We start from the raw sequence: 288,358 nt of genomic DNA on the forward strand, positions 1-288,358 counted from the left end.
TCAAGTTCCTATCTTTTTTCCCTCTCAAAGTAAGATGCTCCTTCACATTGCAGCTTCACAGATATTAAGAGATCTCGAGAGTTTTTCCAGTGGGCAATTCTTCACATACAAGCTATCACACAATTTGACTGGTATTACAGTCCTATTTTGTTTGTCCTCTACTGACCAGGTAAATGCAAAAAGGGTTGCTATGGCTGAAAGTGAAACAAAAATGAACAAAGGAACCCAACCAACAGACAATCATCTCTTTACTATAACTGCAAGAAAACATGATGATTTTCAGATTCACCTCTTGACACTCTTCCTTCCATTTGGACCTTCCAACTTATTTCCTCTCCTTGTAAAAGAAGGGTGCTAACAACTCCAGCGTACCCTAGTCCCGATCTAAGTACGGCCATTTACAACTAACAGTATCCTTAAAAGCTACAAATTTACATTCCCCAGACTCAAGGCGAAGGTTTTTGGAAAACTACTTCAAACATTGAATCTTAAAAATCATTACCACATTTGAAACAGTTTGTATGCTATTGGAGAATGAATTTGGCATTAAATCCACTTCTTTTCATTCCCGATTACTAAATCACAAATTATTAATGACTAGAACAGGAAATGATGATGTTCTAAAACAATGCAAGACAAAAGAAACTATTGACCTTACTTGGTCAGTTCTAGAAAATCTGACTATGGTCCAGATGAGATGCCGACAGTAATGAATGTGCACTGTGATCTCATGGTGTGTACAGAAATAGGAGCCTGGTCTTAGCACCAAAGAGCCTCAAGACATTAGGGGTGGTTAATGGATATCACTGGGTGATATGAAACACAAAGTGGATATTCTGCTTTCCTACAATATGGAGCATTTCAGCATATGGATGTACAATGTACAGAAAGGTGTACGTTATTACCACAAGACCATGGCATTAATTTGCCCATGTGTGGAATGTGTCCCTAGTTAACGCTCAAAGAATTCATAATACAATTTGGCTCTTAATAAATTTTAAAACTGATGTACAAGAGTTCAATTTTCAGAATGCCAATATTGATACAATGCTAAAACCTTCCTTATGCACAGGCATTTCTGTGAACCTGTACTGCCCATGATATAACAAACCATATATTTTTTGACAAACAGAAAATGCGCTCTGCGGATCCAAACTACAGTAAAGTGCTAAACAGAAAGACCACAGACCCCTGCCATTTAACAACTTTATACTCAGTTTCTATGGTCCATAGTCACTCCTCGCTTTAAACTAGAATACTGTTGTAAATTGGGGGACCGCTACGTCAAGCACCTCCACACAATCCACCACAAGCGGACGTCCCAGTGGCCAAACATTTTAATTCTGAATCCCATTCCCATTCTGGCATGTTGATCCACGGCCTCCTCTTGTGCCAAGAGGCGGCCACCCTCAGGTGGAGGACAACACCTTATATTCCATCTGGGTAGCCTCCAATCTGATGGCATAAATATCAATTCCTCCTTCTAGAAAACAATCCCCCCCCCTTCCATTATTCCCCACTCTGACCTTTTACTTCTTCTCACCTGCCTATTACTTGCCCCAGTTCCCTCCTCCATCACCACCGTCCACTCTCCTCTCCTGTCAGATTCCCTCTTTTCCCAGCCCTTGACCTTTCCCATTTACCTGGCTTCACCAATCTCCTTGCCGCTAGCCTCTTGCCCCTACCCCCTCCTTTTTATTTTAGCATCTTCCCCTTTCCTTCTCAGTTCTGAAGAAGAGTTTAGGCCCGAAATGCCGACAAGCCGTTCATTTCCATAGATGCTGCCTGACCTGCTGCATTCAACCAATAATTTTGCGTGTGAAAGCTACATTCTCGAGTTTGAGGCGCAGGCATGGATAAACCAATGACATAGCGGTGGACCCCAGAAGAGCGGAACCCTATTGTTATTCCTTTAATTTCCACCTCGGGTGGTTACCGAAATGGCAGATCTCCCGGGACGGAGGCGTGGGGAGAAGGGTTTTTTCTTACTTACACCACAACAGATGGACAGTTGGCCAGACCCCAGGGGCAAGGCTGATAGTCGGCCTTGATGTAACTTTGTGCTCCGTCTACCACCGAGCAGGTCACGTTCTTCTTCATAATATAAGCGCACCAGTTCCTGTAGCGGGGGTAACAAGGGCTGTCAGTTTACTGCAAATACAGACCTTAGGGTAAAGCCACAGTTGTGGATGGATCCCACCCTCCCCCCAACCCCCATACAACTACTGACCCAAGGGCAATGCACTAGGTCTTGTTCTCAGACCCAGTCAGTTATGAACGATGGCAAATGCAGTGCATTTTAACTTGCATGGAATCGTAAACTGAACGAGGAGAGATGGAAGGAGAATTACCCACTTATTTAAATCATCGATTTCATCACTTAGTGAATTGCAAAAAAAAGGCTCCAGTTTTTTAAATGCAATGGTAATGTAAGGTGATGCATGAGTAAGGAGAAATACTTTTGTTTCTGGTAGCCACGAGTTAACAGTAAAGTTTTGAAATGCTAAGTAGGGTTGACTTACTTGCCGCGCCCGAGGGCTCTGTAGGCACTGTAGTCCGGAGCGGACCTGGAAGAATACAGATTGTAACTGGCAGATGAAAGAGTTGCTTGCACATCAGACACTAGAAGACTGATGAGAATCAAAGACCAGCTCAGGAAAATCGCCTCGCTCTCAGCTAATCTTCCGGCCATTGTAACGGGGCAGTTTTAATTTGACCACCTTTCCCGGTTGTATCCCACTCGCCAGAACTGCAACCGGCGGCGCAACCTTCTCGGGAGAAGAACCGAAGGGTTTCTGGTCGGACAGGGAAGAGGCCTGAGCAGTGGAACGGGTAGTGGATCTGCCCTTTGGTGAGATGAAGAGCAGATCCGTGCACCGAAGAGAAATGCTTTGGTCTCGGTCTTTTCCTGTTGCTCTGGTCTGAGTTTTTTTTTTACGGAATGACGTTAACCCTTCTGCACTGGAATTTCAGGCACACCACTAGGAACTCTGCTTCACGTTTAAAAAATCTTGGCTTAAGCTCCATCCTTGCGTCTTGATGGTTGTAACTTTACTATATAACCATATAGAGTATGTGGATGAACAATTTGTAGCAGAATTAGGTTCAAAAAGCACAATAAAATACACGAGATGTGGAGAATGTCAGGGGATGCCAAATCGCCACCTCTTCCAAATTACACCACGCCAATTTCGTGAAATAGTAGTTTCTTAGTTTGCCAAAAAAATCCAGCTCGCTATAAACTAGATAAAAATAGGGCATGTTGTAAGTGTGGTGGGACAACTCGTTTTTGGATCATTCGTACAATAATTACATTTGAACAATTATAAGTTTTTGTTTGCATAACGCTAGATAGTAACTTAAAATAATGAAGAAAATTTTGTCCTTCCCGGTAAAAGACGATAGGAAACAAATTCGCGTCGGTGTTTTAAAAAAATAAAACTGGAAATCTGAGTAAGGGTATTGATTTTTTCCCCTTTTATCCTGTTACAGGTGTGTCAGATTGAAGCATAATCAATAAAGGTCCAATTAAAGCTGCACCAATCGTGCTTTTAAATTCCATCTCCTTCATTTCATCCCGTGCTGGTTTCTATGTGTACTTTAATAAAACTGATTGCTTCAGCCCATCTGGTAGTGAATGTGTCTTCAAACTGACACTGTATAATGTAGTGTTGGAACCAAATGCAAAGTACATTTTTCAAAGCTGCACTGACCTGCAAATTAAAGCAAAACTTGAATTATTTAACATTGGAGAATAATTAACAATTTATTGGTTTCTCTGATTTTCACATTTAAAGCAGAAGCTGAATAGTTGCAATTGGGACTCTTCTATTGCTGGATAGAGTGGTGCCTGCCCTGTAATTATAATTGAGTGGTTCCACTCTTAACCAACCAGAGAATATCTGTATTTTTTATTCTTGCATCATTATATCTGGAGTTTCTTTCACATCAAGATCTTCTGCTTGCTGCCAATGTACTCCCACTCAACAACTTAATCTGTAAAAAAAAACCAGATGTTTCATCATGACTGGAAATTAAATATACTTTACATTGCAGAAGAGAGAACAAAGGGTAGAATGGTATGGGGAAAAGGTTGACCAATCGGGTTCCAGTGCTGACTGAACAGACTGGTAGATGTTTGTTAATCATGGCTGGTCTGAAGGAGGTCCAAGTAGAAGATGAATGAGGATAAGGAGGGGAAGAAAGATCATTACTGGAACTGTCGGGATTTAACCACAGCACACACTAGAAATCGGCACTAAAACGGAAAATGTTGGAACAAAACTTCAAAGGTTAAATTTATTAAAGTATGTACCATATACAACCTTGAGGTTCAACTTCTTGTAGGCAGCTGCAAAACAAAGAGTAACACAAAAGAATCCACGTAAAACCACACACAACAAAGACTGAGAAACAACCAATATGCAAAAAAAGGTCAGCAAGACCAAGGAGCTGATTATTGACTTCAGGAGAAGGAAAGCAGTGGTCTATGAGCCAGTTATCATCAGAGGATTAGAGGTGAAGAGAGTCAGCAGCTTTAAATGCTTCAGTGTTATTATTTCGGAGGACCTGTCCTTGGCCCAGCACATAAGTGCAATTATGAAAGAAAGCACAGCAGAGCATTACTAAGGAGTTCATGAAGATTTGGCATTATATCTAAAACTTCAACAAACTTTGAGAGATGTGTAGTGGAGAGTATACTGACTGGCTGCATCATAGCCTGGTATGATTAGATTAAATTCAATTAGATTCAACTTTATTGTCATTGTGCCGAGTACAGATACAAAGCCAATAAAATGCAGTTAGCATCTGACCAGAAATGCAAAGAATAGTGTTATTTACAAATAACTGTGAATAAAAAGTAAGTGCTACAGCACACAAATATAAAAGTACTGAGACAGTACAATATGGGTGCAATACTGCTTAGCGCTGTGATGAGAGGTTCAGCAGGGGCACAGCCTCGGAAGGAGCTCTTCCTGTGCCTGCTGGTGCGGGAGCGGAGGCTCCTGTAGCGCCTACTGGATGGGATGAGAGTAAAAAGTCCATATTTAGGGTGAGATGCATCCTTGATAATGCTTTTCACCCTGCCCAGGCAGCGTTTATGGTAGATGTTCTCAATGGTGGGCAATTAGGTGCTAATAATCCGCTGGGCAGTTTTCACCACATGCTGGAGTGCTTTGCAGTCCGATACGGAACAATTGCCATACCATAATGAGATGCAGTTGGTGAGTATGCCCTCGATGGTACAGCAGTAAAAGTCCATCAGTATCCTGGGACAGAGATGAGCTTTCTTGATGCTCTGCAGGAACTAAAGGCGCTGGTGTGCCTTTTTGATCAGGATGGAGGAGTTCAGGGACCAGGTGAGATCCTCGGAAATGTGGACACCAAGGAATTTGAAGCTTGATACACGCTCCACTATAGCTCCATTGATGTAGATGGGCATGTGAGTGTGGCTCCTAGCATGCCTGAAGTCCACAAAGATCTCCTTGGTCTTCTGGGTGTTAAGGACCAGGTTGTTGTCGGCACACCACATGGCCAGGTGCTGGACGTCGTCCTTGTAGGCCGTCTCGTCATCCCCTCTGATCAGGCCAACCACCATGGTGTCATGGTGATTATGGAGCTAGAAGCATGTACAGGAATGCAGTCATAGGTGAAAAGGGAGTACAGAAGAGGGCTCAGCACACAGCCTTGAGGAACGCCGGTGTTCAGGGTGAAAGTGGAGAAGAGGTTGTCCAACTTAACTGATTGGCGTCTGTTAGTCAGAAAGTCGAAGGTCCAATTGCAGAGGGATACGCTGATACCAAACTGGTAAAGTTTGGCAATCAGCTTTGAGGGGATCACTGTATTGAATGCTGAACTAAAGTCGATGAGCACCATTCTAACATAAGAGTTGGGGCTGTCCAGGTGGGTCAGGGCAGAGTGAAGTGCTGTGGAGGTGGCGTCCTCTGTTGACCTGTTGGTACGATAGGCAAATTGATGGGGTCCAGGGTAGTGGGCAGACAGGATTTCAGATGTGATAGAATCAGTCTGTCAAAGCACTTGGCAATGATGGGGGTGAGTGCAACTGGGCGGAAGTCACTCAGGCTTGTGGCAGTGGAATGCTTCAGCACTGGCACGATGGTGGCGATCTTGAAGCTTGTGGGGACAACTGCCTGGGCCAGGGACAGATTAAAAATGTCCATGAAGACCCTGGCCAACTGCCCCGCACAGACTCTGAGCACATGGCCAGGTATTCCATCCGGACCAGCTGCCTTCCGTACAATCACCCTGCTCAGGGTGGCGTAAACATTGGAAGTGGAAAGTGAGAGAGGCAGTTCACCAGGTGGGAGATCCGCTTTGAGGGTGACCCCTTTGTCCTCTCGGTCAAAGCAAGTGTAGAAGTAAAGTGAGTAGAAGAGCTCATCAGGGAGGGAAGCGGAGCTGGAAGGGGGCACTGTACTAGGTGGTTTGAAGTCTGTAATGACCTGTATGACATGCCACATGCGCCAGGGGTCCGAGGAGTTGAAATGCTCCTCGATTCTCTGTTTGTATGTGTGTTTAGCCTGAGAGATTCCCCTCCTCAGGTTGGCCCTGACTGAGCTGTAAGTCTCCCGGTCTCCAGACCTGAAGGCTGAATCTCTGGCTTTGAGCAGTAGGTGAACTTCTCTGCTCATCCATGGTTTCTGATTGGGGAAAACTTTTATTTGTTTTTGTGATGTCACTGTATCTACACACTTGTTGATATGCTCAAGGACAGAGTTGGTATATAAATCAACGTTAATCTGAGAGTCTGTGGTGGCATGGGCAGCAATCACGCTCCCAGTCTGTGTGCAGGAATTGGTGCTGAAGAGCAGAGTCAGCACTCCCCAGCCAGATCTTAATAGTCTTCATTGTGGGTTTCACACGTTTAATGACCGGGCTACACTTGGAAAGCAGAAACAGTGAAAGATGGTTGGACTGTCCCAGGTGGGGGAGGGTACTGGCTTTGTAAGCATCAGCCACATTTGTGTAGACATGATCTAAGGTTTTATTTCCCCTTGTGGGGCATGAGACATTTTGGTAAAATATTGGAAGCACGGTACATAGGTTGCAATGATTAAAGTCCCCAGCAACAATAAAGGCTCCATCTGGATACAATGTCAGCAGCTTGCTAATAGCAGCACTGAGGTCTTTCATGGCTACTTTAGCATTAGCATCCGGTGGTATTGAAACACCGATGCCCTTGAATGGAAAATCCTACAAAAAGTAATGGATACGGTTAAAGTCATCTCCACCATTGAAGCACATCTATATGGAACATTGTTGCAGGAAATCAGAATCCATCATCAGGAACCCCCATCGCCCAGAACATTTTCTCTTCTCACTGCTGCCATCAGGACGAAAGTACAGGAGCCTCAGAACTCCAGGTTCAGGAACAGTTATTACCCCTCAACCATTAGGCTCTTGAACTAAAGGGGATAACTTCACTTGCCCCATCATTGAAATGTTCCCATAACCTATGGATTCACTTTGAAGGACTCTTCATCTCAAGGTCTTGATATTTATTGTTTATTTATTTATTATTTCTTTCTTTTTGTATTTACATAGTTTTTTTGTCTCTTGCATACTGATTAAACACCCAAGTCGGTATGGTCTTTCATTGATTCTACAATGGTTATTAATCTATTATGGATTTATTGACTATGCCCACAAGAAAATAACCATATATTAATATTTATTATTTATGGTGCAACTGTAAGGAAAACCAATTTCCCCTGGGATCAATAACGTATGACTATGACTATAACCATATAACAATTACAGCATGGAAACAGACCATCTCGGCCCTTTTTGTCTGTGCCGAACTCTTACTCTCACCTCATCCCAGCGACCTGCATTCAGCCCATAACCCTCCATTCCTTTCCTGTCCATATATCCATCCAATTTAACTTTAAACGACAACATCGAACCTGCCTCAACCACTTCTGCTGGAAGCTCGTTCCACACAGCTACCACTCTCTGAGTAAAGAAGTTCCCCCTCATGTTACCCCTAAACTTTTGCCCTTTAACTCTCAACTTATGTCCTCTTGTTTGAATCTCCCCCACTGTCAATGGAGAAAGCCTATCCATGTCAACTCTATTTATCTCCCTCATAATTTTAAGTACCTCGATCAAGTCCCCCCTCAGCCTTCTACACTCCAACAATAAACACCTAACTTGTTCAACCTTTCTCGGTAACTTAGGAGATGAAACCCAGGGAACATTTTAGTAAATCTCCTCTGTACTCTCTCAATTTTATTGACATCTTTCCTATAATTTGGTGACCAGAACTGTACACAATACTCCAAATTTGGCCTCACCAATGTCTTATACAATTTCAACATTACATCCCAACTCCTATACTCAAAGCTCTGATTTATAAAGGCCAGCATACCAAAAGCTTTCTTCACCTCCCTATTCACATAAGGTTCCACCTTTAGGGAACTATGCACCATTAATCCTCGATCCCTCTGTTCTACTGCATTCTTCAACGCCCTACCATTTACCATGTATGTCCTATTTTGATTAGTCCTACCAAAATGTAGCACCTCACATTTTTCAGCATTAAGCTCCATCAACCATCTTTCAGTCCACTCTTCCAACTGGCCCAAATCTCTCAGCAAGCTTTGAAAACCTACTTCGTTGTCCACAATGCCACCTATCTTAGTATTGTCTGCATACTTACTAATCCAATTTACCACCCCATCATCCAGATCATTAATATATATGACAAACAACATTGGACCCAGTACAGATCCCTGAACTACACCGCTAGACACCGTCCTCCAATCTGACACACAGTTATCCACCACAACTCTCTGGTGTCCCCCATTCAGTCACTGCTGAATCCAATTTACTACTTCGGTATTAATGCCTAACGATTGAACCCTCCTAACTGACCTTCCGTGTGGAACCTTGTCAAAGGCCTTACTGAAGGCCATGTAGACAACATCCACTGCTTTACCTCATCAACTTTCCTCTTCAAAAAATTCCATAAGATTTGTCAAACATGACCTTCCGCACACAAATCCATGTTGACTGTTCCTAATCAGACCCTATCTATCCAGATAATTATATATACCATCTCTAAGAATACTTTCCATCAATTTACCCACCACTGAATTCAAACTCACAGGCCGATAATTGCTAGGTTTACTCTTAGAACCCTTTTTAAACAATGGAACCACATAAGCAATACACCAATCCTCCGGCACCATCCCCGTTTCTAATGACATTTGAAATATTTCTGTCAGAGCCTCTGCTATTTCCACACTAACTTCCCTCAATGTCCTAGGGAATATCTTGTCCAGACCCGGAGACTTATCCACTTTTATATTCCTTAAAAGTGCCAGTACTTCCTCTTCTTTAATCGTCACACTTTCCATAACTACCCTTCTTGTTTCCTTTACCTTACACAATTCAATATCCTTCTCCTTAGTGAATACCTAAGAAATTGTTCCAAATCTCCCCCATCTCTTTTGGCTCCGCACATAGCCGTCCACTTTAATTCTCCAAGGGACCAATTTTATCCCTCACTATCCTTTTGCTATTAATATAACTGTAGAAACCCTTTGGATTTACGTTCACCCTACTTGCCAAAGCAGCCTCGTATCTTCTTTTAGCTTTTCTAATTTCTTTCTCAAGATTCTTTTTACATTCTTTGTATTCCTCGAGCACCTCATTAACTCCAAGCTGCTATATCTATTGTAGATCCCTCTCTTTTTCTGAACCAAGTTTCCAATATCCCTTGAAAACCATGGCTCTCTCAAACTTTTAACCTTTCCTATCAACCTAACAGGAACATAAAGTTCCTGTACCCTCAAAATTTCACCTTTAAATGACCTCCATTTCTCTATTACATCCTTCCCATAAAACAAATTGTCCCAATCCACTCCTTCTAAATCTTTTTGCATCTCCTCAAAGTTAGCCTTTCTCCAATCAAAAATCTCAACCCTGGGTCCAGTCCTATCCTTCTCCATAATTATATTGAAACTAATGTTATTGTGATCACTGGACCCGAAATGCTCCCCAACACATACCTCCGTCACCTGCTCTATCTCATTCCCTAACAGGAGATCCAACACTGCCCCTTCTCTAGTTGGTTCCTCTATGTATTGCTGCAAAAAACTATCTTGCACACATTTGACAAACTCCAAACCATCCAGCCCTTTTACAGAATGGGCTTCCCAGTCCATGTGTGGAAAATTAAAATCTCCCACAATCACAACCTTGTGCTTACTACAAATATCTGCTATCTCCTTACAATTTTGCTCCTCCATTTCTTGGTCCCCATTAGGTGGTCTATAATACACCCCTATAAGCGTCACTACACCTTTCCCATTCCTCAATTCCACCCAAATAGCCTCCCTGGACGAGTCCACTAATCTATCCTGCCAGAGCACTGCTGTTATATTTTCTCTGACAAGTAATGCAACACCTCCCCCTCTTGCCCATCCTATTCTATCACACCTGAAGCAACGAAACCCTGGAATATTTAGTTGCCAATCACACCCCTCCTGCAACCATGTTTCACTTAAAGCTACAACATCATATTTCCAGGTATCAATCCATGCTCTAAGCTCATCCACCTTTCTTACAAGGCTCCTAGCATTAAAATAGATGCATTTAAGAAAATGAATCTTAGAGTTGAGTGTGGTGACATACATGTTCGTTGCTAATACATTTACTTTGAATTTTGAGCTTTGATACGCTCAAAAACTTCTATAGTTGTATCGTGGAGAGCATTCTGACAGGCTGCATCACTGTCTGATATGGAGGGGCTACTGCACAGGACCAAAAGAAGCTGTGGAATGTTGTAAATCTAGTCAGCTCCATCTTGGGCACTAGCCTACAAAGTACCCAGGACATCTTTAGGAAACGGTGTCTCAGAAAGGCAGCATCCATTTATTAAGGACCTCCAGCAACCAGGACATGCACTTTTCTCACTGTTATCATCAGGTAAGAGATACAGAAGCCTGAAGGCACACACTCAGCGATTCAGGAACAGCTTCATCCCCCCTGCCATCCGATTCCTAAATGGACTTTGAAGCTTTAGACACTACCTCACTTTTTTTAAAAAACGTTTTTGCACATTTTTTTAATAATCCATCCACTATATGTAACTGATTTATTATTACTATTATTTTTCACTCTCTCTGTTCGATTATGTATTGCATTGAACCGCTGCTGCTAAGTTAACAAATTTCATGTCACATGCCAGTGATAGTAAACCTGATTCTGATTCTGCAGATAGTAAAGCAAAGTAAACAAATAATCACAGAACCTGAGTTACAGAGTATCCAGAATTGAAATCACAGCCACGGAGTCCGATCAGTGCTGAGGTGAATGAAGCAGGTTCCAGAGCCTCACACATCAAAGTTGCTGGTGAACGCAGCAGGCCAGGCAGCATCTCTAAGAAGAGGTACAGTCGACGTTTCAGGCCGAGACCCTTCGTCAGGACTAACAGAAGGAAGAGTTAGTAAGAGATTTGAAAGTGGGAGGGAGAGGGGAGATCCAAAATGATAGGAGAAGACAGGAGGGGGAGGGATGGAGCCAAGAGCTGGACAGGTGATTGGCAAAGGGGATATGAGAGGATCATGGGACAGGAGGTATGGGGAGAAAGACAAGGGGGGGGGAACCAGAGGACGGGCAAGGGGTATAGTCAGAGGGACAGAGGGAGAAAAAGGAGAGAGAGAGAAAGAACGTGTGTATAAAAATAAAAATCATCTGCTCTCAGGATGAGGCTTTTCATTCCAGGACGAAGAAGATGTCTGCCTTTTTAAAGAAAGGGGCTTCCCTTCCTCCACTATCAACTCTGCTCTCAAACGCATCACCCCCATTTCACGTACATCTGCTCTCACTCCATCTTCCCGCCATCCCACTAGGAATAGGGTTCCCCTGGCCCTCACCTACCACCCCACCAGCCTCCGGGTCCGACATATTATTCTTCGTAACTTCCGCCACCTCCAACGGGATCCCACCACTAAGCATATCTTTCCATCCCCTCCTCTCTGCTTTCCGCAGGGATCGCTCCCTACGCGACTCCCTTGTCCATTCGTCCCCCCCATCCCTCCCGGCACTTATCCTTGTAAGCGGAACAAGTGCTACACATGCCCTTACACTTCCTCCCTTACCACCATTCAGGGCCCCGAACAGTCCTTCCAGGTGAGGCAACACTTCACCTGTGAGTCGGCTGGGGTGATATACTGCATCCGGTGCTCCCGATGTGGCCTTCTATATATTGGCGAGACCCGACGCAGACTGGGAGACCGCTTTGCTGAACACCTACACTCTGTCTGCCAGAGAAAGCAGGATCTCCCAGTGGCCACACATTTTAATTCCACATCCCATTCCCATTCTGACATGTCTATCCACGGCCTCCTCTACTGTAAAGATGAAGCTACACTCAGGTTGGAGAAACAACACCTTATATTCCATCTGGGTACCCTCCAACCTGATGGCATGAACATCGACTTCCGCTAATGCCCCACCTCCCCCTTCCCCTTGCACCCCATCCGTTTTTTATTTTTATACACACTTTTTTTCTCTCTCTCTCCTTTTTCTCCCTGTCCCTCTGACTATACCCCTTGCCCATCCTTTGATTCTCCCCCCCCTTGTCTTTCTCCCCGGACCTCCTGTCCCATGATCCTCTCGTATCCCCTTTGCCAATCACCTGTCCAGCTCATGGCTCCATCCCTCCCCCTCCTGTCTTCTCCTATCATTTTGGATCTCCCCCTCCCCCTCCCACTTTCAAATCTCTTACTAACTCTTCCTTCAGTTAGTCCTGACGAAGGGTCTCGGCCTGAAACGGCGACTGTACCTCTTCCTAGAGATGCTGCCTGGCCTGCTGCGTTCACCAGCAACTTTGATGTGCGTTGCTTGAATTTCCAGCATCTGCAGAATTCCTGTTGTTTAGGTTCCAGAGCCTAATGGCTGCATGGCAACAGCTGCTCCAGAACCTGGCAATGCAAAACTCAAGGCTCCGACATCTCCCATCTGATGGCAGTAGCATGAAGAGAGGGAGACAGTCAAATGAAGACAGACATCACTGAACACTGGTATGTTTTCTGCTCTCAGGCCTCTGCTTGTAGGCTCAATAAGGACACACTGCAGGTTGGGTAAGTGAAAGGATCCTACGGAAAATTCTGGCAGTTCTGGACAGTGTTTTTCACCCTCTTGGTTGAACAGAGGAGCACTTTCAGTAATCGACTGAGACAACTGTGCTACTCAAAAAAAAACACTATATGAGATCATTCTTACCCTCGGCCATTAGGCTCTATAATGAGTCAACCTATAGCCGGGGAAGTGATGACCCCCTCCTGTTTGACTGCTTAAGATAACTTATTTTTATTTATTCTTCTTACTTCTCTTCTAATATTGTATATCCGTGAACTTCTAATGCTACTCTGACACTGTAATTTCCTCTGGGATCAATAAGGTATCTATCTATCTAATCTAGCTCAATGCTTTAATCGGAAAGGAGTAATGGAGCTGAGCTTGATTTTGTTTTCCACTTTCAGACCTCAACGTTTGCCTCCAGCGATGGCCACCCTGACCATACCTGCATTCTTGAGCATTAAATTTATGAATCTTTCAGGGGATCATAAAATTGCTAGCTCGTTAGATGGTTCAAGAGTACATTTCTTAAAGGGCAGAACAAACATTTCTTAAAGAACTACTATGCAGGGCAGGGCAGGACAGAGAGAAAACCAGCATTAACATGATTCCATGAAAACCAGTTTGCAAAAGGGAAATATTATTATGTATACTGATTCAATAAGTGATTCACTGCTTCATCTGAAAGGCCTTCTGGGACTTTTAGAAAGCTGAGAATGAAAATCCCAAAATAGTCCTTTTGGAAAGTTGAAAATGGAGGAAAAAGGAAAATGTGTCTGGTTGCTGAAAATAGAGAATAGTTGTGAAGACTGGTAGGTGAGAATACAGGAAGCCTGTCATTATCTCTAGTGGGCAGACACTGGGTGAATGTAGATGTACAGAAAATGGTACGGATTAGATGAAAGGTCTCAACCCAGAACTTCAGTTGCTCATTCTCTCCATTGATGCTGCCTGACAGGCTGGGTTACTCCTTTGGGTGTTGCTGCAGAAAATGGAACAGACTTAGTTTAGAATCACGTTAAATCTGGTGCAAGGGAAGCGTTTGGTAAGGAAAATGGGACCCTCAAAAGCACTGCTGTGGAAGATGCTGTCATAAGAAAACAGTATGACTGATAAGGAGAAACCATGCGAATGGTTGAGGTACTTACATGAAACAGGTTGCTATGAGATGCAGTCAAGATAACTGTGGAAATGAATAGATATCTAATGGATAAGGGTTTACGACCTATCTATACAATGCAACTATAGTCAGTAACAATAAGTCTTTGTGAATGCTGCATTTCATGTTTTCATAACACCAGGGTTGTAGGTCAACTCTAACAAATGGTTCTATGAAGCAAACAAGAGAAAATCTGCAGATGCTGGAAGTCTAAAGAACACTCACAGAATGCTGGAAGAACTCAGCAGGTCAAGCAGCATCTATGGAACAAAGCACAGTTGACATTTCAGGCTGAAACTCTTCAGCAGGGCTGGTGAAAAAAAGATTCTATGAGGCATTTGTAATTATAGTTCAGCTTATGAAACTACTTTGAAGAAATGATAAATAAGCAGTATAGTGGTTCAACAACAATTATACTGCTTTGTCATTTCTCCAAAGTGAAAATTGATGTTCAAATATGCAAAATAAACAATGCAATACTGTCTTTCATATTACAAGATTTGGCAAAATTAATGGTCCTGAAATTGATCTGATGACTTTATTGGGAATTAATTCATGGAGACAGAAATTCTGTTGAAGCACAATAACCCCCACTACAGCTGTCCACCATTTTCTGTACAATAAGAACAGAAAACGCTGGAAACACTCAGAAGGTCAGGCAATATCACTGGGGGGAAAACTTAGGGTTAACATTACAGATCAAAGACCCAATTGTTAAATTTGTTTCTCTTTTCATTGCTGTGGCCTTACCGCTGTCTTTCCAATATTTTCTGTTTCTATTTCAGATTTTTAGATCTGCAGAACTTTTATTTAAATAATGACTTCAGGGTCCTGATCCTCTGTCAGTATCATGTTCATAAATATGGTGTATAATACAAAAACTAAACTTATTTTATACAAAGAATTCATATCTGAGCTCTATTGGCCGAATAGGGATTGGGATGTGTTAATAGAAATGTGGAAAAAATAAAGTGCGTTTAACATAGTAAATGAGTGCTTGATGGCCAGCTTGGACTCTGGGTCAAAGGACATGATTCCACAGAAAGAACCCTGCACCATTTGAGTTGCAGAGAAGTGCCTACATTACACAGATACATCATATAATGTAATAAGCCCAGCTCTGCCTGCCTTTTCATTGGCTACATGGAGCAACCGAGTTTGCAAACCTTCACTGGCTTTACTCCCCACCTCTTTCCCTGCTGCATTGACTGCATTGGTGCTGCTTACTGCACTCGTGCATAGCTCAACAATTCCATCAACTTTGTCACCCACTTCCATCCTGCCCTCAAATTCATTTGGTCTATCTTCGACCCCTCTCCCTCCTTTCTTGTCCACTCATCTCTCCCTACTAATCCTTTACATGTGAACCCATCATTGTTACTTATTGCATCCAGTGCTCCCAGTGCTACGTCCCCTACATCAGTGAGACCCGATATAGATTGGGGGAAATCACTATATTCAGTATCTTCACTCCATCTGCTGCAATAGCTAGAACCTTCCTTTGGCTGGCCATTTTAATTTCACTTCCCATTCCCACACTGATATGACTGTCCACAGCCTCCTGCACTGCCAAATTGAGGTCAGATGCAGATTGGAGGAACAGCATCCTCATATTCTGCCTTGGTAGTCTCCAAACTGATGGCTTTAACACTGATGTATCTAATTTTTGGAAACCACCCTTTTTTCCCACTGGCTCCATTACCACATCTCTTCCCCTCACTCACCCTCTCAATCTGCCTGTCACCCACATATTCCTCCCAAGATTCCCTGCCTCTCCTCCTATCCTTTATTCTACGATCTACTGTCCCCTCCTATCAGATTCCTTCTCCTTCAGCTCTTTGTCACTTCAACCTTTTGCCTCTCATTTTCTTACATCATTCCCACTCATCCCCTCTCATCTGGATGTAACTAACACCAGCCAGCGCTTGCTCCAATCCTTCCCCCCATCTTTTTATACTGGTGTGTCCCCTCTTTCTTTCCAGTCCTAATGAAGAGTCTCGATCCAAAACATTGTTTGCCCCTTTCCCTCCACATATGCTGCCTGACCTATTGAGTTCCTCCAATATTTTATGTGTTGCTCCAGATACTAGCATCTGCAGTCTCTCACGTCTACATTATGAGTCTACTGGTTAATGTAAATAAAAATTTCACTTTCACATTTTCCTGCAGTTCTTAAAGTTACATTAGTTGTAATCTTTCCCTACATCGTTTATGTAAAGCCATCTCTTTTGTTTACCTTATGGAAAGTAAGTGAATTGGAGTTAAACGCTGAACTTGGAAGACTTGGAGTGTGATGGGGGTTGGTAGTAAGTATAAATTCGTTTTATAGGCTTGATTCCAAATGATTGACTAAGTTTATTTACTTTATAGTTACTTGCTGGATATTTTTAAAAATGTCATAACTGAGGATAACTATTCCCCAGCTTGACAACAGCAACAACAAAAAAACTAATTATTGAATTGTAATAAATTACAAAGGATACTTGATATATTTCAGAGGAATAAATTTTGGTGTCCTTTAGAAAGTAAAGATATTATAAATGAGTTGGAAGTCTAAGTTATTCAATAAACCTTTTAAAATGATAGTGTAATACTACAAGAAACTTCTCATTTTCTGATAACAGAAAGAACTGGTAATTTATACAAGCGTGCAAGTGGGTTGGCTCAGGAGACTTTCGCAAAGTTACATTTGTTTTAGATTAAAATTGTACACACTGACTTCGGCAAAACTCCAAGGTTTGTTAAAGCTCCTATCTAACAAGAGATTTATACACTGTCACAAAATGAAGTCAGTGTTGTCCAGCTTTTTCCTTTCCACAGGCACAGTTTGTTGGAGAAATAATATCCATATGGTCACTGATGAGAAAGGCTATTCCCTCTGTTATGATAGAATCACTGACATCAGAAAAATAACTCACTGTAACATTGTTATAATTTTCCTATAATAATTGCAACATCATCGAGAAAATTAAAAAAACGGCAAATGATTCAGAAACCAATTCTGAATTTGGTGACTCACAATTTAAGATATTCTGTTCTAGCTGGCTTTTGTAGTTCTATCCGATCCTAATTGGGGCCCTCTTATAATATTAATGAGAATGAAATTGACTATATTATAATAAATCTTTTAAAGATTTGCACTTTTTAAGATATATACAACAGGATGTATAGCTTGGTGTTCCATACCATTTATTACCCAAGCTTCCAAACCTGGACTTCTGTACCTCCCTCTGCAAATGGATCCTTGACTTCCTCATTGGGAGAGCAGAGTCTGTACAGAATGGTGATAACAGCTCCTCCTTGCTGAAAACCAGCACAGTAAACCCAAAGGATGTGTGCTTAGTCGTCTGCTCTACTCTCTCCATACTTATGACTGTGTGGCTAAGCACAGCTCAAATGCCATCTATAAGTTTGCAGATAACACCATTGTTGTAGGTAAAATATCAGATGGCGACAAGGCAGCGTACAGGAGTGAGATAGATCAGCTGGCTGAGTGGTGTCACAGCAGCTACCTCACATTCAACATCAGCAAGAGCAAGGAACTGATTGTGGACTTCAGGGAGGGGAAGTTGGAAAAACGTGCAGCAGTCCACATTGAGGGGTCAGGGGGCAAAGGATGAGGAGCTTCAAGTTCCTGGATGTCAACATATCAGATGATTTGTCCTAGGCCCAACACACTGACACAATCACAAAGAAGGAATGCCAGCAGTTCTATTTCATTAGGAGTTTGAGGAGATTTGCTATGTCACCAACGTCTAGCAAATTTCTGCAGATGTATAGTGGAGTGCTTTCTGAATGATTGCATCACAGACTGGTATGGAGGCTCCAAAGCACAGGATGACAGGAGACTGCAGACTCAGCCATTTTCATCACACGGACAACCCTCCCCACTGAGAAGATCTTCAAGAGGTGGTGTCTCATGAAGCCAGTATCCTTCAATAAGGACTCTCACCATCTGGAAATGCCCTCTTCTTGTTACTACTGTCAGAGTGGAGGTACAAGAGCCTGAAGATCCACACTCAGTGGTTCAGAAACAACTTTATCCCCTCTGCCATCAGATTTCTGAATGGTCCATGAACACAACCTCATTATTCTTTTAACACCAAAATTTATTTTGTAAAGTAATTTTATGTCTTTATACTGCTGAAATCAATAAATTTCACGTCACATAAGACAGTGATAATAAATCTGATTCTGACCTTCTGCAGGTGATTTTAAACAACCTCAAAATATTTCTTACTTCTGGAAAAAGCAATGTCACTTTTTTTACAGAATGAGGAGAGGATACAAGTCTTAAAATGTGTGAGCTTATTTGATAAGACCTTTAACCATATCCTTTTCCTTAGGTAGTTCTTGAATTCGGATGATTTGCTTCCGTGGGTTCGGTAGTAGCTGAAGTGTTGTGTGTAGTATTTGTGGACTCTGCCACAGGTGGGACACGTAATGCTCAAATGGGTGAGAGGACTATTTGGGAAAGTTGTAAATTCCTTCTGTTGTTTGCCGGAGACATGCGCGAGTTCCTCCTGTAGACATCTGAGGTACTCATTGCCTTTCCAGGTGTTCCTTCAAGGACCAGAGATTCCTAAACACCAGTAAACATGAAGCATTATTCCTAAAGTGTGGACTGTGATCTGCATTTTATAGCTTCTAGTTGTTAATCTGATTGTCTGGAGGCAGTGTTATACAGAGGGGCCAGGTTGTTGGATGACCTTTTGACCTCAGGTTGTTTCATACAAGACCCATCTAATTGTATGCTTCAGTAAGAGAATCAATAGAGACCTAATGATATCATGAGGAAATCTGCAGAGTCCTGACGAAGGCTCTCAGCCCGAAACGTCGACTGTACTTCTTCCTATAGATGCTGCCTGGCCAGTTACGTTCACCAGCATTTTGTGTGTGAGACCTAATGATATGCAAGTATTGTCTGCATTGAACAATTTCCCACTTAACTTGCCTTATCAGCTCCAGTCCTGTTGGAGGTGAGGTGCGGCATTGCGGTAGGGAAGAATAAGAGTATTGATGCAGTGGCAAAACATCCAAGACTCCAGTCTTTAAGGAGGTTTATTTCTGGGATTTAAGAATTTTGGCTTGCATGATATTATACAACTGAAAAAGAATGATAATGAACTTGAGGACAGCCAGATGTGAGAAGGATTCTCCACAGTCCCTCGTGGTTGATGAAATTAAAGATCTATGTGAGCTTGAGAAAGGCTTGTTACAATCCTTTTGTGCCTAAAATCTAATGTGGTAGGCCAGGGAGATGAAGTGTATTGATCCTTTTCATTGGATTCTGTAGATAAATTCAAATTAAATGTTTGTGACTTCGTATAACGGAATAGGATTTCATCTCATAATTCAAAAACGCTAGGAACTGTTTAAAACTTTTTAAATCTGTCACTTTTAATAGCTGCTGACAGACCTCGGTGTTCAAATCTGAAAGGAGTATTAACAATTATCTTCTTGTATTTTGTTACGTGTTTACTACTGAAGAAATGAGCCCCGGGTTAGTTTTTGTAGGCTTTATTAAAAGGTATAAGACGAACTTCGTGATGTTTCATGAAAACTGAAGTTATAATTGTGGGTTGGGCTGGGCGGTGTTGAGAGTTTGGACCCGTGTGAATAAATGTTTCCAGCTCCGAATCCCACAGTTTAGTCTCGGTGCCAGCATGAGTCAGAAAACAGTCCATGATTTCACACTGAATCCCAGAGACGGGCGTCGATGGGATGAAACATCAACTCAGCCTCAGCTCGCTAGTTTCGTTCTCTCCTTTTTAACGACCCGCTCCCCTCACCGCCCCCCCCCAACACACACCCATCAGCGACACTTAAATGTTTTTGTACGAACATTTCGCAAGGCCGTTGCAGCAGTTTTAGTTGTCTTAACGGTAACTCCTTTGTATTCATTTAAATCAACTCAAGTTAAGACGCTGATGGATTCCTTTTACCAATATAACCGTTCGTACTCGAGGCAATTTACTGTGAAGAGACAATCTCAACCATCTGATGACCAGATTGGTTCATCCCGCTGCGAGCAAGTGATAGTCTGTCTGATAATAGTTCGCTTTTCTGGTTGTTTGATGTTTTGAAAATGAACACATTTTAACATTTCTAAGATGTTTCAATTCAGATTAAAGTGCAATAGCTGATATTTTATGCTCAGTTGGGCGGTTTAGAAAGGGCAGTGCTGGGTATGAATTCTGTCATTTTGTCATTTATATGAAATGATGTTCAGCCAAGCTCTGGGTGGGACAGTGAACTTATTTCTGACGCAGTTAGTGGGGGTGGAGGGGGGAATGTGACCACAGCATAGCCTGAGATTCCCAAATGGCATCCAGCACTAGTGCAACTAAATGCCGAAGTTCTTCCTTGTGAGTAGGAAGGCTCAGTGTGAGTTCCTAACATGGATTCATGTCAATGGGGTGGGGGGGGGGGGGAAGACACATTTCCAACACACTCGCAGGTATAGGTCCTTTACCCGCTGCCTCAACGTCTCCAATGATAATTCCTTAGTTCTTTCTTTTTCGTAGCTAAGGGATACCAACCCTCTCCCCCACGCAAGGTCATCTGTAAACGGGTTGTTCCCTGCTCTCTTAACATCAGAAGGGGGAATCTGATAGGTGAGGGTAGAAGACCATGGGAGAAAGAAGGCGGAAGAGCACCAGAGGGAGGTGATGGGCAGGTAAGAGGATAAGGTAAAAAAAAAAGGGAAATTGGAATAGTGAAGGGGGGCAATTACTGGAAATTCAAGAAATCAATGTTCACGCCATCAAGTTGGAAGCTACCCAGGCGAAATACAAGGTGTTGCTCCAACTTGAGAGTGGCCTCATCGTGGCAGTAGAGAAGGCCATGGACTGCGATACCCTGCTTTTCTGGAGGAGGGAGCACAGGTGCTCAGCGAAGCTGTCTCCAGTGAATGTGGGTCTTCACTGATATACAGTAGATGACTCCAGCAGGCTCTCAGGTGAAATGACGGCTCATGTGGCACGACTGTTTGGGGCCCTGAATGGGAGAAGGTAGAGGGGCAGGAATGGCACTTGTTCAGCTTGTACTAGGAGGAAGGTCAATGGGATGGGATGAATGGATTGCCCCTTACGCGACTCTTGTCCAGTCATTCCTCTCCACCGATCTCCCTCTTGGGACTTATCCTTGAACCACATCAGCACACAATTCTCCGTAACTTGCGCCATTGCCAATGGGAATCCACCACAAAGCACAACTTTCCCTCCACCCCACTCTCTGCAGCCATTGCTCCCTACGTGACTCCCTTGTCCATTTGTCAATGAGGTCATCCGGGGGGGGGGGGATGGTGGACAAATGCACAAGGAGTCGCATAGAGAGCTATCCAGTCATCCCTCCCCTCTCATCTCCTCCTGGTACCTATCCATTCATTCTCTCCCCTCTCATCTCTTCCTGATACCCATCCTTGCAAGTGAAACAATAGCCATAACTGCCCCCATACCTCCTCCCTCACTATCATTCAGAGCCCCAAACAGTCCTTCCTGGTGAGGCGACACTTCAACTGTGTCTGTTGAGGTCATCTACTGTATCTGGTGTGGCTTCCTTTATATCAGGGAGACCCAACGTAGATTGAGAGACTACTTCCCAGAACACCTATGCTTCCATCTGCCAGATAAAGTGGGATCTCCCGGTGGCCACCCATTTCAATTCTACTTCCCATTCCGACATCTCAGTCCATGGCTTCCTCTACTACTGCGATGAGGCCACACTCAGATTTGAGAGCAACGCCTTGTATTCCCGTCAGGTTAGCCTCCAAGCTGATGGGATGAACATCGGTTTCTTGAACTTCTGGTAATTGCCTCCCCCCTTCACCATTCCCCCATTCGCATTTCCCTCTCATACTTTATCTCCATACCTGTCCATTACCTCCCCCTGGTGCTCCTCTCCCTTCCCTTTCTTCCATTGGTTTCTACCTTATCCTATCAGATTTCCCCATTCTCCAGCCCTTTATCTCTTTCACCAATCGACTTTGCAGCTCTTTACTTCAACCCCCCTCCCAGTTTCACCTATCACCAACCACTTTGTACTTCTTCCTCCCCTCCCCTCACCTTCTTGCTCTGTTCTCATCTTTTTTTCAAGTCCTGACAAAGGATCTTGGCCTGACATGTCAACGGTTTACTCTTGTCCATAGATGCTGCCTGGCTGCTGAGTTCCTCCAGCATTTTGTATGTGTTGCTTGGATTTCCAGCATCTGCAGATTTTCTTGTGTTCATCAGAGCAGCTTCTGGTTAAACAGCAGCTTTATAATTCCTTCATTCTCTCCTGCTGTGTTATGCTCTTTAGACTTCAGCCCAATGACAATCATGCTCCCCCAGTTGTTATATACTGCATTTTCTTATCCATTCCATCACTGGGAGTTCTACCCCCAGCTATCCACAGCATAGCTTTGCATGTCACTCTGGCCCCAACCACCTCTAAATCCCTGTGTCTTTCTACCATTTCTGCTCAAAGATGCTCTTTCATTCTTAACATCCTTACCCAAATATCTCAGATGATTTGGTGTTAATTTTTCATAATTTAATAGGCATTAAAATACCATCAGTGTGCCATGTCCTGCTTAAGATTTTTACTTCTATGCTGCACTTATTTCATTTTAGCAGTTCTGTAAAAGCAGTGTGTTCTGCTTTTGGAAAGTTTTGGCTTTGGCTGAAAGATAAGGGGCGATGATGTTCAGTTTAGGAATGTTGCGTCAGCCGATCAGGATGGTGGAATTGGGAGAAGGTTCTGGAGAAAGCTGGGCGGAGTAAGATTTGTGATGGGCAGTGTGGTTCACAGGCCTTTTTTCTGGTGGGAGCTGCGGAGAAGACAGGGGGAAGATGGCCGAGGATGCCGTGGGGAGGAGTGTCCCTGTTGCATAATATGCTTTGTGCAGATGAATGACTCCAAAGAGGAACAGCCAATACTCCTGAGAGACCATGGATCAAGATGAATTTCGAGCGAAGTTCAGAATGTGGTGCATGCTTTCACACAGACCAGGGTCCAGCGCCTGAGTACAGAGGACAACTTCACAATGAGCTCCAAATTTATGTGCATATTTGGACTGTGTTAACTGAAATGGGGCCTTTTATATATTTTTTTCCATTTCTCTGTCCTACTAACTCTTCCATAAAGATGAAATTTGTAAATGTACTTTCTTTAAAATTCTCTGTGGTGTACGATCTGTTATTTTGTTCCAATCAACAACTGTGTATGGGCAGTATTTACACAGCATTAGCTCAAATCGAGGTTTCTTTAATTAGAACATCACAACGTTCCTGTTTGGCAGAACCCCAAATCATGCCAACCTGAGAGGTATATTATTTGTGAAAGGTGGCCTTCTCACCACAGAGTCCCATGGCTGTTAGCAGAGCTGGCAAACAGGCCAGATTTGCATACAAGCCTGGTGAGGTGTTTGCATGTATAAAGACAACAGATTTTTATTCTGCTTCTGGATAGCTCTGACATCCTATTTCTTTTTTCTGAATTATTGATCCTTAACCTATTAGAATAGCAGGTTTACAGATTCATTTGTGGATCCAATACTTTTTTGGTATTGCCCATATTAATACTGGGCAAATACCCAAAATGGCCACTTCTTGGCTGGTACTTAATCCACATACTGTGCAAAAATACACTACCTTTTGGATAGATCTGATGGCTATGGCAGCATGCAAACAAAAGGCTTCAAAGCTGTAAATCTGAAAAGAATACAAGTGCTCCCACCATTATCATTTGAACTGATAACTCATTGCTTGAAAGAATAAACTCAGTAGAGCTTAGCCACTACAACACTTACCACTCAGGATGTGGTGGCTTTGCTGAACAGGTTTTCAGTCTCATAAATTTGATTAATCATCTGCTGCAAGTGGTCTATTTGTTTTAGATTTAACCGTTGTTCCTTTTCTTCTTAGTCACTAAATGTTGCAGATGACTCATGTCCACTCCAGTTATGTGAATCTTGAAGTGGCAGATGAGGAAACGACAGATTCCTCCAAAGACGAAGCAGAGAAGATGCCTGAATATTTGTGAAGTGGTATGCTCATTACATTGGGGTTCCATGAGATGTATGGTTATTTTAATATGATTTCCTATGCACTTTGATTTATCATGAGACAGGGATAGAAACATAGAAAATAGGTGCAGGAGTAGGCCATTTGGCCCTTCAAGCCTGCACCGCCATTCAGTATGATCATGGCTGATCATCCAACTCAGAACCCTGCACCTGCCTTCTCTCCATACCCACTGATCCCTTTAGCCACAAGGGCCATATCTAAATCCCACTTGAATATCGCCAAAGAACTGGCCTCAACTGTTTCCTATGGCAGAGAATTCCACAGATTCACAACTCTCTGTGTGAAAAAGTTTTTCCTAATCTCGGTCCTAAAAGGCTTCCCCTTTATCCTCAAACTGTGACCCCTCATTCTGGACTTTCTCAACATTGGGAACAATCTTCCTGCATCTAGCCTGTCCAATCCCTTTAGGATTTTATACGTTTCAGTAAGATCCCCCCTCAATCTTCTAAATTCCAGAGAGTATAAGCCAAGTCAATCCAGTCCTTCATCATATGAAAGTCCTGCCATCCCAGGAATCAATCTGGTGAACCTTCTTTGTACTCCCTCTATAGTAAGAATGTCTTTCCTCAGATTAGGGGACCAAAACTGCACACAATACTCCAGGTGTAGTCTCACCAAGGCCTTGTACAACTGCAGTAGAACCTCCCTACTCCTGTACTCGAATCCTCTCGCTATAAATGCCAGCATACCATTCGCCTTTTTCACCGCCTGCTGTACCTGCATGCCCACTTTCAATGACTGGTGTATAATGACACCCAGGTCTCGTTGCACCTCCCCTTTTCCTAATCGGCAACCATTTAGATAATAATCAGTTTTCATGTTTTTGCCACCAAAGTGGATAACCTCACATTTATCCACATTAAATTGTATCTGCCATGAATTTGCCCACTCACCTAACCTATCCAAGTCACCCTGCATCCTCTTAGCATCCTCCTCACAGCTAACACTGCCGCCCAGCTTCGCCCAGGATTCCCAAGCACCAGTGGGGATCTTGCATTTCTTCAGGACTTCAAGTATGTCCTCTCTCTGCCTGATAATCCCTTCCTGTGTAAGAGCATGGAAGAGTGCTCTGGTTTAGGATCCTGATTTTAGCCATGTAATTGGTATGGCATTTCCAACAGAATCAGCGAAGATTAATGATCACCTCGTTGCCAAGGTGTCATCTTGGGACAGGTTATTGCTTCACTTAACTTTTGTGGAGACATTTTTGGTGACACCTCAGTGCTTTGAGATGCCTCAGAAGCATATAAGAGGGCAAGGAGCATTGCTATTGAATTAAGAATCATGCCTCTTAAGAGAGCTTCATTGTCAAATGTCATTTTCCTGAATCAGCCAAAGGCTGTACTGGTGCATTGAAAGTAATGAGGTTTGCTAACGTTAAAAGGTGGCTCCCAAAATGGTGGATCTGGCTGACACCTTCCAGAGACTTGATGTGAGCTTTTACTGTCAGAGGTTTTGGAGATCAGGGCAATTTTGGTAGAGGACCCTTACTTCGGATATACTGCAAATGCACATGCTCTTGTATGCTTCAATAAACAAACCAATGATTATTTAGAGCTTCGCAACTAACCTGCACAAATGCTAGTGTAAATTGAATGCATCCACTTGACCATGGAATGTGTGGTGAATTTCGTTCTGGAGTGCATACATTATAGATTCAGCTGTTTTCCTTTAGTTCCAATCCTACAGAAAGCTTGTTGGAGGCAGGAAGAAACATTGCAGTATTCCCCTCCATAGATACTGCCTGACCTTGTGAGTTCCTCGACGATTTTGTGCAAGTTGTTCAAGATGTCCAGCATCTGCAGAACCTTGTGTTGATGATTTGCAGCAAGAAAATATTTGGATTATTACACAGCCTTGTTTGCCACGGGTCTGCACTGAGATGTATTCTGATGTAAACCTTTTGACTAAAATTTTAGCTATGATAAAGAGTCCTAAAAAAAAGATATGCAAATCATTATTGTTTCTACCATTTCTGAGATACCAGTGAAACCTTATAAAGGCCAGTTTTTTGTATTTCAGTATTTTAGCTGAAGTCCTACAATTATTCAACCACACCCTCCAATAGCTATGAAGTGTCTGCATATTTCTATTCCAAGTGAATATGAACTCTTCTTCTCAAATGCACCTTTCCACTCCAAGTCTCAGCTGGCTTCACTTTCCCTGTAGATCTAAACATTTCCAAGTCTGCACTCCCTCACTATGAACTCTTCCTCTGTGGGTTCACTCTGCTCCTATTTACATCCTTCCTTTGTGCCAGCCAGAACATCCATTGAGCTATGAGGAAAAGTGAGATGGAAACAAGGTGGGAAATCAATAACAGGAATAATGGTGAAAGTAGTAATTGCACAGTGGTAACATTTTAAGCATATCATTCAAATTACTTAATTTTCTAAAAGCACCAAGTTCCACACTTTGGTTAACAAGGGACATGTCATACAAATTTAAGACCTGTGCTTTGGAAGACGGGTTTGTAACTAATACATAAAAATCAACAACCTCACCACAAAAAAAAAATCAAGTAAAACTGCATGACTATACCTACATTTTTTAAAATAAATATATTATGGTAGTGGGATTAGGAGCCAGTAGTTTAAGGAAATAGAGACATTTAATATCACATCTTTCAATTATTTGGAGGTTTACTAAAAATTAGGAGCTTCTGTCCAGATTGGCCCTGAAAGGAAAATAGCCATGATTTCAACATTAGAATTTAAAGCCAGTTGAAATTTATGAAAAATGTTACATTGCATGATCAACTTCACCTAAAACATGAAATACTGTCTTGTACATTACTTTTGCTTTAAAAAGTAGGCGACTCTATAAAATGTGTATAAGTAGCACATTTTCTAAGACTCCACACTGGGAAGAAAGCTATGTAAATTGCACCTACAGTGCACTTCATCTCCTAAAATAGGTTAGTATATTTATAGTTTCCCTTTTAGAGTGAAGAAAGCAGCATTCATCAAGGACACCCACTCTTTCCTCACTGCTGCCATCTGGAAGGAGGTGCAGGAGCCTTAGGTCCTACACCATTAGGTTCAAGAACAGTTGTTACTCTTCAATCATTCGGCTCCTGACACAATGTGGATAACTTCACTCACCTCAGCACTGAACTGATTCCATCATCCATGGACTCACTTTCAAAGACTCTACAACTCATGACTCAATATAATTAATGACTTATTATTATTTGTATTTGGTGACATATCCCTGTACATATTTTGATAATAAATTTAGTTTGAATTTTGAATCATATCCTTCTATTTTCTGCTGGAAAACGATGATGGAGAGGTACTAATGGGGGACAGAAATAGTGGATGAGCTGAATAAGTATTTTTAATCGGTCTTCACTGTGGAAGACACTAGCAGTATGCTGGAAGTTCCAGGTATCAGGGGGTCATGAAATGTGTGAAGTTACTATAACTAGAGAGTAGGTGCTTGGAAAATTGAAAAGTAGATAAGTCATTTGAACCAGATGGTTAACATCACAGTTTTCAGAAAGAGGTGGCTTGAAAGATCGTAGAGGCATTAATAATGGTCTTTCAAGAATCATTAGATTCCGGAATGATTCCAGTGACTGGAAAATTGCAAATGTCACCCCACTCTTCCAGAAGGGAGACAGGCAGAAGAAAGGAAACTATATGCCTTATGAAACTATACTCTGACCCTCAATGCTTGGAAAGGTGCTGCAGTCGATTACTAAGAATGAGATCTCAGGGTACTTGAAGGTACATGATAAAATAAGTCACAGTCAGCATGAGGTTGAGTCTGTGGTGAGGAAGGCAAATGTGATGGTAGCATCCATTTTAAGAGGACAAGAATACAAAAGCAAGGATGTAATGTTGAGACTTAATAAAGCACTGGTGAAGCCTCACTTGCAGTATTGTGACCAGTTTTAAACCATAAGACACAGGAGCAGAATTAGGCCATTCAGCTGAGCCTGCTCCATCATTCCATCATGGCTGATCGGGATCTCATTCAATCCCATACACCTGCCTTCTCGCCATATCCCCGATGCCCTGACTAATCAGGAAACTATCAAATTCTGCCTTACCCACAGATTAGGCATCCACCACTGTCTGTGGCAGAGTATTCCACAGATTCACTACTCTCTGGCTAAAAAAATCCCTCATTACCTCATTCTAAAAGGTTGCCCCTCAATTTTGAGGCTGTGCCCTTTAGTTCTGGATACCCTCACCAGAAGAAACATCTCCACTTCCACCCTATCTAGTCCTTTCAACATTTGATAGGTTTCAATGAGATCCTCCTGCATTCTTCTAGATTTCAGAGAGTACAGGCCCAAAGCTGCCAAACCCTCCACATATGTTAACCCCTTCATTACTGGAATAATCCTTGTGAACCTCTTCTGGACTCTCTCCAATGACAATCAGAGATATGAAGCCCAAAACTGTTGGCAATAAACATAGAAAACATAGAAAACAGGTGCAGGAGTAGGTCATTCGGCCCTTTGAGCCTGCACCGCCATTCAGTATGATCATGACTGATCATCCAACTCAGAACCCTGTACCAGCCTTCCCTCCGTACCCCCTGATCCCTTTAGCCACAAGGGCCATGTCTAACTCCCTCTTAAATATAGTCAATGAACTGGCCTCAACTGTTTCCTGTGGCAGAGAATTCCACAGATTCACCACTCTCTGTGTGAAGAAGTTTTTCCTAATCTCGGTCCTAAAAGGCTTCCCCTTTATCCTCAAACTGTGACCCCTCATTCTGGACCTCCCCAACATCGGGAACAATCTTCCTGCATCTAGCCTGTCCAATCCCTTTAGGATTTTATACGTTTCAATAAGACGCCCCTCAATCTTCAAAATTCCAACGAGTATAAGCCTAGTCGATCCAGTCTTTCATCATATGAAAGTCCTGCCATCCCAGGAATCAATCTGGTGAACCTTCTTTGTACTCCCTCTTTGGCACAAACTTTGCCACAAAGCCATCAATTCTATTATCCAAATTATTGACAAACAATGTGAAAAGTAGCAGCCCAAATACTGACCCCTAAGGAACACCTCTAGTCACTGGCAGCCAACTAGAAGAAGCCCCTTTTATTCCCACTCACTGCTTCCTGCCTGCCAGCCATTCCTCTATCCATGCCAGTATCCTTCCTGTAACGCCATAGGATTTTATCTTGTTAAGCAGTATCATGTGAGGCACCTATGAAATGCCTTCTGAAAATCCAAGTAAGTGACATCCATGGCCTCTCCTTTGTCCACCCTGTTTGTTACTTCCTCAAAGAACTTCATCAGATTTGTCTGGCAATATTTCCCTTCACAGAATCCATGCTGACTTTGGCTCATTTATCATTAGTTTCCAAAGACCCCAAAACCTCATCCTTAGTAATGGCCACTGAGGTGAGGCTAACTGGCCTATAATTTCCTTTCTTTTGCCTTCTTCCTTTCTTAAAGAGTGACATGACATTTGTAATCTTCCAGTCCACTGGGACCATGCCAGAATCAAGTGATTCTTGAACGATCTTGACCAATGCATCCTTCATCTCTTCAACAATCTGCCTCAGGACCCTAGGATGTAGTATATCTGGTCCAGGTGACTCATCCATCTTAAGACCTTTCAGTTTGCCGAGACTTTTTCCTTTGTACAAACGTAATAGCAATGGCACTCACTCCTGCTCCCAGACACTCACGGACCTCTGGCACACTGATAGCGTCTTCCACAGTGAAGACTGATGCAAGGTGCTCATTAAGTTCATCTGCCATTTCTTTATCCCCCATTACTACCTCAGTAGCATCATTTTCCAGTGGTCCTATATCAACTCTCCCCTCCCTTTTACTCTTGATATAACTGAAAAAAAAACTTCTGGTATCCTGCTTTATATCATTGGCTAGTTTGCCCTCATATTTAATCTTTTCCTTTCTTTTAGCTGCCTTGTATAAAAGGACCAGGTATAAACCTTCCCAGCCATCCAACTTCCCACTCACTTTTGCTACCTTATATACACTTTCCTTGGTTTTTTATGCAGTCCCTAACTTCCTTTGTTAGCCACAGTTGCCTAGCTCTGCCATTTGAGTACATCTTCTTCTGTTGGACATATCTATCCTGTACCTTGTGAACTATTCCCAGAAATCTCAGTTGCCTCTGCTCTGCTGACATCCTCCTCCAATCCACATGGGCAATTTCCTCTCTCATATTTCCGTAATTCCCTTTATTCCGTTATGATACTGATACATATGACTTATGCTTCTCCCACTTAATCTGCAGTATGAATTCAATCATATTATGATCACTCTCTCCTAAAGGTTCTTTACATTAAGCTCCCTAATAAGATCTGGGTTATTGCACAACACCCAATCTAAGATCGCCTTTCCCTGAGTAGGCTCAAGCACAAGCTGCTCTAAAAAGCTATCTTGTAGGAATCCAACAAATTCCCTCTCTTGTGATCTGACACCAGCCTGATTTTCCCAATCCTCTTGCATTTTGAAGTCCTCCATTCTGTCATTACCTTGATTAAATGCCTTTTCAAACTCCCTTTGCAATCTCAACCCCACATCTTGCCTGCTATTTGTAGGGTGATATATGATTCCCATAAAGGTTTTTAATACCCTTGCAATTTCTTAACTCCACCCACAAAGATTCAACATTCTTTTGACCTTATGTCACCTCTTTCTAAAGATGTAATTCCATCTGTTACCAACAGAGCTACACCACCACCTATGCCTTCCTGTCTGTCCTTTTGATACAAAATATATCCTTTGAGGTTAAGCTCCCAACTGTGACCTTCTTTCAGCCATGGCTCAGTGACGCTCACAATGTCATATTGATTGATCTGTAATTGCGCCATGAATTCATCCACTTTATTCCGAATGCTACATGCATTCACATACAGCACCTTCATTCTTACATTCTTCGCCCTTTTGAACTTTGTCTCTGTGGTACAATTTAACTCTGTTCTGCCTGTATTTGTATCCAGTCATTGGCTTGTCCTTCCTTACATTCATGTTACATCCATCAACTACTTGTAAACCTGCTGGGTCATCCTATCATACTAGTTCCCATATCCTGCCATATTTAAGCTGCTCCCAAAAGCTCTAGTAAACCTGCCCGCAAAAATATTGGACACCTCAGATTAAAGTGCAACTCGTCCCTTTTGTACAGGTCACAACTGCCCCAGAAGAGGCACCAATTATCCAGAAATCTGAATTCCTGCCCCCTGCTCCAATTCTTCAAGCCAATGATTTATCTGCCACCCCATTCTATTCCTATACTGTCGCATGGCACACTGGACCCCTTAAATTAGAAAGGATGTGCTGAAACTGGAGAGAGTTCAAAGGAAGTTCATGAAAATGATTCCAGGATTGAAGAGCGTTTGATGGCTCTGGGCCTGTATTCACTGGAATTCAGAAGAATGAGGCGTGACCTAATTGAATTGTGAAAGGCTTTGATAGAGTGGATGTGGAGAGGACGTTTCCTATGGTGGGACAGTCTAAGACCAGTGAACACAGCCTCAGAATAGAGGGGAGTCCTTTTAGAACGGAGATGTGGAGGAATTTCTTGAACCAGAGGGTGGTGAATCTGTGGAATTTGTTGCCACAGGTAGCTGTGGAGGCCAAGTCTTTATGTATATTCAAGATCATAAGACATAGCAGCAAAATTAGGCCATTTGGCCCATGAAGCCTGCTCCACCTTTCAATCATGGCTGATCCTTTTTTCCCCCTCCTCAGCTCCACTTCCCAGTCTTCTCTCTGTAACTTATGATGCCACCTCCGATCAAGAACTATCAAGCTCTGCCTTAAATGCACCCAACAACCTGGCCACCACAGCTGCCTGTGGTAACAAATTCCACAAATTCACCATGCTCTGGCTAAAGAAATTTCTCCGCATCTGTTTTAAATGAACCCTCCCTAATACCAGCACATTTTTCTTAGATGAGGAGCACAAAACTGTCAACAATACTCAAAGTGAGGCCTCACCAATGTCTTATAAAGCCTCAACAGCACATCCCTACTCTTGTATTCCAGACCTCTTGAAATGAATGCTAATATTCTATTTGCCTTCCTCACCACCAACTTGACCTGCAAATTAACCTTTAGGGTGTTCTGCACAAGGACTCCCAAGTCCCCTTTCATCTCTGATTTTTGCATTTTCTCTCTGTTTAGAAAATAATCTGCACATTTATTTCTACTACCAAAGTGCATGACCATGTATTGTCCAATATTGTATTTCATTTGCCACATTCTCCTAATCTGTCTAAATCCTTCTGTAGCCTACCTGTTTCCTCAATACTACCTGCCCCTCCACCAGTCTTTGTATCATTTGCAAATTTGGCAACAAAACCATCTATTCCATCATTTAAATCATTGATATACAGCATAAAAAAGCAGTCCCAACACTGACACCTGTGGAACACCACTCGTCACTGGCAGCCAATCAGAAAAGTATCCTTTTATTTCCACTCGCTGTCTCCTACCAATCAGCCAATGCTCTAACCATGCCAGCAACTTTCCTGTAATACCATGGGCTTTTAACTTGGTAAGCAGCTTCATGGGTGGCACCTTGTCAAAGGCCTTCTGCAAGTCCAAATATACAACATCTACTACACCCCTTTATTTATCCTACTTGTAATCTCCTCAAAGAATTCCAACAGGTTTGTGAGGCAAGATTTTCCCTTAAGGAAACCATGCTGACTTTGTCCTATCTTGTCCTGTGTCACCAAGTGCTCCATCACCTCATCCTTAACAATTGACTCCAACATCTTCCCTACTATTGAAATCAATGTTTTCCTTTCTGTTACCTTTCTCCTTTCTTAAAGAGTGGAGTGACATTTGCAAATTTCCAGTCCTCTAGAACCATGCCAGAGTCCAATATTTTTTGAAAGATCATTACTAATGCCTCCACATCTCTAACGCCACCTCTTTCAGAACCCTAGGGTGCAGTTCATCTGGTCTGGGTGACTTATCTACCCTTAGCTTTTTGAGCACCTTCTCACTTGTAGTAGTAACTGCACTCACTTCTCTTCCCTCACACCCTTCAACATCTGGCACACTACTAGTGACTTCCACAGTCAAGACTGATGCAAAATATTCATTTAGTTAATCTGCCATCTCCTTGTCCCCCGTTACTGTTTCTCCTGCCCCATTTTCCAGCAGTTCTATAGGCATTCTCAGGGTATTCTCATCTCTATTTTTTACATGAAAAAGCTTTTAATATCCACTTTGATATTGTTTGCAAGCTTGATTTCATATTTCATCTTTTCCCTCAATAATTCTTTTAGTTGCTCCCTGTAGATTTTTAAAAGCTTCCCAATCCTCTATCTTCCCACTAATGTTGCTTTGTTGTATGTCCTCACTTTTGCTTTTACTTTAGTTTTGACATCCCTTGTCACCGATTGTACTTTTTCCCATTTGCATATTTCTTCATTTTTGGAATACATCTATCCTGCACCTTCCTCGTTTTCCCCAAAAACTCACGCCACGGGTGCTCTGAAGTTATCCCTGCCAGCTGCTCCTTCCAATTCACCTTGGCCAACTCCTCTCATACCACTGTTAATTTCCTTTACTGCACTGAAATACTGCTACATCAGACTTTACTTTATCCTTGTCAAATTTTAAGTTGAACTCAATCATGCTGTGATCACTGCCACCTAAGGTTCTTTTGCCTTAAGCTGCCTAATCGCCTCTGGCCCTTTTCATAACACCCAATCCAGCATAGCTGATTCCCCAGTAGGTTCAAGGAAAGGACAAACTCTTCGAAGAAGCCATCCTGCAGCATTCAAGAAACTCACTTCTCTTGAGATCCATTAATAACCTAATTTTCCCAATCAGTGTACATACTGAAATCTCCCAGGGCTATCATAACATTGCCCTTTTGACATGCCTTTTCTATGTCCCATTGTAATTTGTGGTCCACATCCCAGCTACTGTTGGGAGGCCTGCATATGCTGTAACTGCCATCAGGGTCCTTTTACCCTTGCAGTTTCTTAACACAACCCACAAGGATTCAGCATCTTCCGATCCTATGTCACATCTTTCTAATAATTTGATGCCATTCTTTACCAGCAAAGCCACGCCACATCCCTGCCTACCTTCATATCCCTCCAATACAACGTGTAACCGTGGATATTCAGCTCCCAACTACAACCATCCTTCAGCCATGATTCAGTGATGGCCACAACAGTATACCTGACAATCTGTAATAGTGCAACAAGATCATCCACCTTATTTTTTTATACTCCATGCATTGAGATATAACACTTTGAATACTGTATTTGCTACCCTTTTAGATTTTGCATCCCTAATGCACTGATCTTCATCTTGCTGGCTGTAATTTTGTCTATCATCTGTCTGCACTTCCTGACAGTCTGACTGCAGGCTATCTTTGCTTTTTTACCATCTGTCCTATCCCAACTCCCTTCACTCTGATTCTCACTCCCATGCCAAGTTAGTTTAAACCCTCCCCAACAGCTTTGACAAACCTGCCCATGAGAATATTGGTCCCCCTTTGGTTCAGATGCAACCCATCACTTTTGTACAAGTCATATCACCCCCAGAAGAGATCCCAGTTATCCAAGAACCTGAAGCCTTGCCTCCTGCACCAGCTTCTCAGCATTAATCTGCCAAATCACCCCGTTTCTACCCTCACTGGCATGTGGCACAGGCAATCCAGAAATTACTATACTGCAGGTCCTGCTTCTCAGCTTTCTGCCTAGCTCTGTAAATTCTCTTTTCAGGACCTCTTTGCTTTTCCTTCCTAAGTCATTCGTACCAAGATATCTGGCTGCTCTCCCTCCCCCTCCTAAATGCTGTGGACACGATCTGAGATGTCACTGACACCTGGGAGGCAGCATAGCATATGGGTGTCCTGTTCACATCCACAGAATCTCCTGTCTGTTCCCCTAACTATTGAGTTCTCTATCATGACCACCCCCTTCTTCCTCCTCTATCCAAAGGTTGATAGATTCATAGAAACAGAGAAACATAGAAAATAGGTGCAGGAGTAGGCCATTCGGCCCTTTGAGCTTGCACCACCATTCAGTATGATCATGGCTGATCATCCAACTCAGAACCCTGTACCTGCCTTCTCTCCATACCCACTGGTCCCTTTAGCCACAAGGGCCATATCTAACTCCCTCTTAAGCATAGCCAATGAACTGGCCTCAGCTGTTTCCTGTGGCAGAGAATTCCACAGATTCACCACTCTCTGTGTGAAGAAGATTTCCCTCATCTCAGTCCTAAAAGGCTTCCCCTTTATCCTTAAACTGTGACCCCTTGTTCTGGACTTCCCCAACATCGGGAATAATCTTCCTGCATCTAGCCTGTCCAATCCCTTTAGGATTTTATACATTTCAATAAGATCCCCCCTCAATCTTCTAAATTCCAGCGAGTATAAGCCTAGTCAATCCAGTCTTTCATCATATGAAAGTCCTGCCATCCCAGGAATTAATTTGGGGGTGAACCTTCTTTGTACTCCCTCTATGGCAAGAATGTCTCTCCTCAGATTAGGGGACCAAAACTGCACACAATACTCCAGGTGTGGTCTCACCAAGGCCTTGTAGAACTGCAGTAGTACATCCCTGCTCCTGTACTCGAATCCTCTTGCTATGAATGCCAGCATACCATTCGCCTTTTTCACCACCTGCTGTACTTGCATGCCCACTTTCAATGACTGGTGTATAATGACACCCAGGTCTCGTTGCACCCCCCTTTTCCTAATCGGCCACCAATCAGATAATAATCTGTTTTCCTGTTTTTGCCACCAAAGTGGATAACCTCACATTTATCCATATTAAATTGCATCTGCTATGAATTTGCCCACTCACCTAACCTATCCAAGTCACCCTGCATCCACTTAGCATCCTCCTCACAGCTAACACTGCCGCCCAGCTTCGTGTCATCCGCAAACTTGGAGATGCTGCATTTAATTCCCTCATCTAAGTCATTAATATATATCGTAAACAACTGGGGTCCCAGCACTGAGCCTTGTGGTACCCCACTAGTCACTGCCTGCCATTCTGAAAAGGTCCCGTTTATTCCCACTCTTTGCTTCCTGTCTGCCAACCAATTCTCTATCCACATCAATACCATACCCCCAATACCATGTGCTTCAAGTTTGCACACTAATCTCCTGTGTAGGACCTTGTCAAAAGCCTTTTGAAAATCCAAATATACCACATCCACTGGTTCTCCCCTATCCATGCAACTAGTTACATCCTCAAAAAATTCTATGAAATTTGTCAGACATGATTTTCCTTTCACAAATCCATGCTGACTTTGTCTGATGATTTCACCGCTTTCCAAATATGCTGTTATCACATCTTTGATAACTGCCTCTAGCATTTTCCCCACCACTGATGTTAGGCTAACCAGTCTATAATTCCCCGGTTTCTCTCTCCCTCCTTTTTTAAAAAGCGGGGTTACATTAGCCACCCTCCAATCCTCAGGAACTAGTCCAGAATCTAAAGAGTTTTGAAAAATTATCACTAATGCATCCACTATTTCTTGGGCTACTTCCTTAAGCACTCTGGGATGCGGACCATCTGGTCCTGGGGATTTATCTACCTTTAATCCCTTCAATTTACCTAACACCACTTCCCTACTAACATGTATTTCCCTCAGTTCCTCCATCTGACTAGATCCTCGTCCCCTGCTAAGATTAATTATGTCCTCCTTAGTGAAGACAGAACCAAAGTAGTTATTCAATTGGTCTGCCATGTCCTTGTTCCCCATGATCAATTCACCTGTTTTTGACTGTAAGGGACCTGCATTTGTCTTAACCAATCTTTTTCTTTCCACATATCTATAAAAGCTTTTACAGTCAGTTTTTATGTTTCCTGCCAGTTTTCTCTCATATTCTTTTTTCCCTTTCCTAATTAAGTCCTTTGTCCTCCTCTGCTGGACTCTGAATTTCTCCCAGTCCTCAGGTGAGTCGCTTTTTCTGGCTAATTTGTATGTTTCTTCTTTGGAATTGATACTATCCCTAATTTCCCTTGTCAGCCACGGGTGCACTACCTTCCCTGGTTTATTCTTTTGCCAAACTGGGATGAACAATTGTTGTAGTTCATCCATGCAACCTTTAAATGCTTGCCATTGCATATCCACCGTCAACCCTTTAAGTGTCATTTGCCAGTCTATTTTAGCTAATTCACATCTCATACCTTCAAAGTTACCCTTCTTTAAGTTCAGAACCTTTGTTTCTGAATTAACTATGTCACTCTTCATCCTAATGAAGAATTTCACCATATTATGGTCACTCTTACCCAAGGGGCCTCTCACAACAAGATTGCTAATTAACCCTTCCTCATTGCTCAATACCCAGTCTAGAATGGCCTGCTCTCTAGTCGGTTCCTCGACATGTTGGTTCAGAAAAACCATCCCGCATACATTCCAAGAAATCCTCTTCCTCAGCACCCTTACCAATTTGGTTCACCCAATCTATATGTAGATTGAAGTCACCCAGTATAACTGCTGTTCCTTTATTGCACACATTTCTAATTTCCTGTTTGATGCCATCCACAACCTCACTACTACTGTTAGGTGACCTGTACACAACTCCCACCAGCGTTTTCTGCCCCTTAGTGTTATGCAGCTCTACCCATATCGATTCCAAATCCCCCCGGTTAATGTCCTTCCTTTCTATTGCATTAATCTCCTCTTTAACCAGTAATGCTACCCCAATCTCCTTTTCTTTCATGTCTATCCCTCCTGAATATTGAATATCCCTGAATGTTCAGCTCACATCCTTGGTCACCCTGGAGCCATGTCTCTGTGATCCCAAGTATATCATATTCATTAATAACAATCTGCACTTTTAATTCATCCACCTTGTTACGAATGCTCCTTGCATTGACACACAAAGTCTTCAGGCTTGCTTTTACAACACTCTTAGCCCTTATACAATTATGTTGAAAAGTGGCCCTTTTTGATTTTTGCCCTGGATTTGCCGGCCTGCCACTTTTACTTTTCACCTTACTACTTTTTGCTTCTACCCTTATTTTACACCCCTCTGTCTCTCTGCACTTGTTCCCACCCCCCTACCACATTAGTTCAAATCCTCCTGAACAACAGTAGCAAATGCTCCCCCTGGGACATTGGTTCCAGTCCAGCCCAGGTGCAGACCGTCCTGTTTGTACCGGTCCCACCTCTAGAACTGGTTCCAATGCCCCAGAAATTTGAATCCTTCCCCCTTGCACCATTTTTCAAGCCATGTATTCATCTGATATACCCTCCTATTTCTACTCGAACTAGCAGGTGGCACTGGTAGTAATCCAGAGATTACCACCTTTGTGATCCTATTTTTTAGTTTATCTCCTAACTCCCTAAATTCACCTTGTAGGACCTCATCCCGTTTTTTTCCTATATCGTTGGTACCAATGTGCACCACGCCCACTGGCTGTTCATCCTCCCACTCCAGAATGTCCTGCAGCTGCTCAGAGACATTCTTGATTGGTCAGGGCATGAAGGGATATGGAGAGAAGGCAGGAGTTTGTGACTGAGAGGAAAATTGGATCAGCCATGATGAAATGGTGGAGCAGACTCAATGGGCCAAATTCTGTTCCTGTACCTTATGGTTTTATGGTCTTTTTCATACAGTATTTTACTTATACTTTTATACATTCTCCTCTCAATTAATATTCTGTGACAGGATCTCTGGAAAATTAGTTGTAAAGAAAAAACAACCATTGTTCCTAAAAGTAAATGGCAGATTATGTTTTGAGTCAAGTGAAACAAATTCAGTTTTGACTACTTTTTGTTGATACTCAAGAATTCTGCCAGTTAAATGACCAATACTTGCAGTTTACCAAAGTCAATACAAACAAGAGAATATGTAAAGATCAAAACAACTGATGTTAATTCATTTGGAACTTAATTTAAATCCCATTCAAGATCATCTGAGATTTAGGTTCCATAACCCCCCAATAAACTAAAACACCATGGTTGCTTCATTCATGCCAGCATGTGTGTTAGATAGAAATGCTGTTTTAGATCTTCAGCAGAATTAAATATTGAGCATTTTATGTAGCATTGCCCTAGCACACACTTTTGGCAGTTTCCCAGGATCTTTGCAAACTGTACAACAGTTTGCTATCAGCTCAAACTATCATCCTAGAGGAGATGAAACACATGCTGAAAACAAGCATCCTAATTATTACACCAGCACATTATTGAATTGGCTGCTGCCTCTTAAAAGGCTGCACACTATTGCATATGATGATTTCTCCCATTAGTGATCAGCTGTTCAGGAGTAAAGTCAATAGTATAGGTTTATGCTATGAGAAGTTATGCTCAATTTTTGAAGTTTGATTATCACTAACTGGCTACAATTTATTTTGAGAAAATTCATGAGGTAGGCTCTTGTGGTAGGAAGTGAACACAGATTTAAAAAATTTACTTTGAACTTTAAATTTGAGGTCACTTGCTGAATGCTCCTTGTTTTGCTGATCATATGGGCTAAGCATTATCAGCAATCATGGCAAATGATCAAGTACAAGAGAGACACACGCAGGCCAGAAGTCTCCAGCTGAAACGCATTGGAAAAACTTGCAGCCATGAAAATGAAGAGCTTATAAAGTCATAGAAAACTACAACACAGAAACAGGCCCTTTGGCCCATCTAGTCCATGCTAAACCATTTAAACTGCCTTGTCCTATTGACCTTCATACTCCTCCCATTCATGTACCTATCCAAACTTTGCTTCAATGTTGGAATCGAAATCACATCCACCACTTGTGCTGGTAGTTCATTCCACATGCTCACCACTCTGAATGAATTAGTTTCCCCTCATGTTCCCCTTAAACATTTCACCTTTCACCCTTAATCCATGACCTCTAGCTGTAGTCTTACTCAAGCTCAGTGGAAAAAGTCTGCTTGCATTTACCCTATCTATATCCTTCATAATTTTGCATACCTTTATCAAATCTCCTCTCAATCTTCCACATTATAAATAGTCCTAACCTATTCAATCTTTCCTTATAACTCAGCTCCTCCAGACCGAGCAACATCTTTGTAAATTTTGTCTGCACTCTTTCGACTTTGTTTACATCTTTCCAGTAGGTTGCTGACCAAAACTGCACACAGTACTCCAAATCTGGCCTCACCGGTGTCTTATACAACTTCAACATCCCAACTCCTGTACTCAATACATTGATCTGTGAAGGCCAATGTGCCAAAAGCTTTCTTTATGACCCCCATCTACCTGCGACATTATTTTAAATGAAATATGTACCCATTGTTCTACCACACTCCTCAGTGCCCTACCGCTTACTGTTTAAGATTTACCTTGGTTGGCCCTCCCAAAGTGAAACAACTAACACTTGAATTCATTAAATTTATCTACCATTTTTCAGCTTGTTTTTCCAGCTGGTCTAAATCCTGATGCAATCTACAAGCTTATGAAAGATGTTCTCCTTCATCACATTTCAAGGAACAGTTACCATGTCTTACCTTCTATATTTCTGCCTCCAGGAACCTTCCCATTTCCCTCGTATCCATCTTTGTAGAATGTGCCCATTGACTTCCAAAGACCTCCTCATCATTAGTAGGAAACAATGAACACCTGATCGATAAAACTGCTTAATTACTGCACATGAATTTTTGCATTTAGGGTTCTGTCACACATTTAAATCTAACAACCGACATTTGGTTTACTTCTGTACCAATTCAATGTTGTAGAAAAGTAATGTTTCTTCGCTCCAGGGATAAAGGTAAGCTTTATTTGTCACACGCATATTGAAATATACAGTGAAATTTGTCATTTGAATAAAATTAAATCAACAAAGAATGTGCAAGCAGCCTGCAGTTTATCACCACACTTCTAGTGGCAACGTGGTATACTCACAACTTACTCATGCTAACTTGTAATTCTTTGGAATGAGGGAGGAAACTAGAGCACCTGGAGGAAACTCGTACAGTCGCAGGGAGAATGCATGAACTCCTTATTGACAGTGGCAGGTATTGAACCCTGATCTTACAGCTAGAGTTCTAATAGTGTTACGCTAACTACTACATGCCACCCCACCCTGACCTTCAGTGCTCTCTGTGCAAAGTTTGCAGTCTCCCTGAGACTGCATGCATTTCTGCTGGGTGCTCCAGTTTTCTTCCACAGCCCTAATAAGTGTTAGTAGGCTCTATAGCTTTTCTGAATTATCCCTCATTAGGCAAATGGAAAAAGCATCAAGTGTCACTGATGGTCAAGTGAGAGAATAGCTGCAGGGCACCAGGGAATATGAGGGGGAAATGTAACCAATGGGTTTGTACTGCTGGGTACTGTTTAGATTTGACAAGCAAATAGCCTCCTGTGCTCTGAAAGTTACCTTCCCCCCCCCATGTTACCTCATCACACACCTAATGGGTGAAGTGGCTTCCTCCTATGTCCTTAGGTCTTTATCTCTTCCCTAAAATAATCTCTAAACTTTTTGGAATACTATATTTTGACGAATATTTCGAAGTCTTATACCAATAAGAATTCATGTGGAACCTGACCATGCATTTGAAGTTAGCTGATGTTCTGTATATTCTTCTCAATAGCAGATTTTACCACAACATGACAGAGACTGGAAATGGGCATTATGGCAGGTTGCACTATACAGTATCACCTCTGGCCTTCACAATGGCCATGGAGGTCTTTATCAGGGCTTCAAGATGGGTGGTAGGCGATGAAAGAACAAGTGCTGGACTTCATCTTTTCCCTATTAGGGTGTACATGGACGATATAACAACACTGACCACTACTGCAGTATGTACCAAGCAACTACTTGGAAAGCTGCAGGAATACATCAAGTATGCCAGAATGAAAATCAAACCCAGCAAGTCACAAAGCATCTCCATAGTCAAGGAAATGCTGAAAGACAAAGTTCTTCATGGGTGATGACCCAATTCCAACATTGTCTGAACAGCCTGTCAAAAACTTGGGTAGATGCCACCTCATGGGTAAACAGCAGGTCCAGCAACTGAAGCAACACATCACCAATGGCCTGGATAACACAGAAAAGACCATGCTGCCTGGAAAACTGAAGCTCTGGTGCTTGCAGTTTGGACTCCTGCCCCAGGTGACGTGGCCACCCACTGCCTATAAGGTCCCACTAACAACCGTGAAGAAGCTCGAGCGAACCACCATGCCGTTCGTAAAGAACTGGCTCAGTGTCCCAAGGTGTATCAGTAACATCAGTCTCTTATGGTAAAGGAGTCCTTGAACTACCTTTTACTGGCCTTGCAGAGGAATTAAAGTGTTCTAAGGTGCATGTATAGATGACACTGAAAGACTGTCGTGACAAGTCCGTCAGTAACAGTGCACAAGCATTATCAACTGGGCGGAAATGGACCCCGGCCCTTAGGCATAGAGACATTGTGGGACAAGACCAAAGGGGCAGGGGAGACTTTGGTCTGACAGCAAGTAGACCCACCTGGCCACAATTCCAGAGTGAAGGAAGGTGGTTGTCAAGGAAGTACAGTGACAAGAAGAGTCAGACCGAAGTACAAAGGCTGTCTTCCTGGCAAAGCAGGGGCAATGGATGTGGTGGGAAAGCATTGAAAGGAGGAAAATCAGCTGGAAGAACATATGGGAGATGGAAGCAAACAGACTTAGCTTTCTCATCAAAGCTAGATATAACCATATAACAATTACAGCACGGAAAAAGACCATCTCGGCCCTTCCAGTCTGTGCCGAACTCTTACTCTCACCTAGATATGATGTGCTTCCCTCACTAAAAACATCCACCAGTGGTTTGTTGAAGATGCCACTTGTGCCCTGTGCCCGATTCCAGCAACCTTCAATCCTCTTGGCAGCGGTATAACCTAACCAAGAGGATAGCAACCAACATCTTGCCCCCAAGAGTGACCAATGCTCTGACACCAGCAGCATTTGTTCGGGAGAGAGGGAAAAGACCAAGTAATCTCCTTCCTAAGCCAGAAACAGGACAGATGTATGTGGCCCATGACTGGAAAATGCTGGTAGATGTCAATAACTCACCATGGAACTCTCAGTACCATGGGAGGACTTAGTGCTGAAGCATATGAATGCAAATGTCTATGCTATACAGATTTAGCAGCTGAGGCTCAGCTACAGGACTGGAAAACAAAAGTTTGACCTGTGGAAGTGGGATGTAGGGGATTTATAGCCACTTCCACCATCAAATTGCTGAAGGAGCTAGGGATCCACGATAAGACTCTACGGCAAACTATCAGAGCCACATCAGAAGCAGTGGAAAGATGCAGTCAATGGCTTTGGATCAAGCAAAAAGACCTCCCCTGGACTCCAAGATAGCGTCAAGAGAGTGTCAAGACACAATGAGAGATGACTCTAGGACACCAGTCATCATTTATGTAGTGGGCTAATCCATGAAACATCAAGGAAAGAGGGTGCCCACTTGAAAAACCCTGTGTGTCAACTCTGTGCCACTCCCAACATCAATGCAGTCTCTAGCAAGTGCTTACGACCCACTGGTGCGAGGGATATTAACATCTTATCCTGTCATTTGATTTTTTTTTGCTGAAAAATTGCTTTCAAGAAACTTGGCATACGGGACTAGATGGTTTTTCCAGAGAACTCAAAGATACTATAATGTCTTAATTGAAACACCACACTAATCAAGACTGAAATCGACACTAACTGAAATAGTATATGCAGCTAGAAATGACATTGTTTTTCTAGCCTTCAAAACATTTTGCAGAGCTTGTAATATTTGAATTCAAATGCATGCTTTTAAATTAAAAGTTTCACTACATTTAAAATAACAGGTATGTCCCTTCCCATTATTAGATCAATTAAATAACGTGATCAACAACTTTTGTTTCCATGTGCTCACTGCAGTTATGTTCGGTCTCAGATAATAAGTAGTTAAGTGTCCACGGATGTGCTGGTTTATCAAAAATTCACAAAGTACTCATTCAATATTCAGCACAATCCTCTACCACATATCTAAATGCAATAGGTGTCCGAATTCAAAAAAGATAAAATGCTGAAGATAATTAGCAAGTCATGCATCAATGTAGTGGGAAACTATTTCATTTTCAGGTCAATGATCTTTATACTTTATTGTCGCCAAGCAATTGATACTAGAATGTACAATCATCACAGCGATATTTGATTCTGCGCTTCCTGCTCCCTGGATTACAAATCCATAGTAAATATTAAAAATTTAAATTATAAATCATAAATAGAAAAATGGAAAGTAAGGTAGTGCAAAAAAACCAAGAGGCAAGTCTGGATATTTGGAGGGTACGGCCCAGGATCCGTTCAGCAGTCTTATCACAGTTGGAAAGAAGCTGTTCCCAAATCTGAGCCTTCTCCTGGAGGGAACAGGGATGAAAAATGTGTTGGCTGGGGGGGGGGGTCGTGTCCTTGATTATCTTGGCAGCACTGCTCCGACAGCACGCGGTGTAAAATGAGTCCAAGGACAGAAGATTGGTTTGTGTGATATGCTGCGCCGTGTTCACAATCTTCTGCAGCTTCTTCCGGTCTTGGACAGGATAACTTCCATACCAGGTTGTGATGCACCCTAGAAGAATGTTTTCTACAGTGCATCTATAAAAATTAGTGAGGGTTTTAGGAGACAGGCCAAATTTCTTTAGTTATCTCAGGAAGTAAAGGCGCTGGTGGGCCTTCTTGACAGTGGACTCTGCTTAGTTGGATCAAGTCAGGTCATTTGTGATATTGACCCCGAGGAACTTAAAGCTTTTGACCTGTTCCACTTGTGCACCACTGATGTAAATTGTGTTGTGCAGTCTGCTACTCCTTCTGAAGTCAACAACCAATTCCTTCGTCTTGCTGATGTTGAGGGATAGGTTATTGTCTTCGCACCATGCCACCAGGTTCTTAATCTGCATAGTTTTAATGAAGTGTTACTGCCCTGAATTATGAACTTCCTTTCTTTCCAGATGCTGCCTGACTTGCTGACCTTGTGCAGCACCTTAAGCTTTCTTTTGTTGCTTTATCAGTTGTATTGGCTTGTTCCTTCAATGGTACATATACAGAAAAAAAAACATCAAATTGGTAGTTTTAGCATTTGGTAAATTAAAAGACATTGTACTGAAAGTAGCAATGTCTTCTCAAACAGTCCGTGGTAAATCACAGTTTGCCCGTCCAACTGAGTCTCTTTAGACTTTTAAATATTTGGTACCAGAATCAACACAAGTAAAAAGGGCACTAAACTGGGGATAATAGAATAATAAAATCTTGACTAATGTGAGAAATCCATAAATTGGAAATGTTTTACAGGTACATCATAAAAAATAATCAAGCAGAAAATATTGCCCCCCCCAATAAATAATTGGTTAGGTAAATGGATTTAGAAAACACAAGGGTGAAAAAGTAGCAGTTACTTGGGATTAAAATTTCTAACTGTATTTAGAAAGCACAATGACTAGTAGGTAAAGTAGAAAAATAATCTTATTTGTTTAGTTATAGGGTGAGAATGAGATTCCAGCATAATGCCATATCTTGAATTTTTACACTAAGTCAGTGAGTAGACTTATTTTTTCTGTTTCATTCCTGTAGAATTAGATAGCATGCCTGCAGGGTTAGTGCTTTGTTCAGGGTGTGAGATGTGGGAATCTTGGGAGACCTCCAGCCTCCCTGATGGCCACATCTGCGCCAGGTGCACCGAGATGCAGCTCCTCAGAGACCGTGTTAGGGATTTGGAGCTGCAGCTTGATGACCTACTGCTTATCAGGGAAAGTGAAGAGGTGATAGGTAGGAGCTACAGGGGTCAGAAAACTGGGTCACTGTCAAGAGAGGGAAGGGAAATGCCCGGAAAGTGGAGAGCACACCTGTGGCTGTCCCCCTCAGCAACAAATAACTTGTTCTGGACGCTGTTGAGGGGGATGACCTGACAGGGGACGCCCACGGTGACCAGGTCTCTGGCACTGTTGTGCAGGAGAGAAGGAGGGAGAAGAGGAATGCGGTAGTCGTAGGGGATTCCATACTCAGGGGAACGGACAGGAGGTTCTGTGAGCCTGATAGACACCCACATGGTGTGTTGCCTCCCAGGTGCCAGGTACGGGATGTCTCGGATCGGGTTCTGAATATTCTGAAGGGGGAGGGTGAGCAGCCAGTTGTCTTGGTACATGTTGGTCCCAATGACACAGATAGGACAAAGGAGGAGGTCCTGAAGAGAGGTTTTCAGGAGTTAGGAAGGAAGCTGAGAAGCAGGACCTCCAGGGCAGTAATCTCGGGATTGCTAGCTGTGCCACGTGCTAGCGAGGGCAAAAATAGTAAGATCAGGCAGATGAATGCGTGGCTGAGAGACTGGTACAGGGGACAGAGCTTCAGATTCTTGGATAATTGGGATCTCTTCTGGGGGAAGTATGACCTGTTCAAAAAGGACAGGTTACACCTGAACCCAAAGGGGACCAATATCCTGGCGGGAAAGTTTAATAGAGCTGTTAGGGAAGGTTTAAACTAATTTGGCAGGGGGATGGGAGCCGGAATGACAGAATGGAGGAAGGGGAAAACAGAAATAAATCTAAGATAGTGAGCAATAGAGATGTCAGGAAAGACAGGCAGGTGATGGGGCAAATTTGTAGCCATTGGGATGAGTTGCAGTGCAATAAAGTTGCAGTGAAATCAAAGCGAAAAGTACCAAATACTGGTCTTAAGGTGTTATACTTAAATGCACGCAGCATAAGGAATAAGGTGGATGATCTTGTCGTACAGCTACAGATTGGCAGGTATGATATTGTGGCCATCACTGAGACGTCGCTACTGAAGGAAGACATCAGCAGTATTCTGGACATTCAAGGGTGTCAGGGAAGAGAAGCATGCGCAGTCACAATTACGACAGAGAAAGTACTCAGGAAGCTGAATAGTCTAAAGGTAGATAAATCTCCCAGACCAGATGGAATGCACCCACGTGTTCTGAAGGAAGTAGCTGTGGAGATTGTGGAGCCATTAGCGATGATCTTTCAAAAGTCGATAGATTCTGGCATGGTTCCAGAGGACTGGAAGATTGCAAATGTCACTCCGCTATTTAAGAAGGGGGCAAGGAACCAAAAAGGAAATTATAGACCTGTTAGCTTGATATCGGTGGTTGGGAAGTTGTTGGAGTCGATTGTCAAGGATCAGGTTACAGAATACCTGGAGGCATTATGACAAGATAGGCAGAACTCAGCATGGATTCCTTAAAGGAAAATCCTGCCTGACAAACCTATTACGATCTTTTGAGGAAATTACCAGTAGGCTAGACAAGGGAGATGTAGTGGATGTTGAATATTTGGATTTTCAGAAGGCCTTTGACAAGGTGCCACACATGAGGCTACTTAACAAGATAAGAACCCATGGGATTAAGGAAAAGTTACATACGTGGATAGAGCGTTGGCTGATTGGCAGGAAAACAGAGTGGGAATAAAGGGATCCTATTCTGGTTGGCTGCCGGTTACCAGTGGTGTTCCACAGGGGTCCATGTTGGGGCCGCTTCTTTTTACATTGTACATCAACGATTTGGATTATGGAATAGATGGCTTTGTGGCTAAGTTTGCTGACGATACGAAGATGGTGGAGGGGCCAGTAGTGCTGAGGAAACGGAGAGTCTGCAGAGAGACTTGGATAGATTGGAAGAATGGGCAAAGAAGTGGCAAATGAAGTACAGTGTTGGAAAGTGTATGGTTATGCACTTTGGCAGAAGTAATAAACGGGCAGACTATTATTTAAATGGGGAAAGAATTCAAAGTTCTGAGATGCAACGGGACTTGGGAGTCCTCGTACAGGATACCTTTAAGGTTAACCTCCAGGTTGAGTCGGTAGTGAAGAAGGCGAATGCAATGTTGGCATTCATTTCTAGAGGAATAGCGTATAGGAGCAGGGATGCGAGGTTGAGGCTCTATAAGGCGCTGGTGAGACCTCACTTGGAGTACTGTGGGCAGTTTTGGTGTCCTTATTTAAGAAAGGATGTGCTGACGTTGGAGAGCGTACAGAGAAGATTCACTAGAATGATTCCGGGAATGAAAGGGTTAACATATGAGGAATGTTTGTCCGCTCTTGGACTATATTCCTTGGAGTTTAGAAGAATGAAGGGAGACCTTATACAAACATTTCAAATGTTGAAAGGCATGGACAGAGGGGATGTGGCAAAGTTGTTTCCCATGGTGGGGGAGTCTAGTACGAGAGGGCATGACTTAAGGATTGAAGCGCGCCCATTCAGAACAGAAATGTGAAGAAATTTTTTTAGTCAGAGGGTGGTGAATCTATGGAATTTGTTGTCACGGGCAGCAGTGGAGGCCAAGTCATTGGGTGTATTTAAGGCAGAGATTGATAGGTATCTGAGTAGCTAGGGCATCAAAGGTTATGGTGAGAATGCGGGGGTGTGGGACTAAATGGGAGAATGGATCAGCTCATGATAAAATGGTGGAGCAGACTCGATGGGCCGAATGGCTGACTTCTGCTCCTTTGTCTTATGGTTATCTCGTTACTTAGAATTAAGTGGCCAAAATGCAACATGCTTAATCCTTTGTATTAAATGCATTCTGATAAACGTCAATTAGACAAGCAAAGCCTCATGATTTCATACACTAAAAGCTGCTCTCATAAAAAACTGTTGTTACCAAGTTATTGCAATACATAGAGGTTGTTCTGTACAACTAATCTTTGTTCTGGTCTAGATGGCACCAGTGAACAATGATTCCATGGGTGACATATTACTGATCACCAGTCTGAATTATTTCACTTTCTCTACATCTACTGCTTGTTCTGTTGTCTTGATTGTGTTACGGAAATAGTTGGAGCTTGTGACGTGCAGTTTGGAATTTGATCAAATGATCTGGTATTCAGCTATGTCTGGAAAGCTGCCTTGTGGAGAAGACGGACCGAAAAGGACCGAGAACATGAGCTGTCCTGTGGAAAAGACCAGACATGGAGCACAGGGTCATGAATGACTCCACTTTGAAGCATCAAGGTGAATGACATTCGGACCTGGTGTGGCAGTTGCTCTTCATGGAAGGACTGAGTTTGTACGGCTGCTCTCCTTGAACATTGACGGGAAGATGCTTTCCATATTGAGATTTATGTGATTATTGGACTCTACTTTGTATTGGCCTCTTTCTGTTTTACTGTGTTTTCTTTTGCAAAGAAAAGGATTGGGGACTGATTTTCTGGTTGGTTTTTCTGTGTGGGCGAACTGTTTTTGTGTGTGAGAGAGGGGGTCAGGAGATTTAATGCCATTGTCGCTATTCTTTTCTGCGAGTGAGGGGGTTGGGGATTAGATGCTATCATTGCTGTTTTTTTTCTGAGGAGGAGGGGGTTGGGTAGTTGAGGCTCTGTCACTTTTTCTTCCTGAGGACAGGCTTGGGTATTTGACGCTACTGTTGCCATTTTTTTTCTCTGCGAGAGAGGGGAGGTATTTTCAGGATTTGTGAGTTTTGCTTTTCTTTTTTGTACTGGGGGGGGGGGGTTGAGGCTATATCTTCTTTCAATAACTTCCATGGTTTTTTTCTGTGTTTCATGGACATGTGTATCCAGAGTAGATGAATATCAGAGTTGTACATGCATACTTTGACAATAAAGTGAACCTTTGGACCTTTTAATGATATTACCCACTAAAATATTGTAAACTTATTCTATTTACTATCATCTATGAGGCATTTCCAGCAACAATATTGATTATATTATGGAAAATTTGTCCATCTTGTTTCTCATTTTAGTTCTGGCACACATTGATATTCTAATTAGAATAAACCACAATCTGGGAAATTTTTGAAGAACTTGTGTTAATTCATGCTAAAATTCAATTCCATATATTTATGTTTTCCATCACTTCACCATCCAACTTCTGATTTGAAGTGCTAATTTTCCATGTTGCACATAATTTGGGAATTTTCTCTACTTATAAAGACATGAACATTTTTGTAAACTTACTGAGAATTACTGAGTCTGAGAAATAAAATAGCCACAAGAAACACAAGAACAGAAGGTGGTGTTAAAAATAGAACAGCACAAGTGTTGTCTATAAACATAGAATAGCATGAAAAATAATGAATGTCAAACAAGAGACAGAATAGGATCATGAAGTGACATGCATTCAATTATATTATTTTGTCTTCATGACATTTAGAGTTACACCGACTCTCAAGTTTGTCATTCAAGATGCCTGGTGTCATCAGTAACGAATGTAGGATTCAAGAAATTAATCTATGTACCACCACATGGTTAAAGATTTCACTTTGAAAACTGTTTAAGAAAAATAGCATCAAATTATATAAAGGGTTTATTTCTTGCTCCATGACAAAGTTCAGTAAACTTTTGGAAAAAAAGTTAAAAAATAAAAAATACAAAGTTGAATATACAAAATTAAGCTTTTCAATTTAAATAACTACAAATGAACATATTATCTACCAACATGCTTTTTAATATATTTGTGACTGTTGGATAGAAATCTTTGTAGAACACTTATACATTGTTCAATTTTTCTTTCACACTATGTACATCGTATCTCCTTATCAGTAACTCTGACTCGCGACACCATAACGAGATATATTTCTCTGTTAAATGTAAGAAAATTTGAAGACATATCTGCTTAAGAATTTAATAACTGAACTTCCAGGAAAAATACCCCAAAACATCTACATTTTCCTCTAGGCCTTCCTCTTCCGTGACAAAGTACTTCCATTTGTTTCTAATCCAGATCCTGATGGCAGCTGCTGTGACTTCTTCAAAGGTATTGAAACCCATTCTTCTGCACTGTTCAAGATTTAAAAAAAAAGTTTTGTTGTCTACTGTCATTTCATAAGAAAGTTCCCAGCAATGATTGAAACACGTGAAAAGGGATAAATAGAATGGTAGATCTTACAGTAGTTCAGATGCACGAGATGCATAAGTTGGTTAGGCATATACTTATTTGAGTTCTGAAGAATGAGACGAGGTCTGACAGAAACTAACTATATTCAATGCTGGCAGGATGTTCCCAATGGTTGGAATCACGAACTGGGAGCAACAGTCTCGGGAAGTTTAATAAGGTCAGGGAGCTAAATGCGAGGCTCAAAGACTGGCATGGGAGAAATGGGTTTGAACATTGCCACCAGCATTGGGAAAGGACAGAGTTGTTTGGTGTTCAGATGGGATGGGCTTCACTCAAACAATGCTAGCACCAGGATCCTAGCAAATTGCATAACTAGGGCAGTGGATAGGGTTTTAAATTAAATAGTGGGTGGTTCTAAAGTTCGGAAAAAAAAGAATACACTCAGACCCCGCTTAACGCTGAGGATGTTCTCCTCAGAGGTGGAGCGCAACATAAATCAGTGCTATTCAGGGACATTATAACATTAATATCCTCTAATCCTGCTTCACTGGCCAGTTCAACGATGTTTTGCATGACCAATTCAGTCTGCAATCCCAGGATATTGTTGCATGCTTCTGGCCATAGCTTCTTCCATGCTCCGTTCATGCAATGGAGGTTACTGCGCTGTTCAAGTCTATCAAACCGACCTCTGCAGACTGTGAATGCTACCAATGTATCTTTTTCTTCTTGAATATGACTGAAGATGCTTATTGCCTTTCCCATTATTATCTGCTGGCTTAGAGGCCTGTTTAGTTGTGTTTGGTAATCCACTCATATACTTAGTCTATTTTCCATTTTTTCAAGCAAATGGCTCCTTGAACGAATCACCTTCATTGATGTTAACTTTGAGGTCGTCGTTGCAGAAACTTTTACCTTGTCTGCATTTTTTAATAATTATTCTGATCATTGATGCAGCCAATTTCAAAGGGGCACCAACATCAACCTAATGCTCACCAGCTTCCAAATGCTGTATCATTTGCAGTTTCACATCCACCTAATGCTTCCCCTGGACATCTTAGACGTACTACCCTCACTGGAAGTTGCAGGCCGTTTTCCAGACATTATGGGTGAAAAAAAATGAAATAAATTGGCAAGGGAGCAAGAACGTTTACACACGCAGGGAAAGCAAGAGTGTGAACTAATACGTGATTGGCTGTGAGTGGCTCATAGCATATGCAAAGCACTCTCATTGGCTCATTGAATGTTTACTGTAATGGTGGCCGCTCTGGGGAAGTCTTAAGTGTTATTTAGAATGAATTTTTGTAATTTTTAAAAACTTCAATAAAGAACTGAATAACAGTGTTGTAATGATTCAGCATTATGCGAGGTAGTGTTATGTGGGGTCTGAGTGTATTTAAAGCAGAAGTTGATAAGTTCCTGATTAGTAAGGATATCAAAGGTTTTGGGGAGAAGGCAGGAGAATGGATTTGAGAGTAAAAATAAATCAGCCATGACCGAATGGTAGAGAGAACTTGATGGGCCAAAAGGCAAATTCTGCTGTTATGGCTTTCAAAACTGAAGTCAGGAAGCTTTGAATTTCTCTACCGTAGAAGGCAGTAGAGGGTCGTTATTAAACAAAAAAATTCTAAAGCTAGAGACCAAGGAATGTGGGGAGATGGAATAAGGGATTGGTGGATGACTAGTTATGATCATATGAAGCTGGCTTGAAGGGTTGACAGGACTATTCCTGTCCAAACTTTGTGTTTCTATACCTGTAGGTTTTCTTTGCACTCTCCCTTCTTATTCTTTTATTTGGAGTTTGTCCGTCAGATAAATCCAAAGCCATTATTTTAGGACTGCTGGAGGAAGTTGCTCTTGTTGGAGTCATTCCTGTGTACAAGGGAATAAGCATAAATCAACATCCCACATGTAGTCTTAATCTTAAACGATAATGTGTAACGAGATCAATTACAGAATGTTTCAAAGTTCTGTAATACAATACAAACAGAGCATCTGTCAGAAAAATCCCTTGTTTCTTACTAAATACTAAAGTGTAATATTATTTCAAATTTTATTAGAAACAAACCACAGAGTGGAAATAACCTAGTCTTGATGTGTTAAAATATTTCAATTTAGTTTTGGCAGATTTAATCCTTTCTCTGAGTAGGCAGAAACAAACATTAAAATAATGACAAAAAATGTTAACTTGAATTCACCCAAAACTGATTTTAATGCAAAGTAAATGCATAATTACGCCAAATGACAATGATATAGAAAACACATAAATACAAGTAGTTCTCGACCATCTGTGGAACAGGTCAGCCGTATATTAAAAAAAAAACGCTGAAAGAGCTCCATGTCGAGTAGCATTCATGGAGGCAAAGGTGATATCACCATTGCATTAGACGGAGTGAAGAGGAAAGGTTGCCAGCATACAGGGGGTGGAATAGAGTTGAATGGGTGTGCGCACAGGAGAACTCAACAATTTGCTTGGTTTCTCCTTAGAAATGGAGAAGGCTGAGGATGGACATGTTGTGTGGGAGCTGAAGATGATATATAACGTGCTATCAGAAGCTTAAGATGGCTGTTTGGACAAAGCACAAATGCTCCAACACTAATGCCAGATGGTCAACACTCCTCCGTAGGTTAGTTGAAATTCTTAACTACCATGAATGAAGGTACATTAAAGCTATTTATGAACTTATCTCTTTATAAGAGGATTGAAGAGCACATAAAGCCATAATTACCGCTTAAAATCATCTAGCTCTAGTATTGATTGTATTGCAAATCACAAATATTTCTAATTTGCAATTTTATTTCGTAGCTTATGATATTAGTTTCTACTGTACCTCCCAACAATGAGTCAATTCTGATCTTTATACAGGATGCTAAACAAAGTGCAAGTTATTAATTTTCTTTGTGGTCTGCAGTCAAGGATAATTCTTTAATGTGATTGGCTACTACAGCAATGGGAAGGATAATGAATGCAGGATGTAACGGTCAGGTTCCTAACATGTTCCAGCCACTTAGACAATGGTTATTTCTTTTTGTTGCAATTTATGATATTTAGAATTAACAATAAATTTCAAGGACAAAATAGATTTAAGATAACTTTGACAGTACTGTGCTAATTTGTCCTCTTCCTACAGATGCTGCTTGGCCTGCTGCGTTCACCAGCAACTTTGATGTGTGTTGCTTGAATTTCCAGCATCTGCAGAATTCCTGTTGTTTACAGTACTGTGCTAATTTGTTTTATTAGGTTAAGAGAATAATCGCATTCAAATCAAATTTCAACAATCCTCAAATAATACAGAAATAATTTACTAAGACCTAACCTTACTAGAGAGCAACATCTCCACACACACACGCCCTGTAAACTTTTTTCTGCAAAGCTTCACTTCAAATGTAATTTAAACAGTAACTTCCAAATAATAACATAGTGAAGGGAATAAGACATTTAGGCTCAGTAGTGAGACTCAATATTCCTCTTTCTATGATGAAAAGATTTAATTTGCATTACCATGCGCATCAAAAGGGTTAACTATGAGCTTTCATTTTTCAGTGCTACAAATTGACTAAAACGTTCTGGAGATTCATGCTAATTTTCTTCGACCCCGAATTTGATAGTCAATTTCTGGGCTGATTAAGGCACAATGTGTGAAGACCTGACCAATTCCAATGTACATTCAAGATTACTGTTTGGCAGAGCTGTCATACACCAATTTCTTACGACATTAGCACATATAGAAAACTTGCCTAGTAGCTTTTCGATTTGCTTGAGCTGATTCTCTTGGTCATTGAGCTCTTTGTGCTTCTGGGTCATTTCTGGTGAACTGATGTACTTCAGCTGTAGGTCCAATTCCTGATTGACATTATTAAGCTTGATCAAAGCTGAGCGATATTGCTGGATAAGATCTACAAGACAAACAACTGTTGTAAATACTACAAACTCAGAAAACAAACAGAATGCAAAGAAAGAAACATGGATGAAGAATCAGTAGTTTTTTTTATTTACTGAGATTTAACAAATCTTCACACCAGTGAAATTATATTGGGCCTACTGCTCTTTAAGCAAAATTCATTTCCATTTTGCACTCTCAGTTTTCCATGAGTTGAGTTTCTGATCCCAGCTAGACCATCAGGGGAAAACAGGATCCATAGAGAGACAAGTCTGAAGCACTAATTAGTAGTAACTCTGATCATTCCTGTCAACAAACTATCTATCTATTCTCTTCTGAAGAAAAGAATTCCAACTTGAACATGGAACATAGAAGAGCATCCTTTTAAGTCAAAAATAATCATTCACCAAATGAATCTGATTCTTTTATTCCCTCATTGAGATCATGAAACCATAAGACATAGATGTTAGAGTGAGTTTTTTTGGGTAGATGATTTGTTTACACTTAAATGACTTTGGCCACCAGACTTCTATTTGACTATTTGACAAAGTACTGTGGATTGAGTCCACAACAATGCGCTTCCTAAAAACGTGTGAATACCAGATGCTTCTGGTGCTGTAGTTTGACCAGATGCTGTAGTTTTGAAGACAGTATTATCTATACATTATAAATATTAATTGTCTTCTATGTTAGCATGTAAAATGCCAAATAAATGTACCGTGGATTTAATTGCATTCCTAAAGGCTGTGGATACCAACCCAGACATGTTGGCATTGGAAGGAAAGGATGAAGTTAGGTGGTGTGATGTTTTGTATGTAGCTTCAATAGGAAGCATCGTCTATAACTTTTTAAGTAGCGATTGCCTTTGTGTTTAGCATATAAATATTGAGCCCATATTGGGCTAGCAGACCTTTCTAGTGAAAGCGTCTCGGTCCGTATGATACCTGCTGTACCTTGTTGTGTCAAATAAAGAAGCTTCTTTGTATCTACCAGTGACTGTCTCTCCGATGATTTCATCCACGCTACAACAGAAGCAGAATTAGGCCATTTAGACCTTCGAGTCTGCTCTGCCATTCAATCATGGCTGATCCTTTTTTCCCCTCCTCTGCCCCACTCCCTGGCCTTCTCCCCATAACCTTTGATGCCATGTCCAAGCAGAGCTTGTCAACCTCTGCCTTAAATACACTCAATGATCTGGCCTCCACAGCTGCCTATGGTAATAAATTCCAGAAATTCACCATCCTCCAGCTAAAAAAAAATTCTCTGCATCTCTGCCTTCTTGTCCTAGACTTCCCCACCACGAGAAACATTTTTTCCACATCTACTCTGTCTTTCAACAGTCAAAAGGTTTCAGTGAGATTTCCTTCCCCACTCCCCCCTAAATTCCAGCAAGTACATACTCAGAGCTATCAAACATTCCTCGTATGATAACCCTTTCATTCCCGGAATCACCCTTGCGAACCTCCTCTGAACCCTCTCCATTGCCAGCACATCTTTTCTTAGATGAGGAGCCCAGAAACCATAGAAACTACAGCACAGAAACAGGCCTTTTGACCCTTCTTGGCTGTGCTGAACCATTTTCTGCCTAGTCCCACTGACCTGCACACGGACCATATCCCTCCATACACCTCCCATCCATGTATCTGTCCAATTTATTCTTAAACGTTAAAAAAGAACCTGCATTTACCACCTCTTCTGGCAGCTCATTCCATACTCCCACCACTCTCTGCGTGAAGAAGCCCCCCGCTAATGTTTCCTTTAAACTTTTCCCCCCTCACCCTTAACCCATGTTCTCTCGTTTTTTTCTCCCCCTGCCTCAGTGGAAAAAGCCTGCTTGCATTCACTCTATCTATACCCATCATGATTTTATATACCTCTATCAAGTCTCCCCTCATTCTTCTACGCTCCAGGGAATAAAGTCCTAACCTATTCAACCCTTCTCTGTAACTGAGTTTCTCAAGTCCCGGCAACATCCTTGTAAACCCTCTCTGCACTCTTTCAACCTTATTAATATCCTTCCTGTAATTTGGTGACCAAAACTGAACACAATACTCCAGATTCGGCCTCACCAATGCCTTACACAACCTCATCATCTCATCATAACATTCCAGCTCTTGTACTCAATACTTTGATTAATAAAGGCCAATGTACCAAAAGCTCTCTTTACGACCCTATCTACCTGTGACGACACTTTTAGGGAATTTTGTATCTGTATTCCCAGATCCCTCTGTTCCACTGCACTCCTCAGTGCCTTACCATTAACCCTGTATGTTCTACATTGGTTTGTCCTTCCAACGTGCAATACTTGTCAGTATTAAACTCCATCTGCCATTTTTCAGCTCATTTTTCCAGCTGGTCCAAGTTCCTCTGCAGGCTCTGAAAACCTTCCTCACTGTCTACTACACCTCCAATCTTTGTATCATCAGCAAACTTGCTGATTCAATTTACCACATTATCATCCAGATTATTGATATAGATGACAAATAACAATGGATCCAGCACTGATCCCTGAGGCACACCAGTAGTCACAGGCCTCCACTCAGAGAAGTAATTCTCTACCACCACTCTCTGGCTTCTTCCATCGAGCCAATGTCTAATCCAATTTACCACCTCTCCATGTATACCTAGCGACTGAATTTTCCTAACTAACCTCCCATGCGGGACCTTGTCAAAGGCCTTACTGAAGTCCATGTAGACAATATCCATTGCCTTCCCTTCATCCACTTTCCTGGTAACCTCCTCGAAAAACTCCAACAGATTGGTCAATCATGACCTACCACGCACAAAGCCATGTTGACTCTCCCTAATAAGCCCCTGTCTATCCAAATGCTTGTAGATTCTGTCTCTTAGTACTCCCTCCAATAACTTACCTACTACTGACGTTAAACTCACTGGCCTATAATTTCCCGGATTACTTTTCGATCCTTTTTTAAACAACGGAACAACATGAGCCACTCTCCAATACTCCGGCACTTCACCCGTAGACAGTGACATTTTAAATATTTCTGCCAGGGCCCCTGCAATTTCAACACTAGTCTCCTTCAAGGTCCGAGGGAACACCCTGTCAGGTCCCGGGGATTTATCCACTTTAATTTTCCTCAAGACAGCAAGGACCTCCTCCTTTTTGACCTGTACAGTTTCCATGATCTCACTACTTGTTTCCCTTAATTCCATAGGCTTCATGCCAGTTTCCTTAGTAAATACAGATGCAAAAAACCTAATTAAGATCTCCCCTATTTCCTTTGATTCCACACATAGCCGACCACTCTGATCTTCAAGAGGACCAATTTTATTCCTTACAATCCTTTTGCTCTTAATATACCTGTAAAAGCTCTTTGGATTATCCTTCACTTTGACTGCCAAGGCAACCTCATGTCCTCTTTTCGCCCTCCTGATTTCTTTCTTAAGTATTTTGTTGCACTTCTTATACTCCTCAAGCACCTTATTTACTCCCTGCTTCCTATACATGTCATACAACTCCCTCTTCTTCTTTATCAGAGTTGCAATATCCCTTGAGAACCAAGGTTCCTTATTCCTATTCACTTTGCCTTTAATCCTGACAGGAACATACAAATTCTGCACTCTCAAAATTTCTCCTTTGAAGGCTTCCCACCTACCGATCACATCTTTGCCAGAGAACAACCTGTCCCAATCCACGCTTTTTAGATCCTTTCTCATTTCTTCAAATTTGGCCTTCTTCCAGTTAAGAACCTCAACCCTAGGACCAGATCTATCCTTGTCCATGATCAAGTTGAAACTAATGGTGTTATGATCACTGTAACCAAAGTGCTCCCCTACACAGACTTCCGTCACTTGTTCTAACTCGTTTCCTAACAGGAGATCCAATATTGCATCCCCTCTAGTTGGTCCCTCTATATATTGCTTTAGAAAACTTTCCTGAACACATTTTACAAACTCTAAACCATCTAGACCCAGTATGGGAGTCCCAATCAATATATGGAAAATTAAAATCCCCTACCACCACAACTTTATGTTTCCTGCAGTTGCCTGCTATCTCTCTGCAGATTTGCTCTTCCAATTCTCGTTGACTATTGGGTGGTCTGTAATACAATCCCACTAATGTGGCCATACCTTTCCTGTTTCTCAGCTCCACCCATAAGGGCTCAGTAGACAAGCCCTCTAATCTGTCCTGCCTGAGCACTGCTGTAATATTTTCCCTAACAAGCAATGCTACTCCCCCACCTTTCATTCCTCTGCCTCGATCACATCTGAAACATCGGAACCCTGGAATATCAAGCTGCCAGTCCTGCCCCTCCTGTAACCAAGTTTCACTAATTGCTATAACGTCATAATTCCACGTGTCAATCCATGCCCTCAACTCATCCGCCTTCCCCGCAGTACTCCTAGCATTGAAATATATACACCTCAGAAGATTTTTACCACCACTCACAACCTTTCTATTAGCGGATTTGCTTGAACTTTTAACATCATTTATTTTCACCCCAGCCACACTGTCAGCTCTGGCACTCTGGTTCCCATCCCCCTGCAAATCTAGTTTAAAGCCTCCCCAATAGCACTAATAAACCTCCCTGAAAGGATATTGGTCCCCCTGTAGTTCAAGTGTAACCCGTCTCTCTTGTACAGGTCCCACCTGCCCCAGAAGAGGTCCCAATTATCCTGAAATCTGAAACCCTGCTCCCTACACCAGTTCCTCAGCCACTTGTTCATCCTCCAGAGCATCCTATTCCTACCCTCACTGGCATGTAGCACAGGTAGCAATCCTGAGATTACCACCCTCGAGGTCCTGCTTTTCAACTTCCTACCAAGCTCTCTATACTCACTCTCCAGGACCTCCTCACTCTTCCTTGTTATGTCATTGGTACCGATGTGCACCACGACATCTGGCTGATCACCCTCCCACTTCAGAATGTCATGTAATCTATGGTTTCTATGGTTGTAATCACGAGCTGTTTTCTGCAACAGAGTTGCTTTGGTGCATTTTCTAGATGGCATATACCATCTCCATGATGTTTTAATGATAGTAGTGAAAGTTCAGATGATGACCAGTTGGCAGTAGTGGTTGTTTAGTTAAGCACTAATGAACCTGCTGAGAAGCATTCTACATTCAAGAGTAACCATGTATGACAGGTATTGGGGTTTTCAGTGGGAAGGGAATTATTGATAAGTAAAAGGATACCCCTGCTGTTGGAGATCAGCACATGTGATGGCCTAGTTAGGTTTCTGATCACCATGGGTGATTCTAATTGTGAACGGAATCAAAATATTATCAGCAAACAATCTTATTTCTGACCTTGTGAAAAGAGGTGGTCATTAATAAAACAGTTGAATACAGCTGTCCTCTAAGAATATCTTAGGTTCAAGATGATTGACCCCACCCCCCAATAACCACCTATCTTCCTTAATATTAAGTGCAGCCTATGGAGGTGCTTCCTGTAATTCCCAGTGATTTCTAATTTATTTGGATTCTTTGGTGCTACACTGTTAAATGTTGGCTTTAGATCAAGGGCAGCCACTCATCTAGCCACTGGAATTCAGTTCATATGTTGTCTGGATTAATGGTTCTGATGGTAACTGTCAATTATATTTTCTTTCACTTTGTTGTTGAATGACACAGAAAAGTATCTGGCTGAATGGGATGTATGGGCAAGAATTACCTCAAATTTGCTGTTTTGCTGGAGCTACACAAGACATAACATATCTGCAGGCACAGCGATTTGAAGCATTATTAAATATTGTTCGGGTCTACAGCCTTATCCATTGTAGCCAGTGCATTTCACTGTTTCATAAATTACAGAGGGCAAAAAAGAATCAACTGAAGGTTGGCTGGTTGGGCAGTCTCAAACGAAACCCAAGATGGATCATCCATTTGGCATTTTCTTTTTTTTTGGTTGCAAACACGTTAACCTTGTTATTTGGGCTCATTAAGAATGGGAATTCTCACTTTGTGTGCCAATACTATCTGTTCAGTTGATTTTGAAGTCTACTATATGTTGCTCCATCTTTGGCATGCATGTAACCCAGTAATGTAGCTTCTCCAAAGCAGCACCTTTGAGGGTGCTTGGTCTTCCCCTTCCAAGATACTTTATCTAAATCAGAAAAGCTGTTTGACTTAACAGCAAGAGTAGAATGAGGGATATGGATATCCTCAACACCTCATAAGCTGCCAATTATGAACTGATTGATCTTTTACAAATCTATTCCACTACTACAGTGGTGATACCTAACAAGATGAAAGCTGATTAACTGTAGATCTTGGCAAGATACTGTCACTGCCACCATGTGGCCAGTAATGACATTGTTCATATTTTCAGGTTGTGGGAAGATCTGTCACTAAATGCCCAGCCCAACTATCAAATGCTGTCAAATGTCATGTATGACCTCCACTGTAATGGGCAAAACTTCAATGGGCTGATCTACCTGCTGGCAGATGTTCTATGATGGGATCTTACAATTAGCTTTTTCACATAGCATAAGTACATTTTGAGCAATGCACAAAAATGCTGCAGGAACTTAGTGGGCTAGGCAACATCATGGAAGAAAATGTACAATTTTGGCTCCATATCCTTCATTAGAAGATTGACTATTTCTCTTCATAACCTGCTGAGTTCCTCCAGTCTTTTGTGTTGCTCCAAATTACTAGCATCTACAGTAATTTCCGTTGTTGTAAATGATCAGTTAATCTGGTCCATAAAGTATCCTCTGTCAAAGGAAATCCTGTGAACTAGAATAACTGGGTATTTAGGCAGAACATCAAAACAAACTTGGCCTACTTTCAGACATGAAAGCTGCAATATATGTGTCTATGTGAAGATAGTCAAACTGTAGCTTAACAGTGGAATATGTACCAAGTTGCTGAATTCAATCCCAATTGAGTGTACAGGGTTGCTGAGCTCTTTATATCCAGGGCCCTACAAAATTTCTTAACAATGGAACCATTTATGCAGTAATCAACAAATTAGCAAAATGCTTAACAGCCTAAGCTTGCATCAGGCAAGCCCCTGCTGGCCTGAATCAGAGACCAATTAACACTTGATAATGATACTGTACAGAAAAATGAACTTCGGATGACATCTGGCGATCAGTTCATCACTGATCCCAACAAAATGTAGGCTCCAATACAGTACAACAGAAGCCAAACTATCTGTGACAATGCTTTAGGTTCAAATAAAATGTAAACCAGTGTGTGTTTAGGGGAAAGAAATCTGTTGTCCTGACACTGATAAATAATTTTGGTTATGACAATAATCCTATCATTTCCATAGCTAGCTTGATACCTGAATTTAAACTCCCAGCCATAGTGGTAGAATTTGAATTCAAGACTTCATTCTTTTAGATCAAGCAATGATCTATCGCTCCCAGATGAGCTCAGTACCTACGTACACTTTGGTAGGGAGAACCATGACACACCCACACGAGCCTTCATATCTCCAATGATCCTATAATTTTAGCCTCAGAGGCAGAGATACAGGCATGCTTCCAGAGGTTTAGTCCAGATGGTGTATCTGGCCAAGATCTGGGTGGAACCAACTGGACAGAGTATTTACAAACATATTCAATCTGTCATTTTTGCAGCCTGAGGTTCCTACAAACTTCAAAAAGGTATCTATTGTACTGATTCCCACGAAGACCATGATAATCTGCCTTAACGACTTCCTGGTAGTGCTTACATCAAATATAATGAAGTATTTCACGATGTTGGTTATGTTGTGAATCAACTCCTGCCTCAGAGAAGACCTGGATCCACTTAACTTTGCCTACTGCCACAACAGGTCACAGCAGATGTGATTTCATTGCTTCTGCACTTTGCTCTGAACCACCTGGAAAACAGGAACTCTTATGTCAGATTGCTGTTCATTGACTGCATCTGGGCATTGAACAGCATCATCCTATTCAAATTCATCAACAAACTTCAAGTCCTGGGCCTCTGTACCTTGCCCTGCAACTGGATACTTGACTTTCTCATAGGCAGACATCAGTCAATAAGGATTGGTAACATCTCCTTCTTGCTGACGATCAACACTGGTGCACCTCCCAGCTGCATATTCAGCCTTCTACTCTACTTCCTATACACACATGACTGTGGTTAAGTACAGCTCCAAAGTCATCTTCAAATTCAATGACACTACTGTTGCTGGATGCACCACAGTTGATAACGAGTCAGCTTACTGGATTGAGAGAATACCTGGTTGAGCAGTGCCAGAAGAACAGCCCCTTGTTCACTGTCAGCAGAACAAGACAGCTGATAGTTCACTTTCAGGAAGAAAGGCAAATGTGCACCTGTCCACAATGGGGGAACAGTGGTGGAGAGTCAGATGCTTTAAATTCCCGAGTATTAACATATTGGATGACCTGTCCAGGGCATAGCACATAAGATACAGTCATAAGGAAAGTGTGCCAGCATCTTTATTTTCGAAGAAGATTAAGTTTACAAAGCACCCTGACAAAATAATCCTGTAGGAAGCATCCTCACAGGTTGCATTATGGTCGGTAACAGCAATTTCAATGAGCAGGAATGCAGGAAGGTACAATACTGGATTCTGTCCAATACATTACGGACACATTCCTTCCCACCAGTGGTAGTATTTATAGGAGGCACTGCCTCAGAAATGCAACATCCATCTTCAAAGATCCCTAACATCTGGAGCCATGCTATCTTTTCATATCTACCATCAGGTATAGAGACCTAACTCCTACACCACCAGGTTCAAAGCAGCTTTTCCCTAACAATTCAGTTCCTGAATTAACCAGCAAAACCCTAATCACTACAGTTTAGCAACAAAATGATCACTTCGCTCACCTTGCATTAAAATGGGTAATATTTTATGTGTTCTTTCTTGTAAGAATTGTGTACAGCAAGTGCCTTTTTTACTTTACAGTAGTGTCACTGATGCTATGTGCTCATGATGCTGCTGCAAATTTTCACTCGGGCCTATGACAAACGACTTTGATGTATACATTCAGTTAGGTGAAAGGAAAGCTTATTTAGACTATTAAACAAAAGTATGTAAAAATCATTATTTTTATTTTTGCTGCATATATACTTCTCAATAAAATTAGAATCCAGCATATCAACTGAAGGAGCAAATTGAAAGTGCCATTCTGTTCCTGAATATTGCCAATAGGTTGAATTTGTCAATATGGTTGCTTGGGGAGTGAGGAAGGAGGGTGGTGGACATAGAAAGGAACAGTTTGAAGCAACCTGTTAAGTTAACCACATACTGTTAAAAATAGTAAGATATTTATTTGACAGAAAAGAATGCTTATAGCCCAAACAGAACTAGCGATGAAAAAAGACAATATTTTAAATTAAGGAAACCGTATCTACTCTAATGATAACTTAAAGCATTTGTAGATAAGTCATAGTTACTGGGAAGGTGCCAGGTTTGATCAACAGAGTGTTCTATTAACAGGTTTCTTTCAGAATGATGAGAAGGTACGAGATGTTTCAACACAAAATGGTTTGGGAACAGGTACCGCCTTTGGTACAGGACTGTCAATTCCTAATCAACCCATATTAAATACATACATTTCTTCCCAACAGTAATAAAACGACCACTTGGATGAGTCACTCACAAACATTGCAAGTTTTAAAAAAATCTGGAAAAAAAGTCACACACACAAACTGCTGGAGGAACTCAGTAGGCCAGGCAGCATCTATGGAAAAGAGTGTAGTCGACGTTTTGAACCAAGACACTTCATCAGAACTTGAGAAGAAAAGATGAGGAGTCATAGTTAGAAGGTGGGAGGAAGGGAGGAATTAATCACAAGGTGCGGTGGTGGTGGGGGGTTGGAAAAGGCCAAGTAAAGAGCTGGGAAATTGATTGGTGAAAGAAATACAGGGCTGGAGAAGGGGGAATCTGATAGGAGAGGAAAGAAAAAGGCAGAGGGAGGTGATGGGCAGGTAAGGAGATAAAACTGAGAGAAGGAAAAGGGAAGGGAGAATAGTGAGGGGGGGTTATGGAATTACCAGAGGCTTGAGAAAATGATGTTCATGCCATCAGGTTGGAGGCTACCCAGACAGAATATAAGATGTTGCTCCTCCACCCTGAGTGTGGCCTCATCGTGACAGTGGAGGAAGCCATGGACTGACATGTTGGAATGGGAATGGGAAGCAGAATTAAAATGGGAAGCCACTGGGAGACCCTGCTTTTCCTGGTGGATGGAGCAGCAAAGCCATCTTCCAAGCTCTTTACTTCACCCCTCCCAGTTTCACCTATCACCTTGTTTCTTTCTCCCCTCTCATCTTCTAACTCTGATTCCTCATGCTTTTTCCCCCCTCCAGTATTGATGAAGGATTTTGGCTCGAAACATTGACTACTCTTTTCCATAGATGCTGCCGGGCTTGCTGAGTTCCTCCAGTGTTTTGTGTGTATTGCTTGGATTTCCAGTATCTGCAGATTTTCTCTTGGAATAAAGGTATATTAGAATATATTTCCTATAATCCTATAAACTTGACCTTTTGTAAACAGGGCTATAAGATATTTAAATCCATTGGCTGGAATAGGTTTACATTACACTAACTTGTAGTTACAACACTCATTTGAAGAAATATCAGATTGCCATGTTAAACATTACAGGTTTTAAATGCATCTTAGTTAATTCACCTCAATGTTCATTTACTAGATCTCAAATTGCACTGCAGCCTTGCTTTCTCTAAATGGTAGCTACTAGTGAGATGAAATTCAGCACCAGAGTGATGGGAACCTCACCCATTCATGTGAGACCGCCTGACTTCAGTATACTCTACTATTCTTGCATTGTTGCTGAGTGAAAATCTTGAACAACGTCAGCACAAGTATTTCAAGATCATAGGTGAGCAGGCAACGGGAAATAAATTCAGATTCTGGACCCGTGAAGTAACCAAGAGCAAGTATCAGTGAAAGGTCTGCTGTTTTGCTGCACAATACTACATCAATTCAAATTTTAATTTACTCTTGATTTAAAAGCTATTTTCAAAATAAACTTACCAATCTGTGAATTCAGTACATGATAAGCCTTTGGTAGAGGAGCTCCAAATATCATTCCTCGCAGTTTATCCATTTGTGGTGCCTTGTTTTGAAGGCCACCAAATTTTCCATTGCTTCGTATTCTATCTCCATCTCTCGTCAGCAACGTAGGGCAGTGGCTGATTTTCACAACCTAAGTTTATAACAGAATGCTTCAAATTTCTGAGTAATAACAATTAAAAATAGAACACTGTTAAATGCAAATTTGCATTATTCATGCCAGTTAACATGGTTCAAGCAAAATAATATGTATTTCAGATCTATGGAAACATTGTTAAAGACAATAAGCTATGTGTCAGTGGTTGCAAAGGCAAAGTTCTATGCATTAAAAAAAAGAACATCTTGAATCTACCTCTTTTCGATACTGATTCGCAGCATTTAAATTATCCAAGATAATTGTATCTCCAAGAAGCATCCCAAATACTGAAAAACAAATTTTCATTTTAATAGAATGCTTTTTTCAAACAATTAAATATTGCAAATCCTAATCTCACTGGTTTACACACTATAAACCAATGTGTAATAATTAATGGTAACACTGTGTTTCCCCATAGGATGATCATAAAATTTTAAGAATAGCACTAATGCCTGGCATAGTGCTATTCACAAAATTATTTGCAATTTCAATGTTATAATTGCACACACAAGGAAAACACATTGCAGCATTTTAGAAGAAAATAAATCAAGTGCTTCACAGTACTTTCTGGAGGCTAAACATATGGCATGGATAATGGCAACCTTTCATCCAAAACATTATGCTCCTACTCTCTCAAAAGCTTGCATTAACTCAAGACTTGGGAGTGAAGAAGTCATTCTTGCTCACACTCAATTTCCTTCAACCACTAGTTTCTTCATTTCAGCCACTTTTCACACTACATCTAAAACTTTCATACTACATCTAAAACTCTGCTACATCTTCAACGTTTGGCTCAAGCTGAATGAGTTGAGGTTATATCACTCAGTCTTGACCAACACGTGGAAAAATTGGAGGGCATTCCTCTTTCCAGCTAATTCCGCATCCAAGCCAAGAAACTTACTTTTACTATGCAAACTTGCAAAAGAATGTCACAAAAATACCTATAATTATTAGTGCTAGGGCAAGGAAATTTCAAACACATGCATGGCAGAATTACTTAAGTCACTTTTGTACAGAATTGGTTTAAAAGTACCAATCACAAAAGCAATCATACCTTAAAGCTAAAGTAAACATCTTTCAAGTATTAGACTATAAGACATAGGACGAGAAATATGCCATTCAGCCCAATGAGTCTGCTCCACTATTTCATCATGGCTGATTAATTATCCCACTCAACCCCATTCTTTTCCCTTCTCTTCATGACCTCTGATGCCTTTACTAATCAAGAACCTATCAACTACCACTTTAAATATCCAATATCTGGGCCTCCACAACCATCTGTGGGAATGATTTCCACAGAGTCACCACTCTCTGGCTGAAGAAATTCCTCATCTCTGTTCTAAGAAGGAATGTCCTTCTAATCTGAGAAGGATGCTATTCACATTTTTCAGCAAGTATTCAAATAGATTCTTTTAATCTGCTAACACAGCCATACATGCATTGAGGATATAAAAGGCTAACTCTATTGAAGAGTATCAACTATACAGGAATAAGCTATCTGCTAATATGAAATATAATAAAAAACATTTATTAAAGTGACTACCTTCCAGAAAAATCAAACCCAGATGGGTATAACCAATGATTAATGCTAAATATAAAATTATGATTACTTGTAGGTTAAAACAAAATTAGGACAAATATACTTTACCCATTCGACATTGTTCAACATTTTCTGTGAAAATTAGTAGGTCACGCGCAAATATTGGGTTTCCTTCAGGTTTGAAATGGCATTTTCCATTTCGCATGTGAGGTAATGGTCTACAATTGAGAAAAAAGCAAATCTGAGCACTTACATAAAGAAATTTATTCAGCATTTAGCAGCAATTTACAAAATTATGTAATTTATTAATCCATTTTACATTTTGTATTTCTTCCCTCAATACAGGAGCTAATATTTGCTTAATTTACCATGTGCATTTTGAAATGACATCTTGAACACTTAATACCTCCCCAAAATATGACCAATGGAATATAACCATCAATCACAAGAAAAATTGCAGTTGTGATACATATATTCAGTATAATCCTAGTCTGTGTTTTTAAAAAGTAGTGCATCTCAAATTTAGCAAACAATTAAATGAGAATTGAAACTTTTGTACTAAGCTTCACACATTTTTAGACTGCGTTGTTTCCAGATGTAATAAATTCTAAGACAGTTAGGCCCAATACAAATATTTGACTGAATTATTATGTCATATGTCATGTAAAAGTAAAACTTTAAAATCTATTCCTTACTTCAATTGTAAATTTTTCTCTTAAGTTTTCTTCTTTAATTAATTGCGAGTAGTCAAGGGATTTTTCAGGTTTTTGCTTCTTTAGTTTTTTAAGTTTAGTTTTTTTAAGTCTAGAAATAGTCAAGTCAAGTTTATTGTCATTATGACCATAAGCTGCTGGTACAGTACACAGTAAAAATGAAACAATGTTCCTCCAGGACCCTGGTGCTACATGAAACAACACAAAACTACATTAGACTATGTGAGACAGCACAAGGCTACACTAGACTACATAAAATAACATTAAAAAACTGCACTAGACTATAGACCTGCACAGGACTACATAACGTGCACAAAACAGTGCAGGACAGTAGAATAATTAATAAACAAGACAATAGGCACAGTAGAGAACAATAGAATCTGTTGAAGATGATAGCAATCATGTAGAAATGAAGTTTAACTCTCTAAAGGAAGGCTTGGTAGAATCAGCAAAGTCAGTGATTCCTAAACAAGAAAAAGCACAAACAATAAATGGATGACAGATGAAATCAAAAATCTAATGGAAGAGACGGAAGAAAGCAAATCCTATAGAATATAAATCCTTAGATAAAAAAGTTAAAAGCTCATGTCAAAAAGCCAAAGAAGAATGCTAAAACCAGGAATGTGAGCAACTAGAAAGAATCCCTATTACTGATCCAAAAAAGGTTACACCAGCAAATCAAAAATATCACTGGTAAAAAGCTCCTCTGTTCTTCAGGTAAACAACCGGAATTCTGCAGATGCTGGAGATTCAAGCAACACACATCAAAGTTGCTGGTGAACACAGCAGGCCAGGCAGCATCTCTAGGAAGAGGTTCAGTCGACGTTTCAGGCCGAGACCCTTCGTCAGGACTAACTGAAGGAAGAGTGAGTAAGGGATTTGGAAGTTGGAGGGGGAGGGGGAGATCCAAAATGATAGGAGAAGACAGGAGGGGGAGGGATGGAGTCAAGAGCTGGACAGGTGATAGGCAAAAGGGATACGAGAGGATCATGGGACAGGAGGTCCGGGAAGAAAGACAAGGGGGGGGGGGAACCCAGAGGATGGGCAAGGGGTATATTCAGAGGGATAGAGGGAGAAAAAGGAGAGTGAGAGAAAGAATGTGTGTATAAAAATAAATAACAGATGGGGTACGAGGGGGAGGTGTGGCATTAGCGGAAGTTAGAGAAGTCGATGTTCATGTCATCAGGTTGGAGGCTACCCAGATGGAATATAAGGTGTTGTGAAAGCAAAGGACGGTACCATTATCACGGAAAAAGATGAGATTATGAACCGATGGACCGAGTATATTCAGGAATTTTTCGAAGACGATCGAAGGTGAAAAACCAGAAATTAAGAGCACTGAAGGTCCAAGTATTTTAAAATCTGAAGTTCATAATGCAATAAATGAAGAAAGGAAAGGCAGCAGGTCCTGATGAATTAGTAATAGAACAAATTATCACCCTTGAAGATTATGGAATTGGAAAAACTTACTGAATTAATCAATGACATTTATGAGACTGGAATAATACTAGAAGAGATGAAAAAAATCAGTATTTATCATTCTTCCTAAGAAACCTGGAGCAATAGAATGTGAATTACATAGGACCATAAGTTTAATGAGTCATATCACTAAGATACTTCTAAGAATTTTGATGACAAGAGCTAAAAGTAAGATACAAGCTGAAACAGGTAAAGAACAATGTGGTTTTGTGAAAGATAAAGGTACAAGAAACGCCATATCGATGTTAAGGATACTATCAGAACAAGTTATTCAAGTGCAAAAAGATTTGTTTATTTGGTTTATCCACTACACAAAAGCATTTGATAAAGTGAAACACAATAAGTTATTCGAAATATTACAGGAAACTCTAGATCTAGATTCGAAAGACCTCCGCCTGATCAGAAATCTGTACTGGGAACAAACTGCCACTGTAAGAATAGATGGAGAAATGAGTCAGTTTACGAAAATCAAGAGAGGCATTAGACAAGGATGTGTTTTCTTCCCTGATTTGTTTAATGTGTACAGTGAAACAATATTACAAAAAATAAGAGACATCTTGGGTATCAAAGTTGGCGGTGAAAACATCAATAACTTTAGATATGCGGATGACACTGTGTTAATTTGCAAGTACAGAGGAAGAACTACAAAACTTAATTGATATAGTTGTTGAAGAAAGTGCAAAATTGGGCCTATCTATCAATTGCAAAAAGACAGAATGTATGGTGATATCCAAAAAGAAGGAGAATCCTATCTGCAGGCTGAGAATAAACAGGGAAGACATAAAACAAGTACAGAACTTTTGCTACTTAGGAAGCTGGGTGACATCAGATGGCAGGTGCGACATGGACATCAAAAGAAGAATAGGGATGGCAAAAGACACCTTTATGAGAATGAACAGTATATTGACCAACATTAAACTAGGCATGACAACCCATCTCAGAGCACTGAAATGTTACGTTTATCCAGTTATGTTATATGGCTCAGAATGTTGGACAATATCTAGTAACATGAGGAAACAAATCGAAGCAGCAGAGATGTGGTTTTTGAGGAGGATGCAAAGAATATCATGGATGAAGCGAATATCTAACGAGGATGTCATGAACAGAGCAAGCACAAAAAGAGAAATAATGTGTGAGATCATGAAAAGGCAACATGACTTCATTGGACATGTGATTAGGAAAGAGGAGTTAGAATGCACTGTAATTATGGGAAAGATTGAAGGGAAGAAAGCAAGATGAAGGCAAAGACAAATGATGATGGGGACAGCAGCCAGAGAACTGGAAATGAATACCAATGAATTGATCCACTTGATCCAAAACAGGAGTGTGTGGGCCATGGCAGTCAAAGCTCAAATTGGGCATGGCACTTGATGATGATGATGATGATGATGATGATGATGATGATGATAGTATTATAATAACAGTGGGTAATGAACTAGCATTTAACTCTGAATTTTAAGTTAAATGCAAAATTTAACCTAATTAATTCTGACAGCTGCTTCAACCCAAGTCTAAAATTCATTACTCACCAAACTGTTTTAAAATTATAATGTGGTACATATTTAGCTTGTTGACATTTTAATGCATTTTCTAATGTCCCTTCACAAAGCTAGTTCAAATGGTTGAAATTTCAGTTAACAGTTTATACCTATTACTATCTGGAAGGTTTTTTCTATATATAGAATCAAGTGGAAGTACTTGTTGACGACCCTGAGTTTCATCAAAGATACGTCGTGCTGCATCTGTGGTTAAAGTAACCACACAGTCCATGTCACTAGCCATATGCCATGAGATAACCTTGGCTACCTCATCATCCTCTATCATTGCCAAGTGTGCAATCTGTAATAAAAACAAAAAAACTTTTGGTTAAGGAATTTAACACGAAGTGACATAAGCCATTAAAAAATAACAATTGTGAAAAATGAAGGAAAAAGTTGTATTTTATTGGCAAGGTGGGAGCATGCACACAAATACAAGGAGGATCAGAATAGTTAAGCACACCGTTTTGGCAAGCTCTAGCCTCTAAGAAATACTAATTAAATAATAGCCTCAATTCCCTTGTCAAATGGAACAAGTTCAATGCCTTTCTAGTAAAATAGCTACCAATATACAAAGCTAGTTTACTTTTAGGTACATTAGACAGCATTAATTTGTAGCAAAGGAGGAAGGAAAAATAGAAAGGAAGTGGCAGATGCCAAAGGAGGAATACAAATAAGCACAAATTAAAAGCATCAGCATTTCATCAATAATATTGTTATTCATTGGCTTGTACTGAATACAGTCAGAATTTTTTTTTTTCCTCAGCCGGATTGTGCAACTTCTATAATGCAGAGTTTATAAACTATTTATTAAGAAATTATAGAGATCATACCTTTCCTAAAATGTCACTGCTGTTCCTAGTATAATTTGGCAGAGAACATGTTCTCCTGGGCAATTTCATTATCCTCTCTCTTTCAATTTTCATCTGCTTGATGACTACATCAATATCTTGAAGCTACATTGAAGAAAAACAATATTTTCAGCATGTGGTTTAGAATAGGGGGGGTCAGGGAAGAATAGCATTTTAAAATGAAACACAATATACAATCTGCCATAAAGTCCACAACATGCACTGAATTCTGAAGTGCAATCTAAAAATGATAACAATTGAAATGTACAGTTGCAAAATGTGAACCCTTTGCAATTACCCTCTGCATGAATTACTCATAAAATTTGGTCTGATCTTCATCTGTCACAATAACAGAAAAACAAATCTGCCTAAAACTAATACCACACAAACAATGGTACTTTTCATGTCTTTATTGAACACATTGCTTTATCATTCAAAGTCCAGGCTGGAAAAAGTACATGAATTCTTGCATTTAATAATTGGTTGAACCTCCTTGAGCAATAATAACCTCCACCAAATGTTACTTGGAGCAGCTGATCCAACCTGCACAACTGTGAAGGGGAATTTGAGACCATTCCTCCATTCAAAACTGTTTCAGTTCATTAATATTTTTGGCTAACCTTGCATGGACAGCTGCCTTCAGGTCATGCTACAGCATCTTGATTGGGTTCAGGTCTGGATTTTGATTTGGCTATTACAAAAATTTTCTTATTATACCATTCTGTAATTTATTTACTCTTATGTTTTGGATCATTGTGTGGTTGCATTATCCAACTTCTATTAAGCTTCAGGTGACAGACTGCTACCCTGACATTCTCCTGTAGAATGTCCTGACACAATTTTGAATTCATTGTTTCCTCAACGATTGCAAATGGTCCAGGCCACGATTCTGCTTCCACCATGCTTCACAGTTGGATGAGATTTTAGCGTTGGTGTGCAGTGCCCTTTTTCCTTTAAGCATAGCAGTGTGCATTTCTGACAAAAAATTCAACTTTTATCTTATCTGTCCACAGAACATTGTTACAGTAACCTTGGCCTCTGTACCTCCCTCTGCAACTGGATCCTCGACTTCCAAACAGGAAGACCACAATCTGTGTGGACTTGTGATAATATCTCCTCCTCGTTGACGATCAACACTAGTGCAGCTCAGGGGTGTGTGCTTAGCCCACTGCTCTACTCTCTATATACACCATGACTGTGTGCCTAGGCATAGCTCAGGTACCATCTATAAATTTGCTGATAATACAACCATTGTTGGTAGAATCTCAGATGGAGACGAGAGGGCATACAGGAGCGAGATATGCCAACTAGTGGAGTGGTGTCTCAGCAACGACTTTCACTCAACATCAGAAAGATGAAAGAGCTGATAGTGGATTTCAGGAAGGGTAAGACGAAGGAACACACACCAATCCTCATAGAGGGATCAGAAGTGGAGAGAGTGAGCTATTTCAAGATCCTGGGTGACAAGATCTTTGAGAACCTAACCTGGTCCCAACATATCGATGCAGTTATAAAGAAGGCAAGACTTCATTAAGAGTTTGAAGAAATTTGGTATGTCAACAAATACACTCAAAAGCTTCTACAGATGTACCGTGGAGAGCATTCTGACAGGCTGCATCACTGTCTGGTATTGGGGGGGGGGCGGCGCAGGGAGCTACTGCACAGGACCTAAAGAAGCTGCTGAGGGTTGTAAATTTAGTCAGCTCCATCTTGGGCACTAGTCTACAAAATATCCAGGACATTTTCAAGGAGCGGTGTCCCAGAAAGGCAGTGTCTATTATTAAGGACACCTAGCACCCAGGGCATGCCCTTTTCTCACTGTTACCATCAGGTAGAAGGTACAGAAGCCTGAAGGCACACACTCAGTGATTCAGGAACAGCTTCTTCCCCTCTGCCACCTGATTCCTAAATGGACATTTAACCTATGAACACTACCTCTCACTTTTAATATATATTAATTGTTTTTGCACAATTTTTAATCTATTCAATATATGTATAGTGTAATTGATTTACTTATTATTATTTTTTCTCTTCTTCTATATTATGTATTGCATTGAACTGCTAAGTTAACAAATTTCACGGCACATGCCGGTGATAATAAAACTGATTCTGCTTATGATTCTGACATTGTCTTAGAAGTGTTGTAGAACATCCAGGTGGTCTTTTGCAAACGTGAGATGTGCAGCAATATTTTTTTTTTGGAGAGCAGTGGTTTCCTCTGTGGTGTCCTTCCATGAACAACATTTTTGTTCAGTATTTTTCTTATAGTGAATGCATGAACAGAGACTTTAGCAAGTTCTAAAGATATCTGCGGGTCTTTTTCACCTCCTTCAGCATTGCATGTTGTGCTCTTGGTGTGATCTTTGCAGGACGCTCACTCCTAGGGAGAGTAGCAACAGTACTGAATTTCCTCCATCTGTAGACAATTTCTCTCACTGTGGACTGATGAACACTTGGGTCTATAGAAATGCTTTTATAGCCTTCCCCAGGCTCATGCATCTCTACAATTCTTCTAAGGTCCTCTGAAAGTTGTTCCGATCGAGGCATGGTGCACTTAAACAGATCATTCTTCAGCTAGCTCTGTTAATAAACTAACTTCGCATATCTTTTTTATAAGGCAGGGCACCTCTATAACCCACACCACCAATCTCATTTCATTGAATGGAACACCTGACTACAAATAGCTTCTGTAGAAGGCATTACCCCAGAGGTTCACATACTTTTTTGAACCTAAACTGTGATTCTTTAAATTGTGTACTCAGTTTTGACAAGATGTACAATTGTTTGTGTGTTTTCTTAATTTAAGCAGATTGTGTTCATCGATTATTGTGACTTGAAGAAGATCAGACATTTTATGAGTAACTGATGCAGAAAGTCAGGTAATTGCAAAGTGTTAACAAACTTTTTCCTGCAACTGTATATAGGAAAGGATACTTTACAAGTTCTGAGGACCTTTACCCCATTTCAATATATATAATACATCGGCAAACAGCGCTACATACAATTATCATTAAATCAGTTTCTATAGTCAACCTAAAATTTAAACAGAACAAAAACCTGGATTAAAAAACAAGCTGGTAAATCAGAGAAAGCTAGTTAAAATGGTTAATATGGAACGCTGTACTGGATTAGAAGTTTGCCAATACTCTCTGGCTGCTTTGTGTTTGCTGTCAATAATAAACCCCGTAAACTCCTTTATTGCTGGCCAAATCCATGGTAAGCTCCACATTCATCAGCATACACGGAGGTCCTATGACCACCATTTCACAGTTTGGAAATCCTTGATGTTTCCTGGCTGCGTTCCTTATAGGGATGGGGAGTGGCCTTGTCACAAATTATCCAATCCCAAATCCATTTTCCCACACACCCCCCAAAAATGGGACAACAGAGATATCAGGAGTTCCATGTCAATAATCTGAAAGGCAATGGGGATGAAGGCCCGAAAAACAATACAAATATTAATAAAATAATTATGTTAGCGTTTGAACTACAGTTGTGTGTCAGTTAATAGACACCTAATAGCCACTTTATGAGACACAGAAGTGGAGCCCGCTGTGGTTTCTGCTGCTGTAGTCCATCCACTTCAAGGTTCGATCTGTTGTGTGATCAGAGATGCTCTTCTGCAAACCACTGTTGTAATACGTGGTATTCTGAGTTACTGTCACTTTCTCTGAACCATTCTCCTCTGACCTCTCTCATTAACAAGGCATTTTCCCACAGAACTGCCACTCACTAGATGTTCGTATTTTTTGCACCATTCTCTGTAAACTCTAGAGACTGTGCGTGAAAATTCCAGGAGATCAGCAGTTTCTGAGATACTCAAACCACCTCGCCTGGTGCCAACAATCATTCTACAGCCAAAGTCACTGCTTTTTTCGGCCACTCAGGCTGGCTACGTGTCGGTATCAGAGCCCTACTGAAGCTCAGAAGAGAATGGGAGAGAGTGAAAAGGTGCAGATTCAGGTAAGGACAATCTCTTTCGCCTGTGCAGGTTAGGTTGGCATTGGCGCCAGAGGCCTAAACTCAGCAGCAAATAAAAGGAGGGTAGGGTCACGGCGAGCAGTCATTTTCAGAGTGTGACAGTGATAGAGCGGGAAGGCTTTGTCTACTTCCCACTTTGGCGAGAACACGCAGAGGCGCAGTTAAGAAGCTTTTCTTTTAGTGCAGAGTAGTCAGAATGGAATGCTCATCCTGTCAGATTTGGGAATTCTGGATACCTGACAGCTTCCCTAATGGGTCCATCGGTGGGAAGTGCACCCAAATTCAGCTCCTGAATGACTGGGTCAAGGAGGATGTACGCAGGACCATTTGAGAGGCTGATGACATTATAGATTAGACTTTTGAAGAGGTGCTTCCAGGTGAGGTGACAGTTCATCTGTGAATCTGTTGGGGTCATCTGCTGCAGCTTCCTGTATATTGGTGAGACCGCTTCGCCATCCATTAGAAAAAGCAGGATCCCCCGGCAGCCACCCATTTTAATTCCACTTCTCATTCCGACATGTCAGTCCACGGCCTCCTCTAATGCTGTGATGAGGCCACACCAAGGTTGGAGGAGCAGCACCTTATATTCCGTCTGGGTAGCCATCAATCTGATGGCAGGAACATCAATTTCTCAAACTTCTGGAATTGTCCCCCTTCCTTGTTTTCACCATTCTCCATTCTCATTTCCCTCTCTCAACTGCCCAACACATTCTCTGTTGCTCCTCCACCTTTCCTTTCTTCCATGGCCTTCTGTCCTATCCTATCAGAATTCCCCCTTCTCTAGCCCTTTATCTCTTTCACCAATCAACTTCCCAGCTCCTTACTTCACCTCTCCCCCTCTCACGGTTTCACCTATCACCTACTAGCTTTTCATCTTTTTTCTCCAGTCCTGAAGAAGGGACTCAGCCTGAAACTTCGACTATACTCTTTTCCATAGATGCTGCCTGGCCTGCTGAGTTCCTCTAGCATTTTGTGTGTTTTGATTACAATATAAATTGAAGATTAGATTCCCTGTGAACTAAAAAGGGGAAAAGGAAAGTTTGATTAAGGTACTTCACAGTTTGGAATTTTGCCTGCAGCCTCTGACAATCCCAGATCTGAAGCAACTTTCTGTCTCAGTACTTGCACTGTTATTTACAGAAGTTATTCTCATATCATGCTGACTTTTACACTAGAAGTACTTCATACATCACTCAAAATACATACATCAACTTACAGTACTTATTTCTGCAGGATTGATCTTCTGTTTTCGAAGTTCATTTTTCAAATGAGATTCTTTTGCTGTAGCTTCTTGTGCCTGACCTTAATAAGACATCAGTTTTAGAACTTAATCAGTTGCTTTGTATTCAATCATTATCTTCCTAATTTTTCGTTAGTTTTCAGGGTCTGTCAATCACTCAGTGGTTTCTTTACCCAGAGAGAATATGGTTGCCATAAAGGAAATACAGTCATGGCTCAATTGTTTGCTTTCTGGGATGACAGGGCTACTGTCCAGAGAAAGATTAAGCTGCCTAGGTTTATATTCACTAGAATATAGAAGAATGAGGAACCTATCTGAAACTTACAGTGGTGCTAGAAAGTTTGTGAACTCTGTATAATGTTCACTATTTCTGCATAAATATCACCTAAAATATTTTCAGATCTTCTCATAAATTCTAAAACTAGATTAAAAAGAACCCAATTAAATAAACATATTATACTTGTTCATTTATTTACTGAGAAAAATGATCCAAAATTACATGTACTTATTTGAAAAAATATGTCAGTCTCTAATGTAATGCTTTCTACAAAAGCTATTTGGAGTCAGGTGTTTCAATCAATGAGATGAGATTGGAGGTGTGGGTTGTAGAAGTGCCCTGCCCTTTAACAAAGAAACACAAAGTCAGGTTACTAACAGAGCCTGCTCTTCTCAAGAAAGATCTGTTTATGTGCACCATACCTCGATCAAAACAACTTACAGAGGACCTTAGAGGACCTGTAGAGATACATGATGCTGGAAAAGGCTACAAAAACATTTCTAAAGACCCAAATGTTCATCAGTCCACAGTATGAGAAATTGCCTGCAAAAGACCTGCAGGAGTCTCTAGAACGTGCTAAATCCCTGTTCATGTGTCCATTATAAGAAAATCTCTGAATAAGAATGTTGTTCATGGAAGGACACTATGGAGAAAACATAAAAAGAAACATTGCTGCATGCTTCAAATTTACAAAAGCTTGGATGCTCTACAACGCCTCTAGGACAATGTTCTGTGGACAGATGAGGCAATGCACATCACTATGTTTGGAGGAAAAAGGGCACTGCACCCCAAAACCAAAACCTCACCCAACTGTGAAGCATGGTGGAAGGAGCATTAAGGTTTTCGGCTGCTTTACTGTCTCAGGGCCTGGACAGTTTGCAATCATTGAGTGAAAAAATGAATTCAAAATTTTATCAAATAATTTTATAGCAGAATATCAGGGCAGCAGTCCGTCACCTGAAACTTATTAGAATTTGGATTATGCAACAAGACAGTGATCCGAAAGACAAGAGTAAATCAACAATAGAATGGTTTAAAAAGAAGAAAATTTGTGTTTTGGAATGGCCAAGACAAAGCCCTGACTTTAATTCTTTAGAAATATTGTGAAATGACCTGCAGCAAGTAGTTCATGCAAAGAAGCCCACCAACATCCCAGAGTTGAAGCAATTTTGTGAGGAGGAATGGCCTAAAGTTCCTCCAAGCTGATGTGCAGGACTGGGACTGATCAACAGTTACCGGAAACGTTTGGTTGCAGTTATTGCTATACAAGGGGGTCACACCAGTTATGGAAAGCAAAGGTTCACATACTTTGTCCAACTGATACATGTAATATTGGATAATTTTTCTCAATAAATAAATGTTGAACTTTTTGTGTTATTTATTTAATTGGGTCTTTGTTATCTCGTTTTAGGACTTAAGTGAAGATCTGATTACATTTTAAGTCATATCTATGCAAAAATAGAGAAAATTCTAGAGGGCTCACAAACCTTCTAGCACCACTGTACAAATACTTATGTAACTGAATATTTTTAAGATGGATAAGCCTCTAGAGTCTCGGTTAATTGTTGGGGTCCATGGCATAAAAAAGGTTGGGAACCCCTTCTCTAGACACAGGAGAGATCAACAGATACACAGAGATTATGGTATTCAGATAGATGCTTAGCCAAGGCAATTTTAAATGGCAAAACAGGTATGTAGGGCTTAATGTACAGCTATGTTTCTATTTTCTGGTATTAATGACACTCAGTGTTTCATGTACAAACCCCATTTCCAGAAAAGTTGGGATATTTTCCAAAATGCAACAAAAACAAAAACCTGTGATATGTTAATTCACGTGAACCTTTATTTAACTGACAAAAGTACAAAGAAAAGATTTTCAGTAGTTTTACTTACCAACTTAATTGTATTTTGTAAATATACACAAATTTAGAATTTGATGGCTGCAACACACTCAACAAAAGTTGGGACAGAGTTAAAATAATATTGTAAAGTGCACAGAATATTCAAGCAACACCGGTTTGGAAGACTCCACATTAAGCAGGCTAATTGGTAGCAGGTGAGGTATCATGACTGGGTATAAAAGTAGCGTCCATCAAAAGCTCAGTCTTTGCAAGCAAGGATGGGTCGTGGCTCACCCCTTTGTGCCAAAATTCGTGAGAGGATTGTTAGTCAGTTCAAAAGGAACATTTCTCAACGCAAGATTGTAGAGAATTTAGGTCTTTCAACATCTACAGTACATAATATTGTGAAAAGATTCAGAGAATTCAGAGATATCTCAGTGTGTAAAGGGCAAGGTTGGAAACCACTGTTGAATGCGCGTGATCTTCGAGCCCTCAGGCGGCACTGCCTAAGAAACCGTCATGCTACTGTGACAATTATAGCCACCTGGGCTCAGGAGTACTTCGGAAAACCATTGTCACTCAACACAGTCCGTTGCTGCATCCAGAAATGCAACTTGAAACTGTATTACGCAAGGAGGAAGCCATACATCAACTCTATGCAGAAACGCCAGCGAGTTCTCTGGGCCTGAGCTCATCTCAGATGGACCGAAAGACTGTGGAATTGTGTGCTGTGGTCAGATGAGTCCACATTTCAGCTAGTTTTCGGAAAAAATGGGCGTTGAGTTCCCCATGCCAAAGATGAAAATGACCATCCAGATTGTTATCAGTGGAAGGTGCAAAAGCCAGCATCTGTGATGGTATGGGGGTGCATCAGTGCCCACGGCATGGGTGAGTTGCATGTATGTGAAGGTACCATTGACTCTGAGGTGTATATTAGGATTTTAGAGAGACATATGTTGCCATCAAGGCGACTCCTCCTCCCGGGACGTCCACGCTTATTTCAGCAGGACAATGCCAGACCACATTCTGCATGGGCTACAACAGCGTGGCTTTGTAGACACGGAGTGCGTGTGCTTGACTGGCCTGCTGCCAGTCCAGATCTATCTCCTATTGAAAACGTATGGCGCATCATGAAGAGGAGAATCAGACAACGGAGACCACGGACTGTTGAGCAGCTGAAGTCTTACATCAAGCAAGAATGGACAAAATTTCCAATTGCAAATGTACTACAATTAGTATCCTCAGTTCCAAAACGATTAAAAAGTGTTATTAAAAGGAAAGGTGATGTAACACAATGGTAAACATGCCTCTGTCCCAACTTTTGTTGAGTGTGTTGCAGCCATCAAATTCTAAATTTGTGTATGTTTACAAAATACAATTAAGTTGGTCAGTAAATCTATTGAAAATGTTTTCTTTGTACTTTTGTCAGTTAAATAAAGGTTCACATGAATTAACAAATCACAGATTTTTGTTTTCATTGCATTTTGGAAAATATCCCAACTTTTCTGGAAATGGGGTTTGTATTTAAGTAGGTCCAGCAGTATCTGTAGAGAGAAAAACTGACTCAAACTACAGACTGATGACATTCGATCAATTCCGGAAATTTGGAATGGCTAACAGACTGAAACTGATGAATCCAGTTTCCTGGCTAAAAAACTACTCTTTAAATTTGCTTAAGTTGTTTTGTAACAATGACAGAACTATGTGAGTGGAATAGAGAATTAACATGATAGGCATCTGGAAGCACTGGGTCATGTTGGTGTTCTGAACAAAGGCTATCTACAAACTGGTTAGCAAACTGCATTTGGTTTACCCAGTGTCAAGGGAACCAAAAATGAGTACAGAACACAATACATTAGGTTACCAGGCAGCCACGTCTATCCAGCTGCATCAGAAATGGCCAGCTCTAGTTAAAGTAATCATACTGTAATATTGACTCAGTTTTTCAGTTTCCTCAAATATACTCACCTTTCCAGATGTATCAGATTTTCAGCAATTGTTACCTAGTATTGTGCATTTTTTAAAAAACCTGTCATCATTCATTTCTCTTCACTTGAAGCTTCTCCTGACAGATCAGCAGTAACTAAGCTTTCATCATTCCTCTCCCAACTGGCACTAACAACACGTGTCATTCTATATCCTGTGATTTTCATCCTATCACATTCTCTTTTATCCTCCACCTTTTCTCTTCTCTGCAATATTAAGCATTCATGTTTTTTTAACATTTCCAACTCTTCATGAAAGATAATTGATCGAAAATATTAAACATTTATCTCTCAACAGTTGCAGCTTAGCCTGCTGAATATTTCTAGCACTTTGTTTTTAACCTCAGATTCTGGATTGTGGTTCTTGGAAATAAGAAGTTTCAAACAGTTCAAATAGAGGCAAAAAGAAACCAAAATATACTTTGCTAAACAGCAACTCCTTTGCTTGCATCTTCAGAAACAGTTCTATTTCCATCTTTAATATCTCTATTTTTCCCTTTCAGGGTACTTCTGAAGATCTGGAGTTACACGCTGACGATGGTTCTTTGCGGGAATGGGACCCGCTGTCGGGGTTTCATAACTGGCCGTTGTTCAGCCTAAGAGTTCGGCTCGCCTTTGGGAGGCCTAGGATCTCAGGGCTCTGGAGATGGGCGGATCAAAGATTGGTGAAACGGCAGGAGATTCGTGTGTTGTTGGGGGAATCGGAAGATCTGCGGCTGTGTGCCCAGAGACTCGAGATCTTTGGGCACAGAGCCCGAGAAAAGCGATGTAACGGACTTTTAAACCAGCGAGTTGTTTGTTATGTCTCCCCTCTCGCTGTAAAGTGGAGGCATCCCTCTCTCCCTTACGGGGGAGAGGGAGGGGGAGAGGGAGAGCCTGTTGTATGTCAAATGCCAGGTGAACAATGTAGTCTTTGGAGTACTGCAATTCTGTGTCTTTATTGTTGCTTTGCTCACGCTTGAGTGCTCGGTGGCGGATGCCAATGCTCTTTTTTGCTGGTGGGGGGGAAGGGAGAATTGTTGCTTGCTGGTGCTTACGCGTAGGGGGAAGGGAAGCTGGGGGGACTTTTGGGTTCTAACATTTAACTGTCGTTCATTCTCTGGGGCATTTCTCTATTTTCGTGGATGGTTGCGAAGAAAAATCATTTCAGGATGAATATCGTATACATTTCTCTGACATTAAATGTACCTCTGAAACCTTTGCAGTACTATAATCAGTTAATATATTAAAAACAAGCATTTTTGGTTTTTCCATCAGTGTTGTTTGAAAGAGCCCTCAAGTTACTATTGAACTCCTAAGTATAAATTAACTTTGTGGTACTTATTTTCCAAATAATAAAGAAAGCAAATTCCTTCCTCTACAAATGTTTTTTGTAATTCACAAAAATGCAAGTACTCTTAATGTGACTTACATTTCATTTCACTAATTAATTGGTTTGTGGTATCAAACAAACTCCGGTATGCAACAATGGATTGGGTGAGTTGGTCCTTCTCCTTGGTTAAGGATGTCATCTGCTGCTGTTTCTTAAAATCTGTGAACAAAAGGATCATCCTCATCAGCCATTACTATATTCACTTTTGAGCAAAAAGATTTCTCAATTCTGCAACAACCATTTTAAAGTACTGCTTCTGTAAACTACTTTGAATGCAGGCAGTGCAAAACTTAAACAACAATACAATTATTTATTCTGATTCTACATAGAACATAGAATAGTGCAGCACAGTACAGGCCCTTCGGCCCACAATGTTGTGCCGACCTTCAAACCCTGCCTCCCATATAAGCCCCCACCTTAGATTCCTCCATATACCTGTCTAGTAGTCTCTTAAACTTCACGAGCGTATCTGCCTCCACCACTGACTCAGGCAGTGCATTCCACGCACCAACCACTCTCTGAGTAAAAAACCTTCCTCTAATATCCCCCTTGAACTTCCCACCCCTTACCTTAAAGCCATGTCCTCTTGCATTGAGCAGTGGTGCCCTGGGGAAGAGGTGCTGGCTATCCACTCTATCTATTCCTCTTGTTATCTTGTACACCTCTATCATGTCTCCTCTCATCCTCCTTCTCTCCAAAGAGTAAAGCCCTAGCTCCCTTAATCTCTGATCATAATGCATACTTTTTAAACCAGGCAGCATCCTGGTAAATCTCCTCTGTACCCTTTCCAATGCTTCCACATCCTTCCTGTAGTGAGGTGACCAGAACTGGACACACTACTCCAAGTGTGGCCTAACTAGAGTTTTAAGAGCTGCATCATTACATCGCGACTCTTAAACTCTATCCCTTGACTTATGAAAGCTAACACCCCATAAGCTTTCTTAACTACCCTATCCGCCTGTGAGACAACTTTCAGGGATCTGTGAACATGTAACCCGAGATCCCTCTGCTCCTCCACACTACCAAGTATCCTGCCATTTACTTTTTATTAGTTAGCCAAACCCTCATACATGGCAATATATGTATACAACCTGTTTATTTAGCCTAGTTAGGGATTAGAAAATTATATATTAAAAATTACATATGTTGAAGACAGTTGCAAAGAGTCTACGATGGTGATCTGGCACATCTTCAACTTTGTAGCTACCATGATATGCACAACATCCTCTCCATCCCATCAGACCACCTGCTCTTCCCCCTCCATCCTTTCGAATCCTAGCTTCACCCAGCAAAGCAAACCACACCGAACCTACTGTTCAACTTTTTCTTCACTGTACTTACTGCCTCATACTGCCTCTTTCTAATAAATCATCTGCTTGACACACTTCATCCCTCTCCCCACTTAATTAAGTGCCTAGTCTCTCTCTCCTCAACGCAATGCTCATCATCTTCCTGGATAATTTGGCTCCCTCATCACCAATAATGCTATTTCTGATAAATTTGCTTCATCCTCTGCAGTGGCACAGAAGTTCATGGAGGGAAGGCCAAATTTCACCCCCTCCCCCACACACACACACGTCATAATGTGGGCATCCTCATCTTAAATGTATCACTTCCTTTATGCTGGTTTAGTGCAGACAACCTTGAACTTCTCTGCCATTCAGATTCATCATATGTACATTGAAACATACAGTGAAATGTGTCATTTATGTTAACAGCCAACACAACTTAAGGATGTGCTGGGAGCAGATCGTTAAGTGTCACCACACATTCTGGTGCCAACACAGCATACCCAGAATGTTCAGAACAACACAAACAACAACAACAAGGCTCTTTTCTCCTTCCCACCCACCCACCCACACATACAGGCCTCCAACCCCAGGACAGGCCGCCCAAGTCCTTGGCCCCAGACTCTCAGACTTGCAGACATTGGGCATGGACTTGCAGTCACAAACTTTGGGCATCTGACTTTTGAACACACCGACCCAGGGAATCGACTATTGGGCTTTGCCGACTTAGGTCTCTGACCTTCAAACCTCAACCTTTGGTTTCGACTCTAGTACTTTCCAATCACTATGAATTCTGGATCTCAAATTCCAGACTTCCACTGACCTCTGACCCCAGGACTCACCAACATTAAGTTTCCTGTTGTGGGTTGTCCAAAACTAGAGGGCTTAGTCTCAAAATTGAGGGGCGACCCTTTAGAACAGAGGTAAGGATGAGTTTTTTTTTAAAGCCAGAGAGTAGTGAATATGTGGCATGCTCTGCCCCAGACAGCTGTGGGGGCCAAGACTGTGGGTATATTTAAAATGAAAATTGATAGTTTCCTGATTGGTCAGGGCATTGAAGGTCATGGCAAGGAAGGTCTGGGATCTGGGATCAACCACGATGGAATGGCGGAGCAGACTTGATGGCCTGAGTGGCCTAATCCTGCTTCCATGTCTTATGGAAGTCTGATCTCTTGATTCGCCGACCTAGGCGGTGGTGGTGGGTGGGGGGCAGCAGCCCTTTCCACGGGGCCCACCAACTTCCATCATTGACCACGAGGATCACTGGGCTATGCCTCAGTGCCTGCCAATGCAACATCTGTCTACAGGGATCAATGGCCTTCTACTGAGGAGTGCTCCGACATGGACTCCAGCTCCTGCCGACTCTTCATTAACTGTTCCTCACTTTAACTCCCCTCATCACAGTTCCTAAACCTTAACCTGTCTCCAACACCTACTCTGGCCCCAAAACGAAGCTGAAACCAACCAAGTTTAAATCACAACCTCGACGACATAGCAATTTGTGTCATCTTGAGTGGAAGTCAATCCATGGCTAAAATTTATGCATGGTATAATTTGTTATTTAATTAAATTCCTGAGTCATCTTCAAATATGGTCAGGTAATAGGGCTCTGGGACACTTAACCTTCTGTGATATATACACTATTTTCAAAATAAACTGAAAGCAAATTCCTTCCTCTGCACATTTACTCTAATTCACAATTTTGCAAGTACTCTTAAACACAACTTATAATAGGTAGACCATTGAGTTGCTTACCATTGTAAAACATAAAAGGTAATATGTAAGGAGGTAAAGGATTCTTCATGTTCATTTTTTTAACGGTTAGTTCAAAGACCAGCAAGTATTCAGTGCTATCCCTGCCAGGACTATTTTCTGCTAGCATCACATTCTGTAACAACAACAGTGGAAGTTTCAAAGAGTGGCAAATAACTTATGTTAACAAAATTATAATACAAGATTTGGCCAACAATTTCTTAGTAGGACAAAATTAAAATGAACTTGATTTAACCCAGGTTGAGATTCATTTCAATTATAAAAAGGCTGCTCAATTTTTGTGCAAAACTAGACTGATCAAACTCAAAACTGATGTTGGATTTATGAAAAAAAAACATTTCATGTGGCTCTTTCTGACTCACTTTCAAGTTGCCTGCTTTACAGATCTACTTGTCCCTTTTCTTAAGTTTCAAACAAAAATTTGGCTTATTTACAAAACTTTGGAAACTGGCATAATAAAATGCAGATACACACTAGTGAAAAAATATACGCAGCATAACCCAATGTGCAACCTCTGCTTTACCATCACATCTATATTGAATCACAGAGCTCAGAAACAGCCTCTTTGGCTCAACCTTGTTACCGACGAGCTAGTTCAAGTTTGTCCAACATTCCATTAAACCTTTTATATCCATATATCAATCCAAATGCCTTTTGAATGTTGGAATTCTGTCTGCCTCTATTACTTCCCTCAAGCAGCACATTCTGCAAGTGAGGTGCCAACAGCTAATGTTGTTCCATTCATTGTATAAAAAAAAGCTCTGAGCCAGGAAATTATAGGCTGGTGAACCTGGCATCAGTAGTAAGTTATTAGAAAGCATTCCAAAGAACTTGATATATGAGTATTTGGATAGGCAAGGATGGCTTTGTGCATGGTAGGTCCTGCATAAACAACCTTAAAGAGTTTTTCGAGGAAGTTACCAGGAAAGTTGATGAAGGGAAGGCAATGGATATTGTTTACATGGACTTTTGCAAGGCTTTTGAGAAGCTTGGTTTAGAAGCTTACAATGCTTGCCATTCAGGATAAGGTAGTAAACTGGATTAGATATTGCCTTTGTGGGAGAAGCCAGAGAGTGAGAATGGATGGTTGCCTCTCCAGGAGGGCTGTGACTAGAGGTGCCGCAGGGATCAGTGCTGGGACTTTTTGTTATCTATATCAACAATCTGGATGATTATGTGGTAAACATGGATGAACAAATCTGTGGATGATACCAAGATTGGGGGCATAGTTGAAAGCAAGGAAGGATGTCAAAGCTTGCAACAGGATTTGCAGCAGTTGGAATAATCGCAGATGGAATGTAATGCAGATAAATGTGAGGTGTTGTGCTTTAGGAGGACAAACAGGGTAGGATTTATAACATGAGAGGTAGGGCACTGAGGAGTACAGTAGAACAGAGGGATCTGGGACTACAGATCCATAATTTCTTGAAAGTGGCATCACAGGTAGATAGGGTTGTAAAGAGAGCTTTCCGTACATTGGTATACAAATCGAAGTACTGAGTACAGGAGTTGGGATGTTATGTTAAAGTTGTTTATAAGGCATTGTTGGGGCCTAATTTCAAGTATTGTGTACAATTCCGATTTCCTGCCTACAGAAAAAATGTCAATAAGACTGAAAGAGTGCAGAAACAAATTACAAGGATGGTGCTGGGACTTGAGACCTGAGATATTGGGGAAGTTTGAATAGGTTAGGACTTTATTCTAGTGTAGGAGAATGAGGGGGGGGGGGATTTGATAGAGGTATACAAAATTAAGGGTTATAGATAGGGTAAATACAAACAGCTGTTCTCCATGAGGTTGGATGAGACTAGAACCAGAGGTCCTAGGTTATGGGTGAAGGGTGAAATGTTTAAGGGGAACATGAGAGCAAGCGTCTTCACTCAGGGGGTAGTGAAACGTGGAATGAGTTGCCATTGGAAGTGGCAGGTGCAGGTTTGATTTCAAAATTTAAGAGAAATTTGGATAGGTAAATAGATGAGAGGGTGTGGAGGGCTGTACAGGTCAATGGGACTAGGTAGAATAATAAAAACAACAGGAATTCTGCAGATGCTGGAAATTCAAGCAAACACACATCAAAGTTGCTGGTGAACGCAGCAGGCCAGGCAGCATCTGTAGGAAGAGGTGCAGTCAACGTTTCAGGCCGAAACGTCGACGTTTCCTTCGCTACATCGACGACTGCATTGGTGCTGCTTCCTGCACGCATGCAGAACTCGTTGACTTTATTAACTTTGCCTCCAACTTTCACCCTCCCCTCAAGTTTACCTGGTCCATTTCCGACACCTCCCTCCCCTTTCTAGATCTTTCTGTCTCTGTCTCTGGAGACAGCTTATCCACTGATGTCTACTATAAGCCTACTGACTCTCACAGCTATCTGGACTATTCCTCTTCTCACCCTGTCTCTCGCAAAAACACCATCCCCTTCTTGCAATTACTCCACCTCCGCCGCATCTGCTCTCAGGATGAGGCTTTTCATTCTAGGACGAGGGAGATGTCTTCCTTTTTTAAAGAAAGGGGCTTCCCTTCCTCCATTATCAACTCTGCTCTTAAACGCATCTCCCCCATTTCACGTACATCTGCTCTCACCCCATCCTCCCGCCACCCCACTAGGAATAGGGTTCCCCTGGTCCTCACCTACCACCCCACCAGCTTCTGGGTCCAACATATTATTCTCCGTAACTTCCGCCACCTCCAACAGGATCCCACCACTAAGCACATCTTTCCCTTCCCCCCTCTCTTTGCATTCCACAGGGATCGCTCCCTACGCAACTCCCTTGTCCATTCCTCCCCCCCATCCCTCCCCACTGATCTCCCTCCTGGCACTTATCCGTGTAAGCGGAACAAGTGCTACACATGCCCTTACACTTCCTCCCTTACCACCATTCAGGGCCCCAAACAGTCCTTCCAGGTGAGGCAACACTTCACCTGTGAGTCGACTGGGGTGATATACTGCGTCCGGTGCTCCCGATGTGGCCTTTTATATATTGGCGAGACCCGACGCAGACTGGGAGACCGCTTTGCTGAACACCTACGTTCTGTCCGCCAGAGAAAGCAGGATCTCCCAGTGACCACACATTTTAATTCCACATCCCATTCCCATTCTGACATGTCTATCCACGGCCTCCTCTACTGTAAAGATGAAGCCACACTCAGGTTGGAGGAACAACACCTTATATTCCGTCTGGGTAGCCTCCAACCTGATGGCATGAACATCGACTTCTCTAACTTCTGCTAAGGCCCCACCTCCCCCCTCGTACCCCATCTGTTACTTATTTTTATGCACACATTCTTTCTCTCACTCTCCTTTTTCTCCCTCTGTCCCTCTGAATATACCTCTTGCCCATCCTCTGGGTCCCCCCCCCCTTGTCTTTCTTCCCGGACCTCCTGTCCCATGATCCTCTCGTATCCCCTTTTGCCTATCACCTGTCCAGCTCATGGCTCTATCCCTCCCCCTCCTGTCTTCTCCTATCATTTTGGATCTCCCCCTCCTCCTCCAACTTTCAAATCCCTTACTCACTCTTCCTTCAGTTAGTCCTGACGAAGGGTCTCAGCCTGAAACGTCGACTGTACCTCTTCCTAGAGATGCTGCCTGGCCTGCTGCGTTCACCAGCAACTTTGATGTGTGTTAGGTAGAATAATAGTTCAGCACAGACTAACTAGACCAAAGGGCCTATTTCTGGGCCTATTCTAGTTTCATACTTCTCCATCCTTGGGAAAAAGACTGTGACCATCCACCCATCTATGCCCCTCTTACTTTATATTCTCTTCTAAGGTTATCCCTCAACCTCCTATGCTCCAAAAATGGAACACAGATAAAATAATTCAACTATATATAAAGAGTACACAGAATTTTTATCATACACAAAATATGCAAGCAGCAGCATACGCCAGCTCACACCTCAACCCCGTCCTTCCATTCAGTGTGATTATGGTTGGTCTGCCTCGGTCCCTTTTCTGCTAGTTGCCTATCTAGTCATGGTTCCTTAAGAATCTCATGTTACAAGATTATGCTTCTACATTCTACATTAAAAAAAATACAGTAAGAACCAAAGAACCCAAACTGTACTCTATGTGTGACCTTGCCAATATGATGTATAATTATAACAATACTTGCCCATTTCTAAACTCCAATCCCTTTCCAATAAAGGCTAATAACATAAGCCATTTTCTTCCTAACCTTTTGTGATTCATGCACAAGAACACCAAGATTCCACTGCAATCCACACATTTGCAACCCCTCTCCGTCTAGCTAAAAGTCTGCCTTTTGATTTATCTTACTGAAGGTATGAATCTCACAATTCTCCACTTTAAAAGGTTTTGCTTATTCGCTCAAGAGTTTACGAATTTGCTCCATGATTAAATAAGTTTTTTCCTAGTCCTTCAGTTTCCTCCTGCATATCAGAGATATGCTGGTGGATTAATTACTGCTGTGGTAGGAGACGCAGGAGAATTAAAATATCTGAGAAAGGGTGGGTTAAAGGAAATAAAATGGTGAAGGAGTTTGATGGGAGTATTCTAGAGCCAGTCAAACTCAATGGGCCTTACAACCATTTCCTATGTTGTCAAGAAATACGAAAAAACCAGAGAAAATGGGAGAATGAAAATAAGAGTCCTCATAAGCAGGGCAGGCGGCGGCTCAGTCAAATGAAAACAGTCTACGGGCCTGTAGTAGGTTGGTAACTAATCTTCTGAGATGATAAATCAGTTGGAGATGGACTACATATAGAGAACTGTAGAAATTGACAACGAGAAACAAAATTTCAGATTTTATTTAACAGGAGGAAGCAATACCAATAACTTCTATGAGTTAAATTGGATTTACTTACAGAAATAACAGATGATCCATGGTTGAGTTCATACTCCAGAAAGTTGAATTTTCCCTGAAACTGAGGAATCTCATTATCGTCTTCAGTTGTACTTCTAATTGTGACCACCAACATGCCACAAATATCCCCTCCAGCTGCATTGTTGTATTCATCCTGTTTGTGAAGAACAAGTCACCAAGTGTACATTACTTTAATACAAGTATATCTGGTGTACGTGCCTATTCATGACAGCAAACTAAGAAGTTTGAACTGAACCAGAAAGAATTACTCAGATCCTTGCAAGGTTGTCCATAAAATAAACAAGTAAAAAAAATCATACTAACAGCTTAGATAAAAGGGAGATCAAATTTCCAGGGTGTAGCTGGTCTCCCTAATTCTATTCCCCATAAATAGAGTCATCCAAAATTTTGCAGTTCATATCTTTATTGCATTTTTTTTATCTGCCTTGGTCTCCAGTTAAGCAATGACTTAACTTTAAAAGTAATCTTATTCAAGTTTTTCATTCCAATAAATCAATTTCAATTCCCTCAATGTTGTTGTTAACTTCATCAACAAACACAGTCATCAGGTAGGTTAATAGTGATCTGCCTTTAATCATTCACACTACCATTTACTAACAAATCCTCACCGGGCTGAGTGATTTTTAATATATCTGTGATTATCATCCTAGTGCTGGTCAGAAAGAAGTATAGTCTACAAATCAATGAATTTGAATGAATTAAGGACAGTGGAAGCAGACAAATCAATTTTCTTTGTTCTTGCCATGTTAGTAGATAGAGGCTTCTATTTTGTGAAGCTATTCTGTAACGTCTATCTTGTGAACTGTTTGAGAACTGATACTTGTTCTAGGATAATCTAATCAGAGCAACTGAATGGCATCACAAGGAGCAAATGCTATCATTCTCAGATAAGCTATGTGTTGTGTACTATGGCAGGTTTGCAGAAGTTATTTTGGTCCTGAGTCTGAGTGGCCTTGTTTGACTGGTTTGAACCAGCCAGAGTTAAAAAGAACAAACGTATGGGGCTAAGGGCAGAGACCATAGAAAATCCTGTTTGTAGCCCTGGACCAGAGCCAATAAGATGACCCAGATTGGCCAGGTGACCATGAGCCAACAGGATGGAGAAGTATCATTTGACCTGATGAGGAACACTAAGAGTTTCAAATTCAAAATATTGATAACTCTCCAACACCAGAGACCAATGATCGTGGATGTAAAGTACCGCACGGACACATGGAGATTGGAGTGGGAGCACGAAGAACATATAGCCAGCATAGACTCCTTTTACTGGTATTATCTTTCTTGTCTGTTCATGGAGGGTCAGGAAAAATTGGGTGTGCACACAGGTATTCTGTTGTGAAAATAGGGTAGTTAAGAAAGCTTATGGGGTGTTAGCTTTCATAAGTCGAGGGATAGAGTTTAAGAGTTGCGATGTAATGATGCAGCTCTATAAAACTCTGGTTAGGCCACACTTGGAGTACTGTGTCCAGTTCTGGTCACCTCACTGTAGGAAGGATGTGGAAGCATTGGAAAGGGTACAGAGGAGATTTACCAGGATGCTGCCTGGTTTAAGAGAGTATGCATTATGATCAGACATTAAGGGAGCTAGGGCTTTACTCTTTGGAGAGGAGGAGGATGAGAGGAGACATGATAGAGGTGTACAAGATAATAAGAGGAATAGATAGAGTGGATAGCCAGCACCTCTTCCCCAGGGCACCACTGCTCAATACAAGAGGACATGGCTTTAAGGTAAGGGGTGGGAAGTTCAAGGGGGTTATTAGAGGAAGGTTTTTTACTCAGAGAGTGGTTGGTGCATGGAATGCACTGCCTGAGTCAGTGGTGGAAGCAGATACACTAGTGAAGTTTAAGAGACTACTAGACAGGTATATGGAGGAATTTAATTGGGGGCTTATATGTGAGGCAGGGTTTGAGGGTCAGCATAACATTGTGGGCCAAAGGGCCTGTACTGTGCTGTACTGTTCTATGTTTCTATGTAAAATTCATGTGTTCTTTTGTTGAGACAATAAAGGTACTTGTTGGTATTTACAGATTCTCTCCACACCTCTCTGATCATTAATACTAAGGGGTAGATCCTTGTAATACTAGGCATCCCCATCATCAGGGATAAACCGACTACCCTGTGGTTGCTGGATTTATCCATCTATGCCTTCTTGGACAAAGGTCACAATTCTTCAATAATTAGGTACCTTCCCTATATAAAGATATTTGGAAGATCATCGTACACTTGCACAATTTTTACCTCTGCTTTCTCTAATAACTTACTGGATCGATGGAATATATCCATTTTAAGTGTAGCAACTGCTGGCCAACTAAAATTGTTACCAAGGTAGATGCTACTGCAGGTCAAGACCAAAAAAAAACTCATTTGGTGTCTCAGCCATGTCCATTGCCTCAATAAGCAATTTCATTTTGGTCCCAATTGGCACTAGGTCTGCTTATTACCTGTTTATTGCTTGCGTATCTATAAAAGATTTTTTGTTCTCATGTGCTTTTCTTTTCCCTTTTCTATTCTCAACCTCCCATAAATCTTGTTTCTCACTTGTTAACAAATTACATTCTTGCAAGTATCTCAAATTAATTCTGAGTTAAAGCCAGTTGGTGCAGTGAATAGTACCCTCATGTCCTTTTCTCTTCCAGAATATTTACTGAAACATCCCCTTACTTCTTCAGCAACTTGCCTTAGCTGTTCGATATCCCTGAACACTATCCAATTGCAAATTCCTGTCGTCCCTCATCTGAATAAAACATCTAACTCTACTAGGGCATTGAAAGCAATCACAACTAGTCATGATGTACACTCTGCTATGAATGCTTTACTTTGTTTCACAATAATTCTACAATCTTTTCATGGTTGATCACGACGTGCCTCAACACACTCCTCTGCTAATTACATTGGTGTGGATAAACAAAACACAAGCAAAAATAATTCATGTTTTAATAGCCAGATTCACCAACTACAATCAGAGTTACCCACACAGAATGTAATAAAAACCTATCTTCCTGACTGATGAAGTAAAGCTCACAGGAAAACTCACCTAAGGATTGAAAGAATTAGGCTCAATAATGACATGCTCCACAAATAATTTACTGACAAACATCATAGAAACTGAGCAATATTATGAAATTATGCTAGTTTTCTTGAGCATTATATTTAAATGAGAAGATAATTACAAATTAACAATTACATTCAACATTATAACAAAAATCTTGTTACCATGATCTTCAAGCACATATTTTTAACCAATGTGCGATGGGCAACATTACGGACATTTGAGACAGTAGGAGTTGCTGGCGGCTCTTCTGGCATTAATTTCATAGGTTCACCAGGTACCACATTCAAAGTAATCTAGAATGAAAATAACGGAAAAAGAAAGGGACATAACAGAGTAAATGCACACTAAGCACCAATGCAGTAAATCAACATATTGACAAGGTAATAACAAATGAACTAGAAATTCCCTAAAGATAGTTAAGCAATGTAAAAGGGGCGAGTAAATCATTGAGTGGTATGGAAATTGATGATAAAGGAACTCTTCTTATAAAAAGTTTCGGAGGAGTTGGATGGTGGAGGTAATAAAATTAAGGCACTAGCACAAAAGTTGACACAGAAGTAGTTTAATAATAGTTACAAAATCTTTAAAAAGGTTTTAGCACCAACAGCAACATACCTGCTCACCATAGAGCATATTTTTGTCCTGTGAATAAGCAAATTGAATGGAATGAACTCCTATCCGCTCTGGAAGGACTTTATCCCTGAAATCATAAAATAAGCTTGTAAAGTGGCGAATATTTTTGGAACACATTAAGAAAACAAGAAAAAAAAATATTTTTATTATCTTTTTAATCTTCAGTTTTCCCTCTGGAAGTGGAGGACATGCAAGGGTGCTTCACGAAGCAGTCTCCAATCTACAATGGGTGTACAGGAGTTCACACTGGAACACCAGATACAGTTGACAATCCCAACAGAATCAGAGGTGAAATGTCATCTCACCAAGAAGAACTGTTTGGGGCCATGAATGGTGGTGAGGAAGAAGGTATAGGGTAGATGTAGCACGTCCTGTTTGCAGGGTTAAGTCTCCTTTGCTCTGTCCACCACAAAAGATGGGTTTACTCCTTTTCTCACACATCGATCCATGGCCTCGTCTATTGCCACAATGAGGGCATACTCATGTTGAAAGAACAACACCTCATATTCCGTCTGGATAGCCTCCTAACTGACAACATGAACATTGTAGTTTCTTCCCTCTTCTCTCTTATTCCATTCCCCATTCTGGCTCCCTTCTTACCCCTTCTCTTCTTTCACCTGCTCATCACCTACCTCTGGTGCCCTCCTCCTTCCCTTTTACCTCATGGTTCACTCTCCTCACCTATTCCTTCTTCAGCCCTTTGGCTCTTCTATGTATCTTCTCACTTCATCCCCCTCCCCCAACATCCCCCTCACTTGGTTTTATCCATCACCTGACAGTCTGTATGCCTCACCTCCCCCAACCTTATTCTGCCATCTTCCCCCTTCTTTTCCAGTGCCAATGACCTCAGCTCGAAACATCGACTATTTATTACTCTCCAAAGATGCCGCCCAACCTGCTGAGTTTCTTCAGCATACTGTGGGTGTTACTTTAATCATAGATTTGGGATGTGCTGTGGAGAAGTCTTGGACTGATGGCATACATGACAAGAGTTAAAAAATCATATGATATAGGAGTCAAATTAGGTCTTTTGGCCCATTTAATCATTGCTGATTTCTTTTCCCAACCTCATTTTGTCGTTTTCTTCCCATAACTCTTCATCCCTCCAACAACACAAACCTACCTTTGTCTTAAATACAGTCAACGACTAGGTCTTCACAGCGTTCTATAGCACTGAATTCTTTCAAAACCTTCTGACTGAAAAAAATCCTCACCTCAGTTTTAAAGGGATGTCTCTTCATTTTGATACTGTGCGCTCAGATCCTAAACTCTTCTACTCATGGAAACATCTTTACAGCAGTTTCAATGTGATCACACCCGTCTAACTCCCACTCCCTTATCCATCGACCTGAATTCCACAGAGTACAGGCACAACTATCAGAGGGCTTTTGATGGCTGCAGAGTTGCTTAACAGAATGCAATAAGCTACCCCTGCTGAGTAGAATATATGTTGTCCTGCACAGGCTTCTTAATTTTAGGAATGGCTAATGCTGCATTTGCCTACTTCTCTGCACATCATTGAACTTTGCTTGGTGAAAATATTAAAGTGACAATAGTACAAAATTATGAGATGATATTGTGGATAAATAAAATGAACTGCAATAACATATAATTAGGTAAACTGAAAGCTTGGTAACACATGCTACAGCATGTTAACACATTTCCACCAAGTTACAACTGAATTTTAGAAACGTTTAAGCTTTTGTTCTACATATTAATAAATCTGACAAACACCAAAGAAAATGAGGTGATTTTCCAGAAAATTATTGCTAAATACAAATGGTCAATTTGAAAAAAAAACCATGAAATTGACTTAAATATACATTGTGAATACCATACCTGAAATAAAAGCACCCCTCTTTGTCACCCTCTCGTGCTTTGTTGCAGTTTAGAATGGTGGGCTAAAGATGAAAGTGCAAAGATCATTAAATGTTTGAATAAAGAGTACATTATGATGAACATAACAACAATATTTACAATACATATAGATTCAACTTGAGAAACAAGACCCTTATTAAACTTTCCATTTCACAAAAGGACATTCACATAATTTGAACAGAATTCATAAAAACTGTTGGTGATGGTGAAAAATGATTCATTCATCTTTCCAAAGTAGCAGTTAACATACAGTTCTTTCTTTAAAGAAATACCACAAAGACCTGGAAACTCTTCTTAATTTGTACACTCCCATTTAACCATACTACCATACTATTTTCACTTTCAAAGATCATGCATTTGGTTTTGGATAACAGTGGAAATTTTAGACGCATGTTAGAATGCCCTCCGTTTCTTTTGCTTGAGATAAGAGTGATGCATCTTTTTTGGTAGTATAATTGTCTCCTCTGTCTATTCCTCCTGAATGTAAAAGCTTATACAAATAGTTCACTTTAAACTAAATGACAATAACATTGCAAGCTTTAAACCTCCCCTCAGAGTGGAAGATGAGAGTGGGTGTGGGTGGTTGCTATCAGTGGTGTGGAATGGGCCAAAGGACCTGTTTCCCTGCTGTAAGATTATAAGCCACAGGAATAGAATTAGGCCATTCATCCCAAAGGATCTAACTTGTGCTGTATGGCTCAATGACTCTAATTATTGCCAACATCCTGCTCAAGATGAAGTTTGAAATTATCATACTTTAAAGTTACTCAATTATTTATTGTGTTTCTAGATGTCCATAATTGTACTTTACATTGCTTTTTAATTATGCACTTTAATGTGATTGGATTCTGTGACTAGTGGCGTTCCACAGGGATCTGTAACTGGACCCTTGCTGTTTATGATTTGGAGCTGGATGTGGGTGGCATGATGAGTTACTCTTCAGATGAAATTAAGATTGGTAGAAATGTTGACAGAGTAGAGCAGTGGTCCCCAACCTCTGGGCCGCAAAGCATGCAGTGGTGCAGTGGTAGCCGGGAGTGTACCCAGCACATCTTTACGAAAAAAGCTGAAATAAACAAGCTAATTAATTAGGTGCAACCCGGGCCGACATCTTAAAGATGTGCTGGGTGCGTCCTGGCTACCACTGCACCCCTGCATGCTTCGCAGCCCGGAGGTGGGGACCACTGGAGTAGAGGGTATTCTTAGGCTACAGAGTAATATTATCAATGAAAAAAGCTGAGAAATGAAGTTTGTGATGCAATGATTATGAGAAGTGTTCTATGATTCTATGACTCTATGACTGACTCTTTCAATGGCTCTATTATCCCAGGAGATAGATGACAGGCTAAAAATTATGCTGTTTAATAATAAATGACTTTTTTAAAAACTTACATTTGATGTTGGTCGCTGTCCCTTCCAGATTCTCATTGTAATATCTGCTGGCTTAATATTCCTCATTGTAGTACCATCTTCAGAAATGACACTAACCACAAAATCTAACAATTACACAAACATATTAAAAGGCTCATTACCATGCAATTTTCTTCATATATTCAAATTAATTTACAGCAGTTCTAGCTGTAATTAAAGCAAAGTGATGATATACAAGAATTTTTAAGCAAATGTTTCTCAATTACCATTTGCCTGGTTACAGTAGAACTCATTGTATTTATTTTAAAAGTGCTCCTTCATTTTGTTTAACTAATCCAGTTTCATCAATACAAAATACTATGCTTTCATTTTCAAATGAAACTGTTCATGATTCATAATTAAAACTGTAAGTTTAAATTGTTATCTCTGCCCCAAGTTCATATTAAAGAAATTACTTCATTTTATTGACATTCTATGCCCAGCAAGACAACAAATTTTCAATTTGAGGAAAAACTTTTCCATTGCAAACATATGAAAATGGTTTGTGCCTCTATCATCTCCTCTGAGCGCAAGGTTTAAGCTTCAATTGTATTCAGGAGCCTCATCTCCTTCACAATCAGTCTCACAATTATCTTTCTTTGCTCCCTCTATATTAACAATTCTGTGAGTAGGTCCTCACCATATATCAAGGCCTTCAAATTTTATATGCCTCAATTAAATACTGTCTCTAATGAATGTGCGATCAGTCATGAACAGGTGTGTGCCTAACACTGTTACTTAGATGAACTTCCAGAGGACAGTCCATAAAGAGTTATCTTTAGATTAAGTTGAAGTAATGGGTTAGTAAATATGTTGTTGGCCTGCTTAGGAAAATGACAAAGTAACCTGGTACAAAAGTTGATTGTATTTGACAAGTCTCAATATACGCATGGAACAAAAAATATCTGTGCTATTCATAAATAATCTAGGTGATAAAGTAACATGTTTAAGTTTGATGATGGCAGAGAAGATAGCTGACATAAAAACACAGATGGAAGCAACTGTGAAAAGTGTTCAAGGAACGATTTATTCAACAGGATTTAGCTATTTTAATTCAGTTTCCTGATTTAGAGGAACACACTGTGTTGGGACTTATTTATCACTATACTTCACAAGGAGGACTATTAGGATTCCCCAACATTACTGTGGTATAGAGCTCGAGTATTACTTAAGCTGCACTCATCAAGGCAAGTGGAGAATATGCTATCATGCTTTTGACATGCCTTGTAGATGGTCAGGTCAGGCCCAGGACCTTATGCAGTACTGAGTTTAACAGAGATTCTAGGCTGAAAATGTGGAGGCAGAGGATTGGTTTTAAATTATTTTACACTAAAATTTTAAATGCTTGTTTTTTAATAAAAATTTTAAAAATGTTTACATATTAACTCCAATTTTATGAGTTAGAACATCAGAAAGATTTAAAATTTGAAAATCGGAAGGCTTTGATGAGCTCTGCCCCCAATTTTCCCTTCTACAAGATCTACCTGGCTCATTTCATAGGTACAGGCACCCAGACTACACAGCCCAAGCCCAGATGCTACTCAGAGTGCAGAAAACCAGCAAGTTAAGTCTTGCCATTCATCCTGGATGTCTGATTGCCCAGGGTGACAAGCAGGATACAATTTTTGAGCAAGGTTAGATTAGGGTGATATTCATTTTTGATGACAGCTAAAGTATGGTTCTGCAAGAATTCTGCAACAACAGGCTATTGTTGGACCACGTTAAATATCAGCCTCCTGTTGCTTGAGCTGAACTGCAAGCTGACAGAGGTGAAACTGCCTTTGTAGTGTCCTAATTTGTCTAGTTTGATGCTGGATGATCTGCGCATCTCAGCATTTCCCTGAAATGAGAAAATACTGGAAACACACCACAGATTAGACAGCCTTCTAAAAACACAATAAGCTGGTTCAGATTACATTCATCACTGCTTTCTAGAGATGCTGCCTGACCTGCTGAGTGTTTCTAGCATTTCCTGTTTTATTTATTAAATATTTACATCTGCATTTTCTGATGTTATCACTTTCAATGTAGCAATTATGGTAAAATGAGTAGCTTCGAGGCTATTTGAGTAGCTACCAAAGATCATGACAAGCTTGGTTTTACCATAAAACCAGGACGAACCAAAAGGGTCAGACCAGTTAGGCTCACAGATCTTGATTTTGCAGATGACATATTCCTGCTCTCTGACCCGATGGAGGAAGCACAGCAGCTACTGACAAAAGTGAAAATTGAGTGCAATAAAGTTGGACTTCACCTAAACGCTAAAAAGACAGAGTACATGGTGTTTAACTGCGACAAAGGTACTCTCAAGACCGTAAAGAATGATACCATTAAGAAAGTCTTTGACTACAAGTACCTCGGGTCAAGAATGATGAGTTTGGAGAAGGACATAAAGATACAGAAGGCACTGGCATGGAGGGCTATGAACAACATGAAGGAAATCTGGAAATCGAACCTGACCAGAGGGCTTGAAAAGAGGATTTTCATAGCAGTCATAGAGTCCATTCTCACGTACGGATGTGAGATGTGGACACGCACCAAGACTATGCAAAAGTCTCTAGATGGTTGCTATACACAAATGCTCCGGATGGCTCTTGACGTGAGTTGACAACAGCACATGACGAACGTCAAGCTCTATAACGACCGCTCACCACTAAAATCGAGGCGAGAAGACTGCAACTAACGGGGCACTGTCTACGCCACCCCGAGCTACCTGCCAGCCTAGTCATCATATGGGAGCCCAAGCATGGGAGGATGAACCCTGGGTGCCCTCCCAAGACTACGGTCAACACGCTCCTAGAAGACAGTGGTGTGGCTAATGTAGATGAACTGAATACACTGGGAGGGAGAAGTGGAGAGTCCGTCATTGTGCCCGACGCCGGCCCCCTAGGTCAATGTTTTATAGTCAATGTTAAATAAAATTTTTCAAAATTATGAACAGAATTTACATTTAAGAACAGTCTGAACTGGCAACTATGGATTGTTAGTTCAGTTTTTTGGCTTCCTGATCTGGTAATTTAACCAGTCTGGCATCACCTCCAATTCTTTTAAATACCAGACACTATATCAAAATATCATAGATGCTAGAAACATGAAACAAAACAGCAGAGAAAATAGTTAACATTTCAGGTCAATAATATTTCATCAGGATTGGTGAAAATAACACCTGATCTGATAAAGGATTAACTAACTTTGCTTCTATCTCTCCAAAGATGCTAGTTAATGCATTGAGTACTTTAATATAGCATTGGCCATTTTATTACAGATAGCATTGGGTCAATATTCTTTCATTATCCAAGAAATCAATGTAGCAATGCCCTTGCATACAAATGACATCTTCTCATGCTTATAGCTTGCATGCATGTTGAGTAAATAACTAGTTTACCAATGGTACGTACATCTTTATTACACTGAGGCTGGAATATAAATGCAAGGGAGTATTACTACAAAATTGGCAACATTTTTGTGCCAAAGATCCCTCCAAAATGTTATAGCTTCACTATGGCTCAAAACAGAAGCATCCTGGGTCAGTAAAACTATATTCTAATGCAAAGGTGGGGAAAAGGTTGAACATCCAGGGTGGGTGGAGCCTTTGATTATGTTAGCTACTTTACTTAGATGGCAAGAATCGTGGAGTCTATGGAGGGCCACTGAGTCTTCAGTGATGTGCTCAACTATACCCACAATTCTTTGCAGTCTCTAGCAGTCACCAGCAGAGCAGTTGCCATACTAAGCCATGATGCATCTAGTTAGGATGCTTTCTATGGTACATTGTTTAAAAATGGTGAAAAGGTCAAAAGGCCATGCCAAATTTCCTTAGTTTCCAGAGGACACAAGGGTGCCTGTGATGTCTACATGATTGTGCTAGACATTCACTCCTAGCATCTTCTACTGATGCATAGTGAAGAGTATATTATCTGTATGCATCACAGCCTGGTATAGAAACACCAGTGTCCTTAGACAGAAAATCCTGCGAATAGTGGTGGATATGGCCAGTCCAGCTCAAAAGTTGAAAATTCAAAAGTAAATTTTATTATCAGAGTACGTATATGTCACCACCTACAACCCTGAGGTTCTTTTTCCTGCAGGCATACTCAGCAAATCTATAGAATAGTAACTATAACAAGATTCAATGAAAGATCAAGTAGAGTGTAAAAGACAACCAACTGTGCAAATACAAATATACATAAATTGCAATAAATAACGAGAACATGAAATAACAAGACAGAGGCCTTAAAGTAAGTTCATTGGTTGTGGGAATATCTCAATAGATGGGCAGTTGATTGTTGTTATCCCCTTTTAAGAGGTTGATAATTGAATGGTAGTAACTGTTCTTGAAGATGGTGGTGCGAGTCCTAAGGCTCTTATACCTTCTATCTGATGGCAGCAGCAAGAAAAGAGAATGGCCTGGGTGGTGAGAATCTTTGATTCAAGATGCGGCTTTTCTACTACAACATTTCACATAGGTGTGCTCACGGGCAAAGCCCTCCCAACCATTGACCACATCTACATTAAATGCTGTTGCAGAAAAATAGCATCCATTATTAGGGACTCCCACGAACCAGGACATGCTCTGTTCTCAACTGCTGCTATCAGGAAGGTGGTACAGGAGCCTCAGGACTCATACCATCAGGTTCAGGATCAGTTACTACCCCTCAACCATCAGAGCTCTTGAACCAAAGGAGATAACTTCACAACTTCATTTGCCCCATCATTGAAATGTTCCTACAGTCAATGGACTCACTTTCAGTGACTCTTCATCTCATGTTCTCAATATTTATTACTTATTTATATTATTGATTCTTCATTTTCTATTGGCATAGTTTGTTGTCTTCCGCACTCTGGTTGAACACTCCAGCTGGACAGCCTTTCATTGATTTTGTTATGGTTGTATTCCATAGATTCATTGAGTATGCCCACAAGGAAATGAATCTCAGGGTTGTATATGGCGGCATATATTTGCTTTGAACTTTAGAAGCTCTCAACCTTCTTAACCCCAGTACTGTTGATGTAAACAGGAGCATATGCACCATAGAGCTTCCTGAATTCAATGACCAATGCTTTCGCTCTGATGACACTTAAAGAAAGGCTGGTGTAATAACACCACGTCACAAGGCTTTCGCCCTCTTTCTTGTACTCCAACTCACTGTGATTTTGAGATTTGGCCCACTACAGTGCTACTTTCTGCAAACTTGTAAATGGAGTTACCACAGAATCTGGCCATGCAGTCATAAGCATGCAAAGAGTAAATTAAGGAGCAGAGGGTGCAGCCTTGTGAAAAACCAGTGTTGAGTATAATCATGGCCCCCATCTTTCCTGGTAAGAGTTTGGAAATTAGTTTGCTTGGAATTGTCGTTACTGAAGACAAAGCGGTAGTCAACAAACAACAGTCTAATGTAGGCATCTATACTGTCTGGATGCTCTAAATGAGTGAGCAAGCAGGTGGATCTGCCACGGATCTGTTTTCGTGATAGTTGAATTCCAGTGGATCAAGGTTCACTGGGAGGTTGGAATTGATGTGCTGTGATCAGCCTCCTGAAGCACTTCACGATGGTGAATGTTAGAGCCACCAGGCACTAGGCATTAAAACACAAGATCTTATTTTTCTTCGTAACTAGGGTGACAGTGGTTACCTTAAAGCAGGTGGAAACTTCAGGTTAACAATATCTGCAAACACCCTTGTCAGTGGATCTAAGGACACACCTGGGCCATCATCCAGGCCAGAAGCTTTCTGCAGGTTCTCTCTCTGGAATACTGATTTGATGCCTTTAAAGGGTTCAAGTACATTGGAGGCTGTCAGAATGTGTGGTGACATTCCAATCCCTGCTGTTCAAAACATTCATAGAATGGATTTAAGCTCATTAGAAGGGGAGCACTATTGTTAGTAATGCTGCCACCTGTTTTGTAACTTATTAGTAAACCCTGCCATAATTCATGTCTGGTCCGGGACTCTGTTTTGGACTGGTCTAGTCTCTTGGCATTCCTCATAGCTTACTGGATGTCATAACTTGATTCTGTGTAAAGGAGATGGTTACCTGATTTGATTGCTGTATTCCTAGACTTCAGTAGGGAGTAGATTTCCCAGTTCATCCATTGTTATTTTGGGAACACACAGAGTCCTCTAGTCACCTGTTGATAAAGCCCACAATGATACTAGCATATTCTTCGAGGTTGACTCCCAAGTCCTTGAACATGGACCAGTCAACTGAGACAAAGCAGTCATGAAGAAAGAAGCTCATTTATTTCCTTGGATCAGCTCTGTACCGCCTTCTGTACTACATCCTCATGTTTCTGCTTCTGTTAGTATGCAGGGAAAATCAGCACAGCCTGGTAGTCCAATGTACCAAAGTGTGGGCAAAGGGTAGCTCAATTAGCACCGTTAATGTAACATAACAATGATGAAGGGTATTTAGGACCCTGGTGAGACATGCGATGTGTTGATAGCATTTTGTTAACAGTCGAAATTGGGTTGGTTGAAGTTACTAGCTATGAAGAGGTACTCAGGGCATTTAGTTTCAAGGTTGTTGAGCACTGAGTACAGTTCATTGAGTACAGGCTTCATGTCCATTTGGGGTGCAAAGAAGAATGCCATGAGAAAAGCTGAAGTAATCTCCCAAGGCAAGTAATATGGACTTTATCATTACATATTCCAAGTTAAGTAAGAATTTGCCAGGATAGCCACATATCCGAGTACAAGAGAGCTGGTAAGAAAGAGGATCCCTCCACTTCTTGTTCTGCTTGATGACACCATTTAGTCCATCTTGTGAATTGAGAAGCTCTTAAGTTGTATGAGCAATCAGGTGAATCAGGTGTAAACCACGTTTCAGTGAAGCAGTGCACTCAGCAGTCCCTCAGCTCTTTGATAAGTCAATTTCGCTCTTAGTTCATCTACTTTGTTTTCAATATCCTTGACATTACTTAACAGAGTGCTGGAGGTAGGTAGCTGGGGAAATCTTGAATCAACAGAGATTAATCTATACTCTCATGCCTTGGAACACTTGTCACTCCATCATTAACACTGCTGAAGACCTTGCATCCTAATCTTGTATCATACATGTATAGGTAGGATCTGAACATGGTGATCAGCCTGTTCATATTGCAGGGGAAAGATGAGGACCAACTCTCCAATGAGAGGGTTTATACACACATTCACTTTAAAGAATCTGGGCGGGATTCACACAGAATCGTGTATGGGATACTATGGAAAGTGCAATGTAAAATACCTGGAGTATTAGCATTTCTTCCAAAAACAACGCATGAAATTTTGAGGACTAAACATTAAGCCTGAGCTGGTTTTTACTCGAAGCATGCTATCCATACCATTCAGCATAGAAGTAGCGGACAATTCCATTCATCCTTGTATCTTTCGTTTCCACTGCCTCCTCCCCATTCTCAGTTCACCTTGTTCTTCCCCATTCTCAAATTCCTTCCTTACTTCCACGCTTCTCCCTTTCATCAATCTCTTTATTCCTCCTCTTGCATTTTTCTCTTTTAACCTTTCTTCCAACCAGTCGTCCTCCTTTTATATTTCATTTGCCCCTTTTATCTCATGTATTAATTGTGGTATTGAATAGCTCTCCACATTACTGCTGCTTTTGGTGCTCAGCATACAGATTTGGTATTGCAGTTTTAGGTGGATCAGGCAAACCTTCCTACTAGATTTGACTCAGAGCAGGAATGCTGCAATGAGCAAAACGAACCCTAACAAACTATTTCAAGTGATACTGGATTATACAAAAGAGGATGGATACAGAAAATTATAGATCTAATGTACAATACACAAATTTTAGAAGCATTAAGCATATAGCCCCAGGCCAAAGGAGCAAAAGTCAATCAATCCAATTTCTATTCACACTATTTACAAATCAATAAGATCATGCATACCTGGAAAAATTCCACCAGCAACAAAAGGTGCACTTTTGTCGTATTCCACATGCAAGCGGGTAGGCTTGTTGGGGTCTGGGATTACATTCAATTTGATTATTGGCCCTTCCAATGCAGTTTTATTAATGACAGCTTTAACTTGCAATGTATACTCTCCCCTGAAATACAAAAGATAACCTATGCCATAAAATGTTTTTAACATTTCTAATTATCGCCCATAACACTAATAGAATACACTATGAAAGCAATCTTACTGCCAGAAAGTTAAATTGATTTTAAATATTAAACAACTTTCATCAATGTGCAACTTGAGGCTAATATACCATTCTTTTAATGATACCTGCAACACAAATCTAATATATGTACACCAATTTAATTTTAACATGAGATAATTTGCATTTTTGTAAATACTAGCTTTAATCAAGAGAGCTTGATTGATTTTCATTGCCAACATAATCATCCAGTTCATCCAGTTTAATTTTCAACACAAACTATCCAGTTCATAGAGTAACCCAACTCACCCATGACAATCAATGTGCCTTTCTGAGCTAAACCCACTTGGTCCACATCCTTCTAAACTTTCTCTATCCATGAACCTGCCCAAACGCCTTTTAAATGTTGAAAATGAAAATACACCCACCTCTATCACCTCTTCTGGCAACTTGCTCTACCTACCTCTCTATGTAAATACTTGCCTCTCAGATCTCCTTTGAACCTTTACCCTCTTACCTTAAATCTATCCCCTCTAGCTTTAGACTCTCATACTTTGGAAAAATGACTGACCATGCAGCATATCCATGCTGCTCATGATCTAATAAGCATCTACAATGTCACCCCTCAATCTCCTTTACTTTAGGGAATATCACCCAGTTTAATCAATCTCTCCTAAAACTCAACCCCTCAATTCCAGGTAATATCCTTGGGAATCTACCAACATCTGACATAGCTGTCGCAACTCCTGTATTCAATGCCCTGGTCTACACACTGCTACGTACCTTCTCCAATATCCTGTCTACCAGTGTCACTACTCATAGTGGAAAGTGCACCTCTGTGTACTTGTACTTATCAGTCACTCTATTTTACAATATTCCACACGGCTCTGCTATTCACCATGTATGACCTGTCATGGTTTAACTTTACAAAATGTAACACATTGCACTTCACAAACAAGAGAAAATCTGCAAATGCTGGAAATCCTAGCAACACACACAAGATGCTGAAGGAACTGAACTCAGCAGGCCAGGCAACATCTATGTAAAAAAGGACAGTCAACGTTTTGGGCTGAAACCCTTCCACAGGACTGTTGCACTTCTCCAAGTTGATTACGCTTTGCTCCCTTTCCTCAGTTGATCCAGACCCTGTTGTAACCTTAGACAATCTTCTTCACTATTCACCACACCACTAATTTTGGTGTCATCCGCAAGCATGCTAATCATGCCATGTCTAATCTATATCATGAATACACAGTATGGGACAAACAGGAGACTCAGCACCAATCTCTGCAGGAAACTTGGTCCCAGGCCACCATCTGACTCCTTCCTCTGGGTCAACTTGCTACTTTGCCTTGAATGCCGTGTGATCTAATTTTCTAGTCCAGCCTACCACAGGTAATCACGTGTAAGAAAAGTCATTCCTGTCACTATCCACATGGGCCTTAGCAAGGCCTCCGGCAATGTCCACTGCCTTGTCTGCATCTTGGTCACCTATTCAAAAAAGCTACGGAATTTGAGACATAGTTTCCCATTGCCATGCTGCTTCTCACTAATGACTATCATGCTCAATTTGACTTTGAAAACCATGTGCAGATCTATTGCACTTGAGTGAACACGGCCTTTTTCCCTTGGAGTGACAGAGGATGAGAGGTGTCCTGATAGAGGTGTACAAGATGATGAGAGGCACTGATTGTGTGGATAGTCAGAGGCTTTTTCCCAGGGCTGAAATGGCTAGCATGCGTAGGCACAGTTTTAAGGTGCTTGGAAGTAGGTACAGAGATGTCAGGGGTAAGTTTTTTATGCAGAGAGTGGTGAGTACTTGGAATGGGCTGTCGGCGATGGTGGTGGAGGCGGATATATAACCATATAACAATTACAGCACGGAAACAGGCCATCTTGGCCCTTCTAGTCCGTGCTGAACTCTTACTCTCACCTAGTCCCACCAACCTGCACTCAGCCTATAACCCTCCGTACCTTTCCTGTCCATATAGCTATCCAATTTAACTTAAAATGACAACATCGAACCTGCCTCAACCACTTCTGCTGGAAGCTCGTTCCACACAGCTACCACTCTCTAAGTAAAGAAGTTCCCCCTCATGTTACCCCTGAACTTTTGCCCTTTAACTCTCAACTCATGTCCTCTTGTTTGAATCTCCCCCACTCTCAATGGAAAAAGCCTATCCACGTCAACTCTATCTATCCCCTCATAATTTTAAATACCTCTATCAAGTCCCCCCTCAAGTTTCTATGCTCCAAAGAATAAAGACCCAACTTGTTCAACCGTTCTCTCTAACTTAGGAGATGAAAACCAGGTAACATTCTAGTCACACCACTAGTCACCGGCCTCCAATCTGACAAACAGTTATCCACCACTACTCTCTGGCGTCTCCCATCCAGCCACTGCTGAATCCATTTTACTACTTCAATATTAATACCTAATGACTGAACCTTCCTAACTAACCTTCTGTGTGGAACCTTGTCAAAGGCCTTACTGAAGTCCATAGAGACAACATCCACCACTTTACCCTCGTCAACTTTCCTAGTAACCTCTTCAAAAAATTCAATAAGATTTGTCAAACATGACTCCATGCACAAATCCATATCCATATTAACTGTTCCTAATCAGACCCTATCTATCCAGATAATTATATATACCATCTCTAAGAATACTTTCCATCAATTTACCCACCACTGACGTCAAACTCACAGGCCGATAATTGACAGGTTTACTCTTAGAACCCTTTTTAAACAATGGAACAACATGAGCAATACACCAATCCTCCGGCACCATCCCCGTTTCTAATGACATTTGAAATATTTCTGTCAGAGCCCCTGCTATTTCCACACTAACTTCCCTCAAGGTCCTAGGGAATATCCTGTCAGGACCCGGAGACTTATCCACTGTTATATTCCTTAAAAGCGCCAGTACTTCCTCTTCTTTAATCATCATAGTTTCCATAACTACCCTACTTGTTTCCCTTACCTTACACAATTCAATATCTTTCTCCTCAGTGAATACCGAAGGAAAGAAATTGCTCAAAATCTCCCCCATCTATTTTGGCTCCGCACATAGCCGTCCACTCTGATTCTCCAATGGACCAATTTTATCCTTTACTATCCTTTTGCTATTAATATAACTGTAGAAACCCTTTGGATTTATTTTATATGATAGGGTTTTTTAAGAGATACCTGGACAGGCGGATGGAGCTCAGAAAAATAGAGGGCTATGTGTAACCCTAGTTAATTTCTAAGGTAAGGGCATGTTTGACACGGCTTTGTGGGTCGAAGGGCCTGTATTGTGTTGTAGGTTTTCTATGTTTCTAATGCACATTTAATGACTGTTCAATCAACCAAACCTGTACTGCACTCAGGCACCAAAGTTGCAGTTAACAACTTCTGCGGAAAAACATTGTTTTTGAGTTCAGACAATAGTTTTAAGTTTAAATGTAAGCAGCAATGTTAAGTTCCTTCATTTTAGGTTCATATTTTCCAATGGGGATGAACAAAAATCTTAAAATTAACAAAATAACCAAAAAAACATTGGAGATACTTTTCATGTTAGGCAGTATTGATGCAAAAGGAAACAGTGAATATTGCAGGTAAAAGATCTCCTCATCTGAGAGAGGGTAAATTCTTGCACACTGCAATTTTATTCTTCTTACATTTCCAATACATATAGTAAAATAGCCTCCAGTGAAGTGATGAAATTATTGTGCCAGGAAAGAATGTAATAATGTGAGTTATTTAATAGCCTCAAAATCTAGCTTTAAGTTTGAACTAATTCAGGCAAATTACATAGAGAGCAGACTACTGCAGGAACTCAATGGGAAGGGGTGGGTTAAACAGCATTTGTGAAGGTAAAAGGGACCAAGTTCCTCCAGTGTTTTTTTTTCCAAATTAGTTAAATGTAAGCAACAGTTGGGCAAGATAGATTTTAAAGGTTAAATGAGGCAGAAGAGGCCATGCTGGAATCTCAGGCAAAAAAAGAAACACTGGAGGAATTCAGCAGGTCAAGTGTATCAGTGGAGGAAAATGATAACTGACACTTCAGGTCCAGACTCAACATCAGGACGATGCAAGGTCTTGATTCCAAAATCAACTATGCCTTTGCCAGCAGTTTTTCCCTTTGAAAAGATTAATAGGATAAGACTGGTTTAAAAAAAAATTATGACCTTCTTTATCCATTGTGTACAACACAGCTGTTTTTACCAAGTTACATATGCAATTAAGTAAATTAAAAATTGGGTTTTGCAACTGAAAAAATTAGCATCAGAAGATGGAAAAAATTTATGATTCAGCAAATTGTAAAGAGAACAAACTGGATGAGAGGGAACCAATAAGATATAACAGGGTGGTTTTTGGCTTTCAGGGAATAAAAGAAAAACATGTAATCAAATCACAGTTTACATCTTCATGGCTGGGAACACAGGAAAAAAAATCAAGGGGAAACCAAATGTAAAGTAATAATATTGAAAGTAGAATAATTAATATTAGTAAATATCTAACATTGGAGAAAAATGCAGGGTTACAAAATCTCTGAACATGAAAGCTTGCATCTTAATATTTTAAAAGTCGAGGCTACTGGAATGGTAGTGCAAGGTTTGATATTCAATTTACCCGATATTTAGAATATTTCCTGCTGATTGGCAGAAAGCCTATCTCAGCCTTATACAAATGAGGAAGGAAACAAAGCAGGAAACAGTAGACCAGTTAGTGTAACATCAGTTGTAGAAAGAAATTCTAGGATCAAGGATTAAAAGCAAAGCAATTAAAAACTTATTTGTACAACTTAGATTTACAAAAATAAAGAACTTTTGAGTAAAATAGACCAGAGGTCTCAGTGGATGAAAGTCATGGATGTTAAAATCATCCAACACAAAAGACTGCGTAGACACATGACACTAAGTAATACACTCTCTGGCCACTTTACTAGGTATAGGCGCGAAACCCAGTATACTCTTCTGCTGCTGTAGCCCATCCACTTCAAGGTTCGACGTGTTGTGCACTCAGAGATGCTCTTCTGCTCACCACTGTTGTAGTGCATGGTTGTTTGAGTTCCAGTTGTCTTCTTGTCAGCATGTGCCAGTCTGGCCATTCTCTTCTGACCTCTCATATCAATAAGGTGTTTTTGCTCACAGAACTGCCACTCACTGGATTCTTTTTGTTTTGTTTTTGTAACCATTCTCTGTAAACTCTAGAGACTGTTGTGTGTGAAAATCCCAGGAGATCAGCAGTTTCTGAGATACTGAAACCACCCTGTTTGGCACCAACAATCATTCCATGGTCAGTAACTTAGATCACATTTATTCCCCATTCTGATGTTTGGTCCGTACAACAATTGAACTTTTTGACCATGCTTTTATGTACTGATTGGTGTCACATGATTGGGTATTTGCATTAGAGGTGTACAGCACAGATGTACCTGATAAAGTAGTCACTGAGTATATAACAGCATCCAGGTAGAACAAGCTAATTAAGAATTGAAGTAAAAAGTCAAATATTCAGATTACAAATATGGAAGACATTGCTGAGACTACATATGGATTAACTACCAATTTTCACCTGCTTATCCGAGGACACAAGTCTGAACAGTGCAAGAAAACTTCATGAAAATGATTCATGCTGTACACGTGGCTCACGTCTCCAAGATTGAAAAAGAGTTGGAAAGCTAAGTGAACAAGTGACAGTGCCCTCTCCCGGGCCAACATCATGAACACTGGGGTACTAGCTATTTTGAACAGGCCATATTGTTCTTATGCCTGATAGATACTTCTTATAATTTACTAAATTTTTTTTTTATTTAGAGATACAGGCTGGGACAGGTCCTTCTGATCCAACAAGCTGCACTGCCCAGTAACCCACCTACTTAACCCCAGCTTAATCACAATTTACAATGGCCAGTTAGCTTACTAATCAGTATGTCTTTGGATTGTGGGAGGAAACCAGAGTTCCTGGAGGAAACTCACTTGCTTACGGGTAGCAACTGAATGGTGCCAGAGGTTTTTGCCAACCTGGGCAACTTCTTTGAGTTCATCCAGAAACACCTTAATTCTCCTGATGAGTTTTCGCCCCCCTTTTTAAGGTGGTTGGAGTCTTGTCTGAGTCCATGATCTACAGCTGTGCTCAAACTGCGTTCTTCACGAATGATGGATTCTCACTCTTTGGCATTTGCCAAGCACCGTGCGCTTCCAGGAGCGGCTTGGAAGATGTATGCCCTCAGGGTGCGGGGCCCTGTGGACAACCCAATTCCTTGTGGATGTTGCCAACTGAAGCATCATGGAAGACTGAAACATCAAGACAGCGGACACGGCTATTGGAGGCCTCAGCACTCCAGCAGGTGAGAAAGCACATGATCTCTCTCTCGATGGTGAGAGCCTGCTGATTCTCGAGTTGAGGGAACTTAAAATAACAATAAAGTGGTGAGCTACTGGCGACCCATTTCGAGAGGAACAATGTCTCTCTCCCCCTTGTTAGCGAGAGGGCCTGTTGAGGTGTCGAGGTGATGGGATGGAGAGTAATTTTGATGGTCTACAGATCTTGGTCTCTGGGGACTTGCTATTGCTTGGTGGGTGGTGGTGGGGGGGGCTAATGCTTTCTGCTGGAACGAGTGGGGACGAGGGGGATGGTTGATGATTTGCTGCTGCTTGTGCATGGTAGCGGGGAGGGGAAGCTTTGGGGTTCTAATATTTTTCTGTCATTCATTCTTTGGTTTCTTTCTCCCTGTTTCGTGGATGTCTATGAAGAGTAAGGTTGTATACTGTACACATCTGTGAACATTAAGTTGAACCACTGAACTCTGATGCCCTGAGCTATAACAACAGTGTGCTAACAACTATGCTGTTTAGACCATGACTACCAAAAGTGGAGGACTTTATTTTGAGGTAGAATGAGAACCTTAAGGTTACACATTGGAAGCACACAACAGTTCTGTACAAATTGAGGAAAACACACAAATTATACATTTGCCTGTTTTATCAGCATATTTAAAACACCCAGAAGAAAAATACATGATACTTTTCTTTTTGTTTTAATCATACCTTGCTGCAAAAATTTGAAATAAGCCAAAGTTTGCCTTTCCACTTTCATCAGTTTTCTGCTGTTGTGGTGCTGGTGACAGCTGAAAGAAAATAAATAATGGTACAAGACTTAAGATTATTTTTTTCTCTCTCAAAAACATAAGCCTGAAGAAATTCAAGTAAAATTCTTAACTTACTCATGATCAGCATAAAGTACAGCAAATGTATGTTGTTGATTTATAAGATCAGTATAGGATATAAACAAATCTGTACAACTGATCACCACCAAAAACATTGTGGGACACAAACAATAGCAAAAAATGTTCTGTAAGTTGGGCAAAGGGTAATTTGTGAAGACAAAGAATAAAACTAGGCTGGCCTTTTAAGAAGCTTCCAAGCTCTGCAATTCTTACATATCTACGTTGCCTTTGTTCACCACATTACAAGACTAAGTATTAGAAAGGTTAACAAATATTCATATGCTGGAAGTTGAACCTCAAGAATTTGCTAGTCTAAGGTCGAGTTTTACTTTCAAATAAAGGCTAAGGGAAGATCAAATTGAATTGAAAATAATCATAAGCAGCCTGCATCTCCTAAAAACATTTGCTTTGTTTGAAGAATTATGGCATCCTTCCAAAAGTGAGATTTTCTTTCTTCCTTTGCTCATGAATTGAAATGCCACATTTCCTGCTGGGAATGTAGTTACAGATGTAATTGTATTCTCAACCAAGACTACTAAACTTATTATTTTCCCCAACCTCTGTTCTTTCCTTCACCTGGTGCAAAACATTTTAAAGCTCAATGCAAGATCATTTTTCATACCAAGTTTGTGGGCTTCATAGGCTGAGCCAGTATTTAACCGCCAAAACCCAATTGCTCTTGAGAAGGTGGTGAAAAGCTGCCTTCTTGAAATACTTCAGTCCTTGAGGTGTGTGTATATCCACAATGCTGTTATGGAGCGATGCTTCACTACCAGATAAACTCAATGACTTCTATGCATTCTTTGAAAGGGAGAACACAACTACAGCTGTGAAGATCCCTGCTGCACCTGCACTCTCCATCTCAGAGGCAGATGTTAGGCTGCCTTTAAAGAGAGTGAACCCTCGCAAGGTGGAAGGTCCCGATGGAGTACCTGGTAAGGCTCTGAAAACCTGTGTCAACCAACTAGTGGGAGTATACCACCCCACCAGCCTCCGGGTCCAACATATTATTCTCCGTAACTTCCGCCACCTCCAACAGGATCCCACCACTAAGCACATCTTTCCCTCCCCACCTCTCTCTGCATTCCGCAGGGATCGCTCCCTACGCGACTCCCTTGTCCATTCGTCCCCCCCATCCCTCCCCACTGATCTCCTTCCTGGCACTTATCCATGTAAGCGGAACAAGTGCTACACACGCCCTTACACTTCCTCCCTTACCACCATTCAGGGAACCAAACAGTCCTTCCAGGTGAGGCAACACTTCACCTGTGAGTCGGCTGGGGTGATATACTGCGTCCGGTGCTCCCGATGTGGCCTTCTATATATTGGCGAGACCCGACGCAGACTGGGAGACCGCTTTGCTGAACACCTACGTTGTGTCCACCAGAGAAAGCAGGATCTCCCAGTGGCCACACATTTTAATTCCACATCCCATTCCCATTCTGACATGTCTATCCACGGCCTCCTCTACTGTAAAGATGAAGCCACACTCAGGTTGGAGGAACAACACCTTATATTCCGTCTGGGTAGCCTCCAACCTGATGGCATGAACATCGACTTCTCTAACTTCCGCTAAGGCCCCACCTCCCCCTCGTACCCCATCTGTTACTTATTTTTATACACACATTCTTTCTCTCACTCTCCTTTTTCTCCCTCTGTCCCTCTGAATATACCCCTTGCCCATCCTCTGGGTCCCCCCCCTTGTCTTTCTTCCCGGACCTCCTGTCCCATGATCCTCTCGTATCCCTTTTGCCTATCACCTGTCCAGCTCATGGCTCCATCCCTCCCCCTCCTGTCTTCTCCTATCATTTTGGAACTCCCCCTCCCCCTCCCACTTTCAAATCTCTTACTCACTCTTCCTTCAGTTAGTCCTGACGAAGGGTCTCGGCCTGAAACGTCGACTGTACCTCTTCCTAGAGATGCTGCCTGGCCTGCTGCGTTCACCAGCAACTTTTGTGTGTGTTGTGGGAGTATTCAAGGTCATTTTTGACCTCTCACTGCAACAGGCAGTAGTTTCCACTTGCTTCAAAAAGGCAACAATTATACCAGTGCCTAAGAAGAATAACGTGGGTTACCTTAATGACTAACGCCCGGTAGCACTCACATCGACAGTGATGAAATGCTTTGAAAGGTTGGTCATGACTAGATTGAACTCCTGCCTGAGCAAGGACCTGGACCAATTGCAATTTGCCTATCACCACAATAGGTCAACAGCAGATTCCTAACCGAAAGACCACAATCTGTGTGGATTGGTGATAACATATCCTCCTTGCTGACGATCAATACTGGCGCACCTCAGGGGTGTGTGCTTAGCCCACTGCTCTACTCTCTATATACACATGACAGTGTGGCTAGGCATAGCTCAAATACCATCTATAAATTTGCTGACGATACAACCATTGTTCGTAGAATCTCAGATGGTGACAAGAGGGTGTACAAGAGTGAGATATGCCAACTACTGGAGTGGTGCCACAGTAACAACCTGGCACTCAACGTAAGACGAAAGAGCTGATTGTGGACTTCAGGAAGGGTAAGACAAAGGAACACACACCAATCCTCATAGAGGGATCAGAAGTGGAGAGAGTGAGCAGCTTCAAGTTCCTGGGTGTCAAGGTCTCTGAGGGTCTAACCTGGTCCCAACATATTGATGTAGTTATAAAAAAGGCAGACAGCGACTATACTTTATTAGGAGTCTGAAGAGATTTGGCATGTCAACAAATACACACAAAAACTTCCATAGTTGTACTGTGAAGAGCATTCAGACAGGCTGCATCACTGTCTGGTATGGAGGGGCTACTGCACAGGACTGAAAGAAGCTGCAGAAGGTTGTAAATCTAGTCAGCTCCATCTTGGTTCTAGCCTACAAAGTACCCAGCCCATCTTTAGGGAGCAGTGTCTCAGAAAGGCAGCATCCATAATTAAGGACCTCCAGCACCCAGGGCATGCCCTTTTCTCACTGTTACCATCAGGTAGGAGGTGCAGAAGCCTGAAGACACACACTCAGCGATTCAGGAGCAGCTTCTTCTGCTATTCGATTCCTAAATGGACATTGAATCCCTGGACACTACTTCACTTTTTTAAAAACATACAGTATTTCCCTAATTGCACTTTAAAAAAATGTATTCAATATACGTTTTACTTGTTTATTATTTTTTCTTTTTTTTTCTCTGCTAGATTATGTATTGCATTAAACTGCTGCTGCTAAGTTAACAAATTTCACGTCACATGCCAGTGATAATAAACCTGATTCTGATTATGTTCCAGGATTTTGCCTCATATATAGTGAGGGAATGGAGATACATTTCCAAGTCAGAATTGTATGTGGCCTACAGGATAATTTCCAGGCTTTTGCCACTTTTATCCTTTTAACTCGAAGTTGTTGTCCAAAGAGCCCTGAGTTGCTGAAGTGCGTCCTGTCAATGTGAATACTGCCACTATCATGTGTTGGTGGTGAAGTGAGTGAATAGCTGTGGATGGAGTCTCTCTCAAGCAGGTCTGTATGACATTGAGTTTGCTATACATTTTGCTTCTATCAGTGCCTGTCATATCCCCATCAACGCCAGACACTTTATTAAAATTGCTCCTAATTTTTCGCAACATAGATGTTGACTGACATGAAAATTCTCATTCTCAATTCGTATAGGTATAACCAGAATGTGTTTTAGTTGCATTTTATTGTTTGTTCACTGTAACCAGGTAAGCATATATTCTAGAAATTTTTATAACAACAGACAAATTTCTTACCTTTATTCCACTATCCTTTAACAAGAAAGCTTTAATCATTGGTTCAGGAGACGGATTCCTCCAAGCATCACAAAGTTGCACAATCAAAGGCTTATCAAGTGTTTGACCATTTACCACTGTGATGGGCTAGAAATAAAAATGTACAACTCAGGCAAAAAGATAAGAAACAATTGCCTTGATCACTAAGATTCAAGCAAGGTGTCCACAGAAACAAACTGCAAAGATGACGACAAGTTGGTTCAGTCATTTTTGTTCAACCTCCAAAAACAAACTGATGCATTCAGTTGGAACATAAGAGTTCAATATATCTAGAAGTCTCAATCCATTATTAGTTCATTATAGCTATTGTGGTTCACAAGTCAAGCAGTAGAAGTTATTCCTGATAATATTCCTCAGCATTAATCTAAGCTGGAAAAACTTCCAGGGCATTAAAGTAGATAAAACCCCAGGGCCGGACAAGAGTGTATCCTTGGTCTTTGTGGGAGGCTTGAAATAAAACTGCTAAACCCTGTGTGGAGACATTTGCTTCATCATTAGCCACTGATGAAGTTCCTAAATACTGGAAGGTGGCTGATGTTATTTGAAAAGGGTAGCAAATACAGGCCAGGGAACTACAGATCACTCAGCCTGACATCAACAATGGGGAAGTTCCTATACGGAATTAAGGGACAGGACCTATCAGCATTTGGATAGTGTGATTAGGACAATTCACACTGGCTTTGTGCATGGGAAGTCAAGCTTCACAAACTTATGACATTTTTTTTGAAGAGACAACCAATAAGAGATTCATGAGTGTAGGGAAGCGTATTTTGTTTATTTGGGCCATAGCTAGGCCTTCAACAAGATCCCGCATGGTCGGCTGCTCTGGAATCCAGGGAGAGCTAGTTAGGAATATTCAGAATTGGCTCAGAGGATGGAAGCAGAGGGTGGAGGTTGCAAGTTGTTTCTCAGAATGAAGGTTGATGACTAGTGCGTCAAAGGGTTTAGTACTTGAACACTTGTTATCAGTTAATTACATAAATGATTAGGATGCAAATGCACATGGTTTTATCAGTAAGTTTGCTGATGACACAAAAGTAGGTGGTGTTGTTGATAGTGAAGGCGGTTATTGTACATTGCATGGGTTGATCAGTTGGGGTGCTGAGATGAGAAGTGGCAAATAGATCTCAAGCAACAATATATTCCCAATAACTTTGTACTATTATTATGTCCTGTTTATATTTTATGAAACTAATAAAAAGATTGAAAAAGAAAGATCTCAAGCAAGACAAAAATGCTGGTGAACGCAACAGGTCAGGCAGCATCTATAGGAAGAGGTACGGTCAAGGTTTCGGGCTGAGACCCTTCGTCAGGACTAACTGAAAGAAGAGATTGTAAGAGATTTGAAAGTGGGAGGGGGAGGGGGAGATCCGAAATGATAGGAGAAGACAGGAGGAGACAGGAGGGGGAGGGATGGAGCTAAGAGCTGGAAAGTTGATTGGCAAAAGGGATGCAAGGCTAGAGAAGGGAGAGGATCGTGGGACGGGAGGCCTCGGGAGAAAGAAAGGTGGAGGGAAGCTCAGAGGATGGGCAAAGAGTATAGTGAGAGGGACAGAGGGAGAAAAAAAGAGAGAATTTTAAAAAAAATAATTAATAAATAAATAAATAATGGATGGGGTACCAAGGGGAGGTGGGGCATTAACGGAAGTTAGAGAAGTCAATGTTCATGCCATCAGGTTGGAGGCAACCCAGACGGAATACAAGTTGTTGTTCTTCCAACCTGAGTGTGGCTTCATCTTGACAGTAGAGGAGGCCATGGATAGACATATCAGAATGGGAATGGGGCGTGGAATTAAAATGTGTGGCCACTGGGAGATCCTGGTTTCTCTGGCAGACAGCATCTGCAGATTTCCTTGTTTGCGTTTTTAAATAGATCTCAATACAGTTAGTGTGAGGTGATATATTTTAGAAAGTTCAACCGGCGTAGAATTTATACTATGAATGGAAAGGCACTATGGAGTGTAATGGAACACACGGACATAGGAGTACAACATATAGTTTATTGAAAGCGACATCACAGGTAGACAGGATAATGAAAAATTTGCTAGCCTACGGACCTATCAGCATTTGGATAGTGTGAGTAGGACAAGTCACCATTGCTTCATGCAAAGAAAATAAAGTTTTGCAAACCTTTGAAGATTTTTTTTGAAGAGGTAATCAAAAAGAGGTTCATGAGAGGAGGGCAGTGCATTTCATTTTATTTGGACTGTGGCATTTAATTATTGTGTTGTTTTGGTCACCCTGTTATATTTAGTAAGGACAGAATTACGCCGGGAAGTGTGAAGAGGAGATTTATGAGGATACTGCCAGGACTAGAATAAAAGGGAGAGGTTGTCCAGGCTGAGTCTTGGAACATTGGAGAATGAAGGGTGACTTTATGGAAATGTTTAAGATCATGAGAGGTTGACATAAGATGGATTGCAAATCTTTGCCCAGGGTAGGGAAGTCCTAAACTAGGGGGCATAGATTTAATTTGTGGGAGGAAAGATTTTAAAAGGGATCCGAAGGTAATCTTTTCCATACAATAGGTGGTGAATGTATGGACTGACTTGCCAGAAGCAGTGGTTGGGGCAGGTACAATAGAATCAGAAGCATTTTGTGGCTTAGAGGGATATGTGATGAATGCAAGGAATTGGACTAGCTGGGTGGGCACAGTGACTAACTGGTTAGGCCAAAGGATCTTTACTTGTGCCGTATTGCTCTATGACTCTAATTATTGCTGACATCCTGCTCCAGATGAAATTTGAAATTATTATAAAGTCACTCAATTATTGTGTTTCCAGATGTCCATAATTATATTTTACATTACTTTTTAGTAATGCACTTCAATGTGATTGGATTCTGCGACTAGCGGTGTTGCACAGGGATCTGTAACAGGACCCTTGCCGTTTATGATTGGGAGCTGGATGTAGGTGGCATGATGTGTTAGTCTTCAGATGAAACTAAGACTGATGGAAATGTAGATAGAGTAGAGGGTATTCTTAGGCTACAGAGTAATATTAATGAAGAAGACTGGGAAATCTCATATGGAGTTTGTTACGCAATGATTATGAGAGCACTAATGAGGCTAGGACATGCACAATGAATGGTGGGTTCCTGGAGACAGTGGGACCTTAGTATACATGTCTAAAGGTGCCAGTTCTCACTGGTTAAGAACGCATATGGGACGCTGGACTTCATTGGTCAGGACAGTGAATACAAGATCAGACATGTTGCGGTCCAACTTTATGAAACATTGGTCAGACCTCAGATACTCTGGTTACCATACCAAAGGAAGGATGTGATAGAAGCGGCGAGAATACAGAGGAAATGTACCAAGATGTTGCCAGGGACAGAATGTTTCAGTTGAGGAGACAGAATGAAAAAGCTGTTTTCCCTGGAGTAGAGGAGGTTAAGAGGAGGCCTAATTGAGGGGTATAGATGGGAATGTGTTTTCTCCACTTACCCTATTTCAACGATTTAGCAGAATTTAGAAGGATTATTTTCAGAGAGTGGGCTGAATCTGGAACGTATCACTGGAAAGAGTAGTGATTGCAGAGGTGCTGACACCATTCAAGTGTCCAGATGCTAGACAAACATTTGAATCATTGAGCCAAGGGCTGGAGCATGGGATTATTATGAATGGGTGTCCACTGGTGCATAGAATGGCCTTATATATGTTACACAACTTTATTCGTAATTTAAAAAAATTCAGAATGATGTAGACAAAGCAGTAAATATTACTCAACATTTAAAGTTGACAAAGTTGTGAGTAAGTATTTTACAGGCAAAGTTGTCAGCAAAGTTTCAAGGACAAAGTCTCTGCACATGTACTGCTCAAAGTTGTACTCTGTGTACATACTTAGATAATACTTAGATTTCGGGTAGATGAACTCGTCAGCCTAGGAAGGCAGTCCATCTAAGAGAGGGAAAACTCTGATTTCGAACCTCCGCTGCCTTGCAGCCATACCCACTCATGGGAAAGGCTTTGGGAGTAAACCCTGAGGACAAATCCAGAGCTGGAGTCCCTAAGGCAGTCTGACGTTGCCTTCAACCTCGTTCCGGCAACTCCTGCGACAACACTGGTGCCAAGCTGTACTGGCCCTTGCCCTTCCCTTGGACAACATCGGTGTCTTGGAGAGGGGAAACTTGCTGCATTGGCAACTGCCGTTCTTCCATACAACCTTGCCTAGGCCTGCGCCCATGGGCTCACGAGACTAACGGATGCCACCTATCACCTATCACTTAGATGATAAAAGTACTTTGTGATACTACCACTAGAATTCTAGATACCTTTGCACTGAAGCCTAGAAAATAGCTAAATGGCTGTTAGCCGACATTGAACAAAATCCCATTTGAGGATATTTGTCAGTGAAATCAATCTTAATCTCTATAGACTTCATTTTTGAGCAGCTTTATTTTGGGTTACCATGCTATTTAATCTTTTGTAACACATACAAATGCTGGAGAAACTCCACAGGTCAGGCAGCATCTATGGAAATGAATCATCAACAGTTGAGATTTCGGGCTAAGACACTTTGAGAATGAAAGGGGAAGATGCCACAATAAGAAGAAGCCGGTGGGTGGGAGACGGTGGATGTAGTAAGAAACTGAGAGGTGATAGGTGGAAAAGGCAAAGAGAAGGAGAAGTGAATATTCATATACTTAAGGTAATCTAACTACTCTAATTTTACCTCTTCCGTACTTCCCAGGTCAAGGTTAGAAATTTGGGTTGGAGGTCCCGCAGTCAGATGAATTCTTACATAGTCTACAAATTCACGCCAAGCAAAACAAATTTCTTTGTGACCAGTGCGTCCTGGTAAAAACTTTATTCCCCGAACAACCATATGCTGGTTATTTTCCTGGAAGTAGTAAAAGAATGATGAGCTCAGAATCATATAGAAGCTATCATATAACTGTAGATACATCATGTCTACATAGAAAAGTTTAAGACACTTAATCAAGTATTGACTGAAGATATTTGAACGTTAAAAAAGCCAAAATTTGTATTGTCAATTCTTTTATTAAGAAAAAAAGAATTGTCAAAGTTAGCTTAAAGTTGTCAAAGTTATACTTAAGAATTTGGATATATACTGTGATGGATTTTAAGGAGTTTAATTCTCAATAGAGCACTTCAAATCATGCTGTCCAAATGCTGGACATAGAGTCCAGCACACTCAATATACATACACCCATATACATAAGCATTTGGGAGACTGGTAGAATAGATTTTCAAGCTCGTGTAGGCATCTTCTGCCCGGTGCAAACTTTCTTTGCAGCTGTGTTTTTGACTGTGAACTATTGAAGTTAGGACAGAAAAGGGGATGCCATAGGGTTGTTTTTGTGACTAGGTGCCTGTGATTAATGGCATTCCCAGAGGATCTGTGAAAGGTCTCCTGTTGTTTGTAACATACATGAATGATTTAATTGTGGATGTAGGTAGTACAAGTTCACAGATGACTATAAGATTGGAGTTGCTGATGGCGTGGGGGGCATTCTTTGGCCCCCACAATCATATCCACATATTTGTGAAATGACAGCAAAATGGAGTTTAATCTAGATAAGTGCAAGGTGATGCACTTTGGGAGCTTTGTTGAAACTAAGACATAGAGCATCAATGCTAAGTTCTTAAAAAAAAAAGCACTGAAGGGATGAGAGGCCTCGGTGTGCAAGTCCAACTTTGAAGGTGGCAGTGCAATGTAATAAATGGTTAAGACATATGGGATGCTTGCCTATTTAGAGTGGAGATTCTGCTCCAACTTTATGAAACATTGATCAGGCCTCATCTAGAGTACCGTGTGCAGTTCTGGTCACCACACGAGAGATAATGCTACAAAAGGTGCAGAGAAAACTCAACGAGATGCTTCAGGGATAGAGCATTTTAGTTATGAGGGGAGGCTTAGGCCAGACCTACTTTCCCTGGAGCGAAGCTTGTAAGGGACTATGATTAAAGTATATGTGAGTATGGGAGGCATATATAGTGTAGATTTCAGGCATCACTTTTCTCCTTAGAAGGTGAATAAAAGCAAAGGACCTAGATTTAAAATAAAATGTAAGAAATTCATCCAGAGTTTGCAATTACCTTGAATGCACTACCACGGAGAGAGTGGTGAATGCAGATTTGCTAACATATTTAAGGCTAAATTCTAACTTATAAAGAACTATAATGTTGTGGATTTTTTTTGCAAAAGCACATGCTTATTTTTTAAAAAATCAAATATTACCTAGAAAAAGAGACATGCAAAAATTATATTTAAATATGGATGCTTTACCTGCCAAATGATTTTTAATGAGTTCTTGTCGAGTCCGTCAGCAGCCACTCCCAATAAATTTATACAAGAGGATGTTAGGTTCTGAATATGATTGCCATGTCGATCAGTAAGCATTGCATCTAAAAATCAAAAAATTATTTTACATCAAGATGAACTTCAACTTCATACTGACATTTAAAAAAAAATTACACGAATGATCAAGCATACAATGTTACAATAAAACAAAACTTACATATTTCTCCTTGTAATTCTTCACCCATCTGGACAGTGCTTAATCCTTTCAAAGAACATTTCAAAAGCTTGGGTTCATCTGGCTGTGGTCTTTAAAAAATGAATTGTAACATATTAAATTAAAGTTACGATTTTCTTCAATTGACTCGAAGGGCAGAGCAGCCTAATTTGCTCCGATGTCTTATGGTTTTAACTACACATCTCCAAGACTCCAGCTTCTAGCATCCTAAGCCAGCATGGTTCAATTTAAAAATTAATTTACAAATACAGCTCAAAAGCTCTATTTTCTAGGGAAATGTTCTCAGGCTACAATAATCAGTTGATTCTATATATGTGATTTACTTTCGGGTCTCAAACCTGACTGCAATGCATTTCACTATGCTTGGGATTCTTCTGCTTCATACATTTACTTACTTTTCTTTCTCTTATACCACCCGCCCACTACCCGACCTTGCCTTATATACAATTCAGCTATATTCCTTTATTATACTTCTTCTCCTATATGAAGGATATTTTAAAATTAAGGACCGACTGTAAAGCATGTGGCAAATTTGTAAAAGGCATACATCATATGTTTTCATATATAGTGGATTCTGGTTAATTGGGCCATCAGTTAATCAGGGCAACTGCTTATTTGGGACAACTTTTAAAGAACAAATACTAATCGAGAAGATAGCTGTGTTTCCCTTCATTATTTGGGATGCTATGCCACTAATTGGGACAGGAGACTGTTCTGAACAACTTCTAAATAGTGTTAGTCACATGAACTTGTGTGGCCATTAGACACCACACCATTAAAAGTTTTTAAATAGCATTAGTTACACGTGTTTGTGATTTAATGACTTCAACATGTTAGGACTACAGAAAGTTTGGACGCATTGACAATCATCCTAAATATTACAATGAAAAAGACGATTTGGAAGATGCAGGCTGTCTATTGTCTGCACTAATATTGTTCACTTACAGTCAATCAAAAGAACACAGAAGTGTGTTGGTGTCTGTCGTACCCAATAATAACAGTGAAACCTGTGAGTTTTTGAAGTGGAAAAGCCACTGCAATGGGACAGTTCCACTCTCTCGACCTTAGAAGTTTGAGTCCAGTGGTACGAGTAGTCGTCACAAACTGGTGTCTTCCCCGGTAGCAGTGGATAACCATGACTACTTCTGCGCCTTGTCATGCCCTTCGCTCACCACGAAGTATTGTAGAACTACCTCTTCACTAGAGGTGCTACCCCTGCCTGGATACCCCATACATTTCAGAATTCACAGAATTAATCCTTCTGTCAATAACTATAAGAACTAATGCACTTTTACTGTACTGTAGCAGGATTGGTAGTGTTCTAATTCAGTATTTCATTTAAATGCATAATTTGTTACTCAGTTAAATAGTTTGTCTGTTTTTATATACCTTTTTAACTATTAAGGGGAGGCTGCTTAATTGGGCCAAAATGTACTGGTCCTGATGTGTCCCAATTAACTGGAATCCACTGTATTAGAATAAGAGGGGGAAAAAAAACACACAGCATGACAGAATATACAAAACTTACATAGATTCTAAAACTGTTCTTAAATTTCTACAATGTAAATCCTCTGGGTAAAGTAAACGGAATAATCTAAGAATCTGCTTGAGACCTCGTGGGATTTTGAGCAAAACCTGCCAAGTGCATTGACTAGCAGGTGACAGTCAGATAGATGGGTACCAGAACTCTATGCACATTATATTATATGAGCTGCCAGCCCCGGTGGTGAAGGTGGAAACGATAGGGTCTTTTAAGAGACTCCTGGTTAGCTACATGGAGCTTAGAAAAATAGAGAGCTATGGGTAAAGCCTAGGTAGTTCTAAGGTAGGGACATGTTCAGCACAGCTTTGTGGGCCAAAGGGCCTGTATTGTGCTGTATGTTTTCTGTGTTTCTATAATAGTATTGAAAATTATCAACATGCTAATACTGTACCTGAATAAATATCTGTATACCTCCAATACAAGTTACTGAATATTTGAAAACAAAGTCAAACAGCATTTGCAGAAGAAAATTAGTTTCTAAATATTTTGCACTCCTAATAAAGGCTACCCAACTTGTAAGGATTAACATTTATTGCCTTTATTGGATAGGTACTTGAGGCATGATTGAGGTTTGCTGTGAATAAATGAAATAATATTGTCTGTGAGAATAGAAATTCATCCATTCCAATATTTTTGAGAAACAGTGGGCTTTGCATAAATTAAAACGAAGTGAACAATGGAGAAGGTATTTTCGAGTGTCTAATCCATATTTTGTAGTTCATACAGAGAGTAATTTATACAAATACATCTAAATGGAATGCACATTGACCTGACTGGTAAGGACAAGATAAAGGCTCCTTTGCTTACTTTACTGTAAATGCACTCTCCAGTGAAACATGATCATCTTGGTATGATACCTGACAATAACGCATATCCTTAACAGAGCAAGGTACTTTTACATCAGGCAATAACCCTTGAATTAAATGTTCTCTATTTATACGTGGTGTCCAGTTGACCTAAAATATAAAATAATTAAGCATTTGGTTAAAGAAAAAAGAGCAAAACTTCAATGCAGTGTTAAAATAAACCATTGATCTGTATGTCAAATTATATTAAACATAAGTTATATTAAATTCATATTGTACTGGAAAAGTTATATGAAATTTGATTTTACTGAACTTGATTAATTTTTGACTAATCTAAAATTGATGCTGAAAAATGCAAATAGGTGTTCAAAGTGATGACTTTGAAATATCACCATCACAAAATGAGTGCAAAACAGTGTGAATTTGCTCTAATTAACTAAAAGGACAATATATAAAAAAAACAGCCTAATAACAGGAATTGGAGTTGAGCAATTTATGTGTTGAAACGTTGGATCTATAATGCTTCCAAAAAGACTGCTAACTATATAATAAAAAATCTTAAAATTCTAACCAGGCAAATTCAGATGTGGGCAGATAAATGGCAGATGAAATTTAATCTAATTACATAAAGGAAGTATAAGTATTAGATATTAACATACCATAGGTGGTCTTGAGTTAGAAAGTACACTGTATGAGAAGGATTTGGGTGCCCTGGTAGACTCATCACTATCAACATCTAGACAATGCACAGAGGCAATTAGGAGGGCTAACAGAATGCGAACAAAATGAAAATTATGAAAGGGATAGATAGATAGAGGCAGGAAAGTTGTTTCCACTGGATGGTAGATTAGAATTAGGGGACAGAGCCTCAAGATTTGGGGTGTAGATTTAGGATGGAGATGAGAAGGAACTGCTTTTCCCAGGGAGTGGTGAGTCTGGTATTCTCTGCCCAATGAAGCAGTGGAGGCTACCTCAGTTATATATTTAAGACATGGTTGGATAGATTTTTGCATAGTAGGGGAATTAAGGGTTATGGGGAAGTAGGTGGAGATGCCCACGGCCAGATCAGGCATGATCTTATTGAATGACGGAGCAGGCTCGACAGGCCAGATGGCCTATTCCTGCTCCTATTTCTTATGTTGGGCTATATAATGTGCTCAGTGGAGGCCACACCTTGAATATTGTGTGAGGGATGTGAAGGTACTGGAGAGCCCAGAGAAGGACTAGACTCATTCCAGGTCAGCAGGGTATGAGCTATGAAAAAGACTGAAAGAATTAAATTTTTTTAGCCTAAGTGAATGTAGAATGAGAGGAGACATGATAGAAATGTTCAAAATCATTAAGGATATAAGTAGATGCCAGCTGCTACTTCAAAATTAATCCATCAAAGACACGGGTCCATAGGTGGAGACTGGTTAAAGGAAGCATTTCTTTATACAGCGAGTTGTGGACACACGGAACAAACTACCTAGTTGTGTAGTTGAGAGTAGTACCTTCGAGAATTTCAAATCTAAACTCCACAGTTATTTCAACACACTATGTGAATAGGAATTTGGCAAGCTTTGTTGGGCCGAATGGCCTGTTCTTGTCAAAAACTTTCTAATGTCCTAATGAATTTCGAAGACAGGATACTGCACAATGCAGAGCAAGGACAAGCATCTGAAACAGTCACCTACTGACTGGAGTAAGTGATTTTGCTTTCAAAGTATCAACCAAATGAAACCAGAGGAGGAGTAAAACAAACCCTGGGGTCTGCATTTGTTTAACAGAATAGGTCCATGCCAAGGCTGAAAGAGACAAAAGCATAAAACAACCTGAAGGAATTTGTCAAGGTGTGTTACGTTGGTCTTGAGTAGGAAGAGATGTGAAGATTTGACAATTAAGCTTATAAACAGCCAGTGAACAAATTACAGGTAGTTTCAAAACAGGGCTATCAGGAGTGAAAGAATTAAGTACCATGAATTTATATCTGCATATTTACAATAAGTTGCTAAAAGCAGGGTCACCACATATAATACTGAGGAACAAATAGGCTGGTAAGGTAGACAAATGGGATTTACTGAGATCAAATGTAATGAGACAATAAAAGAAACAGTTGGAAATTAAGTTAATTGTTATTAATGGTGGGGAACAGTAGTGCATATGTACACATGATATAATGAGAGACCTGAATTTTATAATAAAGTCAGGAAGGAAAATAAACACAAAGTTTAACATTTTTTCTTTAAAACTAAGCAGAATTTAACCCAAAGATTACATAATTCTGTCCAATATTCTACTGCAGGGAATCCAGAGATACAGATCAGTGAAGGAAAGAACAATCAAAGGAATATCAACTTCAAACACTTCTTGTCATCCACATATTGTTTTGAGTTTGATATCTCTAATTTCAGGAAAAAAAGACCAAGGAAAATACCTAATTTCAGAATCTTTACTCATTAATTCAATCTCAATAATTTAAATTGATATTATGACTGTTTCAATTCTCAGAAGAAAACCACACAGATAATTTATAGATCTTTGATCAAGAAGACAGAAAGTAATTTTGTTATTACGTGATCAATAGAATGCTCAAGATGTAAAAAAGAAAAAACTGATTGCATGTTAAGTGAAGAAGTAAGAGAGCTAATGTCTCTAAAACTTTGTTAGTGATTAGCTTTTAAGTTTGGAAGTTCATGTCACCAGCAAAGCAGGCCAAATTATCTCATGCTGTAATTTCAATTACTCTTAGACATTTGCATTTTAAACAATGTAATATTATACAGAATGTTAATCAAATGAGCTAAAGATGAGTATCTACCTTAATTTTTTCAGCTAGAGATGAATTGACAACAATCTGCCGATCACCCTCATCATACATCCGAAAGATAAGGTTATGAATTGTGTCACCAGCTATCCAATCAATTTCATCCTGGTGTTTAATATGTATCGATTTCTGTCCATCCATACTGAATATTTGTAGTTTGGCAACTTGAGTGCTAGGCAGCAATTTGATTACTTTCTCCAATGAAGGAACATCTTTGTAGCTCTGCATATTAAGAACAACACATTTTTTTTTAATAAAGACAAGATTCTGGAGAACATTTGGCCCATTGAATCTGCTCTGCCATTTCATCATGGCTGATGCATTTCCCTCTCCGCCCCAGTCCCCTGTAATGCATCATGCCCTGACTCATCAAGAACCTATCAACCTCTGCCTTAAATAGACTACTTGACCTGCTGAGCTCCTCCAGCATCTTTCATGGATTTCTATATCACCTTAACAAACAATGACATAAAATATGAAAAAAAATTTCTGGTGGAAATATCTTAGTACCTTTTTCAACTGATAGCACTTACATGAATTAACAAGCACCATAAAATTGAAATTTTGTGAACAATTTGTACACAAATTTTATCATAGCAAGTTTGTCCAAGTTTGGTTCAACAAAAAAAATACAAATATTCAAATGAAGGAAACTGGCAATAATTGCATTGCACTCAGGAAAAAAGAGCAAATCTAGAAGAAAATATGGCAACTATTGAACTGACAGTTTGTCACTGTGTTGCTAAACAGAAGTGAAATACTGGCTGTCCCCAGTTGGCAGAGTGTAATCTGAACCCCTGTGATCACTGACATCAATAGTTTGCAACCTACGGTCAGCTATTCTCCTTCCCTCTTTCTATATTATTTGCTAAGTCCTTTCTGCAAAAGTCCTTTATCAGTTCATCTTCAACAAAATAGTACTGTCAAAATATTATACCCATTTCCAAAAAAGCATAATGAATCAGCATAGTAATCTAGAAAAAGGACATCCCAAAACCAGAAAAAAAATGGGTTAGCATTTGATAGTCTGCACAAAGTGACTAATCTTTTTACATGCATTGAGAAAGAAGGTACAAGAGCCTCAGGACTTGCACCACCAGGTTGAAGAACAGTTACTACCTCTCAACCATCTGACATCTGGACAAAGGGGATAACTACACTTAATTGCCCATCCATGGAGATGTTCCCACAACCAACGATCTCACTTTAAGGACTCATTTTCTCTTGTTACTTCATGATCTCATTATTTATATTTGCATTTGCACTGTTGTCTTCTCCACTCTACTTGACCTTTCTTTGATCCTGTTCATTACTAGAATTAGAATTAGAATTAGATGTACTTTATTAATCCCGAGGGAAATTTGGTTTTGTTACAGCTGCACCAACCAAGAATAGAGCGTAAATATAGCAATACAAAAAACCCCAACAATCAAACAACAAAATGCAAACTATGCCAGATGGAAAATAAGTCCAGGACCAGTCTATTGGCTCAGGGTGTCTGACCCTCCACGGGAGGAGCTGCACGTTCGATGGCCACAGGCAGGAACAACCTCCTGTGTCGCCAGTGTTGTATCACGGTGAAATGTGGCCGAAGTCCAACAGTAAAAAGTTCAATATCCAGTCTGCAAACATGTTCCTCGATCGTAATATACCCCGGATTGCACCATCCGTTGTTAACCAGAACAGTAAGCACAAAACTCCTTTACGCTTACTGCTCTCGGTGCACTTCCGGTCAGCCGGAACGGTATTACCCACCAAACTCCTCTTCTCCATAAGTCTCTGTTGTCTCGACCCGGTCCTCTTTCCTCGACTTTGTGATCTATTCTATAGATCTGCTGAGTATGCCTCCAGGAAAATGAATCACAGGGTTGCATATGGTGACATATACACAACTCTGATAATAAAATTTACTTTGTACTTTGTAGAAGGGATGTGGAGAAATATAGTTGACATGCTAGTAGACTTGAAACGCATTTGATAATATATCACATACCACAACTATTAACAAAATTGAAGCAAATATAATTAAAAACACTGACTGCATGAGCACAAGATGAACGAGAGGACAGAAAGTAATTTTGTTATTTTTATTTTAAAAAGGTAGAGAGAAGAAGTGATTTTTTTTCTTTTTTAAAACAGGCAACTAGTCTCACTCATTTTTGCATTTCTTAGAGATATCCACAAACTCGTGGCAATCTAGTAACCTCTCAAAAAGTATAATTTTCAATTAAAGCAGTCTCCACACAATGTTCCAGTATTCATAGACCTTTTATCCTATCCCTTGTGATGAGCAGTCTTTATTTGATGTAGTGTGGTTATTGAATTTGCTCAGAATGCCCGCAAGAAAACACAATTTCAGGGCTGTATATAGTGACATAAATGATAAATCAATTTACTTCGAACTTTTACATGGAGTTCCTAGCTTTGCTTGAATCAAATTTATTTTGTTCATTAACATCTACTAAATTATTAAAACTTCGATTATTAAAACTTATAACTAATTTTGTTGAAATGGAAAACATCAATCCCAGTTCCAACTATATCTTTATTTCCATTATTTGATCCAATAGCTTATGCTTGTTTCATTTTTGATTCTTCATTATTTTCTAGAAACCAGAAGGCTGCCAATGTTTCCAAAAATACATATATCAAAGTTGCTTTAGTGAACTGCATGAAATGATTTGCTGCAATTACCTAAAACTCAAATCTTCATTTTGAGAACCGCCAGAGATAATTTTTAAATCAAATCTATGCGAATGAAACATTTAAACCTGCATAAATAAACCACATGCTGGACTTCGGTTGTTCAGTTCCACATATTTAAGTCAAATGCTCATATAAATTCATTAACAAGTCAATCCAAATGTTACTGATCAGCTGATTCACGATCATCATTTTATATTATGTAAAATTATTTTATTTTGCAATAGTACATTACAAAGAAAAAATTACAAATAAATAGTGCAAAACAAAAACAGGAAGAGTTCTCAGACTGTTCAGAGATCTGATGTGGAGGCAAAGAAGCCGTTTCTGCATTTCAACCTGGATCTCATAAAACTCAAATTTACATCTACTAGTTTATTTGCAAAACCATCTCAGATGAATAACTGTTCATGCTAATAATAACTGAAATGTAACAGAAAGGGAAAATGAGGGGGAAAAACAATAAGCGAGCCATACTAGAAATATAAATTCATCACATGGCTCAAAGTGGCAAACAAACAGGAAAACAAAGGACAGTGGAAGTCAAAAAAGACAATTAGTGTATCAGTACATTTCACTTGTACAACAACATCTATTGGCTAAAGCTATCAAAGTCACAACAGAAATAGTGTTGAATAAAACAAAATTCTTACCACTAACTCAATTTTTGCTTTCAATGTCTGGTCTTTTTTGATGTTCTGGACATGTATCACAGGGCCAGTTAGGATTCCAGTACCAGTATTGCTACAATCCACTGTATAGACAGGCAGATTTGGGGCACCAAGATACTGTTTTAAAAAACATGTAAATGATTACAATAAAATCAATGAGAACTGAACAAGTTAATTAACAAGAGTTAGGGTGAGCACTGAGTGAATGATACAGTAAATACATAACAAACTCCTTTGGGTTCAGTTCAAACTAAATTCAGGTTAATGGAAAAGACAGCTGAACGTAACAATAAAACAATCTACGTTTGTAATTTCCATAAAGATAGAAACCTTTCCAAAGTGCAATCATTAGGGTGTGATTTTAATCATGCTATACACGTAAGTATTTGTAATACAATTTAATAAGATTGAAATACAAACTTTTTCTTAAAAACTGATGGGTAAAATCTATCAAAAGAAAAATCCAACAGTTAATTTCAAACTGTTCAATTGCATCTTCCAGTTTCTACTAAACTCAAAGTAACTGTTCTTGCTAATAGCAGCTGAAATGCAACATAAAGGGAAAGAAGAATAAAAACCAAAAGCTAGCCATACTACAAATACAAATTCATTAACAAAAAAGCGCCTATGGATTTCCTTCCACAGATGCTGCCTGCCTTGCTGAGTTCCTGCAGCATCTTGAGTTGAGATACCAATTTTATTCTCTAATATCTTTAGAATTCATTTAATTTTAAAGTCTGGTCTCAACTTCCAGCTACTTGCTTGTTCAAAAATATTTATTCCCAATTTCATTACAATGAGACATAAGAGCAGAATTTGGTCATTCAACCTGTTAAGTCTGCTCCACCATTCCATCATGGCTGAACACTCCAGTTTCTGAGATTGCAATATCCATTAATCTTATAGTTCCAATTTTATGAATTCTAAGTTCCTTGATGACAATCAGAAAATCAACAATACTCTTAAAAAGAATATCAGGAGGACAACAAGACGGTACGAGATGGATCTGGCAGGTAGAGTTAAGGAAAATCCCAAGAGGTTCTATAGCCATATTAAAAGGGTGGCTTGGAGAAAGGTCCTCTTTGAGATTCGCAGACTGCCTATGTAGAGTGGGGAAGAGAGAGGAGGGGAGAGAGGTGTGCCCTGTGGCTTCCCTGTCAGAGTTGAGGTGAATTGTCTGTATGACTTGGCATTTTTGCGGTGTGGGCTGGGGTCTCGGAGACACAGGATGGTAGCAGCATGTCCGGGCCAGAGTTGCTGGAGCAGGCTTGGAAGAAATTCAATGTGGTGGAGCCGAGGCAAAGTGAACACAAGGAAAGATCCACGGTTTGAATAATTAAAGAGTTGAGCTGGAAAGGCTGGGGTACTGGTCAAATCGAGGCAGTGGAGCCCGAGGGCATAACAAATTGGCAGAGAGCAAGGAATGACCCAAAGTTTCGCCGATTTAAGCACCAGGCCAGATTAAAATGATCAGGGTGTCAGGGTCAGATGTGAGGGATGGTCTGGTTTGGCTTGGCTCACTGCTCTGCAGAGTTTGCTCGTCTCAGTGCTAGACTGAGATCGTGGCCTGCACCTAGTGGACCTCTAGGTTGGCTGCAGTGATGCCTGGCTTTGTGGCGTGGTTTGCTCGTCTGTGCTGGACTGATGCTGTGGCCAGCAACTAGTGGACTTCCAGATTGGCTGCAATGATGCCTGGCTTTGAGAACTTCAGTTCTAAATGCTGTTTACTTGCTTTTTTTGTTTGCACGATGTTTTTTTTCCCCCTTTCTCTGTGCACTCGGTGCTTGATTGTCTTCTTTTGCTTTTACTGGGTTCCCTTGGGTTTCTTTGTTTTGTGACTACCTGTAAGGAGACAACCTTAAGGTTGTATGAAGTATACATACTTTGATAATAAATGTATTTTGAACTTTGAGAGAGAGGTCCCCTTTGAGATTAGCATGGCTGCCTATGTCTTGAGCTACAGGAAATGGGTGAGGTTTTTAAACAAAATCTTTCTGACTGAGAGGAAAATCATGGTTTTTCAAGATATAAGTGAAACAAATGAAGGGGGTACTTGCAGCCTTAAAGTGCACTAAGATAGATAAATCCACGGAGATTTACAGAGAGCACCTTTGTACTTTGTAGGAGGCTGGAGACGAAATTGCATGGGTCCGTGTGGAGATACTTGCTACATCACTAACTGCTGGTGAAGTTTCCAAAGACTGAAAGGTGGCTAATATTACTATGCTGTTTAAAAAAGGTAGGAAGGACAAGCCAGGGAACAACAGGCTGGTCGGCTTGACACCAGTGGTGGAGAACTTGCTGGAGGGAATCTGAGGGACAGGACCAATTAGTATTTGGATATACAGCACTTGATTAGGAGTTAGCATGGCTTTGTGATTCATAAGCTGTGCTTGATAAACATTTTAGAGCTTTTTTTTAAAAAAAAGAATTAATCCAAAATATAGATGAGTGAAGGGAGTGGATGTTGTCTATTTGACTTAAACAAAGCTTTCAACAGAAGCCTCCTATGGAATCCAGAGAGATTCAAAACTGGTTCAGAAATAGGAAGCTGAGGGTATTGCTTGAAGGTTCTTTCTTGGGATGGAGGCTGGGTGACTAGTCTGCCACCGGGTTTAGTGTTTGGATATTTTTTATTTGTTATTTATATAAATGATTTGGATGTAAGTGCACAAAGCTTGATTGGTAAGTTTGTGAATGACACAAAATTATGAGGCGTTGATGTGGGTTATTGCAGATTGCAAAGGAAATGGTAGGAGGAGTGGATATCACTACAGATAAGTGTGAGGAGATGCAATTTGGAAAGTCAAGCCAGCACAGAATTTATGCCACGAGTGGTAGGGCACTCAGGAGTGTAACAGAACAAAGGGACCTAGGAGTACAAGCACAACGTTTGTTGAAAGCGGCATCACAGGTAGACAGGTGTCCAGACTTGGAGTACTGGGGGCAGTTTTAGTCACCTTGTAATAGGAAGGGCTTCATTAAACTAGAAAGGGTGCAGAAAAGATTTACAAGGATATTGCCTGGAACAAAATGCCTGAGTTACAGGGGGAGGTTGTCAAGCTAGGCCTTTATTCCTTGGAATGTGTGAGAATAAAGGTGATTATAGAAGTAGTTAAAATTGAAAGGCATAGATAAGGTTGATGGTAACAATCTTTTCCCCAGAGAAGGAGTCCAAAACTAGGGACATAATTTTAGGGTGATGGGGGAAAACCTTAAAAGGGACCTGAGGGACAACATTTTCGTGCACAGGATAGTGAGAAGAACTGGTCAATAGCATCATTTAAGAAACACTTGGATAGATATGTAAAGGTAGGAATTGGAGGGACATGGGCAAATGCAAGAAATTGGGATTAGCTGGGTAGACATCATGCTTGGGCCATAGGGTCATATTGCTCTATAACTATGACTGAACAGCAGCTTTCATCAACATGAAGCAAAATGATGTGAAAACTATATCCAGACATAAACAGGTATCATAAAGAGAACCAAACATCAGACGTGCAGTTCTCTGCTGAACATTTATATTGAGAAAATAACGGAAGGGAATATGCTAAGAGAATGCAGGAGACATAACAAAAGAGAAATACATAGAAAAGTAAAATCTTAACTTTGACAGCTAAAATGTTTACCTTACAATGTACCACCAACTTCGGTTGTGCTGTAATATTCCCTGCTTCATCCAACACCTCAACTTGGAATGGAAAAGCTGTTCCATTTTCAATAACTAATTTATTAGATTCGGGCTTTATCCTCAGGGTATGTGGTGGGCCTGTAATTGGTAACACAACATTAGCCTTTCTATTCCATCTTATCCCTTGAGCCTTACTCCACTGTTAAGTTATAAGCTACAAACACAATTCCCTATTGAACATTACCAATATGAAAATACTTTAACATCAATATGGATAGGCAGCTTTGGCATATTTTAACTCTGCAAGTTATCACTACTGAACTGAACCTGCACTTCTTCTGCAAGGATTGCTAGGTAGTAGGCAATGATAAACTTCTTTTCTTTCTAACCTCTGAAAATTAGGGTAAATGTAACAACATAGTTTCACCTTTTGACTAGCTAATAGGAAAGATAAGATCTTGCGACCTCATTCATCTGGCATCAGTTAACATAACATTTAACTGCACAATTATTTAAAAAAAACTGCTTAGAAGATTTTTGCACCTCCTCTTACTGGGGAAGCCAGCAACTCAATGCCAAGCTGCTCCTCAATGCCACTGTCAACTACCTGCAAGTGTCAGAAAATTTAAGGACAGGACATTTGATAATTTGCATCAGCTCCATTACCCCAAAAGGCTTTTTATATTGGTACCTTCATTCCTACATTACTACAGGTTCACTTCACGTGAAAAGATCTATACATGTGTCTTGAATATACTTACAAATCAAATGCACACCAAATTTTTGGAATAGGTGCGTAAATCATTGATACATAGTAGCGCAATGCTTTACAGCACCAGCATTCGGGGTTCAATTCCAGCCACTAGTTGAAAGGAGCTTATAAGGCCATAAGATATAGGAGCAGAAGTAGGCCATTCTGCCCATCGAGTCTGCTCCACCATTCAACCATGGGCTGATCCAATTCTTCCAGTCATCCCCATTCCCCTGCCTTCTCCCCATACTCTTTGATGCCCTGGCTAATCAAGAACCTATCTATCTCTGCCTTAAATGACTCGTCTTCCACAGCCGTTCATGGCAGCAAATTCCACAGATTTACCACCGACTAAAGTAATTTCTCCGCATCTCTGTTCTAAATGGACTCCTTCAATCCTGAAGTCGTGCCCTCTTGTCCTAAACTCCCCTACCATGGGAAATAACTTTGCCATACCTAATCTGTTCTGTGACCCAGATGATTTCCTCTGTATCCTCTGGTTTCCTCCCAAATTCCAAAGACATACAAGTTAGCAGCTGTGGATATGCTATGTTGGTGCCGGAAGCATGGGGACACTCATGACCTGTCCCCAGCACATCCTTGGACTGAGTTGGTTATTGACGCAAATAACACATTTCACTATGTTTCGAAGTATATGTGACAAATAAAGATAATCATCTTAATAAGTACATTATCAGCTTGGCACATAGATGAAGATATGTAAAATGGTTATGTTGACAATAATATTTGCTTTCTGATGTGCATTAAAATGCATTTCCAGAACTTTGCATTTCTTAATCATAAAGTTATAGAACACTACAGTACAGAATTAGATCCTTCAGCCTATCTAGTCCATTCTGAACCATTAAACTGCCTAGCCCCGCTGACCTGCACACAGACCATAGTTCTCCACACCCTTCCTATCCATGTACCTGTCCACATTTCTCTTCACTTGCGCTGACAACTCGTCCACACTCTCACCACTCTGAGTGAAGAAGTCCCCTTTAAATATTTTACTTTTCACCCTTACCCCATGATCTCTAGTTGTAGTCTCACTCAACCTCAGTGGGAAAAGCCTGCTTACATTTACTCTATTTATAGCCCTCATAATTTTATCACAAGCAAGATAAATTCTTCAGATGCTGGAAATCCAAGCAACACACACAAAATGCTGAGGAACTCAGCAGGCCAAGGCAGCACCAATGGGAAAAACTATACTTTTTTCCCCCCACATGGACACTGCCTGGCCTGCCGAGTTCCTCCAGCATTTTGTGTGTTGCCCTCATAAGTTAATACACTATCAAATCTCCCCTCTATCATCTACATTCTAGGGAATAAAGTCCTAACATTTTCAAACTTTCCCTATAATTTAGGTCCTCAGGCACCAGCAACATCCTCATACATTTTCTCTGCACTCAATCAATTTCTTTTACATCTTTCCTGTAGGTAGGTGACCAAAACTGGACATTGTACTCCAGATGAGACTTCACGAACATCTTATAAAATTTCAGCATAACATCCCAACCCTGTAGCAATACATTGATTTATGAAGGCCAACGTGCCAAAAGCTTTACGATCCTATCTACCTGAGACACCACTTCCAAGAAATTATGGATTCCTCTGTTCTACTGCACTCCTTAGTGCCTTGCTGCTCACCATGTAAGACCTAGCCTGACTGATCCTCCAAAAGTGTTAACACCTCCAACTTGTCTGCATTAAATTCCACCTGCAATTTCTAACCCATTTCACCAGCTGATCTAGATCCTGCTGCAACCTTCGATAGTCATCTTCTCTGCTCACTACACCCCCAATCTCAGTGTCACAGAAACAGAGAAAACCTACAGCACAATACAGGCCCTTCAGCCCACAAAACTGTGCCGAACATGTCCTTACCTTAGAAGTGACCTACCGTTACCCATTGCCCTCTGTTTTTCTGAGCTCCATGTACCTATCCAGGAGTCTCTTAAAAGACCCTATCGTATCTGCCTCCACCACCATCACCAGCAGCCCACTTCATGCACTCACCACTCTCTGTGTAAAAAAACTTACCCTGACATCTCCTCTGTACCTACTTCCAAGCACTTTAAAACTGTGCCCTCTTGCTCTAGCCATTTCAGCCTATGAAAAAGCCTCTGCTTATCCACACGATCAATGCCTCTCATCACCTTATACACCTCTATCAGGTCACCTCTCACCCTCCGTCACCCCGAGTAGAAAAGGCCAAGCTCACTCAGCCTATTCTCATAAGGCATGCCCCCCAATCGTAGCACCATCCTTGTAAATCTCCTCTGCACTCCTTCTATGGTTTCCACATCCTGCCTGTAGCGAGGGGACCAGAACTGAGCACAGCACTCCAAGTGGGGTCTGACCAGGGTCCAATATAGCTGCAGCATTACCTCTCTGCTCCTAAACTCAATCCCATGATTGATGAAGGCCAATGCACCGTATACCTTCGTAGCCAGAGAGTCAACCTGCGCAGCTGCTTTGAGTGTCCTATGAACTTGGACCCCAAGATCCCTCTGATCCTCCACACTGCCATCTGAAAATTTTCTAATCATGCTTAATTATCATTGTTGATAAAGATGACAAAGAACAACGGACACAGCACCAATTCCTGCAGCACACTACTAGTCACAGGCCTTCAGTCAGAGGTAACCATCTACAATGTCCAATTCAATTTATTATCTCATCTTCAATGCCAAGTGACTGAACCTTCTTGACTCCTATGTGGGACCTTGTCAAAGGCGCTGCTAAAGTCCACGTAGACAACATCCACTGCCTTTGCCTGTATAAGCTTTTCTGGTAACTTTAGTTAGACATGACTTATCACGCACAAAGCCATGTTGACTATCCCTAATCAGTACCTATTCATTCAAATACTTTTACATCCAGTCCCTTAGAATACCTTCCAATAACTTTCCGACTACTGGGATAAGGCTCACCAGCCTATAATTTCCTGGTTTATTCTTAGAGCCTTTCTTAAACAACAGAACATTAGAACATAGAACATAGAACATAGCTATCGTCCAATCCTCCAGCACCTCACCCGTGGCTAAGTATTCCTGCTATTTCTGTAGCAGCTTCCCAAAGAGTTTTGGGGAACACACTGTCAGGGCTTGGAGATTTATCCACCCTAAATTGCCTCTAGTTGTTAGTAAACAACTCCACCTCAGTAATCTGTATAGGATCCATGACCTTGCTGCTGCATTGCCTCTTTATCTGTCACCCGAGTAAACACAGATGGAAGAAATCCATTCAAGATGTTCCCCATTGGTTTCGGCTTTAGAATAGTGATCTTCCAGAGCACTAACAGAAGGCTTATTAGCATTGCACAAGGAGCAAGGGGTTGAACAAGAGTTGCAGTGGGATGGGAACCAGAACTTAGAGTAGTTGTGGAGAAAGATGTTGGAGTGGGGGTGGAAAATAAATGAAGGCAAAACTGGTATGAACTTTCCCTTAAAAACAATGTTATCTCTGATGTTGTTTAGGGAAGGTTGGTGGGTGATGGACGTGTGCCAGTTTAGTCACGTGGCCAAGTGGTTAAGGCGTTCGTCTAGTGATCTGAAGGTCGCTAGTTCGAGCCTCAGCTGTGGCAGCGTGTCTGTGTCCTTGAGCAAGGCACTTAACCACACATTGCTCTAGTGTCTGTGGGAGGAGTGGTGCCCCACACAGACTTCCAATCTGCGCCTTGTAAGGCATGAAAATGCCCGACGCAGGCTTCTTATGGTCTGAGTCGACATTCCCTCCCTCCCTTAGTCACATGAGGAAAGAGGGATTGTTGCCACAGAGAAGCAAACTTTAGATAAAGTTATTCAGTTTTATACATAGAACATAGAATAGTACAGCACAGTACAGGCCCTTCGGCCCACAATGTTGTGCCAACCCTCAAACCCTGCCTCCCATATAAGCCCCCTTAAATTCCTCCATATACCTGTCTAGTAGTCCCTTAAATTTCACTAGCGTACCTGCCTCCACCACTGACTCAGGCAGTGCATTCCACGCACCAACCACTCTCTGAGTAAAAAACCTTCCACTAATATCCCCCTTGAACTTCCCACCCCTTACCTTAAAGCCATGTCCTCTTGTATTGAGCAGTGGTGCCCTGGGGAAGAGGCACTGGCTATCCACTCCATCTATTCCTCTTATTATCTTGTACACCTCTATCATGTCTCCTCTCATCCTCCTTCTCTCCAAAGAGTAAAGCCCTAGCTCCCTTAATCTCTGATCATAATGCATACTTTCTAAACCAGGCAGCATCCTGGTAAATCTCCTCGGTACCCTTTCCAATGCTTCCACATCCTTCCTGTAGTGAGGTGACCAGAACTGGACACAGTACTCCAAGTGTGGCCTAACCAGAGTTTTATAGAGCTGCATCATTACATTGCGACTCTTAAACTCTATCCCTCGACTTATGAAAGCTAACACCCCATAAGCTTTCTTAACTACCCTATCCACCTGTGAGGCAACTTTCAGGGATCTGTGGACATGTACCCCCAGATCCCTCTGCTCCTCAACAATACCAAGTATCCTGCCATTTACTTTGTACTCTGCCTTGGAGTTTGTCCTTCCAAAGTGTACCACCTCACACCTCTCCGGGTTGAACTCCATCTGCCACTTCTCAGCCCACTTCTGCATCCTATCGATATCTCTCTGCAATCTTTGACAATCCTCTACACTATCTACAAGACCACCAACCTTTGTGTCATCTGCAAACTTGCCAACCCACCCTTCTACCCCCACATCCAGGTTGTTAATAAAAATCACGAAAAGTAGAGGTCCCAGAACAGATCCTTGTGGGACACCACTAGTCACAATCCTCCAATCTGAATGTACTCCCTCCACCACCACCCTCTGCCTTCTGCAGGCAAGCCAATTCTGACTCCACCTGGCCAAACTTCCCTGGATCCCATGCCTTCTAACTTTCTGAATAAGCCTGAATATTCATTATTTGTAATCATTTGATGAAGGCTGGCTGACTGAGTACTGGATTATATGTAGCTACCAGACTAACTTATCCTTTAAGTTGGAACTGACAAAACATTAAACTGTTTAGAACTTCTTGAATTTATAAGCAGGAACATTTTCTATGAGTTTTACAATGCTAATTTAATCTTAAAAAATCAATGTCAATTGATCTAGGGTACAGTGGCTTATTGGTTAAGTTAATGGCCTTCATCCAGAAGCCTGGAATATTGATAAGGAAGCCGGAGCTCAAAGTGGGAGATAGGGAATATAAATTTCAGCAATAAAATATTTAAGAATAAAAGCTATTAGGCAGTTGTTCCAAAATCTATTTGGTTCATTAATATCTTTTAGCCATCTACCATTTTATCTAGTGCATGACATGAGAATCAAAAATGCAGTCAATTCTTAAACTGTCTTCTAAAGCAGCCTTGCAAACCATTCAGCTTATGGTTAATGGCGTACAACTCAAGTGAAAACCAAAATGCTATGAATAAATTGTGATATTATGAATGTAATGTCACTGACAAGTACACAAAAATCTGCATGCGGGTAACATGCCAGAAATCAATCCTTCAGTATCAAAATGTGCCACTTGTCCACGAAATTCTTCTGGTGAATTTCAAGCATTCTGGCACAGTTCTTTTCAACTCAAATGTTATAAACACACACACAGAATGATACCACTGCACCTGTTATATATGCTACATTTAATAATTAAATTTTTTTCATACAAACTTCCAAAAAATTGTGAAATTCAGGAACTTACCAGGCAGCAGCCGGATTCTTAATATCTCAGTATCTTGCTTCAATCCAGGTAAGATAACTTTAAGTGCAAAGTTCTATAAAAAAAACAATTGAACAATTAATGGATCATATGCATTAATGGTGCTATTTCCAGATTGAAATTTAACAAACTTTTACAGGCAGCAACATTAGAAATCAAATTGTATGGCCTTTCATCTGTTAAATACAGTTAGAAGACAAGAGAATAAAATTGAAGTAAAATATACAGATGCTCACATCTTTATGGACCAAGATAATTAAAATCATACACTAATAGGGGGAAAAGCAGTTGAATTAGTGAACTTCAACCAGAGAATTTAAGGGGATTATCTATAATTAAACATACCTTGCCTTGACAGCTGTTCACAGGACCTCTGGCAATTATACCTTTAATGATAAAACTTGTTCCTTTGGCCACAAATGTTTCATAACGCAGCTCTAACCCACTGCAAAAAACAATTATATTAGAATAGGTTACTTCTATATACAAGCAAAGTAATTTTGGAAGGAATAAGTAGGCCTTTTTCAGGCTGGGAAGTGGTAACTAGTGGAGTTCTTAGACTTCAATTACCTATAAGTCCTGCCAAAGAGTGTCAGCCCGAAACGTCAAATATATTTTTTTTCCATAGATGCTGCCTGGCCTGCTGAGTTCTTCCAGCATTTTGTGTGTGTTGCTTGGATTTCCAGCATCTGCAGGTTCTCTTTTGTTTATATATGTGAGTGATTCGGCATCCAATTTTGCCAATGCCACAAAATAACTGTGAGGGCATGCCACCATGAGAATATTTAGGATACAGATTGCTTTGAGTGTGCACTACTTGTCATGTTTCATTTAGTGTAGTAAAGTTCAAAGTCATGCAGTTCAGGATAAGGAATTAAAAGCCATATAATTATTTAAATAAAGCAATCATTTAACTGCAAATTAGGGAAGCTGATGTGATGTGTGAATCACAAGAAGTGAACAGGCAAGTGTATCAAGTAGCTAGGAAAGTAAATGGCATATTAGCATATTGCAAGGAAGTTGGAGTTCAGAAATAAGGAGAATTTTTTATAATTGTACAGGGTAGTGGGGAAACACAAATGTAATGTGCATATTTTAGTCTTCTTACTTAAATGAATATACTACAATTGGAGATAGTGCATAGCAAGATTCATTCAAACCAGTTTTTAAAATTATGGGAGGTATTGCTAGACAACCAGTATCTTCTTCTGAAGGATGTAAAGTCTTATACCAGAAGGCATGCATTGTAAGCCAGAGGGGTAAAGTTCAAAGGAGATGTGCAGGGCAAGCTAATTTTTTTTAAAAAAGAAACTCGAAGTGATGGGTGCTTCTTTGTAACTTCAAACACAATCAAATCATGCATGATATTCCTTATTCCAAGTGATATAGCCTGAGATGGTATAATCTCCTGTCATAATTTAACTCTCTCAGTCCAGGAAAATCAAACTGTAAATATTAATCATTTGGAGAACTCCACATTCAGCCCGAATAATGCAGTTCAGAGATATGGAGAGGTTAAGTTAGAGTGCAAACAGAAGGACAAACTGCCCATATTCAAAAGATATACAAGATTAAGAAACATCTATTGACCAACAGGAAATACAGGGAGATAGTTACATCCAGGTGCAGGACACAGGTAACAGCTAACTGTCAGGAAGGGGAAAAGGGGATTGGCAGCCAGTGCAGAGTACCCTTGTGGCCCTTCCCCTCAACAAAGAGTATACTGCTTTGGATATTGCTGAGGGGAAGGGTGGGTTGACCTAACAGAGGAAAGCCACAAGGGTCAGGTCTATGTGGCCAGAAGGTCTTTCATTGATGTTATTATGATTCTTCAATTTTCTCAGCATGCCCACAAGAAAATGAATCTCTGGGTTTTATATGGTGATATATATGTACTTTGATAATAAATTTACTTTGAACCTTACAGAAACTCAAAATCATGAAGAACAAGGATAAGGTGGTTGGTCACAGTCCCCCCCGGGTAGAAGGGTTAAAACTATAGGACATAAATTTAAGCTGAGAGGAAAGATTTAAAGAGGACATGAAGGATAGGTTTTTCACTGGACGAAATGAGCTACCAGAAATATGTTGGATAATTGCAAATTTATACTACTTTAGGTCAAGAGTGGAAATGGTGGGGAAATCAAAAATGTTATCAAATGCTTTTCTGAAGTACAGCAGAATTATTTGTTGCAATACCTTGCTTCCACAATTGGTTTGATATCAGTGGTTGGTTGTGTTGAATGTCCAAATTCATCCTGCAGGTCCAGAGGAATATTGAAAGGGACAGCAATACGAAATGGAGGATCCAGCATTCCCACTGTAAATTTATCAGGTTTGCCCTCTTAAGAGGAAAGAAATATCAATCTCAAAATAGTGCACAAATTGAAAAACATATTGGAAACAAAATCTGTTCAGGAAGCTAATCTCTAGTCAATGAATATTAGAGCAGAAATCAAATTAATATAGTAACATGCAAGTACAAAAGACCAAGGACACAGTAATGCCTTGATCTTAGTGGCAAGGGGCTCTACGCTGCAAAGAGACCAGTCACTGCTGTTACATGCAGGGTAAGGCACATCGAGGAGAGCAAGAGGGCAATTGTAAGGGTAAGGCAGTGGAAGTTGACTGCACAGAAGTTAGCAAGGCATTTGAAAAGGTCTTTCAAGGTAGAGTGACCCAGATGTCCTTGCCCACAGCCTTCTCCTCACTTTCATCAGAACCCCTTGCACCACCAACTTTTTCTGTTCCTTGAAACTCATTCGATGACAGCGCACGTGGCCTCTCCGGTGATATCTGTAATCTGTTAAGTAGGGGACCATGCACAATTCTGATTTGACGAAGACAGACGTGAGTGCACAGCGGAACATCTGGAAAACTTCTGAAACGTCTGCTTTGCTACTGCTGCTACTACGTGGTAACCGGAATCTCTGGAGCTGAAGGCCTCGAAATCCTCGGCTTTGCGTGGTTCAGCAGCCGGGGAGAGGTTGAAGGCGCTCGGCAGAGGATGGCACTCGGGAGGCTGTATCAGAGAGGCTGCTCGGAAGCTCGGAGTTTTCGGATGGATGGACTCAGGGTTGGCTGGGGTCGGCTGCTTCCAAGGTATCGGCAAGTTGACGGTGCCTGGAGGTTTATGGCAGGGAGTTTCTCCCTTTTGCTGTAGGTATCGGGGACTCGGGAGTCGATCGACTCGGGGACTTTGAGACTATTTTTTTTACTGTGCCTATGGACTGTTCTTCATCAAATTATGGTATTGCTTTGCACTGCTGTAACCATATGTTATAATTATGTGGTTTTGTCAGTGTTAGTCTTTGGTCTGTCTTGTTTTTTGTGCTATCACGCCAGAGAAACATTGTATCATTTCTTAATGCATGTATGCATTTCTAAATAACAATAAAAGAGGACTGAGTGTTCTCATAATCTAATCTAATCATTCAGGTATGCCCACTATACTCTGACCTTTTTGACAGACAATCAGATAACCTCAAGACAATCTTTTAAGATTCTCTAAAATACATCCCTCTCCCATTATTTACCTGTGACAGTAAATTTGAAGATTCTGCTTGGAAGAGACCTTCCTGCGTACGTATCTGCATTACTTTCATTCAACACCACTTGTAGTTTTAAGGTGTAGTTCCCAAGCTTATTAATATTTTCTGAAAAAAAAACGCAACCCTATTAAAGTAAAATGCAAAATTGAGCTGTGATCTCTTCCTCATATTTCTAAAAATTGCCCCACCATGTCCTCTATTTGTTTGCAAAGTGCATAATTCTGGCTTTAACTGTTCCCATTTACAGCCAAAATTAATATTCACAATTTGTGTCTTGAGAACCCCCAAACGCAAACCCACAAACATAGTGATGGAGTACTACAATTATGCCAATATATACAATAAGGCTACTTTACAGAATAATTTTCTGCTTGGAAATGCCTAGATATATCCAATTTTTAAATCAGCACTTATTACAAATAATGCAAAACAATGACACTTCAAAGTTTAAAAATCTGTATTTCTAACTTATTTACTTCAGTGAAAATACTCACACATTATTCCTTTTACAAACAAGATGCCTCCCTTGGTGATATTTTTTGTTCGCAAACAGGAATCAAAAGAATACACTTGCTTGAAATGTCATGGTTTCCTACCACACCATGTGAAAAAATGGACCTAGAAAAACCTGAACCATGACTTAAATACTTTCTTGTGAAAACACTCACCCATCTTTTTGAACCAATACGGCCATTTGCCACCATGTTGACTGATATGAGAAACTATTTCTTTGTCACCTCCAGAAGCTGAAATGCCAAAAACAATTAACATTTTACAACAATTTAATAATAACATCAAGTAATTAAGATTCTTAACTGACTGTTCAACATGACATTCAGCCAATTTAGAAGTATGTACCATTGGACAAATGTGGAAATCTCATGGGCAGCATCTTATCGAGTATTCAAATACAATTAACTGATGGGCCCACATTTGTTCTGCTCACTGCAACTTCAAAAAAATCCATTTGACCCATCAATTCTATGCCTGTTCACAGAGCAATCTCACTCATCCCACATTTTCATAAACTATACAAGAACAATTTACAGTGACCAATTAACTGACTAATGCATACATCTTTGTCACAGGGAGAACATGCCATCTCCAGACAACATTAAGTCAGGCTGAACTTAGGTCAATGTCACAGCAAGGCAGCAACTTCTACAAGCTGCAATTGTTAGTCTGTAGCTTAATCTTTTATGGTAGATTCCAAATAATTTCCCTCCTAATGAGGTCAAGTTAACTGATCCAGGAGATTTTCCAGTATATTCTGCCACAAAGACAGCTAAAATATGTTGAATTTTTCTAAGTATTTTCCTAATCCCTAGTAGAATCTTTCCTGGCTGAGTCTGTAATGAGTGAATGGACATTGTGGATAGGTGCATGGAGTTTAAAAAATACAGGGCTATGGGTAAGCCTGGGTAGTTCTAAGGTAAGGACAATTTCGGCACAGCTTTGTGGGTCGAAGGGCCTGTATTGTGCTGTAGGTTTTCTATGTTTCTATGCTTACTTGGATTTTCAGAAGGCCTTTGAAAAGATGCTTAACAAAATAGGAGCACATGGTTTTGTAGGGAAGATACTTGCATGGATAGAAGATTGGCTAAGTGGCAGGAGACAAAAAGTGGGAATAAAGGGCCTTTTTTCTGGTTGGCCACCAATGAATGACTAATGGTGATCCATAGTGGTTAGTGTTGGGACTACTTCTTTTCACGCTATGTCAATGACTTGGACGACATGTGGAGGGGAGAAAAGTACTGAGGAAGCAGGGAATCTGCAAGAAGGACTTAGAGAGACTGGGAGAATAGGAAAAGAAGTGGCAGATGAAACAGTGTAGGGAAGTGTATGGTCATGCACTTTGGTAGATGGAATAAAGGTGTGAACCATTTCCTAAATGGAGAAAGTTCAATATCAGAGGTGTAAATGGACTCAGAAGCCCTCAGGCAGGATTCTTAAAGGTTAAACTTGCAGGTTGAGTCGGTGGTAAGGAAGGCAAATGCAATGTTGGCATTCATTTTGAAAATAAAGCACAGAATATAAAGCACGGATGTAATGCTGAGGCTTTATAACACATTGATCAGACTGCACTTGGGAGTATTGTGAGAATTTTGGACCGATATCTAAGAAAAGATGTGCTATTGTTGGAGAGGGCCCAGAGGAGGTTCATGAAAATGCTGGCTCTGGGTCTGTGCTCACTTGAGTTTAGAAGACTGAGGAGGGGACATCACTGAAACCTATCAAATATTTGAAGACCTAGGTAAGAGTGGACGTGGAGCGGTTGTTTCCTACAGTGGGGGAGTCTAGGACCAGTGGGCACAGCCTCAGAATAGAGGGACATCCATTTAGAACAGAGATGAGAAGGAACTTCGTTAACCAGAGGGTAGAGGAATCTGTGGAATTCATTGCCTCAGCAGTGGAGGCCAAGTCATTGGGTAGATGCGGAGGTTGATCAGTTCTTGATTAGTCAAAGTGACAAAGATTACGGAAAGAAGGCAAGGGAATGGGATTGAGAGGGATAATAAATCTGCCGTGATTCAATGGTGGAGCAGACCTAATGGGTCAAAAGGCCTAATTCTGCTGCATATCTTATGGTCAGAGCCCACATCATCTTCAGCTTTTCTTCCCTCTCATCATACATTCATGTACAGAAGCTTTTACTTTTTTAATGCCTCATATTCTAATTTCCTTTTTAATTCTTTAATCCTTCTTTACTGATTTCTGAACTTAATGAATCCATAATTTACTGTTTTGTTTAGGACCAAGCTCAGGCATGTGTGCTTAGCCCACTGCTCTACTCTCCCTATATCCATGACTGTGCGGCTAGGTATAGCTCAAATACCATCTATAAATATGCTGATGATACAACCATTGTTAGTAGAATCTCAGCTGGAGACAAGAGGGCATAAAGGAAGGAGATATACCAGCTAGTTGTGTGGTGTTGCAGCAACAACCTTGCACTCAACGTCAGTAAGGTGAAAGAGCTGATTGTGGACTTCAGAAGGGTAAGATGAAGGAACACATACCAATCCTCATAGGAGGGATCAGAAGTGGTGAGAGTGAGCAGTTTCAAGTTCCTGGGTGTCAAAAATCTCTGAGGACCTAACCTGGTCCCAACATATCACTGTAGCTACAAAGAAGACAAGACAGTGACTATACTTCATTAGAAATTTCAAGAGATTTGGTATATCAACAAAAACACTCAAAAACTTCTATAGATGTACTGTGGAGAGCATTCTGACAGGCTGCATCACTCTCTGGTATGGGGGGGTGGCGTACTGCACAGGACAGAAAGAAGCTGAAGAGGGTCATAAATTTAATCAGGTCCATCTTGGGTACTACCCTACAGAATAACCAGGACATCTTCAAGGAGCGGTGTCTCAGAAAGGCAGCGTCCATTATTAAGGACGTCCAGTACCCAGGGCATGCCCTTTTCTCACCGTTACCATCAGGTAGGAGGTACAGAAGCCTGAAGGCATACACTTGAGGATTCAGGAACAGCTTCTTCTCCTTTGCCATTCGATTCCTAAATGGATGTTGAAACTGTGAACACTACCTAATTTTTAAAATATATATTTATTTCTGTTTTTGCACGACTTTTAATCTATTCAATATACATGTACTGTAACTGATTTATTTATTTACTAATTAATTATGTTTTTCCCTTCTATATTATGTATTGCATTGAACTGCTGCTGCTAACAAATTTTACGACGCATGCCGGTGATAATAAACCTGATTCTGATTGTCAGCTTTTTTTCCTCCTTTGATCAAATACCATTCTTGCTATTTGCCATTGCTTGTTTCCAAGTTGCCTTCTTAAGAACATGAAAAAGTGAAGAGTTGCAATCTTTCTTAAACTTGCTGTCATGACATTAAGAGAGCATTTTTAACAAACAAAATTGTGTGGATCAAATGAAAAGGAAATCATATTACATACTTATGCAAAGAAACCATTTTCTATACGATGATTTCCCAGAACAAGAGTCTTGAATCTACCTTGCTTAATTTTGGAAGGAATTATTCTAGTGGATCACATGTTTGTGCTATTAATGCAGAATTATCTACATTCACCATCATTATCCCATTACCTTAGAGTAACAGGCTTAGATGGGATGGAATTGATAAACTAGGTCCCAGGTCCAGCAAGGGAAGGAAGGTTTTATTCAAATTTACATTATGGAATTAGGATGGGCAAGTGGTAAAAATATCCATGGAGAATCCCTTTGGGAACAGTGACTGTCATTTAATAATGATATACAAAGTAGTAATTGAAAAGGACAAGTTTGGCCAGAGCTAGGTTTTAAATTGGGGGATAACTGAATTCAATGGTAAAAGACAGGACCCAGCAAGAAGCTGATAAGGAGCAGCTGCTAGATGGCAAAACAACAGAGTGCAAACAGTGTAAAGGTGAAATAGTAAGGTTCAGATTCAACATGTCCCTCTAAGGCAGGGGTCCCCAACCTTTCTTGCACTGCCGACCAGTTTAATATTGACGATATTCTTGCGGACGGGCCGACCGGGGGGGGGGGAGGTAATAGTGTTCAAGTTCAACAGTGCGTGACAGGGAATGAGGAAAGGTGCAGCTGACTCATATCGTTTCATATCGCCAAATCATATCATTTCCTCGCACATGCTTTGCAGCCTGGTGGTTGGGGACCACTGCTCTAAGGTAAGAAGCAAATATGGTAAGATTAATAAACCTTGATTAACGTAGGAAATTGAAGATTTGATTAAAAAAAAAGGAATCAAATGTCAGGTGTAAGCAACTGGTAACAAGTTCGTTCTTTGAAGGTTATAGAAGTACATGCTATGGGAAAGGAGGAGATAGCTGGAGCCCTGACGGAGATTTCTTCATTTTAGGTGATATACAAAAAGACTGGGTGATTGCAAATGTTTCCTTATTCAAAAAGTATTAGAGATGAGCCGGGAAACTAAAGGCCAATGAGCCTGTTTCCAGTTGTAGGGAAACGGGGGAAAAGAAAGGAGCAGGATTTAAGTTCACTTGGAAAGGCAGGGGATTCAGCACACTTTGTTCAGAGGAAATCTTGGCTCATATCTGATTGAATTTTTTGTAGTGATAACTAAGAAAATTGATGAATGCAAGAAATAGTATGCATGTACTTGAGCAGGGATTCTGAAAAGATCCAAGAAGACAGGCTGGGTTCAAAGGTGAAGGCAATAGGAATCAGAGGCATGTTGACAGAATGCATTTAGAATTGGCTTGATGATCCAAGACAAAAAGCAGTGGTGGACTCTACAACATGAACCACACAGGACCTTTGCCAGAACATTTGTCTGTCATATGCTATGGACAAGAACACAGGTGCTCTGATTAGTAAGCTTGCTGACAACATAAAAATTGTTGAAAATGAAGATGGAAAAGATGATTGTCTAAGGATATGGAAGATAATGAATCAAATGGAAGGTTGGACAGAGCTTTGGTAGATATCATTAATTTCAGACAAGTGCGATGTATTTTGGAACATCAAATACTTGTAAGATGTATACAATACATGGAAGGAACAATAGTAGTGCTGACATACAGAGATGCCTTGTGTGCATATTTATAATTGCCCAATACTGGAAAAACAGGAGAATAAGTCAAAGAAGCCATGTTGGCATCTTTGCCTTCGTAGACAGAGATTACCAAGTACAAGAGTTGGGATATTACGATGCCGCTGTGCGGAACATTGGTCAGGTCGCAGTTGAAATACTGTGTGCAGCTCTGGCCACCATAGCAGAAAGGATGTTGTATGCAGAAGAGATTCACCAGGAGGTTGATTTGAACGGAGAGCTTCAGTTGCATTAGATACACAAGGAGAAATTTAGATGGCTCATTGTTCCAAAGTAAATCCATTGCTGAAGCATACCTAAACTCCTACTTCATTTTTTCCCCCAAGGAATGCTGACAAGATCCTCCATTAAAGGTCACAGAAAAATCTCGCATCATCGATTGCATGAGTTCTTGCTGATATTATGTATCTCATGTAATGCCAGACTGGGAGGAAAATTTACAGTGATCAAGTTATTTTTCATGTTTACATTTTACTAGCTAATAACAAAGGTAATGCATTTGTTAAAAGGATCACCAGCAGTTAGGCATCAAACATAGCAAGCAGCTGAACAATTATACACACTAAAAATTACCTCTTCAAATTAGAAACTTTTGCATACTTACATTGCCAAATAACTTTCAGCTCCACCAATAATTTCTTTGATCCACCATGACTTGTCCCTGGAAGCTTCTGCATGGTTTCACCTTTTTTATTGAGAATTTCAATTCTTAAAGCACCTGTAAGCAGTATCAGTATATAGTTGAAGGATTAACTACATTTACATATGGCATGTTGCTTAGGAAAAATCAACATTTCCTTATCACACACTGTCTTAAAGCCATAGCTTGTCAAAATATAAACTGGCTCTGTAAAAAAAACAGTGCTAGTACAAGCATCAGCAATGGTCAGTTAACAGTCACCTTGCACAGGTCATAAGACAGCTGCTTAGTGCTACTCCAGAGATACAAGCACGACAACCTTGGGGCTTACTGTCAACTTATTGGTCAGAAAGTCTTTCAGATGAGGTTAACAAAAAATAACAACCAAACTATCAGAAGCACTTGTGCACTATCAGTTAATATGCTTGCATGATGTTGATTGTTGCAAATAGGTGCCTTTGATGGTTATTGAAATTCAACCAGTCCACTGCACTATGAATTTTTGCACATTAGTAAGCCCTTTCTTTCAATCTACTTTCTTTCATTCTTAAATTCTTTACCTGTCTGTGGAAATGAATACATTTCTATGGCTCTTCAATGGATTGTATATTATACCAATTGCTCTTCTTTACATTTTATTCAGATTTTACACTTGACCCAGTTATTTATTTCTTCTTTTCTTTCCAAACTATTAATCAATATATAGTGTTCTTAAATCTACGCGTAGCCAAATTTAACCTAAAAAAAGGCAGAGTTCAGCTTGCATCTTGTCACAAGATGCAAGAGAATCTCTTTTAATTCCAACTATCAAAAAAGTGAAATCAGAGCCTAAAAATGTCCTAAATCACTAGAAATACTGCCTGATTAAAAGCAATTGCTCTGAAGATTTGAGAAATGTATGTTTAATTATGAAGAACTACTGCACAACAGTTAGGAAAATTTGCCAAATATAAATAGGGTCACAGATTAAACCAGATCAAATCAGAAATGATTTCGAAAGAGGTAATTTCAAACCCCCTGCTGGACACAAATTGGATGAAGTATCAGATATATTGCAGATTATTGGTGTATAATGGACTATCAAAATTAAAATCAAAACTGCAGAGGCCAGCAATTTGAAACAAACAAAAGGCCGCAAACACTTAGTTGTCAGACAGTATTGTGCAGAGAGAAACATTTCAGGTCAAAGATACTTTGAGAACTAAAAGAAAAACTAGATTTCAATCGCAGCAAAAGTGCGGTTTGGGACGGATAAGACACGAAAATTTCTTTGAAATTAATTAAATATTATTTAGTCTCACCTATGGGTATTCCTGCAGGTCTGCTTTCGTTCGGAATAAGTTCATCTCCTTCTGGCCAAGTAACAGACAATTTATCAGGAAGCCTGTTTAAAACAAATAGCATCGATATATTTCTACAAGCAAAAACAAAATTAAACCAGAATGTGAAATTACCACTGTGAATTTCTAGTACCTTGCCATTTCATCTTCTATGTATTTCTTGATCATAGAGGTAGCTACAGTTCTGTCTAGCTTTGAAATTGGAATAGTCTTCACCTCATCATACAAAGCTTGAGGTTCCTAGGAGGAATGAAATTAAAAAGGAAATAAAATCTTACCAAGTTTAGTGACTTGTTTTTCCAATAACTCCTTAGCACACATTAATGTTGCTAACTAGGAAGTTGACAGTAGGATCAGCTGTTTCACAGTAAAACAGTAAAAGACCTGGAAGTGGCCATCAACCCAATCTTGTCAATTTAATAATTAAGTCAAAAGGTATGTTTTGATCTTATAGTGGCAAGCCCTTTAGAACAATGTTGTGCACCCTTTTAAAGTCTGGCACAGTCCTTGAATTATTCATAAAATTTGTGTACAATTACTGAATGTTAGTTTTGAATTACTGGTGGCATTACACCTGCATGTTGCTCTTGCCACAGGATTAGGATTGTTTACAGGATTTGCCCAGTAAAACAATATACTGATCATGAGCTCCCATAATAATTTAATAAAACTTGCAAATAATGACCACCCAAGAATTAGATGATTGTTCTTCTTTTCCATCATTAAGGACCTCCATCAACCAGGATATGCTGCTCTCTTCTCATTGCTACAATTGGGGAGGAAGTACAGGACCCTGCAGGTTCACACTTAATGATTCAGGAACAGCTTCTTCCCCTCTGCCATCAGATTTCTGAATAGACATTAAACCCCATGGACACTATCTCATTACCTTTATTTGCCCTTTTTTGCACTACTTTAAGTTTCTTTTTAAATATACAGTGCACACATACTTCTTACTACAATTCACAGTAGTTATTATGTATTGCTGCTGCATAACAAATTTCATGATGTATCCCAGTTATATTAAAGCTGACTCTGATTCTTGAATGTACCTCACAACACACACAAAATGCTGGAAGAACTCAGCAGGCCAGGCAGCATCTAGGGAAAAAAGTACAGTGGACATTTTGGACTGAGACCCTTCAGCAGGACTCCCTACTTGTTTGGGTTCAGTTTAAGTTCTGAATAAGCATTGTTGTGGGCTAACTCAATTACATTAGAACCAGTGACATCAGGAATGATTTCAACAGTGATACATGTCAAAACAGTGACCTCAGGAGAGATTCATGGCCTGGACACACATATGGATAAGTTCTGAAAATAATGAAGCATAGAGGTAATAGATTAAATCCTCACTGATTATAGCCATGGACCAACAAAAGTTTTGCAAAAATCTTCCAAGCATTAGGTAGATTTTAGTTTTAAGATAAGCTATAGTAAAGCACAGCTATTGTTATTTCCCTTGTCTAAACATTAAAACAAACACACACAAAATGCTGGAGGAATTCAGCAGGCCAGTAGCATCTATGGAAGAGAGTAAATAGTTGACGCTTCAGGCTGAGACCCTTCATCAGGTCTGGAAAGGAAGAGAAGTCAGATAAAGAAGGTGGGGGAGAGGAGAGGAAGAAGTACAAAGTGACAGGTCATAGACGAAACTGGGAAGAGGGGAGGAGGTGTGAAGTGAAGAGTTGGGAAGTTGATTGGTGAAAAAGATAAAGAGCTGGAGAAGGGAGAGAAGCACCAGATGGAGGTGATGGCCAGGTAAGGTGTGAAATCTGCCCTCACCCCATCCTTCCACCACCACACCAGGGATCAAGTTCCACTTGTTGCTCCCTACCAACCCACAAGCCTCCACATCCAGCACATAATTTTCTGTAACAACTGCCATCTTCAATGGGATCCTACCACAAAGCACATAAGACCAAAAGATACAGGAGCAGAAGTAGGCCAATCGGCTCATCGAGTCTGCTCTGCCATTCAATCATGGGCTGATCCAATTCTTCCAGACATCCCACACACCCCTGCCTTCTCCCCATACCCCTTGCTGCCCTGGCTAATCAAGAACCTATCAAGGTGGCATGCAAAAGTTTGGGCACCCCAGTCAAAATTTCTGTTACTGTGAATAGTTGAGTAGAAGATGAACTGATCTCCAAAAGTCATGAAGTTAAAGATGAAACATTCTTTTCAACATTTTAAGCGAGATTAGTGTATTATTTTTGTTTTATACAATTTTAGAGTGAAAAAAGGAAATCAGCATGATGCAAAAATTTGGGCACCCCAAGAGATTTGAGCTCTCAGATAACTTTTACCAAGGTCTCAGACCTTAATTAGCTTGTTAGGGCTACAGCTTATTCACAATCATTATTAGGAAAGGCCAGGTGATGCAAATTTCAAAACTTTATAAATACTCTGACTCCTCAAACCTTGTCCCAACAATCAGCAGCCATGGGCTCCTCTAAGCAGCTGCCTAGCACTCTAAAAATTAAAGTAAATGATGCCCACAAAGCAGGAGAAGGCTATAAGAAGATAACAAAGCATTTTCAGGTAGCCATTTCCTCAGTTCGTAATGTAATTAAGAAATAGCAGTTAACAGGAACGGTGGAGGTCAAGTTGAGGTCTGGAAGACCAAGAAAACTTTCCGAGAGAACTGCTCGTAGAATTGCTAGAAAGGCAAATCAAAACCCCTGTTTGATTGCAAAAGACCTTCAGGAAGATTTAGCAGACTCTGGAGTGGTGGTGCACTGTTCTACTGTGCAGCGACACCTGCACAAATATGACCTTCATGGAACAAGTCCTATGGACCAATAAAGTTAAAATAAAACTTTTTGGCTACAATGAGCAAAGGTACTGTATGTTTGGAGAAAAAAGGGTGCAGAATTTCATGAAAAGAACACCTCTCCAACTGTTAAGCAGGGGGGTGGATCGATCATGCTTTGGGCTTGTGTTGCAGCCAGTGGCACAGGGAACATTTCACTGTTAGAGGGAAGAAGGAATTCAATTAAATACCAGCAAATTCTGGAAGCAAACACCACACCGTCTGTAAAAAAGCTTAAGATGAAAAGAGGATGGCTTCTACAACAGGATAATGATCCTAAACACACCTCAAAATATACAATGGACTACCTCAAGAGGCGCAAGCTGAAGGTTTTGCCGTGGCCCTCACAGTCCCCCAACCTAAACATCATCGAAAATCTGCGGATAGACCTTAAAAGAGCAGTGCATGCAAGACGGCCCAAGAATCTCACAGAAATTTAAGCCTTTTGCAAGGAAGAATGGGCGAAAATCCTCCAAACAAGAATTGAAAGACTTAGCTGGCTAGAGAAAGTGTTTACAAGCTGTGATACTTGCCAAAGGGGGTGTAACTAAGTACTGACCATGCAGGGTGCCCAAACTTTTGCTTCGGGCCCTTTTCCTTTTTTGTTACTTTGAAACTGTAAAAGATGGAAATAAAAAAGTAGTCTTGCTTAAAATATTGAAGAAATGTGTCATCTTTTACTTACTTAGCTATTCACAGTAACAGAAATTTTGACCGGGGTGCCCAAACTTTTGCATGCCACTGTATCTCTGCCTTCAATGCACCCAATGACTTGGCTTCCACAGCCGCTCGAGGCAACAAGTTATACAGATTTACCACCCTCTGACTAAAGTAATTTCTCCGCATCTCTGTTCCAAATGGACGTCATTCAATCCTGAAGTCGTGCCCTCTTGTCCTAAAATCCCCTACCATGGGAAATAACTTTGCCATATCTAATCTGTTCAGGCCTTTTTACATTCGGAATGTTTCTATGAGATCCCCCCTCATTCTCCTGAACTCCAGGGAATACAGCCCAAGAGCTGCCAGACGTTCCTCATATGGTAACCCTTTCATTCCTGGAATAATTCTCATGAACCTTCTCTGAACCCTCTCTGAACCCTCTCCAATGTCACTATACCCTTTCTAAAATAAGGAGCCCAAAACTGCACACAATACTCCAAGTATGGTCTCACGAGTGCCTTATACAGCCTCAACATCACATCCCTGCTCTTATATCCTATACCTCTACAAATGAATGTCAACATTGCATTTGCCTTCTTCACCACCGACTCAACCTGGAGGTTAACCTTTAGGGCATCCTGCACAAGGACTCCCAAGTCCCTTTGCATCTCTGCATTTTGAATTCTCTCCCCACTAAATAATAGTCCACCCGTTTATTTCTTCCATCAAAGTGCATAACCATACACTTTCCAACATTGTATTTCATTTGGGACTTCTTTGCCCATTCCCCTAAACTATCTAAGTCTTTCTGCAGGCTCTCTGTTTCCTCAACACTACCCGCTCCTCCACCTATCTTTGTACCATCAGCAAATTTAGCCATAAATCCATTAATCCCACAGTCCAAATCATTGACATACATCGTAAAAAGCAGTAGTCCCAATAGCAACCCCTGTGGAACTCCACTGGTAACCAGCAGCCAGCCAGAATAGGATTCCTTTATTCCCACTCTGTTTTCTGCTGATCAGCCAATGCTCCACCCATGCTAGTAACTCCCCTGTAATTCCATGGGATCTTATCTTGCTAAGCAGCTTCATGTGCGGCACCTTGTCAAAGGCCTTCTGAAAATCCAAGTGCGCCACATCTACTGCATTTCCTTTGTCTACCCTGCTTGTAATTTCCTCAGAAAATTGCAGGAGGTTAGTAAGGCAGGATTTTTCTTTCAGGAGACCATGCTGGCAATGGCCTATCCTGTCATGTGCCTCCAGGCATTCTGTAATCTCATCCCTAACAATTGATTCCAACAACTTCCCAACCACTGATATCAGGCTAACAGGTCTAGTTTCCTTTCTGCCACCTCTCACGCTTTTTAAATATCACAGTAACATTTGCAATTTTCCAGTCATCCTGTAAAATGCCAGAATCTATTGATTCATGAAATATCCTTTTTAATGCCTCTGCAATCTCTCCAGCTGCCTTGTTCAGAACTCCAGGGTGCATTCCATCAGGTCCAGGAGATTTATCCACCCTCAGACCATTAAGCTTCCTGAGCACCTTCTCTGTTGTAATTTTTACTGCACATACCTCACTTCCCTGACACTCTTGAATGTCCGGTATACTGCAGATGTCTTCCACTGTGAAGATTGATGCAAAATACGCATTCAGTTCCTTTGCCATCTCTGCATCTCTCATTGCAGTATCTCCAGTGTCATTTTCTATTGGTCCTATATCTACCCTCAACTCTCTTTTGCCCTTTATATACAGGTTTCCCCCGCCATCCGAAGGTAGAGCGTTCCTATGAAACGGTTCGTAAGCCGAAATGTCGTGAAGTGAAGAAGCAATTACCATTTATTTATATGGGAAAATTTTGTGAGCGTTCGCAGACCCAAAAATAACCTACCACATCATGCCAAATAACACATAAGACCTAAAATAACAGTAACATATAGTAAAAGCAGGAATGATATGATAAATACACAGCCTATATAAAGTAGAAATACTTTTCCACAATCATTACTGAACTGTTCTCCATAGCGAAAATCTCACGCAAGCGCCGTCGGCAGAAAATCTCACGCAAGCGCTGTTGGCAAGAACACTTTCTCCAGTAACCTTTAAGCTATGAAGCTGCCAAATCATACCAAATAACACGTAAAAATACACAGCCAATATAAAGTAGAAATAATGTATGTACAGTGTAGTATCACTTACGGGAATCAACAAGATAGCTTGCCGAGTACACGGATGATGGTGTGTTAGATCGAGTCGTCGTAGGTTGGGATGGTGCAGTGGCCCCCACCCTCCAGGCCGCTGAGCGATACATTGCCGCGAAGCATGCAGGAATGCAGCAATAGCCGGGAGGCACACAGCACACCTTTAAGAAAAAAGCCGAAATTAACAAGCTAATTAATTAGGTGCCACCCAACACATAGTCGGCCCAGACCAGTGTTGATTTCCGACTGCGTCGTCTCTGATCTGGGCCGACAATTACTTGTCGGCAGCACCTAATTAATTAGCATGTTTATTTCGGCTTTTTTCTTAAAGATGTGCTGTGTGCCTCCTGGCTACCGTTGCATTCTCCGCGAATCGGTATCTGTCCGTGGCCTGGGGGGTTGGGGTGGTGGGACACTGGGGTGTCATCTCGTCATCGTCTTGTTTCCATTAGAGCAGGCAGCTCATCTTCTTCTATCTCTGCCCGCCTCGATGTCGAAGGTTGAGGTTCGTCGTCTACTGTGGCTGATGTGGAAGGCTTGCTTGACTGCTGAGCCTTGCGCATTTTTCTATCACACAGTTCTTTGTAAGGACTCAAACCATCCTGCAAATATCCCCTAAACCGATGTACCCTTTCAAAATTAAAGTCATACTTTATCATTACTCATTCGTCTGTTTCGATTGTTATCCTTTTTTCTTCCAATTGCATCAGCTCTTCATCTGTCAGTTCTTGGTCATGGGATGCCAAAACCTCTTCAACATCATGTTCGCCAGCTTCCACAAGCCAAACTCACGTTGTCCTTACTTTGTTCACCATGATCAAAACACTTAATTATGTCTAGTTTTACGCTAAGTAACACCCTTACGAGCTCTTTTAGGCTCTTCCGATACCTTAGAACTCATCTTGCAAACGGCTGCTCACAGGCACGAGTTTAAGCAAAGCCGGCGAGAATCCAGGGGAGAGCGGCTGCTTGGGGCGCGCGCTGCATTTTATCGCGCGCTGATTTTTTATCACGCGCTGCTTTTTTTTTCGTAACAGTGAAAACACCTTCTGAAAGCGAAAACAGGGTACTAATGTAGGTCTTTTGTAACAGTGTGGTTTCGTAAAGCAAACCTTCGAAAAGCAAACTTAAAAAAGCTTTTAGCATCTTCCCTCCCACCTCACTTTCCACAGGGATTGCTCCCTAAACCACTCCCTTGTCCACTTGTCCCTCCCCATTGATCTCCCTCCTAGTATTTATCCTTGCAAATGGAACAGATGCCATACCTGCCCCTATACCTCCTCCCTCACCACCATTCAGGGCCCCAAGCAGTCATAAGAACATAAGAAATAGGAGCAGGAGTAGGCCATCCAGTCCATTGAGCCTGCCCCGCCATTCAATAAGATCATGGCTGATCTGTCCGTAAACTCAGCTCCATCTACCTGCCTTTTCCCCATAACCCTTAATTCCCCTACTATGTAAAAAATCTATATAACTGTATCTTAAATATATTTAGTGAAGAAGCCTCAACTGCTTCCCTGGGCAGAGAATTCCACAGATTCACCACTCTCTGGGAAAAACAGTTTCTCCTCATCTCTGTCCTAAATCTTCTCTCCTGAATCTTGAGGCAAAGTCCTCTAGTTCTCATCTCACCTACCAATGGAAACAACTTTACTGCTTCTATCTTAGAAACATAGAAAACATACAGCAAAATACAGGCCCTTCGGCCCACAAAGCTGTGCCAAACATGTCCCTACCTGAGAACTACCTAGGCTTTACCCATAGCCCTCTATTTTTCTAAGCTCCATGAAGCCATCCAGGAGTCTCTTAAAAGATCCTATCGTTTTCACCTCCACCACCGCCGCCGGCAGCCCATTCCACGCACTCACCACTTTCTGCGTAAAAAACTTAACCCTGACATCTCCTCTGTATCTATTTCCAAGCACCTTAAAACTGTGCCCTCTCGTGCTAGCCATTTCAGCCCTGGGGAAAAGCCTCTGCCTTTCCGCATGATCAATGCCTTTCATTATCTTGTACACCCCTATCAAGTCACCTGTCGTCCTCCGTCGCTCCAAGGAGAAAAGGCCGAGTTCGCTCAACCGATTCTCAAAAGGCATGCTCCCCTATCCAGGCAACATCCTTGTAAATCTCCTCTGCACCCTTTCTATGGTTTCCACGTCCTTCCTATAGTGAAGCGACCAGAATTGAGCACAGTACTCCAGGTGTGGTCTGACCAGGGTCCTATATAGCTGCAACATTACCTCTCGGCTCTTATCTATCCCTTTCAAAATTTTCTATTTTTCTATATGATCCCCTCTCATTCTTCTGAATTCCAGAGAGTATAGTCCCAGGCGACTCAATCTCTCATAGGTTAACCCCTTCATCTCTAGAATCAACCTGGTGAACCTCCTCTGCACTGCCTCCAAATCCAGTATATCCTTTCTCAAGTATGGAGACCAGAACTGCATACAGTACTCCACGTGCAGCCTCACCAGTACCCTGTATAGTTGCAGCATGACCTCCTTCCTCTTGAGTTCAATCCCTTTAACAATGAAGGCCAACATTCCGTTTGCCTTCTTAATAATCTGCTGCACCTGCAAGCCAACTTTTTGCTATTCATGCACAAGCACTCCTAATTCCCTCTGCACAACAGCATACTGCAATCTTTCACCATTTAAATAATAATCTGCTCTTCTATAATTCCTTCCAAAGTGGATGATCTCGCATTTACCAACACTGTATTCTATCTGCCAGACCTTGGCCCACTCACTTAACCTATCTATATCCCTCTGCAGACTCTCCACATCCTCTGTACAATTTGCTTTTCCACTCAGTTTAGTGTCATCAGCAAATTTTGCTATGTTACACTCAGTTCCGTCTTCCAAATCATCAACGTAAATGGTATACAGCCGCGGGCCCAGCACCGAACCCTGCGGCACACCACTCACCACTGACTGCCAACCGGAGAAACACCCATTTATACCAACGCTCTGCCTTCTATTGATTAACCAATCCACTATCCATGCCAATACACTTCCTCTGACTCCATGCACCCATACCTTAATTATAAGTCTCTTGTGCGGCACCTTATCAAACGCCTTCTGGAAATCAAAGTATACAACATCCACCTGTTCCCCTCTATACACTGCACTCATTATGTCCTCAGAGAGCTCCAGTAAGTTTGTCAAACAGGACCTGCCCTTTCTGAATCCATGCTGCGTCTGTCTAATGGACCCACTTTCTAAAGGTTTCGCTATTTCTTCCTTAATAACAGTTTCAAGCACTTTCCCAACTACAGATGTTAAGCTAACTGTATGTTAGGCAATACTTCACCTGTGAAGGGGTCAACAACTGTATCCAACACTCCAGGTGTGGCCTGCTGTATATCAGGTGATACCCGACATAGATTGGGAGACCACTTCATTGTGCACCACAAAAAGCAGGAATTCCCAGTGGCCACCCTTTTCAATTCTACTTCCTATTATGAATCCGACATGTCAGTCCATGGCCTTTTCTCCTGCCAGGGTGAGACCATACTCAGGATGAAGGAGCAACATCTTGTATTGCGTCTGAGTAGCCTCCAACCTGATGGCATGAACATCAATTTCTTGAACTTCTGGTAACTGTCCCTCCTCCTCTCCTTCACCATTCCCCATTCTCTTTCCCCTTTCACACCTTGTCTTCTCACCTGTCCATCACCTCCCTCTGGTGCTCCTTCCTCTTCTCTTTCTTCCATGGTTTTCAGTCCTCTCCTATCAAATTACCCCTTCTCCAACCCTTTATCTTGTTCAACAATCAACTTCCCAGCTCTTCACTTCACCCCCACCACCACCCCCAACCTCTCGGTCATCTGCTACCTTGTACTTCTTCCTCCCCTGTCTGACTTCTCTCCTTCTTTTCCAATCCTGATTAAGGGTCTCAGCCCAAAACATCAACTGTTTATTCTTTTCCACAGATCCTGCCTGGTATGCCTGAGGACCCGTGACTCCGCCTTCAGAGCAGGCGACAAGGCAGCCCTAACAACAGTGAGGGCCAAACTGTCCCGGGCCATCAGAGAAGCAAAGCGTGCACATGCCCAGCGAATCCACAGCCAATTCCAGGATAGTGGCGAAACGCGGTGCATGTGGAAGGGCATTTAGGACATCACCAACTACAAGACACCAACACCTGCCTGTGCTGGTGATGCCTCCCTCCCAGATGCCTTGAACAACCTCTACGCTCATTTTGAAGCGGAAAATGATGTGGCGGCGAGGAAGACCACCCCTCCTCCAAATGACCAGGTGCTGTGTCTTACCGTGGCCAATGTAAGGAGAACCCTGTGCAGGGTCAACATGGAAGGCTGCTGGACCAGACAATATTCCTGGCAGAGTGCTTAGAGATGTGTAGACCAGCTAGCAGCGATGCTCACTGACATCTTCAATATCTCCCTGAGCAGTGCCGTCGCTCCTACGTGCTTCAAGGCTGCTACCATCATCCCTGTGCCGAAGAAGTCTACAGTGCTGCCTCAACGACTACCATCCCGTTGCACACACATCCATCATCATGAAGTGTTTTGAGAGACTGGTCATGAGGCACATCAAGACCCTGCTGCCCCCCTCACTGGATCCCCTGCAGTTCGCGTACCGTCCCAACCGTTCAACAGACGGCGCCATTGCCATCACCCTCCACCTGGCCCTAACCCACCTGGACAAAAAAGACACGCAAGTTCAAATGCTGTTCATAGACCTCAGTTCAGCATTCAACACAATCATTCCTCAGAAACTGACTGGAAAGCTGAGCCTACTGGGCCTGAACACCTCCCTCTGCAACTGGATCCTACACTTCCTGACTGGGAGACCCCAGCCAGTCCGGATTGGAAGCAGCATCTCCAACACCATCACACTGAGCACGGGGGCCCCCCAGGGCTGTGTGCTCAGTCCACTGCTGTTCACTCTGCTGACCCACGACTGTGCTGCAACACACAGCTCGAACCACATCATCAAGTTCTCATCAGCGAGAATGATTAGTCAGCATACAGAGCGGAGGTGCAGCGGCTAACAGACTGGTGCAGAGCCAACAATCTACCTCTGAATGTGAACAAAACAAAAGAGATGGTTGTTGACTTCAGGAGGACACGGAGCGACCACTCCCCGCTGAACATCGACGACTCCTCCATAGAGATAGTTAAGAGCACCAAATTTCTTGATGTTCACCTGGCAGAGAATCTCACCTGGTCCCTCAACACCAGCTCCATAGCAAAGAAAACCCAGCAGCATTTCTACTTTTTGCGAAGGCTGAGAAAAGTCTGCCTCCCACCCCCCATCCTCAGCACATTCTACAGAGGTTGTACTGAGGGCATCCTGAGCAGCTGCATCACTGCCTGGTTCGGAAATTGCACCATCTCGGATCGCAAGACCCTGCAGCGAATAGTGAGATCAGCTGAGAAGATCATCGGGGTCTCTCTTCCCGTCATTACAGACAATGACACCACACGCTGCATCCGGAAAGCAAACAGCATTATGAAGGACCCCGCACACCCCTCATACAAACTCTTCTCCCTCCTTCCATCTGGCAAAGGCACTGAAGCATTCGGGCTCTCACAACCAGACAATGTAACAGTTTCTTCCCCCAAGCCATCAGACTCCTCAATACCCAAAGCCTGGACTGACACCAACCTACTGCCCTCTACTGTGCCTACTGTCTTGTTTATTATTTATTGTAATGCCTGCACTGTTTTGTGCACTTCATGCAGTCCTGGGTAGGTCTGTAGTCTACTGTAGTTTTTGTGTTGTCTTATGTAGTTCAGAGTAGCTTTTGTATTGTTTCATGTAGCACCATGGTCCTGAAAAATGTTGTCTCATTTTTACTGTGTACTGTACCAGCAGTTATGGTCAAAATGACAATAAAAAGTGACATGACTTGACTTGATGCTGAGTTTCTCCAGCATTTTGTGTGTGTTGCTTTGGATTCCCAGCATCGGCGGATTCTCTGATGTTTGTTAAACTGATACAAAGAAGACTACCTACAATTTGGAATCTTGAGCACACATGGCTTCAAAGCATTTGTCATTCACAATGCAACTTAACTGGGGCTGTCCATCACTGTTCTTGTTTTGCAAGAGTCTGTTTCAATACCAAGTACTATGGTCAGTATCAGGAAATAAGTAGAATTGTCAAGTATCTTTCACTTCAACAGCCTCAAGTAACTTTGCCTGCCTGAAGGTAGTTAACATTAAGATTTTAATGTGTACAGCTTCATACTTTCACCCCTGAAAAAACTGACTATTTCTTGGTCTGTTATTGTAAAGGATGGTCTGAAAACTTTATAACAATGAGGAAAATTTGCAATTATATTGCATCTTTTACATCACCTTCAGGTGCTTAAATATTTCTGTCAAGAGACTGCTATTGTTATGCAGGAAAAACAGAAACTTTTTTGTGATAACTAAAATCACAGTTGTAGGAACTTATTCCTGTCCATTTGAAAATGAATCCCCAACAGTGCAGCATTATAACAATACTACACCAAAGCATTAAACTAGAATTCTGCAGTCAAATCTGGAGTGACACATAAACCCAGAACCTTTTGACTCTGAGACTAGGCTATTATCAAGTAATTCAGAACCTTTACTGCTTTTACCAGACATTGATTTTACCACCCACCCAGGTACCCGAGAATGCTATCACTGCACAGAACAGTATTACTTACATTAAACTTAACATTGTAATAAACAATTACACTGAAAGACCATCAAGTTCAATTCTGATTGGCTAATTTCTCTTCCCTGCTCCCTCACTTACTGCGGGCAATGAATCTAATTATGACTATTGAATGTTTCAGCTCTTTTGCTAGCGGTTCAGAATATTTAAACATATTTTAATAGAATTCTGCCCTGTACATACTGCCATGACAACAGCTTTTGACATAGTGTCACAGTAGTTAAACCATAACAGAGAATGACTTTGCCACCAAAGCTGGAACTGGAGATTTCTCAAAAGTTTTACAAAATCTTAATATGGAGCTATTTTAAATGACTATTCGAAGATGATTTAATAAGCCACCCTATAAACCCATTCATATGTTAAAGTACAACTTTCAATATAAAAATGTGGATAAAGTTAATGATGACATTCAATGGTAATTCTATACTTACCACAGCTATTTGGACTTCACCTCCAGTGGAAAATACATCACCTTCATGGTCACCATAAAGCAGAAAACGAACTATGCTTCCATAAATTATTGGCACTGTTTTAACCGTCTTAACCTGAAAATAAGTTGAAGTCTTTCAAGTTAATTCTACATAACTTTTAAGATTTTAGACACAGAGCCAGAGTTATTCAGCACAGAAACTGACCCTTCAGCCACCACATCCATGTCGACCTTTTGCCCATCTACACTAACCCCGTCTGCCTGCATTTTCTGCAAGTAGTTAAACACCATTCAACCAAAATTGAAATATTTTATTGTCAAAAATAAAATCATCTTTTCATCTACAATCTTGTAGGTGCATCTTTTGTCACAACACGAATGTGAAAAACAAAAAAATACACCAATACCTTAATTCATTCCAAGAACAAGATGCATGCTACACAGCACAGCACAATGTGAACAACTTTTGAAACGCCACACTGTGCATGGATTTTATTGATTTATCTCTTTCTATTCTTGATATAATTAATATTGATCAATGAAAGAAATTTAAGTCATGAATAACTAACAATGGCATCTTGCATCATTGCAATTAAGATAAATAACAATTTATACAAACATAATACATTTTTTTACAATGAATATTCAAGTACACTATTAGCATAATGTTCAAAAAGAAAAAGAAAATTAATTTACTGCCCTACCATTCTTTTTACCCATTCTGAAACCAGCCTACACAAATTTCAGATGTTCTAGGTTTAAAACACCCCATACCAACCTCAAATATCCATCTCCTGGTAAATAACTGGAAAATAAGGACTGATCCAAAGACTTCAAAAAATCTTCAATTTAAGTCAATATTATTTTAATAACCCAAGATTGCTAGATTTATATAGATATTAATTTGTACAAATAAATTTCCTAAATGAAATGTTATAAAATAATCCCTTAATAGATAAAATTGTTTGTAGAAAAGAAGTTTCAGTGCCTCTGTTTCCTTCGGAGTTTGCCAAGGTTTGGCATGACATCTAGAACTTTGACAAACTCTATACATGTGTGGCTGGCTATACTAACAGGCTGCATCACAGCCGGGTATGGAAGCACTGATGCCCTTGAACGGAAAATCTTACAATTAGTAGGTGAATCTGGCCTAGTCCATAAAGAGTAAAGCCTTCCTAACTATTGAGTACATCTACACAGAGCATTGCTGCAGGAAAGCAACATTCATCATCAAGGACCCCCCCCCCCCCCAGTCATGTCCCTTCTTACTGCTGTCATCAGGAAGGTGGTACAGGAGCTTTAGGACCCACAGCACCAGATTCAGGAAGTTATTACCCCTCAACCTTGAACTTTGGCTTTTGAACTAAAGGGGAAAACTTCATTCAACTTCACTTGCCCCATCACTAAAATGCTCCCATGACCTATGGACTCATTTTTAAGGAATCTTTATCTCAGGTTCTCGAGATATATATATTTTAAAAATTAATCAATCAACTTATTTATTTATTTTTGTATTTGCAGTTTGTTGCCCTGTATGCCCTGTTGGCATGGTCTTTCATTGATTCTATTATGGCTATTGGATTTATTGAGTATGACTACAAGAAAATGAATATCAAGGTTGCATACAGTGACATATATTTACTTGGAACTTCTAAGGTGGGTGCTCAACACTAAGTAGTGTTTCTATTGTTGCTCTCAAAAGCAAGTTAACAACTTAAAACATGTTAGTGCCACTTCAATTGTTCTGATAGATGTCCTTAGAAAATAATTATTAAAATAAGCATCTCAACTGCGAGATTCTACCCACAATTCTCCTGGCTAAACTTGCAGTCCAAAGGCAGCTTCATGACAACTAGGCAAGAAACTTAAAATTAATTGATAGATTAAAACACAAGTCAAGTGAACATACTCCTGCCATCATACCTATATTAAGGAATAATAAATATTCTTTACTTAGCAAAAGCAGAATCTTGAAAATTAAGACTACTTACAGAAGAGGAAATCGCTCAATAAAGCGTTTTAACTCTAACTGTCCCATTTTTTTATCCAGTGCCTTGATCACTATAAGGCAACATTATCTAGTTTGAAAACACAAAACTACATATTCCCAACGAGCTAATGGAATTTTCTTATTAAATATATCCTTCACTAGCATTTTTAATTGTTAACCTGTACTTTCAAAATCAAAGAAATTTTCAATGTATAAATGGCTTACCATTTGTGCTGCTTTAAAGATTTTACCATCCCATTCAATTGCCGCATATACAGCCCAAGGACTCTGCATACGTTTTGATGGCAAATCACTTCTGGTGATTGTACCTTTGTAAGAGCTGAATTTTATTTGTTTGTCATATTTCTCATGGCACTCCTTAAGCCACATGGCAAATTCTCTGTCTATCTTCATCCTCTGCTCCTGAAAGGGAAATTTGGGTTACACTTCAAAAATAAACAAAAAAAGAAATTCAAACAGCAAGCAAGGAAAAAATTATTAAATTGGACATTTGAAAACAAGATCATTGACAGAGACTAAAGACCCAGTATTGGGTTATAAATGCAAATAAATCTTTAAAAACTCCTAAAAATATATATATATTTTAAAAAAGACAATGTAAGAAATCATGAGTAAATAGAAAAATGCTGGAAACATTCCGGTGAGGCAGCATCCTTAGAAAATGATATCAGGTCATAGGTTCAGGTCCTCAGTGAAGTTGGGCTCTGTTAGAACCTCTGACCTGAAACAATGATTATTTCTCTTTCTACACATGATGGCTAACCTGCTTTAGAGTCTTAAATTATAGAGCACTACGGCATAGAAATAGGTCCTTCAGTCCATCTAATCTATCCAGTGTTCTGCTTCTGGCCCTATCACTTTCCAGTTCAATAGCGAAAACATTACCTAAAGGATTTCACAGTTGTAAATTTCTGAGGAATAATTAGTGAACTGTTTCTTCCTGAGGAGGCACACACAAAAATAGGGGCCAAAGAAAGCAAATAAGTAATGCTTCCATGGTGTCATTTCAAAAACTAAGCAGAATTTATGAAGCAAATCAGCTGCATGTTCTAAAATACTAAGTTCCTCTAAAACAACATTTGCATAGGATTTAAGAGCAAAATGTCCTTTGTACTAATTAAATACCTGACAACCTTCAGAAAAACCATAAATTAAAACAGTGTAAATTAAACTAATAAAGGGTTACAGATCTTAGCCTTCAGTAATTAAAATATTTAATAGAAAAAATATATGTGCATGGCTAACTGCATGCAACTCAGGTATCAGCTCGATGAAGATCCCACTCATTGCTGCTTTAATGCTACAAGTCAAAACATCTACCTATGCTGTTATAAAGAGTATCCTAGAACCAAGGAAATGTTTCCTGGTCCACTTTCAGTAGACTGCCTCATTTCGGAATTATTTTCATTAGTCTGCTTCATCACATCAAGTTCATGCTTGAGACTCACAAGATTATGCTCTGAAGCAATCTACCTAGATAAACATTTGGTTATATCATAAAGCAGAATCTCTGTCTCTCCTCTGCTATGCCTAGATTTATTCGCAGTTATAGCATAAACTGCCAAGGCAAAATTTGAGGAGCCTGTACAATTTTTATTACAAATATGTGGGTGGTGATGCTTCTACACACTGTTATTACAGAGAGCAGCAAATAGTGATCTATACTAAAGTGGCCATTTTTTTTGGTACACCTGCTTGATAATGCAAATAGCTAATCAGCCAATCATGTGGCAGCAACTCCATGCATAAAAGCATACAGACATGGTCAAGAAGATCTAATTGTTGTTCAGAATGGTGAAGAAATATGATCTAAGTGACTTTGACCATGGAATGGTTGTTAGTGTCAGATGGGATGGTTCTCAGAAACTGCTAATCTCAATAGACAATAGGTGCAGGAGTAGGCTATTCGGCCCTTGAGCCCGCACCGCCATTCACTATGATCATGGCTGATCATCCACAATCAGTACCCTGTTCCTGCCTTCACCCCATATCCCTTGACTCCACTATCATTAAGAGCTCTATCTAACTCTTTCTTGAAAGCATCCAGAGAATTGGCCTCCACTGCCTCCTGAGGCAGAGCATTCCACAGATCCACAACTCTCTGGGTGAAAAAGTTTTTCCTCAACTCCGCTTTAAATGGCCTACCCCTTATTCTCACATTGTGGCCTCTGGTTCTAGACTCCCCCAACACCAGGAACATGTTTCCTGCCTCTAGCGTGTACAATCCCTTAATCTTGTATGTTTCAATCAGATCCCCTCTCATCCTTCAAAATTCCAGTGTATACAAGCCCAGTCGCTCCAAACTTTCAACATATGACAGTCCCGCCATCCCGGGAATTAACCTTGTGAACCTTCGCTGCACTCCCTCAATAGCAAGAATGTCCTTCCTTAAATTTGGAGACCAAAACTGTACACAGTACTCCAGGTGTGGTCTCACCAGGGCCCTGTACAACTGCAGAAGGACCTCTTTGCTCCTATACTCAACTCCCCTTGTTATGAAGGCCAACATGCCATTAGCTTTCTTCACTGCCTGCTGTACCTGCATGCTTACTTTCAGTGACTGGTGACAAGGACAAACAACTCGCGGATACCTCCTCTTATTTACCCCTTGATCGTGACCCCACTAAGGAGCACCAGGCCATTGTCTCCCACACCATCACCGACTTTATCTGCTCAGGGGACCTCCCATCCACTGCTACCAACCTTATAGTTCCCACACCTCACACTTCCTGTTTCTACCTCCTACCCAAGATCCACAAACCTGCCTGTCCTGGCAGACCTATTGTCTCAGCTTGCTCCTGCCCCACCGAACTCGTTTCTGCATACCTCGACACGGTTTTATCCCCCCTTGTTCAATCCCTTCCTACCTATGTTCGTGACACTTCTCACGCTCTTAAACTTTTCGATGATTTTAAGTTTCCTGGCCCCCACCGCTTTATTTTCACCATGGATGTCCAGTCCCTATATACTTCCATCCCCCATCAGGAAGATCTCAAAGCTCTCCGCTTCTTTTTGGATTTCAGACCTAATCAGTTCCCCTCTACCACCACTCTCCTCCGTCTAGCAGAATTAGTCCTTACTCTTATAATTTCTCCTGTGGCTCCTCCCACTTCCTCCAAACTAAAGGTGTAGCTATGGGCACCCGCATGGGTCCTAGCTATGCCTGCCTTTTTGTTGGCTTTGTGGAACAATCTATGTTCCGTGCCTATTCTGGTATCTGTCCCCCACTTTTCCTTCGCTACATCGACGACTGCATTGGCGCTGCTTCCTGCACGTATGCTAAGCTCATTGATTTTATTAACTTTGCCTCCAACTTTCACCCTGCCCTCAAGTTTACCTGGTCCATTTCCAACACCTCCCTCCCCTTTCTAGATCTTTCTGTCTCTGTCTCTGGAGACAGCTTATCCACTGATGTTTACTATAAGCCTACTGACTCTCACTGCTGTCTGGACTATTCCTCTTCTCACCCTGTCTCTTGCAAAAACGCCATCCCTTTCTCGCAATTCCTCCGTCTCCGCCTCATCTGCTCTCAGGATGAGGCTTTTCATTCCAGGACGAGGGAGATGTCCTCCTTTTTTAAAGAAAGGGGCTTCCCTTCCTCCACTATCAACTCTGCTCTCAAACGCATCTCCCTCATTTCACGTACATCTGCTCTCACTCCATCCTTCTCCACAAGGAATAGGGTTCCCCTGGTCCTCACCTACCACCCCACCAGCCTCCGGGTCCAACATATTATTCTCCGTAACTTCCGCCACCTCCAATGGGATCCCACCACTAAGCGTATCTTTCCCTCCCCCACCTCTCTGCTTTCCGCAGGGTTCGCTCCCTACTCGACTCCCTTGTCCATTCGTTCCCCCCCATCCCTCCCCACTGATCTCCCTCCTGGCACTTATTCTTGTAAGCAGAACAAGTGCTACACATGCCCTTACACTTCCTCCCTTACCACCATTCAGGGCCCCAAACAGTCCTTCCAGGTGAGGCGACACTTCACCTGTAGTCTGCTGGGGTGATATACGGCGTCCAGTGCTCCCGATGTGGCCTTCTATATATTGGCGAGACCCGAGCAGACTGGGAGACCGCTTTGCTGAACACCTACGCTCTGTCCGCCAGAGAAAGCAGGATCTCCCAGTGGCCACACATTTTAATTCCACATCCCATTCCCATTCTGACATGTCTATCCACGGCCTCCGCTACTGTAAAGATGAAGCCACACTCAGGTTGGAGGAACAACACCTTATATTCCGTCTGGGTACCCTCCAACCTGATGGCATGAACATCGACTTCTCTAACTTCCGTTAATGCCCCACCTCCCCCTCATACCCCATCTGTTATTTATTTTTATACACACATTCTTTCTCTCACTCTCCTTTTCCTCCCTCTGTCCCTCTGACTATACCCCTTGCCCATCTCTGGGTTCCCCTGCCCCTTGTCTTTCTTCCCGGACCTCCTGTCCCATGATCCTCTCGTATCCCCTTTGCCAATCACCTGTCCAGCTCTTGGCTCCATCCCTCCCCCTCCTGTCTTCTCCTATCATTTTGGATCTCCCCCTCCCCCTCCCACTTTCAAATCTCTTACTAACTCTTCCTTTAGTTAGTCCTGACGAAGGGTCTCGGCCTGAAACGTCGACTGTACCTCTTCCTAGAGATGCTGCCTGGCCTGCTACGTTCGACAGCAACTTTGATGTGTGTTGGATGAACAAGGACACCTAGATCTCTTCGTACTTCCCCTTTTCCTAACTTGACACCATTCAAATAGTAATCTGCCTTCCTGTTCTTGCCACCAAAGTGGATAACCTCACATTTATCCACATTAAACTGCATCTACCATGCATCTGCCCACTCACTCAGCCTGTCCCAAGTCATCCTGCATTATTTCAACATCCTCCGCACATTTCACACTGCCACCCAGCTTTTGTGTCATCTGCAAATTTGCTAATGTTACTTTTAATCCCTTCACCTAAATCATTAATGTATATTGTAAATAGCTGCGGTCCCAGCACCGAGTACTTGCGGTACCCCACTAGTCACCACCTGCCATTCTGAAAGGGACCCGTTAATCCCTACTTTTTGTTTCCTGTCTCCTGGGAATTTCACGCATAAGTCTCTAGAGTTTACAGAAAATGGTCCAAAAAACAAAATACACCCAGTAAGCATTAGTTCTGTGGGTAAAAACACCTGGTTAATGAAGAGATCAGGAGAAAGGCCAGACTGGTTCAAGTTGACAGGAAAGTAGCAGTAACTCAGATAACCACTTATTATTGGCCTACCATCCTAACAGGTCAAAGGCTGATGCCATTTAATTGGCTCTTCACTCAACCCTGGAACATCCGGACAGCAACGATGCATGCATCAGGAGGCTCTTCATTTCTTCACCATTCTGACTCATTGACTACAGCTCAGCAATCAATATTATCATCCCCTCAAAACTAATCAATAAGCTATGTATATAGGCCTCAACCCTCGTGCATCTGAATCTTCAATTACCTCACTTGCACATCCCAGTCAGTTTAGACTGGCAAAAACATCTCCTCCACAATCTCCATCAGCACAGGTGCACCACGTGGCTGGGCACTTAACCCCTGCACTACTCGCTTTATAACAACAAGGCTAAGCACAGCTTTAATGCCATATTTAAGTTTGCTGACAATACTACCGCTGTAGGCCAAATTAAAGGTGGTGACGCATCAGCATATAGGAGGGAGATTGAGAATCTGGCTGACTGATGCTACATCAACAGCCTCTCACTCAATGTCAGCAAGCTGATTATTAACTTCAGGAAACTGGAGTCCTCATCAGGAGATCAGAGTGGAAAGGATTAGCAACTACGCTTTTTTGGTGTTAGTATGCCAGAGGATCTCCCCTGGATCCAGCACAAAAGTGCCATCACGAATAAATCATGGAAATACCTCTACTTTCTGAGAAGTTTGCAAAGATTCCACATGTCATCTAAAACTCTGACAAATTTCCATAGATACATGGCAGAGAATAAGTATATTGACAGGTTGCTTCCTGGTATGGAAACACCAATACCCTTCCTTGAATGGAAAATGCTACAAACAGTAGTGGATACAGCCGAGTTCATTACGGTAAAGCCCTCTCCACCACTGAGCACATCTGCATGGAACACTGTTGCAGGAAAGCAGCATTTGTCAAGGACCCCACCATCGAAGCCCTATGCTCTCTTCTCATTGGACCCACCAGGAAGCTGGTATAGAAGTCTCACAACCAACAACACCAGGTTCAGGAACATCTATTACCCCTCAACCACAATCTTAAACCAGAGGGGATCATTTCACCCAACTTCACTTGCTGCATCACTGAACTGTTTCCACAACCAATGGACTCACTTTCAAGCACTGTCCTATTGGGTTAGGGCTTTCATTGATTCTATTGTGTTTCTTGTATTTATTGTGAAGGTCCACAAGAAAATGAATCTCAGTGTTGAATAGGGTGACATATATGTAATTGGATAGTAAATTTACTTTGAATTTTGCTATTACTGTGGTGTGCAGAAGTTGAAGACCACGAACATACACTCAGTGGCCACTTTATTAGATACAGAAGGTACCTAGCAAATTGGCCTCAGAATATATAATGAAACTAAACAACAGGGTGACCCGTTGGGGCACCCTTTGAGAAAAGGGTAGTGCAGTCTGATGTGACCAGAGAACATTAAATTTTCCTGAATGCTATTGCTATCTCTTTGATTTGGAAATTGAAGAAGAAAAACTCAGCTTATTAAAGAAGAAAGACGCATAGCAAGACAAATATGTGACCAGAATGAACATTAAATATCCACGAAGTAAATTTGAAGGAATTGGGCTTGCTGGGTCGGGTCTGGAATTAAATGCCTGATGTAATGATGGATTTAGCCTTGAATAATCACAGAAGGATTCCATCGATTCCTAGTTGGAATGACTTCTTTAGCACCAAAGGATGTCATTTGGAAGAGGCAACTGTATTGTCTGATGTTCTTCCTGAACTCATTTGCAATAGGTTCATCATTGCTGTACAAATTGAGGAGTTCATTAGGTAGAGGCTGCAAATTGCCTAACCCGACCTTTCCCTTCACGCAGCAGAAATGTGCGGTTTCTCCAGTGAATAGGAAGGCACGACATTTTGTCATCGAACCAACATCAGCAGAAATGTGACGGCACGTGAGTCATGCATTTTGCTTTGCTCTTTCTCTGTCGAGGTATTGTTGTCGAAAGCGGCCACGGTCGTCTTCAGCAACTCTCGCAATAATTACTTTGTGCCGCATATTCTCGAGTTGATCTTTCCTTTTCTCCTCTGTCTCTTCCTCTCTCCTCCTTCTCTGCCTGTTATTGTCATTCCGGAGTCGCACTGCCCTTTCATCCTTCATCCCTTCATCTCTTCTACCATTTGTTCTTTCTCTCTGATCCTGGAGTCATGCGGTCCTGGCCTGATCGGATTCTTGTTCTCTCCTCCATCTGTGCCTGTTGTTGTCATTTTGGAGACGTGCATGCCTGTCCTCCTCCGTCTCGTCTTCTCTCATCTTTCTTGTCCTGACTCTTTGATCCTGGAGTTGTGCGGCCCTGGCCTCATCTGATTGTTGTTCTCTCCCTCTTCTTGCCGCTTCCCGACCACCTTTGGCGTCATCTCTTGACCATAATGTTGCCCTTCTCTTTCCACGCAGCATAATTCGGCTATCCATATATTTTTACCCTAATGCTTGATAGAAGATAGGAAGCAGTAACACCAAAGCCTCCAAACTGCTGAGGCTGGCCGTGCGCATGCATTGGGCTGTGGCGTCGCGGTCTCCATGGAAGGTGGAAGCGGCTCTGTGAGCATCGTGAGGCGCTGCTGAGGCTGGCCGTGCGCATGCGTCGGGCGGTGGCGTCCCAATTTCCATGATGGCCGATTGGGTCTCAGGTGAAAGGCAACCTGTTAATTTTTGGCGAATGAGCAATTTTATACGAATATATAACCCCGAACTTTGCCTGCATTCTGTAAGTTAACACATTTTAATTCGATTTAACCAAAAAAAAAGTGCTGGTGTATTGCACCGTTTGCGCTAATTGGAGGTCACAAACAGACAGACAGAGCATGAGAGTTTTAGTAGTACATAGATTGTGTTTTTTGCTGTGTGTATGTTTTTAACTCAGAAGGCTGAAAAGCAGGACTTCCAGGGTGGTTATCTCCAGTTCGCTTCCAGTTCCTCGTGCTGGAGTGGGCAAGAACAGGGCAAGAATGGATCTGAATGTGTGGCTGAGGAAGTGGTGCAGGAAGCAAGAATTTATATTCTTGGACCACTGGGGTATGTTTCGGGGTAAGGCTGAATTGTACAAAAGGGACAGGTTGCACCTTAATAAGCAGGGCACCAGCATTCTGGCAGGCAGGTTTGCCTCTGCAACACGGGTGTGTTTAAACTAAGTTGTGGGGGGGGAGGGGACCAACTGGAAATATAAGGATGGAGATAAAGGGAAAGTGAGACTAAGAAAAGTTAAGAAAGACAGTAGAATCAACAGAGCAGAAAGCTCAAGAAGGGATCGTACAGTATGGCCAAGTGAAATAGGAATTGATATGGGAACTGAGGGGAGTAATGAATTAAAAATATTATATATGAATGCACATAGTATAAGAAATAAAGTAGAAGAGCTTGAGGCACAGTTGGAAATTGGTAAGTATGATGTTGTGGAAATAACAAAGACATGGCTTCAAGTGGACAGAGCCTGGGAAATGAATATTCAAGAGTATACGTCCTATCGAAAGGACAGACTGATGGGCAGAGGGGGTGGGGTGGCTCTGTTGGTGAGGAATGATACTCAGTCCCTTGCAAGGGGGGACACAGAATCAGGAGACGTAGAGTCAGTATGGATAGAACTGAGAAATTCTAAAGGTAGAAAGACCCAAATGGGAGTTATCTACAGGCCCCCAAACAGTAGTCTGGATGTAGGGTGTAAGTTGAATCAAGAGTTAAAATTGGCATGTCGCAAAGGTAATGCTACAGTTGTTATGGGGGATTTCAACATGCAGGTAGACTGGAGGAATCAGGTTGGTACTGGACCCCAAGAAAGGGAGTTTGTGGAGTCCCTCTGAAATGGATTCTTAGAACAGCTTGTACTGGAGCCTACCAGAGAGAACGCAATTCTAGATTTAGTGTTGTGCAATGAACTGGATTTGATCAGGGACCTCGAGGTAAAGGAGCCATTAGGAGGTAGTGACCATAATATGATAAGTTTTAATCTACAATTTGAGAGGGAGAAGGGAAACTTGGAAGTGTCAGTATTACAGTTGAACAAAGGGAACTATGATGCTATGAGGGAGGAGCTGGCCAAAGTTCAATGGAACAATACCCTAGCAGGGATGACAGTGTAACAGCAATGGTAAGTGTTTCTGGGAATAATGTGGAAGGTGTAGGATCAGTTCATTCCAAAGAGGAAGAAAGATCCTAAGGGGAGAAAGGGGAGGCCGTGGCTGACAAGGAAAGTAATGGACAGTATAAAAATAAAAGAGAAGTAGTATAACATAGCAAAGACCAGTGGGAAGCAGGAGGATTGGGAAACTTTTAAAGAGCAACAGAAGGTAACTAAAAAAGGCAATACGTGGAGGAAAAAATGACGTACGAAGGTAAACTAGCCAAGAATATAAAGGAGGATAGTAAAAGCTTCTTTAGGTACGTGAAAAGGAAACAAATAGTTAACACCAAAATTGGGCCCTTGAAGACAGAAACAGGTGAATTTATTATGGGGAACAAGGAAATAGCAGACGAGTTGAACAGGTACTTTGGAACTCTCTTCACTAGGGAAGACACAATCTCCCAGATATAATAGTGCCCAAAGGATCTAGGGTAATGGATGAACTGAAGGAAATTTATATTAGGCAGGAAATGGTGTTGGATAGACAGTTGGGTCAGAAGGCTGGTAAGTCCCTGGGACCTGATGGTCTGCATCCCAGGGTACTTAAGGAGGTGGCTTTAGAAATCGTGGACGCATTGGTAATCATTTTCCAATGTTCTATAGATTCAGGATCAGTTTCTGTGGATTGGAGGGTGGCTAATGTTGTCCCTCTCTTCAAGAAGGGAGGAAGAGAGAAAACAGGGAATTATAGACCGGTTAGCCTGACGTCGGTGGTGGGAAAGATGCTGGAGTCAATTATAAAAGATGAAATTACGACATAGCTGGATAGTAGTAACAGGATTGGTCCGAATCAGCATGGATTTACGAAGGGGAAATCGTGCTTGACTAACCTTCTGGAATTTTTTGAGGATGTAACTATGAAAATGGACAAGGGATAGCCAGTGGATGTAGTGTACCTGGACTTTCAGAAAGCCTTTGATAAAGTCCCACATAGGAGATTAGTGGGCAAAATTAGGGCACATGGTATTGGGGGCAGAGTACTGACATGGATTGAAAATTGGCTGGCTGACAGAAAACAAAGAATAGCGATTAACGGGTCCCTTTAGGAATGGCAGGCGGTGACCAGTGGGGTACCGCAGGGTTCAGTGTCGGGACTGCAGCTGTTTACAATATATGTTAATGACTTAGATGAGGGAATTAAAAGTAACATTAGCAAATTTGCCGATGACACATAGCTGGGTAGCAGTGAGAAATGTGAGGAGGATGTTATGAGAATGCAGGGTGACTTGGACAGGCTGGGTGAGTGGGCAGATGCATGGCAGATGTAGTTTAATGTGGATAAATGTGAGGTTATCCACTTTGGTGGTAAGAACAGGAAGGCAGATTATTATCTATTATCATCAGATTGTTTTACTATTTATTGTTATGTTTATTATTTAGTGTTGCATTTGTTATGTTATGATTGCACTGCCCCTGAGAAGCGCTGTCTCATTCTGCCCTGCAAAGCTGATGTATGGTTAGAATGACAATAAAGTTTTTTGAATCTTGAATCTAAATGGAGTTAAGTTAGGAAAAGGGGAAGTACAACGAGATCTAGGTGTTCTTGTACATCAGTCACTGAAAGCAAGCATGCAAGTACAGCAGGCAGTGAAGAAAGTTAATGACATGCTGGCCTTCATAACAAGGGGAATTGAGTATAAGAGCAAAGAGGTCCTTCTGCAGCTGTACAGGGCCCTGGTGAGATCACACCTGGAGTACTGTGTGCAGTTTTGGTCTCCAAATTTGAGGAAGGACATTCTTGCTATTGAGGGAGTGCAGCGGAGGTTCACAAGGTTAATTCCCGGGATGGCGGGACTTTCATATGTCGAAAGATTGGAGCGACTGGGCTTGTATACTCTGGAATTTAGAAGGTCGAGAGGGGATCTTACTGAAACATATAAGATTATTAAGGGATTGGACACGCTGGAGGCAGGAAGCATGCTCCCGCTGATGGGCGAGTCCAGAACCAGAGGCCATAGTTTAAGAATAAGGGGTAGGCCATTTAGAACAGAGTTGAGGAAAAACTTTTTCACCCAGAGAGTGGTGGATATACGGAATACGCTGCCCCAGAAGGCTGTGGAGGCCAAGTCTCTGAATGCTTTCAAGAAAGAGATGGATAGAGCTCCTAAAGATAGCGGAATCAAAGGTTATGGGGATAAGCAGGAACTGGATACTGATTGTGGATGATCAGCCATGATCACATTGAATGACAGTGCTGGCTCGAAGGGCCGAATGGCCTACTCCTGCACCTATTGTCTATTAACCATTCTGTTATATACAGAGTTTATGGGTATTGGCTTAATTTAATAAATTAATACATGTCCAAACTCAGATGAATGCAAGACTTGGACAGTAATAGTGTTCACATGGAATTGCTACTACTCCATTCAATGTGTTATTATGCACACCTTATCTTTCATCTTTGTAAAATTTAAACCCAAATCAATTTCATGAAAAACTTGCCTCAGCATCAAAAAATACTTCATTGTCTAGTACTCTGCAGTTGACTGGAGAGTTGACTCTACACTGCTGGGTATCCTGTTGCAGCTTGCTTGGCATCTTAAATTGAGAAATATTGATGTTGATACTCAAGGATCCTCAACACAAAGAACAAAAAATTACTTGTATTTTAATTTTCTACACTGTTAATGAATTATTCAACCCATAGTGTCCATAGTGGATTGCACATCCTATAGACGGTTTGCACATCATCTCAGAAGGTGGAGATCCAAAGCTTCCCATCTCAGAATAACTTCTGTAATGCCTGCCAAATTAATGCTTTTCAACATTCTTTTGCCCTCATACTTACAAACCCTTCCATAGTGACACCAATGTAATACCAGGGAAGTGGGAACTCAGGAATTATTTGGTCAGAGAATTATAAAATATCACTGAACCGCAATATAGGATGCGAAAATATAAGAAATTAAGATGGCCCAAGTGACAAAACAGTTCAAATATTCAGGTTTACCAGTTAGAAATAGTATCCCATGAAGCCCCTCAAGCCTGATCAGCCACCAAGATAATGGCTTATCTAACCTTTGTCCTCATTCCATAACATGGAACTTCACTTGTCAAAAGCCCTTAACCTTCAAAAATCCCCAATAACACAGAACTAACATTCTCTGGGATTCGGCATTCCAGCAGTCCCGTTAATCACTCCAATGAATAAAAACCTTGAGTTCTGTCTATGACCCATTACCTTGACTTCATGCTTCCGAGTTCGACCTATGATTACCAAGGAAAATATCTTCTGGGCATCTACCCTGCCAAGCCCAATCCGAATTGCAGGCTTCAGTGAGATTCTCCCAAAACTCCAAAGAAAAAGCTAATTCTATGCAGTGGATCAGGCCTCTCAGTCCCTTCAACCTACGATATCATTTATGAAAGCCGAATCTGAATACACCCTCAACACCATAGTCCCTTACTCTCCACACACTTTTCACCGCCTTGCTTTCCAATATCTAAATATTTAACTCTGCCTTAGTAGTCAAAAATTAATTCCATCACTAAGGCAAAACGCTCTGAAGATTCAGGATCTTATTTGACTTGTTTTGAATTCCAAGATATTCGAAAGCCTAGCTTGTCTGACCTTTAACTGCAAGGTAACCGGGCTCTTTTATGTATCAGATTCATACTTCCTTATATCATAGGAAGCTATTTTAACTCAAGTCCACACTAGCTATTGGAACAATTCAATTCCTTTAATTTCTCAAGTAACCCATTTAGTGAACAATATTCCAGATGTTTCACCAATGTAACTAATACAAAACATCCCCACATTTGTATCCAATTACCCCTGTAGTATACTATAACTTGTTATCTTTCATAATTCCCTGCTGCAGCAGTCTTTTGCCCTTCATGGATCAGGGCATGCCAATTCCTGCGCACATCTCAAAACTCTGTAATAACCTACCATTGAAATAAAATGCATCTTTATATTTTTTCTGTTAAAATAGATCATTTCACATTTTCTTCATTTTTATTTGCAAGATCTTTGCCCACTCACGTCACCTACCAATATCCTTCTGCAGTTTCTCATGCCCTCTTCGTAGCTCGTTTTTCCATCTGTTTTTTTGTGCCATTAGCAAATTTAGCAACCATATCTTCATTCCCTGCTTCTAAGTCACTCACAAAATTTGAGGCTGCAGCACCCATCCCATGGCACACTATTCAGTACATCCTCCAACCAGAAATATATCCATTCATGTTTCTGTTAGCAAGACAATCGCCTAATCCACCCAACATTACCTTCTACATCAAGAGTTTTTAATGTTTTACAATAATTCTTGAGTAACTACCTTATCAAACATTTTTTGGAAATCCTTGTATATCATAGGCTCCCATTATCCACAAAACATCACATTATGCCCTGCTATCAAGGTAGTTAATATCGTCTAATATTCTCACTATTACTTACTATAAGCCATCCATAAATTCATGTTACCCACACCCCTCTTTTTTTGCATAAAGGAATTACGTTTTGAGATCTTCCCATTTAATGGAGCTTTCTTTATCAAGGGAATTTTGGAAAATTAAAACAATCTAACTACCTCATTACACTTCTGATTTCCTAAGATAATGTAGCTCCAACAGTTTGCTCGGTATCACTTCCCTGGTGTTTGTAATGTACACTTTCTCTGCGATTTCCTTAAATTCCATTTTGGTGTCCCCTCCCTTTGAATTTTTCTCAGTTACAATGCACACATTTTCTATAGATGCTGCTGACCTGCTGAGTTCCAACAGCATTCTGAGTGCATTACTCTGGATTTCCAGCATCTGCAGAATCTGTTTTTCTGTATTCTGAAATTCTCTTGGATGTCTTCTAGCACATCTCAGATTACCAAAAATAGCTGTCTCCAAACATAATTTAATATTTTAACATTGAAATAATACTGATTATGCATTCTCCCAAGAGGATAACTACATATTTCTCATCATCCACTTCCCCCTCCAAATCACTAAATGTCATATCCCTCCACTTGAGCATTTTTCATGACCATCTGTAATCTACTATATCACAAGCTATAATCTACTTGTTTGGCCCAAATCTTTAATTTTCTGACTAGAAAAAGAAATTGACATATGTCTGTATGATAATAAGTTATCTTGCCCATGCAACTTGTCAAAATCTGAGTCTGATGGGTTGGGAAAAAAAACACACTGCACACAATTTAACCAAAAGTAATACTATTTAGTACAAATAAAAGCATACTTATCCATCTCTAACCAAATAAAGAAATTTGGTTTATTACCTGGCCATTCACAACACGTGTGAAAAGTGTGTTCTTGTCCTTCAACTTCAATTCCAAATCCATAAACGTCAACTTGTTGGTGCTGACCTGAAATTTATCATTGGTGAAAAGCACACCAGAGATCCTGTTGAAACATTCCAGTGCCACAAGTCCTCTTTTCTTGGGGGGTGCACAAAACTCAAAACTAAAAAGCAAAGATTATTGACTTGAATTCTTTTAGAGTCAGAGTGTACCATAGCACAGAAACAGGTCCTTCAGCCAATCTAGTCCATGCTGACATGTTTCTCTATTGCACTTCTACTTTATTGTATTTTATTTTCCTATAAGTGCCTAAAAGGAACTAAATTTCAAGATACTATATAGATAATTTGACAATAATTTGACTTTTCTGCCTAATCCTATCTTCCCACACCCAGACCCTATTATTCTATACATCTCTTCTCCATGTGCCGATCCAAATTTCTCTTGTTACAATGGAACCCACATCCATTACCTCCGTCGGCACCTCATTCCAAACTCTCACCATCTTCTAAGTGAAGAAGTTCCCCTTAAATATTTCACTTTTCACCCGAAAAATATGACCTCAAGTTGGAGTCTCACTCAACCTTGGGAAAAAGCCAGCATGAATTTACTCTTATACTTACACATATGGATAAATACCAGCTGCTAGGACTCAACACTATGCTCCCCTAACTTGATCCAGATTTGACTTGGCACTGATACTTAAGTCTAAAGTCTGGTTTTAAAATTTGAGGGTTAAAAAGAGAGCAGAAAAGCCTGATGACAGATTTTGCCCCATTTAAACAACTTGAAAACTTCATTACAAAATGAAGATAAAACATTCAGCAAATGTGCCCCAGCGCAAGGTTGAGGTTAAGGTTTACACAGATATACATTATGCATTTCTTATACCCTAAGTTATACATTTCTTCTGGTAACTGATTCATCAACTTCAAACAGCATATGTACCCATAGAACATGTAAATTATTCAACGCCAATAAGACAGTTAAACATGAAGTCACAAAAACATATTGACTTTACCCAATTACTTGAATTCTCTAAAGTACCCTACGATCAGTATGTTAATTATCTTCTAACAGCTTCACAATTACAGATGGTATTAGCCTGCTTTCCACCTCCTTTTATGTGTAAAGGTGCTACATTTGCTATCTTCCCATCTAATGGAGCCGACCAAATGCAGGGAAGTTTGGAAAGTGGCCAAATACAAATATGTTATCATCCGAGTGATGGATTAAAATAATCTAAAGTAATTTATCTTAGATATCCTATCCTACGTGTTAAAAAAGTTGCAATTCTGTATGAGTGGTAGGATTGAAAATTAAGATCAAACTATCCCATACAGGTTATAACAGTACCTAAAGAGTGGCTAGCTAGTTCCAAAAGCAAGGAAGTAGAATCCAGTTACATTATGGATATCAATAATATGAGCCTTCAAAATCCAAGACAGGACATAAATACCTCGTCTTAAAAGAGTTACAACTATCACACACAGTATTACTGTAGTTTATCCAATGAACAACTAGGTAATAATTAAGCCACACAGTTTTGGTCATGTGTAAATAGACTGGACAGTTGATTATTACAATCTGAATGCCTTGACAGCAGAATGGGACAAATATTATTTGGTTCTTGATCACCATTCAGTAACCTTCTAGCTGAATGCAACAAAATAGTACAACACAGTGTAACAAAAATAACTGGCATTAACAGAGAATCTAATAATTAAACCATCTCAAATCAAGATGAAATAAGCTACAGTACCATGAAATAGTCTAGGGCTAGGGCTCTAAGTTATAAAAAGCATTAGTACTTCTAAAGTCATAGCTTAGCAAAATCATCATCTCTGAAAAGCAACTGTTGAAAAATACCAGCAAAACTGAACCCCAATAGTATGCTTATCCTTACTCTTCCACAGTAGTGTATGGTATTAATCTTCCATTCCAAAAGCATTCAAATATTGGCCTTTTTCCTCTGGCCCCTTTATCAACAGAATAGCAGTCTTCCTCATCATCATCAGCAGCATCTACAAAGTCAAGAAATTCATGTTTAAAGGATTGAGGACTGAATTAACAGAACTGTCTTTTTCTCCATTCTTGCTATTACTTAAAGTACAGTGCATGTTGTTCATAATCAATATACAAATTTTAAGTTCACGTGAACTGAAAATTTAAGTTAGCGTGATAACAAACTGCAAAAATAACACCAACACACAAAGCCTCAGGAACTCAGCCGATCACACAGCATTTATAATGAAATGGGCAGTCAATGTTTTGGGTGGTGGCCCTTCATCTGGACAGAAAGAGAAGGGGTGGATCAAGAGCAGGTAAACGATAGGTATATCCAGACAAGAAAATCTGCAGATGCTGAAATCCAAACAACACACACAAAATGCTGGAGGAAGTCAGCAGGCCAGACAGCATCTATGGAAAGGAGTAAACAACTGATGTTTTGGGCTGAGAACCTTCATCACGACTACATCAGTACTAGGTATGTCCAGGGTTTTTTTTTTGGGGGGGGAAGGATGGGGGGGTTGGGGTTGAGAAGGGGGGGATTGGGGTTGAGGAGGGGCGATTGGCAAAATGAGAATAACATCAAAAGATAAACAGTGACAGACTAAATCTACTGCAGGTTTAATAATAAACTAACTGAATTAATTCCCTTGGAGATTAAGAAACCACTTTTTGTTACTACTGGTAATTTGTTGCTGAAGATAGTATACTCTTAAGATATATATTTACATATAACCATTCCTCTCAAACAAGGTTTAGTTTTTTGAAGTTCAAGATATCTTTAATAAAACAACCAGGTCTATTCTTTAATATGTACATTAAAATCAAAACTCAGCTGAGTTGGGAAGCATGGAAACAAAAAACTTCTCATCCTCAATATAAAGGAATAACTTACTGCTCCCTTCAAAGGCTGCAAATGTAAGAAACTACCTTCAAACACTTCCATATTGGAACAAAGTTGTCCCCTCCTCACTACCAAGTCCATTATTTGACCATTGAAATGAAAAATAATCTTACTGAATGGGCAGCTAGTATCCTCAGGGTAGGTTTCCTTATCATACAGGAAAGGATGATAACGTATTACTCCTTCTACAACCCCTTCACCTTCCACATGTGCTTTAAATTCAAAGCTGTCAGCTGCAGTGTTGATGAACAGAGTCTGCATGTCATCTTTTATTTCCCTTAGATTTACAATCTTAGGGACTTTTCCCTTCTCGAACATTGAGATCTAAAAAGGGACATGAAAAGAGACATCAGCACCGAAGATGCACTGCAATAACATCAAGTTACATTATCAAATCAAATTGTGATAAAGAAATCACTGAATAAATCCTCAGTTCATCAGTTCAATCTTTTTGTATCTTAATATTTAAGGCCAAGAAGTTCAGAAAGAGGTATTCAGAAGAGTCACAGCATCACAGAAACAAGCCCTCTTGCCCACCTCATCTACACTGAACATGAAACCTATCTACATTAATCTCATTTGTCCACACACCAAGTCCATATCCCTCTACTCCTTTCTTACGCAAATGCCTTTTAAATGGTGTAATTGTATCTGCACCCACCATTTCGCTAGCAACTTATTGCATTTTACCATACTTTGCGCACAATGTTTGCCCCCAATCTTAAATCTATGCCCTCTAGTTTTCAGACTTCCCCCTGCTGTAGGGGGAAAAAAAAACTGCTGACACATCTATTCTCATGGTTATGAATCTCCATAAAGATTATCCCCTGGCCTCCAAAGTTTCAGAGAGAATAAACAATACAACAAATTTCTTTTAAACCACAGTCCTCTAGCCTAGGCAGCACTCTGGTGAACCTCTTCGGCTCACTTCCTACTACTACCATACTAGTCATAGTCATACTTTATTGCTCCTGGGGGAAATTGGTTTTCATTACAGTTGCACCATAAATAATAAATAGTAATAAAACCATAAACAGTTAAATAGTAATATGTAAATTATGCCAGGAAATAAGTCTAGGCAGCACTCTGGTGAATCTCTTCAGCTCACTTTCTACTACAGTATAACCTTTCTACTGCAGTACACAGAATTGTACATCATGTTCCAAGTGCATCCTGAGCAGTGATTTGTACAGCTACAATGTGACATCCTGACTCTTCCACTCCACGCCTCCATGTCTGGGGAGCTCTGAACTTGCACCCAGGGTCCCTCCAAGATCAGCACTCCCAAAATGAGTACATACCCATACAGTTGCTATTGATTATCCCAAATTCCATTATTCTATACTTGCCTGGATTGCATCCCATCTTCCACCATTCTGCACAAATTTTGAAATGGTCCATGACATCAAAGTTCCACATCATCTTACCACATTCTTTTCCATTTACTACCCGTTTTTATACAGTCAGCACTTACTAATTAGACCACCTATATTCTCATCCAAGTTTCTGTAGTATTCTTGTAGTATGCACTGGTTAGACTTCCAGTAAAAAAACTATTTTCTACCTTCCAATACCTTCTACCTCCTATCACCAAATCCATCTTGAATACTGTTTACCAACACACTTGTGCCCTAACCTTGAGAGGAAAGAGAACAGATATAGAGTGCCTATAAAAAGTATTCACCACCCTTGGAAGTTTTTATGTTTTATTGTTTTACAACATTGAATCACAGTGGATTTAATTTGGCTTTTTTGGAACTGATCAACAGAAAAGACTCTTTTGTTTCAAAGTGAAAACAAATTTCTACAAATTGGTCTACATTTATTACAATTATTAAAGAACAAAATAATTGATAGCATAATTACTCACCTCCTTCAAGTAAGTAGGCAGCAAATACAGCCATTCAAGAATAGGTCTCTATTGGCTTTGCACATCCGGACACTGCAATTTTTCCCCATTCTGCTTTACAAAACTGTTCAAGCTCTGTCAGATTGCATGGGGATCATGAATGAACAGCCCTTTTCAAGTCCAGCCACAAATTCTCAATTGGTTTGAGGTCCAGACTCTGACTTGATTACTCCAGGACATTAAACTTTGTTATTCTTAAGCCATTCCTGTGTAGCTTTGGTTTTATGTTTGGGGTCATTGTCTTGCTGGAGAACAAATCTTCTCCCAAGTCGCAGTTTTCTTGCAGACTAATTTAGGTTTTCCTCCAGGATTTCCCTGTATTTCGCCATATTTATTTTATCCTCTACCTTCAGAAGCCTTCTAGGGCCTACTGCAGTGAAGCATCCCAACAATATGATGCGGCCACCACCATGCTTCATGGTAAGGATAGTCTGTTTTTGATGATGCACGGCATTTGTATGCGCAGTCTCACCCACTGAGCTTGTAAATCCTCCATAGTTGTCATAGGTCTCTTGGTGGCCTCCCTCACTAGTCCCCTTCTTGCACGGTCACTTAGTTTTTGGGGATGGCCTGCTCTAGGCAGATTTGCAGCTGTGCATGTTTTTTCCATTTCTTGATAATTTATTCCAAGGGATATTCAGTGACTTGGAAATTTTTTTGCATCCATCTGTTCAATTGTGCTTTTCAATAGGAGTTGCTTGGAGTGTCCTTTTGTCTTCATGGCGTAGTTTTTGCCAGGATACTGACTGACCAGCAATTGGACCTTCCAGATAGAAGTGTTACTATAATCAATTGACTGCACATGGGTGATCTCCATTTAACTAATTATGTGACTTCTAAAACCAATTGCCTGTACCAGTGATGATTTGGTGTGTCATATTAAAGGGGGTGAATACTTATGCAGTCAATTATTTTGGGCCTTATATTTGTAATTAAATTCGATCACTTTGTAGAGATTTGTTTTCACTTTGACACGGAAGAGTCTTTTTCTGTTGATCAGTGTCAAAAAAACCCAGATTAAATCCACTGTGATCCAATGTTGTAAAAATAATACATGAAAACTTCCGGGGGGGGGGGGGTGAATACTTTTTACAGACACTGTAATTATTATGACAAAATCACTTCACATTCCAACAAATACCAAAACATATTTTCAATATATTTTCCTATCAAAAAGTCTGCAAGAATAAAATTTAAAAATTAATAATCTTAAGTAATAAATAATACTGAAGAACTTTCCCATTACTCAGAAAAGACAAATTTAAAATCATATTCCATTTTTCCACACATCATTCCTTTACGACCCCCAAGATTTGTATAGCCACTGCAACTGAAATCCATTTCCACGGTATAATTTTCTGTGTTGGAGTTCTCTTTAAAACAGCAAATTTGTCATGAAATTGGACAACATAATTATTTGAGCTTTATTCAATGCTTTCATTCTTGATTCAACAATCCTTTCAAGACAAGACTTTTTCCTCAACTTAAATATACTTTAAAATTAACAAAACAAATAGACATAAAATAAACTTGGATGTGCAGTGTGAAACAGATCTGTTGTACGTTTGGAACAAAGAAACACTGAAGCAAAAATATGGAGCATTATATCCTTTAAGTGACTAGGGAAAGAAATAAATGAGATTTAAAATCACCATTTCTTAATAAAAAGTAAATGAAACAACTCTAATTAAGAATGCAAGTAGGGAGCAAAAAGGCCCTTTGAACTTATTGAGCTATTCAATGACTGATCTACCTCAACACCATTTTCCCACCTTATTTGTAAATTCCTAAATTATTTCAATATTCAGAACCCTGTCAATTTTAATTTGAATGAAATGAACTCAGCATTCACAATAGTGATGAGGTAGAGAATTTCAAAAATTGACTATCCTCCAAATGAACCAATTTCTCAATTTAATATTAGGCAGCCACGCTTTATTCTGACACTCTTCACACACCCAAACCCATCTGGCTGCACTAACTCCAGCTCTACTTACCTCAGCGAGAAGAAACATCCTCCTACATTCCCCAGTCAAGCCTTCTACATTATAAGGCCAGCTCTCATTTTTAAAAAACTCAATAGCATAGAGGCTCAGCCAAATTAATTTCCTCATTTGAAACAGAGAAAGATGTACTAAGCAGTGTACCAGTCTAGTGAAACAATGCTGTAATCCCTCTTTGAACAAGTATATTACATACAATACTCCAAGTGTGGTTTTGTCCAGGTCTGATAATAGTTTGAGCAACATCTCACGTACTCAAATAAACTTGCAAAGAACAGTTAACATGATTTTCTTTTACAATTTTTCCAGCAGTCAGTACAAACTTGCCTCTATGTCAATATTGTTGAAATACCCGACTTCTTTATTGGCCTCCATGTCATTTCCTTTGGGTCCATGAATATAGTAGTGATAAATATGTCTAAGAATACAGCAAGAATATTAGTATTTTTCATCTATCAGTTAAAAATTGTCAGTAATATAGTAACTACAGAGCCAAAAATATATAGTGTATGAAACAATTAGACTTTGACACTAAGGAGATGGTAGGCCTTCGTAATCAAAGTTCATGCAAAGATATGAAATCCTAATTACTGTGTATTTAAAGACAAATATATCCCATTTTAGCATCTAAGACCTACAGGAAGAATCAGAATATTGACAGGAAGTTGTTGTGGTGGCTTAAACTATTTCCCTTAAGTACGAAAGACCTGTGCTGATCAACTGGCTGGCGTGTTCACCGATATCTTCAACATCTTGCTTCAGCAGTCTAAGGTAACCACCTACTTCAGGCAGGCTTCAATTATACCAGTGTCTAAGAATGTGTTAAGCTGCCTCAATGGCCATCATCCAGTAGCACTTACATCCACTGTGGTGAAGTGTTTTAAGAGATTGGTAGTGAAATATATCAACTCCCGCCTGAGAAACGACTTGGATCCACTTCAATATGTCTACTGTCACAACAGATTAACAGCAGATACAATTTCATTGGCTCTTCCCTCAATCCTGGAATATCTGGACAGCAAAGACGCAAACATCAGGATCCTCTTCATTGACTACAGCTCACCATTCAATACTATCATCTTTCCACAACTAATCAATAAGCTTTGAGACCTAAGCCTCAATACCTCCTTACATAACTGGATCCTGGATTTCCTCAATTGCAGACCCCAGTCAGCTCGGAATTGGCAACATCTCCTCTACAATCTCCAACGGCACAGGTGCACCCAAGGCTGTGTGCTTCGCCCTCTACTCTACTCACTTTATACTTAAAACTGTGGTTAAGGCGGCTTATGGAATGCTTTCTTTTATTAGTCGAGGCATTGAGTTCAAAAGTCAAGAGATTATGTTGCAACTTTATAGAATTCTGGTTAGGCCACAACTGGAGTATTGCACACAGTTCTGGTCACCCCACCAGAGATAGATGTTGAGGCTTTGGAGAGAGTGTAGAAGATGTTTACCAGGATGCTACCTGGTTTAGAGGCCATGTGCTATCATGAGAAGCTGGATAAACTTGGGTTGCTTTCTCTGGAGTGGCAGAGGCTGAGGGGAGATCTGATAGAGCTTTATAAGATTATGAGAGGCAGAGAGAGAGCAAACAGGGAGTATCTGTTTTCCAGGGCTGAAATGGCTAACACGAGAGGGCATTCATCCAAAGTGAGAGGGGGTAGTTCAAAGAGGATGTGAGGGTTAAGTGTTTTGTTTTTACCCAGCGTGTTGGATGCCTGGTATGGTGGTAAAGGCAAATACAGTACTATATATTAGAGGCTTTTAAGAGACGTTTAGATAAGTACATGGTTGTAAGGAAGATGGTGGGATATGGGCATTATATAGGTAGGAGGGATTAATGTTTGAGTGCTTTTGATTTGCATTTTTGCTGGTTTGGCACAACATTGACCATAAGATCATCAGATATAGGAGCAGAATTAGGCCATTTGGCCCATTGAGTCTGCTCCACCATTTCATCATGGATAATCCAATTTTCCTCTCAGCCCAATCTCCTGTCTTCTCCCTATATCCCTTCATGCCCTGACCAATCAAGAATCTATCAACCTCTGCCTTAAATATATTTAAAGTTTGGCCTCCACAGCTGCCTGTGGCAAAGAATTCCACATATTCACCACCCTCTGGCTAAATAAATTCCTCATCTCCATTCTAAAAGGATGCCCCTCTGTTCTGAGTCTGTGTCCTCTGGTCTTAAGACTCTGCCACCACAGGAAACATCCTCTCCATATCCATTTTATCAAGGCCTTTCACCATTCAATAGATTTCAATGAGGTCACCCCTCGTTCTTCTGAATTCCAGTGAATACAGGCCCAGAGCCATCAGACACTCTTCATATGACAAGCCATTCAATCCTGGAATCATTTTCATGAATCTCCTTTGAACCCTCTCGAGTTTCAGCACATCCTTTCCAAGATAAGGGGCCCAAAACTGCTCACAATATTCCCAGTGAGGTTTCACCAGCCCTTTAAACAGTTTCAACATTACATCATTGCTTTTATATTCTAGTACTTTTGAAACAAATGCTAACATTGCATTTGTCTTCCTCACGACAGACTCAACCTGCATATTAACCTTTAGGGAATCCTGCATAAGGACTCCCAAGTCCCTTTGCATCTCAGTTTTTGTATTTTCTCTCTACTTAGAAAACAGTCACCCCCTTTATTTCTTCTACCAAAATGCATGACTATATACTTACAAACACTGTATTCCATGTGCCATTTACTTCCTCAATATTACCTGCCCCTCAGTTATCTTCATATCATCTACCAACTTTTGAACAAAGCCATCAATTACATCATCCAAATCATTGACATATAAAGTAAAAAAAATCATTCCCAACACAGACCTCTGTGGAACACCACTAATCACCGGTAGCCAGTCAGAAAAGGCTCCCTTCATTCCCACTCTTTCCCTCCTGCCAATCAGCTGCTGCTTTATCTATGTAAGAATCTTTCCTGTAATAATATGGACTCGTAGCTTGTTAATCAGCCTCTCGTGTGGCACCTTGTCAAAGGCCTTCTGAAAATTCAAGTACACAACATCAACCAATTCGCCTTTGTCTATCCTGTGTGTTACTTCTTAAAAGAATTCCAACAGATTTGTCAGGCAAGATTTTTGCTTGAGGAAACCATGCTGACTATGGCCTATTTTACCATGTGCCTCCAAGTATCCTGAGACCTCATCCTTAATCCAATACCTTCCCAACTACTGAGGCCAGATTAGCTGGCCTATACTTTCTTTTCTTCTGCCTCGCTCCCTTCTTGAAGAGTGGAGTTACATATGCAATTTTCAAGTATTCTGGAAACATTCCAGAACCTAGTGAGTGCAAATGGCCTGTTCATTTGTTTTGTTTGTTCGAAGCACAGCTCTAAAGCAATATTTTCGACACCACTGTAGCTTGCAGAATCAAAGATGGTGACAAATCAGCATATAGGAGGGAAAATAAAAACCTGTCTGAATGGTGCCACATAAACCTCTCACACAATATTAGCAGGATCAAAGAGATGATTATTGACTTCAGGAGGAGGAAATTGGAGATCCATGAGCACCTCTCCTCAACTTGGGGGTGGGGGGGTGGAAGAGATGGGAAATCAGAGGTGCATAGGGTCAACAACTTTAAATTCCTTGGTATTTTCATTTCAGAGGATCTGGCCTGGGTCCAGCATGAAAGTGCAATTACTAAGAAAGCATGGCATTGACTATTCTTTCTTAGAGTATGTGAAGATTCAGCATGTCATCCAAAACTCCAACAAATTTCTATAGATGTGTGGCCAAGAGTATACTGACTGGTTGTATTATGGCCTGGTATGGAAACACCAATGCCCAAGAATAGAAATGCTTGCAAAAAGTAATGGATAGAGCCCAGTCCATCATGGGTAAAACCCTCTCCACCACTGAGCAGGTGATACAGGAGCCTCAGAAACCGCACCACCAGGTTCAGGAACAGTTATTACCACTCAACCATCAGGCTCTCGATCCAGAGGGGATAACTCCACTCAACCAACTCACTGAACTGTTTCCACTTTCAAGGACTTTCATCTCATGTTCTTAATATGTATTGCTTATTAATTATTATTTCCCTTTTGTATTTGCAGAGTTCATTGTCTTTTTCACATTGGTTGTGTTCCGTCCTATCGGGGGCAGTCTTTTTTTAATTCTATTATGTTTCTGATATTCACTGTGAATAACCACAAGAAAATGAATTTCATGGTTGTATATGGTGACATACATGTACTTCGATAATAAATTTACTTTGAACTTTGGTAAGTATCAGAGGAACAAGAATCTGGTGAGGAAGGCTCAACAATTGCTCGACAGAATAAACCAGGGACTAAACTGGAGCATACCACTATTCATGAACATACATCATGGAAAAATATAGTAGTAAAACTGGCAAACTTTAATGTTGTCTCCACGTAATAAGATTCCTGTAGAATGCAAATAACAAGCAGTCCCAAATATTTAAAAAATCTACTTACATAGATATGACTGCACGGATCATATTATAGATTCTATAAACTACAATGCTAACCTATTTCCCCATGAACAACTCCACTTATATCCACTTTAGGCCACAGTATAGTTTATGGTAATAATGACATGAGGCTCAAGGTGAAATTCAGGTGACTTAACAGTTGATTGATGGATCAGAAGGTAGTTATATTCATGTTTGACACTTGCTACTTACGCCAATTGCCGAGTCCAGAGATGAAAGTAGCTCTTCAAGTATTGTATGTGAGCTTGCTGAACTCCAGTAATTACTACAGCAGTAAAGCTTTCCTTGTTTTTTTCTTCCATTATGAGGCTATGAAGGAATCGTTCATCTTCACTAGTGACATGCATTGAATCAGTTGGCTATTGATAAAGAAACATTTAGTATAGCAGAATGATTTTCTGTCACTTAACAGCCAAATTTTAAGCAACAAGATTTCAAAATGCACACCATCTTTCTCAACAATTAAATGTCTACCATATGAACTAACATCCATGTACAAAAACTGAATTTAAATGGGTTAACTGATAACCTAGAATTGTGTGTGTCCAGTCCTGATAAAGGGTCTCAGCCCAAAACATCGACTGTACTCTTTCCCAAAGATACAGCCTGGCCTGCTGAGTTCCTCTAGCATTTTGCTTGGATTTTGTCTTGTTTGTGATTGGATTACTACACTGCAAAGTCTTTTCAGGGATGCCTAGCCTGAAGAAGTTTACATCTTCCCTTTGACGGGAGTTCAGTGAAACCCTCATTCACTGCTATCACTCTGTGACCTCTGAGGCCCTCCGACTCTTCGGCCACATGCTTACAACAGCCATGTATCCTTCCTGGGAACATGACACCAATCAACTTCCCAGCTCTTTACTTCATCCTCCCCCCTCCCCCCACCTTTTAAATCTACTCATCTTTTTTTCTCCAGTCCTGCTGAAGGATCTCAGCTCGAAATGTCAACTGTATTGTTTTCAATAGATGCTGCCTGGCCAGCTGAGTTCCTCCAGCACTTTGTGTGTGTTACTTGGATTTCCAGCATCTGCAGATTTTCTCTTGATTGCATGATTAAACTGCCTCAGCTTCATCCATGTTAACTAATCAGTTGCATGTCATAAGCAAATTAATTCATGTGACTTCAATCCAAACTCATTTAGTTATCAGGTACATGCAATTAGTAATGGCATGCAAAACATTCATTTCATCAGACTGCATTACTCAAGAAATCTATTGGGATTAAACACAAGTCAGATTTTCCCTCAGTTGTTAAACCTTTTAAATGGATTGCCACTCTAAAATGCAAAGGCCTCGAAGACACTACCTTTCTGTTCCTGATGAACCCGCTGTATATTGCTTCCTTATTTTTTTCTTTCTTCTCAAAGTCATCTTTTGAAAGTATCAGCTCATGCACATCTTGTGAATCTGTTGGTTTGGTTATCATCTGGGGATAAAAAGACTTGCTAAAACATGCAATTGGAAAACAAATTTTCACCCATTATATTTTGATTCTTATAAATTAAATAACTATTACAAATAGTTGGTGAAAAATGTAACTACTGCACTCTTGAATTAACTAATTTTTTAAAAATACATAACACTTCATAAATTATACTTTTGCGTAACTAGTAATGAGTATATAATTTCAGCAAAATATTAACGGTATACCAAAATACAGTTCTGAAGTCTTCAGCATATTCCAATTAAACATGTTGCTTTCTGCACTGATGCGGTTATGTATTATTTTTCAAAGATCTTTTGAAATGAAACCATGATCACAGAACAATTTACTGAAATACCATGTTGTACAATTTTATGTAGATTAGAACTAACTTTGGTTTTTCCATGTAAATAATTTAAGTTCACTGTAAGACTAAAAAAACAAATATTTTGCAGTATTACATTTCAAGAAAGTACAGGTCCTCTCTAGATTACAAATGCCTGATTCACAAATAGCCTGGACATTTGGGAGACAGGCAGGATGGATTTGTCAGCTGCAGAAGGGCTACAACACTATCTGCCAAGTAGAACAGGCCAGTTCCATATGCCTTCGCCCAACCCAAACATCACAACAATCAGGAGCTAGATAAAGTGGATTGAGCTGAGCAGAATCAAAACCACTAAGACTCCCTCATTCCCCAATCAGTGACACCAGCCTGCTGCTCTTCCTGCACCTGCACCTTCTCTCTTCACAGTTGTTTTGTGTTCCTCTCCCAAACACTGATTTTGTGCATTTCAGGGTTACCAACAGTTCTCAGGAATTGCCTCCAGCAAGATCAACTTAATGTGATATCTAACTACACACAGTTCCTACTTTGCCCTCAGTTTTTGCTAACAAAGATATGATTCACCCTACTTACTATAGGAACACATATATGTTCTAATTTCATCAGAACAGCTTGAAGAAAAAAAAATCAATGCTTTATTCAAAAACTTAAATTCAGAAGTTGCTAAAAGCAATCTTCTGATATTAAACACGTGCTAGTATTCTTAAATTTATCAACTTACTCTAGTTGACTGGCCAATGAAGAAAACTGCTTGTTTCCCACCAACACCGAAATATGAAATGTCACTGTTCAGGCTGCGTGGCACCACAGATGGACGAACATATCCTGAGTGGTCACTGAGGAAATAAGAATAATACTTTCCTTTTGAAAATCTGTGGAACAGTTCGACATCAACTTAATATTTTGCTTCCAAAATAGATATAACTCACTGTTTATTACGTACTAATTGTTATTAGCAGATTCGCCTAATTTGATGCTGATAGTCAACACAAAGATAAAGGATTATATAATTAGTGCTACTGTAAACTAATCGAAAATATTTATCTAATTGTTAACCTGACTTTGTAGAATATAAACTAGACAAATACTCCAAGACACAGAGAACTGGTGTTCTCTGTGATTAAAATGATTCAAGTTATTCAAACCTAAGACTTGTTAGCGCAGGTCTTACCCTGATAACACACAGGTCCAATACCAGGACCTACATGTACACTGTAGCAGGATGTTCAAGAAAAAAACCTATTTTTACAAGGATACAATATATTATTAATACTACAAGGCTTATTTTAGAAGTACTGAACTTTATTTATTCAAAGAAATGACAATATCTTGTTCAATCCTTGCTACAAATCCAATTCTTTATATATTTTCTCTCTTATTACTGTTTCTAAAGATACACATTCACATTGAGGTAAAGGCCATTGTGCAGCAGTCTCCCTACAGCACTCCATTCTGTGGCCATTCTTCATGAGAAAAACACTCTGATTGTAAATAAGCAACTCCAGAAAGAGAAAAAATATGCTTGTAAACCCGGTCCTGTTGTTGTCTACATGTAAACTACTTTAAACAGGAAGTTGGATCCAGTGGCAATTCCAGGATTTTCAGTATCTGTCGGGGTTTTTTTTTGCATTTCAATAAAGCCCCAAATAGTTTTTCACCCAGGGAAAATCATTTTAAACTACTTGGAAAATCACGTCAGTACCCGTTTCCATTTGAAGGCCACTTGATGATGAAAAGTTCAACATATTTAAACAGCAATGAGCAATATGAACCACTACCTTCATTCAAATTAAATTAAATGCATTTTTATATAAGAAACAAACCTTTCAACGTCGTCCTCAGTTCTGGTGAACTTGGAAAGCCGATATACAGCCCAGTTGTTAAGTTGTTTAGATGTCATTCCCCTCCCATTGTCAATTACAGCCACAGCTGGCTTACCTTGAGATTCATCAAACAACTTTAAAAAAAAAAGACAAATAGGCCACAGTTAAATGACAATCTGTAAGCTGGACACAACTGGGAGAATATGGACAATAATTGTACAAAGGTGCAGATATGAAATTGGAACCCAAATATGGAATCATACACAAGGTCAAGCAGCCAGTTGCACCAGTTGTTTTTGAACAGTCCCATACATCAGTTCTTTCTCCATAGTTATATAATTATTTTCTCTATGCATTTTCCCCATTCATTATAAATTCACTTCCAGGCCGCCAAACACTGTTGACCTGCAGCAGTAGCTCCCATTGAAAACAGTTGAAATCATCAGATATTCTGGTTTTAGCCTGCTGCTGCTGAGAACCATAACTGCTTAATGTAAATCAGAGTTTTTTGTTTATCATGTATTTCATTGTATTGCTGCCGTAAAGTTAATATATTTCACAAAATATGCTGGTGATATTAAACCTGATTCTGATTCTGAATTCATATACAAACATAAGAAACAGGGTTAAGTCTGCTCAGCCATTCAATGAGGTCTTGTTTGATCCACATCTTTGGCCTCAATACCATCTTCCAGCTCCTTCGTCAAATCTCGACTGTCCTGTTTGAAATGTCTTAATCCCTGCCTTAAATATATTAATGATTCTGCCTTCTCAGTCCTCTAACCATCAGAAGAACTTCCTTCTCACCTTAATCTGAAATGGTTGACCCTTCATTCTAAAACTGGTTTTAGACTAGTTTCAGGATGATGGGTCAACCATTTCAAATCAAGCTGAGAGGGAATTTATAAGACTATAAAATGTAGGAGCAGAATTAGGCCATTTGGCCCATACAGTCTGCTCCACTATTTCATCATGGTTGACCCATTTCTCTCTCAACCCCATTCTCTTGTTTTCTCACTGTAACCTTTCATGCCCTGACTAATCAAGAACCTATCAACCTCTGCCTTTAATGCACCCAATGACCTAGCCCCCAGAGCCACCTGTGGCAACAAATTCCACAGATTCAGCAACCTCTGGCTAAAAAATTCCTCATCTTGGTTCTAAAGCAACGTCCCTCTATTCTGAGGCTGTGCCCTCTGGTTTCAGACTCCACCACCACAGGAAACATCCTCGCCACATTCACTCTGTCTAGGTCTTTCAACATTTCATAGGTTTCAATGAGATCCTCCCTCAGTACTTGCTGAAATTTAGAAGAAAGGCCAAGAGCCATCAATCGCTCTTCATATGATAATCCTTTCATTCCCTGTCTTCTCAGCGTCCACCCTGAATACTACATTTCAGTAAGATCACCTGTCATTTCTCTTTTCACATTTGTATTGGAAATGTCTTAACCCATAGTGTAATCATACTTTATTACAGCATGGCAAATACCTATATGACATTTTTATTTCAAATATAAACAAGCAGCTATCAAAATTCAAATTGGAAATGATTTTCAGAAAACAGACAGTTGTAAGAAAAAGTTTGTGAAGCTTTTGCAATTACCTGGTTTTCTGCATTTATTACTCATAAAATGTGGTCTGATCTTCATCTGTCACAAACATAGACAAGCACAATCTGCCTATACTAATAGCACAAATAACATTGTACTTTTCATGACTTTATTGAACACATTATTTAATCATTCACAGTCCAGGCTGCTAAAAGTATGTGAACCATTGCATTTAATAACTGGTAGTACCTCCTTTAACAGAAATAACATCCAACAAATGTTTCTTGTAGCTGTTGATCAGACTTGCACAACAGCAAGGAGGAATTTTAGACCATTGCTCCATACAAAACTGTTTCAGTTCATCAATATTTCTGGCATACCTTGCTTAAACAGCCCTTTTCTGATCATGCCACAGCATATCAATTGGGTTAAGGTCTGGACTCTGACTTGGCCATTCCAAAACACAAATTTTCTTCTTTTTAAAACATTCTGGTTTAAAAAGACTTCCAGTTTGGTCGCGGGCCACTCGACCATGGTTTTCAGTCGGGCGCCGGATGCTCAGAGATTCGGCCGGTGGCGGGGGGGGGGAGGTGCCTGGTGCTCGGCTGGGGGCCATGGTTGGGTCGGGTTGAGTGCTCGGCGACTTGGGCCGGCTCCCCCACCGGACTTAGTCTGGTGAGGAGGGTGTGAGGACACCCAGCAGGACTAAAAAAAACAAGACCTGACAAAGGACAGATGAGCTCCTTGTGAGCCAAAGGCCATCTTCCATGGAAGAGATTAAAGCCTCACCATGTATCTACAAATCGTATGCTATGCACTTAGTTAGAAGAGACATGATGAACTTGGGCGCTGCACCGTGTGCCTGGACCTGCCCAAGGCCTCCGCCTACGGAAGGGCCTAGCTCCAAGAAGCAGCCACGGCTGGAGGCCGACACAGCCTCGGGCTCAAGTTCAGTGGGGGCGGCGCAGGGTGGTGCCAAAGCAGCCAGCAAAAACAAACTGGAGGAGAGGCTGTACTCGGTGCTGTCGCAAGATCGAAGAAGATGGAGGTGCACAGCCGCCAACCACAGATTCGGGACGGCACCCACTGACTAACTGAAACCATTCTGTTGTTGATTTACTCTTGTGTTTCAGATCATTGTCTTGTTGCATCATCCAACTCCTATTAAGCTTCAAGTGAGGGACCACTACCCTGCCCATACTCTTGTATTTAAAAACGCAAACATGAGAAAATCTGCTGATGCTGGAATTTCAAGCAACATACATAAAAGTTGCTGGTAAACGCAGCAGGCCAGGCAGCATCTCCAGGAACAGGTACAGTCGATGTTTTGGGCCGAGACCCTTCATCAGGACTAACTGAAAGAAGAGCTAGTAAGAGATTTGAAAGGGAGAGGGGGAGATCCGAAATGATTGGAGAAGACAGGAGAGGGAGGGATGGAGCCAAGAGCTGGACAGTTGATTGGCAAAAGGGATATGACAGGATCATGGAACAGGAGGCCTAGGGAGAAGGAGATGTCCTCCTTTTTTAAAGAAAGGGGCTTCCCTTCCTCCATCATCAACTCTGCTCTCAAACGCATCTCCCTGATTTCACGCACATCTGCTCTCACTCCATCCTCCCGCCACCCCACTAGGAATAGGGTTCCCCTTGTCCTCACCTACCACCCCACCAGCCTCCAGGTCCAACATATTATTCTCCGTAACTTCCGCCACCTCCAACAGGATGCCACCACTAATCACATCTTTCCCTCCCCCCCCCCTCTGCTTTCCACAGGGATCGCTCCCTACGCGACTCCCTTGTCCATTCGTCCCCCCCATCCCTCCCCAACGATCTCCCTCCTGGCACTTATCCTTGTAAGTGGAACAAGTGCTACACATGACCTTACACTTCCTCCCTCACCACCATTCAGGGCCCCAGACAGTCCTTCCAGGTGAGGCGACACTTCACCTGTGAGTCGGCTGGGGTGATATACTGCATCCGGTGCTCCCGATGCGGCCTTCGACATATTGGCGAGACCCGACGCAGACTAGGAGATCGTTTCGCTGAACACCTACGCTCTGTCTGCCAGAGAAAGCAGGATCTCCCAGTGGCCACGCATTTTAATTCCACGTCCCATTCCCATTCTGATATGTCTATTCACAGCCTCCTTTACTGTAAAGATGAAGTCACACTCAGGTTGGAGGAACAACAACTTATATTCCGTCTGGGTAGCCTCCAACCTGATGGCATGAACACTGACTTCTCAAACTTCCGTTAATGCCCCACCTTCCCCTCCTACCCCATCCGTTAATTATTTATTGATATACACACATTCTTTCTCTCTCTCTCCTTTTTCTCCCTCTGTCCCTCTCACTATACCCCTTGCCGATCCTCTGGGCTTTTCCTCCCCTCCCCCTTTTCTTTCTCCCTAGGCCTCCGGTCCCATGATCCTCTCATATCCCTTTGGCCAATCACCTGTCCAGCTCTTGGTTCCATCCCTCCCGCTCCTGTCTTCTCCTATCATTTCGGATCTCCCCCTCCCCCTCCCACTTTCAAATCTCTTACTAGATCTTCTTTCAGGTAGTCCTGACAAAGGGTCTCAACCCGAAACGTCGACTGTACCTCTTCCTAGAGATGCTGCCTGGCCTGCTGCGCTCACCAGCAACTTTTATGCATGTTGCCATAATCCTGTATAATGTCTTGATACAATTTTGAATTCATTGTTCCCTCAATAATTGCAAGTTATCCAGGCCCTCTGGCAGCAAAGCAGCCCCAAACCATGATGCTCCTTCCTCCATGCTTCACAGTTGTTATGAGGTTTCGGTGTTGGTGTGCAATGTCCTTTTTCCTCCAAACATAGCAGTGTATATTTCTGCCAGAAAGTTCAACTTCTGTCTCATCTGTCCACAAAATATTGTCCCAGAAGCATTGTGGAACATCCAGGTTGTCTTTGCAAACTTGCAATGTGCCACAATGTTGTTTTGGAAAGCAGTGATGTCCTCTGGGGTGTCCTTCCATGAACACCATTCTTGTTCAGTGCTTTTCTTATACTGGGCACAGGAACAGAGACTCTAGCAAGTTCTCGAGATTTCTGCAGGTCTTTTTCACCTCCTTCAGCATTGCACACTGTGTTCTTGGTATGATCTTTGCAGGACACCCACTCCTAGGGAGAGTAGCAAGAGTACTGAATTTCCTTCATTTGGAGACTGCTTCTTTTATTGTGGACAGATGAACACTCAGGTCTTTAGAAATGCTTTTGTAGCCTTTTCTGGCTTCATGCATCTCTACAATTCTTCTTCTAAGATCCTCTGAAAATTATTTTGGTCGAGGCATAAAGAGATCTTTCCTGAGAAGCTCAGGCTCTGTCAGTAACCTGACTTTGTGTGTCTTTTTTATAGGGCAGGGCACCTCTACAGCCCATACTTCCTATCTCATCTCATTGATTGGAACACCCGACTCCAAATAGCTTTTGTAGGAGGCGATACCCCAGAGGTTCATACTTTTTTGAACTTAAACTGTGATTGTTTAAATGGTGTATTCAGTATTGACGAGAAGAAGTGCGCACCACACAGCAACCCCTGATTTAACCCAAGTTCAATCATGGAACAGTTCACAATGACCAATTAACCTATAAACTGGAGTACCCGAAGGAATCACAGGTGGTTACAGAGAGAATGTACAAACTGCTTTCCGGCAGCAATGGGAATTGAACCCGCGTCCCTGGTACTGTATGATGTTGTTTGTGTGTTATTAGTTCAGGCAGATTCTGTTAGTCTATTATTGTGACTTAAATGAAGATCAGACCACATTTTATGCATAATTAATGCAGAAAACCAGGTAATTGCAAAGGGTTCACAAACTTTTTTCTTACAACTGTATATTGATGTAAAACTTAATATACATTCTACTCACCAGTCGAACTTGTATGGTGCGAATACCTTTGTTGTTTGCTGTTGCTGATAATGAATTGTCTATTAATTCAGCAAAGGCAAAAGCTGTTTATGATGAAAAAAGTAAATTATTTATAAATAATTGAATGCTGATCTTTCTAGGTCAAGAAATTCTGAACAAGCAATATACAACTGTACAGTGTACAACTGGTGCTAGTGGAATACTTACGCAAAGGAGTCTGTCCTTCACTGGCATAATATTCATACATGCCACTTTTAACCAATGTATCATAGTGAGGAAGAAAATCAATTCTTTCTCTTGTTGCTGAGGGCAGTGTTTGGTCTGCTGAATAAAGTATATACAAGGTGGCTCCATCTTTGACATATTTATCTAAAATTGGGGAAAAAAATTGGGATATGTTTCCAGTTAGTGAACAACAACCTAATAATTTGTATGTAGCCAATGGTCCAATTTTATATGCTGCACAATAACGAGTTCCTACTAAAAATGAGCCTCAGCACCTTATTCAAAAGTCATAGATGATCAATCTATTCCACAAGGCTGCATACTCATTTTAAATAAATTTCTTGTTTTACGCATGGTAAAGGACAAACCTACAAACCACTAGAACATTAAATATGCATATTTAAAAACAGCCTTAAGATTGTGTAACAAAATTACACACAAATTTGATTCACCAACTCTGAAATAACCAATATTCAGTACTGCAGCTTCCCTTAATTAATCTGAATCTAAAAGACAAATACACCAGTTTATACTTAATCAATATGAAATCAGAGCTTCATTTTTTATATGTTGAGTTATAGGACCTGTTTGCAAGTTTATACATTTTCCACATTAAATACCACAACAGAATAACAACAGTTATAAGGAGGAAAAATACTTATGCACTCAGTGTCCAGCATCCCAAGCAAACACTTGCTTTATAATTGTTTTTTTCTGAGGAACAAAAAAAACTACTCAGTCGTATTGCTTCCTGCATCTCAAAAATGTGAGGGAAATTCATGCACCTAATTGTGTGTTGCCATTTTACTTTGTCTACAATTCAACATCTTCAAAACCAAAGCCTTAAAAAAAGGTTTGCCAGTCAAGTAGAGTGAATATCACTGGTGAAAGCTATAAGCTGTATTTTAGGGAAACAGTATTACAGGAAATATTAATGGGCTATGACAGAGCGATGGGACTTGTTAATGCATTCTCAATGAGGCTTTCTTGTGGTTGTGAAGAGTCATCAGTTGATTTAACTTCTGTGCACATATATTCGTTTTGATTTCTGAACTTGCTCATTTTTTTTTGAATTTCACTCATTGCAGCTACAATTTTATAAAGCACCAAGTTTAGTGTTATCTGACAAGCTGTTCACTTAAACATTTATTGAATACCTTGTACCATGATCCTTTACTAATTGACAGTACAGGTCCTGAGTGGACCCATTTTTAAAGTGAGAAAGTCAAGTGAAATGTCATGATTGTGTCCCTAACCAAAATTTGTAAGATACAAATAGGCAAGAAATAGGATAGGTCTTGGTCATCTAATATTCTTTCTCTCAGTCAGCAAAACACACACTGGAGACAGAAGGGACCTTTTCCATCAATGCCTGCCTTTGCTGAGAAGTTGTTAGCAAGATATGGAAATTCAGCCATGCTTTAAGTTCTCATCATGGACCTTGTTGTTTTGTGGGAGTTGGGGGAAATCCATGGTACTGTAAGTACAATTGATTAATTTTGTTCAGATTAATGAGGCAAATATTTGAAGCATGCTTTAATGTAAAGTATTGCGACTACATCGTACCAAAATAAATAACCTGGTTTAAAATGAACTTACCAAAGTTTTGACTTTTGATTTCTTTTCTATTTGTTGTTGTAATGACAAATTTATTTTCTTCAGCAATTTCAAAAGCCTAAAAAAATGCAAAAGAGACTGTTATAGTTGACTAGAGGAAGCTCCCATACACCAAACTTACCAAATACAATAAAGTCGGCACGATGCTACTATTTGGCAATGTAGTGTCTTCCTATCATTATACAAAGACTGCAACTACATCAATATAAACTGAGAGGGGTGTTGAATCTTCAACACCATGCCTCTCCTGAACCTGTCCTTACGAAGACAGATGAGAGACAGAAGACAATAGAATAGTGACATTGGGATAATACACATAATTTAAAATATGATCACCTTAGCAATTTCTACAAGACAAAACTTAACGTCATAAATGACTGTGACATGCCGCCTGAGAATCCCTGCAGCAACTGGTGACACTGTAATATCTGTCTCAGAGGCTGACATCAGAACATCTTTCAAAAGGTGAACCCTCACAGAGGGTCAGGCCTTGATGGTGTACCTGGCAGGGCACTGAAAACGTGCCAACCAACTGGCTGGAGAGATCAAGGAGTTCTCCATCTCTCACTGCTGCAGTCACAGGTTCAAACCTACATCAAAAGGACATCAATCATATCCAAACCCATGATGAGCAGGGTGAGCTATCTTAATGACCATTGCCTAGTGGCACTCACATCTACTGTGAGGAAGTGCTTTGAGAGACTGGTCATGGCTAGAATTAACTCTTGCCTCAGCAAGTACCTGGAATTGCTGCACTGTGCTTTCTGCCACAATAGGACCACAATGGATTCCATCTCAGTCAACTTAGGAACACCTGGATGACAGCAATATCTACATCAGGCAGCTGAATATTGATATAGCTCAGCGTTTAGCACCATCAACTCCTCAGTTCTAATCAAGAATCTTCAAAACCTGGACCTCTGTACTTAATTCTGCAAACTGGATCCCTGACTTCCCAATCAGGAGACCACAGTCAGCGCAGATCAGAAATAACTGCTCCTCACAGACAATCAACAGAGGCACACCTCAAGGATGCATGCTTAGCCCACTGCTCTTTTCTCCCTACAGTCATGACTGTGTAGCTAGGCACAGTTCAAATGATATCTATAAAATTGCTGATGACACAACTGTTGTTGGCAGAATTTCAGGTAGTGACAAGGTGGTGTACAGGAGTGAGGTGGATCGGCTGGTTGGGTGGTGTCGCAACAACAACCTTGCACTCAACGTCAGTAAGACTAAGGAACTGATTATGGACTTCAAGAAGGGTAGGTCAAGAAAACACACACCAGTCCTCGTCAAGGGGTCAGCAATGGAGAGAGAAGCTTCATGTTCCAGGTGTGAACATCACAGAAGATTTATCCTGGACCTTACATATTGGTACAATTATGAAGAAGACATGCCAGTGGCTACATTTCATTAGATGTTTGAGGTGATTTAGTATGTCAGTCAGGACTCTAGCAAATTTCTACAGATGTACCATGATGAGTATTCTGAACTTCTTTGCATCACTATCTGATATGGAAGCACCACTGCAGATTGGAAAGACCTACAGCAAGTCGTAAGCTCAACCTGCTCCATCATGGGCACTAACCTCCCCAGCATCCAGGACACCTTTAAAAGCAGATCCCTCAAGAAGGGGGCATCTATCATTAAGGACACGCAGAGGACATGCCTTCTTCTCATTACTATCATCAGAGAGGAGATACAGGAGCCTGAAGACCTATTCAGCATTTTAGGAACCACCTCTTGACCCTCTGCACCTGATTTCTGAATGGACAATGTCACTACCACAGTATTTTTGCTCTTTTTGCACTACTTATTTATATTTCCTATTGTAACTTAAATTTTTTAAATTTATTGCCCTGTATCGTTACTGCAGAACAACAAATCTCTTGCCATATGTCAGTGATGATAAACCAAATTCTGAATTTTTTTCTGTCAATGAGAACCACTACCGATGCACCATATATTTCATCCAATGTATCAATGCGCCCTAACATGCATCAAAAGGCTGAACTACTTTTGAATTAAAATGTAAGAATTAATCCATGTGGTGAAGATACAAATGACTTGCACAGGAAACAGCCTGCAACATTATCTAAAGGTGGTGCCTGCGAACAATGTAACCAACGATGACGTACTGCTGATAATTCACAATACTTCTTTTGCTGCTTCTTTCCAAAATGATTCTACCACTAAAATGCTTGGAATTGGAACCAGTCTGTTACATTTTGATGGTATGTTTTGGGACTAATTGAGCGATCTGGCGCTTTGCTGTCTCCAAAGGAGTTCAGAGAGATTTGGTGTGGAGTGTTTGTGGGCTCGAAGCCATGATCGACTCCATTGCTTCCCTCCAACCCCCAACTGAGGCATCGAGCATAGTTGAAGTTGACAGAGACAGGCAGGTGTTCGGTGCCATCTGCCTGCGTTTGACTGGTCTTCCTCTTCCTCTCGCTAGCTGCTGTTGAAGCAAAGTGCAGGAGTCTTGGGTTCTATGTTGCCAGGATTAATCAGCAAGGCCACGGACTCATTTTGGAACACTTTGAAGTTCATGTTGCATGTGTTCCTGGATCCTTTTTTTTGGCTATTTGTGAGCGGTTTGATCAGGGAACTGGATGAGGACTGGAACGGTTCAGCAAAGAATGGCCCTGTGGTCTGCATTGACTAGCGGTATGGCGCTGAACTGAAAACTATTGGACTTCTGGTTTGATGTTTGCTCACTTTTGCTGTTTGCACAATACGTGCTTTTTTTCATGCATTGGGTGTTTGCTGTTTTCTTGAACTGGTTCCATGATGTTTCTGTTTCATGACTGCAAGGGGGAGAACAAATCTCAAGGTTGTATTCTGTATACGTATTGTGATAATACATACTCTTTGAATCTTTGAGCCCTTAATTCTGCTTGCTGGAAGCATCAAAGGATACACTCAATGATCTAGAAAACTCCATTACTTTCCCTTATGTACCAGCTCTCCATTTATTTGCCCAATTCCAAATTCAGTCTAGATCTTACTTTAAACTAAATCTGTCGACATTAATATCACACTGCAGGAAGCAATGATCAACTGAATCAAAAAGTGTTAATGTTCACTTACCAGACCATACTAAAGGCCAGTCGATAATGTTGTGCAGATGTATGGAAGTAGCTAGAGGCCAGCGAGCACTGTGAGAGTCATGTTTTTTGACTTCTCCAGTGCGTTCAACACCATCCGCCCTGCTCTGCTGGGGCAGAAGCTGACGGCGATGCAGGTGGATGCTTTCCTGGTGTCATGGATTCTTGATTACCTGACTGGCAGACCACAGTACGTGTGCTTGCAACACTGTGTGTCCGACAGAGTGATCAGCAGCACTGGGGCTCCACAGGGAACTGTCTTGTCTCCCTTTCTCTTCACCATTTACACCTCGGACTTCAATTACTGCACAGAGTCTTGTCATCTTCAGAAGTTTTCGGATGACTCTGCCATAGTTGGATGCATCAGCAGGGGAGATGAGGCTGAGTACAGGGCTATGGTACGAAACCTTGTCACATGGTGTGAGCAGAATTATCTGCAGCTTAATGTGAAAAAGACTAAGGAGCTGGTGGTAGACCTGAGGAGGGCTAAGGAACCAGTGACCCCTGTTTCCATCCAGGGGGTCAGTGTGGACATGGTGGAGGATTACAAATACCTGGGGATACGAATTGACAATAAACTGGACAGGTCAAAGAACACTGAGGCTATCTACAAGAAGGGTCAGAGCCATCTCTATTTCCTGAGGAGACTGAGGTCCTTTAACATCTGCCAGACGATGCTGAGGATGTTCTATGAGTCTGTGGTGGCCGGTGCGATCATGTTTGCTGTTGTGTGCTGGGGCAGCAGGCTGAGGGCAGCAGACACCAACAGTATCAACAAACTCATTTGTAAGGCCAGTGATGTTGTGGGGATGGAACCGGACTCTCTGACGGTGGTGTCTGAAAAGAGGATGCTGTCTAAGTTGCATGCCATCTTGGACAATGTCTCCCATCCACTACATAATGTACTGGTTGGGCACAGGAGTACATTCAGCCAGAGACTCATTCCACCAAGATGCGACACAGAGCGTCATAGGAAGTCATTCCTGCCTGTGGCCATCAAACTTTACAACTCCTCCCTTGGAGGGTCAGACACCCTGAGCCAATAGGCTGATCCTGGACTTATTTCCTGGCATAATTTACATATTACTATTTAATTATTTATGGTTTTATTACTACTTAATTATTTATGGTGCAACTGTAACGAAAACCAATTTCCCCCCGGGATCAATAAAGTATGACTATGACTATGACCACGTTGGCAGCACACCAGAACCTCTCCTCTATGTAGCAAGGCCCCTCCACAAGTCCTAATCTAAGTGATTAGATGTACATTGTATCAGGCCCGCTCATCTCACTACTTGTTATTTAAATGTCAACAGATAACTACTAGCAACACACATAAAAATTGCTGGTGAACGCAGCAGGCCAGGCAGCATCTATGGGAAGAGGTACAGTCGACGTTTTGGGTCGAGACCCTTTGTCAGGACTAACTGAAAGAAGAGACAGTAAGAGATTTGAAAGTGGGAGGGGGAGGGGGAAAGCCGAAATGATAGGAGAAGACAGGAGGGGGAGGGATGGAGCCAAGTGCTCGACAGTTGATTGGCAAAAGGGATATGAGAGGATCATGGGACAGGAGGCCTCGGGAGGAAGACAGGGAAGGGGGAAAGCCCAAAGTATGGGCAAGGAGTATAGTGAGAGGGACAGAGGGAGAAAAAGGAGAGAGAAAAAAATTAATAATCATAATAATAATAATAAAAAATAAATAACGGATGGGATACAAAGGGGAGGTGGGGCATTAACGGAGGTTAGAGAAGTCAATGTTCATGCCATCAGGTTGGAGGCTACCCAGATGAAATATAAGGTGTTGTTCCTCCAACCTGAGTGTGGCTTCATCTTGACAGTAGAGTAGGCCATGGACAGACATATCAGAATGGGAGTGGGACATGGAATTAAAATATGTGGCCACTGGGAGAACCTGCTTTCTCTGGCGGACAAAGCGTAGATGTTCAGCGAAACGGTCTCCCAGCCTGCATCGGGTCTCGCTAACATACAGAAGGCCGCATCAGAAGCACCGGACGCAGGATATCACCACAGCCGACTCACAGGTGAAGTGTCGCCTCACCTGGAAGGACTGTCTGGGGCCCTGAATGGTGGTGAGGGAGGAAGTGTAAGGGCATGTGTAGCACTTGTTCATTTCAATCTCCCCCTCCCCTTCCCAGTTTCAAATCTCTTACTATCTCTTCTTTCAGTTAGTCCTGACGAAGGGTCTCGGCCCGAAACGTCAACTATACTTCTACCTATAGATGCTGCCTGGCCTGCTGCGTTCACCAGCAATTTTTATGTGTGTTGCTTGAAATTCCAGCATCTGCAGATTTCCCCGTGTTTGCATTTTTAGATTACTACTAGCTTTTTTTGCTGTTAAACCTCTTTCTTTGGTGCAGGGAAGGAGGCAAGTATGAAGTTTAGTGTAGGAAAACTATCTAAGATCTCATTAGAACTTAGACGATGTGGAATCAGTGACCCCTGAATTAGCAAGGAAAAATGAAGTTACTTTGCTATAATATTTAGGGATTCTTAAGTTTTGTTTTTGAAAATACTTTTATTTTCTTTAATACTCCCAAGTTTTCCAGTATCTCCAAATGTCATACACATTCAAGAACTTAAAAGCCAGTCACATTGACAAGGGCAGAGGTGCAAGGCTTTGCAGACAGACAAAGAGCAGGAACCGTTTTCTCAAGGAATAAGCTATCATCATTTTATCACGAGAGGCCCTGTCACTATGCGGACCAAAGTGCAAGTGTTGAGATGCTTTATTCTTGCACAATCAGTCCACTGCATTAACACTACAACTGTCCACGCTGGGAACTGCTGGTGATGATAATGAATAGGGGGAAAGATATAGTCCAATGGCAACTAACCAAGCTCGAGACAAATTCATTGTCCACACCATGCAACAATGGAGAATATCTTTCCAGAAATTATTGCTTGAATTTACCTCTTTAGGCAGTCTACTCAAATCCTTTTGATAACATAATTCTTATGCCAGAAACCAACTTCGTGACAACTATCCATGACAAATAATCCTTCCTTAAATAAAAACCAAAACTGTAGGAAATCCAAGATGTACAGTTGCATTCCACTTCTCTACTCATCCTTCAAGCCATTTCATAAAATGTGAAACATACCACTTGCTTTCTCAATAATTTTTACACAAGCATTCCATCTCAATCTGCACAAGTTATTTCTCTACTAAGTGTTCAAATTGCCACTCTCTTAAACTGACTGTATAGTCAGAGTAACAGTGTGGAAAAAGGCCCTTCAGTAAAAGTCATCCATGCCAACTGCAGAGTCCATCCAGCTAGTCTCCTTTGCCCACTTTTGGACCATATCCCTCCAAACGTCTTCAATCATAGTCGTAGAGCAATATGGCACAGACATGGGCCCTTTAACCTAACCAGTCGAGGCCGACTACTGTGCCTACCCAATTTTCTGCCTTCGTCCTATACCCCTCTAAGCCCCACCTCTCCAAGTTCCTATCTAAGTATTTCTCAAATCATACTACTGTACCTGCCTCAATCACTTCCTCTGGCAGCTCGTTCCATGTACTCACACCCTCTGCATGTAAAACTTGTCCCTCCAGTCACATTTAAAACTTTCTCCTCTTATTCTAAATCTATGCTTCCTAATACTGGATTCCACTTCTCTGGGGGAAAGAAGACTGTTACTATTCACCTCTCAATTCTAACCATTTCTTATGCCAGAATGGATACCTCTCATTCTCCTATGTTATAAAGCAGGGGTAGGCAACCTACGGCCCGCGGGCCAAATCCGGCCTGTGAGCAGATATTGGGATGCTGTGCTTATCTGGCCTGAGAGCGATTTTTCCTTATTCTGAGTGTTTCATGCGACCACACTGATGGACATGCATGGCGTCTTGTTACACTGGCCCCAGGTTCCGTTTTGTTCCAAATCAAGCACTGGTACATACGAATGACGGGAAGGCAGACTACCCTATTAATATGTATTAGATACTCTCCGTGCACACGCAGGTTTTCAGATAGGATCGTTCAAATTTGTAAACAGAATCAGCGTCACTGTGTTTTAACAAGAAATCCACACTAAATATCCAGATGTTTACATGTGCTACGATGTTTGTTGAATCACTCGCGTTTCGAAATAAAATCAAAGAAAAAAATTCCAATGGCAATGAATGCAAAACGCAGGAAGGTAGACGCTGAGTGTCGAAAAAGCAGTGAAAATGAAGGAAATAACCATGCCAGCTACAAAGTCTCAAAACGTATTGCAGAAAAGATGAAGCCTTTTACAAATGGAGAGTTTGTCAAAGAATGTTTACTGGCAGTGGTGGATATTGTTTGTCCTGAAAAGAAATCTTCATTTGCATCTATCAGCCTGTCAGCAAGAACGATCACACGGCGAGTTGGAGAAATGTCAGTAAATGTTAAAAGTTGTTTAAGGGATGCCTGCAACTAATTGCATTTTTTTTCAATTGCGCTTGATGAGAGTACAGACTTGAGATACACTGCTCAACATGCAGTGTTTGTGCGAGGACTGGCCTCAACTTTTCAAATTTTTGTAGAGTTTATTTAATTAATTCCTATGAAGGACACAGTTACTGGAGCAGACATTTTTGAAGCTTTGCTGAAAATGATGTCAGAAATGAAACCTAATGTGTTAAAGCTAATTGGCATCACAACTGATGGGGCACCAGCAGTGGTGGGACAAGAAAACTAAACTGAGTTCTTTGATTGCTAATTGGCATCCTTGGTTAAGCACAAATAATTTTCTAGCATGTGTTATTCATTAATTTGAGGAAAAACATAACTAGATGTATTTAAATGAATAATTCCCATATTTCAAGTTTTTTTATGGCATTTATCTGGCCCACCGTCCGCTCATTAATACGCGATCCGGCCCACAAAGGCAAAAAGGTTGCCTACCCCTGTTATAAAGAATAAAGACTAAGGCTGGACAACCTCTCTCTATAACTGGCCTTCTAGTTCTGGCAACATTATCATAATGAGGAAAGACATCTTTGCCATAGAGGGAGTACAAAGAAGGTTCACCAGATTGATTCCTGGGATGGCAGGTCTTTCATATGAAGAAAGACTGGATGAACTGGGCTTGTACTCGTTGGAATTTAGAAGATTGAGGGGGGATCTGATTGAAACGTATAAGATCCTAAAGGGATTGGACAGGCTAGATGCGGATAGATTGTTCCCGATGTTGGGGAGGTCCAGAACGAGGGGTCACAGTTTGAGGATAGAGGGGAAGCCTTTTAGGACCGAGATTAGGAAAAACTTCTTCACACAGAGAGTGGTGAATCTGTGGAATTCTCTGCCACAGCAAACTGTTGAGGCCAGTTCATTGGCTATGTTTAAGAGGGAGTTAGATATGGCCCTTGTGGCTACAGGGGTCAGGGGGTATGGAGGGAAGGCTGGGTTCTGAGTTGGATGATCAGCCATGATCACAATAAATGGCGGTGCAGGCTCGAAGGGCCGAATGGCCTACTCCTGCACCTATTTTCTATGTTTCTATGTTTCTATAATTTGTTTCTGCACTCTTACCAGTTTAACCAAGCCCAATCTATTACAAAGTGACCAAAACTCTACACAGTACACCACATGTATCCTCACCAATAACTTGTACATCTAGAACAACTTGCATTTTTCTTGTGATCCTGTTAGACTTTGGGAATGTAGGACACTCTAAGTCTGGTTCATTGGTTCATTAGTGAGACTGACAGTGGGGGAGCTGCATGGCCTCACTTGCTGCATGCCCCAGGCCCTCATGCCACAGCATCGCCTGTTGTTGCCACTCAGGGGAGAAGAAACCAAAGGTGATGTGAGAGAAAGCAGAGGCACAGTGGGCATGCTGGAATCCATCTGGGTTTGGGGCTGTCCCCTCCCTTTCTAGTGTTTGCTGGCAGAAAGACAAACTGAATTGCATTCATTTGCACTGAGGGTAATAAGGAACTGCCGGGTGCTTGTTCTTGCAGAAACATGGCCCCATCAATGGCCCCATCCTGTGCACCATCAATTTTCAGGCCATGCCATTCAGTGACTCTATAAAGTCATGGAAAAGTACAGCATAGAACAGGCCCTTTGGCCCATCTAGTCCATTTAAACTGCCTCATGTCATCGACCTACACCTGCACCTTACCCATTCATACCCCTACTATCCATGTACCTATTCAAACTTCTCTTAAAAGTTGAAATCGAGCTCACATGCACCACTTACACTGGCAACTCATTGCACTCTCAGCACCCTCTGAGTGAAGTTTGCCCTCATATTCCCCTTAAACTTTTCACCTTTCAACCTTAACCCATGATCTCCAGTTGTAGTCCTACCCAATCTCAGTGAAAAAAGCCTGCTTGCATTTATTCTATCTATACCTCTCATAATTCTGCATACCTTCATCAAATCTCCTCTTAATCTTCTACGTTCTAAAGGATACAGTCATAACCTATTCAGTCTTTCCTTACAACTCAGGTCCTCCATCCCAGCAAAATCCTTGTAAATTTTTTCTGTATTCTTTCAATCTTATTTACATCTTTCCTCTAGGTAGGTAACCAAAACTGCACACATTACTCCAAAGTAGGCATCACCATCGTCTTCTACAATTTCAACATCTCATCTGGACTCAATACTTTTGATTTATGAAGGTCAATGTACCAAAAGCTTCCTTAATGAACCTAACTACCTTTGACACCACTTTCAATGGATTATGGACCAGTATTCCCAGATCCCTTTGTTTTACCGCACACTGGGTAAGACGTACCCTGGTTGGTCCTAGTGAAGTGCACACCTCGTACTTGTCTGTATTAAATTCCATCTGCCATTTTTCCAGCTGGTTCAGATGTCACAAGTTCTGACAGTCCTGATGAAGGGTCTTACATCAAACATCATCTGTCTTTTTCATAGACGCTGCCTGGCCGGCTGAGTCCCTCCAGCATTTTGTGTGTGTAGCTCTGATAGTCTTGGGCCCCTGCAATTTCTGCACTTGCCTCCCACAGGGTCTGAAAGAACACCTTGTCAGGCCCTGGGGATTTATCCACCCTAACTGTCCTGAAGACAAGAAGAACCTCCTCCTCTGTAATCTCTATTGGGTCCATGACCTTGTTTCCTCTTTGCCTCACTTCTATATACTCTGTCTCTGTTTCCCGTGTAAATACAAATGAAAGGCTATCTGCAAAAGAAGAATCTCAGAGTTGTGTACTACATATATACTTTGATAATAAAGTAACCTTTGAAAAAATTCCACTTAAGATCTCCCCCATCTCTTTTGGCTCCATGCATAGATTACCATTCTGATCTTCCAGAGGACCAGTTTTGGCATTTGCAATCCTTTTTGCTCTTAATATATCTGTAGAATCCCTTAGGATTCTCCTTCACCTTATCTGCTAGAATAACCTCATGCCTTCTTTTAGCCCTCCTGATTTCGTGTTCTTTTGCATTTTTTATATTCCATAAGTACCTGATTTGTTACTACCTGCCTATGCGTGCTGTGCATCTTTTTTTTTCTTAACTAGGGCCTCAAAATCTCTTATAAACCAAGGGTCCCTAAATCTGTTATCTTTACCTTTTATTCTGACAGGTACATACAAGCACTGTACTCTCAAAATTTCACTTTTAAAGTCCTCCCACTCACCAAGTACACCTTTGTGAGAAAACAGCCTGTCCCAATTAACACTTGTCAGATCCTTTCTGGGACCATCAAATTTGGCCTTTTTCCAATTTATAATCTCAACACACAGACCGGACATATCCTTTTCCATATTTACTTTGAAACTAATGGCATTAGGATCACTAGATGTAAAGTGTTTCCCAACACAAACTTCTGTTGCTGCCCTGTCTCATTCCCCAAGGGTAAATCAAGTATCACACTCTCTCATTTGGATTTCTATGTACTGATTTAGGAAACTTTTCTGAACACATTTGACAAAGTCTATCTCATCTAGTCCTCTCACAGTATGGAAGTCCCAATCAATATGTGGAAAGTTAAAATCACCTACTATAACAACCTTGGTGTTTCTTGCAATCTCTCTACAAATTTGTTCCTCTAAATCCCAGTCTGCTGGGTGGTCTATAATAGGCATCCGTTAGTCTCATGAGACCATGGATTTGTGCCTTGGAAGGTTTCCAGGGTGCAGGACTGGGCAGGGTTGTATGGAAGACCAGCAGTTGCCCCTGCTGCAAGTCTCCCCTCTCCATGCCACCAATGTTGTCCAAGGGAAGGGCATTAGGACCCATACAGCTTGGCACCGGTGTTGTCGCACAGCAATGTGTGGTTAAGTGCCTTGCTCAAGGACACACACGCTGCCTCAGCCAAGCTCGAACTAGCGACCTTCAAATCACTAGGCGAACGCCTTAACCACTTGGCCACCCATTTTATGGGTGGTCTATAATATAACCTCATTAACATGATCATACATTTCTTATTGCTCAGTTCCACCCATAAAGCCTCGTTAGTTGAGTTCTCCAGTCTGTCATGACTGAGCACTGCCGACATTTTCCTTGACCCTTAATTCCACTGCTCCACTTTTAATCCCTCCCACTCCATTGCATCCACAACTGGACCCTGGAATATTGAGCTGGCACTCCTGCCCCTTCTGCAACCAAGTCTCATCAATGACCACAATATCATAATTCCATTTGCTGATCCATGCCCTGAGCTCATCTGCCTTTCCTACAATACTTCTTGCGTTAAAATATACACACAGTTCAGTACATTAGTTACGCCATGCTAAACCTTTTGACTCCCGATTTTGTCTAAGGTCTTAACAACATGTTTCCACAACCTTTCCACTATCAGTTCTGGCAGTCTGGTTCCCAACCCCCTGTAACTCTGGTTAAAACCCCCATGTGGCACTAGCAAATTTTCCCAACAGGATATTAGTCTCCCTCAGGTGCAAACTGTCTCTTCTATACTGATCCGACCTTCCCTGGAACAGAGCGCAATGATCCAAAAATCACCCTCCTCCTGCTAAACCAACTCCGTAGCCATGAGTTAAACTGTATGATTTTCCTATTTCTGGCCTCACTAGCACATAGCACAACCCTGGGGGTCCTGTTCTTTAATTTAGTATCTGACTCCCTAAACTCACTTTGCAGAAACTCTTCACTCTTCCTACCTATGACACTGGTACCTAGTTGGACCACAACCTCTGGCCGTTCACCTTCCCACTTAAGAATCTGCTGAGTCGATCCCAGATGTCCCAGACACTAGCACCCGAGAGGCAACATACCATCCAGGAATTTCATTCTCGTCCACAGAACCTCCTTTAAGTTACCCTAACAAATACCCTGCCACCACAACTCACCTCTGCCTCCTCTTTTCCTTCGGAGTCACAGAGTCCGACAGTGCCAGAAACCTGACCGCTGTGACTTTCCTCTGCTGGGTCAACCCCCCAACAGTGTCCAAAGTGCCCATTGTTGAGGGGGATGGCCACAGGGCTACTCTGCACTGGCTGTTTAACCTCATTCTCCTTCCTGTCACGCAGTCTCTTGTGTCCTGCACCTTGGGAGCAACTACCTCTCCATCTATCCTATCCATCATCTCTTCAGTAGCAACTCCACCCCGGCCTCGAATGATCTGAAGTTCATCCAGTTCCAGCTCCAAACTCTTAACACGTAGCGGTAGAAACTACAATTGGATGCAGTTCTTGTAGATGAAGTTGTTAGGGAAATTGAAGGTCTCCCTGCCTTCCTCCATCTCAAAATAGGAGCACTCAACTGTCCTGCCTAGCATCCCTACTGTTCTAACTGTGCAAATATAAAGAAGGAAACTGCAAATAAAAACCTAGTTTTTTACAGTTTAAACCTAGTTTTTTCACCTTTTCTCTCTCCAGCCTCTCTGTATTGAAGTCTCAAAGATCTAAGACCTCAAACAATGACTCCAGCAACAGCCGCTTGAACGGCCCGTCTTATATTTATTTGTTCTTGCCAACCAATCCTGGACTTGGGCTCTATTTATTCTTTGTGTCTGTATGTTTTTCTGCTACCACAACTATATGTACTATGTGTGACTGTTGATACTGTGTTTGCATTTTGGTCCAGGAGGAAAACTGCTTTGTTTAATTGCAAATGTGTATGGTTGAATGACAATTAAACGAACTAGAACATACAGTCCCAGGTCCTATACTCAGAGTCCTGACTGATGAAGGCCAGTGTGCTCAGCACCTTTTTTCATCACACTCTCTACCTGTGATACCACTTTCAACAAACTTTGTGCACGTACCTTCCTGGTGCCCTACCATTTATTGTACAAGTTCTACACTGATTTGACTTTCCAAAGTGAATCACTTCATTGTTTCGTATTGAGATCCAGTTGTCACTCTTAACCCCACCTCTCTAACTGATTAAGAACCCCTTGCAATTTTCTTCACCATCAACAGCACCTAATTTTGAGTTATCTGCAAACTTACTGATTAAGCCTTGCAACCAAATCATGCATATAATGAGTAACAAGAGGTCCACACACCAAACCTTATAGCACATTGGTCACCAACCTCTTTTCCTTCTGCTTCCCATCTCAGAATCCACCTCTAGCTCTCTCTAGATCACATTAAAGGCCTTACTAAAGTCAAATAGACAACATCCGATGCCCTATCCTCATTTAGGTTTTTTGTTACTTCTGCATGACTTACTATACACACAGCCATGCTGAACTCCTCATAATCAAATGTTGTCTAAACAAATGCTGATGGGTCCTGCCTCTCGAAATTCCCTTCAGCAACTTCACTTTTTAAACACCAGAACAACAGTAGCCATCTTCTGGTCTTTCAGAACTTCACCAGTGGCTAACAATAAAGCAAATATTTCCACAAAGGTCTATGCAATTTCTCTCTTGCCTTACACAAATACAAGGATGCATTCTGCCAACTCCAGGGGGGTTTATCCATCTTAATGCACAATAAAGCTACAAAAATCTCCTCTACTTGTTTCACTCATCTCTTCAGCAACCATGATTTTCCTCTTAGTTGACATTGAGGTGAAATATTTGTTAAAAACCCCCACCTCTGTCCTCAAAGGGGGCCCCTTCACTAGAATGAGGGGGGATTTCTACCAGCTGTTCTATCCTCCAGTCTACAAACAGATCCCAAATAGCCAAAGCCCATGACTACCTACAGTTCAAACCATTTTTAGGTAACATGCTTTAACAAGCCTGACTGTCCAGGCAGACCCATTGCTTAAGCGTGCTCCTGCCCCACAGAACTCGCGTCTGAACACCGTTACTCTGTTTCATCCCCCTTGGTTCATTCCTACCCACATCCGTGGCACTTCACATGATCTCTATCTTTTCAGTAACTTTAAGTTCCCCGTCATCTCATTTTCACTATGGATACCCAGTCCCCACTATCCTCCATGAGGAGAACCGCAAAGCTCTCTGCTTTTTTTCCGACAATAGACACAACCAGTTGCCCTCTGCTACCACTCTCCACCGTCTGGCTAAATTGGTCCTCACCCTCAACAATTCTCCTTCAGCTCTTCCCACTTCTTTCAAACCCATGGGTCCCACCTTTTTCATCAGCTAATTGGAATAGGCCATGTTCGAACCATACACCAGCATCATCACCCCCCCCCCCCCAACTCTTCCGATGCTATGATGACAATGCCTTGGTGCTGTTTTCCTGCATCCATGCTGAGTTCATAAATTTGCCTCCAAATTCCACCTGACCTCAAATTTACTTGGTCCTTTTCTGACACCTCACTCCCCTTCCTCCATCTCTGGAGATAGTCTATCTACTGATATCTTTTATAAACCCTCTGACTTTTACAGCTATCTGGACTATACTCCTTACCACCCTGTCACTTGTAAAAATGCCATTCCCTTTTCTCAGTTCCTCCATCTCCACTTCATTTGTTCTCAGGATGAAACTTTTCATTCCAGAAAAACTGAGGTCCTCCTTCCTCAAACAAAGGGGCTTCCCTTCCTCCATCATCAACACTGCCCTCATGCACATCTCTTCCATTTTGCGCACATATGCCTTCACCCCATCCTTCTGCCGCACTAGAGGGTTCCTCTTTTCCTCACCTATCACCCCACTAGCCTCCGCATCCTGCATATAACTCTCCATAACTTCTGCCATCTTCAATGGGATCCCACCAGCAAGCACATCTTGCCCCCCTACCCCCACCTTTCAGCGGAAATTGCTCCTTACCTCACTCTCTAGTCCATTCATCCCTCCCCATTGATCTCCCTCCTGGCACTTACTCTTGCAAGCGAAATAAGTGTCACACCTGCCCCTACGTCTCCTCTCTCACTACCATTCAGGGCCCCAAACAGTCCTTCCAGGTGAGATGACATTTCACCTACAAGTCTGTTGCTGTCATCTACTGTATCCCATGCTCCCGGTGTGGTCTCCTAGTTATCAGTGAAACCCAACGTAGATTAGGACGTTGCTTTGTCAAGCAACTTCGCTCCATCTGCCACAAAAAGTGGGATATTATGGTGGCCACCCATTTCAAAACTACTTCCCATTCCCATATGTCAGTCCATCGCCTTCTCCAGTGTGATGAGGCCACACTGAGGTTGGACAAGCGACAGTTTGTATTCCATTGGGTAGCCTCCAACCTGATGGCATGAACATCAATTTCTTGAACTTCCGGTAATTGCCCCCCCCCACCTCCCTGCATCATTCCCCATTCTTGTTTCCCTTGCACACCTTCTCTTCTTACCTGCCCATCACCTCATCCTGGTGCTCCTCCCACTTCCATGGTCTTCTGCCATCTCCTATCAGATTCTCTCTTCTCCAGCCCATTATCTCTTTCACCAATCAACTTCCCAGCTCTTTACTTCATCCCTCTCCCTGTTTGACCTATCACCTGTCACCTTAGAACCATAGAAACTACAGCACAGAAACAGGCCTTTTGGCCCTTCTTGGCTGTGCCGAACCATTTTCTGCCTAGTCCCACTGACCTGCACACGGACCATATCCCTCCATACACCTCCCATCCATGTATCTGTCCAATTTATTCTTAAATGTTAAAAAAGAACCTGCATTTACCACCTCGTCTGGCAGCTCATTCCATACTCCCACCACTCTCTGTGTGAAGAAGCCCCCCCTAATGTTCCCTTTAAACTTTTCCCCCCTCATACTTAACCCATGTCCTCTGGTTTTTTTCTCTCCTTGCCTCAGTGGAAAAAGCCTGCTTGCATTCACTTTATCTATACCCATCATAATTTTATATACCTCTATCAAATCTCCCCTCATTCTTCTACGCTCCAGGGAATAAAGTCCTAACCTATTCAACCTTTCTCTGTAACTGAGTTTCTCAAGTCCCGGCAACATCCTTGTAAACCTTCTCTGCACTCTTTCAACCTTATTTATATCCTTCCTGTAATTTGGTGACCAAAACTGAACACAATACTCCACATTCAGCCTCACCAATGCCTTATACAACCTCATCATAACATTCCAGCTCTTATACTCAATACTTTGATTAATAAAGGCCAATGTACCAAAAGCTCTCTTTACGACCCAATCTACCTGTGACGACACTTTTAGGGAATTTTGTATCTGTATTCCCAAATCCCTCTGTTCCACTGCACTCCTCAGTGCCTTACCATTAACCCTGTATGTTCTACGTTGGTTTGTCCTTCCAACGTGCAATACCTCACACTTGCCTGTATTAAACTCCATCTGCCATTTTTCAGCCCATTTTTCCAGCTGGTCCAAGTCCCTCTGCAGGCTCTGAAAACCTTCCTCACTGTCTACTACACCTCCAATCTTTGTATCATCAGCAAACTTGCTGATCCAATTTACCACATTATCATCCAGATCATTGATATAGATGACAAGTAACAATGGACCCAGCACTGATCCCTGTGGCACACCACTAGTCACAGGCCTCCACTCAGAGAAGCAATTCTCTACCACCACTCTCTGGCTTCTTCCATCGAGCCAATGTCTAATCCAATTTACCACCTCTCCATGTATACCTAGCGACTGAATTTTCCTAACTAACCACCCATGCGGGACCTTGTCAAAGGCCTTACTGAAGTTCATGTAGACAATATCCACTGCCTTCCCTTCATCCACTTTCCTGGTAACCTCCTCGAAAAACTCCAACAGATTGGTCAAACATGACCTACCACGCACAAAGCCACCTTCTACTACTCCCTCCCCTCCCAACTTCTTAGTCTGACTTCTTCCCCTCCTTTCCAGTCTGATGAAGGGTCTCAGCTCAAAACGTCAACTGTTTACTTTTCCATAGATGCTGCCTGGCCTGCTGAGTTCCTCCAGCATTTTGTGTGTAGGCTAACATGTTTATGCATACTGTCTTCTGTCTGATAATAGTGTCAGTGAATATATTAAATTTCCCTTAATAATCCACCATCTCCCTTTTTACCTCGGACATTGACAGCTGACTTGCTTTTGTGTTTCAAGTTTTTGCATCTGTCAAGTACAACCATGCCCTACAAGTCTACTTTCATGGTCTTGAAGATCTTTCAGCATTTGCTTTCTCAAGAACACTACTTTTAGCATGCTGGTAGAAAATCGAAGAAAAAGAAAAAATAAATAAAAGTGGGATTTTAAAAAGATAGATTCACTGAGTTTTAGAAAGATAATTCCAAAATTTGTGATCCAAGTAGCTTAAAACCCAAAACCACAGTGATTCTACAGGAGCTGGAAATCTGGAGCAATACGCACAAAATGCTAGAGGAACTGTAAAGTCAGGCGACCATCTATGGTGGGAAATAGTCGCGATTCTGGGCAGAGACCTTGATCCACAGATGCAGCCTGACCTGAATTCTTCCAGCATTTTGTGTGTGTACCTTAAAACCACGAATCGTACAAAACTGAAAATGACCATTCTGAAGGTAAAGACAGATACTTCATTTTAGCAACTTGTTTCAAGGCATCATCCACAACGAGTTGCGCACTACGTCAATTCCACCGAAGCACACGGAAAGAGGGCCGGAACTTGCTGAGAAATACCAGCAGACCTGTTCTGACAGTAACGGACTCCGATAGTCGCAAGGTGCCCGGGAAAATCCCAAACCCTTCCGTCCACTTTTCATGCTCCAGTGCGGTTCGGGCCATCGGCGGGGGAATTAAAAACACTGCGCATTGAAACTGTAACTGCAGAGAATCTCGAGATGAACATCTCCCCCAATCTCCTATTTACATTAGTGAGTTTAAGCGTCTCTTTCAGCCTCCCGGGATGTAGCAGCTCAGCGGTGCTGAGGGTGATCAGGCCGCGGGGATCCCCGTGTTTTCCCCTCCCACTATTTACCCGACACACGGCGCTCCTGAACTCGGTGTACGTGCTGCTGCTGCTCAGCTCCAAGGATTTCTCCGAAGAGTCTCCCAGGCGACGATCAAAGATGAAGATCGTTTTACTCTTGTCCTTGTCTTGCTCGGCTTTCGCCGCGACCACAGGACCCGGTGGTGCTGCAGGTGATGAGTCCACCGGCCACCGCGGCTCCCCCGTCCCCCCACCGCTCTCGGCTGCCGCCGCCATTTTCAGGAACCTCCGCTCGCCGCAAGAACCAAGTTTGATGGAGACCCGACGTCACTTCCGTCACACAGTCCGACGGTTTCAACTGCGACTGCACGAGTGAGGGCGCGCTCTTTCAACACCCAAGGTTGTTAAATGTCATTTCCAGTAGACAAAGTTCAAAGTACGCACATGTCACCATGTACAACCCTGTGATTCATTTTCTTGTGGGCATACTCAACAAATCTATAGAATAAAAACTATCACAAACAATGGGACGTTCAACCAGAGTGCAGAAGGCAACACACTGCAAATGCAAAAAGGAATAATGATATAAATAAGCGATAAGTATAGAGAACATGAGATGCAGAGTCCTTGAAAGTGAGCCACACACAAAATGCTGGAGGAACTCAGCAGGCCAGGCAGTATCTATGGAAAAGAGTATAGTCGACGTTTCGGGCCGTGACCCTTGAAAGTGTGTCCATTGGTTGTGGGGACATTTCAATGATGGGCAATGAAGTTGAGAGAAGTTATCCCCTTTGGTTCAAAAGCCTGACAGTTAAGGGGTAATAACTTTTTATTCGCAGTTATTTTGTAAATAACACTATTCTTTGACTATGACTATGACTATTTCTGGTCAGGTGCTAAAAGACGAGCGTCTGCTGAAACAAATCTTCTACTCCCAGCTTAAAGAAGGCAAACGTAAAAGAGGCGGACAACAGAAGAGATTCAAAGACATCTTAAAAGCCAACATGAAGAAATGTAACATCGCCGTCAACAATTGGGAAACCAATGCCAAGGACAGGAAACTGGCAAGCCATCATCCGAGAAGGAACAGCAATTTTCGAAGCCAACAGATGTGCAGAATTAGAAGAAAATGGGAAGAGAGGCAGCAACAACCAAAGCTGGATCTGCCATCTGGAACTACCTGTCCTGAATGCGGAAGAACTTTCAATGCCAAGATTGGACTCTTAAGCCACTTGAGAGCCCATAAATAGATCAACAGAACGAAGACCATTCTCCTCGACCTCGAGGTATAGCCACGATGACGACGGCATTTCTTTGGCTTTGTATCTGTACTTGGCACAAAGACAATAAAATTGGATCTAATCTAATCTAATCTGTGCCTGAACCTGGTGATCCTAAGACTCCTGTAGCACCTTCCTGATGGCAGCAGCAAAAAGAGAGCATGGGTGGAGGGGGTCCCTGATGATGGATGCTACTTTCCTGTGGCAGCATTTCATGTAGATGTGCTCAATGGTTGGGAGGGTTTTACCTGTGATGTACTGGGTCGTAACCACTACATTTTTTAGGATTTTCTGTTCAAGGGCATTGGTATTTTCATATCCGGCTGTGTTACAACTAGTCAACATACTCTCTACTACACATTTATAAAAGTTAGTCAAAATTTTAGATGCCATGCCAAATCTTCACAAACTCCCAAGGAAGTAGAGGCACTGTTGTGCCTTCTTCGTAATTGCACTAATGTAATTGCACAACCTTTCTTTGTAATCACGCAAGTGTAAAGGAGAATGAAATAATTGTTACACTGAATCCAATGCGGCATTTAAAAAACACAGTAAGATAGAGAACACAATAACAAAAAAACATAACATAGCATATATACATAGATTAATTGTATGTTCACGAGGTGATGCTACATACAGATATGCATAAAGTGACTCAGAGTTGACAACGACATCTGGTGCAGAAAGAAAATAAGCAGTTTGATTCATTTTCTCTTGGTAGACAAATACTACTTTTGTTAAATATTTTCTCTTTTAGTTGGCATTAGTCAATTTCAAAGTTTCTCCTTAACTAATTAGCCAAGTCAATGCTATTTCCAAGCAGCAGACATAGCACTCACCAGTTTCTTTTGGAGCTTGGTAACAAATTTAGCATAATTGAGCAGATACCAAGTCATGGTAGTCACCAACTGGTTTATGACCAGCATTGCAGTCCAGTGGGAAAAGAATTTCTATTGTATTTCTAATTCTGTAATTCTGATTAGTTCCAAGGGTTTAGATGGGGCAGAGTTTGTTAAGTGTGTCCAGGACGGATTCCTGTCACGGTATGTGGACAGGCCGACTAGGGAGAATGCCATACTAGATCTAGTACTAGGTAATGAACTGGGTCAGGTCACTCACAGATCTCTCAGTGGGTGAGCATCTGGGGGACAGTGACCACCACTACCTGGCCTTTAGCATTATCATGGAAAAGGATGGAATCAGAGAGGACAGGAAAATTTTTAATTGGGGAAGGGCAAATTATGAGGCTATAAGGCTAGAACTTGCGGGTGTGAATTGGGATGATGTTTTTGCAGGGAAATGTACTATGGACATGTGGTTGATGTTTAGACATCTCTTGCAGGATGTTAGGGATAAATTTGTCCCGGTGAGGAAGATAAAGAATGATAGGGTGAAGGAACCATGGGTGACAAGTGAGGTGGAAAATCTAGTCAGGTGGAAGAAGGCAGCATACATGAGGTTTAGGAAGCAAGGATCAGATGGCTCTATTGAGGAATATAGGGAAGCAAGAAAGGAGGTAAAGAAGGGGCTGAGAAAAGCAAGAAGGGGGCATGATAAGGCCTTGGCGAGTAGGGTAAAGGAAAACCCCAAGGCATTCTTCAATTATGTGAAGAAAAAAAGGATGACAGGAGTGAAGGTAGGACCGATTAGAGATAAAGGTGAGAAGATGTGCCTGGAGGCTGTGGAAGTGAGCGAGGTCCTCAATGAATACTTCTCTTCAGTATTCACCAATGAGAGGGAACTTGATGATGGTGAGGACAATATGAGTGAGGTTGATGTTCTGGAGCATGTTGATATTAAGGGAGAGGAGGTGTTGGAGTTGTTAAAATACATTAGGACTGATAAATCCCCGGGGCCTGACGGAATATTCCCTAAGCTGCTCCACGAGGCGAGGAAAGAGATTGCTGAGACTCTGGCTAGGATCTTTATGTCCTCGTTGTCTACGGGAATGGTACCGGAGGATTGGAGGAAGGTGAATGTTGTCCTCTTGTTCAAAAAAGGTAGTAGGGATAGACTGGGTAATTATAGACCAGTGAGCCTTATTTTATGTGGTGGGAAAGCTGTTGAAAAAGATTCTCAGAGATAGGATCTATGGGCATTTAGAAAATCATGGTCTGATCAAAGACAGTCAGCATGGCTTTGTGAAGGGCAGATCGTGTCTAACAAGCCTGATAGAATTCTTTGAGGAGGTAACCAGGCATATAGATGAGGGTAGTGCAGTGGATGTGATCTATAAGGATTTGAGTAAAGCATTTGACAAGGATCCACATGGTAGGCTTATTCAGAAAGTCAGAAGGCATTGGATCCAGGGAAGTTTGGCCAGGTGGGTTCAGAATTAGCTTGCCTGCAGAAGGCAGAGGGTCATGGTGGAGGGAGTACATTCAGATTGGAGGATTGTGACTAGTGGTGTCCCACAAGGATCTGATCTGGGACCTCTACTTTTCGTGATTTTTATTAACGACCTGGACGTGGGGGTAGAAGGGTGGGTTGGCAAGTTTGCAGACGACACAAAGATTGGTGGTGTTGTAGATAGTGTAGAGGATTGTCGAAGATTGCAGAGAGGCATTGATAGGATGTAGAAGTGGGCTGAGAAGTGGCAGATGGAGTTCAACCCGGAGAAGTGTGAGGTGGTACACTTTGAAAGGACAAACTCCAAGGCAGAGTACAAAGTAAATGGCAGGATACTTGGTAGTGTGGAGGAGCAGAGGGATCTCAGGGTACATGTCCACAGATCCCTGAAAGTTGCCTCACAGGTGGATAGGGTAGTTAAGAAAGCTTATGGGGTGTGAGCTTTCATAAATCAAGGGATAGAGTTTAAGAGTCGCGATGTAATAATGCAGCTCTATAAAACTCTGGTTGGGCTACACTTGGAGTACTGTGTCCAGTTCTGGTCGCCTCACTATGGGAAGGATGCGGAAGCATTGGAAAGGGTACAGAGGAGATTTACCAGGATGCTGCCTGGTTTAGAGAGTATGGATTATGATCAGAGATTAAGGGAGCTAGGGCTTTACTCTTTGGAGAGAAGGAGGATGAGAGGAGACATGATAGAGATGTACAAGATAATTAGAGGAATAGATGGAGTGGATAGCCAGCGCCTCTTCCCCAGGGCACCACTGCTCAATACAAGAGGACATAGCTTTAAGGTAAGGGGTGGGAAGTTCAAAGGGGATATTAGAGGAAGGTTTTTTACTCAGAGAGTGGTTGGTGCGTGGAATGCACTGCCTGAGTCAGTGGTGGAGGCAGATACACTAGTGAAGTTTAAGAGACTACTAGACAGGTATATGGTGGAATTTAAGGTGGGGGCTTATATGGGAGGCAGGGTTTGAGGGTCGTCACAACATTGTGGGCTGAAGGGCCTGTACTGTGCTGTACTTTTCTATGTTCTATGTTCCAACTTCATCTAGAAACGTTGCAACTCATTAATTCGAGAACGCTGCAAATTTATGATGTCTTTACACTCAATCCAACATGTCTGATACAATAGTAGAACTAAAATCATTAATTCATTTTTTCTCTACATTTCACATTTATTCATTATTTTCTGCTTTAAGTATCAACAAATGGAAAAATTTGGTGATACGTGATACGTGAAGACAATCATTAAAATCATTAAATGCTGTTCTCCAGATCACAGACCTTGATGTTTTGCTGGATCAAAGGAGAAATTCAGTGTTTTAACTCTATTATATGATATAAAGCAAATCCAGTCGTACTTAAATAGAAGTATTCTGTGATTTTGGATATATGCAAACACACTTGTCAAAACAAAATTCACTTTTAACTTGAACTCACATGTTTTCAAAATTCTTACTTCAGTTAGATATATTACCGGAAGTATTCAAGTCAATCAGACTAACATATGAGGGGTGATTGATAAGTTTGTGGCCCAAGGTAGAAGGAGCCAATTTTAGAAAACCTAGCACATTTATTTTTCAACATAGTCCCCTCCTACATTTACACACTTAGTCCAACGGTTGTGGAGCATACGGATCCCTTTTTTGTAGAAGTCGGTGTCTTGGACCTCCAGAACGTGGTCCAGAGCAGGGGTAATTAATAAGTTCGTGGTCTAAGGTAGAAGGAGATGACTTATACAGCTCTCGTTACATACACGTGCAGTTCAACTCTTTGAGTGATCATGCAGAAAGTTTGAAGTTAATAGAACACTACAGCACCTTTGAACCTTTGACTTAGATTAGGAGAAATGGGCAAAGAAGTGGCAGATGGAATACAGTGTTGGAAAGTGTATGGTCACGCACTTTGGTAGAAGGGGTAAAATCATAGAATATTCACATTAGGGAAGAAAATTCAAAAACTCAATGTGCAAAAGGACGGGAATTCTTGTGCAGAACATCCCAAGGGTTAATTTGTAGGTTGAGTTTGTGTGGCCACTGATTTGAGTCGCTGCCCTCGGAGGGACCGCTGGTTCGAGTCGCTGCCCTCGGAGGGGCCGCTGGTTCGAGTCGCTGCCCTCGGAGGGGCCGCTGGTTCGAGTCGCTGCCCTCGGAGGGGCCGCTGGTTCGAGTCGCTGCCCTCGGAGGGTCCGCTGGTTCGAGTCGCTGCCCTCGGAGGGGCCGCTGGTTCGAGTCGCTGCCCTCGGAGGGGCCGCTGGTTCGAGTCGCTGCCCTCGGAGGGGCCGCTGGTTCGAGTCGCTGCCCTCGGAGGGGCCGCTGGTCCCTATGCTCTTAAAGATGTCATTGAAATTCTAAGATTTGTGGATTGGACTGTAGTTCATATTGGCCTCTTTCAGTTCTGTTTTTTTGTGTTCTCACCCATTGTTTCTTGTTGCCCATTGGCAGGTTGGGGGTTTGAGTGATCTGTTAGTTTTTGTGCGAGGGAGGGGTTTGTGGGTATTTGGAACTTGTGAGTTTTTATTTCTTTTTCTTTTCGTGCGAGGGGGAAATTGATGTTTTTTCCTTCAACTACTTTTATGGTTTTCTGTATTCTATGGCTATCTGGAGAAGAGACCAATTTCAGAGTTGTATTCTGCGTAGGTACTTTGATAATAAAATTAACTTTTGAACCTTTAGCACTACAGCTCAGAAACAGGCCCTTTGGCCCATCTAGTCAGTGCTGAATTATTATTCTGACTAGACCCATCAAACTGCACCAGACAATAGACCTCCATACTCCTCCCATCCATGTACCTATCCGTATTTCTCTCAAACGATTAAATGAAGCTTGCATCTATCACTTCCACTAGCAACTTGTTCCACACTCACAGCACCATCTGAATAAAGTAATAATTTTAATTATAAATTTTTTAGTTGCTTTGAATCCATTCATTAACATAGTTCTTTTCCAACAATTGGTCCCCCAGCCAGTCTTTGAGTGTGTTGGGATTGTTATTGCAAACAATATACTTCACTGTATGTTATGAGGTATACATAATAAATAGAATTTAATCTTGATCAAGTCAGGTCAAGTCAAGTCACTTTTTATTGTCATTTTGACCATAACTGCTGGTACAGTACACAGTAAACACGAGACAACGTTTTTCAGGACAATGGTGCGACATGAACAATACAAAAACTACACTGAACAACGTAAAACAACACAAAAACTACAGTAGACTACAGACCTACCCAGGACTGCATAAAGTGCACAAAATGGTGCAGGCATTACAAGAAATAATAAACAAGACAATAGGCACAGTAGAGGGCAGTAGGTTGGTGTCAGTCCAGGCTTTGGGTATTGAGGAGTCTGATGGTTTAGGGGAAGAAACTGTGACATCGTCTGGTCATGAGAGCCTGAATACTTTGGTGCCTTTTGCCAGATGGAAGGATGGAGAAGAGTTTGTATGAGGGGTGTGTGGGGTCCTTCATAATGCTGTTTGCTTTACTGATGCAGCATGCAGTGTCAATGTCTGTAATGGCAGGAAGAGAGACCCCGATGATCTTCTCAGCTGACCTCACTATCCGCTGCAGGGTCTTGCGATCCAAGATGGTGCAATTTCCGAACCAGGCAGTGATGCAGCTGCTCAGGATGCTCTCAATACAACCTCTGTAGAATGTGGTGAGGATGGGGGGTGGGGGGGGGGTTGGGAGATTGACTATTCTCAGCCTTCGCAGAAAGTAGAGATGCTGCTGTGCTTCCTTTGCTATGGAGCTGGTGTTGAGGGACCAGGTGAGATTCTCCACCAGGTGAACACCAAGAAATTTGGTGCTCTTAACAATCTCTACAGAGGAGTTGTCAATGTTCAGCAGAGAGAGGTCGTTCTGTGTACTCCTGAAGTCAACAACCATCTCTTTTGTTTTGTTGCCATTCGGAGGCAGGTTGTTGGCTCTGCACCAGTCCGTTAGCCGCTGCACCTCCTCTCTGTATGCTGACTCATCGTTCTTGCTGATGAGACCCACCATGGTCGTGTCATCGGCGAACCTGATGATGTGGTTCGAGTTGTGTGTTGCAGCACAGTCGTGGGTCAGCAGAGTGAACAGCAGTGGACTGAGCACACAGCCCTGGGGGGCCCCGGTGCTCAGTGTGATGGTGTTGGAGATGCTGCTTCCAATCCAGACTGACTGGGGTCTCCCAGTCAGGAAGTGTAGGATTCAGTTGCAGAGGGAGGTGTTCAGGCCAGTAGGCTCAGCTTTCCAATCAGCTTCTGAGGAATGATTGTGTTGAATGCTGAACTGAAGTCTATGAACAGCATTCGAACATACCTGTCTCTTTTGGCCAGGTGGAGGGTGATGGCAATGGCATCATCTGTTGAATGGTTGGGACGGTACGTGAACTGTAGGGGTCCAGTGAGGGGGGCAGCAGGGTCTTGATGTGCCTCATGATGAGTCTCTTGAAACACTTCATGATGATGGATGTGAGTGCGACAGGACAGTAGTCGTTGAGGCAGAACACTGAAGACTTCTTCAGCACGGGGACGATGGTGGCGGCCTTGAAGCATGTAGGAACGACGGTGCTGCTCAGGGAGATGTTGAAGATGTCAGTGAGAATCTCAGGGGCTGGTCCTCTAAGCACTCTGCCAGGAATATTGTCTGGTCCAGCAGCCTTCCGTGGGTTGACCCTGCACAGGGTTCTCATCACATCGGCCACTGTAAGACACAGCTCCTGGTCGTTTAGAGGAGGGGTGCTCTTCCTCGCCGCCACGTCATTTTCCGCCTCAAAACGAGCGTAGAAGTTATTCAACACATCTGGGAGGGAGGCATCACCAGTACAGGCAGGTGGTGATGTCCTGAATGCCTGTCCACATGCTCCGCGTGTCGCCGCTGTCCTGGAAGTGGCTGTGGATTCGCTGGGCGTGTGCACGCTTTGCCTCTTTGATGGCCCGGGACAGTTTGGCCCTCGCTGTTGTTAGGGCTGCCTCGTTGCCTGCTCTGAAGGCGGAGTCACGGGTCCTCAGCAGCGCACGCACATCCGCGGTCATCCATGGCTTCTGGTCAACGCGTGTAGTGATGGTCTTGGTCACAGTGACGTCATCAATGCACTTGCTGATGTAGCTAGTCACTGATGCCATGTGCTCCTCTAAGTTGGTAGGGTCGCCATCGGTTGCAGCCTCCCTGAACACGTGCCAGTCAGTGTGCTCAAAGCAGTCCTGAAGAGCAGAGATGGCTCCTGCTGGCCAGGTTTTCACCTGCTTCTGAACTGGTCTGGAGCTCCTGACAAGCGGTCTGTATGCTGGGATTAGCATAACAGAGATGTGGTTTGAGTAGCCAAGGTGGGGGCAGGGCTCCATCGTACGCACCGGGAATGTTTGTGTAAACAAGGTCCAATGCGTTCTCCCCTCTCATTGCAAAGTCCACGTTCTGATGGAATCTGGGGAGCACTGACTTAAGGTTCGCGTGGTTAAAATCTCCTGCGACAATAAACAATCCATCAGGGTGTGCGTTCTGCAGTTCGCTAATAGCCCCATACATCTTGAAAGAGAAGGAGGTTCATATATTATAGATTAGATCTGAGGGTATATTTGTGTTGAACACTGAGCTGTAATCAATAAACAACAACCTGACATAGGTATTGTTATTGTCCAAAGTGATCCAAGGCTGGTGCCAAAATATTGCTCACATGCTTTGTAGAACAACATAGAACACAACAAGCAACAAAACAACAACAAGACAGTCCATATTCTTTGGCCTTTGACCTCCTGCAGACTCAAGTTTGGACATGGACTTGCAGACATTGGGCCTTGTGGACCCACAGATATTCACATCCCAGGGCTCTGGACAATGGGCCTGGACTTCTGAATTTCCAATTCAAGCCTCAGCATTGGCCACAGGACCTGCCAATCACAAAAAAACAGGCATCGAACTCTGGACTTGCTAATGATAGAACCCTAAACACAATATCTCGAACTAAGGTCTCACCAATTCACAAGTCCTGGGGGTTATTGGACAGAATGCCAACTCTGTAACCTGCCAATGACCTGCTGACCCTGGCGGAGCTACCAGCCTTCATCCATGCTGGTCCATCAGCCGGACCCAGTATACAGATGTCCCATGTCCATGTTGCCACCCTTCAAACGTGGAGCAGAGACTTATGACTCTGGCTTGTCCTCTAATTCCCCTACATCTCTGTCCCCAAAACCCCTCTCTGTCCCCCCCAAAATCCCCCAAAACCCAAAAAGAACTAAAATTTCTTTACTAGGGCCTCAATATCCCTCCATTATCAAGGTTCTCTGAACTTGGTAGACTTATCTTTTATTTCAACTGGAACATACAGATTGTAATCTCTCAATATTTCATTTTTGAATGCCTCTAACAGGCCAAGCATCTCTTCAATGGAAAATAAAGTATCCCAACCCACGCCTGTCAGATCCCTTCTGATGCCATCAAAGTTGGACTTCCTCCAATTTAGAATCTCAACCAGAGAACCTGTCCTATCCTTTTCTATAATTATTTTGAAACTAATAGAACTGTGATCACTAGATCTGAAGTGTTCCCCAACATAGATTATTCTACCTGCCTTCTCTCAATCTCTGAGTAGATCCAGTATTGCGCTCTCTCTAGTTGGAACCACTAGTTTGGAAGAGGGCGGAGCTTAGTCATGATGGCGCTAAATGGAGACTCCCTTGCTTGCACCTTTGGGAACAGTTCTATTTCCATCTTTAATATATCTATTTTTCCCTTTCAGGGTTCTTTTGACCCTGACCTGGAGTTACACGCTGACTTCGGTTCTTTGTGGGAATGGGACCCGCTTTTGGGGTTTCTTGACTGGCCGTTATTTGACACTCCAAGGACGCGGCCTAAGAGCTTAGCTCGCCTTCAGAAGTCCGAGATCTCATGGCTGTTGAGACGGGCAGATCAAAGGTCAGTGTCCCGGCAGGAAATTGGTGTGTCATGGGAGGCAGAAGATCTTTGGCTGTGTGCCCAGAGACCTGAGATCTTTTAACACCATAAACCAGCAAGTTGTTTGTTATGTCTCCCCTCTCGCTGTGAAATGGAGACATCTCTTTCTCCCATATTAAGTATACCAGATCGAATACCGGTTCAATGAGTAGTCTTTGGGTTACTGCAAGTCCGTGTCTTTGCTGTTGCTTTGCTCATGCCTGAGTGCTCAGTGGTGGGTGCCGATGCTTTTTTTTTGCTGGTGGGAGGAAGGGGAATCGTTGCTTGCTGCGGCTTATGCGTGGGAAGGAGTGGAGCTGGGGCGGGGACTTTGGGGTTCTAACATTTAACTGTCATTCATTCTTTGGGGGCACTCTTCTGTTTTCGTGGATGGTTGCGAAGAAAAAGTATTTCAGGATTTATATTGTATACGTTTCTCTGACATTAAATTGACCTTTCAAAACTGTACATATTGAATAAATAAACTTCCCTGAATGCATTTAACAAGCTCTATCGCACTCAGTCTTTTTACAGCATGGGAGTCATAGTCATTTGTGAAATGTTAAAATAACCTGGAATCACAACCTTGTATCTCTTGCAACTTCTATTTCTCTACAAATTTGCTTCTCTGAATCTTGCTGACTATTTGTGTGCAGTTTTGGTCTCCAAATTTGAGGAAGGACATTCTTGCTATTGAGGGAGTGCAGCATAAGTTCACAAGGTTAATTCCTGGGATGGCGGGACTGTCATATGTTGAAAGATTGGAGCGACTGGACTTGTATACTCTGGAATTTAGAAGGATGAGAGGGGATCTGATTGAAACATATAAGATTATTAAGGGATTGGACATGCTGGAGGCAGGAAGCACGTTCCCACTGATGGGTGAGTCCAGAACCAGAGGCCACAGTTTAAGAATAAGGAGTAGGCTATTTAGGACGGAGTTGAGGAAAAACTCTTTCACCCAGAGAGTGGTGGATATGTGGAACGCTCTGCCCCAGAAGGCAGTGGAGGCCAAGTCTCTGGATGCTTTCAAGAAAGAGATGGCTAGAGCTCTTAAAGATAGCGGAATCAAAGGTTATGGGGATAAGGCAGGAACTGGATACTGATTGTGGATGATCAGCTATGATCACAGTGAATGGCGGTGCTGGCTCGAAGGGCCGAATGGCCTACTCCTGCACCTATTGTCTATTTGGAGGTCTGTAATATATTACCTTGAATGTGGAGTTATAGGAGCCTGAAGATGCACACTCAACATTTTAGGAACAGCTTCATCACTTCCACCATCAGATTTCTCAACAGATCATGAACACTGCCTCACTTCTGCTCTCTTTTTGCATCACTTACTTATTTGTTATATTTCCTATTGTAACTGAGAGTATTTTCATACATTGCACAGTACTGTTACTGCAAAACTGCAAATTTCACGACACTTGTCAGTAACAACAAACCTGATTCTGATTCTGATTTATTCCTTGAGTCAGACCCCTTCAGAACTTTATATGTTTTAATGCAATCCCCTCTCAACCTTCCAAAGTCTGGACAACATGTGTCTGCTTTGTTTTTGAAATGGCTTCTCTGTAATGTTAACTGATGAGGTGATGTTCTTTGTAGCTGAAATGTTTGGGTTATAATTAGAGATAACGGGGAACTAACCAAAGGAAATCATGTTATTCTATCTGCATGTGTGGGAACCTGAGTGAGTGCGTGGGAGATCGGCGAGGAGAGACGAAGAGGAAGAACATGCGGGACTCGCTCTGGTAGACCACCGTGGTTGGTCAAAGTCTGTGGGTCATGGAGTTCAGAGGAAATCGAATGGTAGATCGAGGATATTGTGTGAGCTCCAACATTGTGCACGAACTGTATAATCCCTATTCTTGGCGCCTTTTTATTTTATTTTTTTGTTTCTCTACTAACCCCATAGTCACAGTAAAATTTATAAAGTGTAATCATTTAAACATACATTGTGTACTGCCTGATATTTTACGTTGTGGGTTTTACCGGAGTGCATTACACAGCATCTACGCAACTGTGAGACACCGTCTGGCGGGCAGACGGTGGTTTCCCCTTGGTGAATGTGGGTTGATAGAGCTGAGTAGGTATGATCATGTATGAATATGTATGTATGATCATGGCATGTATTTGGACTTTCTGCAGGCCTCCAATAAGGTGCCATAAGAGAGATTATTTTAAAAAAGTCAGAGTGCTTAATAGTCAAGGCATTATGTAGCACAAATCATCATTTGTTAAGAGATAGAAGAGAATAGGAATAAACATGTCATTCTTGGGTTGGAAGGATACGTCTAAGAGGATGTTGCAGGGATCAGTGTAGGCTGCCTTTTAATGATTTGTGTGAGAAAATCAAGTGTTATATATCTAAGTGTTGTGATATGAAGCTTAGTGTCACTGTGGATTGTAATGAGGATACAAAGAAGCTACAGAAAGTTAACCAAATGGAAATAATATGGAAAAATGTATGGTTCTACCTGACCCTACTGTTGCAGAGGATGATTCTGGCCTCAAGCTCACACAATAATAAAATTCAGTGTCTCTCTTTCCATTTCACAAAAATGCCCTCTTCCTATTAATAAAGGACAATAATAAAACCTATGCAAATAAGGATTTTTCTTTGCATTTTAAGAGCATGAATTGTTTTATACTTGAATGGTATTGAACATTACACATTGCTGAACGTTTCATTTTATTATGTAGGGTGGACTATTTTTGAAGCCGCTGAATGTGATTCAGTCTTGAAAAGCAGCCTGAGGTATTGATACCATGTGTCTGAGATGGTTTGTCTCCAACAATCACAACCAACTTCCTTTATGGCATCTATGACTACATTGAGTGGAGAGATACTTTTCCCTATGATTCCTGTTCAATTTACCTGAGCTTGTTATTGCATTGAAGCATCTTCTGCATCATAGAATGTGGAGAGGCAAATGGAACCATGCATTGCAGTCATCAGTAGAAGCTATATTTCCAACATAGTTAACACTTCAGGTCAAAGACCCTTAATCAGGATCTTTATCTTCAGCTTGAAATACAAATTCTCTTACCCTTTTCAGAAGCTGTGATTCTTTCTTCTCGACATTCCGGTGAAGGGAAACGTCCTCCTTGATCTAGCTCAATTAAATACAAATCTTATCTATTTAGTTTTGCCATCCCAGGAATTACTCCAAATATTTTTTTTGTATATGAATCTTTGCCTGATTAAGGAGTGTAAAACTACACAAAACACCTAAATGGTGTTTTCTTCAAGATCCTGTATGATTACAATGAGATGTCCTTGCTCATGCATACATATCCACTAGCTATGAAGGACAAAGTGGCATTTTCCTTCTTGGTTCCATATTACACCTGGATGTTTGCCTTCAGTAACTGGAGCACGGGGACATCCAATGTCTTTGAATATCAACCACTCTACAATCTAATACCAAGTAAATAATAAGTTAAATTTTTAATTATCCTATGGGTGGATGATTTCATACTTATCTATCTGCCATGTATTTGACCACTCACTCAATCTGACTAAGTCATCATGAAGCAATTCATAATCCCATCCAATTTAATGTTATCAGCAACTTTTGAAATATTGCACTTTCTCTCCTCATTCAAATTATTGATATATATTATGAACAGCTATGACACTAAATTGCTTAATGCCTGACATCACATAAAAGATCCACTTATTCCTTTGCTACATCCTATATGTAAAACAATTTTCAATTTATGATACAACTTTACTTTCTGCGCCATGTGCTTTTAATTGGAACACCAACCTCTTACATGGTACTTTCTGAAAACCCCAAACTACCTCGTCTATTTGTTCTCTCTTTTCTGTTCTACCAATTATATCCTCAAAAGAAAATAACTCCAGTAAATTTATGTTTCCCTTTAAGATATGATGAAGGTTGACACTATTGGAAGAAATCTAAAATTGAGAATTTTAACATATCTAAGGAAGCTAAGTATTTTTGAAATTCTTGATATCAGTACAATCATTCAGGCAAGAGAAAGTGTGACTTCCCTTACTGTGCATAATGGCTAGGTTTTTCTCTTCTAAAATCTGAATATAATTGGTAACTCTGATCATAACTTCACAGCGATGAGTAAATCCATTTATAAACTCACTGTGTTGGAGTATTATATTGGCAAGTTATGTATTTGTTTGCAAGATAACTGTGGCTTAATAGTTCTGAATAGTAGCAATATCAGAAGTATTAAACTATAGATTGAGTAGGAATATTTTAAACTACAATTAGATTTCATTGTAACTTAAGCATTTTGGACTGTTGTCTGCCATAGGGCAAGTGTTTGATACATTCCAAGGCAATAACATGTGGATGACAGACACTCATTCCTAACCCGAACATGGAAAGTAGCAATACAGATAGAATTTGCAGGTACTGTTCCCTCTAAGCTGCACAGGTGCACGGCTGCACAGTAACTGAAATGCTCCCATGTATATAGCCTTCATTGCCGCACAGCTGGGATTTTCTTTTACATAATGTTAACATGATTTTGAAATTATGCTACTGTAATTTTGAAATCTACAGTATTTTCATATTATTGTGAAATACCATGTAATTAGTTATATTAATAAATATAATCCATATTTTTTCTAAATAATTAACATTCCACAACCTTTACTTTGAAACACTGTCAAGTTTCAATGTACTTACATTGTCAATGTTTCAAGTTACAACACTGTTATAAATTACAAAAATAAACATAGATGGAGTTCAGTAGGGCCTAATGACACAGTTTATTGGAGTGACAAAGTGAAAGGTATGCTTGTTAAGCAGCCTCCTGTGTGGCACCATGTCAAATGCCTTCTGAAAATCCAAGTGCACAACATCCACCAATTCTCCTTGTCTGTTCTAATTGTTATTTCTTCAAGGAATTACAACAGATTTGTCAGGCAAGATTTTCCCTTGAGGAAACCATGTTGACTATGGCCTGTTTTATCATGTGCCGCCAAGTACCCTGAAACCACATCCTTAACAATCAACTCCAACATCTTCTCAACTACTGAGGTAAGAGAACAACTGGCCTGTATTTTTTTCTTTTTTTCTGCCTTTCTCCATTCTTGAAGAGTGCAGTAACATTTGCAATTTTTCAGTCCTCCAGAACCATGCCAGAATTAATTGATTGTTGAAAGATTATTACAAATGGCTCCACAATCTCTTCAGCTACCTCTTTCAGAACTCTGAGGTGTTGACCATCTGGTCCAATTGACTTATCTACCTGTAGATTTTTAAAGTTTCCTGTTACGTACCCCGTAACTGGGTTGCCAAACCAGCAGAAATGGATCACTCAGTTGGAGTCTGGATTACTAGAACTAAGAAAGTTTTATTAAAGAAACAATCAACACAGTAATCGAAAGGATAATAAATGCAACAGTTCAGCAATATAAACACACATGTGCACAGAATTAAGATAACAGCATCAATCAAGCTCTATCGTTGTCTAGGGATAAATAACCAATTTCAAAGTGACACAAAGTTCAGTCCAATTTAGTAGTTCAGTTCGCAGTAATCGTTGCCATGGCGATGGACAACGTGGGGGGAGAGAGAGAGAGAACGGGAACGACTGATCGTTCAGACACGGCTTCCACTCACAGACCGGCGATATTGCTCACGAGCAGCTTTCGAGCGGGTCCTTTGTGATGTCACCTGAGGTCACCGACTGTGACCCCTCCTCCAGATGCGGTCGATCCTCTGCAGTGAACCCGGCACCCAAGCGAGGGTGGACACACACCGGGTTCCCGCTGATCGTACCTTTCCACCCTGTGCGTTTAAGGTCCGATACTTCCCACCGACTCGTGAGAGGTGCAACGCTTCCAGGGTCTCGTTACCTCGGGTGTCGTGTGTCCTGCCTTAGCGAACCTGTCCCTTTTTATCCCCCCGCTGGGGTATCGCCTGTCCATCACTTCAAACAGTTCAGGGTTCAAAGGGGGAGCCGCTCCAGACAGCTCTCTCTCCCGTCCCTTCATTACACATCTCCAGATCACCTGTCCATCACTTCAAACAGTTCAGGGTTCAAAGGGGGAGCCGCTCCAGACAGCTCTCTCTCTCCCGTCCCTTCATTACACATCTCCAGATGCTGCTTCATTGTCCCTTATCTCTCCTTCCCCTGAGGGTAGGTGGCAGACCAACTGCTGATGCCACTGATGCTAACCCAGGCCAGCAAACATCTTAATTTTATCTGTATTCTCGTCACATTCCCAATAATCTTCTCCCTAGTAATGGCAAATTCACACACTTCTGCCCCCTTCCACCGTGAAGACTGATGCAAAATACTTATTTAATTCTTCCACCATTTCCTACTCCCCCATTACTACCTCGCCAGCATCATTTTCTAGTGGTCCAATATCTACACTTGCCTCTCTTTTACACTTTATACATCTGAAGGAACTTCTAGTATCCTCTTTAATATTATTGGCTGCTTACCTTTGTATTCCATCTTTTCCTTCTTTATGACTCTAGTTGCCTTCTGTTGGTTTTTAAAAGCTTCCAAATCCTCTAACTTCCCACTAATTTTTACTCTATTATATGTTCTCTCTTTAGCTCTAATGTTGGCTTTGACTTCCCTTGTTAGGCACATTTGTGTCATCCTGCCTTTGGAATACTTCCTTCTGCACCTTCCAAATTGCTCCCAAATATTTCAACTAATGCTTTTCTGCCATCATCCCTGCTGCTGTTCCCTTCTAATCAATCTTGGCCAATTCCTCTCTCATGCCTCTGGAATTCTCTTACTCCACAGTATACTGATACATCTGACTTTAGCTTCTCTTTCTCAAATTGCAGAGTGAATTCTACCATATTATGATCACTGGCCCCTCAGGTTTTCTTTACCTTAAGCTCTCTAATCAATTCTGGTTCATTTCACAACACCCAATCTAGAACAGCTGATCCCCTAATGTTCATAACCATGAGTTGCTCTAAAAAACCATCTCAAAGGCATTCTAGAAATCCCCCTCTGGGGATCCAGCATCAATCTGATTTTCCAGGTGTACCTGCACATTGATATCCTCCATGACTGTTGTAATATTGCCCTTTTGACATGTATTTTCTATCTCCTGTTGTAATTTGTTGACCACATCATTGCTACTGTTCAGAGGCCTGTATTTAACTCCCATTTGGATCTTTAAGGCCTTACATTTTCTTAGCTCTACCCACAATGATTCTACACCTTCCAATTCTATGCCACCTCTTACTAATGATTTGATTTCATTTTTTACCACAGAGCCTCCTATTCTGCCTAACTCACTGTCCTTTCGATACAATGCGCATACTTGGATGTTAAGTTCTCTGCTTTCAGCCACCATTCAGTGATGCCCTCAATGTCATACATGTAAGGTTAAGGGTCAACCATGCATCCCTTAAGCCTGTTGTTTAAGGCCTTGAGTTCTTCAACAGCATCCTGAAGGCAACACAAGGTTCAGACTATTACCATGCTGTGATTGTTTAACGCATGTAAAATGGGCACAAGTCTGTTGATTAATCTCCCTACATGACATATCGCAGATGACCAGCGGTCTGTTCAGACAGGACTCATACACCCCAGTGTGTTTTGGGTTTCTAAGCTGATGCACAACACTTGGTCTTCCTCAGTGAAATGTGGTGAAAATACAGTATTTCAAATATACATCATGTTACAATATAGAATGATTCATCATTGTGTCTGCAAGTATATTTATAGTTACTTCCTCAATTGAAAAGTCAGCCATGGTTTCTGCAGAGATTCTGCAGATGCTGGAAATCTTAGCAGCACACACAAGAAGCATCAGGAACAAAGGTGGTGAACTGAGGGCTTGGATACATACATGGAATTATGATGTAGTGGCCATTACAGAGACTTGGCTGACACCAGGGCAGGAATGGATTCTCAATATTCCTGGATCTCAGTGTTCTAAAAGGGATGGGGGGGAGGGGAGGAGGGGTGGCATTACTGGTCAGGGATACTATTACAGCTACAGAAAGGGTGGGTAATGTAGCAGGATCCTCTTTTGAGTCAGTATGGGTGGAAGTCAGGAACAGGAAGGGAGCAGTTACTCTATTGGGAGCACTTTATAGGCCCCCTGGTAGCAGCAGAGATACCGAGGAACAGATTGTGAGGCAGATTTTGGAAAGATGCAAAAATAACAGGGTTATTATCATGGGTGACTTTAACTTCCCTAATATTGATTGGCACCTGATTAGTTCAAAGGGTTTGGACAGGCAGAGTTTGTTAAGTGTGTCCAGGACGGATTCCTGTCACAGTATGTTGACAGGCTGACTAGGGGGAATGCCATACTAGATCTAGTATTAGGTAACGAACTGGGTCAGATCACAGATCTCTCAGTGGGTGAGCATTTGGGGGACAGTGACCACTGCTCCCTGGCCTTCAGCATTATCATGGAAAAGGATAAAATCAGAGAGGACAGGAAAATTTTTAATTGGGAAAGGGCAAATTATGAGGCTATAAGGCTAGAACTTGCGGGTGTAAATTGAGATGATGTTTTTCCAGGGAAATGTATTATGGACATGTAGTTGATGTTTAGAGATCTCTTGCGGGATGTTAGGGACAAATTTGTCCCGGTGAGGAAGAAAAAGAATGGTAGGGTGAAGGAACAATGGGTGACAAGTGAGGTAGAAAATCTAGTCAGGTAGAAGAAGGCAGCATACATGAGGTTTAGGAAGCAAGGATCAGATGGGTCTATTGAAGAATATAGGTTAGCAAGAAAGGAGCTTAAGAAGGGGTTGAGAGGAGCAAGAAGGGGGCATGAGAAGGCCTTGGCAAGTAGGGTAAAGGAAAACCCCAAGGCATTCTTCAATTATGTGAAGAAAAAAAGGATGACAGGAGTGAAAGTAGGACCAATTAGAGATAAAGGTGGGAAGATGTGCCTGGAGGCTGTGGAGTGAGCGAGGTCGTCAATGAGTACTTCTCTTCGGTATTTACCAATGAGAGGGAACTTGATGATGGTGAGAACAATATGAGTGAGGTTGATGTTCTGGAGCATGTTGATATTAAGGGAGAGGAGCTGTTGGAATTATTAAAATACATTAGGATGGATAAGTGCCCGGGGCCTGATGGAATATTCCCCAGGCTGCTCCACGAGGCGAGGGAAGAGATTGCTGAGCCTCTGGTTAGGAACTTTATGCCCTTGTTGTCCATGGGAATGGTACTGGAGGATTGGAGGGAGGCAAATGTTGTCCTCTTGTTCAAAAAAGGTAGTAGGGATAGTATGGGTAATTATAGACCAGTGAGCCTTACATCTGTGGTGGGAAAGCTGTCGGAAAAGATTCTTCGAGATAGGATCTATGAGCATTTAGAGAATCATGGTCTGATCAGGGACAGTCAGCATGGCTTTGTGAAGGGCAGATCATGTCTAACAAGTCTGATAGAGTTCTTTGAGGAGGTGACCAGGCATATAGATGAGGGTAGTGCAGTGGATGTGATCTATATGGATTTTAGTAAGGCATTTGACAAGATTCCACATGGTAAGCTTATTCAGAAAGTCTGAATGCATGGGATCCAGGGAAATTTGGCCAGGTGGATTCAGAATTGGCTTGCCTGCAGAAGGCAGAGGGTCGTGGTGGAGGGAGTATATTCGGATTGGAGGGTTGTGACTAGTGGTATCCCACAAGGGTCGGATCTGGGACCTCTACTTTTCATGATTTTTATTAATGACCTGACGTGGGGGCAGAAGGTTGGGTTGGCAAGTTTGCAGACGACACAAAGGTTGGTGGTGTTGTAGATAGTGTGGAGGATTGTCGAAGATTGCAGAGAGACATTGATAGGTCGCAGAAATGGGCTGAGAAGTGACAGATGGAGTTCAACCTGGAGAAGTGTGAGGTGGTACACTTTGGAAGGACAAACTCCAAGGCAGAGTACAAAGCAAATGGCCGGATACTTGGTAGTGTGGAGGAGCAGAGGGATCTGGGGGTACATGTCCACAGATCCCTGAAAGTTGCCTCACAGGTAGATAGGGTAGTTAAGAAAGCTTATGGAGTGTTAGCTTTCATAAATTGAGGGATATGGTTTAAGAGTCGTGAGGTAATGATGCAGCTACATAAAACTCTGGTTAGGCCACACTTGGAGTACTGTGTCCAGTTCTGGTCACCTCACTACAGGAAGGATGTGGAAGCATTGAAAAGAGTACAGAGGAGATTTAACAGGATGCTGCCTGGTTTAGAGAGTATGCGTTATGATCAGAGATTAAGGGAGCTAGGGCTTTACTCTTTGGAGAGAAGGAGGATGAGAGGAGACATGATAGAGGTATACAAGATATTAAGAGGAATAGATAGAGTGGATAGCCAGCGCCTCTTCCCCAGGGCACCACTGCTCAATACAAGAGGACATGGCTTTAAGGTAAGGGGTGGGAAGTTCAAGGGGGATATTAGAGGAAGGTTTTTCACTCAGAGAGTGGTTGGTGCATGGAATGCACTGCCTGAGTCAGTGGTGGAGGCAGATACACTAGTGAAGTTTGAGAGACTACACAAATCTGAAGAGAGGTATGTGGAGGAATTTAAAGTGGCGGGGGGGTGTTATATGGGAGGCAGGGTTTGAGGGTCGGCACAACAATGTGTGCCAAAGGGCCTGTACTGTGCTGTACTATTCTATGTCAAATTTTCCTTGATTGTATCATCTACACCCTACATTTCAGCTGTGTAATGCCTGTCACTGTGTACTCCTCTTCCCAACTCTTAACTCTCTGATTCCATTGTAAGTACAGAAACAAATGGACCCATTCCAGAAATTTGCTTCACAGCGATACAGGGATGTGTGGAATTCTCTTAGCCTAGTTAAGTTATTACTCATGTTTCAGATATAAATGGGTTTTTGAGAAGTTTGTTGCTTAAACATTAAACTATTGAAAGTACAGTTATATGATAAACACATGTAATCTGGTTTCTTGCATTTAAAGTGATCAAGCTTGTTCATTGGTTGTATTCTTTCTGACAGTTCATTGAGTTCCTACCTTGAAGGCTGCCAGATAATACCAAGCAATCGTTACTTATATATCACTTAAAATAAAGTCTAGAATATTTGTTCATTTCAAATCAGTCTGTATGCTGTTCAGATATGCTGGAAAAAAAATAGTTTCCTCTGTCTGAACCTCCAGCAATGACTTGTTGATTTCCTGCTTATCCCATATACCGTGACCACATGCTTAAGCCTCAATAGAGAATTTAACTCTGTGGCCTTGTCTCTTGCTGTCACTTCAGAAGCTGTGCTCAGAACGAAGGTGCCATTACCCAGATACAATAACACTACAGTGGCGTAGACAACAAGCCTAGAAATAGGTGATGTGTGTAAGAATGGAATGGCAGTTGTCATGGGGGACTTTGACTTGCACATAGATTGGGTGAATCAAGTAACTTGAAGCAAGCTTGGAGAGGGTGTCACAAAATGCATCTACGATAGCTTTCTTAAACAACATGTTACTGAACCTCTAACAGAAAATACTATCCGAGAATGGTCCTGTGCAATGAGATAGGTAAAATTTATTATCTTGTAGTTTGGGATCCTTTTGGAAAGAGTGATCACAGTACGTTTGAATTTCTCATACAAATGTAGGGTGCACTAATGTGTTCTAAAACCAGTGCATTATGTCTAAATAAGAGAGTACAATGGGATGAGGGAGGAGGAGCTGGCTAGTGTAGATTGGGAACACAGGGTATATGGTGAGAGAGTTGACGAAGAGTGGGAGACTTCTAAAGAAACTTTTCACAATGCTCAGCAAAAGTATATTCCACATATAAGCAAGGATATTAAAGGTGGGAAAGCTATTCTTGGAAGACTAAGAAAATAAAGGAGAAGATCAAGCTGAAAGTTCATGCACACAAAGTTGCCACAACTAGTGGGAAACTGGAAGATTGGGAAAACTTTATAAAGCAGTAGAGAACCACTCAGCAAGCATAAGGTAAAGGAAAATAGATTATGAAAACAAACTAACACGAAACATAAAAGTGGATAGTAAAAATGTTTATCATTATAAACAGCAGAAAAGAGTGGCTGAAGTGAATATACTTCCCTAGAAAGATGAGAAAGGATAACTAATAATGAGTAATGCTGAAATTGCTGAGGCATTGGACAACTGGTGTCTGTCAGTCTTCAAGCTGGAGGACATGTCTAACATTTCTCTAATTGGCAATCAGTGGTGCGTGGAGTACTGCAGGGGTCGGTGCTGAGCCCACAACTGTTCATGATATTTATTACCAATATGGAAAAGGGTTATCTAAGTTTGTTGATGAGACTAAATTGAGTGGAAAATCAAATTTTGCTGAGAATTTGGAGAGTCTGCACAGAGATACTGATAGGTTAAATGAATGTGCAGATGGAGTATTATGTTGGTAAATACAGGGCCATACATTTTAGAAGGAAAAATATAATTATATAATGGTGAAAGATTGCAGTATGCTGTTGTGTAGAGGAACTTGGAAGTGCTTGTGTCTGAATTGCAAATGGCTAGTTTGCAGGTACAACAGTTTATCAAGAAGGCAAATGGAATGTTGGCCCTCCACCTCGAAAGAGGTTAAATTTAAGAGCAGAAGTTGCGCTGGGTTCCAGTGTGTGGTCAGATCTGGAATACTGCATGTAGTTCTTGAGGAAATATATACTGGCTTTGAAGGTGGTGCAGAGGAAGTTCATCAGGTTGATTCTAGTGGTGAGGGGGTTATCCTCTGAAGAAAGATTGAGTCACCTAGTTCTCTACTTGCTGGAATTCAGAAGGAGAGGTGATCTTATAAAATATAAGAAACTATGAAAAGGATAGATAAGATATATTCAGATTCGGAATTACTTATCACATGTACAATGAAATGTGTCATTTGAGTTCAAGGATGAGATGGGGCAGCCCGCAAGTGCACTATGCATTCTGGTGCCAACATAGCATGCTTATCATGTTCAGCAGAAAAATACAGGCAGAAATAACAACAAAAACAACAACAAAGATTTGGGGATGTCATGGTAGTATAGCAGTTCTTGCAATAATATTACAGCTTGGGGACTCAGAGTTTGGGTTCTATTCTGGTTTCCTCTGTATGGAAGTTTATACATTCTTCCCATGTGCGTGTGGATCTCCTCTGGGTGCTCTGGTTTCCTCCAACAGTCCAAAGATGTACTGGTTAGTAGGCCAATTGGACATGGTAAATTGTCCAGTGATTAGGCTTGGGTTAAATAGGTGGATTGCTGAGTGGTGCAGCTTGTTGGGCTGGGAAGGCCTGTTCTGTGCTGTATCTCTAAATAATTAACTAAATAACCAAATAAAACAAGACACCAACAGCAAAGCAAACTCCTTTCCCAGTGACACTTCCCCCCACACTAGGCACCACACTGGAAAGAAAACAATGGAAAGAAGACAGTGTAATGAGTTCTTCAGGCCTGTGCAGGCCACCAAAGAGCATTGTGCGCTGAGGTTTTTAGAGCACTTGAATTAGTTGATTGTTGTTGAACAAGTGAGTATTAATTGCTTGGTATTCCTTGTGTTTTTCTTGAGCAACTCACTCTTTGTAATGCGGTCTCCTGATGATTTCAGTTTAAAATTGTGAATCTTATTTTCGTAGGCTCAGGGATTCTGTGTTACTTGTATTATTTAAGGGGACACCCAATTAGCACTAATCATGGAGTCCAAATTTTGAGAATATTACTTCTCATGGTGTCGCTCGGCTGAGTGACTGATACTCTTTTGGAATCATTATTATGAATAAACTCTAGTCCCTCTCTATACATTGTGGTCTGTCTTTCCTTGGCACTTGGGTTCTGATATTGCCAGCACACATTGTGACTGAAGAACCCCGCCAAGTAATGGACCCGGTGGAGGTTGAACAATGGCATTTTGACATCAGTCAGCTTTGGGTGAGAATGCCATCTATTCTCATCCATGGTCTGAGTTTCTCAAGTTTACATTCCAAGTGTCTCCAGTCTGTGTTCCAAGCTTCTCTTGTCTACGTTCTGAGTTTTTCTGGGTTTTCAGGCTTTTTCTGGTTCTGTGGGTTGTCAGGGTTCTTCAGGTTTCCCATGGTCCTTTCATGGACTACTAAGTCTGTCTCTAGGGTTCCTCGCTCAAGTTCCCCAGGCCTCCCTCTCTTGAGTTCCTCATGTGTCTTGAGTCATCCCTGGATCTCAAGTTTTCTGGACTCTTGGGCCGTTTGGTGCTGGCCATAGGAAGAACAGACAATAAGAAACCAGCCAATATTTTCTACACTTCTACCACTAATGCCAGTGGCAATATCTTCCTGCTCCTCTTTTTTCCCCCACAAAACTCAGCCATGTTGTTCATTACAAAGAACAGACACATAGAAACCATGTACCAGATGAATAGTTTGCTTGTACGTCTTGATCTTCCTGATATGTCTCAAAGATTCAACATATATTTATTATCGAAGTATGTATGCAGAACACAACCCTGAGACTCATCCATCCGCAGGCAGGAATGAAACAAAGAAACACCATGGAACCTGTTCAAGAAGATATCAAACACTCAATGTGCAAAAAAAGAACACATTGTGCAAACAGCAAAAAGCGAGTGAATATTAAACATCAAACCAGAAGACCAGTACTGTAAAGTTTAATTCAGTTCAGTGATGTGCTACTATTCTACTGCTTGCCACAGAGCAATTCTTCCAGTCCTTAAGAAATATAAGGTACAAGGTGATAGGTGAAACCGGGGGAGGGGTGAAGTAAAGAGCTGGGAGGTCAATTGGTGAAGGAGATAAAGGGCTGCAGAAGTGGGAATCTGATAGGAGGGGATAGAAGACCATGGAAGAAAGGGAAGGGGGAGGTGATGGGCAGGTAAGGAGATAAGGTGAGAGAGGAAAACAAGAATGGGGAATGGTGAAAGAGAGGGGAGCAATTACTGGAAGATCGAGAAATCGATGTACATGTCATCAGGTTGTGGCTACCCAGATGGAACATAAGGGTGTTGTTCCTTCCAACCTGAGTGTGGCCTCATCGTGACATAATGGAAATGGGAAGTAGAACTGAAATAGGTCGCCACTGGGAAATCCTGCTTTTTCTGGCCAACAGAGCGTAGGTGATCAGTGAAGCAGTTTCCCAATCTATGTTGGATTCACTGATATACCTAAGGCCACACCAGGAGAACTGGATACAGCTGTTAATCCCAACAGACTCACAGGTGAAGTGTCACTTCACCTGGTAGGACTGTTTGGGGTCTTGAATGTTAGTGAGGGAGCAGATAAAGGGGCAGGTGCGGCACTTGTTCTGCTTGCAAGGTTAAGTACCAGGAGGAAGATCAGTAGGGACGCACAAATGTGCAGGGGAGTCGCACAGGGAGTAATCCCTGTGGAAAGCAGAAGGTGGGAAAAGTGTGTTTGGTGGTGGGATCCTGTTGGAGATGTGGGAAGTTATGGAGAATTATGTGCTGGATGTGGAGGTGGGTCGGGTGGTACGTGAGGACAAGAGGTACTGGTTCTGCTGTGTCTCAATTAACTGGAAGTGTGTGTGTGTGTGTGTGTGTGTGTGTGTGTGTGTGTGTGCGCGTGTGCCATGGTACTATCCAATGGGTCAATAACAGAGCCAATCTCAGTTAAATCTAGTACTAAGCAATGCGGTAATGTTACCCTTGAACTGTTTTCTTATTTTTCTTGCAGCAATGCTCCACTCACTTTTAACAAATGCCCCTAGGGAATGGGACTAATAGGAAGCTATCCAGCCTATGTCATCTTCATCACAGAACCAATGTCACCCCAACCTCAGCAGTCAAACTTCAGTATGTAAATGAAGCATCAACCTACTTAAAGAAACATTCAAGAGGATGAACTTTGCACTCAACAGCCACAAGATCAAAACCTTTTACCAACTTGATCCTGCTGCACCACACTGCCCTTCAATACTGAAAATTCATGGTGAAATCTGGGAAAGTGTTCACTACTTCCCACCACTCGGTGAAGGCAGACACTAAGGACAAAACTCACAACTAGCTTCAGTGCACTATCATAGCTTCTGGTTGATTGAGGGAAAGAATGATGATCAAAGTTTCAAGATTGACAAAACTCACAGTCTGACATACAGCAGCAATGATCTTGTCTTTGTACGTGCTTCTGAAACTTCTAGAATCCACACTAGGCACCACACTGGAAATACACCAACAATGTCTTTGAATGTGTTACAAATGATAGACCTCAAGTGCCAAAACTCTGAAACCTAGAACAGATAGAAACCATAGAAACTATAGCACAGAAACAGGCCTTTTGGCCCTTCTTGGCTGTGCCGAACCATTTTCTGCCTAGTCCCACTGACCTGCACACGGACCATATCCCTCCATACACCTCCCATCCATGTATCTGTCCAATTTATTCTTAAATGTTAAAAAAGAACCCGCATTTACCACCTCGGCTGGCAGCTCATTCCACACTCCCACTACTCTCTGTGTGAAGAAGCCCCCCCCACAATGTTCCCTTTAAAGTTTTCCCCCTTCATCCTTAACCCATGTCCTCTGGTTTTTTTCTCCCCTTGCCTCAGTGGAAAAGCCTGCTTGCATTCACTTTATCTATACCCATCATAATTTTATATATCTCTATCAAATCTCCCCTCATTCTTCTATGCTCCAGGGAATAAAGTCCTAACTTATTCAACCTTTCTCTGTAACTGAGTTTCTCAAGTCCTGGCAACATCCTTGTAAACCTTCTCTGCACTCTTTCAACATTATTTATATCCTTCCTGTAATTTGGTGACCAAAACTGAACACAATACTCCAGATTCGGCCTCACCAATGCCTTATACAACCTCATCATAACATTCCAGCTCTTATACTCAATACTTTGATTAATAAAGGCCAATGTACCAAAAGCTCTCTTTACGACCCTATCTACCTGTGATGCCACTTTTAGGGAATTTTGTATCTGTATTCCCAGATCCCTCTGTTCTACTGCATCCTCAGTGCCTTACCATTAACCCTGTATGTTCTACGTTGGTTTGTCCTTCCAACGTGTAATACCTCACACTTGCCTGTATTAAACTCCATCTGCCATTTTTCAGCCCATTTTTCCAGCTGGTCAACGTCCCTCTGCAGGCTCTGAAAACCTTCCTCACTGTCTACTACACCTCCAATCTTTGTATCATCAGCAAATTTGCTGATCCAATTTACCACATTATCATCCAGATCATTGATATAGATGACAAATAACAATGGACCCAGCACTGATCCCTGTGGCACACCACTAGTCACAGGCCTCCACTCGGAGAAGCAATTCTCTACTACCACTCTTTGGCTTCTTCCATTGAGCCAATGTCTAATCCAATTTACCACCTCTCCATGTATACCTAGCGACTGAATTTCCCTAACTAACCTCTCATGCGGGACCTTGTCAAAGGCCTTACTGAAGTCCATGTAGACAATATCCACTGCCTTCCCTTCATCCACTTTCCTGGTAACCTCCTCGAAAAACTCCAATAGATTGGTCAAACATGACCTACCAGGCACAAAGCCATGTTGACTCTCCCTAATAAGTCCCTGTCTATCCAAATGCTTGTAGATTCTGTCTCTTAGTACTCCCTCCAATAACTTACCTACTACTGACGTTAAACTTACCGGCCTATAATTTCCCAGATTACTTTTCGATCCTTATTTAAACAACGGAACAACTTGAGCCACTCTCCAATCCTCCAGCACCTCACCTGTAGACAGCGACATTTTAAATATTTCTGCCAGGGCCCCTGCAATTTCAACACTAGTCTCCTTCAAGGTCCAAGGGAACACCCTGTCAGGTCCCGGGGATTTATCCACTTTAATTTTCCTCAAGACAGCAAGCACCTCCTCCTTTTCAATCTGTACAGTTTCCACGATCTCACTACTCGTTTCCCTTAATTCCATAGACTTCATGCCAGTTTCCTTAGTAAATACAGACGCAAAAAAACCTATTTAAGATCTCCCCCATTTCCTTTGGTTCCGCACATAGCTGACCACTCTGATGTTCAAGAGGACCAATTTTATCCCTTACAGTCCTTTTGCTCTTAATATACCTGTAAAAGCTCTTCGGATTATCCTTCACTTTGACTGCCAAGGCAACCTCATGTCTTCAAATATACTGTAAAGTTTAGAAAATCAACATCAGAGTCCTCTTGTGGGAAACAAACCCACTGAGTCTTTAATTACAGTCAATCTTGACCTGGAACATCTGTTTCCCTCTACATATGCTGCCTGACCCACCGAGTTCTGCTCGCAGCTTAGTTTTTTAACTCAGTCAGCTCTGTGAGACAGACATGTTGATTGCCAGCCCAACAACAGATGCTAGAAAAATATACAGATCTTTATTCCAAGATTTATGATGCAGAGAAAAAGGTTCAAATTTTTCCCTCAGCGCCTCCTTGAAAGATTGGAGCATCTCCACTGACACTTGGGAACATTCAGCCCACAGTCACTTAAACTGGGGAAGCTGCACTCAGGATTGTACTGAGGCCTTGTGTTCACACTTGGGGAAACTGTGAGAAGCTCAGCTTAAACAGCAGAAGGAGTGCAACTCCTCAACCCTGCTCCCACCCTCATCACTCACTTTCACTCTCTCCCACCCTCATCTCACTCAAACACATACACACAGCTGTCCTGTCCCATATGCAGAAATAACTGTAGTTCCCATATGGTCCCTAAGAATCACCTTAGAATCAGAGAGAAAGATCTGCTTCTCAATCCCAAGGGCTAAAGAAGAGAAAGGCAAACCAAGACTTGGTGTGCAGAGGACAGCTCCAATAATGTACATGAGGAAGGATGAGGCTGGAGCTTTTCCTGCACCATTGGCTTTGCGAATCATAACTTCCGGCTATGTTACTCTTGGAAGTCTTCTGAGCATTGCCCCATCTTGCTGAGAGATGGATGGAGTGAATTGCATATCACAGTTTGTACCTGTTCAGTACATCAATGTGATTGGCTGTAGAGCGACTGTGCCCTAGAGGGATTTAAGTATTATTGGTTGGAGAGCTGACACTTAAATGCCTAACATCTGCCCAGAGTTGAGTACCTTAAACATGCTCTAGAATGTAGTGTAGTGGAAAACTTTAGAGTGAAGTTAGGTAAAAACTCATAAAGAATTGTACTGGTAAAAACTCAAAGAATTGGTTGGCATTGTCAGGCTTGTTCCTGTTGTTCAGACCCCTGATTTCCCATGCTTGACATGGATTGGATATTAACAGCATTTACACGAATCAGTTTTCTGCAGGTAAGGTGTCAACTGAGTTTGCAGCCTTGTGTCTTCTGTATGGTTCATGTATATAAGTGATGTATTAAAACAAGTGACTAAGTTGAAGTTTACACCTCATGTGGTCAGTTTTTCTTAAAATTCTGCTTTGCTATTGACTTTATGCTGCAATTCAGCTGAGTGACACATACAAAAAAAGGCCCTGGTTTTTTAACTCATGGGTTTCAAGTCTTCATTATACAAGATGAATAACTAACTGTCCATGATATAACAACGAGCAACTTAATTGTGACACTATGTAGGAGGAGTATTTTATCAGTAAAAAGAAATAAGGGAATAGACAATGAATAATGATAGGACAGGCAACCAGAAGTTTGATCAGGAAAAAAACGTGTTTTGCAGTTTTTGAAAGGACAAAAGCAGGATGGATGGGAGCATAATTTACGATGAGTAACTGTACTGATGGAATTGTAGTTTCAATTTAGAAGAGTGAATTATTTTTTTCTTTTGCTTATTAGACTCCGAACTATTTTTAAAGTCGTGATTTCCAGCTTTTATCTCTTCCTTATAGTTTCCAGACTTAGAGTCTATTTTCTTGATATTTTGTTGAACTATTCACCAAAAATATTATAGTGACAAGGTTGCAAAACAGATTTCAGTGTAACCATTTCTTGTTTAATGAGCTGCCACGATTTTGTACAAAATGAGAGAGTTGGAGAGGTTTAAGTGACATTACTGTGACCACAAGGCTCAGCACGGAGGAGAGGAAAGTTTTGTGATTTTGTTAGCAGAACTAAGAATACAGAACAGCTGAAAGAAATGCTATTGTATAAACACTCAGCTGTTAATGCAAATATTTATTCAGAAAATCATGTGGCAGCAAGTCAATGCATAAACGCATGCAGATGCAGTCAAGATGTTCAGTGGATGTTCAGAGCAAACATAAGAATGGGGAAGAAAAGTTGACCTAAGTGACTTTGACCATGAAATGATTGTTGGAGCCAGCAGATTGATTTGAGTATCTCAGAAATTGCTGCTGTACTGCGATTCTCATGCATAAGTCTCTAGAGTTTACAGAGAGCAGTGCAAAAACCCCCCAAAAATCCAGTGAACAACAATTCCATGGGAAAAAAGCCCCTCTTAGTGAGAGAGGTCCATAAGACATGGGAGTAGAATTGGGCTATTCAGCTCATTGAGTCTGCTCAGCCAATCCATCATGGCTGATCCTGGAACCCACTCAACCCGATACACCTGCCTTCTCACCATATGCTTTGATGCCTTGACCGATCAGGAAGCTATCAACTTCCACCTTAAATATACCCACGGACTTGGCCTCCTCTGCAGTCTGTGGAAGGGCATTCCACAGATTTCCTACTCTCTGGCTAAAAAATTCCTCCTTACCTCTGTTCTAAAGGGTCACCCCTCAATTTTGAGGCTGTGCCCTCAAGTTCTGGATACCCTCACCATAGGAAACATCCTTTCAACATTCGGTAGGTTTCAATGTGATCCCCATGTATTCTTCTAAATTCCAGTAAGTATAGGCCCAAAGCTGTCAAATGCTCCTCATACGTTAATCCATTACAAATTACAAGATGAGAGGATTACAAATACCTGGGGATACGAATTGACAATAAACTGGACAGGTCAAAGAACACTGAGGCTGTCTACAAGAAGGGTCAGAGCCATCTCTATCTCCTGAGGAGACTGAGGTCCTTCAACATCTGTTGGACGATGCTGAGGATGTTCTACGAGTCTGCGGTGGCCAGTGCTATCATGTTTGCTGTTGTGTGCTGGGGCAGCAGGCTGAGGGTAGCAGACACCAACAGAATCAACAAACTCATTCGTAAGGCCAGTGATGTTGTGGGGATGGAACTGGACTCTTTGACGGTTGTGCCTGAAAAGAGAATGCTGTCCAAGTTGCATGCCATCTTGGACAATGTCTCCCATCCACTACATAATGTACTGGGTGGGCAAAGGAGTACATTCAGCCAGAGACTCATTCCACCGAGATGCAATACTGAGCGTTATAGGAAGTCATTCCTGCCTGTGGCCATCAAACTTTACAACTCCTCCCTTGGAGGGTCAGACACCCTGAGCCAATAGGCTGGTCCTGGACTTATTTCATAATTTCCTGGCATAATTTACATATTACTATTTAATTACTTATGGTTTTACATTTATATATTTATACTCTATTCTTGGTTGGGGCAACTGTAACGAAAATCAATTTCCCTCGGGATCAATAAAGTATGACTAAGACTATGACATTCATTCCTAGAATCATCCTCATGAATCTCCTCTGGACTCTCTCCAATGACAACACATCCTTTCTGAGATATGGGGCCCAAAACTGTTGACAATACTCCAAATACAGCATGACTAGTGACTTATAAAGGCTCAGCATTATCTCCTTGCTTTTATATTCTATTCCCCTTGAAATAAATGCCAATATTGCTTTTGCCTTCTTTACCACAGACTCCATCTGTAAGTTAACCTCTGGGAGTCTTGCACAAGGACTCATAAGTCCGCCTGCACCTCTGTTGTTTGAACCTTCTCCCCATTTAGTAAATAGTCCACAATATTGTTCCTTTTACTAAAATGCATTATCCTACATTTCCCAACACTGTATTCCAAGGTCAAAGAAGAATGATCAGACTGGTTCAACCTGATAGGACAACAAGGCCTTTGACAAGGTGCCACACATGAAACTGCATAACACGGTGCTACAGGAAAGATACTGGCATGGCTAGAGCACTGGGTGATTGGCAGGAGGCAATGTGGGAATAAAGGGAGCCTTTCTGGTTGGGCAAGTTTGTGGACGATACGAAGATAGCTGAAGAGGCAGGTAGTGTTGAGGAAGCTGAAAAGCAACAGAAGGATTTAGATGAATTATGAGAATGGGCAAAGAAGTGTCAGATGGAATACAATGTCGGGAAGTGTATAGTCCTGCACTTCGGTAGAAGAAATGAAAGTGTTGACTATTCTCTAAATGGAGAGAAAATTCAAAGATCTGAGGTGCAAAGGGACTTGGGGTCTTTGTGCAGGATTTCCTAAAGGTTAATTTGCAGGTTAGTCGGTGGTGAAGAAGGCAAATGCAATGTTAGCATTCCTTTCAAGACTAGAATATAAAAGCAAGGATGTAATGTTGATACTTTATAAAGCACTGGTGAGGCTCACAGCAGTTTTGGGCTCCTTATCTAAAAAAGGATGTGCTGACATTGGAGAGGGTTCAAAGGAAGTTCACGAAAATTATTCCAGGATTGAAAGGCTTATAATATGAGGAGCATTTGATGGCTCTGGGCCTGTACTCATTAGAGTTCAGAATAATGAGGTGTGACCTTATTGAAACCTATCAAGTGTTGAAAGGCCTCGATAGAGTGAATATGGAGATATTTTCTATGATGGGGGAGTCTAAGAGAGGAAGACACAGCCTCAGAATAGAGGGGCGCCCTTTCAGAATGGAGACAAGGTGGAATTTCTTTAGCCAGAGAGTGCTGAATCTGAGGAATTCATTGCCACAGGTGGCTATGGAGGCCAAGTCTTTATGTCTATTTAAGGCAGAGGTTGATAGATTCTCGATTAGTCGGGGCACAAAAGGATACAGGGAGAAGGCAGGGGACTGGGACTGAGGGGGAAAACGGATCAGCCATAGTGAAATGGTGCAGCAAACTCAAAGAGCCATATGACCTAATTCAGCTCCTGTATCTTATGACCTCGCGCGCAGAAGAGCATCTCAGAATGTACAACACATTGAACTTCAGCTGCAGAAGACCACAGACATACACTGTGGTCACTTTATTAGAGACAGGAGGTATCTCAGGCCAGCTTTCCTCTTTGGGTTTTTGAGAGTTACAGTATCATTGGTAAGTATTGGAAGAGTGCGTCCTATGACTTTCTTTTCTTGTTGCTCTTATCTCAGAAAACAGGAGCAGAAACAAAAATACAGGCTTGAACAACCACAGTCATCAGGACCTGAAAATCATCTCAAGTGTATCAGGTTTTCAGACGGCCCCTTAATTATCTAACATTTGGATAATCCCCTTTAATTATCCAACTTCTGGGTGTCCTGGAATTCCAAGATTCTGTAAGATATTCTCCAATGGACAATCATGGATACACCTTCCTGTTCACAGCCAAAAATGGTGAGAGGAAGCCTTGTGTAACAGTTCTCTGTCCTATTTAACCCCTGCTGGGTTTTGCAAATGAGCAGAAGTAAGGTAGAAGGTAATGTGTAGCAAGCAGAACATTTGATCCAGGCACCACACCCTCTGCCCCTCTCCTTCCTCCATAATCTGATGATGCTCTTAATGCACAATCTCCAGTGCACCTGATAACATTAAGGAAGCGTGACCCCAAAAGGCAGCAAATTCAAAGTTTTGTACATACCACGGTACTGAATTCCTCAGCCACAACAAGAAAGATATATCTTTATTATTTTAATCATATCCCTATTTTTTCCATTGTTTGGCAGTTGCAGAAGTTCAGTGAGAGTAATAGTTAAACAGAACCAATTAATGAATATGCAGCAGCTATCATTTAACTTCAGATAAACAAACCTCTAAAAAACGACAACAGCAAAGTGCACACTGAGATGTTCCCCTGAGAGAAGAAAAAGAAGTTCTAAAACTGGTTGAGCAATAAACATTAAATAATAATAGCTGGTAACTGCCAGAAGCTGCTTTTTAACACCTGATTGACTTATATTTGCAATCAACAACGATTAGCTCAAGATCCTTAAGGCCGGTTACGAGCAATCAGCATGGGTTTGTAACAACTTCTGCTACAATAGTGGTTTTGAAGTTTGCTGTTGCATTACAGTTATTCCCCAGTTATTTATAACCAGGCCTTCCCCAGGTTATAAATGCCTGACTTGTATTGGACCCATAAATATGAGCGAGCGTTTGGGAGGTTGGTGAGATGGATGTGCTACCTATTGTTGGTCTGCAGGCATCTTCTGTCATCTGGAAACAGCTTGTGGCTACATTTCTGATGTGTAAACTGTGAGGAAGGTAAACAGGTCCTCCTGTAATCTGGGGAGGATCTGTTGTCAGAAAGAGAATTGGCATATGTTGTTATGACTTTTTTTCTATTCTTTAGCCCGACCCTAAACTTTTTCCCCTGGATTTTGGAAGATATGCTTTGTGCAAATTCTCCAGTAGATCAGATAACATTCAGAAGTGAATGCTTTGTTAGCTTAATGAAGAGAACTAAAAAGGAGGGAGGAGAAGATGGCAGCATGATGTGGTGCGCGCGGCCTCTCTGGTGAATGATATCGGTATTTGTTAAGAAGGTACTGTGCACAATCCTGATTTGATGGAGACAGACGTGAGAAGCACGGAGGAACATCTGGAGAAACTTCTGAAATGCCTGGTTCGCTGCCGCTGCTACTGTGCGATCGAGAATCTCTGGAGGGGAAGGCCCCAAATCCTCAGCTTTGCCTGTTGCTGGCGGCTGGGGTTGGGGCTGGGGTCGAAGCGCTCGGCAAAGATGGTGCTTGGCGCTCGGTGTCGGAGGGCTGGTCGGAGGCTCAAAGTTTTCGGACAGGCTGAGAGTCGGACTGTGGTTGAGTGCTTCCAGGATGCTGCATCGGCAAGTTTGCGGTGCTGGAAGCTCATGGCAGGGAGAGTTTTCTTCCTTCTACCGTCTGCGTGAGATGATGGGACTTTCGAGAGATTTTGAGACTTTTTTTACCGTGCCCATTTCCTGTTATTTATCAAGTTACAGTATTGCTTGCACTGTTGTAACTATATGTTATAATTATGTGTTTTTTGTCAGTTTTTTAGTCCTGGTCTGTCTTGTGTTTCTGTGATATCACACTGGAGGAACATTGTATCATTTCTTAATGCATGCATTACTAAATGACAATTAAAGAGGACTGCGTGTCCTCATAATCTAATCTAATCTACAATGTTCTGTGCATTCAGTCGTTCAGCTGAAGAATGGATTGAAAGTACATGGATGGGAAGTCAGCAGCTGCAACTTGCAACTGACTTCCTCTCAAGTTGAACTCTTGTTGAATGTCAAGGTACAAATGCATTATAATCTTTGTCAAAGAACAATTACTACAATCTGATATATTTTCACATTCCCTTCCATGCTCATTGACTCATAGAAACGTACAGCACAGAAACAGGCCCATCAGCCCATCTATTCTGTGCTGAGCCATTTAAACTGTCTACTTCCATTGAAATATACTGAGGCCATAGCCCTCCATACCCCTACATTCATGTAGCTATACAAACTTCTCTGAAATTTTGAAATTGAGCTTGCATGCACCTCTTGTGCTGGCAGTTCATTCTACACTCCCACCACCCCCTGAGTGAAGTTTTCCCTCATGTTCCCCTTAAAATTTTCACCTTTCATCCTTAACCCATATCCTCCCACCCAATCTCAATGGAAAAGCCAGCTTGCATTTTCACTATCTATACCCCTCATAATTTTGTACATCTCTATCAAATCTCCTCTCAATCTTCGACGTTCCAAGGAGTAAAGTGCTAACCTATTCAATCTTTCCATATAAGGCAGGTCCCTAAATCAAAGAGAGCATGCAACAGGGATGATAGAAAGGACAGGCAGGAGATGAGGCATAATCACAGCCAGTGGGATGAGTTACAGTGCAATAGAGGTGTGGTGCAGTTAAAACAGAAAGCAAAAAATACTCAACTGGAAGTGTTGTATTTGAATGCACGCAGCATAAGAAATAAAATGGACAATCTTGAAATTCAGCTACAGATTGTCAAGTATGATGTTGTGGCCATCTCTGAAACTCTGACCCAGAGGATGGGCAAGGGGTATATTCAGAGGGACAGAGGGAGAAAAAGGAGAGTGAGAGAAAGAATGTGTGTATAAAAATAAGTTACAGATGGGGTACGAGGGGAAGGTGGGGCATTAGTGGAAGTTAAAGAAGTCGATGTTCATGCCATCAGGTTGGAGGCTACCCAGACGGAATATAAGGTGTTGTTCCTCCAACCTGAGTGTGGCTTCATCTTTACAGTAGAGGAGGCCGTGGATAGACATGTCAGAATGGGAATGGGATGTGGAATTAAAATGTGTGGTCACTGGGAGATCCTGCTTTCTCTGGTGGACAGAGCGTAGATGTTCAGCAAAGCGGTCTCCCAGTCTGCGCTGGGTCTCGCCAATATATAAAAGGCCACATCGGGAGCACCGGACGCAGTATATCACACCAGCCGACTCACAGGTGAAGTGTTGCCTCACCTGGAAGGACTGTTTGGGGCCCTGAATGGTGGTAAGGGAGGAAATGTAAGGGCATGCGTCGCACTTGTTCCGCTTACACGGATAAGTGCCAGGAAGGAGATCAGTGGGGAGGGATGGGGGGGACGAATGGACAAGGGAGTTGCGTAGGGAGCGATCCCTGCGGAATGCAGAGAGAGGCAGGGAGGGAAAGATGTGCTTAGTGGTGGGATCCCGTTGGAGGTGGCGGAAGTTACGGAGAATAATATGTTGGACCCGGAGGCTGGTGGGGTGGTAGGTGAGGACCAGGGGAACCCTATTCCTAGTGGGGTGGTGAGAGGATGGAGTGAGAGCAGATGTATGTGAAATGGGGGAGATGTGTTTAAGAGCAGAGTTGATAGTGGAGGAAGGGAAGCCCCTTTCTTTAAAAAAGGAAGACATCTCCCTTGTCCCAGAATGAAAAGCCTCATCCTGGGAGTAGATGCGGCGGAGACGGAGGAATTGCGAGAAGGGGGTGGCGTTTTTGCAAGAGACAGGGTGAGAAGAGGAATAGTCCAGATAGCTGTGAGAGTCAGTAGGCTTATAGTAGACATCAGTGGATAAGCTGTCTCCAGAGATAGAGACAGAAAAATCTAGAAAGGGGAGGGAGGTGTCGGAAATGGACCAGGTAAACGTGAGGGCAGGGTGAAAGTTGGAGGCAAAGTTAATAAAGTCAATGAGCTCTGCATGCATGCAGGAAGCAGCGCCAATGCAGTCGTCGATATAGCGAAGGAAAAGTGGGGGACAGATACCAGAATAGGCACGGAACATAGATTGTTCCACAAAGCCAACAAAAAGGCAGGCATAGCTAGGACCCATACGGGTGCCCATAGCTACACCTTTAGTATGGAGGAAGTGGGAGGAGCCAAAGGAGAAATTATTAAGAGTAAGGACTAATTCCGCTAGACGGAGCAGAGTGGAGGTAGAGGGGAACTGATTAGGTCTGGAATCCAAAAAGAAGCGTAGACCAGCCCTCTGACACCGAGCACCGAGCACCATCTCTGCCGAGCGCTTCGACCCCGGCCCTGGCAACAGGCAATAGGCAAAGCAGAGGATTTGGGGCCTTCCCCTCTGGAGATTCTGGATCGCACAGTAGCAGCGGCAGTGAAGCAGGCATTTCAGAAGTTTCTCTAAATGTTCCTCTGTGCTTCTCATGTCTGTCTCCATTAAATCAGGATTGTGCACGGTACCTACTTAACAAATACCAATATCACTTCGGAGTGGCAGCATTTAAGAAATGCTCTGAAAATAAGGAAGTGATATGACAGTGAGCCTGGTATCAGTAGTGGGAAAGTGATTGGAAGGTAGCCTGAGGAATTGGATAAATGAGTTTTGGGGAATATTCAGGACTGATTAGGGATAGTCGGCATGGCTCTGTGTGTGGTAGGTCGTGTCTAACCAATCTTATAGAGTTTTCAAGAAATTTTCCAGGAAAACAGATGAGGGCAAGGCAATGGATGTTGTCTACATGGATGTTAGCAGTATACTTGACAAGGCCACGAATGGGAGGTTGGTCAGGAAGGTTCAGTCGCTTGGTGTTCAAGATGAGGTAGTGGATTGAATAAGACATTGGCTTTATAGGAGAAACCTGAAATTGGTAGTAGATGGTTGCCTCTGATTGGATGCCTGTGACTAATGGCATGCTACAATGATCAGTGCTGGGTCTGTTGTTGTTTGTCATCTATATCAGTGATCTCGATGATAATGTGGTTGACTGGATAAGCAAATCTGCAGATGACACCAAGATTAGGGGTGTACTGGACAGAGAGAAAGACTATCAGCACTTGCAGTGGGATCTGGATCAGCTGGAAAAATTGACTGAAAAATGGCAGGTGGAACTTAATGCAGACAAGTGTGGCACTTTGGTAGGATCAACCAAGGTAAGGTAGGGTACAGAGAAGTGCTGTAGGACAAAGGTATGTGGGATTACAGGTCCGTCATTAATTGAATGTGGCAGCACAAGTAGATAGGGTCATAAAGAAAGCTCATGGCACATTGGTCTTTATAAATCAACGTATTGAGTGCAGGAGGTGGGTTGTTATGTTGAAATTGTATAAGACATTTGTGAGCCCTAATATTGAGTGTTGTGTTTAGTTTTGGTCACCTACCTACAGGAAAGATGTAAATGAAGTTAAAAAGTACAGAGAAAATTTATGAGGTTGTTGCTGGTTTTGGAGGACTTGAGTTATAATGAAAGTTTGAATAGTTTAGGACTTTATTCCTTGGAACGTAGAAGATTGAGATGAGATTTGATAGAGGTATGCAAAATTATGAGAGGTATAGATAGAGTAAATGCAAACAGGCTTTTTCCACTAAAGTTGGGTAAGACTAGAACTTGAGGTCATGGGTTAAGGGTGAAAAGTGAAAAGTTTAACAGGAACAAAGGGAAACTTCTTCACTCAAAGGTTTATGAGAGTATGGAATGAGCTATCAGTGTAAATGGTGCATGTGAGCTTGATTCAACGTTTAAGAGAAATTTGGATAGGTATATAGATAATAGGGGTATGGATGGTTATGGTCTGGGTGCAGATCAATGGAATTAGGCAGATTAAGTGGTTCGACATGGACTAGATTGGCTGTGCTGTACTTTTCTGTGACTCTATGTACAAATATTCCAACCACGATGCAATATTCATACAGAAGTCATAAACATAATTCAAATTTAGTAGCCCCAACCCTCTTAGCAATCAATCAAATCTTCAATATTCTCTCCTTAGCTTTTTGATCCTAATCCATGCAAACTGTACTAAGTAGCATGGTCCCTTGGTTTTATTATCATTTTAGCAGCTGGGTGTGAAAATCTTGTGAGAAACAAAGAGCTGCTTCTAAATCAGGAAGGGCAGACAAACTATTTCAGGCAATATGTTTTTATCTTAGCTTTGGGAGAAATTATTCATTTGTAACTTGCAGAAATATCAGTTTACGGATAGCTCTTAGAAATGAACCTTTATCTACCCTTAAGTACCTGTCCTTCCATGAATGGAATTAGGTCCTTCCTATTCAACTTGTTAAGGATTTTGTAGTTTTATATATTTTAATTGTATTTTCTTCAGCCTACTAATCAACCTGATCCTCAAAGATAAAATTATTTAGTACTGACAACATTTTCATAAATTATATTTGTTATCCTCCCTATTCCAGTACATTCTTCCTATAATATAGTGACCGATATTTCAATGGAACAAGGCTTTTTCGTCACCACCTCTACAACCTCAAAGAACAAAACCAAAAGGTCAACAGGAACATCAGCAAACACGAGGAATTCTGCAGATGCTGGAGATTCAAGCAACACACATCAAAGTTGCTGTTGAGGGTCCCGGCCTGAAAAGGCGACTGTTCCTCTTCCTAGAGATGCTGCCTGACCTGCTGCGTTCACCAGCAACTTTGATGTGTGTTGCAGGAACATCAGCATCTCCTTCTTCTTTTCCAATACTTTTCACATTGTTTGTTAATGATTTAGATAATAGAATTGATGACTTTGTGACAAAGTTTGTGGATGATATGAAAATAGGCAGAGGAGAAGGTAGTGCTGAGAAAGGAATATGATAAGGACTTAGACAAATTGGAAGAATGGTCAAAAGGTGGCAGATGGAATATAGTGTTGGGAATTGTATGAAAATGCACTGCAGTAAAAGGAACAATAGTGCAGACTATTATCAAAGTGGGGAGAAGGTTCAAACTTCAGTGGTGCAGAGGGACTTAAGAGTTCTCGTGCAAGATTCCCAGAAGGTTGATTTATAGGTTGTCTATGGTAAAGAAGGCAAATGCAATGTTGGCATTTATTTCAAGGGAAATAGAATATAAAAGCAAGGAGGTAATGCTGAGCCTTTATAAGACACTAGTCAGACTGCATTTAGAGTATAGTCTACAGTTTTGGGCCCCATATCTCAGGAAGAATAAGTTGTCATTGGAGAGAATCCAGTGGAGGTTCACAAGGATGATTCCGGGAATAAAGGGGTTAATATATGAGGAACGTTTGGCAGCTTTGGACCTGTATTCACTGGAACTTAGAAGAATGCGAGGGGATCTCATTGAAACCTACTGAATGTTGAAAGGACTAGATACAATGATGTTTCCTATGGTGAGAGTATCCAGAACTAGAGGGCAGAGCCTCAAGATTGAGGGGTGACCCTTTAGAATAGAGGTATGGAAGAATTTCTTTTAACCAAAGAGTAGTAAATCTGTGGAATTCTCTGCCACAGACTGCGGCAGAGGCCAAGTCCATGGATATACTTAAGGCAGAAGTTGATAGTTTCCTGATCGATCAGGGTATCAACGAATATGGCGAGAAGGCAGGTGTATGGGGTTGTGTGGGATCCGGGATCAGCCATGATGGAACAGCGGAGCAGAGTCGATGGGATGAATGGCCTAATACTGCTCCTATGTCTTGTGGTCTTATGGTCTCTTCCAAAGCATACATACTGACTTGGAAATAGATCACCAATTCTTTGCTGTTACTGTGTTGAAATCCTGGAATTTTCCACATAATAGCACTGAAAAGATCAATAATAGATGAAGAAGCAAAACATCATCACCTTTTCAACAATTAAAGATGGAGTTTCAAATGCTGGTCTTGTCAGAGATGTCCATGCTTCATGAAAGTATAAAGGAGTGCACTTTGGCATATTTATAACATATCTCGGTCATGCATTCTGAATGATTGAAAACAGGAACTGTTTTACAATATTTGAATAAATATTAAATAATGTACATTTTACAGCCACAGTTCTTTCAAAGTACTTTAATTATCTGAATCTGTGCATTCAAAGCCTTGGGAATAATTAACTCTCAATCTTTAAAATATGCTCATTGTAGGATTCAAACTCTTGGGAATGCTTCGTCTTGACACCTGTGTAAAATTAGAAATGATCCAATCTCCAACAATGATATTTCCAAAGAGTGACAAAGACAAAATTGTCTCCCCCGCCATTTGAATAACTGAATAATTTCTATCAACTATGTATATTGCTTTGTGAAGATACTTTGAGAAATTGATGGTGGTTTAAGATGGCACTGATGAAACACAGCAAACAAAACTATCAGTTACTGTATTCATCACACCCTTTCTTGGAAACGATCACTGCAATCAATAGCCTGTAACTTTTTGAGCTTTTGAGCTGCCTGAGTACCTGGTATTTTTGGAGTGTCAATTGAAATCTTGAAGATACAGGATGGTTGCTGCTTGGCAGGTATGGGCTGAATTGAGGTGGTACGACCCAGGCCTGAGAGTGAGGAATGACTCACTGTTTGGCTGATTTAAGCACCGGGCCAGATGGGAAAGGTTGGGTATGGGTTGAATTGAGCTGGCGGATCCCAGGACTGAGAGTGAAGAAAGATCTGTTGTTTGGCTGATTTAAGTGCTGGGCCAGACTTGAAAAGTTGGATACAGGCTGAATAGCGGTGGCAGGTCTGAGCCCAAGGGGATAACCAAGTGGTAGGGCCTGGGTAGGAATGATCCGAAGTTTGGCTGATTTAAGTGCTGGGCCAGATTGAAAAGGTTAGGGTGTCAGGGCTGGAGGAGAGGGATGTGCCCATGTTTTCTTGTTGCTTGGCTAGATTGACTCGTCTTTGCGCTGAACTGAGGCTGTGGCCTTCAACTAATGGGCTCCTGGGCCAGCTGTAGTGGTGACTGTCTTCATGGCTGTCATCACTTTTGTGAACAACACACATAAAAGTTGCTGGTGAATGCAGCAGGTCAGGCAGCATCTGTAGGAAGAGGTGCAGTTGACTTTTCAGGTCGAGACCCTTCGTCAGGACTAACTGAAGGAAGAGTGAGTAAGGGATTTTTGTGAACTTCAGTTCTGAATGTTTATTGTTTGCACAACTTGTTTTTTTCCTGCACATTGGGTGTTTGACTGTCTTCTTTGTTAATGGGTTCTGTTGGGTTTCTTTGTTTTGTGGCTGGCTGTAAGGAGACAAATCTTAAAGTTCAGAGTTCAAAGCTGATAGTACGTTTATTATCAAATTATGTATAGTTTATACAAACTTGACGTTCATCTCCTTCCAGGCAGTCGCAAAACAAAAAAAAAACCCAACAGAATCCATTAAAATAAAAGACGACAGTCAAACACCCAATGTGCAGAGAATAAAACAAATTGTTCAAACAGTAAAAGTAGAGAAAGAGCATTCAGAACTGAAGTTCACAAAAAGTGAGTACAGACATGAAGCCAGGCATCAGGAGGCCATTAGTTGCAGACCACAGCCTCAGTTCAGTGCAGAGACGAGTGAAGCTCCTGAAGCAGTGAGCTGAACCTGCTCATCCCTCGACTCTGGCCCTGACACCCTGACCTTTTTAGCTGTCTAAACCTCAGCTCATTCCTTGCCCTTGGACTCGAACCCTGCTGCTTGGACCCAATACCTGCCTGTTTGATTTAACTTGTAACTGATCTTTCCAATTCAGCTCGCTGCTTAAATCTTTCAGATCTTGGGTCACTCCTTGTTCTTGGGCCCGGGCTCTGCCTCACCACAGTTCTGCCATGGTTCTGCTTCCAAATCTGTTCTAGCAACGGCCATACACTGTTTCATTCCATGCTGTCAGGCCCAGACACTGCCACCTCGATGCAACCCATACATGCCACGCCGTAACCATCTGCACCCTCAAGACTTCAGTTCGCACCGCAAAAATGCCAGATTTTAGAGGCATTTCAAAAGCTCAACTCTGACAGGGAAGTTACAGGCTATTGTTTGCAGTGATCATTTACCAGAAGCAGTATGATTAGTAAAGTATTTAGTTGTTTTGTTTGCCACCAGCAAGTAGTTGCTGAACTTCACCAGTACCATCAATATTTATTACCAATGTATGTATATAGTATACATACTTTGATAATAAATATACTTTCAACTTTAAAACAAAGATCTAATAAGAAAGCAAATTATTACATTAAAAATGAATTTGAAATCTGTCAAAGATATTTACAAGTTACTGTTGTGTAAATGCTTCTTATTTTCTCTTTGGGAGATACTTCCCCGGCAGTTTCAGAATGAGAATCTCTAGTTGATTATTGAAATTAAATAGTCGTCTTCTTGTAAGACATTTCACAAAATAACTTTTATTTATTTACTTATTTACAAATGTAGCCCTTCCAGCCCCTCAAGCTGTGGCATTCGGCAACCCCTGATTTCACCTTAGCCTAATCACGGGATAATTTACAATGACCAATTAACCAGCAAACTGGTATGTCTTTGGACTGTGGGAAGAAACCAGAGCACCCAGAGAAAACCCACGCATTCCATGGGGAGGATGTCCTTACAGAGACAGTGTTGTGCTAATCGCCATGCTACTGTGGTACCCATGGTTTTCTTGTAAACAATTAACTTATCTCAAAAGTGCTTTGGCTTACAGAAATATTTAGGAAGCATCTGACTCATCTCTCATTTCTTGTCCTTGAATTAGACAGTAGGTACACTAATTTCAATGCAGTGAAAATCCAAGCTAATATTTTGCTTTAATACCCTTTCTCAGAATGTACTTTAGTCAGAAGGTGGCGGGTCAGTGAGAGAAGAGCTTTGCATTTGGAGAATTGGCTTGATTTGCTTTTCCACTTGGGTTCTGGTGAACTCTTCATCTTAGCCTTGAATTTCTTCTTCTACTCTCCATTTTGTATGCTTAATATTCTTGTATCCATTTTCAAATGTTCCTATTCTAGTTTATTTAACCACTCTCTTGCACTTTGCTCTTTAAATTTGTATTTCTGCTCTCCTTTAAATCTCCTTTACAATTATCCAGCCTCTTTTCATGTCTCAGAAACAGCAAACCAGTGAACCTCTTTGCAAACAACCACCTGGAGAAATCCAGTGCTCAGGGTAGACCAACTCAGTACAGATGAGCTATGATCTTACCGAATAGCAGAACGGTACAAAGGGCTGTATATCATGTTACTCCTTGGTTCTTGTATTCTTATCTAATCTGTGTTCAAGGGGACTGTGAATATTAGGGTGCAGTTCCATTTCTCCAGACTCTATTTTTCCATTTAACTGTAGCTATGTGTGATGTCTCATTCAGATCAACTCCAAGATCCCTAATGCTTGTTTTGATCCATAACTTTTCTTTCTTTCGTTCAACCCAAATGTAAGTGATCTCTGCATTCAATGTTAATGGAAAGATTACCTCTTACAAAAAATGATGGGCTTTCGAATGGAAGTTTAATTTAAAGAATGAATATAAGAGGATTGCGTGTAATTTTGGATATTGCATCCAATAAATTATTTTAAAATGATCCTCTAACGACTTCTTATTTTTCTTACATGTGGTTGTCATTGTCAGGACCAACGTTAGTTATCTTCCTCTAATTATCCCTAAGCAGCTGCATTTCTTGTGGTGGAGGAAGTCGAACAGTGACATGCTGTAGGGAACTTCAAGGGCTAGACTCAGTTACAATGTCAAAATGGCAATGTACTTCTCAGTCAAGACAGTGTGTAGCTTTGAAAAGAACCTGCAGCTTGTGGTTTTTCCTTGGTGCTCATTTCCCTTGACGTTTTTGGTGTAGAAGTTGCAGGTTTGGGAAGTGATGTCAGAGCTAGTAACCGCAGAACATTTTATGAACAATACACACTGTGATAGAGTGAGAATATTTAGGGTGGTACATGGAGAGGTAATCACATGGCTAGTGGAAGCTTCTTGAGTTTTTTGAAGCTTCACTTATCCAGGCAAGTGGGGGTGGGGGGAGGTGGAATCCTGTCTTGTGCTTTATAGATGCTATCAGGAAGTGTATAATTTGCCTGTAGTATATATTGTTTTTCTTGTTCTTGTAGATGGTCTATTTGAGTTTCTATTAGTGGTGACCCCCACAAATGTTAGTGATATAGGATTTGGCTATTCAGCTAAGTAAATACCATTGAATAGAAATGATAGGTCATTATTCTCAGTCTTCTTGGAGCTGGCGTTGTCTGGCACTTGTGCCGTGAATGCTATTATTTTTAGAAGCATTATATCAGTGACTGAAGAATGTTTTGTTGAATTCAAGCATGGATTGCTTCATACGTATGAATGGAATCAAAATCAGCAATGATTATCTGCACTTATCACTTAATCAGAATCAGGTTTATTATCACTGGCATGTGACATGAAATTTGTTAACTTAGTAGCAGCAGTTCAATGCAATACATTACATAGAAGAAAAAAAAATAATAAATAAATAAGTAATCTTTTTCAGTATACTTTATACAATATACGTATATTGAATAGATTAAAAATTGTGCAAAAAAAAGAGATAACATATATTTAAAAAAAAAAGCGAGGTTGTGTCCAAGGGTTCAATGTCCATCGGAATCAGATGGCAGAGGGGAAGAAGCTATTCCTGAATCGCTGAGTGTGTGCCTTCAGGCTTCTGTACCTCCTATCTGATGGTAACAGTGAGAAAAGGGCATGCCCTCGGTGCTGGACGTCCCTAATAATGGATGCTGCTCCTTGAGGATGTCCTGGGTACTTTGTAGGCTAGTACCCAAGATGGAGCTGACTAAATTTACAACCCTCTGCAGCTTCTTTTGGTTCTGTGCAGTAGCCCCCCCACCCCGCCCCCCCATACCACACAGTGATGTAGTCTGTCAGAATGCTCTCCACGCTACATCTATTGAAGTTTTTGAATATACTTGTTGACATATCAAATGTCTTCAAACTCCTAATAAAGTATAGCTGCTGTCTTGCCTTCTTTATAACTGCATTGATATGTTGGGACCAGGTTAGATCCTCAGAGATCTTGACACCCAGGAATTTGTAACTGCTCATTCTCTCTACTTCTGATGAGGATTGGTATGTGTTCCTTCATCTTACCCTTCCTGAAGTCCACAATCAGCTCTTTCGTCTTACTGACGTTGAGTGCCAGGTTGTTGTTGTGGCACCACTCCACTAGTTGGCATATCTCACTCCTGTACATCCTCTCATCACCACCTGAGATTCTATCAACAATGGTTGCATCATCAGCAAATTTATAGTTGCTGTTTGAGCTATGCCTAGCCACACAGTCACGTGTATGTAGAGAGTAGAACAGTGGGCTAAGCACACACCCCTGAGGTACACCAGTGTTAATCGTCAGCGAGGAGGAGATGTTATTACCAATCCACACAGATTGTGGTGTTCTGGTTAGGAAGTCGAGGATCCAATTGCAGAGGGAGGTACAGAGGCCCAGGATCTGCAATTTCTCAATCAGGATTGTGGGAATGATGGTATTAAGTGGTGAGCTATAGTCGATGAACAGCATCCTGACATTGTTGTTTGTGGAGAGCCATTTAGAATGCTCTACCATTAACCTATTGTGGCGATAGGCAAATTGCAATGTGCCCAGGTCCTTGCTGAGGCAGGAGTTCAGTCTAGTCATGACCAACCTCTCAAAGCATTTCATCACTGTAGATCTGATTGCTATTAGGTGATAGTCATTAAGGCAGCTCACATTATTCTTAGGCAGTGGTATAATTGTTGTCTTTTTGAAGCAAGTGGGCACTTCCACCCATAGCAGTGAGAGGTTGAAAATGTCCTTGAATACTCCCGCCAGTTGGTTGGCACAGGTTTTCAGGGCCTTACCAGGCACTCCATCGGGACCTTCTGCCTTGGGAGGGTTCACTCTCTTTAAAGACAGTCTAACTTTGGCCTCTGAGTCAAAGATCACAGCGTCATCCGGTGCAGCAGGGATCTACACAGCTGTAGTTGTATTCTCCCTTTCAAAGCAGGCATAGAAGGCATTGATTGCCATTCATGCTATTGGGTTTCGCTTTGTAGGAAAAAAATGTCTTGCAAGCCCTGCCAGAGTTGTTGTGCATCCAGTGTTACCTCCAACTTTTTCAAAATTGTCTCTTCACCCTTGAAATAGCCCTCTGCAAATCATACCTAGTTTTCTGGTACAAGTCTGGATTGCCAGACTTGAATTAGAACATAGAACGTAGATGGCAGTGCGTTTGGATGCAATGGCTTCTACAGGGCCAACCAAAGGTGTGATTGTCTTTTTAAAAGCTGTTTTTGGATTACAAGACCCTTCTGTATATTAAGAAATTTAAGTAATGCAGGTCTACCCCATCAGTGAGTTACTCATAGGCAGAGAAACTGAAGGAGCTGGACAGTTCAGATCATGCTGCTGCCTACCTCAATGAGGTGCTGAAGGAGTTGGTGTGCGAAGGCGTTGTGTAGTCTAATAGTGAGTAATCATCTTAGTCACTTTTCCTCTGATTGCAATACCCTTTTGGACACCGTTAATGAAAAATACTGCAAGTCTGGTCCACAGGTTTATAGGCAGCCGGCAGGAGTGAATGGCGGGTGAGCTGTGTGCCCTCGATCATAGTGAGGATGAGGCCTCAAGCTGCGGTGATGCCTCTTATGCCTGTTTCCCGCCACCCAGGAGAGAGGTGAAGTTGGTGCGTTCCACTGGAGTTGGGGGGGGGGTGTGGTGAGGGGGGGAGCGGCAAGGTGGGGGCGGCGGGAGGGGGTGGCTGGTGGTGATGTGGTGCCGCATCCAAGCTACGGTCAATGCTGCCCTCTAGTGTTCACTCAGCAAAAGACGACTCACAATGTGTTCGACAGCAGACTGCTGTAAAGTTCATGGACTCAGGGTCTTGGACTATATTTTTTTGTGTGACAGTATTTTACTGATATCTTGTATGTGCTTGTTATCTTACAGTATATGTACTCCAGTATATGTGCCTTGAGCAGTGTATGTCTGTTGGCACTGTGTTTTGCACCCTGGCCTTAGAATAACACTGTTTCCTTTGACTGTGTATTCATGTCTATTCATATATGGCTGAATGACAATTAAACTTGAACTTGAACAGTACAGCTCAGGAACAGGCCTTTTGGCCCATAATGTTGTGCCGAACCAATTAAATTAGTAATCAAATGGCTAACAAAACTAATCTCTTCTGCCTAAATAATGCCAATATCTATTAATTTTCCTTGCATTCCTGTGCCTATCTAAAAGTTTCTTAAAAGTCTCCAATGTTTCTTCCTCTACCACCACCCCAGCAGCACATTGCAGGCACCCAACACTCTCTGTGTAAAAACCTTGTCCCTCACAACTCCTTTGAATTTAACCCCTCTAACTTTAAATGCATGCCCTCTGGTTTTACACATTTCAACTACTGGAAAAATATATTGTCTATCTACTCTATGTATGCCTCTCATTATTTCCTAAACTTCTATCAGATCTCCGCCCAGCTTCCGCTGCTCCAGAGAAAATGACACATGTCTGTCCAACCTCCAATTATAGCAAACACAAAATAACCTGCAGATGCTGGGGTCAAAGCAACACTCACAACATGCTGGAGGAACTCAGCAGGTCGGGCAGCATCCGTGGACAAGATCGGTCGACGTTTCAGGCCGGACGAAGGGTTCCGGTCTGAAACGTTGACCGATCTTTTCCATGGATGCTGCCCGACCTGCTGAGTTCCTCCCATTATAGCACATGCCCTCTAATCCATACAGCATCTTGGTAAACCTCTTCTGCACTCTTTCCGAGCCTTGATATTTTTTCTATAATAGCATGACCAGAACTGTATATAATACTACAGATGTGGCCTAACCAGAGTTTTGAACTAAATGCCTCGACTAAAAAATGCAAGCATGCCATTTGCCTTCTTAACAACCCTATCAACCTGTGTAGACACAGGGATCTATGAACTTGGATCTCAAGATCTCACTGCTCATCAACACTGTTAAGGATCTTGTCCTTGACAGTGTACTGTCTCTTTACGTTTGGCCTATTAAGGTGCAACACTTCATATTTGGCCGGGTTAAACTCTTATCCTGTTGTATTATTTGCAATCATCTATGCTATCCCCAACACCACCGATCTTCGTATCACCCGCACACTTCCTAACCGAACTATGTACATTTTCATCCAGATCATTTAAATACATCGCAAGCAGCAGAAGTCCCTGTACAGATCCATGCGGAACAACACTTATTTCAGGCCTCCAACTAGAAAAGTTCCTTTGACTTCCACCCTTTGTCTTCTATGGGCAAGTGAGTTCTGAACCCTAATGGCAAATTCACTTCTGATCCCCTGCATCTTAATCATCTGAATGAGTTTCCACTGAGGGACCTTGTCAAATATCTTACTAAAATCCATGTAGAGAACATCTACAGCTCTACTGTCATCAATCACCCTTGTCATCTTGCCAAAAAACTCAAGCAGGTTAGTAAGACACAACTTGTCTTGTACAAAACCATTCCGGCTTTCCCTAATTAGTTCATGGTTTTCCAAATGTTCCTAAATCCTATCCCTAAGAATTTGCTCCAGTAGAGATCTCTCCAGTTCTTTCCCTACCACTGACATGAGACTCACCGGTTTATAGTTTCAAGATTATTCCTGGTTACCTTCTTGAATAATGGAACAAACTTAACCATTTGCTAGTCCTTTGGGACCTTACCTTAGCTAGAAAGGATGTAAAGATATTGGCAAAGGTCCCAGCAATCTCTTCTCTTGCCTTCCTCAGTAACTTGAATTATATCCCATCAGGCCCTGGGGACTTACCTACTTTAAAGCTCTTTGAAAGACCCAACACTACCTCCTCCTTTACCTTGAAATGCTGTAGTATATCAATATGCTCAGCACTGATCACCCTATCCTTCACATTCTTCTCCTAGGTAAATACTGATGTTACGTACTTATTAAGGACCTCACCCACATCAAGTCCAAGTTCAATTTCAAGTTTAATTTTCATTCAAAAATATTGAATTGAATTGACTTTATTACTTACATCCTTCATATACATGAGTAAAAATCTTTATGTTATGTCTCCATCTAAACGTGCAATGTGCAATTTATAGTAATTTATAATAAATAGTATGTACAACAGAATAGTTATAAATAACGTAGAAATACAGTTGTGTCAGCATGAATTAAGCAATCTAATGGCCTGATGGAAGAGGCTATCCCAGAGCCTGTTGGTCCTGGCTTTTATGCTGTGGTACTGTTTCTTGTATGGTAGCATCTGGATGTGGTTGGGGTGACTTAGGTCCCGAATGATCCTTTGGGCCCTTTTTACACACCTGTCTTTGTAAATGTCCTGAAGTTCCCATCTACAGATCTGTTGGGTTATCCGTACGACTCTCTGCAGAGTCCTGCGATTGAGGGAAGTACAGTTGCCATACCAGGCAGTGATGCATCCAGTCAGGATGCTCTCAATTGTGCCCCTATAGAAAGTTCTTAGGATTTGGGGGCCCATACCAAACTTCTTCAACCATCTGAGATGAAAGAGGCGGTGTTGTGCCTTTTTCACCACACAGCCTGTATCTACAGACCATGTGAGATCCTCGGTGATGTTTATGCTGAGCAACTTAAACCTGTTCGCCCTCTCAACCCCAGTTCCTTTGATATCAATAGGGGCTATATAATGTCAATATATCAATACAGCCAAATGAAACAGCATTTCTCTGGGGCCATGGTGCAAAACACATTGCCAATAGCACCCAGCACACAGCATATAACACATCCTCTGCATCAAAGCATATTTACACCCTTTTATCCTTGAGTGGTCCTACCCTCTCCCTAGTTCTCCTCATACTCTGTATGCATGTATAGAGTGCCTTAGAATTCTCTTTAATCCTACTTGTCAAGGACTTTTCATAGCCCCTCCTTGCTTTCCTAATTCCCTTCTTGAGTTCCTTTCTGACTTCCTTTCTGTCTCCTCTTCCCCCTCGGGGGTGGGCGTTATTCCAGAGTACATTCTTAGCTTCCACTGAGGACCCTCTGCCTGTGCACTGGGCCACTTATTTGCCAGGGAGGTAAGGGATGATGCCAGCTCAGGACCCTCACTCTTCACTGGGGGATGGGGACTAATTAAACTTTCCAAATCTGACCACTCTTTCCCCTCATTCATCAGAAATGATAGAACCCCATCTCTGAAATCTCCGTCTCCAGTTGCGGGCAACTCAGCTTGTGACCTGGCCTGCTGGGCTCACCTCTCTTCCTCCCTGACAGTAGGGACAGGCCATGGCCCCACCTCACCTGGGTCACCAATAGACACTGGCGGTCTCAGCGCTAGTCTGAATTAAAACAAGGTCTGAGCCCACCATTTTATCAAACCTTCATGCTACGATTTCAACTTTGCCAACAGCTTTAACCGTACTCAAATATCGAATTAACAATTCATCTGGGGTACGAATATCCACCCCACTCAAAAAAAGGGGCCAAATTCAAGGAAAAGTCAAAAGTTCACGCTGGAGCTCACTCAGTAGTCATTCTTCCATCAGCAGTCTCCTCCGAGCATTACCGACCACCGGACCCTCAGATTCCAGTCCACTCCATCCAGTGGTCTACCAGTTCTCTCCACACGCGTCTTCCCTTGTCACCTCTCCTCGACAAAAGACCATGAAAAACATCCTTCCAGATTCACAAGACAGAGCAACAATCTCCGATTGACTAACATGCATACCACAGTCCTGTTATCTCCAGCCATAACCCAAACATTGCTGCGACAGAGAAACCGTTACCTCAGCAGCGAACATTACAGAGAAACCATTACATTAGCCTTAGCAGTGAAATATTACAGCACGTTACATTTATAACCCTTAAGGGCTGTTTGATTCTATCTTCCAAAGCTTTAGCTACTTACCCCCTTTCTTCTTGACTAAATTCATCACCTTTCTCAACATTCAGGGTTCGCTTACCTTGCTATCCTTGTCCTTCCTTCTTACTGGAACATATCTGTTCTGTACTCTGTTTGGTTGGTCTTTAAACATCCTCCACATGTCAGACATGGACTTGGCCAAAAACAGCTGTTCCCAGTTAACTCTCCCTAGTTCCTGCTAATTCTTTCATAATTCGCCCTGGTCCAATTTAACACGCTCCCTCAAGGTCCATACTATAGCTACCTTAAAACTTAAGGGGTTGTGGTCACTGGTTCCTAACTGTTCACCCACTGAAAGGTTGGCCACCTGGCCAGGCCCATTACCCAACACCAGGTCCAGTACAGCCCCTCCTCTTGTTGGACTATCTACATATTGCTTTAAGAAACCCTGATGGATGCATCTAACAAATTCTGCCCCATCTAAATCTCTTGCACTCAGAAGGTTCCTGTTTATATTAGAGAAGTTGAAGTTTGCCATGACATCTTTTTTTTATACCTTTCCTTAATCTGCCCACATATCTGTTCCTCAACGTCCCAGTGGCTCTTGCGGGGGGTGGGGTCTGTAGTACAATCCCATCAGAGTGATTGCACCCTTGCTATTTTTGAGTTCTATTCATTTAGAGTAATGGATGAGCTCTCCATTATTTCCTCTCTGAGTGCAGCTATGATATTGTCCCTGATTAATAGTGCAACACCTCCATCACTTTTAACTCCCTCTGCAGCTTCTCTAAAACATCTAAACTCTGATACATTAAACACCCATTTCTGTCCCTCTCTGTAATGGTCAAAACATCATAGGTCCATGTATTGATCCATTCTCTAAGTTCATCACTTTTCACCATAATACACTTAGCATTAAAATACACACACTTCAAACTATCCATCACATTGTCACTATTACTTTGCTCCTGTCTGTTTTTACTGGCTCTAACATCTGATTCCTTGTTCAAATCTATAGAGCCATAGAATATTATAGGGGATAAACTGGCCCTACCACCCAATTAGTCCATGCTGAGCTATTAATCTACCTAGTTCCATCCATTCATCTATTTACATTTCTCTTAAATGTTGAAACCAAACTCTGCATCTATTTCAACATTTAAAATCCATTTCTGCTGGCAGCTCATTCCACACTCTCACAACCCTCTGAGTGAAGAAGTTCCCCTTATGTTCCTCTTAAACATTTCACTATTCACCCTGAGATTTGAGAAGGAGAAGCTAAAGTCAGATGTATCAGTATTACAGTGGAGTAAAGGGAATTACAGAGGCATGAGAGAGGAGTTGGCCAGGATTGATTGGAAAAGAACACTGGCAGGGTTGATGGCAGAGCAGCAACGGCTGGAATTTCTGGATGCAATTCAGAAGGCACAGGAAATATACGTCCCAAGGAAGAAGAAGTATTCTAAAGGCAAGATGACACAACCATGATTAACAATGGAAGTCAAAGCCAACATAAAAACCAAAGAGAGGGCATATAATAGAGCAAACATTAATGAGAAGTTAGATGATTGGGAAACATTTAAATGCCAACAGAAGGCAACTACAAGAATCATTAAGAAGGTAAAGATGGAATATGAAAATAAGCTAGCCAATAACATTAAAGAGAATACCAGAAGTTTCTTCAGATACATAAATTGTAAAAGAGGGACAAGAGTGGATATCGGACTGCTGGAAAACAAGGCTGCAGAGGTAGTAATGGGGGACAACAAAATGGTGAACGAAATGTAGAAGTAATTTGCATCAGTCTTCACAGTGGAAGATACTAGTTCCAGGTATCAGGGGTCATGAAGTGTGTGAAGTTAACAGTATTAGGGAGAATGTTCTTGGGAAACTGAAAGGTCTGAATGTAGATAAGTCACCTGGGTTGAATATTTTCCAAATGGAGAGAGAAAGCAAAATTCTGAGGCACAAAAGGATTTGGGAGTGCTTGTGCAGGATTCCCTAAAGGTTAATTTGCAGGTTGAGTCTGTGGTGAGGAAGGCAAATGGGATGCTACCATTCATTTCGAGAGGACTAGTATATAAAAGCAAGGATGTAATGTTGAGACTTTATAAAGCACTGGTGAGGCCTCACTTGGAGTATTCTGATCAGTTTTGGGCCTGTTATCTAAGAAAGGATGTGTTGAAACTGGAAGGGGTTCAAAGAAGATTCACAAAAATGATTCCAGGATTAAATGGCTTGTTGTATGAAGAGCATTTGATGGCTCTCACCCTGTATTTACTGGAATTCAGAAGAATGAGGAGTGATCTAATTGAAACCTATCAAACGGTGTCAAGGTATCAGAGGACACCGCCTCAGAATAGAGGGGCATAGAGTAGTGAATCAGTAGAATTCATTACCACGGGCATCATTGGAGACCAAGTCTTTATATATATTTAAGGCAGTGGTTGATAGATTCTTGATTGGTCAGGGCAGGAAGGGATATGGGAAGAAGACAGTTTGCAGTTTGTCTTTTGCACATGGGTTGTTTGTCTGTTCTGTTGGGTATGGTCTTTCATTGTTTCTATTGTGTTCTTGGGATTATTGTGTATGCCCACAAAAAATGAATTTTAGGGTTGTATATAGTGACATATATGTACTTCAGTAATAAATTTACTTTGAACTTTGAGCTCTGAGTGGCCAACCAATTAATACGAGTTCTGGACACTCTTTCCAGGAGAAACTTTCTTTATTCCAGGAATACATCAGGTAAGTGTTTGTTGCATTCTAGAACAGGCTTGTGGCTTACAAGGTATTGTCAATTATGATGCCATATCATAGTAATCCATTCTGTCCACATGATCTATATACCTCCATATTTATTTGCCTCTCTATATGCCTCCAGAATACTATTATCACATCTGCTTCCACTTCCACCCCTGGCAGTGTGCTCTAGGCACCTATCATTCTATGTAAAAAATCTCTCAAGTTTTCCCCCTTTCACCTTACAGCCATGTCCTCTATTATTTGACATTTCTGCCCCAGGATAAAGATTCTTGCAGACTACATTATCAATACCTCTCATAATTTTGTATTTTTGTCAGATCTCTATTGACTTTGACACTCCAGTGAAAATTTATCCTATTTCTTCTTCTAATCTCCGCAGCATCCTGCTTAACATATTCTGCACTTTTTCCAAAGCCTCCACATCCTTCCTGTGATGGGGCAATCAGAACTGCATGCAATCCACCTAGTGTAGCCTAGCTGAAGTTTTATATAACTGCATCATGACTGTTTCTTTTTAGTGATGAAGGCAAGTATGTCAAACATATTCTTCACCAGTATCTACTTGCTTTGCCACTTTCAGTGAGGTATTGCCTTGGACCATAAGGTCCCTCTTTATATCACTGTTGTTAAGACTCCTAACTTTAACTGTATACTTTTGTTTTATATTTGACTGCCCCCACTCATAATGGACCACCTCATACTTGCCCAGATTAAGTTCTATCTGCAATATCTCCATCCACTATAATTGATCTATATCCTGCTTTGATGGCCTTCTTCACTGTCTGCAACTCCATCAATTTGTGCCATTTGCAAATTTATTAACCAATTCCTATCACAGAGACCCCAACACTGCTCTCTGCAGAACACCAATAGTCATAGATTTCCACCCAGGGTAACACATTTACTGTCTTTTTTTATGAGCAACTCATTCTGAATCCAAACTACTAATTCTTGGTAGATCCCATACATATTAAACTTCCTGCTCAACCTAATACAAGTTAGTGTCAAATGGCTTTCTAAAGTCCATGTAGAGAGTATGGTCTTCCCTCCCTTCATCAATCACTTTGATCACATCCACAAAAAACTTAAATAAGTTTGTAAGACATGGCCTGCCTTGCAAAGGCATGTGATTGTCCCTGATTATCACATATTCTTCCAAATGTTTGTAAATTCTATCTCTAAGAATCATCTCAAATAGCTTCCCTACCACTGTTATAATGTTCACATTTCCTGGTTTTGCCCTATTTTCCTTCAGAAACAGCGAAACAACATTGGGTACTCTCCAATCCTCCAGGGTCTCTCTTGTGGTTAGACAGGATAAAAAGAGTTTCGTCAAGGCCTCAGTGATTTCTTCTCTTGCTTCTTTCAACAAGCTAGGATAGATCTAATCAGGATCTATCTCAAGTATATTTTTCTTTAGCTAAGAAGGCAAGTCCTGTCCAGAACGTTCTATGGGAAAGCTCATCAGGGTTCACCAAAAAACTTAACCTTATTACATCAAATTCCTTCATCTAATTCATTGATATAAATTGTTAACAGCTGGAATGGAAATAGAATTGAACATTCTTCAATCATCAACATATATCACCCTCCTTTTAAAGATACAAAGATTCAAAGGTTTATTTATTATCAAAGTATACAACTCTGAGATACTTCTTCTCTGGATAGCCATGAAACCAAGAAAAAGAAGAACGGCAACATGACCATCAACCCTCAAACGCCCCCCCCCACACAAAACACAACAAAACATTGACCCCCAAGTTCACTCACCCCACATGAAACATGAAAAGAACACCGGCCTCCAAATTCCTCTTTCCCCACACAATGAAACTAACCATCTCCTTCTACCTTAGGCCACAAACTTATCAATCACCTCTGCTGTGGACCACTTCTACAAAGAAGGGATCCGTATGCTTCACGACCGCTGGACTGAGTGTGTACATGTAGGAAGGGACAATGTTGAAAAATAAATATGCTAGGTTTTCTAGAATTGACTCCTTCTGCCTTGGGCCATGAACTTATCAATCACCCCTCGTAAGATAGAGGCAGGAGAGCTGTTTCCACTAGCAGGTGAGACTAGAATTAGGGGACATAGCCTCAAGATTCTGGGGAGTAAATTGAGGATGGAGCTGAGGAGGAATTGCTTTTCCTAAAGAGTGGTCAATTTGTGGAATTCTCTGCCCAATGAAGCAGTGGAGGCTACCTCAGTAAGTATATTCAAGACAAGGTTGGATAGATTTTTGCATAGTAGAGGAATTAAGGGTTATGTGGAAAAGGCATTTAGGTAGAGGTGAGTCCATGGTCAGATCAGCCATGATCTTATTGAATGGCGGAGCAGGCTCGATGGGCCAAATGGCCTACTTCTGCTCCTATTTATTATGTTCTTATGTCTAACCAAAAAAAGCAACAAAAACATCAACCCCCTCCCATGCACAAAATGCCACAAGAACATTGACCCCAAATCTGCCTCCCTGCACAAAAAAAATTAGAAAGAATGGGCGAAAACACAGAATATAAAAAACTGTAAGACTGAAAAAAAATGTCCATAATCCAAGTCCATATCCAAAATGCAGAAAAACCTGGGTAACATCCTCTGGGCATAGCGACAGCCCAGAAAGGCTCCCTTCTCCAGCAGCATAGTGATCCCATCAGCGATCAGAAGGCAGGCAGCTGGTGCTCAACGTCCGCATTCGCCTCAACGTTACGATCTCCCTTTTCGCTTTAATCAGCTAAATGGTGTTGAACATCTCATTATAGAAAGAATGCTGTTAATAAAACAGCTGAAGACTATTGGGCCTTTTGCATTTCACTAAAGAATTTGTGCAGCAATGACTGCAGATTGAGAAGATTAACATCCAACTATTACAACCAACTTCTTCCACATAGGCGTGACTCCAACAAGTGAAATTTTGCACCAAGACATCCAGAGATTTCGGCTTTACCAGTCCTCTTTGATACGATACAAACTCAATCAAATTCAACACTGATTCAAGGGCAGATAATTTAATTTTCTTTCTGAAATTTGGCTCTTTGATCCATGTTGGGATTAAGTTTATAGTGATGTCTCAGGCTAAGTGATCTTGTCAAAATTCAAGCCATGCATTGGTGATGCCTTCCATCACTTTGTTGTCACCCTGATTGGTAATAGCCATATTCACTTCCTCCTGCTTCTTATTTTGGTAATGAAATTAGATACTATACTTAAACTGTAGTTTGACTAAAGACCAATACATTTTTTGACATCTTAATGCAATTGAAAAGTAGACTTTAGAAAACCCATGTCATAGTGCAGGCTTCTTTCAACAATCATGTTCAAGGAAAATTGGTGGATTGAGTTAGCTAATGGTATCATCATTGAACTAGTGTTTTGGCCTCAATGGATCCTTGCATATTTAGTGTAAGAAAGAAGCCAACAACATCATTTAAGGTCGTGTCATATCCTGAAGTCCACATAGAATTTATCCAATTGAAGTTTGGTAAGTAGCATGCATGCAGAGAATAAAGTGTTAGCTTTATTGGTCACTTGTACATCAAAGCATATGGTGAAATGGATTGTTTGTGTCAGCAAACAACACAGTTCAAGGATATGCTAGGGGCAGCCCGCAAGTGTTAACCTGGTTCCAGTTGCAAAAGAGTATGCCCACAATATACTCAGATATCTTTGGCCTTTTGGAGGATCTGGAGTAAATGCATACGGTCACGGGGAAAACATACAAACTCCATACAGGCAGTGCTGGAATTGAACCTGGTGTAATAGTGCTATGCTACTTTGCTGCCCAAAATGTTTTTAAAGCCTAGTAGGACTTTATCTAGAATAAGATATATATTAATATTTATACTCTTTTCAACTGTCCTCCTACCTTAATTTATCTGAACCATCTAATTATGGAGTAATACAACATAGAAACAGGCTCTTTATCCCACCATGTTCATGCCAGCCATCAAGTTGGACCAAAAGTTCTGTTTATGTATCTCTATGACTCTATACCCATTTAATCTCTTGCTCCTCACAGCAAGCGTATAGCCTGTGGTCGTTGTTGTCATGGGGAGAAGTTTCTTGATGTTTCATCATCATCAAATGCCATATGATGGCATGATTGTTCTTGGTAAATTTTTCCACAGAAGTAGTTTGCCATTGCCTTCTTCTGGGCAGTGTCTTTACAAGATGGGTGGCCCCAGCTATTATCAATACTCCTTAGAAATTTTCTGCCTGGCCTCAATGGTTGTATAACCAGGACTTGTGATATCACCAGCTGCTCATACAGCCATCCACCACCTGCTCTCCTGGATTCACATGACCTTGACTGGGGGACTAAGCAGGTGCTACACCTTGCCTAAGGGTGACCTACAAGCTAGCAGTGGGCAGGAGTGCCTTACACCTCCTTTGGTAGAACGTCTTTTCACTCTGCCACCTGTCTTACCATATATGCCTCTCATAATTTTATATACCTCTATAAAACCTCCCCTCAGCCATTGTCTATTCCAAGGAAAACAAAAATAGCCTATCAAACCTTTCCTCCAAATTGAGACATTTCATTCCAGGGAAAATTCTGGTGAACCTCCTCTGCACTGTTTCGTTTCTCTAATGTGCCAACCAGAAGTGCAGTAATATCCTGCAGAGGCCCAACCAGTGGGGGAAGTGGGATGAAGTGAGAGGTGGGAAAGGTAAAGGGCTGATGAAGAAGGAATCAGATAGGAAAGGAGAGTGAACCGTAGGATATTGGGAAGGAGGAGGGCCTCAGAAGAAGGTTATGGGCAGGTGAGGAGAAAAGAAGGAGTAAGAGGGGTGCCAGAATGGGGAAAGAAAAAAAGAAAGGGGGGTAACAGAAATGAGAGAAATTGATGTTCATACCATCAGGTTAAAGGCTACCCAGATGAGATGTTGCTCCTTCTCCCTACGAATAGGCTCATTGTGGCAGTAGTGTATTCCTGTATACCCTGCTTATACAAGGCTTCCTGTGTAAACCTTCTATCGTCATCTTTTATCTCCTAATACTGAGCCTGAATTATAAGCAGTGTGCCAAACTATCTTGAATTCCATGGGCTCTAACCTTGTATGGGTTTCTGACAGGTGATGTGAGAAGAAGCTGGGTGTTCTGGTTTGTTCTTGTATCCTATAGATTTGTTGGTCGGTGAATTGACTGTTGTACATGACTAATTAGTTTAGCCAAGTGGCAAAGGAACAAAAGGGGGAGTTGATGGCTATGCAAAAGAGAGGAACTGCAAGGGTAAAAAGACCCTGAATTGAGTAATATACAGACCCCCAAACAGTAGTAAGGATGTGGTCCACAAATTATGAAGGGAGATAAAAATGCATATCAAAAGTGCAATGTTACAATAGTCATGGGGGATTTCAATTTGCAGGTAGATTATGAAAATCAGTTTGGTACTGGATCACAAGAGGGCAATTTTACATGACTAAAAGAAGAGAGCAGCTTATGGTTGAGCCCATTAGGGGATCAGCTAATCTGGATTGGGTATTGTGCTGTAAACCAGAATTGATTAGACAGCTTAAGGTAAAAGAACACTTAGGGTCAGTAATCATAATATGGTAGAATTCACCTTGCCATTTGAGATGAAGAAGCTAAAGTTGGATGTATCAGTATTACAGTGGAGTAAAGGGAATTACAGAGGTATGAAAGAGGAGCTGGCAAAAATTGATTGAATAGCACAGTGGTAGGGATGATGGCAGAGCAGCAATGGCTGGATTTTTTGAAGGCAATTCGGAAGGCGTAGGATATATACGTCAAAAAGAGGTTGAAGTATTCTAAAGGCAGGATAAGGCAACCATGGCTAACAAGGGAAGTCACAGACAAAGAGAGAGCATATAAAAGGGCAAAAGGATTAAGAAAATGAGAGAAAGAAAAGGAAGGGGAGAAAGAGAAAGAGAGAGGAAGAAGAGAAACATAGAAACATAGAAAACCGCCAGCATAATACAAGCCTTTCGGCCCACAATGCTGTGCCGAACATGTCCTTACCTTGGAAATTACCGAGGGTTACACATAACCCTCTATTTTACTAAGCTCCATGTACCTATGCAGGAGTAAAAGACTCTATCGCTTCCACCTCCACCACCATTGCTGGCAGCCCATTCCACGCACTCACCACTCTCTGCATAAAAAACCTACCACTGACATCTCCTCTCAACCTACTTCCAAGCACCTTAAAACTGTGCCCTCTCATGCTAGCCATTTCAACCCTGGGAAAAAGCCTCTGACTATCCATACGATCAATGCCTCTAATCATCTTATACACATCTATCAGGTCACCTCTCATCCTCCATTGCTCCAAGGAGTAAAGGCCAAGTTCACTCAACCTATTCTCATAAGGCATGCTCTCCCATCCAGGCAACATCCTTGTAAGTCTCCTCTGCACCCTGTCTGTGGTTTCCACATCCTTCCTGTAGTGAGGTGACCAGAACTGAGCACAGTACTCAGAGTGGGGTCTGACCAGGGTCCTATATAGATGCAACATTATTTCTTGGCTCTTAAACTCAATCCCACAATTGATGAAGGCCAATGCACCTTCTTAACCACAGAGTCAATCTGCACAGTAGCTTTGAGTGTCCTATGGACTTGGACCCCAAGATCCCTGTGATCATCCACACTGCCAAGAATCTTACCATTAATACTATATTCTGCCATCATATTTGACCTACCAAAATGAACCACCTCACACTTATCTGGGTTGAACTCCATCTGCCACTTCTCAGCCCCCCTTTTGCATCCTATCAATGTCCCGTTGTACCCTCTGACAGCCCTCCACACTATCCACGACACTTCCAACCTTTGTGTCATCAGCAAATTTACTAATCCGTCCCTCCACTTCCTCATCCAGGTCATTTATAAAAATCACAAGGAGTAAGGGTCCCAGAACAGATCGCTGAGGCACACCACTGGTCACCAAACTCCATGCAAAATATGACCCTCTACAACCACTCTTTGCCTTCTGTGTGCAAGCCAGTTCTGGATCCACATAGTGATGTCCCCTTGGATCCCATGCCTCCTTACTTTCTCAATAAGCCTTGCATGGGGTACCTTGTCAAATGTCTTGCTTTCATTCTCTTACCAAAAGAGAATGAAATAGAAAAAAAAGGGAGGGGAAGGAAAGAGGAAGAGAGAATTTTTGTTTAAGGAAGAAATGAAAGGCTCTCAGACTGTTACCAGGTTCGAATATGGCCCAAGTGCGGGGTGAGAGACACTGAGCAGGTTGATAGTTCACCAAACTTTATTGTGAACAGTGTTAAAGGGAATATAAACAATAAACACTAGGCCAAATAGGGGCCTTTAACTAAACCCCTCAAATGGGAAATAAAGCCTATACTGCAGCTGAAAAGAAAATCTAAACATTAAACAAATACCGCTAGTCTTCAAAGTCAGTCGATTCAAGTCCAATTTCTCAGGGAAGGCCGAAAGCAAACAGGCAGCGAAGTGTTGCTGTGCTCTGTCCAAGTCTCGACGAGCACTATGACAACAAGTATGGAGTTAAATACTATCACGATTAAATAATAATTAGCTGACACGTACAAATTCACAAGCGCAATTGCCGTATCTACTGCGCTGCCGAATCCGTGGTTGTGACAGACCCCCCTCGCTAGGCACAGCCCCTGAGGCGCCACAGACTTGTGTCTGTTGGAAGTCCTGGATTAGTGACTTGTCCAAGATGTCCTTCGCCGGGATCCAAGTACGTTCTTCTGGGCCATACCCTTACCAGTCCACAAGGTAATGGACATTACCACGTACCTGGACAGATGCCAGGAGGTGCTGCACAGTATAGACAAGGGAACCATCTACCAGGTGGGGAGGAGGGGGAGGCAGGGTGACTTGGGCCAGGGGAGAGGTAGAAACTGCTTGAGCTGGGAAACATGGAATGCTGGGTGGATCTTCAGTGATGCTGGTGGACGCAGTCTATAGAACATCTTGTTGACAGCCTTTTCCACTACAAATGGTCCCACGTAGCATGGTGCCAATTTCCAGTTCTCCACTTTCAAGGGAAGATTCCTTGATGCCAAGCAGACTTCCTCTCCTGGCTTGAATGCCTTTATCTGTTGACGGAGTCGATCAGCCTGCCGGGAATGCTGTTTCTGTGCGTGCAGCAGAGAAGCCCTGGCTCGTCTCCAGGTGCGCTTGTAGTGCTGGATCAGCTGTTCAGCAGTAGGAACTCCTCCGTCGATCTCCTGATCAGGGAAGAGCGGGGGCTGGAATCCCTTCTGGCATTCAAAGGGAGACATACTCATGGAGGAAGACTGTAGTTATTGTGGGCGATCTCTGCCCAAACCAATTGGGAGCTCCAGGACATAGGGTTGGAAGAGGCAAGACAGCACAGGGTTGACTCCAACTCCTGGTTCACTCTCTCAGTCTGGCCATTAGATTGAGAGTGGAAGCCAGACTAGAGGCTGGCCGTGGTTCCTACAAGAGAGCAGAAAACCTTCCAAAAGCGGGAAGTGAACTGTGGTCCACGATCAGTCACTGTGTCTTGAGGAAAGCCAGGGAGACTGAACACATGTTGAACCATGAGTGTGGCAGTCTCACGAGCTGCTGGGAGCTTGGGGAGGGCAATGAAGTGGGCAGCCTTGGAAAATTGATCCACAACATCCAAAATTGTGGTGTTTCCATTAGATAGGGCAGACCAGTGTTGAAATCTACTGAGAGGTGGGACCAGGGGTGGTGAGGCACAGGCAGTGGACATAACAGACCTGCAGGATGCTGGTGTCATATCTTGTTCCAAGTGCAGGTGAGACAGGTAGATACAAAGTCGTGGACATCCTGGGACATAGATGTCTCTTTATAAACTCCTGAGTCCGTTGAATTCTCAGATGTCCAGCCAGACGGGAGGAGTGGCCCCATTCAAACACTTTGGAATGCACCGCAGCAGGGACAAACAGCCAGTTGGGAGGTCCCCCATCCGGGCCTGGATCTGATTGTTGGGTGTCCCTCACATCTACTTCTATTCCCCAGATCACCGGAGCAGCGATACACAAGTGAGGAAGAATGGGATCTGGATTGGCATTGTCCTCAGATCCGTCAAACTGCTGGGAGAGAGCATGGGCCTTTGCATATTTGCTGCCAGGATGATAAGTGAAGACGAAATTGAACCGTGTGAAGAAGAGAGCCCACCGGGCTGGACGAGAGTTGAGTCTCTTAGCATCCTGAATATAGGAGAGGTTCTTGTGATCTGTCCAGACCAAGAATGGATGCTCTGCCCCCTCCAGCAAGTGTCGCAATTCCTCCAGGGCCTCCTTGACAGCCAGAAGCTCCCGGTTCCCAACATCATAATTCCTCTTGGCCAGAATCAAGCGATGGGAAAGAAAGGCACAAGGATGCGGCCAGCTATCTGCAGACGAGTGCAGAGAGAGGACATCTCCATTGCCTACATCAGGTGCATCCATCTTGACAATGATTGACTGAGATGGGTCTGGGTGTTGCAGCAGCGGGGCAGTGGTGAAACGTCTGAAAGTGCTTGGTTGGCATCGTCCGTCCAATGGAATCCTGCCTAGGTCTTCTTGATGAGTGCATTATTTGGAGCCATGATAGAGCTGAAGTTCCGGATGAAGCGACGATTAAAGTTCGCAAACCCTGTGAAGCACCGAACCTGTCTGATTGTAGATGGTTTGGGCAACTCTGCAACTGGGGTCCATTTGAACACTGGATGGGGCAAGTATATAGCCCAAAAATGACACCAGGTCTTTATGGAATGCACATTTTTCAGGCTTGGCGTACAGGTTATTTTCAAGAAGATGTCTGAGTACTCTCCGGACATGCTGGACGTGCTCCTGATGAGAGTGGGAATAGATAAGGATGTCATCTAAATACAGAAACACAGACTGGTTCAACATGTCCCTGAGCACATTGTTAACCAGGGCCTGGAATATAGCAGGAGAATTGGCCAGACCAAAAGGCATCACCAGGTATTCATAGTGGCCATTAGAGGTGCTGAAAGCCATTTTCCACTCATCCCCTTCTCCTATGCAAATCAGATTGTAAGCATTGAGCAGATCAATTTTGGAAAATATTGCTGCTCCCTGGAGATGTTCAAATGCGGATGCCAGCAAGGGAAGAGGTAGCGGTTCTTCACAGTGATGTTGTTCAGGGGCCGATAATCGACGCAGGGATGGACCTTGCTGTCTTTCTTGCTCACAAAAAAGAAGGCAGCTCCTGCTGGCAAGGTTGACGGACAGATAAACCCCATGCTCAA

At 41.4% G+C, this 288,358-nt stretch overlaps 2 protein-coding genes across 4 annotated transcripts in view; both read right to left on the reverse strand.

Moving 5' to 3' along the window:
* Positions 1-2,903, reverse strand: part of emilin2b (elastin microfibril interfacer 2b) — an 88,424-nt gene extending 85,521 nt beyond the window's left edge. For both annotated transcript variants that reach the window (XM_063062458.1, XM_063062449.1), the window contains exons 1-2: positions 2,523-2,903; positions 1,994-2,119 (exon numbers count right to left, since the gene is read on the reverse strand). In XM_063062458.1, the coding sequence (XP_062918528.1) occupies positions 1,994-2,119; positions 2,523-2,692 (296 nt within the window). In that variant the 5' untranslated portion in view covers positions 2,693-2,903. The remainder of the gene's footprint in view (positions 1-1,993; positions 2,120-2,522) is intronic.
* Positions 2,904-50,158: 47,255 nt separating this feature from the next.
* smchd1 (structural maintenance of chromosomes flexible hinge domain containing 1) lies at positions 50,159-223,307 on the reverse strand. Of its 2 annotated transcripts, XM_063062435.1 has the most exons (48): positions 223,037-223,306; positions 204,708-204,783; positions 203,091-203,252; positions 202,884-202,966; positions 197,444-197,577; positions 196,342-196,456; positions 195,158-195,277; positions 194,044-194,210; positions 189,681-189,771; positions 185,555-185,765; positions 184,434-184,551; positions 182,507-182,690; positions 168,098-168,295; positions 165,884-165,997; positions 153,224-153,330; positions 153,052-153,134; positions 151,715-151,828; positions 146,208-146,285; positions 145,525-145,644; positions 144,188-144,332; positions 142,334-142,433; positions 141,971-142,043; positions 135,487-135,626; positions 131,837-131,971; positions 128,475-128,702; positions 125,676-125,824; positions 123,308-123,396; positions 123,076-123,194; positions 121,498-121,665; positions 116,786-116,911; positions 112,863-112,942; positions 105,614-105,771; positions 97,712-97,815; positions 96,281-96,342; positions 94,424-94,508; positions 93,970-94,101; positions 90,736-90,888; positions 85,895-86,027; positions 82,890-83,009; positions 77,352-77,437; positions 72,137-72,259; positions 71,414-71,604; positions 67,682-67,791; positions 66,250-66,320; positions 65,859-66,030; positions 54,767-54,925; positions 52,783-52,900; positions 50,159-50,973 (listed from the first exon to the last, which is right to left on the reverse strand). In XM_063062435.1, the coding sequence occupies exons 1-48, from the start codon at positions 223,262-223,264 to the stop codon at positions 50,868-50,870; spliced, it is 6,138 nt and encodes a 2,045-aa protein (XP_062918505.1). In that variant the 5' UTR covers positions 223,265-223,306; the 3' UTR covers positions 50,159-50,867. The 2 variants fall into 2 exon arrangements, with proteins under 2 accessions (XP_062918505.1, XP_062918496.1); XM_063062426.1 differs by lacking the exons at positions 50,159-50,973; positions 52,783-52,900; positions 54,767-54,925; ... (3 more) ...; positions 71,414-71,604; positions 72,137-72,259 and adding an exon at positions 156,465-156,521 and having other exon boundaries at positions 77,343-77,437; positions 223,037-223,307.
* Positions 223,308-288,358: the final 65,051 nt, after the last annotated feature.

The sequence above is a fragment of the Mobula hypostoma genome, chromosome 1 (assembly GCF_963921235.1).
Source record: "Mobula hypostoma chromosome 1, sMobHyp1.1, whole genome shotgun sequence".
Classification (NCBI taxonomy): domain Eukaryota; kingdom Metazoa; phylum Chordata; class Chondrichthyes; order Myliobatiformes; family Myliobatidae; genus Mobula; species Mobula hypostoma.

What these genes read in the sequence shown, in the direction of transcription:
- smchd1 (XM_063062435.1), bottom strand. Translation starts at nt 223,264, where the DNA reads ATGGCGGCGGCAGCCGAGAGCGGTGGGGGGACGGGGGAGCCGCGGTGG. An exon ending in GCAGTGACATTTTAGGAAAG is followed by an intron (nt 71,605 to 72,136) that starts GTATGATCTCTA and finishes TTTTTATTACAG; the next exon opens with ATTGCACACTTGGCAATGAT. An exon ending in TGTTGAACAATGTCGAATGG is followed by an intron (nt 66,321 to 67,681) that starts GTAAAGTATATT and finishes TTTGTTTTTCAG; the next exon opens with TATTTGGGATGCTTCTTGGA.